The following is a 259,922-nucleotide window of genomic DNA, read 5'->3' as shown; positions in this document are numbered from 1 at the left end:
CCCTAACCCCTAACCCTAACCCTAACCCTAACCCTAACCCTAACCCTAACCCTAACCCTAACCCTAACCCTAACCCTAACCCTAACCCTAACCCTAACCCTAACCCTAACCCTAACCCTAACTCGGGAGTCTTTTGTCCGAAACACCCCTCCGGCGCCCCACCGGTGTCTTGCGTTCAGTGTCCTGACACCCACTGGTGCCTATGGCATTCTGTTCTCTGACAAGAGTCCTTGAAAAGCTAACGGCGAAACTAGTTCTACGGAACTAGTCGGACTCCTTAGCCTTTCAAAAGTAACGCAATTCCTCTCCTGTGCGAAGCACAGTCGTCCTGACCCTAACCCTAACGGTAGAATGTTACCTATCTAACTAGTGCACATTGTTACGGAGTAACTAGGGCTCCGCCAGTGGACTGTGTGCCACTAGTCCTCTGTTACTTAACCCTCACCCCAACCTGGAGGGGATCTCCTCAACATGGATCGCTTTCAACAACTTGTCCCCCTCTCCCAGACGTATCCTGGAACTGGTCCTGCAGTTCATAAAGCTCGACGTCCAGCTCATCATTGCTAGCCGGCCGCAAGGCCTTATCGAAATCGATAAGGGTTGCCTTCCCGTCATGAATAAGAAAGTTATGCTTGTTGATATCCCCGTGCTTGATCCCTAACTTGTGCAGTTTTGACAAAACCGAGTGGCACAGGGGGAAGTCCTCAGGCGTGGCGTGACGGCAATCGGCGATACGGGCTATGAGGAACCCAATAACCCTCCCTTCCTCAGTCAAGTGGCCAAGGAAACCAGGACCGACATGTTGGCCCTCTATCCATCCATACGCCATCGTCTCCGCTTCTAGCTGAGTCACCTCCCACTCAAACCGCGCAAATTTCGCGATAATCGTAGAACTGAAGCCAGGACAGGTAACCTCATAGACGTTAGAGCGTAGTTTTTTTTCCTCGCGAAGCTTTAGATGGTCGATTTGAATGGGATGCCAGGTCTTCGTGGGAGAGGTGCTTTCGAGACAGCGGAAAAGTGAGCGTCTCCGGTCTTGAGATTTCGGGAGATATGGCCCTTTTTCCAATCGCCAGGCGGAAGATGTGGCAGCAGGGAGATCAGAGAAGGCCCGAAGCACATATCATCGCGGTCATACACACCAGCATCGATGGTAATATATTTGACGAATTTGTTGTCGACAAGGATGCGGAACTCACTTAAGGCTTCTGGATCAACGCTTGCCTGAAGCACCAAAATGTTGGGGGCATGGTCGGTCATTGTGGGGAAAGGAGATTGAACAGGATGACTTGAGTTCAAGTTATTTGCAATTCTGGAAGAGCTGCCAAAGTGTGCAATTAGACCGTGGACTACTGGTATGGGACAATCGCATCGACTCGATGCGATTGAAGGCGCGCGCCCTGATTGGTCGGCCCCGCCGGGCGCTCGGACCGCTTCGGGTCGAATCGATTGAGAAATCGACGGGGCAATCGATTCGACCTTGGATCGACGTAAAAACGTCCGGACGTAGGCTCTAGCCCCCCCAAGTACGGCCCGCCGAATCGAACGGCGTTGTCGGCTTATTCGTATGACGCCGGATACGGCGTGCACCCCCCTATCGGCGTTTTTACACTAGGGTGACCAGGGTTAGGGTTATACGGGGCCCGTGCTCTAAATCGCATCGCCTCGAAGAGGCAATCGATTCGCCCTTATATCGACGTGAAACGTCCGGATGTAGGCTCTACCCCCCTAAAGTACGGTACGAAGAATCGAACGCCGTTGTCTGCTCCGTCGTACGACGCCGGACACGGCGTGCACCCCCTATCGGCGGTTTTACCCTAGGGTTACGAGGGTTAGGGTTGTACGGGGCCCGTGCTCTCTTATTGCTTTCGCTCTCTTACTTTCTCTCTATCTTCGTTTCTCTTTCTCGCCCTCTCTCTTTCCTTCTTTCTTTCTTTCTTTCTTTTTTTCTCCCTGCCTCCCTGCCTCCCTCCCTCCCTCCCTCTCTCCCTCTCTCCCTCCCTCCCTCTCTCCCTCTCTCCCTCTCTCCCTCTCTTCCTCTCTTCCTCTCTTCCTCTCTCCCTCTCTTCCTCTCTTCCTCTCTTCCTCTGTCTACGTCTCTACGTCTCTACGTCTCTAACGATAGAATAGAATAGATATTATCTACCGATTTCACGTATCGTAGCGATCCCCGGTAAGTAAACCCGGGTTTAGGAGCGCCCGACTCTAAAGAGTCCCGTATTTCCCTCCCTCCCTATATACTATATATATACGTACGTACGTACTGTCACGACCTGGGTTGCATCGCATTGGTAGAGACCTCGATTAGGTGCTATCGACGAAGATTCTACTCTAAGGAGCGAAGGAAAGAAGATCACAAACTTAGGTTTGAGGTGTGACGGTTGTCACGTGATTGACCTACACTGGTCTGAACAGATTGATAAGTGGTTGCAGATATCAAAGTCAGGGACTTTGGTATTGGTCTCTTTTGGTGAAGACATCTGGTAAGGTGGCGTAGTGGCAAGGATTGCAACCCCTAGCACGGCGTGACATGAGGGAGCGTGTAAGGAAAGAGCCGTTGTGGCGGGCCAGTCTCAGCTGACAAGCTGAGTCGGGAGGGATTCGCCCCGATCCGGTAAAACCCCGGAACCGCACAGCTTAAGAGGAGAACTCGAGACGCTCGCACCTAGTTTAGATTCTTCAAGAATCAGTCTTGCAATATACGCACTACCTGACTATTATATTGTGAGACGTGTGGTATCCTCGTTACAGAGCGCGACTAAGTCGTCCACGCTTGGCGGGGCTCCTGCAGGGGTTATATTGGCTTCCCATCTGGCACTGCCATGGCAGGTGTTCCAGCTGTAAGTCACCTGGTTGTAGTGAGTCTGCGAGGGTTGACCTTCACACGTACCGACCTAGCGCTACCCCTCTCCTCTCCTTCGTCCCCTTCCCCTCTCTCCTTCTTTCGCTTCGCCTCTCCTTCTTCCCTTTTGTCACGGTCTATGACCGGTATGTGGCCTCTGCGACGTCTTCGGCCAGAAAGACCCACAGAAGATTCTCAACAGCACTTGGATCTACAGAAATCTCCGAATAGCTTCACTTCTCGAAGATTCCTGAAATGACGAGACGGGAGGACAGAAGGATAAAAGGGAGAAGGGTTCACCACACTGAATGTATCTAATGTTTTTCTCTTCGTAGATGGATAGTACTCGTAGAGTAGGCTAGGCTAATTGCATCGACATTACCCTTGACCCTTACACTTGTAGAGGTACCGAGGGTTAACACCTACGGCGTATTTAATAAAAAAAACCTCCAACCGCCCAATCTCGATGACAAGCCGGTCCTCGGCGTGTATGACCTACGGGTCATCCAGACTTTCAACCTGGCCTACGACACGAACATCTCCGCCCTCGGTACTGGCAATTGCAGGACAGACTAGAATTTCAGTGGCAGTGCGATCAGAGTCCTAGTCCTCTTTTGTGGTCGGCTCATTAAGCTTGAAAAGCGAGAGATCTGATAGCTGGGTAGCTTTTTGTATGCATCCGATTTTGCTACGTATCGAGAGATATCCATGGATGGCAGTGAGGTCGATTGAATCCGCGCACATCGATATCGTATGGGCGAAATCGGAAGATCCTACTAGCAAGAGAGAGGAATGTGGAGTCGCAAGTCGTGTTGTTTACGATAACTGCCATTGGCAAGGGAATGAGATTCTGGACGAAAATTGAATGATCACCACATAGGCTTTGATGAGCCCAGTTTGAAGTTTAAGGCTATTAAGAAACCACAACCACCAGGCTCCAAAGGATAGTGACCTTGGACGATCGTTGAATCTATTATCGTGCCTAATACGGAGTATGGGTCATCAGCCTTTGCTGGCTAGTAGCTAAACTAAAATTTGGGGGCAAAACGATGACCGGACGTCTGATACCGCAGGTTGCAGACGGTCTCGCGCCAATTGGCGCCGTATGCACTCTCCCAGATGCCCGCAATCTCACTTGCAACTTCATCACTCACATCGCCCCACTCCGCCTCATTGGTCTCGTCTTTATGTCTCACAAACGTTGTAATGTCGAAACAGTGCCCTGCCCACACTCCTCTCGAGATATTGGTCGTGTCATTCATACTGACAGAAGAGGATGTTGACCAGCAGATGCGCGACATGACAACATCGCCGAAGCCCAAAGCGTTAATATTGGGGCCATGGATTAATTCTGGTTTTAGAGCGATGGCTTCCGAGCGGACGAACTGCTTTGTCATCAAGTTTCGAAGAATCCACAACTGGTCTTTGGGAAAGTAGGTCTCCTCTGTGATCCGCATTTCCGAACGTATAGAAGCAAATGCAGCGTCCTTAGAGATGCCCAATGTGGACAGACGACCAACTAAACCAAGCGACTTGTTAAACAGACAAACGTCTTCTTCCATGTCGGAAACGCTGGGAAAAGTGAAGTGGTGAAGCGTGAACGGCACGTTAGGGTCCGCCACCTCGTCGGGAAAGTCGAAGTCGTACGGTATATCGCTTGTCGTCTGACGCAATACTGATAGCTCTTTGGCTGAGAACAAGCCGGGAGGATAGTCGTCCGGTCGGAAATCTTCTCCTACACAGACGATATTCCTGCGGGCCCATCGGCCGAGGAACGACGCGTAATAGTCGTGCATGCATTCTCGACCAATAGCCCATAAGTACCGATTGGCGAGACCTAGGCATATTAAGTCTTCGATACATTCGACGTAAGTAAAGATGAGTCGATGAATTTCGCGGGGAAGATCGGAAAAGGTGACGGAGTGGTTGATGTCCACCCTATCGTGGACGCCTGTGGTTTTTGCTTGCTTATGGCGCCGTGAGGAGCCGGCAAGCACTTCGCCATCAGCTTTACGCTTCGCATACCTGCCCATCCAGACATCCTTAGGTAAGTCACCGGCGGCTACTTGGGTGGCACAATGGTCTCTCTGGCGCCGTATCGGTGCAGATGGGCTGGCCTCCAGGAGATTCCGTGGTTGAACAGGGACGGCAAGGAGGCGTACAAGCACCCTGGCTGACCCATCAGACAGCATTTCTCTCAGCTTGCCTCCCCAAGATAATGCCATCTTCGCCCGAGAGACCGCAAGCTGAAATGCTTGCCCCATTTGCAGAACCTAATTCTCGTGATTAGAACATGAATAAACCTGCAGTTATAGGAGATTTTGTGAGCCGGCACTAGAATAATGTAGCAAAACGACAAGCCCACGCAAAAGTGACAGCGGATGCGACATAGTACTTACGTGGTCACAATCATAACAAATTGTGGTGAATACTTCCACATGATTCATACGCGTTGGCGAGCAAGGCGCCAAAAGTCTAATTCTCAGCCCTTACCTCCACAAGTTGAGAAAATTGTCGCCACCTGGAGGCACGGGTCAAAATTTTGCTGCCTCCAAATACTGCCGCGTTGCCTGTGTTGACCATCGCAATTACCCATAACAGGGTTTTCATAGTGGGTTTCAGGAGGCTTTATTAACTGCTGAAATTACCAGCTGCGGCCCACAGTACATGGTCAATTAACTATTATGGTTACGATGTCTTCGTGACATATCTGATACACTACGTTACTACGAATAAGCGTCCAATTCTGTGAGTGCGGGTTCATCCTATCAGCACGCCGCTACAACGTATGAACCCAAATCGCCAACTTGTTACGATTATTTCATACTTTTCAAACATTTTGCCAAACGCCGGACCAATTGATTCTATCGTACAGTCACGCAGGACGTAATGCTGGCATCGTGGTGCTTGGCGTCAGTATTGATGCAGCAGCAAGTCAATTGGGCTGTGCGACTTAAAAGGAGGCACACAACGCAGACAACAGTGACGAAGTAGATATCCTCGTCTCGTATCGGATACACCATGTCGAGTTGAAATGGTGATACCAAGCTAGCGTTACCATGTGCATAGGTAGCTGTAGACTATTGACCCATGGGATCAATGGCCGGTAGTGAAAGTAAAGTTTTTATCTGCATTCTTGAGAAAATCTTCCTCATCACCAATCTCGCCTTTCTTGGACCGACCGAACCAGCTCCGTATCACTTTCGTAGTTCCAACTGTCGGATACAAGGGGTCACGGAACCAACAAATAGCCACGTGATTACCAGCCAATGGGACTTAGCCAAAATCCCTCTGCAGAGCAGATGACATATCACACACACAGAACACACGACAATCAATCCATGAAACAAAACGGTCACGTAACCGTCATATAAGGTCACACCGCAAGATACGTAGATATCTGAAAAAGTAGGTAGTGGGAGATTCAGTGTGGCGCTTAATCCCACAGGTAGCACTCTGGGCGATAGCGGAAGCTAGAGCAGAAGGGGTAAGGGCTAAGATTATTAGCTAGCCCGTCTCCCCTGGATCGGATTAAAAATGGCTAGGCGCCAGGGCGGATAATTGGGACGATTACCCCGCCTTTTTAAGGCTTAGGGGTCGAAAGTTATCCCCACTTGGATGACGACGGAGGCTTCATTCATCTTCAAATCTCCCTTCTTCAACATAGACGCTCAGGAAATTAGTCAATCGCACCGACATCCTTCCTGACCTGATGTGAGTGAATTTCTACTGAATATACTTTCCTTCTTCAATCAGTGGATCGTTCGACACCTGATTGCCTCGGAGACTTCAGTGCCGCCTTTTCAACTGCTCATCTGTTCCAGATCATCGTTCCCTGCTCACTCAATTGCGAACCAAGATTCAGCCGTCTACAAAGCAGCCAAAATGCCCCGTGTAGGTCGTCAACGATATATTTTCCGCTACACTACGATGTTTTCTTTCTCTCTGACATGAAGCTTCATTCGCAGGTCAAGTACATCCTCCTGGACTGCGACAACACCCTCTGCCTGTCGGAGCGTCTGGCCTTTGAAGCCTGCACCGACTTGACCAACGAGGTGCTCGAGAAATGGGGCAAGCCCGAAAGATATACGGTTGAGCAGTTGCTTGAGGATTTCGTTGGACACAACTTCCGCGGCATGCTCAACGGTCTGCAGAAGAAGCATAACTTCACTATGACGCCCGAAGAGGTGGATGCGTACGTCGACCGCGAGCTAGGTGCCGTCACCACCAAGCTCAGCGAGAAGTGCGAGCCTTGCCCCGGCGTTCCTGAGCAGCTTGCCTGGGCCAAGGAGCAAGGCTATCCCATGTCGGTCGTCAGCACCTCAGCCAAGCCCCGTGTTGTTGCCAGCATCAAGAAGGTCGGCATCGATCACTACTTCCCCGACGAACATGTCTACAGTGCTGCCACCAGCATGGACAAGCCCTCGAGCAAGCCCGACCCTGCCATCTATAACTTCGCCTGCAAGAAACTGGGCGTCGACAACAAGGATTGCGTGACCGTGGAGGACAGCAGAAGCGGTGCTACTGCCGCCATGCGCGCCGGCATCCCCCTCATCGGCTATGTTGGGGTCTATGGCATCGAAGATGGCAAGGAGAAGATGGAGCAGATGGCCAAAGTCCTGAAAGAGGAGTGCAATGCTCTCGTTATTATGTACGACTGGAAGGAGTTCCCGGAGTGCCTCAAAAAGATCGAGGCCCAGTAAGTCGTCCTACAGCGCTTATCCCCATCCAAGGGAAAACTTCTTTTTGGAGCCACGACGCCGCCCACAAGTGCTCAGTTTCCAGTTCCGGACTCCCAAAAATCCACTGCCGACAAAGCTTTAGGAATTGCGGGATTGGAGGAGAGGAAAAGTCTCAGATCCTTCCTTTAGACGACTATCATGATTGATTACGATAGATTCTGCCATAGAATCAAACCAAAACGAAGATGAATATTAAATAGAGTATAACAAGATTTGGTTCTTCTCGCATGCGTTATGTCGATACTTCCTAATGATGTACTCCGAGAGATGACTCTTGCCAATATGCGGCCACTCACGAAGTGGATTGTGACGCTAGGTTCCCTCCCACCCAACCACAATTCTAGCCTCGCACGCACTTTCAGATCATCAACATTACGAAGGATTATTACTGGGTTGGCACCCACGAGCATCTGCAACATACATGATCCCTGCGACAGCTCTACTGTTGCCCAGCGGGTATAGTCGTTGAAAGAGCGATTTTCCAACCGACGACACACTTCATGTAGCACCAGTGCAGACCCACTGTAACATTTGGTATTTATAGAGCATATCACAACTAAGGGAATAGTGGGTTATAGTACGTCACAGCGCCTAACCACGTTGTAACGCTATTATAGGGGTTCCCCCTCATTATCGGAAAGCGGTAATACTCCGGACTAGACGAGTTTCGTCAGCGACGGATAAACGTAAAGGCGATATTCATGGTTCCTTCCCTTCTGAATGACTAGTTGTGAATATTAATACTCATTGTTGCATGGTTTAAATCCTGGAAATCATTGTCTGCAATACCATGGCGATATACCCCTTCAGATTGCGGCTGCTGCAGCTACGTGGCCATGCCCGTGCCTATACCCCAGTCCATCATCACCACCATTATCAAGGCCTCACGCCTATGGTAATGGAGAAATGCATACGAAGTAAGGAAACCCTTGCGACATCGCCCAGTGCTTTTGAAATGGGCAAAGGCAAGGGCAACTTCACATGCAATGGTGCAGATAAGGTCCACAAAGTCAACCACATGGACAAAGTCAATGACATGGCCCGGCAGTTAATCTCTAACCCTCAATTTCTGGCCCGGATGCGCTACCATGTAGCACAGCCGATGCGCCTCTTGAATGATGGAGAACAAGGCCTGGAATACTTCCTCATGCACGATTGCACTGGCCTCTCTACCCAGCCTGATCCGGTGGCCCAGGTGTTTTGGTTACATGCATCATCTGCGTCTGGTAGTGGTGGTGTCGAGGTCAAGTCGAGTCGTCCCCGGAACGCAGACTCAGACAAAGATGGCACTGTTCCTCTGCCCCAGCTTGTTTGTCCTCTCGGATTGTTATTTGCACAACGCTACGGCCGAATGCGTCTCGACGATACGGAGCAGTGGACCGGTTATGAGGTGGTACTCGATGCACACCATCCAGATGCCCCCTTGTGGCTCCTATATAATGGCAACTGCGACATGGGTAACGACGCCGACAACCAGGCGCCCCCTGTTCCGGAAGTTGACATGTTTGATGCCACTGATTGCCTCATCAAATCGCTGCTTCCCAGTCTGGTAGCAGTGGGAAAACGCCGAAAACACGATGAGCAGGCGATGATGAATACAACAACCACAAGACCACCCGGGGCCATTTGCATCCTCAAATCGAGCCTTGTATTTATAACACCAAGCTCTTCTACCACGCCACCTTACTCGGTAGCCCAAGTAGCAAAGCTCGCGCTGCAGTCCCATCGAACCCTACAACCCCAACTCGAGCCTCTTGGCGACTACCAGCTTCCATTGCTGGACAACGACGCGCCGTATCATGTACATGTGCCTCTTACGACGGCGAATCTCCCTAGTCCCATTGACCCGCCCAACACATGCCCGCCTATCGCGCATCACTCCTTGCCAAGACCGAGTTCGAGCGACGTGTGCCCCCGTCCCTGCCGCGCCCGGCTCCATCGATAGCGGGCCTTCGTTCAAGCCATGGCAGGTCGAGCATCTGGCCAAGGCTACCGAAATACTAGCAGGTATTGCTGAATCGGCCAAATGCCATCCCCAAAGCCCTGATAAAGTCAATCTAGGCAGCTTTTTGCATGTATGGGCCCAATGTTATAGTTTCATGGCGCCCCAGCAACTTTCGTCGCAAAATCGTGGTGCCGCCCGAAGATTCGACATTGCCCTTCAGAAACTACGAGGAGCTGTACTCAACCTCCCTAAGAGCCAAGATAGGCCCCGATATACAAATTCCTTGGTTCAGCTCTTTGTTTCTAGTTATACCGAGGAGACGCAAGACATAAGTTAGTTGAACTTCATCGTGCAAATCGTCTATAGCCAACTAATCTTACTTTAGGTGTAGATAGCGTGCGATGCAACTGGATCGGACGGACTTCCCAAGAAAAAGACGCGGCCATTAGGTTAGGTGCTGAAACCGAAGCTGAACGTAAGCATCGGCGTCCGTCTCATGTACCTACCGACTTGCCCCCTATCCGTCTCCCTCCCGGCTGGACGATAGAAATTTTCGGCCCTCACGGAATAACCAAGCCCAGATGCCCTATCTGTTGGTACCGCCTCGATGATTCGGCACTATCCCTCCGGTCTCTGGCGGAGGATACGGACAAGCGTCACTTTTACGTACCACCCTGGAGTAAGGATCACTGTGGCGAGGGTCTCGAACTTCTCTATGTAGTAGCCAAGGCCGACCCTGCCTGGGCTTGGAGCTTACTACGTAATCTGTCGGTATGGCGTGGTTCATGTATCTGGCGAGACTGGTAAAGATCTACAGTATTCTAATAGGGAAAGAATAAGGTAAAAAATGATACCTATGTTATCCTTTAGCATAGAGCGAGTCCTATTTCATAATATAGGCGCGTGACCTGTTGGTAACGGACGAGGACATCCGAGTTAAGTACCCTACGTAGGTAAGCAGCTTTGACGGGGTATACTCTAGAGCGCGTAGGAAAATATGGAAAAGTTTGGTTCCCAGGTTAGCATCTCCGTTCGTTCTAGTCGGGCCAGTTTGATTTTAATCAAGATTAACTCCTTTTTAGCAGACAATGTGGTTATGGTGAGGAGTGTCATAGTAGCGCTAAGATCGATTTCACCCCATATGGGCACCATAACTAGTGCTAGGGCCGTTAGCGATGAAGAAAAAGCAAGTGAACACCGTATTTTTACTACTATATCTACATTCGAAGGTTACAATGGGGCTGATATATTGAAACTCTTGAAAAGTCTAAATCTCGGTGCCTTGGACTACTATATCTTTGGGACCAAAGGTCCGTTGAGCCGTTGTCCTCTTTGTAGCATCTGTAGTTAGGCTATATCTCTATGCTATATAGGGTTTATAGAAACATCTATCTCTAGTCCCTACGAGGGTAAGGGAGTTGTAGCAATTGGATGTCATAAATCCCACGTATCTAGCTTAATATCATTATCTTCCTGGTGTGGTGCCCTCATGATTCATCGCCTATTGAGAATCTCGCATCGCACCCTACGTACATCGATAAACAGTTCGCCCGCTTCACCTGGGCTGTGTGGATAAAGCCCTCTCTTCTCACCTGAACAACCAACTCGCGTTACGACGTTTAGCCTCGAAACACGCCATTACGGTGGTCCAGGTTATTATAATGTGCATTCCCTTCTGAGCTTTATCAACTAGGTCACCGTATTTCTATGGGTTTTAATATAATTTGAACGTAATTTTCAGCTCAATCGGGGGTTTAATATAGTTGAACTTGTTCTCCTCTATTACATGGTGTTCCGACTCTTTCCTCATCGAGCAAGCCTCTTGTTTACTTCGGAGTGGACTTTAATAACCACAACGCGCGAGAGTCGTCTTAAAATGCCCGGTAGGACACCGTGACATGACACGAGATGATTTCGACCGGATCTGCGGTCTGGCCGAAATTCCAGATGTCACGGTTGATGTCGCCCAAAAAGTTAGCCTATGGGTTCTACGTTGTACCTAAGTAACCATGGAACTTAGTATTCGGATTAGTCGGGAACCGATATCCCTTTCCACACGCCCTGGGTTCGTACGCACAACCCAGGTTAGTAGGTCTAGTGAGCCATTATCGTCCTCATCCTCCTCCTTATGAAAATCCTCTGCTATCAATCAATCAGGGTAATGATAAGAGAGCCCGAAGCAGAGGTTAAGGAAAGGGCTACAAGGTCACCACCTCTATTTCATCGTACCCAAGCGACCGTAGGCAGGCATCATCAACGCATAAGTAACGACTATTGGCGCGTCGCCTAGGACGCACCCCCGGCATCGCGCTCGTTGCTCACCGTGTCTACCCGTTCCTCCTTAGACAACAATCCAACCTAATCTTTTGCCAGGCCTTTAAGCTTCAATCAATCGACACACACAATCCGCAATCGGTTGCCCTTCAGCTCTCCTCCGTCGACTCTAGTCTCGACCCACTTTTGGGCCACGGTTCGCACATGTTCCACGTAGTCCTTCCAGAGTTTCTCGTTGCCGTAATTGGTGCGCAGACAACGAACCCCGACTTATAACGCCGATGGGGGCAATAATTGCACAGTCGGTCGCTTGCTTGTAGCGATGCGTGTGGTGGTGAGGACCGAATAATGATTTCGTGCTCAGCATGCGACGTCTCAGCGGCAAGACTGACGAGTGACAACAGACGGTGAGCGATTGTTGAGACTCAGAGACTAAGTGGAGAGGAGAAAAGGTAGTAGTCGGGAGATGCTGAATAGGGAAGGCCCGAAACGGCAGCCGTGATTCTTTAATTATTTCGAGGCGCCCATAACCAATCAGCTTGGCAAGTGGATGCATGACACTTATGCTGACTAGGTTTAAGCAGCTTGGTCCAGTACCAAATGCCGCTCTCCATACCCACCAGGAGAACGAGGGCCAACCATTGTCAATTGCGCAGAAACAGAGTAATGTAACACTGGATCTTAGCTAGGCAGGTGGCTCGATCGCTCATGCTCATTCGACACCGTGCCGGGAAAGCTAATAAGTGTCACAATTGCTGCTCCGTCGGTGTCCGATAGTGTTGCAAGCTCCGTATCGGCTTAAGTACACGCGCGAGTCCCGCCATGTTGGCTTGGACTTCTGTCATCTTGGCATCACAACTCATTGGGTTGCCAAGTGCATAAACAACATGGCTTCACGGGCTGCATTCGCCTTCTTGGCTTTCGCCACTGTGGCGTCAGCAGCGACATGCTCAAGCGTCATTGAGAGTTGCTCATCAGCCGCCAGCTCGTCGACAAACACCTGTTGTGTCAACAAGCCCGGGGGGTTGATGTTGCAGACTCAGTTCTGGGACACGGATCCTGTGACGGGTATGCACGCCAGCCCTCTTCAAGCTTGACTGGATAACTGACGATTATGCAGGGCCAGCAAATTCGTGGACTATCCATGGACTTTGGCCCGACAATTGCGATGGCACATACGAAGAAAATTGTGATTCGTCTCGAGAATACACCGGTATCACTAGCATTCTGCAGAAATTCGGCAAAAGCGACCTTGTGAGCTACATGAATACGTACTGGCAGAGTAACTCGGAAACTCCCGAGGAATTTTGGGAACACGAATGGTCCACCCATGGCACCTGCATCAGGTACCCAATGCCCCAAATCGGCTATGGCTTACAGCTGCTTTGGAAGAATGCTTACCCCCTACAGCACACTTGATCCCGATTGTTACTTGAGTTACACGACTGGACAAGAAGCGGCAGATTTCTTCCAGACGGTGGTAGACTTGTTCAAGTCCTTGGACACATACACAGTGAGATTGCAGACAAGGTGCATCCCTGGTAGTCCAGATTGGCTCACTCCTTCCAGGCACTCGCCAGCGCCGGTATCACTCCTTCCAGCTCCAAAACCTACACATCCTCGGCAATCCTGGCTGCACTGGCAAAGGTGACAGGCAAGACTGTCGTGATTCTGTGCGATAACAGTGAACTGTACCAGATCTACTACGGGTTCTACGTCGATGGGCCCCTTGTGAACGGAGACTTTATCCCAACGACGATTGCCGGATCTTCTTCCAACTGCCCGTCTTCTGGCATCAAGTACCTGCCCAAGTCAGGAGGCTCCACAAGCCCAACTAGCACCAAGACCACGACAGCCCCAGCACCAACGGGCACCGGGTCATTCTCGGGCACAGGGTACTTGAACGCGTACTATAATGGAGCCAAGGACGGATGCTTGATCAGTGCCGGGACATGGTACTCGACGGGCACTTGCGCCACATACACCGCGGCTGCATCTGGTGAGTTTCGTCCTCCTTTTGTCCCTGGCACATGGCGGAGGCGTGGTGACTAAATGCTGCCTTCTAATCTAGGGGCGGGCTTCACTCTGAAAAGCTCGAAGGGCACGTGCGGGGTGGTGAGTGGTGCTATCACGTGTGGTTCTGGGGTGACTGCCACCGTTTTCACTGTGAGTCTCTTCTCGCCCAATTTCCGACATCTGATGTTCTATTCCGCTGACCATGTGCATAGGCTTCGGGCGGAAAGTTGGCCTACAATGGGCAGACCACCTTTTACTCGACCGTGGTGCCAACGGGTTCAACTCAAGCAACTGTGTATACAGCTTCGAAAACGTACTCGGTGTCATTCCAGTGGCAGAGTATATGATGAGTGGGAAGAGGATTTGCCTAGGTTTCCCGAGCTCGTACATCGGTCAGCAATTATGGGTGAATTTAGCTGGACAGCTCTATGATCCACAAATAGTACTTGAGAAATAGTATTTGAGATCAGCCATCAATGCCTACAATCCACTACCGCTACATCGCCTCTAATGGCACAACCACCGCTAGTCACCATTCTCTCGCGACTCACTCTATCACGAGCAGAGCAACCCTCATTTAGCGTTAATACTATATGGAATTAGCGAGTCCCATCGAGAAGTCTCTGAATACTGAAAAGTGCACCGAGTCCATGGAAACAATACTCAGTGTGCCTTTAGTTTGTGGTAATAGGCCCTAAAACTGCTGGCTCTATTGAATAATCCCGTACTATCCAGGAAACCCTGCTTGTACCCCCTCCGCGTCTACTTCTATATCGCAATTGCCGGGTCTGGGTAGACGAAAGCTTCCCGACCTGCTCAATCCGTGTCTCGTCCACCCACGATGCCCGTTCCGTCATCTAGATGATCATGTTGCCCAAGGCGTGTGCGTCATTTTTGTACTCTGGAGCAACACCTCCGGCATTCACCAAGACCAGCCGGCCATCTGGTGTTAGGTGGAGTGTTTCTGTCAAGGACGTCGCTGCGAACCAGCGCACGGATTTCTGCTTATTAATAAGCTACACACTGACTACGTGTCGGATCTTATACATATTTGACAGTTAGTATAGCCACATTCTGCTAGAGTGGGTCCACTCGCCTATTAGCGGGCCGGTCCGATATCATGCAGTTCCCACGTGGTCCTACGCTTGAAATGAAAAACCATTATTTGTTCACAACCAAAAACAGCTCCTGGTTGTTTTTATTTCAATATCGCAACGAGTTTCCGATAAACTGGACTAGACTCTCTTTGAATTTCTGATTTGGGGAACTACAGACTTCAACTAGTACGCAATCATATTGTATGCTTCTCCCGAACTACAATTAGTATGACTCCAAGAGTCACGATTAATAGGACCTTATACAGGCGGTAATGGGTAGCGCGGAAGCAAGTACGGCAATTTGCAGAGAAGGGGGAAAGGTCATTCCTATTGCTGAGAACATGAACGCGCGATGCTGTCCAGTATGAACGTCCCTCTTTTCCAGCCCGCAAGTAAAACGGTAAAGCTGAAGCGTGCGACCGGTGATGCTGGCGATGGTAGGTCAAAAAGCAAATCGCAAAAGACCACCCAGAACGTGTTAGAAACGGCCATGATGATACATAATCGGCGGGCGAAGGCACGGACGATGGCAAGAGATCCGGTCATGTCGAGCTCCCGGAGGTTATCACACAGGCAGTTGTAGATATATCTGTCGATGTGGGTGGAGATTGGCCTTCGAGGAACGCGGTATTTGTTGGGTGTACGAAGTTATGGGACAGGCTGGCAGCTGTTGTATTCCAGTATTCGCCAGCATCGAACATCCATTCGAAGATTGCATTGCAACAGATGGACTCATCTTGGAACCCGCGACGCCGTTTGACTTCAAGTCCGTGGGAACCTGAGGATCGTGGCAAAGCCAAAGACGAGATGATGACTCCCGTCACTGGTATGCACATGGCATCACACACGGCGACATCAAGCCAGCTAATTTCTTGCGAGCCCAGAATGGCACATTGCGTCTGTGTGACTTTGATGTGGCACTCCGCGTTGATGAGGACCGGGGGAGTGGGAGTTTGAAGCATGCGACTGATGTTTGGCGCCGAAACTACCCAGAGGAACGAACACAAACCACCAACATTCGAGAACGTCATGCATGCTCTGACCATCCCCACCTCAAAGCTTTATACAGGTAAGCATGTGCGTTTCAATTAGGATACCTTCGAGGAAGGTTCGAGGAAGGTTCGAGAAAGGGGACAACGGTGGATCTCAATGAGGTAAAAGATGAGGAAGTCCGGGCATATATTCGAGTACATTTGGAGGCTGGCGGTTCTGATAGTACCGTGTACTAAATAGTCGCTCGGTGCTACTTAGGGTTGTGAATGCCAGAGGGCAGCATGAACTCATAATAACTATGTGGGATATCATAATCATCTCTGAAACCTGACGTCCAAATTGACCTCATTCCCTTGTTGATGTTCAAGACATATTTTGGTGACAAGGTTACCCCCCGCAATCTAAACCGTCTCAATATACCTCTTCATCTCCCAATCCGTGACGGCCTCGTCCCAGAGTCTGATCTCATGCTGCCTAGTGCCACCATAATGCTCGACAAACTCATCACCAAAGACCTCACGGGCCACGCTGTCCTTGGCCATGAAGACATCTGTCGCCTCCTTTAAGCTCTTGGCTAACCTAGCCCCAACGTCCTCGGACCCGCCGACATCTGCGCCCCGGTTCAGTGGCGGAATTGGTATCTCCATCTTCTTCTCCACGCCGCGCCACCCCAGGCCAAGGATGGCGGCCATAACGTAGGAGGGGTTCGCGTCGGCCCCAGGAACCCGGATCTCGAACCGCGTCGCGCCGGGCTTGGATGTCGGCGGGGCAATAATTCGAATAGATGCGGCACGGTGCTCCAGTCCCCAGGAGACGGTGACAGGGGCCCAGAAGTTCTCAACGAGCCGCTTGTAGCTGTTGATGGTGGGGGCGAGCAGGGGCATGACGGACGGCAGACCGTCGAGCAGGCCGGCAAGGAAGTGTCGGCCGAGATCACTCAACTGCGAAATGTCGTCCCACTTCGCGTTTTCGTCCCTCTGCTCGCGGAAGAAGAGGTTCTTGCCGTCCTTGTCCACGACGGAGCAGTGCATATGTCCACTGTTGCCCGGCAGCCCCTGCTTGGGTTTGGCCATGAAACAAGGCGTGATGCCGTATTTGGTCGCCGTTGACTTGACGACGTACTTGAACAGACTGGCACGGTCGGCCATCTCGCTGATCTGACCAAACTCGAGCGCGGCCTCGAAGACGCCCGGGCCGCTCTCCGTGTGCCAGCCCTCGATATTGCAGTCGAACTTTGCGCACGTGTCGAAGATGTCGTAGAAGTAGTCCTTGTTGTGCACGGGCCGGGTGATGCTGTAGCCAAACATGCCTTCGGTCAACGAGGGGAGGGAGTGTGGCGGGTTGTCAAGCAGGTACGGTGCCGGGCTCGACTCGTTGCCCGGCACCTTGAACTGGAAGAACTCGTACTCGGCTGCTCCAACACTCGAGTTAGCATACGGCGCGTCTATTGTGACCTTGCTCCACTTACCACCAGCCATGGCATCGTATCCCTTCGCCTTGAGCTTGTCCAACTGCGTCTTCAACAGCCCCCGCGGGCAGGCGCTTATGGGCTCCTGGGTGTCGGGGTCGTAAAAGCTGACGAGGAAAAAGGGGATGTCATTCTCCCAGGGAATGCGCCGAAAGCTCTTGAGGTCGGGAATCGCCAGCAGGTCGTGGTACCCGTTCTCCTTGTTGCTTATCTTAAGCTCCCTCATGTAGGTCATATCGTGCATGTCCCAGCCGAAGATGACGGAGCAGAAGCCGAAGCCCGACTTGGCGATGGATAAGAACTTCTTCTTGGATACGAGCTTGCCGCGCAGGACGCCATCCACGTCGATTCCCGCCAGTTTGACGCTGTTGTCATCTTTGAGCAGTTCGGGGAGGCGCTCGATCGTGATCTCGTCGGGCGGAGGCATCATGTTGTGTGGGTGCGGGTTGATGGGAAAGTGGTGGGGAGATAAGGTACTGGTACTTGAAGCTGGATCTCGACTCGGATTCGCAGGCACTTGAGATATTGAGGTACAAAGAAACTCAATTGGGGAGAGGACAGAAGGACAGGTATAAAGTCACCAACGGTTCGTGTCAAAATGTCTCAACATGCGGCGATGCGACAGCGAACGACAGTTGCAGGCTGGACAATCGTGAATACATTGTAGAGCTGCCAAGGGCTATCGTGCATGATGTGGGGCAGTTGTGGAAGCTCCAGTCGGGTCGTGATAAGATCTATTTGCAGAAGGAAGGCCTGTCAATCAAGTTTTCGGGACTGCTTTTGCGCAATTTCAAACCCATGACGACGGATAGGTGATCAGCATTGAAGCCGCGAATACGAGTAGAATACATATAGATTAAACCCCTCCACGAAGGTTGATGTGCAATGAAATGAGCCAGAGCGTACCTTCATGCGCAAATACCGAACATGCAGCTAGTTGGTCCATCTACCTTTGAACTCACCAGACGATCCTGGGGTCGAGGCATCCGAACAAACAGCCAGTAGTGTAGCATGGCATCATTCCCCGCGCTATGATTGGAGAGTCGCCCCAAGTCAAACGTTCTGCTTCAACTTGCTCACATGCATCTTGTGGGCTGCATGATACAATAAACACCCTCTGGAACGACGGGATAGCAGACTCAACCTCGCTCTCATGGATTTGTATCTGTACGTCGCCCCTCCTCGAGCATTTGGCCACACGCAACCCAACATTCAGACCATTCAGACGCGATTCATATCGACTCGTTCTTATTGGGTCCAGCACTGCTCGTTTGTCGTCCGGTGAGTTCCCTTCAGCATACCAATCCGTCATTTCTATTACAATTTGGTTACTTGACCCAATGCCGCATGAATGACTCGGAACACCACGTGAACCACCTTCTCCTCCCAAACCCTTAGACTTATGGACAATGGACACCGTGTTGGTTGAAGTAGCCGTCAGAGCCCCTCCATCGGAGGCGGATCGGCACCTCGGTTGCTATGCAAGAGACGGTGAGCAAGTGACACTACTATGGTATCATGGGTAAGTTTTCAATTGTGTGTTTGTACCGTGCTCCACCTAGGCACGAGCCAACGCTTAGCTACCTGGCTTGAAGCGACCTTAACAGCTGTCTTAATCAGATTAAAAGAAACCGTTGTAGTAGTTTGAATTTCGGCTTTCGATTTACCACCGTCGAAATGGAGGGTTCGAATTCGTTAGCGATCTGCTTCTGTAAGGTGTTTAGTCCCTATTGTAGTTGCTACATACGCGATAATTAGGACGCGTAACAGCAAGTTGGAATCAGAGGTGGAAGTATCTTTTCGTTAGTATAAATAGGCTAGGTAAGAATCGGTAAGAATCAGTATATCGTTACCTTGGCAGTGGTCCACTGGTACTTGTCAAGGGGGTGAAAACTTTGGCCTGATACCGTAGTAAGCGACCCCGGTGACGTAAGTATCCCCTACGATAAGACAAGCTGCCGTCGCAACCTCCCGATTGTACAAGGGTAAACCATGGCAGCATGCGATGCGCCGCCTCTTCCGACACCGGCCGGATACCTAACATTCTGTCGACTCAAGCCCATACGGCCCGACACACACCCACTACTTTGTATGTGCTTACACACAACGTGTAGTCGGTAGTTGCGGAGGGAGGGTATAGATAATAAGGGTACAGCATTTGGCGGAACCCTTTTCTTATCTTTCGCTTGTTGACTCCGCCTGAATCTGCTGTTGTGCCTTCCTCCCCCTCCCAGGGTCCACCGACTGGAGAGGAAGAAGAATTTGTATCGTTCGACTGCCCTGAATAAGGTATACATGTATCCTGCGCCTGTTGCTTTCTTCTCTCTGTAACGACTATTTTTGTAACACAACTCGATAACTCGTGGTTTGCAGTCATATTGTCTGTCTCTCTCTCTCTATTGCTCTCGGCTTTCCCTACCTCGTTGGCTAAATATATCACCACTCCAAACACACATATCATGGGTTCTATAGTCGAAGCCAAGGGCCGTCTGGCGGGCAAGAATGCCATCATCACAGGAGCTGCCGGGTAGGTACTCTTGTCTTTCTCTTGTCGGCCACTTGCAGATGTCCAATGGAAGATGACGCAATTAACGCACGTCAGTGGCATCGGCCTCGAGACATCGATCCTCTTCGCCAGAGAAGGCGCCAGCATCCTGATGACGGATATCTCTGCGCCCGCGCTTGAGAAGGCGAAGGCCAAGGTTGCACAACTGGTGCCCAATGCCGCCCGTGTCGAGACGACGGTACGAGTCTTCCATCCCACCGCCACATGGTGCACTCACCCCCATGCCTTGCACGTAAGTGCTAACAATATACCATTCCACAGGTCTGCGACGTCTCGAAAGAATCCCAAGTGCAAGCTGCCGTCGAATCCCTCGACTCGTGGGGCGGCATCGACATCATCTTCAACAACGCCGGCATCATGCATGCGCAAGACGACGATGCTGTGGGCACGCCTGAGAACATTTGGGACCTCACCATGAACATCAACGTCAAGGGGGTGTGGTTCGGGTGCAAGCACGCCGTGCTCTCGCTGCGCAGGCACGGCAAGAACAAGGGAAGCATCATCAACACGGCGTCCGTCGTGGCGCTCGTCGGCTCGGCTACGCCCCAACTGGCATACACGGCGTCCAAGGGTGCCGTCCTGGCCTTGACGCGCGAGTTGGCCATTGTCCACGCCCGTGAGGGTTTCCGATTCAACAGTCTATGTCCGGCACCCCTGAACACCCCCCTGCTGCAGGACTGGCTGGGCGATGACGTGCCCAAGCGCATGCGCCGTGAGATCCACTTCCCCGCAGGCCGCTTTGGCGAGGCTGTCGAGCAAGCTCAGGCGGTGTTGTTCTTGGCCAGCGACGAGGCCAGCTTTGTCAACGGTCACGAGATGGTGGTCGACGGCGGCATGACCAAGGCCTACGTCACGCCCGAGGGTGCGCCGACGGTGCCGCCTGTCAACAATGCGTCCAAGGATAAGCTGTGAGCAACTTTGCACATGGGCTGAAATAATGAGTACAAGGCAACCAAATTCAACGTCGTCATGTGGAACATGGGGATGGGCTTTGGGGGTATCAAAACATGCGGAATGGAGTTTCGGAGGGATGTTGCTGAGCATCTGGCTTGCTCCGGTGACGGTTTGTCCCAAAGACCGTAAGATAGGTGTGACTGGTTGCCGTTGAAGTGGTTGGCGGTCTCATGCAAGACGTTGATTCCACTTGAGGACGCACGACACAGTCGTTATTGATGTACAGCAAATAACCTAACATACCTTGTGCATTTACATCTTGTCCGGTTCCCTGAGAAGCATCCCCAGTATACTCCGCCCAGGGCTCTATTGAATCATCCAAGCGCCACGTCACATATACTCCCTCCCACCTATGCCCTTTAGTTGAATTGATCCTCGGTATTGCCTTCTCCCATACTCTTGCTTCCCGAACTTCCGCTCTGAATGGCGCCCAATATCCCATCGATGTAACTTGCACCACTCCACTTCTGGTGCGTCAACACATCACACCCCAGCTGCTTTTCCCGCCTCTGGACGAGGTCCACATAGGCCTTCATGCCGCCCGTCTTGAACTCTTTGGCCAGCTCGTTCGAAATGGTGGCCGTGCTGTGCAGCCCTGCCAGGGAAATGAGCTGCAGCACAAACCCCTCCTTGGCAATGTCCCAGATGAAGGACTTCAGAGTAGTCTCGGTGAAGCCATGCGCCATCCAGTTGAAGCTTGGGGAGAGGTTGTAGACCAGCCCCTTTCCGGGGTAAACATCTCGGACGGCGCGGCCGAGCTTGGCGGCGACGGAAACGTTGGGGTCGCCCGTCTCGACCCAGAGGAGGTCAGCATAGGGTGCAAAGGCGAGGGCGCGCTTGGTCGCGGCCGCCATGCCAGAGCGGAAGTGGTAGAAGCCCTCCCGCGTGCGCGGAATGTCCGAGTCGAAGTAGACGGGCTCCTTGGCGTACGCGTCTGCAAGCTGCCTCCGCGCCGAGATGCCCATGCTGGGATCCGACCGCACTGTGGAAGTATACTCGCTGATCTTGTTCTTGGCCACGCCCTGCTTTTCCAGGTGCTCGACAGCCGCCTCGTCGAAGGAGACGAGTCGGGTCTTCTTGACCCAGTCGGCTTCGAAGGCGTCGATTTCGGCCCCTGCTGCGCCAGATGCCTCCATTTTTTGTAGGGTTTCGGCCAAGGGCACGATGCCGGGTTTGGATACGCCAAGGATGAACTCGTGGTCACGCACGTCAATGGCGCTGCTAATAAGCTTGCCGCTCTCCGAGTCGGTGCGCGCGAGGACGAGGTTTTCGGTGCCCATCACGTCCCATTGGAAGCGTGCTGCAACCAGGCGGTTGATGTGCTCGCCCGTGGGCACCAGGACCTTGCCAGCCAAGTGGCCGCATTTCTTGCCGCCGTGCAGCTGGTCCTCGAAATGCACCGCGGCCGCACCATTTTCGGCAAACAGCTTGGCCAACTTGAGCACCGCCGACAGGCCGCCATGTCCTGTATCGCCATCGGCAATGATGGGCCGGAAGTAATCCACATATGGCGTCCCTGCTCTTTCTTCGGGCGACATTTTTCTCCGGAGATCCCATTGCTTGCGGTCGTGCATGGACTGAGCCTTGGCCATGCGCTGCACCTGGTTCGGCACCGTGTTGTAGGGGTAATCGCCAAAATCAGGAGAGACCTCGTTGGTGGTGGTCAACACAGATGAACATGCCCAGCCGGATAGGTACAAAACTTCCTGGTGTGGCGCCTGTTGTGTCATCTGGACGGGGTCGATGGCGCCCATGGTGTGTACGGGCTCCCCGGCGGCCAAACGCTCCTGGAGCAGGCGAAAGAGCTTGCGGGCGGCGAGCGAGCTGGGGTAAGACTGTTGCTGGGAGCCGCGTTTCGACACGACATCGGCGGCCGTGTAGGGACGTTTGATACCGGCGAAGCGCGGGGTGGACCACCAACTCTCCACGTCATGGATTTGTTGTGTGTACAGGGCATCCTCGGCCGCGCCAGCTTTGGCGGACTCGGCTAGGAGTTGGAACGCGTCCGAGGGGAGTACGGTGGAGACGGGCGGATCTGGGGGGGTCAGGGCCATTCTACAAATGGTGGTTGACAGAGATCTTGAGGACAAGGAGATTATTGTTGAGGTTGAAATCGGGGTCGAGACCGTGGCATATTTGAGTACAGCTGCCCCGCGAGAGACTCTCCTGACTGTCCGTCGCAGCATTATGTAGAACTCTGGGATGTTTCGATCTGTTCAGACAACAAGGTAAGGTAACAATGCAGTCTGGGAAGGTCAGCGTCAGGGACAAGAAGATGAGGTCATGACGACACGCTGCAACGAGGGATATTGTTCATTGATGGTAACGCCCGAATCTCGGAACGTGCTTGAGCTTGTAGGTAGCTGAGGTACAAGTGCTGAAGAATCAACCTACACGGGAGCGACGCATTAGCTGGCAATTGGCAAGACTTTGAATTGAAGGCATCAAAATCAAGCAATCTGTCAGCAGTCAAAACCAACTGGACCTTGGCTAAGGCTACCACATTACCTAGGTATACCGGAATGGTTGTGCCGATTGGAGGCGAGGTCATCACGACGGGTTGGACGTGGCCTTGATTGGGCAATGGATCTAAGAATCGCACCAAAAGATGGGGAAGGAGGGTCCAGGAGGGTCCAAGAGGGGAACCTCAGAACCTGGGGCCCGTTTGCCCGCATTCCCGCTATCCACAGTGACGGCGGTTTCCCTCGGTCCATGCGGGGAATTTTGATAGTATGAAGCAGGTGCACTTGAAGCTCAAGCCCGATGGAGGCAAACTGTGTGCCCGCCGCAAATGCATGTGGTTGGCTTTCAAAATTATGATTGCCTCTAAACTTGTTTGTCAGCTTTCTTTTCGGTTGTCCTGTTCTAGTCGTTCAATTCGCATTGAAACGAGACGATCAATCGACTTACAGACTGAGGACACGACATCTCGCCATCGCTTACAGCTACCCCGCCATTACCGAGCTATTTCCATTCTAGTCTGACGACGCACCTGGGTCATGATGGCCGTCAACTTGAGAGGGACGATGAGGGCGTTTGGGGGACTCCGTGTAAGTAACAGGTCTCAGGATCTCAGCATCCCAACTGCGACGACGCCAGTTGCAAATGGGCGACGCTCCTCCATGGGCTATTCGCCGGCGCTGCGCTGACCAAGGCCATCAGCCTCAAACTGCTCGAGTTAGTATCATCCCCTCAATAAGATGCTACTCAGCTTCGTCCGAACCAGACTTGAAGGAGACGTTGAAATCCATCATCCCAGCTAAGCGGGAGCTGTTGAAGAAGGTCAAGGCCAATGCATCCAAAGTCATTGGTGAGGTCAAGGTTGAGAACGCCATTGGCGGCATGAGGTACTAAAGGAGTCACACATGGGCACTACCAATCTCTCGAGTCAGGCACTAACAGCATGTCAGAGGACTCAAGGCTATGGTGTGGGAGGGCTCCGTACTCGACGCGGATGAGGGCATCCGCTTCCACAGCCGCACCATAAAGGACTGCCAGAAGGAGCTTCCCAAGGGCACTTCGGGGACCGAGATGCTACCCGAGGCCATGTTCTGGCTGCTCCTGACAGGCCAAGTCCCCTCGGTTGCCCAAGTGCGCAACTTCTCGCGTCAGCTTGCCGGCGAGGCACACATCCCCGACTTTGTCAATAAGATGCTCGACAACTTCCCCAAGGACCTTCATCCCATGACGCAGTTTGCTATTGCTGTCAGCGCCCTGAACTACACGTCCAAGTTTGCCAAGTCGTACGAACAGGGCCTCAACAAGGCCGATTACTGGGAGCCTACCTTCGACGACTCCATCAGTCTTCTGGCCAAGCTACCCACTATTGCCGCCAAGATATACCACAATTCGTACCGTGGCGGCGGTGCCCTACCTGCTGATGTGGATATCGATCAGGATTGGTCCTACAACTTCGCAGCCATGCTAGGCAAGGGGGGCCAGGAGAACGAGAATTTCCAGGATCTTCTAAGACTCTACCTCGCCCTGCATGGCGACCACGAGGGTGGCAATGTATCTGCACACGCCACCCATCTGGTGGGAAGCGCCCTTAGTGACCCGTTCCTCAGTTACAGCGCCGGTCTGCAGGGGCTGGCTGGGCCGCTACACGGGTTAGTGATTTCAAATGCTCTGAAACAGGGCGACTGCTGACGCATTTTCGCCTTTAGTCTCGCCGCACAAGAGGTTCTCCGATGGATCATCCAAATGAAGGAATCCATCCCGGCCAGCTACGGCGAAAAGGATGTTCACGACTACCTCTGGTCAACCCTCAACTCAGGCCGTGTCATACCTGGATACGGCCACGCCGTCCTGCGTAAGCCCGACCCGCGCTTCGAGGCGCTGATGGATTACGCATCATCACGCCCCGAGATTGCCAGCGACCCCGTGTTCCAGCTCGTCAAGATGAACAGCGAGATTGCCCCCGAGGTGCTCAAGCAGCACGGCAAGACCAAGAACCCCTATCCCAATGTCGACTCGAGCTCGGGCGTTCTATTCCACCACTACGGCTTCCACGAGACGCTGTACTACACGGCCACCTTTGGTGTCAGCAGGGGACTGGGGCCTCTCGCTCAGCTCATTTGGGATCGTGCACTGGGCTTGCCGATCGAGAGACCCAAGAGCATCAACTTGGAGGGTCTGCTTGCTCTGGCGGAGGCATGAGAGGACATGGTATGCATCGTACAATGGGTTCGAGGCGTTGCTGGTTGCTGTTGAAAACGGGATTTTAGACTTGTCGTTCCGATTTAATGTTGAGTGCCTTTGCTCGTGTGCCCTTTCCTCGCTTTGGTTGCTCCTCGTCGTGAAGCTGTCGCTGTCATGAGAGGGCTTAATACAAGGCAAGGAATTAACTGGTGCGATGGTTTGCTGACATGCTGCCTGGCCGCAAATGGCTTCCCACATAACCATCATGTCCACCGAGACTGTCCGAATTGTGTACTTCGCATTCGTGCCCCCACCAATGACCCCACAACATGAGTAGTGGGGACCGTGTCTGTCATTATGCGACCTCAGAGCTGTTGTCTATAGGCGCGAGAAGCCTAAATGGGAAGTTATGTCACCCCAAGTGTTGCCTTCGTTTTCCTGGGATGTGAGCAGGTTCTTGATTTGGTCATCACAACGCAGACCGAAGCGGAGGTCGCCAATATTTCCCGTATACACCGCCAACCTTCCTGTTGGTCATACAAGTACCCTTTTCTCATTTTGGAACCGACCTGTGCTGCCAGGGCAGTCAAAAGCTGGCATGAAACGCACTTGTGTCACATTTATCAACAGAATACCGTATCCTTGTGTACTCACTTAGACCAATAGCGTTGACAAATCAACATCTCAGGTTTCATCAGAGGCACGAACTCTCATCTTGGTTTGTTCACGTGCCCCCCGAAATGCCTAGATACGAGAAACTATGTCTGTGGCAGTGAATAGGACACGAGCTCCGGGTTCCGCATCATGGCTGAACAGCGACAAGAAGGGAAATATGGGCTCTGCAGCAATGGCCATTTTGCCGTGCTTGTCATCTTAATATGTGGGTGTTGCTCCTGTTGTTCGGCAATGAGGCTAAAGGGGAAAAGGTCCCCAATTGGCTCGACTGAAGGGTTTCCCCTTTGGAACAACAGGCCCCCGCTCCCAGGTAAACTCGACGGAGAAGGCCGAGTCACCTTTTGGGCAGTGGGAACCTAGGAAATGTCATCACCGGCCAAATCTCACGAGCAGAGTGGTCTGAGCAGTGGGTAATATATTATGGATGCTCGGTACTGTAGATGTGGCGGAAACTTGACACAGGACAAAAGAGTCCCGCTTCCTGCCTTTGACACACTACGGCCGAACTTCAACAGGTTCTCCCCAACCACGAAAGCAATACAAATAAAGTCCTCAGCACTATCTGCACGGCGTTATGGGCCGATGCCGTCAGGTGACCCAACCGTGTTACTACCCTAAATGACAGCTCAATATGGCGTGCAACCGACCCAGCTCACAGATGATGGTTTCTGTAGGGATAATTAAGCTTAATCTACAGCAGTCCCTGGATCAAGTCAAAAATAGCATCAAATGGTAACCTGTCGCCCCAGACCGTCGGTGTCTGTCTGCCCATCTTGCGTCGAGGCCAGACCTAGATCTCGGTTCATGTTACATCGTCCTTGAGCCCTACATCAAATCCCCGTGCTCGGAGCATCTCGCTTCGCTTCCGAACAGACACTTCCTAGAAGACCACGAGTAAGACCGAACTTAAGTGAACGTCCCGCCCGAAGATACTTGTGTTGCCCATTTCTCTTTGCTAACAAGTGTTCTATAATAAGAACCACCCCACAATGGCCAGCTGTAGGTCAGCAGCCAAATAAGAGCAGCTGAACGTCCTGAAATTAATATGATTTCATCTAAACAAAGTCATTCCCCAATTCAACCGCAATATCACGGAGAGGGCTGGACGCGCTTCTGCTGTGCGAGCTGGGCGATGTCCGAGGCTGAAAGCCGACGTTTTTAATCTATCTTGGAATTAACAACAACTGTCTACTGCAATGATCTCACCATGTTGGCGACGGATGGCGTCGTGACCACCTCCGCCATCACATCACATTGCATCTCCTCATTAGGTCCTTGATGAGCCACCAGGCCTCGACCACGGCGAATGTCAACAGTTCGAGTCGGGTATAAATACTGGCCATGTCACGACACAGTCGATCATTTCCACTTCAGCAACAGCAGCAACATCGTTCAGACTCTCTCTCCACTCTCTAGCTTCCGAATCAGACCTGAAAACCATCCCCACATCTCACCACCCTCTTCCCACTACCCTAACCCATCTCCAATCAAACTTTCACTATGCGATCCTTCGCCGCTTTGCTTGCCCCCGCTTTGGCCGCTGCCTCTCCTCTCGGCATAGTCTCGCCCGGTGATCTGCCTTCCCCCGACAGCATCCAGATTGTCAGTGTCTCGTCCTCTGGCAATGGATGCCCGCAGGGAACTGTGACAACTGACATCTCTCCCGACCGAACAGTAAGAAGATTCACCTTCAAGTACAGCCAGTGTTCTGAAGGTTCCAAACAATTGTGCAATCTCATCTTGTCACCCCTGAAATATAGATAAACCCAGTACCGTTCGCTTCATAACACAATGCTGACTCTCAAACAGGTTGTCACTTTTGGTTTCGATGGTTTCCAGACCTACATTGGCCCCGGGACCGGCCCTGCCGATAAGACCAAGAATTGCCAGCTGCACCTGAACCTCAAGTACCCAGGCGGCTTTCAGTTCGCCGTCGTTGAGTCTACATACCACGGCTACGCCCAGCTCGACACGGGCGTCACCGGAAACTTCTACTCAACTTACTACTTTTCCCAGGACGCAGGCCACACTGTGAGCCAAATCACCCCCTTTCCGCACTGCAATTCTCTAACACAAATCACAGACCACCACACAAACCTCCATCGCCGGAGGAGGCGTCTGGGCCAGCGGAGAAGTCTACACGAAGCAGGACCAGGTCCCCACCGCGTCCACCATCTGGTCTCCTTGCGGCGCCACGGGCATACTCAACGTGAACAACCGCATTGCTCTGACCAGTAGCAACTCGACGGCCTCGGGCCAGATCTCGGATGACGATGCCACCGTCGCCTTTACCCAACAGCTTCACGTGTCTTGGCAGGCATGCATTGACCCCAAATAAGTCTACTACATGGAAAAGAAGATGGCCTGTCAGGTGGTGGTGGTGGTGGTGAGAGGAGCTGAATTTACTCACACTCATTCTGCATCATTTTGGACTGAATTGAACAGTGGAAAGATGGAGAGGCAGTTACTCAAGCCGGTTCATCATGCAGTTCCAGTCTACGCATTTTGTGCTCTTGGTCACGGAAAGCGTGTTGTGAGAGGACATGGGAGGATTTCATCAGTTTCCAGTATCCAAGGTTAGGGGACTAGCGTAACTCAATCAAGCCTTTTTGTTTCATTTTCGAACCAAGTTTCGCACAGCAGCCATGGAGTCACCTGGGAGGGAAATGTGAATCTCCGAAATGGCGCCAAGATGGCGTCTTTAGGTGCTCGGTAAACTTCATCAGCCCAACCGGCAAAAGGGGCTGATGGCTAAAAAGATGGCCGGCCTGCAATTTCGGTAGAACCAACAAGAACACGTCGGCTGCCACAGACTGATCACATTTCAGGAATTGTTTGGTAGATGATTATGATGGATATTTCATACGCGCTTCATCGCTACTCGGCTAAGGGACCCCGATTGTGCAGGTGCTATAAAACACGCCCACGCTGACGTGGGACAGCCTAATATCAAATAGAGCCAGCATAGAATTGAAAAGTACAGAACAAAAAATGTCTTGAATGAACCGCTTTTTGGTATGTGCCGTGCCAACTCGACAAATATTTCAGAATGGCCAGGTTGCCTGGAGAACCTGGGCCTCTTGGCCTGGTACGGCGCAGAACGTTGTGTGCCGCCCATTGTTGAGACATCTGGCGTCGTTATCGTCTTGATTGCCATAATCAGTATATGGTCATCACACTCTCGGTACACGGGAGTCAACTTACCATACGCCCCCCAGTCATTTCTGCCAGCCGCACAAAATGCCCGCTCACCTGCGTCGACATTACACTGCGGTCGACCCATGACGCGCCGAACTTGTACTCGGCAGGCTCCATCATCCCAGACCTGGTTAGGAGGGCATCGAGCCGCATTCTCCATATCATCATCGTCGACATCACCCTCACCGTCAACATCCACATTCAAAGACTGAATACATGCTCCATTCTGTAGGATCATACCCGCAGGACATTGGCATGAATTCGTACTGGTACTCCACACCATTGGGGCTGTACAGAGCTGACGGTTGTTGGGCATCCGACAAGTGCCATCTTGCCAGACCATGCCGTTGGCATTACACGTTTGGCGGTTGATGGGAAACTGACACGCTCCATCACGCCAGACCATGCCTGCTGCGCAGTTCTGAAGACTGTTGCGAGCCCGACATACCCCGTCCTGCCAAACCATGCCTTCAGGGCATTCTTGACCGTTGTTGGGTACTATACATACCCCATTCTGCCACACCATGCCAGCAGCAATGCAGGATTGGAGGTTGTTGATAACTCGGCACGCCCCGTCTTGCCACACCATGCCAGCCGCACATTGTTGGACATTGTTTCGAAAACGGCATGCTCCCTGTCGCCAAACCATGCCTTGAGCGGCGCACTGCTGGCGGAGGTCATCATCATGGTTACTGCGCCTGGTGCGTAATATACGGCATGTTTTTGAAGGCGCGTCCCAGACTCGGCTTCCTTCGCATCGGAAGTCTTCGACGCCGTCACTCTTGGAGGCAAGAGCTGGTTTGGCAATGGGGAAGGTGTGCGCTGGGTTGAAAGCCAGCGCGGCGAAGGCAAGAATAGTTCCGAAGTGCATGTTGTGAGATATGTGGAATTTCAGTTGATCAGCACGACCATAAGTTTGGATTTAAGTTGGAGGTAGTATAGGTTTATATAGACAGCAGAGCCTACATATGAACCAAGGAAGATACCTCTTTCATACTCCACTCCGTGTTTTATCATATCCATGCCTTTCCCTAGGAGAATTCCCCGAATAGCTTCCTGTATATGCCAAGCTTCCACGCCCATGAAAACAAGAGTAAACAAACTCAATATCGCCGACCTCGTTAACGCGCTGTCCAATCGTCCGATGGCCCGCTGGCGGAGACCAGGTGGTTAAATTCGTCCCAACTGCGTTCCGAGCGTCATCTCAAGGGCGCAGACACTGACATAAGTTATCATACAGTTCGCCCCGGAGTGGCAGTGTCTTCTTCTAGCTCGGAGAACTCGGCACTTTGGATAATCCCAATCAAGTCAAGTCAAATAAGTACCGATCAAGTCTACACATCATGTTAGACAGGACGTATCCATGAGCCAAGGCTGCGCACGGGTTTAGTTGTGACAATGCACATTATGAATCGTCACCAGGTTCTTCCATAGCTTACAAGTAGAGCTGCTGGGATTGCAAGTCTTTACCCTCCTTCACGCGCCGTCGTTTAGAACAGAAGGCCGCGAAGATCAGATCGCGAGAGGGTCGTCTTAGCATTTCCATTCCTCTTCTAACATCCAAAGCACAACATACTAGGGGTTTAGAGTTTGGAGATGGTTTACGCCGAAGAAGGAACGGAACGCGGTTGGTTCTTGATATGCAATGCACCACGGAACGACAGGGGAGTCGCTGCTGACGACTCCCGTAAATCGCGTGCCGTCAGCCACCGTGATGAGCCCCGGATTATAGCTAAAATCGCACAAGCCGCGGCCAAGCCCCACAGACGATCACGATGCCGAAGAAGGCCTTGGGATCTTAGTTATCCGCAGCAAACGCTCCTAACAACTTGGGCTTCAGTCGAGTCTCAAACTCGGATAAAGGGTGCTGAGCAGACCAATCAAGCTTGCTGAACTTCGACGAGGTATCCCGACGTTACCAAAAGCTACTATCCCGCAAGGCGTTCATGCCCACTATATTGGACTGATCCATTCTCCAACCGATCTGTGCCCGAGTCCACATGCCACTACGCTTAACCATATTCTCGGGTAAGGTTTTTTACCACCAAGGCGAGGCAAACAGAGGTGTCCGACGGCAGAGAAACAACTATTAACGCAAATCACATGAAATTAATAGCGTGTGCGAATCAAGTTTGACGGATCGGCCGGGCACAGGAACACAGAGTGTACGCCTGCTTAATTTGTGACGGGGAGAAATCCACGCCGCGGGAAACTACGATCACTAACAACGCCTTCGAAATATGGTATCTCAACATGACCCAAGTTCATTTACTGCCTGGTCCGCTGGGCAGGCTGGCACAACATGCTTTGCTGGGCTGAGTTACGAGATCACCGTGGCCAAACAGCAATAAGAGCATTTTGGAATCGAAACTCTTTGAAGGTCGAGACAGAGACCCTCCAGAGTACCATGAAGGACCACCCATCATGACCAAGTTTTCTGTTCGGCTGGGCGAACAAGGGTACGTCGAACAAGATTTGCCAAGAATGATTTGCAACCTTGGATATCTACCGTGCATCGGCGACTAAGTAGCCTTAATAATGTGAAAGATAGTAACAAGATGACCGGTACAATTTGCAATAGACCTCTCAAGCTGCTCGACTCGCCTTGCCTGTCAGGAATGTCGGATTGAGCAGAGTTGGCCGATCGCATCAAGTTGCTGGCATCTGCCAAACGGCTGGATATCTCGAATGAAGTAAATGACGTCTAGACTCTGGAGCACGAGTTCTACCAGATTATATTCAATGCTTAATGCTTTGCAAGTTTGACTCCGACAGGCCATGACCTCATTGGGAGCAAGCATGCTAGAGGGGTTTCCATGACGTGAGTTTAGAAAGAATCTGATCAACTGCGACTTTCATGTTCCCCAGGGCGTTCGTGCCAGACCTCGAAATTCTGTAAGTGAATTCAAGAAGCACCATTAAAGGTATTCTGGATTCGCTTGTAGAATGTGTAGCCCGCGACGACAGGTGACCGGCAGATGTCGTGTAACGTGGATCCAATAATATATGTACATGGACCCAAGTCCATCTGAGTCAAGAAGATGTGCACAGCCACTATTTCGGATCGTGTAGAAAAAAAAGAAGAAAAAATGGCAAAGGTGTAAGTAAAATAAAACAAACTCGCTTCGTAGGAACAGTCATAACAGCCGAGCGCAGCCTGGAATGGTCATCATCTGTAACCATTGCCGTTGCCGTTGCCATCAAAGTACCCATCACCACCACCATAGCCGCCACCTGGTGCCCTCGGCGCGCTGAAGCTTCGATTCTCTGGCTGCATCATGGTTGGACTCTGAACGTGGTCTAAGCTCTGGTAGCCACCGTTTTGCGGACCAGGGGAGCCCATTCTCATCTGAGCACCGGGAGACGAGAAGCTACGAGAGCCATTGGGAGGTGATGTCGGGGGCGGGAACGAATTCGGCATACCAGGGCTCTGGGAGAAGGGGCCGAAGCTGTTGTTGCGAGCTGGTCCGTTGTTCTGGATAAGTGGCATGGGCGAGTGCATGTTAGAGCCCGTCGCATCCCAACCTGCGGCCGCTTCAGGCATGCCGTGGGCGCTCTGCAACGAGTTGCTACGCGAGTCATTGTCGCTGCCGTTGCCCGGCATGCTGTAGACGGCCGTGTTGACGTTGGCGCTTTTGCCCATGGTTGCCGCATCGTACTCTGCACCTTCATAGCCCAGGGCATCGGGATCGCGACCCTCCTTTTTGAATCGCTCGAGTTCCAGGCGGTCCTGTTCCATTCTCTGGGCGGCGAGGGCGGCCTCCCGCTGGCCGCGGCGTCGCTGCCGGAAGTAGTAGAAAAACAAGGCGGCAATCATGACGGCGCCTACCCCGGCGGCACCCGCGTACACGCCGCTCTTAGCGCTCGACGACAGGCCTTCCCATTTTTCCGAGACCGAGCCCGCGTCGGCCGATTCAGGTTTCGTGTTGATGGCGTCGACGGCGGTTGAATTGCCACTGTGTGAAGAAAAACCGGGGGTGTTAGTGGCGGTGAATGGAAACGAGAAATGATGGCGATAACATATCAAAGTGGGATAAGAGGCATTATAACTCACGTCGCAATCTTGATGCTCGTCCAGTCGCCCGAGTTGTCTCCATACGAGTACTCCTTGCCCGACGAAAAATCCTCGACGCGGGCGCTCTTGACGTACATGGTGAAGGGACCGTCGTCGTAGTTGGTGACGCCGCCGGCCCAGTCAATGGTGCCCTGGGGCTGCTCCGAGTCGCCACCGGCCCAGATGCCCAAGCTGAGCTTCATAGGCGTCTGGGGGTAGTTGTCGGAGTTGTTGGCCTGCGCCGGCAGCAGGGTGCGCACCAGGCTGCCGTCAATGTACCATTTGAGGCTCTCGTTCGTCCAGACGTTGGTGTAATTGTGCCAGTCGTTCTGCACGTCGCCGCCGTCGACGGGGTAGTAGATGGCGTTTTGGAAGTCCTGCCGGCCCTTGCCGAAGTAGTTGGTCTCGGCATGCGTGATGTTTCCGCCCATGAACTCCCAGTCCACCTCGTCCAACACGTCGCTCGACCACACAATGGAGCTGATGATGCCCGTCCCGGTCGCCGCCCGCATGATGACCTCGGTCCGCCCCCAGAAGAAGTAGAAGTTGGAGATGATGGTGGGCGACTCGCCCTTCTTGGACACAGTGAAGCCGGCCCCCGTGTCCGCCGTGTAATCCACCGTGCCGGCCGTGTTCTTGAAGGTTCCCGTCGGCGGCGAGCTGTTGAAGATGAAGGTGTGGGCGGTGCCGAGCGCCGGGTCCGCGTCGCAGGTCGCGTTGAGCGGGTTGCAGTCGGTATACAACTGCGCCAAAGCCGGCGTGCAAAAAAGAGAAGCCAGCAGCGCGGTGGCCGGTACCGCCAAAGAGCGCGACAGCATCATGGCGACCGAAAAAAGATGGGATGAAATGAAGTGTATCAAGACCAGATGGAATGACCCGAGGCCGTGGCTCGAGGGATTTGGTGAGATCAAAGGAGCGTCGTCTTGTTCTTGAGCCGGTGTGGGGACTCAAAGAACCGTCGTCGTTGAATAACACTGCCGGTGCTGCTAAGCGTGTGTGTTATCTCGGCTGCACTAGATTGTACGTTGCATCCCCTTCGTTGGTGTCAATTCCCTAATGAATGGCCAGCTCTCCAGGAACCGTCGGCAAATTACGACCACCAGGAAGGGAGGGGACAGAGAGAGAGTGTGTGTGCAAAAAGTGTAGACCCAAGGAGTGGCACTGGCTCAATCGACGAAGAGAAGTCAAGAGAGAAAGAGGGAAACAAAAGCCGTGGATGGAGGGGGTTCTTGTGGATTCAAAAGCGCCGGCGATGATCTGGGCACCTGCGAGAGATTATGCGACACTACTGCTCTGGGTACGACGATACTTGGCAACTCCTGACAGTTTCAATGTGCGATAATTTTCAATGTGCGATACCATGCATGATGAGCGGCTTGAGCGCTAGAGGGTCACAATGAGTGTGATATTCACGACTGTCCCTTGTTCTCCTTGATTTCCTTGATCTTATTATTGACAGCGGTCAAGAGCACCGTAAAGCAATGGCAAAAGAGACGAGAGGCTCGCGAACATAGACGCAGATAATGGCGCAGAAAAGCCGTTCGATCTGGGGAACAGTCTTGGCGACCTCAGGTTCGTTCCTGCAGAATTTCTTCGCTGAGGGTCATCTGATTGGCAGATGACTGCCGTCTCAAGTCTTGGGACCAGGGGTCTCAGTGGGGGGGGGGCGAAATGACGGACATTAGTTGCAACCTGTGACGGCCTGCCTAGGGGCGATTCCGAGTGAGGCCTAGCCCTGGCGGGCCAATTGGCGAATCATGCTGTCAAATGTTTGTCGAGTCCAAATTGTACCTGATTTTATTTTATGATCGAGCGGAGCGGAAATAGCTGTCTGGGTTCAAGTTGGCCGATCTTTAGCCCCTCCGTACGGAATTGATAACGTCGAAACTTCAGAGACAGACCAGAATCTCTCCAGAATCCAGAGGCGTCTCTTTTGGCAGGCTGTGCCAACGTTTCCATTTCATGACTTGTGTGAATAGATGGCTTGGTTTTCATAAGGAAGATAATTGATGTGATACGCAGGCATTTTCGCGGCAAGCCCGGACATTACAGCTTGGCTGTGCCGAACACTCTAACCAGGACAATGATCATGGCCAGCCACGTACACAACCACCACGGCTTGATGATTTTCCATGCATGCATGATCATCATCATCATCATCCCCCGGTGTCTCCCTGGCGTTCTTCGAATGAGATGCCCTATCGTTGGCCCGAGGGGATGGCACACGAGGCACGTTGTTGCCAAGGAACTGGCACGACGGCGCCGGAGCCAAGATTGTGCTTTAGCCGAGTCTCCAGTTTGGGGCACTATCCTCTGGTTTTCGCCCTGCCCCATCCCGCAGTATGAAAAATGGCACGAATTTGAGCGGGTTTCGGGCTCTCTTCACAGTTTAATCACAACACAGTAAAACAACAGCGTGTGGGCAAATTCTGTAATTACCTTGGTAATTATCTATTTGTAACTCCGTCAGGTTCCACTTGCTCGATTGACTCCATTCGTCCAACTTCGCTTACTGGCATAGCAGACTCGCCACCAGTTACCCTTCCACCGCTGTAATTGGTGGTTTTGGTCGCCATCTTTCACGCCTTTGTCAACATATTGTGTGCTGTGTGTGTATAGAAGAGAGCTACCTAGTTAGCCGAAGTGGTTGGCCTAGATATACAGGCAGGCACACGGACCACTGCCCTGACACAAGCAGAATCGGCGGGAAAGATCCGCAGATGCGACGATGAATTCTGCACCAGTCGCTGGCCCATCATCTTTGGCACTGCAAGTGAACATCATATGACTACTTGGTCAATAAATGATCCCAGATGACGGCTTTAATGTCTAGATATTCACGCTATTACCTTGTCCTTGGTTAGCAGTCTTGGACTCTTTGCTACCGGGCGTGGCATGAAACCATCTTCGTCCACAGAAACGGTTTCGTACGGCGCCAACAGGTACGTGGATGATGCGGAACACCCGGTTTCTACAGTCTTCAGCTGTTACCTGCTTGCAATTTCTGACCATAAGTGACATGGTGAGGCTGAAGGCTGGATTTCCTTTTCTTTTTCCTACTTGTCCTGAAGACCGAACCGAAGTCCAACGTACCTACCCGTTTGCTGCACTCTCGACGCAAAGAGGCGAGAACCTTCCGCATGACGGGACCTCGGGACAGCAAGGGCTCGCTGAAAGTAAAATGGGCGACGGTCGCCCCGTGCAGGCGCCTCGTGGGATCTGCGCCCAAGTCAAGGAATAGCTTGACCGTCTCTAATGTAGATCGGCGTACAGGATGGCGTGGTTGTCCTGGTCCAAGGTTATTGTCTGTCGGCTGGTGTAGTTGTCACTTTGCTGGTAGATAAGTCCCGATTTGAGCCTCGCCCACTTGAGTCGGTGATGAGTCGCGAGTTCGAATCCCGTAGCTGACACACAAGGGGGTTTAGTCAACCCTTACGGCGCGCTGCCCACCTTGTTAACTTCGCCTACCTAGCGATAATAGGGAGATTGGTGCAGTTTAGGATTACGAGCATCCTAGCCAGTCGACTGTCAAGCACTACGTCGGCGGAATATAACTCGACAGCCGGTCCAGAATTCGAATCGTTAATCCGACCCCTTATCGGACCCCCTCTCGCCGCGATTATTGCGAGCGTATAGACCACGTTACGGTCTATCCACTTGAGCGTATGGTTGAGATGTATACGCTCGACGAGAACCCCAATTAGTGTGAAGGTCAACCCTCGCAGACTCACTACAACCAGGTGACTTACAGCTGGAACACCTGCCATGGCAGTGTCAGATGGGAAGCCAATCATAACCCTTGTAGGAGCCCCGCCAAGCGTGGATGACTTAGTCGCGCTCCCTCAAACCTAAGTTGTGATCTTCTTTCCTTCGCTCCTTAGAGTAGAATCTTCGTCGATAGCACCTAATCGAGGTCTCTACCAATGCGATGCAACCCAGGTCGTGACAATTAGCAGATACTGCGACTTGTCGCGACAAAAAATAGTCGAGCATCTTCTGCACATCAGCAGCATCCCACCCCTGAGGACGAATTTAAGTGCCACATTACCACATTTATCGGTAGTTCAGGCAGGGGTTGTAGCACAGACTTAGGGAGGGACAGGAGGTTTAGTAGTCGTTTGGCTACAAGTTTACCTGTATAACCGCCCGACGCGGCTTAAGGGCCCGCTATATCATCTATAGCCCCTTAAGGGAGTACTTGTAGAGGTACCGAGGGTTAACACCTACGGCGTATTTAATATTAAGGTTATTGTCTATTTTCTTTGATGTCCCTCGCAATCTTCCGTCCTTTGAGCAACTTGTGAAGGAAGATAATAATGGCGCCAGAAGTTTTACATACATTTGTATGAAGAAATGTTGGTCGCAACCTCTTCGTCCCTTTGCCTTTGGGAATAATACGACGTATGTTGTTACTTGAGCATTACATATCCATCCATAACAACTCAAAATGGCCAGTATCTACTGCTAGGTAGCTAGGCAATCATCAAGACTGGAAATAATTAATTCGGATCGATTGATTTAGAGTAGATGCTGCTTTGTACTTGGCACGAAATTGAAGGTCGTTTTGTCTAACTTATTTTACTTTCCTTTTGTTCTTTTGTTCCACAGCGCACACTCGAAGTAGAGAATTACTGGATTCATTCCACCTCACGTCGTTTTAGCCATATCTGTAAGTTTGAATAGACTCTCAATCTGTCCCAAGGCCGCGACAGACACTCCGTAAGTAAGCGGTTTACCGTCCGCCTGCTTCCACACATCCCCCCATATCCCTTCGCCGTCTCGAATCGCTGATCTGGAATTTCCTTGGGCAGTGTTCCTTCTCATTCTCCGTCTTAAGCAGCTCCACGGCCTCACGGTAAGGTTCATAACCCTTATTTCCCTCGTATACTGACTCGAGCATGCCGAAAATGGCCTATATTACACTCTCGATAGCGGCGACAACTCATTCGTGGTGCGACAATGCGACTTCACGGATGAAGTGAAAGTGACTGGGGAGAGCATGCCTCACGGTGTAGCAGTCTCCGATCATTCAGTAGTGTTGAAATTGTACCTTGGCTCTTTGGGGATTGGCTCTGGGTTGTTCTTGCGGTCGTCACTGAGTCAACATTGTGTCCATACAGGAGGGGACAAGGAATACCTATTATGAGAAGGATTAGCGGACACTCATGATGCCTGACGCCATGTGAAGCCCCCACTGTGGTATTTTCGCTGCAGAGCTGCCTTTCTCGTTTGATTTCTGCTTGTTAAACGCTATCTTTGCCTCCTTGGTGAAAAGTCCATTGCAGTCGAGCTAAGCACTGCCGGTCAGACTTTGAACAGCCTGGAGTCGCATGGTTCAGTGAGATCCTGGGATCATGTTCGACAAATAAACTTCGAGTATCTAGCTGGCTTATTAAACCGACTCTGTATCAACTTCGTAGTCTCTGGCACATGCCTATGACAACAGCATTAAGGCTTGGCCGTTGTGAAGTGACCACTCTACCGGCAGATGAAAATAACCCCTCATATTCAGTGGCATAGCCTGTATTGTAAGGAACTCCAGTGCTATCAACGAGAGATGTGGGCACTTTAACCAGCGGTCCCTCGCTTCCTCTAACTTAGCAGCTAGGGCTTTATTAAGTGCTTTAGGGGAAATAATAGCGGTAATATTAATAAGTGCTCTATCGATGTTCCGGAACAATAGCCTCCCTATTCCGGTAAAAGTGCCGTATATGAAGATGGGGTTGTGCACCAGGTTCAGTAACTAAGTGGTCCTCAGATGAAATACTATCGTACAAATCCACGGGACACCATGGGTATGGAAGAGCAACTTGCCACTCCAATGCACCTGAAATAATCTTCCGTATCAAGCCCGCGATGGACCACCCTCGCCTACACTCGGAGGCACAACACCACAACGCAGACGATAGAAAAGGCGACAGTAACGCCAAATATGTTTGCGGCCAACCCTTCGGGCTGCACTGGATTCCAGGTGGGAGTTTTTGCCATGGCGAGGTCAACGTGCCGAAAACCTGCAATTGACTGGAAAGGGTCTAAGGCCCTCAATTTAGACGCCAGCTCCGGAGACAAACCCGTCTATCCCGACAACTACAACCTAAATGATCTGAACGAATAATTTTATACTATAGAGCTCCTATGATCCAATAGCTATAGGTTCATCATTTTCCAGAACGACGCACACACCCAGGTCGGAAAACAGGACATCATTGACATTATCTACGACGCGAGGGCACGTCAAGGGAAGGGGGCGACGTGGCGATCGAGGGGAGAATGGGCTGTGAGATTAAGGACAGTGACCCAGCTGGCAGGGGACAAGTGATTGGGAGATACAAGAATCGGATGAAGAGAAAGATGATATGTTGCACAGTCTTGTTAATATTGGTTAAGGGCTGTCTCAGCATGAAACATGAGGACAGGCTTGCGGGAAATTTTGGCCTGAGGAATGGAAGGAGACACCAAGCGCCAGTCCAGCAAGATCCTAGCTCTCGACCAGTTCCACGTTGCACGGGTTGCTCTACTTCGTGTACGACTTCAATATCACGAACCCTCGTGTTAGATGCAGATACGCCACAATGGCTTGCCGGGCCCTAGCCTATGCGAGGGTCGACACTGTATAAAAGGCTGCTATGACCCCCTCTCCTGAGGAGGGGCAGCGATTAACTTGTCGTTGTTAAGCCCCCTACACTACACCGCTAGTACCAGATGGGAAGGTATGGCCAAGTGCAGAGCCGAACGCCTACAAAACAAAACCCCGCATCAAGCCAGAAGTGCCATAGAAAGAAGAAGAAAAAAACATCTTTTTTTGGCCTTCGTATAAATCTGTACCCACCTGGTGACTGACAGCTGGCTTCTCTCTAGCACTCTCGTCCTTCACTCTGTATTTGAAATACTCGTGACACCTGAGCGCTATCTATATAATTCAACATCTCCATGCAGATCGCATTTTGTGCTGCTATTTCAATACATTGCTTACGACCTTACTGCACATTCATCATAGTTATACGCGCCTCCAGATATAACATCTTCTCTCACACCGAACGATGTCTTTCTATGATGTCAAGGGCAAGTTTGCTATCGTCACAGGAGCGGGGTCTGGTACGTACAACGGTGACTTTGGCAGCTCACTGCTCACCCAGACCTTCAGTTAACGGCTAATTGGCGTACAGGTATTAACCATGTCCTGACCAAGATGCTTCTTGAGGCCGGTTGCTCGGTCATTATGGCCGATCTTTGTCTCCGGCCCGAAGCTGAAGCCACGGCCAAGCAGTACTTTCACCCGACGACGGAGAAGAGCGCACCGTCTGCCGTGTTCCAAAAGACGGACATGTCAAACTGGTCGGAGATCAGCTCTCTGTGGGAGACGGCGCTTGAGACCTTTGGTCGGGTCGACATCGTCGTCAACGGCGCGGGTATCTACGAGCCGCCGGCCAGCAGCTTCTGGAACCCCCCTGGGACGCCTCTGTCCGAGGACACAATCGATGCTCAGGTCGGACAGTACAAGACTTTCGCCGTCAACACCACTGGGCCCATCAGACTAGCGCAGATCGCCATCAACTACTGGCTCAACAACCGGTCTGTCCAGGGCAACTTGATGTGGATTGCCAGTCTAGCAGGATATGTCCATTCCGTTCACGCGCCCATGTACTTTGCCAGCAAATCAGCGATCATCAGCATGGTCAAGTCGTTTGCGCCGTTGAGGAAGCGCCTCGGTATTAAGAATGCCTGTATCTGCCCTGGTCTTGTCAACGTATGTCGAGCTCCTTACCTAGTATTTCTTTTCCATTGTCTTTTTAGCTTTTCTTTTTGGATTTTCTCGTTTCTTCTTATTCCCATATACATGGCCATAAACAAAGATTATTCCCACGAAAATCACCCCTTCATCCCCTGTTTGCTGACTTACACTAATCACAGACTCCCATCTTCCACCCCGACTACTGCAAGGACCAGATGGGCCCGGACTATCTAGCCCTGTCACCTGAACAGTGTGCCCAGGTCATCTACGACGTGCTGACGAAGGCCCAGTACGGCGACGGCAACATCATCGAGGCGATGCTGGTGGGAACAAAGGACAACCCTTCGGTTAACGTGCGCGAGGTGCCCCTCGAGGCCCTTTACCCCACCGTCGGCCCCGCCAACCAGGAAAACTATCTTCTGGCAGCGGAGAATCTGGTTAAGCAACTCGAGGCACGGGGTCGATAGAGGGAGCGCCCATAATCATGACTTAGGCCGAGACTCTTGAAACAATCATCATACAAAGAAAGGATCGAATAAATACTAATGGTATATAATACTCCAAGCCCCTTATTTAACAAGTTCTCATCATCGCCCATATATATACCTTAAGCAAGCCTCATGCGAATAAACCCCCGCCTCCTCCTCAGGCCCCTTCTGCGCCCTCTCAATCCTCTCTCTTATAGTCTTAAGCAGAACCGGCATCCCCGTCTCCTCAAAATCCTGCTCACGCACCGTCATCTCCGCCAAACCTTAGCTGTCAACGACGACGATCCCTCCGTCCGCGCGGGACCAGGTAGCTCAGCACGCTCGGATCGCCCACCTGCGGATAATAAAGGAGTTCTGGACGTGGGGCGCTGTACGGCCCTGGGGCACTTTCGGGTACCACCTCGGGTATTAACTGTGACATATCCGATGAACCGTCAAAGGAATCGAGTTTCGGGGATTTCTGTCGGATTTTATCACTTTGTGTTTACAGATTAGTGCTGCTCCTGATACTCCATGGCTGACCGATGTCTAGTCAACCACTTGGATTTTATGTTCCCGTTGAAGGAGCAAAAGGAGGGCACATATGCCTAACCTGTATGTATTGTAGCTAACTCTGGTCCTCTCTTCGAGGGTCTATGTATGGAAACAAAAGGGTTCTTATATAGTCAATGAATGGTAGACTTGCTGATTAATTCAGACAAGTTGTAGAAGCATATAGATAAGTAGGGAATGTTCTATCCTCGCCACATTTCTCGTAATAGAGGTATGTGGGGATGGTCGCCGTTCTAGGTGGCGATAGTGGCAAGTATAGGACCCACATGGCCCACAGGGCCCATATTGTCCAACTCAACCTTCAATCCCTAATATCGTAACGAGCGTCTAGTTACATCGGCCCAACGAAGTAAAAATTCCATGGCAGCAAACCTGTGTGCTTTCAAGTCGCTGATTGGCAAAAGACGCGAATCACCAAGACTTCTACTAACAACTTAACTTACGTATTGGCGAGGATGAAGATGAGATTCATATGTCGGTTCTTGTCAAATTGGAAATTATGTGCACAAGGCACAAGAATGTTAGAGGCAATGAGACTCCCAGTCATGTGAAGCATTCCGCGAGAAACTTAGGAATGTGCGTCGTCAGGCAAGTTTGGTATAGCCAGGAAGTTATTACCCACCAGCAACCTACTTACTTAGCGGTTACAGTATCAAGAAAGAAATGACGTCCCAGATGGACAGTCCAGACCTCAAAAGTCAAATTCCAATTTACTCAAAAACCCTTCATAGCTTCATCTTCGTCCCCCCCTCCACCCACTTCCTCTCCCTTATTGGACTGAAGTGCAAATGGTCTTGCATTGAATGTGTGATGAGCTCTGGATATCCCTTAAAGAATCGAACAGTGGCCAGAAGGACCTTATATACGTAGAAATGAACGATACCTGCCCTGGAAGGTCTATTATCCCTACTCAACTCGCACTGTCAATACTACAAACTCTTCCCACGTCAAACACTCAATTCACATAATATTTAAGTAGGAAGCCAGCATGCAGCCCGAAAGTAAATAGTCGTCCCATTACTCTGGTGTTTCGATGCTAACGTCACTTCAGAAGGCCGCGTTCGCTTCCTCACACAATAACCCCCTGGTAACTCTGTCACACGAGATCCTGCCCAAGCACGCCCTGTAAATCGAAATCTACAAGAAGTCACTCAAGACCCAATTAGCCGCAAGCAACAAGAATAACTCCAACGCCAGATCAAACCCCTGTCTCCGTGGTATCCACCAACTGGACCGCTGAGAAGATCCACGATACCTCCGACACCTTTCGCAACGCTGCTCATTGCAACATCAAGGAGTATATGAATTAGATGCCTTCGTGCAAATTCGGTCGATCCCGATGGATCTACACCGCCAGCGTGCCCAAAGCCGCTGTCTTCTTCCGTATGTTCCGAATCGAATCGACGCCAAGGCCACGGAGTGGAACCAGAAGAAGCTCCCGCTGACGATTTTGAGGGCGCCCCGGGCAAGATTGAAGCAAGCGTCCGCCATGGTTACTTGACCATGACTGGCACCAAGATCATTTTTAAGTGGGACGAAGCCAACATGTTCACTGTGAGGGGGAGACTACCCGAATTCAAAATTATGAATGAGGAGAACGAGGCTTATGAGGAAATGGTTTCATACGGCACGGCACTGCAACTGGGAAGGTTGTTTCAGCTCTTTGTTAATACGGGTCGAAGAAAGGTATACTGGTGACATGTATATCATTTGTGCTGCGCTGTGGTATTTGATGGGAAAGTTGTTGCTTTGTCCATAGGCTGGACAAAAGGACCCGGTTTGGTTTTACAATGCATTTCCCATGCGGTGTGGCAGAATACATTCACTGCGGCTCTGAAGAATGATAAAATTGAATGATCATGTTGCGTCCGACCACAGTACGAGGTTATAGGTGCGACTATGAGCAAACGGAAGGTTCGGGCCGTGAAGCTGTCAGTTAGGGTCCTGACTTGAGATAGGCAAACTAAGCAATACAGAGGAGGGGATTTGGTACTTCAGTTGATACTTCAGGCACTATGCATAATCATAGGGCCTCTGCCTTGCCTCCCCGTTAGTTGGAAAAAGATAGTGCGAGCTGTTGGCTAGGCGCGCATATGTAGGTTAAGGATAGTCCCATCGGTATTGAGCCGCTAGTCGGGCTTGCAGCTTTTACCACATGGTATGTGTACATATTATGTTATCCTATCGCACGTCTACCCCAAAACGTCTCCTAGCTTTGGACAAAATAGGGCCGGCATGGGTTATATGGACTGTCTCCCTGATCTTTCCATTATCGGCGGAAAATATTTTATTTGTTACTGTACATTTACACAGAATATTTGCGGCCTTTCTCATCATTGGGCACCGTGGCTGACATAATCGCGTAGTGCCTCATCTCAACTTTCGTTTCGTGGTACCGGCTCCGTCATGTTTCTATCCCCATTGTGGGCTAAATCCTCCCACTTATAGACTTTCTATATTCTCATTATCGGAGGTGCAAGAAAATATTACGGGAGCCTGCAAAAATACGGTCCCCTTGGTCGCACTGGACTCAGCACTCTAGTCACTGAGGACCCGCGGTTTTGAAAAGTATCACGTCGGCTAGGAGTGGCTACATCAGAGATAATTGATATAAGGTTCTTAATTCGATGTATTCCATAATAATATGACGAGCTTTGCAGATACACCGGCACACGACGCTATCAAAGCCCGCGCGATTAGTGAATACAGCGGTCGGGACAAGGTGGATATTGAAGAGGTCGTTGACTCGCAAATTTCCAACCTAGTAGCACTTATGAGTCGCAGTTATTTCTTGGTGGGTGATGAAATCAACGCAGTGACCTTCTCCTTATTGGCATGTTACTTAGCTTTGGATGCCATTACTCGCCTCGGATACGGAACGATCATTGGCCGAATAATGCATTGCACCACGACAGGTTCCGACAACTCACATGCTCTTCCGTGCAGCATTGCTCAGGAAACCGTAACTCGCCATTTTGTAAAGAACAGCGGAAAAAATGAGCACATGATAGATAGCTTCTTGGTCCCCCTTCGTCTCCTTACTCCCGAGATGACAGCGCCAGCGGTAGTTCATGAGCCACGGGTTCACTAACCTGCGAGAAAGCGTCGTCACCCCGGAGCAATGGATCACCACCAAGCATATCCAAAAGACCACTTATTTGTCGCGTTGGCGTTCACCTCGATACAAGGATCGGACCAACCTCAACAACCTCACCACCCCCTTATGATAATGCTCGAAGTCAAGATTGTAGTTCTGACTTTCAATGCCAAATCCGCATGAGTTGAAGTCGTCGCGCAATCTTGGTCCCATAAACTCATGGCACAACTAATGCTTGATTGATGAATCAATTTAGTGTATGCGCTCAGATTCTTTGCCGCTGTCTTACCTTTTGAAGCCAATCGAATCACACTGGCAATCAGGAGTAGGCGGCGGGTTCAGCAGGCCGTATTGTTTTTTTCAAAAATGTCTTCATACCCAGCCAATGGTGGTTCACTCAAATCTCGTGATCCTGTTACAACCTCGTATACTAGAGTTAACGTATAATCTCATATCACAAAGCTTGGAGGTGACCGTGTACAGTGTATAATCTCTTCACGACGTAAAATTAAAATTAGTCTTCCTATAAATGCATACAGCCCTACCACCCACGCACACACAAATAATACTCGGTGTTTCCTAACTGATATCGTGGTTGGAGTTATATTGGCTTCATTCCCACAGGAAATTGATCTTGTGCCACCCAGCTTTGGGTGGATCCTCAGGCTCAGGGTTTGCATTGGCAATATCGATGTACTTGCGAATCGGCAGGTCCTCGAGGGCGAGGATCTTGGTCTTAAGGGTAAACTTGTAGCCAAAATACAACAAGAACAAGATTGGAATGTTCAGATAGCTTGAGATGAACGTTTCAGTATCCCAATGTCCGCGCATAAAAGTCACATACCCGCCTGTGAGGAGAAGGATAGTAAACGCTATCATGGATACCCACGTCAGGTACGGCTGACAGGGCGAGGCCCAGGGCAGCTCGGAGCGCGAGATGCCCTGCGTCTTCATGGCGTAGTAGAAGCGCAGGTAGACGCCGCAGATGATGATCCAGTTGCACACGGAAGAGACACTGATCAAATCTTGCAGCCAGGTGAATGCCAGATTGGCGCCCGTAGAGAGAGACATGAAGGCCAGGCTGATGAAGGCGCAGAATAAGGAAACCGAGATCCAGGGGATGCCCCAGCGACTGGTGCGGGTGAAGATCTTAGGGGCTTGGCCATCTCGCGCCATGCCGTAGAGGAACCGCGAGCCGGATAGCATAGTGCTATTGCCTGAACTCCAGGCACTGGTCAGGATAATGGCGTTGATGATGGATGGTACGACTTTAATTCCGGCGATGCGGGCGGCGATAACGAAGGGTGATTGCGAGGCGGTGCCAGTAGAGGTCAGGAGATCAGGGTTGTTAGAGGGGACGACGAGGCCGACCATGAAGATGGTTAGGATGTAGAAAATGCACACACGCCAGACGATGCGGCGGGCGGCCTTGGGGATGTTGCGCCGAGGGTTCTCTGTTTCCGCGGCGGCAACGGAAATGTTCTGGATACCGGAGTATGCATAGGCGGCATTGTTGAACGTGGTCCAAAATCCTATGAACTGGCCCAGCGCACCAGGAACGTCGAGGTATTGCAAAAAAGGACCTGGGTCCTTCCAGTACTTGAAGCCAATAGGCGTGTGGTCTGGGCCTCCACCAGTGGTTATGACGAGGGCCATGATGTTGATTCCGATGACGAGCATGATCTTGAGCATGGAGCAGGTAAACTCAACCTCGCCGTAGATTCGGACGAGGAAGATGTTGCTGGCTAGTAACAAAAGGCCGAGGATGACGATCCAAACTGCCGTGTTGACGGACGTGGTCCAGAACTCGACCAGGATGGCCGCGGCGACGAGCTCGGCGGGAATACCGATGAGGGACGAGTAGACTTGGTTCCATCCGTTGGCGAAGGAAAGGGCTGGGTCAACGAATATTTCGGCGTGGCGAATAATGCCACCGCTCAAGGGGACCAGAGCACTGCGAGTTGTCAGTTTTTTATCAAACAGTCCAAGAGGCTGTATAACTCACCTCAGTTCCGAAATAGCCATAACCACGCCGGCACAGAGACCGCCAGTAATTGAGTATCCCAGGCTGTTTATTTGTTGGATTAGCGTCTCATTTGGTAGTGAACTTGTAGTGGAAGACTTACAATGCGCCCAGAGGACCAGCTCTTGAGATGGCTTTGCCTGAACTCAGAAACAGACCCTATGTGACTATTAGCAAGAGAAGATGTCACCATCGTGAGCCCAGACGTACGGTTCCAATTGTGCCGGCTAATGCAATCATCTGGATATGCCTCTGTTGCAACCCTCTCCTGAGATCCAACTTCTCAGCGAACTCCATGGGCTCGACGACAGAGCCATTTTCGATGTCAGAACCGGGTGACACCCTGGTCACGTCGTCGCACTTTTTCTCATCCATGACGATGAGTTCATGAGATGGTCGACGAGCAAGTTGGTTTTGATAATGTCAGCCGAGTTACTGAAGGGAAGCAAGCAACAAGGTTGAATTGCTTAGAGGAACCGAGAGGTGGATCATAGTCCGCCTTTTACAGTCCGTATGGGTGTCAACGTCCAAGTGGATAGGAGATATCAAATGATTACTGATGCACGAATCACAATCACTATTTTGCAATCAACCCTTTCCCTCGGTTGGGGGGCGATAAGGATGACGGAGGCATCATGATAAACAGAACTTGTATTGCAGCGAGCCACCGAAAGTGGAGTCCCCAAACGGCATCGCCGTTCCAACGAACCAGCATTCGTAGTTCAAGTTTCACACTAATACGTGCCAGTACTTATAGTAGTTTTCCACCTTCCTTTAGTGGCAGACGCAAGGTGAAGCTAGATCCAGTTCGTCATTTTGCGCGTCTCTTTTGCTCTTTTGGAGTTGCACATGACAGCAGTCGCGCAGCATCACCACTACCCGTGCCACACCCCACCCCACGTATTTCGGACTCGCTGCAGCTCACTAAAGTGAGTGCTGGACACCGATTTGCCTAATCTCTCAGCTAACCCATCTTTAAGCCACCATATATTTACTGAATTAGAGTATTTTTCGGCCGCCATGGATTTAAAGACACAGGACGCTGTACGCTGTACGCAGACGAACCCTGAGGAAAGCCTCGCGCACGTTGCGCGTATATTCAGCATTCTGCGCTGGACCTTACGATACAGCGTCTAGCTAGCCGTTACTGAAGCCGAAGAAGAGGCTATCTACAACTACGCTAATCGGCTTAATAGGATTAATCTTACGGTTCGCGTAGAGTTCGTTACTAACGCTGTAAATACCATCCTAAAGGAGAGGGTTAAGTTTCAACTAAATCTACTACTACCTACAGTAGGTACTAAATAAACTATACGCTTCCTTAAGCGCTATAGTTACTTCCGCACCTACTAGAAGAAGTTCTATTCCGACCTTTAGTCTGCTGGAAATATCGATATAATACGAGAGTATTTAGTACGTCTCGAGAGACTTCTCTAGGAAGAAGGGATAGACCACTTCGATATCTAGAATATAGTCGAGATTAGTTTTAGAATCGGCGTTAGTAAAGACTAGCCTATCGTTACTGTCAGAGTACGGCTAGGCCGAAGGCAATAGTGCAGAGTGATGGGGAGTAACGGGCGTCCCTCCTACGTAGCACCGGGTGGTCACTTGCGGTCACTGGCGGTCTCAGGTAGGGGTGCCCACGATGATGCATCGATCTCTGCTCCTTCCCTGTGGTCAACAACACGCGAGCAACTTCTCAGCACCCCTTCGCCACCCCAGGAAACTGGAGACTTGGCATACCGTGGCACGTTCAGTCTCGAACAACTTAGGGCGCTGAACGATCCAGATATTGCGGAGCTGTGCTCCAGGAAAATTATTTCGATATGGCTTGGGCCGGACAAACATTGTGTTTTCTACCCCGTCAGGGAGGGCAAGGAATTCAACCTCGTCATTGCGCGACCGGACAACATGCCACGCGGGACCAGGACGATGCAAGGAGACATACAGGAGCTAAGAGAATGCTTTATTGGGTGGGATTCAACGTGAGTCTAGCAGTATCCTTCGACGTCATGGCAGAGTCTGGAAACGGACGTGGTGGCAGCAGATTAAAATAACCTTTCGCAGCATCACAAAAATAATCTCGTGCCTGTCTTCCGTTTCCAAGTGGAAACTCTGTCATCACTATGACCTGGAGAGCTGGACAAAGGTAGGCAAGTTCGATGCAACATTACCTGTAAAGTGGACTAACAAATGGATACAAGGGCTCCGTCGTCATCATAGGCGACGCATCCCACCCAACCCTACCATACCTCGCCCAAGGCGCTGCCATGGCGGCCGAAGACGGCGCCCAGTTAGGCAAGCTCCTCGGACTGCTCCAATCCGCTGCTAGGAGCATGGACATGGCGGTCAAACCCCTGATCCCCGAAGCACTCAAGTTGTTCGAGGCTCTGCGCAAATCGAGAACGAACACCATTGTCCTCGGCGCCATTTCGAATCGGGAATGGTTCCACGTCGCGGATGGGCCCAAACAAAGATTGAGGGACGAGGGAATGGCCGCTGCGATGAAGGGGGAGGAGCCCAGGAATAAGTGGAGTTATCATGATGCAAGGTACCAGGCTGAGCTTTTAGGATTTGATGCAGTTGATGAGATAGAAAAGGCGTTTGGGGAATGGTGGGAGGGTAAGAGCACCGGGAGAAATGGGAGCGTTGGGAATTAGGGAGACAAAGACGCTTCTAGGTCTCGTGGTCTCATATAATGGAAATAAGCTGTGATGAGCTGCTGTGGAATATCTATTGTTCCACACGTTTGTATTTCCTTATTACTTTCCTATCAGATATACCCGAAGGCGAACTTTCCATACAAGCTAAACGGGGGTACCTTTTTTAAAACGTAATGGAGAATTGGCTATATATTAGTAGCACCAGTAGACAGGATTGTATAGAATACGAAGGCAAGGGAACGAGCGACGGAAGGGAAGACAGAATCAGGAAAATCCTTGGCGGAGCTAGAGCAGCTTTATAAGAGCGACCGGCTATTAAGAGTAGAGGTATATAAGGCTAATTGGGGGAGTAGGGAAGGAAGTTTAGGAGTATATAACAGAGGACTGGTGGCACACAGTCCACTGGCGGAGCCCTAGTTACTCCGTAACAATGTACACTAGTTAGATAGGTAACATTCTGCCGTTACACCTGACGTAGGTTAACTTAGCTCAATAAACATCACAATCCTCCATGAGTATATTCACGGAGTCTTTAATATAACTCAAGAGCAGTAACTAACTTGATTAAGGCGAGTGTTTGATTTTTCATTTCTTTTAATTCTTGCGTGAATTGGGGGGTTCAGCTTTTATAATTCACCAAGGGAAGTATAACTAAGGGATAGGGGGTTTAGAGGCTATCTTCGGATAGGTTTTTGATGAGTCTATTTCTCGACTGGTCTATAAGGATTAGGACACTCCAAGGGCACACTCTTAATAAGAAGTGTGGGCAATACAGGCGGGAGTGCCATATTGGTTATAATGATGATAAGACTAACTTCCAAGAGTCTGTGTATCTACGGGCAGTTGGCCCGAGCGTGGCACCTAGCACACACCAGGTGTACCTGGGAAACGCAATAAGAATAGATAAGGAGGATCAGATGAGACATATATAAGAGAAGGCGACAGACGAAAGCCACGCCAATTTGCGCTTATTCCTGCAAATTGACCTTCGTCATTCTGTGTCATAGGCCTTCAGCAAAGTTCGTGGGTTAGGATACTGCCGCTTTGCCATTGGTGCGGTCCACATAAAGAAGTGGCTGCCTTTCCCAACCAAATGCTTCGTAACCGTGTGATATCCAAGTAAAAGGAGAGCTTGAACAGACAGCCGGGATGAGCTGCAGCCTCGACAATGCTTGGGCAATCTGGACCTCACTGCCGCGTTTCTCGAGGATAAGGGTCATGACATCTTTGCCACTCCCCTCATTCCTAACTGCACGCAGAGAACATGGCCAGGATGATGCTTCGTCATTTTCTCATTTGAGAGGGGAAGTGTGACTCGACAAGCTTCGAGTCCGTCAAAACCTTCTACCCAGCCAGCCCACCCCACATCTCACCCGCGACCCCCCGAACTTGGCCTGCCCCGGCAACACCTAGGCAGATTACTCGCAGCGAGGTCGCACCACGGGGATTTCGTGACCTACCACGAGAGACTCCAGCATCGCGACGCACTGCTCAACTGCGGGTGTGGAAAGACAAAGACACCAGTCCACTTCTACTTTTGCAAGCGCGGCCGCAAGGCCACGCCCGGTCATCTAAAAGCGCATATGGCCAAGAATAGTATAGTATAGATTCCCTCCTAGGCACGGCCAAGGGAGCTCGTTTGTTTTGTCAATGGGCGGAGGAGACCAATTTCTTTACTGAGATCTGCCCATCGCACTGAACAGGAATGTTAGATGAAGACAGTCCCCTGTAACATAGATTCGACTAGCATAGACCATGCCGGCACTGCGCCCGGCACGTCTCACGTGATGAGACGTTAAATTTCAATCAATCAATCAATCACCCCACATCTCCGCCTTCATCACTCAAAAGCTGTCCATTTCGTGAGCTCGTTATCCGCTTCCAGAAAATTGAAGTTCCATACACGTTTGGCCACCTATGATAGATGTAAATGTACGAGGTCTTGTTGGACCAAATAACCGTCAAAAGACGAGGGACCCACTCGTATTAGGATGAGGTATTTTTGGTAGTTATAAGATCCGATAGGTCTTATCTCCACTTCTTTCATTTAATTCCTTAGACAGTACCAAACTCCTGACAGACTCGAACGAACAGTTCCTCATTCATTGATTCTTTGAATGTCGGAAATACCTGACGTCAGTTATGGCGATGGGTGTATCGGTAATCCTTCGCCTGATGTTCTCCTCCCTTGCGATAAAGCCTAATGTCAAGTTCTTCCACACTGCTGCACGCTACTGCGCTTCACATTTTGTCGGCCGCAGCTTCATCTTCTACGGCGCGTGAGACATCAGGTCGGGCTGCCGCGGGATGGCCAGTCTCTTGTCACTGAAATCCCCCTCCAGTTGAACAGAAAGCCGTCCCATCGATCGACCATGCTCTGGAACTCGGTATCCGATCCGTAAGGGTCGTCACTGATAGAAAGTAGAGATTGGGGACGTCTCTTCCCATTACTGCGGGTCCCAGGGATGCCTAAACTTGACATAGTTTCTCGTATCGTTGATGAAATGATGAGGCCTTCGCAGGCGCAAGCAAAGAGAGCCCAGTTCTCGACCGAGATGCCTTGACCCTTGGCTTTAGATCGCTTTAGAGAGTATCGTGGTAACCCCGTGGCCTTGTCAGCCCAAACGCCTATTTACCTTTATTGTCCCATATCACAACATCGAGTTTAAAGGGAAGGCCGAGGGCTTGAAGGAACCGTTGGAGCATTCCACCACGCTCGCGGTACCGAGAAAGGCTTCAGGTCAGCCACTGTTACCAAAAGGGTCGAGGAGGTGCTGACAAGTGCGTTGTGAAAACTGCGGTCTGGACGGCGTCATCCCACGACATCAGATTGTTGAGTACAGTGTGGGAAGAAGACAAAGTAAAAGAACAATCGCGGGGTAATTCAGCAGGCGGCTTGGGCGGGGTAGACTTGTCCAACCAGCTTTGGTGGGGTGGCGGCCGTCCAGCGAGGAAAGACAAACATTGTGTACGATTGAGCACACCGTGTTGTCACATATATTTCGTCTAGTGTATTACCATGCGCGCAGGTAGCTGGCCTTTTTGGGTTTGATTTGTTTTGACTTGATTTATTTATTCTTTTTTCAATCTGTCTGGCTAGCTGCATTTGATCTGTGTTGATAAGAGTCTATGGCACTAAGTTGGAATTGGAATTTGGCCTCTGAGACGCGATCCTGCGGATAACAACCCATCTTCAAGATGTGCGAAGCGTCTCTCGGCGATTTGAAATTCGTTTCAGAGATTAAGGGTCCAATTGGACGACATGCCTGACAAGCCTGAACTGTAGTACAACTGGTGATCTGTGCCGTAGCAAAAGATCTAACGGGAGGCGATTTTTCGATATGACAGGGTAGCTGACTACTACGGAGTCCCTCAATGACACGGTCAGGGCCTTCGGAATCATTGCGATAGGCTACGTGATTTGCTTGCATGGTACGCTTGGACTGGCCGCATCCATCGGCGCCCGGTGTTGCTGGCAACGTGCAGTCTTGGCAAGCCAGTAACGTAGCCTGCCTGCTCAAGGAGGCAGCTGGTGGAAGGCAACATTTTCTCCGCGAGCACGAGCAAAGGTGTCGAGTGCTGCCGCAGAGACTCAGCCTACTGGAAGGTCAGATTGTCCCTGAGAACGAACCACTTCGCACACCGGTTGGTCAATGGCAACGTTCTAGAACAATTCGATCAGCTGAGACAGCTACTTCGTAGTCGCAGCCAATGAAGTTGGTTCTGCGACCTGCCAAACGCGAGAGGCAAAACCGTCATGTGCATGTTGGCGCCGCAGTTCTCGTATAACACTTGAGTAGACTACTCTACTCATATACTCGTAGGAATCCTTCGCGTGTCAGAAAGAAGTTGAATCTCGACCCAGCGACAACATGACTGGGTGCAGCCTCCACACTGATAACGGACACAGCAAGGCCAAGAACAAAACAGCAATAAGCATTGGCCAAGACATGGGGCCGCAAGATAAGCATTCTGGGCGCGGCAGGGATGCTTCGATGCATTAGTGCAGAACAATGTGTTTAGCCGCTAGCAGCTGGCTGGTTGGGGCAGCAGGGATCGCGCCATACACCCACGGAGGAAGGTGCACAAGCGGGAGGCAAAGGAAGCAAACAAGCAAGGAGGCAAGCAAGAAAAGGTCCGTTTGGTTTCGCAGGATGCGTCGCAGGATGCGATGTCTGCCCCTACACAAATGCCTGGCTGCATGTACCCTCCAGCGTTACTGCAAACAGTCGAGGTGCTTATCTCGCGACTTGAGTGTTCGGTTGCCATGTTGCCTGTCCCGGAACATTGGTTCCCAAGTTACTTTGCCTGCGACCCCTGTCCAGAAACCTGCACTATCGAAAACGACGCCATCGGGTGGTGCCATGTCGGCAACACAGCTGCCCATTCTGTTAAAGCATGGCCGATCCTTGGAAGTGGACTGTAACCTGTCTCGGCAGGAGGTAGAATTCTCGGGTGTCACGGCCACCCCGATATGCCCAATCGCGTTCATGCACCCACGGGCTGATAGTGCTTTCAATCTCAGCTACCCTGTGATCCCCTCGTGAGCTTTTCCCCAGGAGTGTGATGGCATGACCATCCTCGCAGCTATGGTCGCATTGATCCGCCTATAATCAGCCAAATGCAGGAGCACCCTGCATCGTTCTGCCCTTTTAAACTCGATCTCGTCCCATCCTTCCTCGAGTAGAAAGTTGGGATCTATTTTGTTTCAGTGACCATCACGCGCTTTATCCCCCTACATGTTGCACTGCTTGGCCAAGGACTTCAACCCTAGCCTTGGACTGACGAAACGAAGCAACCATGTGTAAGCATCAAGATTCTACTAGCACCATCACCGTGGGGAAAAAGAAAAAAAAGAAAAAAAAGGAAAGTCGCTGACATGAACCAAACAGCAGCTGACCTCGAACGCGCCGTGTCCAATGGCGTGAACCATGAGAAGGCCGGGCTCACCCCACTCGGTGATCACCATGCCCCGATTTTTGATAATGCGGCGCTGCTGTCCGACTACGAGGGCAAGCCCACCGAAGAAGAGCTTGTCACCCTCCGCCGCGTTGCCGGCAAGATTCCTCTGGTTGCCTACTTACTCTGTGCCGTGGAATTCTGCGAGCGTGCATCCTACTATGGTAAGCGAACTACGTCATGCATCCTAGTGTTCTAGGATCCACCGGAATACCTTAATAATGGTTCTCTTTAGGCTGTTCTTCGATTTTCAGCAACTATGTCAACCGACCTCTGCCCCTTGGCGGTAACGGTTGGGGTGCGCCACCCGTCGGCACGCAACAGACGGCAGGTGAGTGTGCTGACCTGGAATTTTATCCAACGCATGGATAGATGGATTTCCATTGGGACCCCCAACCATGGCTGACTTGGATCTGTTCGATAGGTGCGCTTGGTCTTGGGGAAGTTGCAGCAGTAAGTCATGTCATCTCTGGTGGAAATGATCCCACGGTTTCAACAAGTACCCAAACAAGGTCACCGGTTGCTGACGCCCGAGGGGAACTAGAACGCCACTCAACAGTCCTTCACATTGCTCGCATATGCACTGCCCATGGTGACGGCATACTTCGCCGATACCAAGACAGGCCGGTACTCCATGATCTTCTGGGGCGTCATCGTCTGTGGTGTAGCTCACGTTCTCATGATCGCTGGTGGTGCCAAGGAACTTCTGGCCAACGGCACCGCCAAGATCCCTTTCTACTTAGGAGTCTACATTCTCTCAATCGGGGCTGCCATGTTTAAGCCCAACGTATCGCCGCTTCTCCTTGATCAGATGACCACCCACGTGCCCAAGGTCGTTACCCTCAAGTCGGGCGAGCGAGTCATTGAAGACCCCGAACATAGCACCGAGAGGGTAATGTTATGGTTCTACCTGCTAATCAACATCGGCGGCTTCATGGCTGTCGCTACTACATACTCGGAGAAGCTTGTCGGCTGGTGGCTGGCTTACCTGCTACCCCTTATCCTCTACCTGCCTCTACCGTTTCTTCTTATCTTCCTCAAGCCCCGTATCGTGTTGCACCCGCCAGGTGGCTCCGATCTGCTCAACATTTTCAGAGTCCTTGGTTATTGCTTCAGGTACGGTGGCGTTTTCAGCATCGGTCGCCATGGCTTCTGGGAGCCCGCCAAGCCCTCCAACATAGCCGCCAGAGGCTTGCCGGCCGAGACGCGCTGGAACGACCAGTTTGTCGAAGATGTGAAGCGAACCTTCCAGGCAACTGGCATGTTTTTCTTCTTCCCCGTGCAGTATTGGAACGATAATGGGTATGTTTACTGTCTATTCGTCCTGGCCGAGCCATGACTATGACTGGCTTGAAAGTGGCAAGTGGCAAGTGTTGACAATAGCGCGGACATAGTATCGGCAGTGCGGCGAGCTACACGAGCACCATGCTGACTACCAACGGCGTGCCCAACGATCTCCTGGGCAACTTCAACTCGCTCAGCATCATTTGCTTTGCACCCGCCCTCAATGTAAGCAGCCGTGCGTCCACCAACTGCTCCTAGATGATTAACTCGTCGGATCCGTAGTACGGCATTTATCCATTGCTACGCAAAATGAAGATACACTACGGTCCCATTGCCCGCATCACCACTGGCTTCTTTCTCAGCACTCTAAGCGGCATTGGCTATACCGTCATCCAGTACAAGGCCTACCAGACGTCGCCTTGCGGGTATTACGGATCCTCAGATCCCAACTGCGTCGACAACGGTCTCGTCTCGCCCATCTCCATCTGGGTCATGGCGGTTCCCTACGCCGTCGGTGGCATCTCGGAACTCTTCATCAACGTGCCCGGTGCGTGTTTTTTTTTCTTTTGCATTTTGTTGGTCCCGATCGAGATACGTGATACAAATCGAGTAAAACACTAAAACTCAGGAATGAGCTAACACGGTGATATTAGCTTATGGTATCGCATACTCTCGTGCACCGGTGAACATGAGGGGTTTGGTGTCCGCTATCAACCTCTTCAATACGGCCATTGCCACCATTGTCGGCCTGGCCTGTTCCTCCGTCATTGCCGACCCACTTCTCGTCTGGGACTTCGGCGGCCCTGCCATTGTGGGTGGCGTTGTTACTGTCGTATTCGTATGTCTCCCGCAATGCAACCCAAGTCTTCCCAATTTTGCAATGGGACGAGGTGGTGATGATGACTGACGTTCTGATTAGTACTTCATCTTCCGTCACATTGACAAGGAAGAGTACGTCCTCTCGACCAACGAGGTTCACGACAGCACCGGGACGACCAACTTCGTAGCCCCGAGTAAGCACAACGAGACTACTAACCGCTCGGCCCCTATTCAGGACACGGAGCAGTACGGCATCTCGCAGAAGATGTAGTGCCGTGTTATTACTTCTTCGTCCCCTCACGGCTGAGACGGTTCAGGTTAGCGAGCGGATGGGAGATAGAATTAGAAAGGAGCAAGGGAAAGGATGATGAATAACCGTATCCTTCTGTTGTATACCTTTTACATAGAATGGTGTTCAAGGTAGTAGTTAATGTGACGGCACCTGACAACACCGGGATTTCGGCCATTGGTTAGACGGCTACATCACCCGCACCGTGGGGTAGCTCGCGAATATTATCCATTCATTTCAGCAAAATTTCCTTCCGTTCGTTTCAAATCCGGTTCTCGTAAACTTACCATTGGTTTGCAACTTGTGAACGGCCATTTTAGCATGAGGGCTTGGGCTTGGTTTGTCACGTAAAGGCCCTGTATGCTGCTAACTCTAGATCCTAAATGACGTTGGACGCCTTCGCTTGTCGCTTCTCTGGACTCGCATCCAAAAGAAATGACCAACACGATTGACCTCGCTACTCCGGTAAGAAAAATCCTGTTTCATGTAGAAAATCTATAATACGTTGGGTATCTCAATATCTGCTTATATATCTTGCTCACCATTCACGTCTCTGTTGGGGTCATTGACTTGGCTCATAGCTTGCCCACCCAGCAGGTCTTTGGAGTTGGGAACATCAGGTATCTCTTCATTGGCCGCCATATCCTCTTTGGCCAGGTTACCGCCACTCACCAAAATAGGTACCTTGTTGTTGGGTGTCCCATCGAGCTGGCTTAATATGTCCTGAGGGAGCTTCTCGAGGATGGAATCGACCAAATCAACGATTGAAGCGCCGCCGAGGATCTTCATGACGGGCACATCGACAGCAAGCTCCTTCTGGAACCACGACCTCATGTCTACGGCGATGAGGCTGTCGAGACCCAAGTCTACGAGCGGGGTGGTGTCGTGCAGGCTGTCGGAATCAGGCAGGAACTTGAGCATCTGCAGTCTGGTCCTCAAGGCGCCAATAATGACGTTTCCGACATCTTTGATGGTCTTGGAGCCCTCGAGTAATTTCCTAAGGGGCACACCACCCCCTACACCGCTGTCATTCCCAGATGCGGCTGCATTGCCAACCTCGCGGATCATCATGCTCATCCTGGCATTGTTGTTCCAGAAAGCAGCCTGGGCTTCCTCGCCCCTCATAAGGCCGATTCCAGCGATGAGTTCCGGGTCAAGACCCGACCCTGGTCGCCCCGCCACGACGGCCTCGGCAAACAGTTGGTGAAGGTCCGATTCGCTCATGGACAATGTACCGGAACGCAACTTCAGGCGGGCCTGAAACTCCCACGTCAGCGCGCGCTCGATGTATCCAACACCTGCCATGCGACCGATGTCGATAGTGGAGCCGGCGAGACCGCGATTGTGTCGGTCTCGGATGAGCGATTTTAGGAAGCAATTGCCCGCGCCGTAGGCGGCCTGGCCTGGGTTACCCGTATAAGCCACTAGCGAGCTGAAGCCGATGAACCAGTCGAGGGGCTCCTCGCTGTTACCGATCTGTTCCGAGAAGAGTCGGTCCAGATTGATGGTGCCTTTCATCTTGGGCTGCAGGATGGCCTGGAAATCCTCGAAGCGCTGCGTCATGAACGTGCTATCAATGAGGACCATGGCCCCGATGGCGACCCCGCCGATGAGTGGCATGCACTTCCGGATTTCAGAGTAAGTTTGTTTGACTGACTCATAGTCAATGACATCTCTGTTGTGTTTCAGTGACCATTAGTGCCAAGAACCTCTCAAAACCAAAAAAGGGGTCATGTTGGAGAATTTGACTTACCCTGAGAAATACGCCACGGTCACCCCCCTCTTACTGTGCCAATCCACCCATTCTTGGTCCACCTTGGGTGTGCGGCTGCTGATGACGATATGCCTGGCATCGTGGGCAGCCAAGAAGTCGGCCAGGGACCGTCCGAGGGTGCCAGACAGGCCTGCAAGCCAGTACGTCCGGTCGGGTCGAAAGAGATCTTTGCGCATGTACACAGGCTCGACTGCGAGGGGAACGTGCTGGTCCATCTGCCAGTACACGAGCGAATCCGGTTTGGGGCCCGGGGTAGTAGACGACAAGACCTGTGAAAGTGGGAGCACGTCGATGGGTGCACCACCCGCGATGGGGATGGGGCCGAGTTGCGAGAACATCGTAGCAAACTCAGCCACACTTGGGAGAAGAGTTGCCAAAGTCTCAGGTGCCGTGGGGGAAAGACTGGAGGCTTCCCGCCCCATCATGCTGGACAACTTGACCTTCTCGCAGACCGGGGAAAGCGAGGCGGCAATCCTCGAACCGAGCTTTCTGGAAATGGAAGAGGTAGACTGATCCGAGCCATCAATGTATAACGTCACGTCAGACGGTAAAGAGGCATCGATAACCCTCTTGGGACTATGGGGATGCAGGTAGAGAGCAGGTTCCGGTGGGACCGAATCGTTGTTTTGTGGCTGTTGTGAGGTAACGACGAAGACTTTGCTGCCCAGGTCGGTCAACCGCTTAGAAATCAGTGCCGAGGCGACGGGATTGGCGTCAAAGATGACGACACTGCCAGCGGGAGGTAGGAACTGCAGCACCCGACGGGCTAGCAGGTCGACCACGGCGAAAGACATGAAGACTACGTCTTCCAGCGCGGAACCACCCTCGAGATGAACCGCCCACGACCGGGGCACGTTGAGGATGGAAGCTTGGTGGTCAGAGAAGCATAGTGTCTTGGCCCCCGTCTTCATATCTGTGCCAAGACACAAGAAGAAGAACCCGGCTGGTGTCTTCAATGAAGACAGGAACGAACACGACACACGAATTCTGACAAAAGTGCTGCCTTCATCATCTGAAGAATTATGCCTCGTTCCAAACTCGTTTTGCTCTCGCAAGACGTACGAACCCCTGAAGTCGACCACGCCTAGTCGGGCCCGATCATCCCAAACCAGGTCAAGAGGCTTCATGGACTGGGATACCTCTACCTTGCGAGAGATAAACCGCTTAGACGAGTTGTACCGTGCATTCAGATCCTCACTACACCGCAGCCTGGGCACATAGAGCCTGCCATCTTCCTTGAGGAATAGCTCAGGCTCAACACTCCACAGCACGCGTGCCAGCTCATGACGTACTTCCATATCAGCCATATGCCCCAATCGTAGCATGCACTGTGCAACCATTTCAGGATTTACTTTGGAAATTTCTGTACCGATATCAAGCGTCTGTAGCCTCGTATCGGGTAACTCGTAGAAGATGGTGCGCAGGAAACCGAGTGTGACGGCGGCATACGGGTTGGTATCCTGACTACCCCGGACCAGCCAGAGCACACTGACGGCTTTGATGAGTACCCGTTTGAGATTCTCAAAGACTGTATCGTTCATATCCTTCCACAGATACTCATCGCATTCGGTGAGGATGAGCACGTGCAGTCCATCAGGCATCTCCGTCTCTGGGTCGAGGTTGGCCAGATCGTCGAGATATATTACATCACCGGTAAAGTAGGGCTCAAGCACAGCCGTAACATGCTCGCGAATGCTCAAAGCGGTCGCTTGCTTGCCACCCAACACCAGGAGACGACCTCGCCTTTCGATAGGAAGAGCGTCATTGCTGAGCGGTTTCATCAGAGGAGCCACCTGGCTATCCACCACCCTCGCGGCTATGACAGCCCAAATGTCCTCAGGGTCAAGCGCCTCCGATACGGTCTCGACGGCGAAGCCATTATCCTCAAGCATCGTCTCCCACTCTGCAGGCGTGAGTAAGGGCCCCCCTTTCCGGCCGTCATCCTCACCCACCCACCAGCCAGGAAGCGAGCCGACCACGAATCCAAAACGCATGGCCTCGCTGCGCACAAGCTCCATGATGATAAGGACGCCGCCGGGCTTTAGCAGACGGCGGGCGTGAGCGAGAGAATCCCTCAGGGGTGCCGTCGCGTGCAGCACGTTCTGGGCAATAACCACGTCGTAGCCCTGGGGCTTGAACCCCTGAGCGGTCGGGTCCTTGGTGATATCGAGCATGTTGAAAATCATCTTATGGCGGTGAGCTCGGAACCGCTCGCCCGCCCGCTCGAAGAAGGCGCTGCTGATGTCGGTGTATGTATATGAGGCGTAGGCCTCGCCGATGTTGGCCAAGATGCCGGCTGTAGTTCCGCCCGTGCCCGCTCCCACTTCCAGTATGTTCATTCGCGGGTACTTCTTGCAGAGTTGTGCCATTAGGCCCGTCCCAACCGAGTTTAGGATCGGATATCCGACTGATTCGCTGTAGACACGCTCTAGCATGCTGTTTCGCGTCATGTACTGGAGGATATTGATTTCTCCTGTGAGTACCTCCTCGCGCAGGAGGTTCTCTCCGACTGTCTTGGTCAGGCCCAGGTCGATATCGTCATCAGCGTAGCTGCGAAAACAATGTTAATTAATACCCCCAAACAGCGTAATGACTAGGGGGGAAGAGCCTACGTATCCAGTAGAGCAAAAATGGACTCCCTCGTATCGTCAACCCATGATGCCGCCGCGAACGGGTGCTCCCCATTTTTCACTTTGTGGTAGAGCCGTTCGGCCTCGGCGAGCAGGCATTGACGGTACCTTGGCAGCTTCGCACACAGCTCGGGGGTTGTGGTTTGGAACAGCGTCCGTAAATAGTAAAATGCCACTCTTTCAGCGTGGTAGCCTTTGGCCTTCTCCTCAGGGGTCAATCGCATGTTCCCACGGGAGAGTATTGCATCCAATTTGTCAGGACACATGATCGACTCCTGAAAGAGGAATCGATCGTGCTCGGCTGTGGGCCAGGCCAGTGGTGAAATCTTGACGTCCTCCATCTCAATAAGCTTGTGCACAAAGTCCGACGTGTACACTTCAACATCCCCTGTCGGTGTCATGCCACGGGCGTCAGTGTTGGTGCTGTCAACGGCCACCTCTTCCTGGTTCATGTTCTGCCTCAGAAGCTCCGGGATCAGGGTAACACGCCCGAAGTAAGTCGGGGCCACAATGTCCCAGAGGCTGCCGTCTCCAGGCGTTGCAAAGGCGACATTAAGGCCCTGTAGGGCACAGTCGAGCATGGCTGGATGGAAGAGAAGAGGTTTCTCTGCATTAGAAAATGCCGCGTTCCGTGCTGTGACGGTGGAATGGCCGGCTCTGCGCAGGATGCTAGTCAAGCCCCTGAACGGGCCATCGGAACCGAGGCCCACCTCCTCTCGCATGACTTGATAGAACCTGTCCACTTCCACGGATACCATGCTCGGCACCAGCGGTCGTCTTGCGGGAAAGCGAGACATATAATCGGTGCCCAGAGAAATACGGATATTCCCGCAGCAATTCAACGCCATTTGTGTCGAGTCCCGGCTGGCGGCCGAAAAGATGCTGAAGCTGGCCGTCATGGTGTCCGTTGTCCCGTCAGGGATAGCAGGAACAACCTTGGCCAATGAAACCATGATCTCAGTTCCGTGGTGCTCGTGAACGGCAATGGCTTTGCGGATCTCGAGGTCGAGTATGTCGATCCACGCCACCGGCTGATCCTGAGCCATTTGCAGTGCCGCCTCGGCTAACATGCAGATATAGCCCGTCGCCGGAAATACAACCTGGCCTTGCAGCGTATGTCCAGCTAGCCACTTTAGGTCATTGAGATTCAGACTATGTCTCCAACGCAGCTCGTCTGCCAGGCCGTCCGGCTCTCGCAGGCCGAGAAGGTCGTGGAAGCTCCCCGGCTGGGTTGTGAAAACTTTGCCCCGCTTCGACTCGGCCCAGTATTCCACCTCGTGGGTCCATGGGTACGCTGGCAAGTCACGAACGGCTTCGACTTTGATATCTGGTCGACACGTCTTCTGGAAATCACCAAGCGTGATGTGCGCCGGACCAAAACGGGCCCAGACTTCGCCGAGGGCATCAGAAAAGGCCTCGACGTCGTCAGAGCCGCGTCGGAGAGTGCCCGAATAGTGCATATCCTGGCCTGTGATAGCAACCATGGACTCCTTGGCCGGCCCGCGGAGAGCAGGGTGAGGTCCAATCTCGACGGCGAAATTGATGGCTTGACTTCCGGCAATGGATCCCACACACGTCTTGATGGCAGGGTAGAATTGGACCGGTTTGACCATGTTATCAACCCAGTATGGCCCATCCAAACCTTTGCCGATACTTGCCACAACTTTCGAGTTGTCAACACTGGAGAACCACTGTGGCGCTTCGTCATCCGGTTGCAGAGGTTGAATACCGAGTCCGTTCAGAGCTTTCAGATACGACGCCGAGCATTGCTGCATATGAGCCGAGTGATATGCCGTGTCCACTTTGAGTACCCTAGCAAATTTCTCTTCCTCCTCAAACACATTCATGGCCAAATTGACCGCATCGACATCACCTGAGAGCGTGACGCTGGTTGGCGAGTTGTGCGCCGCAACGCAGAGTCTCCCAGCCAAGTCATCGGTCTGGCAGAGTTCATACGCATCGTCAAAATCGGTGCCAACCGCGACCATACCCCCCTTTTGGCCTTCTGGGCCTGCAGCAAATTTGGCAAAGTAGCCCCTGTAGTACGCGATCCGAATGGCGTCCCAAGCACTTAGGAAGCCTGCAGCGTAAGCGGCCGCGATCTCGCCTGACGAGTGGCCGACAACGGCCCGGAACTTGACCCCCGCCGCACGGAGGAGGTCGACTAGAACTATTTGCACCGCAGTACAGACTGGCTGCGATATGGCGGCCTCGCCCAGGTCGTACTCACTATCTGCGGAGAGTACTTCGGCGAGAGTCCAACTGGGGCGGTGGGACATTGGGAGCCTTGCGAGAGAGGCATCAAGGTTATCGAGTGCTTTGCGGGCTTTGGGGTTTGCGGTGAAGAGCTTTGATCCCATGGAAGACCACTGTGCGCCTTGGCCGGTGAAGATGCCTAGTATCGATGGTGGTGCCGACAGGGCTGCCACAGAATGCGAGGTGGCACCCGGGTCCGAGACGGCCGTTCCAAGCTTCTCCTGTATCCTTTGGCCGAGTTGTTCTGCCGAAGTGGCATAGATAGCCCCCCTCAGCGACAGCGCTGAGCGTCTGGTACATAAGGCGTACGCTAGACTGGGCAGGTGGACTTCGGGGTTGCGCTCAAGAAACTCGCGCAGGTTCTCCATCACGCCAACCAAGGACTTGACCGATGTTGCAGAGAACACAAACGGAATCAGAACTTGAGTTGGTGCGAGGGCCCTGTTATATCCAGCGTCCCCATTGGTTGCAGAATCGCCGTTGGTTAGGGAATGTCCTGAACCATTCAAAATGGTGCCATTGTCATGATCGCCATTCGTGCCGTTGACAGCCCGAGCCCTGGGCTGGTAGCTCTCGATGATACAGTGAGCATTGGCGCCCCCAAAACCAAAGCTGTTGATGCTAGATCTACATGTCAGCCGCAGCTATATATTTCTCAACATTTCAGCAAATTCGAATACCTGGCTCTTCGCGGCTGTCCCTGGGGTACCTCCGGCCATGGTTCGCATGCTGTTGGGATTCGAAGGTACTTGGTAAATGGCTCGACAGCGGGATTTAGTCGATTAAAAAGAAAATTTGGGAGAATCGTGGCGTGCCGAAGAGACAAGCAGGCTTTCAAAATACCTGCTATGCCGGCACAGCCTTCGGTATGCCCAATGACAGTCTTGATGGAGCCAACAAGCAACTCCCCTTCAGCAGCATCGTGATCTGGGAAAAAAGCGACATCAAGCGCCTTTTACCAAAATAATAAGTTAGCAATGAGGAATTTGAGGGAATTTGGGTTACTACGGACCTCGGCCTCTCTTGGATCACCCGTAGGCGTGCCCGTGCCATGAGCCTCGAAGAACTGACAACGTCCCGACTTGGTTGAGGGATCTAGACCGGCTCTTTTGTAGGTTTCCCGAATCAAGGCAGCCTGTGCTTCGGCGCTCGGCATGGTCAGTCCCTTGGTTTTGCCGTCGTGATTTAGCCCAATCTCGCGAATAACACATGCAATATCGTCTCCGTCCTGAATTGCGGCACTAAGTGTCTTTAATACAACACAGCTGACACCCTCACCTCTCGCATACCCGTCGGCTGCTTCGTCCCACATGTGAGAACGGCCTGTGGGTGACACCATGCCAACCTTGCTCAGCGCGATATACATAAAAGGGGACAGCAGCAAATTTGTGCCGCAGGCCACGGCGACCCGGCTGGTGCCATTTCGGAGGGCCTGGACGGCCTCGTTGACACATACCATGCTGGAAGAACATGCAGTGTCAATGGTCATGGACGGTCCGTGCCAGTCAAAGAAGTAAGACACTCGGCTCGACGCATTACTGGCAGCAATGCCCGTGACGGCATACTTCGGAACCGACAAGACATCCTGAGATTGGACCGTGAAGAAATCTTGGCACATAATGCCAACATAGCATGCCGTGTCCGATCCCGAAAGGCCGTTGATGGTGAGTCCAGCCTCCTCGACAGCTTCATACACCACCTCGAGCAAGAGGCGCTGCTGCGGGTCGATGGCCTCGGCTTCACCCGGCGGGATGGCGAAGAACTTGGCATCGAAATGACGAAAGTTTTCCGATAAGAGGTAGGCCCTCTGCGTGTTGGTGGTGCCGTTGTGACCGTCCTCGGGGTGATAGAAGCGTTCTTCATTGAACCGGCCAGCACCCCCAATGGGCTGTGAAACATCTCGTGGATTCTTCAAAAGCTCCCAGAGCTTGGAACCCGAGTTTGATCCTCCTGGGAAGCGGCATCCCGACCCTATGATAGCTATAGGCTCGTTTTGGTGCGGTGATGGAGACATGATGTGGTCACGTTGTCAGATCAAGTTCTCAGATTCCGTAGTATCTACCCAATGAATGAACTAGACTAACATGGGACGTAGTTAGCTAGTGAGTCACCAAGAAGCACAAGAAACTTTTGTTCTTTCCAAAAGTCCTACATAGGTAACGGCCCCGCCCCTTGACACAAACCCCACACTTGACCGGCGGGAAGGGGGAGCACCGGAGCCAAATCAAACGCCGCCGGAAGTGATGCAGCCCCGGTTGTTCCCGCCGGTAACTAGATATTACGGATCCAAATGCCGGCTCGGGGTATGTCAGAATCCTGCGTTGCTTGTGATTCTCAAAAAAAACCTCAATTTGGTAGCCATTCGCTATAGTACCTCGACAGGTTCATGCACAAGTGAATAGGAGCACAAGTGCACTGTATGAGAAGATTGGCTTTTAATTATGATTCACGCTATTCAGATGGAGCTACAAGACGTACAAGCTATTAAAATCAAAACCAGAAGCTTGTCTCCCTGAACCAATGCTGCTAGGGCAGAATGCACACGAGCTTCTGTCCCGATACCTGTTTCTTGCGAAGAAGCTCTACACCCTTGGGCACGCCGCCGAAGCCGCCGTCCACAACCCGGACAGGATGTGGCCTCAACTGGCCATCATCTAAGAGCTTCTGCACCGTTATGTACCACTCGATGCCAAAGTTTCGGAGATCCTCATTCTGTTTTCGCGTAAATGGCTCTGGCCATCCTATCTCCTGGCCCAGTACACTGGGGCCTAGGACCCAATCCGGCACAATGGTACGTGGCCGCGTATGGAGGAACTTTGGAAACGGCTCCAACGCAGTGTATTTTCCACCGGTCCTCGCGAGACATTTGTAGCAGAACTCCATTGTCTCCGGTTCCGAAACGCAGTCTAGAACATACTTGAGCGAGTTTCGCGTGTGCTTCCGGATATCCTGTATACACGACGGCTGTTTGTAGTCGAAAACTGCCGTTGCGCCATACGACTTGACCAGTTGTACATTGTGTGGCGAGCAGACGGTGATTGGGTTCAAACCCGACCTGTGATAGCATTATTAGTAGGGCCCTGCAGCACAGCGTCCTGAAGACTCACAATTTCAACAGCTGCAGAGCTAGGGTGCCTGTAGATGTGCTACCACCGTATACAAACACATCTACGGGCTTTTCGGCTGGGGACTTGGGCGTTCCCGGGACATTCAGCGACTTGAACAAGGCAAGGCCGATGGTGGAAATGGCACATCCCAGAGAGGCTCCCTGCTCGAAGGACCAATCGTCTGGTATCTTTAACAGCCCGACGTCTTTGGCCCCCACGAACTCTGCAAAGGCCCCAATCGCCGGAGTAGGCTTGTGATATCCTATCACAGCGCCGCAGACTCGATCCCCAATGCCTATCTTGGCCGGCGTCATGAACTTGGAGCCGACGGCCACCACCTCACCCGCAAAGTCCATGCCAGCAACAGCTCCAGGAGCCGCCATAACTCCCTTCATCTTGGTGTCAATCGGGTTCAAGCCCATGGCTCTTGTCTTTACCATGACCATGTCCTCCTCGATTTCAGGAACGTCAACATCGTTGGAAACGCCAAGACTGCCGTCTTCGAGCCCTATGAGGGCTTTCTGCTTGCGTGGAAGCTCAATCATGCTGGTCAATGAGTGCAGAAAAGTAAGGACTCTAAATCTACACTTGGACTTTGCATGGTATGTTCACCATATCAAAACGAAATTGGACCAATCCCTGGCTCGCGGGCTATTTTAATTGTCCGGAACATGGAGTGGTAGAAGTTGCCGGCCCCCAACCGGCCGCCTACGCATGCAAGTGAAAATGACCGATTCAGTCAGGACCGGCAAATTCATCCACGCCTGGATCGTCGGTACGTTTCGCCATGCACACCCTCCTTATCCTCACCAGCTAACCCGAGATTCACTTCTTTCCGTGAGCATCGGCTTGACTCGCATCTCTCTTCTCATGTGAATGAGTGATAACTCATGTCGTCTTACCTCATTTAACTAAGCCATGCCTACTTTCCTCGAGATTTGGTTGCCGCTATGGGCGTGCACGTCAAGCGCACTCCTTTTCAAATATCTCACTGATCCTAGCGGTGCGAAGCCAGTTACCACTCTCCTGACTCTTGAGCTTTGTTCGTTGGGATTATGGGCAATTTACTGGATGATTCTTTATCCCAGCTACTTCACGCCATTCCGCCACCTGCCTACTCCACCCGTGTGTATAATTCTTGTGAGCGATATGGAATTGCTGAGCTGAAACTGGAGCCACAGGGACGGTCATGGCTATATGGGAACCGGAACAAGTTCATACCCGACAACGCCTGGGAAGACGTTCGAACCGTCATTGAAACTTTGCCAAATAATGGCCTGATACGATACTATGAGGCCTTTAGTAGGGAGGTGCTGCTGGTCACCAACATAGAGGCCATCAAGGAAATGAACAGCGTGAAGCCCTTCGACTTTGGCCACCCCAAGCAGGTCAAGTACATGTTAGGAAGGATTACGAGCAGCAAGTTCAACTTTTTAAGTGAGCACGGACACAAAGTGAGCAACCCTCTCGCATTGTGTATACAAAATGATAGAGTAGCCCGTGCTAACAAGTGGTCTGCTCGGGTTTAAAGCTGTTTCGCAAGCATCTTAGGCCCGCCTTCACAGTCACGCACACGAAGAAGCTGATGCCGGCTATGTGGAAGAAATCTGGTGAAATGGTCCGGATCATCGAGACTGAGTTGCAACGTAACCCGGAGACGGTGATTGACTTTCGTGACTACATTCGCCGAGTGATGTGGGACACGTCTGGCGTGGTCATGATGGGCCACGACTTTCAGACACTTGGGGACCCTGACGGCGGGATCCGAGACCGATTTGCCAAGCTACTTGCCGAGTTCAGTGGCCCAGCGTGGATCAGACTGATAATGTACTATATTGATCTACGCCCAATCCTGACATTTCTGTCACCTCTGTTCATGAAGACCTCGTTGGGGAGGTCGCTGAACTACATCCGCCATAATATCTGGCAAGTCGTTGCGCAAAAGGAGGATAAATTCCGCAAAACTGGGTCCTTGCAAAAGTATGATGATCTGGACATCACAAGTGTCTCTGTGGAGAGTGGTATATTTCCAACCAGTGAACTCATCGACAATGGTATGCTTTTCCTCACTGCAGGCCCCAACTCCACGGGAACGGCTATCGAGTGGGCTCTCTACGAGCTTGGAAGGCGACCAGAAATGCAAAAGAGGCTGAGATCAGAGATCATCGACGGATGCCCCGTTTCTATGGCCGCCGATGAAATAGGACCAAAGCTTCAGTCCCTGCCATATCTGAGTGCCGTCTGCAACGAGGTGATCCGATGTTATCCCTTTGTCCCCTTGAGTCCCAAGGTGGTAGAGAAAGATACAACTCTTCTAGGCGAGCGTGTGCCCAAGGATACTGCTATCCAGGTTGCTGTCGAATTTTTCAATCGGGATACGAAGCTCTGGGGCCCTGATGGCGACGAGTTCAACCCGGACCGGTGGCTTGGCGAAGACGCGTCCACCACAGGGGGCGCTATTAGCAACTTCGCCATGTTGTCCTTCGGTGCAGGACCCAATATTTGCATCGGTCAGAATCAAGCGCGCGCTATGCTGGCCTGCCTCGTGGCCGCCATTGTCCGACGGTTCGATATTCAACTGGCTAATGCCGAAACAGCGGGGAAACTTAGGCCGGCGCCTTTCAAGAAGTCGGAGGAGGGCATCATGGCTAAACTCAAGATAGTGAACGTGTAGAGGATATCGGAAATCTCGTCTACGACATAGATCGGTCTTATCGTGGATATCTCAGTCATGAATTCAAGATGTGGGTGTCACGGATCGTAAAAACACAACAAGCTTGGTTCCTGATGCAAATGCTCCGCCCACCTTGATCTACTGAAAGGAAACGTAGAATCATCTATCTGCCCAAGCTCTGTTGCACTTGAGGTATTTTGGGCTTATCATCAGGAAATAATAAGCCCAGTTTAGCGTACCAATTCTTCCTACGAGGTAATCTTCCAAACTGTTCACGATTCCAAGGTGTAGATCACTTGCAAGCAGCGTATCCGCGTGTTTATCCCTGCTACAAGCTGATTCACGCGGGGGCTCGGAGGTAGGATGCGACTATAGTTGTTCAAATCGACCGCCGTCCAAGGCACTTGGCCGTGAAATGGAAAGAAAGCCGGATGAAACGGCCACAGATAAAATCCACCGGTGTGGCATATACCCCAACCCCACACCACTACCAAGATATCCAAATATAGATATTTAAGTACCATTAACGATCCGGCCCGACTTGGGTACCCCTGAAAGTCGCCGGTCTTCCAGGCCCGGTGCTTGGCATGTGTACACTCATCCATCGGTGGCTGACCGGCATCAGATGAACCGCATCCTTTGTGTGAGTAGCATTTGGCGCATTTTAGGAGGAGGGTGAATTCCATAGTCCGACAAGCACATCTTTCGACCCTGTATCAATTGGAAAACACATATCTCTTGGTGGTTTTTTCCCAGCTTCTGGTTATTTATCCTTCTCGGGACTCTGTGATCGCATTAGTCATGGTCGGACTTGCCAAACTCTCAACCCGTCTGCTAGCAGCCACCAAAGCAATCTGGAGAGGTGGGAGCCCTTTTACCGCAGTCACGGCTATGTGGCCGACAAATGACGAGGGAAAATACGTCATCGAGGCCGAGGGGATTCGGCTGGCGTTTACCAATCAGGGTGCAGCCCTGGCCAATTTGTTTATGAAGGACGCCAATGGTCAAGAGATCGACATAGCTTTGGGTCTAGATCATGCTGACCTATACGCCGAGACCGACTTGAATCCGTATTTGAATGGCATAATAGGTAGTTCAACTTCTTCTTGGCTCATTTGATCCTCCGTAAATTCAAGCTAAGCTGATCAAATGAATTTCAGGACGGTATGCTGGTTACATGAGCGGTGCAGGCTACGAGGCCGACGGGACCAAGCACCAGGTCCGGGCCAATGCGCATGACGGAACTGCGATACACAATGGCGGCGCAGGGGGCTGGGGACGGAGCAATTGGGAAGTGCCATACCACGCAGACAACAGCATTCTATTCGTCATGTTTGACCGCCAAAGGAATGGATTTCCTGGCCTATTCGTAGGATGCATCACCCACACGGTCACGCCGTACGAGTGGCACATCAGCTACGGTGTGACGCCGCTGCTCATGCCGGGTGGCCCGCTCAACATGGGACAGCAGGTCTTCTTCAACCTCGACGGACTGGGAACCAAGAATGAGAATGGGACTACGAACAGCACGGTTCTCGATCACAAGCTCCACTTGCCCTTATCAGGGTTACGATTTGGCGTCAACGAACAAGGGATCCCGACTGGTGACCTGCTGAGTAACAAGAAGGGCGGAGAGCATGACTTCTGGTCGGAGGCGAGGCAAATTGGTGATGGCATCACACAGAACCTTACCGCTGGTGCCGTCGCCTCCTTATATGACGAAACATTCATGCTCTCCCACAGACACTTGGAGGACGGACGCAGCAAGAAGGAAAAACCCGCAGCTATCCTCTCGTCCGCCCGCTCGGGAATCACGATGGAGCTTTACACTGATCAAGATGCTCTTCATGTCCATACATGGGATGACAAGAAGGACGGTAAGTCGGGGGTATTTATCCTTGCTGAGCTGTTCCCATCTAATTATTATGCAGGTCCTTTGAAAGTTAAGCATACCCAAGGCGAGGGTGATGTCCCAAATCATGGTGCGATTTCGCTAGAGCAAGGAGACTGGCCCAATGGAGTCAATCACCCCGAGTGGCTGAACAGGAAGACGCTGTGGGGTAACAAGGACATATACACGGGATATGTGGCCTACAAGTTCAAGGTGGACCGTAAAGGGTAGATAGCGGTGACTTGTATTTAGGTCAGCCGAACAGGCTTCAAAATCCAGTAGATAGTTACCCTACATATGCTATACTGGACTACCACAATCGGAGAAGAGATGAAATTAAGATTCCTTTTTGTCGAAATCATTCATGTTAGGATAGCCTTAGCCAGAAATTGGTGATGCCACACTATTCCGCGAGTTTTGGTAGTACAGCACGATCCACGGCATGTGTTACAGCAGGAAACCCACGGTTGGCGTGTATAGTACGTCTTGTAGAGGGATATGCACTTCATTTAATACAAAAGCCACGCAATCTTCATCAGCATTGTCTTCTTCTTCACTTTGAAAAACATCCCATTTATTCCTGGCCACCCGCTAGAATGGACTTCCAAACCGCCATGACCTCATCGGCAACAATAGCTGCCTCCTTGACTCGACTCGGTACCTCGTGGCCAACACCCACGAGGTTAAAAATTTTCGCCTTGGCTCCATTGAAGTACTCTCTTAATACTTTAGTGCCCTGGCCTTTCCACGAGTCCGACATCCCCTGGATATGAATCGACGGTATCTCGATAAGACGCATAGTAGATTTAGATGCAGCAGTCCCATCTTCATGCTCAGCTAACGAGACCGCGGGGTACAGGGCGCAAATGATGACAGCAAACTTGATGTCTGTGCCCAGTTCAGAGTCCAAGCACAAAGACGCGGCCACCCCAGCCCCCTGACTGAAGGCTGCGACCCCCACGACGCCTGGCCCATGCTCGCGCTCGCGCTCGAGGGTATCCTTGAGGAGGTCTCTGACTTGACGTCTCTCTTCTTCCACATTCTGTGTCGAGACCCCAAAGGCGCCGGCTAGCGTTTTGTGCGAGTGCCACCGGCGAAATGGACGGGCATCAGCGAAAGCCGGTAGAGCCCCTGGCCCGGGCTGTTGCACATGGAAGGGGCCCTCGACGAAGACAAATCTAAAAGTGCGGCTGAGTGTCTGTGTAATCTGTCGGAGTTGACACCGGAAGATGGCAGCGTTCGTTCCGTACCCGTGCAGGCATAGAATGGCAGGTAAGGTTGCGAATGTCACGTCTTTTTCTTCGTGTTGCTGCGCCATTCTCTCACGAGTGTGAATAAGGATAATCAGAACAAGTAAGATCACCAGTTAGTAGTAGATACTTGCATATTCAACAAATTTCGTGACTTCATCGCATCAGTTGGTGTGAAATTTTCCATTCAATAGCCAAGGCTGCAGAGTGGGAATACGACCGGAGACTTTTGTCCTTCTGAGCTTTCTGGTTAAAGTTGCCGGTCGGTTGTCCCAATCTAGTAGCCCCAAACACTAGATAGGTGACCAATGGATTATAATCATTAAGATGAACTATAGAAGCCGGTATATAGCAAGTGAAGTGGCAGAGGTTCCAGAACTAGCCTGATATTTTAACCTCACGTTCTCCAGATAGGGCTCGTTCTGGGTTATTCCGAGCCCGCTCTTGGCAGCATAATGCCACATCATACATTTCCTGCATCTATATGTGACACCTCAAATATACAAGTGCATAAATGATGCTCAATCCTCTTTTGCTGCACTTCTCATGGGCCACTTGTCAAGCATGATAATCTCTCAATCAACAACCGCTCCTTCTCACTTATAAAATCGGCCACCGCATGAGAAGTCTTATAAATCGACGTGGAAGTGCGACATGGCTTCCCTGGCGATTGGCCCCCAATTCCTGTTTCCGCTGCCGATACCGATGCTGAACTTGACGGCGGCGGTGATGGTGGAGGATCTCCGAGTTCGCTGAAATCCCTGCAAGCTGAAGCGAGTTGCTGGATCAGCATGCTGAGATGCTGCACCATTCGTAAGACAAGATGCAACGCGATTCGGGCGTTGAGGTCTGGCTGAGATGCGAGGCTAAACAAACCTAGGCTGATGGATGCTGGAACACTACCACCAGCTGCGTGGGGATTGTTTACGCCACCGGTCGGACTCAACACGCCTACGACGCGGTCCAGCATGCACAGTACATATGAGTAGCAGGTCAGTGCCTGCTGTACCAGCATGTAGTTGTGGAGTTTGTGCCTCGCTGTTGCGGGAATGTTGGGACTGCGGGTGTCGCTGGATGTCTCGTCTGTCGTTGAGGGGACACTCGAACTCGAATTTACAGGGACATTAGACTGGAGGATCTCCATTAAGGTCTTCGTCGCCTCAAGGACTTCCTCGACGTAGTCGACTGCAGGTTGCTGGTCTGTGTCCGCTGCCAACACAAGGCGGTGCAAATAACCCTGAAGTTGGAGTAGCCTGCCTGTTGTCTGCACTGTATTGCGGCCTTTACCAGCCGGGGAGGTCGGCAGGGGGGGTGGTTCTGATTCCGGCAACGCTCGAGATTCAGCTCGGTACAGCGGTTCATGGACGGCATCGATGTGCTGACACTGAGAGAAGTCTAGGTGGCTCCAGTCCACGTCGAGTTGTTGGACTGCTGTTCAACATTTTGCATTAGCTTCTGACGCTACAGCCGTGGATAGCAGTACGGGGGGCTTCTCCAACCTTCAGGAGACACAAGGAGGCTCATAGCATCAGAGGGCGACTCATTGAGGATTGTGCCGCCACTGGTGTTCGTCTCCATCTGGTTCATATCCGTTATCGACGCCGAAGTGCACAAGGGACTGCTGCCAGGGATTGGCATATTGTTCATGTTTGCACTTCGGGAATCATCTTGGGACACTACCGACGTCCGTCTCTGGGTCTTGGGACGGCCTATGCGTGATGTGTTCCGATACACGCAGTCGATATCTAACCTCTCACACCTGTCACATCGGCTATCTTCCCTGCCCGTTCTCACACAGCGGTTTTTGAGGTCGTGACATCGGTCACACGCAGCTCGAAGCTTGCCTTCTTTGGCCATGTCCTGGCGATTCATAATTCAAGTTGAGGGGGTAAATAAGGAATAGGGGATGAGGTGAAGAGATTAGGATTCGTTGAGCTTTAGAGATTGGAGGATAAGCGGAGACAAAAGGGAGGGTTGCACGCAGCTTGTCTTGATGGGATTACGTTCCTTCTGAACTTGGGTCGACTTTAATTGGTTCCTTCAATAAGATAATCATATTCCCTACTTACCCAGTATGCGGGCACGATCCTTGCTGCGAAGTGCGCTGTAGGCTCCCGACTTATAAAACAAGACCATAAAAGCCACCCCCGACTAGATAAAATACATATTTTAGATGATGTGGGTCCTAATGTCGAAGTCCCTTCATTTGGTATCTTTCCGTTCAGAAAGTGCATTATCAGACTTATGAGCGGTGCCGAGATGTCTACACGACCTTCGCGCTTAGTGGGAGGAATGAGGAGAACCTTGTCTGCATACTACTTTTATGATTGTTCATTTAGGAGAGCGAAGCGAAGGTACCCCGCACTGCTGTCACGACCTGGGTTGCATCGCATTGGTAGAGACCTCGATTAGGTGCTATCGACGAAGATTCTACTCTAAGGAGCGAAGGAAAGAAGATGACAACTTAGGTTTGAGGGAGCGCGACTAAGTCGTCCACGCTTGGCGGGGCTCCTACAAGGGTTATGATTGGCTTCCCATCTGGCACTGCCATGGCAGGTGTTCCAGCTGTAAGTCACCTGGTTGTAGTGAGTCTGCGAGGGTTGACCTTCACAACTGCCAAGATCGGAGTTTTGAAGTTACCAGTGTTATCAGCATGCATAGAACGACTAGGTCGGATAATATGCATTGGGGACTCCGCTGCCGTGTATTAACTTGTATTGGGAGTAAATCTGCAAATCTCCGGATCCAGCCGGCGACTTTCTTGTATTCAGTAAATACATGTCCTTGCATAGTTATAACCAATGGCCTGCAAGGGTGCAGAATACACACCATTTTACAGTAACTTTCGCCCGAAACTGGTAAGGCTAACTGAGGACATATGTATGGTCCTTACTAAATCTTAATGGAGAAATGGGCATGATTACCATCTACGGTTGAGGTTAGTTCATAGGGATGGGGTAAGGACTGAGTGTTTCTAGATTAGGGGTTAAAACCGTTTGATGAGAACTACAGTGCCAAGGTTTTAGTATAGGGTCAGGTAGATAGATTGATTGGTGTTGCACAAAGATCTCAGGCTAAACCTTGGGGAATCGTGAGATTTAGTCTAGTGCAGGTTTGCTAGGCAGCAAGGGCTAACAGGACTAACAGGGCTGTCCTCCACAATGGCATGGATGGAACCGTGTGATATATGATAATGAAAGGTTTCTCCCTAAAACGGAAGGAAGCTCTTTTTTCTACTAAGTGTATGAAGAATAATAATAATGATAAACTACCATACTCTGTTTCTTTTTTATCTAGCGACTTTGCCCTGTAGCTACCCGACAACAATCTACAATATCCGCTGTATACTCGCGATCTTCTAACAAGAACCACACATATCAGGCCTACAAACCTATGCCGTAATCATTTCATGATGAGCGGCTACCGCAGTTCCTCTACTCACTCTGTCAATACACATAATCGAGTCGGTGTCTACCTACTAAGAACATACCTTCAGCAACATAATGATAACCATTCCTCAAGAAATAAAGAATTAAGCATCAATCCTCGTAATTTAGGAATTTCTTACTATGTCAAGATAATAGTTTAATGCAAATACGATAACGTAGTCCACGGTCCAATTGCACACTTCGGCAGATTTTCGTACGCTACCACTTTGACCTGCGGTTTTTCACCACATAACTATGGTTGGTTCTTGGAACGAAAGTGGTATAATTCTAGCATTACATGCGCTTCAATCTGATCCAAAATTAAGTGTACGTCGCGCTGGTCAGATCTATAACGTACCTTTTAGAACCCTTGCGTATCGACGCGACGGTAAAACCGCTCGAGGGATTACGCGATCGCCAACGCAAAAGTTGACTCCTTCCGAGGAAGAGGCAATCGTACGACATATAACCGACCTAGATTCGCGAGCATTTCTTCCCCGATTGAGTGGTGTTGAAGATATGGCCAACCGATTACTTCGAAGTCGCGACGCGGGACGCGTCGGCGTCAACTGGGCCTCGAGCTTCGTAAGACGACAACCAGACCTCCGGACGCGTTTAAATCAAAGGATCGACTAGCAGAGAGTCCTCTGCAAAGACCCCGATGCGTATCGCGCGTGGTTTGACCTATTACGGAATACAATTGCGAAATACGCGATCCAGGAGGAGGATATCTACAACTTCGACGAGACCGGTTTTGTGATGGGCCAAATCTCGTCCGAAATGGTCGTGACGACTTCTGATCGGCGCGGAAGGCCTATAGCAGCCCAGAAAGGAAATCGGGAATGGGTTACAGTTATTCAAGGCGTTGGGTCGTCCGGTTATGCCCTCCCTCCGTACATCATTTTCGCCGGCAAAACCCACCTCTCGTCATGGTACGAAAACAGCCCATTACCGCCTGATTGGGTTATCGCAGTTACTAAAAATGGCTGGAATACGAACTAGAGAGGCGAAGATTGGATAAAACACTTCGATCATCACACCAAGTCTCGTACGAAAGGTACTCATCGCCTATTGATCCTCGACGGTCACGAAAGCCATCACTCGACCGATTTCGAGGTATATTGCAAAGCTAACAATATCGTCACGCTTTGTATGCCTCCTCATTCGTCGCATAAGCTCCAGCCTCTTGATGTTGGTTGTTTTCGCGGGTTAAAAAGAGCGTACGGAAAAGAAATCGAAGATCTCATGCGAGCACATATAAGTCATATCTCGAAAGAAGACTTTTTACCGGCGTTTTTAAACGCGTACAACGCAACTTTCACGGTTTCAAATATCCAAGGAGGTTTCCGAGGGGTAGGAATAGTTCCGTACGATGCAGATTATGTCATATCACAGCTCGATGTGAAATTACGTACGCCAACACCTCCGGGTAGCTCGGCTGGTCTCCCCGTCCCTTGGGAATCAAAGACTCCGAACAACCCAACCGAAGCCCAATCACAAACCGATTATGTGAAAAATAGGATTGTACGACATCGAAATAGCTCACCAACGTCAATTTTTGCTGGAATAGATCAGATTGCGCGAGGTACAACGAAGGTTATGCATCGGCTTGCCCTTTTAGAAGGCGAGGTCGAATCACTTCGAAAGGCAAATGAGACCTTAAGTCGACGTCGCCGTGTGAAGAAAAAACAGCTACAGAGTGGAGGGTCACTTAGTATACAAGCTGGACAGGACCTACAGTCTCAACGAGAGGTTGATGGGCAGTTACATGACGAATTTCGTCAAATTGGTGGTCGTACGAGGCGGCGAATTGCGCGTGTACGGCGCTGTAGAATCTGCGGCGAGCCCGGACATAATGCGCGCACTTGTGGAAATGATGTAGAGACATCTGAAGATAACGATTCTGAGTAGTTTCAATTGATGATAGGCGTTGTGGTTGAATTAACTTATACATTGTCGTATAAGGTCTGCCAAAGTGTGCAATTGGACCGTGGACTACGTTAACTAACTCTATGAAAGTTAAATCCGTAACTCTTAAAACAAATCCACTGAATCTCAACTTATTTTTACATCACCATTGAGATCAACTTCTGTAAATGCTAATAGGAAATTATTTAATCCAATAGCTGACAACTCATGACCGTTTTGTTTTAAAGAAAATACTAGTGACGTGGCCTCATCGCATCAACATCCTTACCCATCCTGAACTCCGCTAATAAGCCACTTTCCGTCCTTTCTCAGAAGCGTGAAGATGTTGAACCCGCGAATCCTGAGCTCGCCGTCCATGGCCACAGTGAAAGGTGTCCACACAAACCCTAGATCTCCAATCATGCGTCCTTCCCAATCCATAAGCTTCTGTTCCACATATCCAGGGGCGCGTTCCAGCATAACCCTCATCCTAGCATAGAACTCGGGCCACAACATGTGCAACAGCGTATTCGGGAACCTGGAATACGTCGCACCGCCACCTGGAAGCATCGGGCGCATCACCTCGTCCCATTTCTCGTCGTTCAGGAGCTGCACTAGGTCTAGAACAGGCGCCATCAGCTCGGGCGTGGCCTCCTTGACAAGCCTTGGAGGATCCTGCTTGTCTGCCTTCCACTGCGTGTCCGCCAAGGCCGCGATTTTCCACCCGTCGTCACCTCTAAGCAGCGTAAAGGCGCTTGCACCGTGCAGCTCTTCCACGCCATCAACCTGAATGGAGAAGCCGTTCCAGACGGCAGCGAACCTCTCGTGGACCCATATGTCGGGGTCCGGCTCCGGGATGGACTCGCCTGCTGAAGTGGTGCCCGACTCGATGATCTTGGAAAACTTCCCCTCAAGTCGGGGAATAAGTTCCCCTAGTGTGCATTGTATTAGCTCGTCCTGGTGCGATAGTACGGCGAATGAGTCGGGTAGGATATATTCCAGTATATTTGGCGAATGGGGCTTCTGCTTGGATATAGATTTCAGGAAGCCATTGACGGTCGCAAGTACTTCTTGCTTCTCATTTGTTGCCATTATGCTTGGGAATGATCAAAAAGAAAGATTTTGGAATACGCTTTTCACAAAATGTAATTCCATGGCCCAGTGTGGGGCATCGCGGCCTCTATTCATTATCAGCCGTGGCGGGCGAGGAGCCCTGTTGTATACGGCGACTTTTTTATCTGGCTTACAGGCCGGCGCTTTTCTTTTACGGCCCACGGCGGCTTCGGTCGTCTTCTACGAGTTTTTGCAACAGTGATACGTGACCCCATGGGGGGTTGCCCTATAGCTAGAGATAAGATAGATAAGAGCTATAAAAGAGCTCTGCCAGGCCAGAATAGCTGACCTGGCCATCCTTTCCCAATACAACAATTCACACCCCATATGCACTCGCATCAAACAGCTTGTATCATTCATCTTTGGCTTGTCCCACGACAATAAACATAGGGCCGGTTATTGGGTTACTGGGTGCTGCGAGTACAGCTATTCCAATACGCTCGACAAATATTACTACCTGACGTAACTGCCAAATAAGCACTCTGCACCATTTCACTTTCTACTCTGAGTGCGTTTCGGGGCTTCAAATTTGCTTGATTAACGGCTCGTGCATTCCGCCACCATTCTTGGAATGCTTTATTGTTGTTGTGCTTCAAGTGATGATTATATGTCGAAAGATTTCTTCTCAGTCATCCTTTATGTTGTTCCTCGGGTCGGAAACCTTCGTCCGGTCTCTCCCCGAACAATCACCAGGGCATCCTCTGAAAAATATCCCTTTCTTGTTTATTTACGAGTCATAAGCAAAACCTGAAATGTCCCATTCTTTGTCAGGTCTGCCTAATGTCTTGATGGTAGTGCCCAATTGGGGAAAATAGAAACTTCGTGGGGTTATTTTAAAAAAAACTTCATTATTATCTAAACATGTCGTTTATTATTCGTTTTATTTATAGCCGTATCAGTGTAATCGATGTTGCACCTTAACTATATACTATTTGGGTTATAGTACTCTTCTTTTTGGTGATAATTGATCCCCTAAGGTCAATGGGTGTTATTTCCCTGTGGTTGAGCTTCCAAATCAAAAACTCATCCTGTTAAAGAGCAGAAGAAACAGAATAGTTTCCTTTTGAGCTGTGTGGACAAAATTACGCCCATATAGGATGACTCGTTCGCAAAAGGGGTTGATATACTGATTGTCCACATGGAGTTCTTGTTTTTACCAAACAAGTCTTAAAACTTTGCTCAGCCTTAGCCACTAAGTATTCATTTCCAATACAATGTTCATGTAAGTGTCTCTTCATCGCGCCACTACGATAATCCATACATAATCCGATTGATACCCAACACTGACATAATCTCGATCATGTCTGAATCATTTTGGAAATTCCCTTGCGGTGCCGTAGACTCCGGCAGCAAGGAAAATGCCGAGCCTTTCCATACGGTCATTAGAAATAGATATGTATGGAACTAGAACGGAAAATATTTTGAATTCTCCGACATACTCATATGCCTAGACTGTGGAGCGGAGGACTAACTCGACTTGATCGACTATATTTGCAAGGTCATATATGGAGTTGGCCATCTGAGCCTGAACATTTCTCCCTGCTATCTTACTCCACCCACCGCTTAGAGACAGCCAAATTTATATCTGTTAATTTTAGGCCTATCGATCGTGATATATGGAAGATGCGCACCCTTCTGGGCAGTGTTTACTTTTACACTGTGGATGATGAGTGACTATCTGATGGGTGCACCTAGGGGGGAGGATGCTATAATGCAGCAGTGCGCAACGTTATAGTATCTAATTGAATGGGATTCACCTAACCAGTGGGTCCCCCTACCTTTTCGTATCACTATCAGTCAAAGTTATGAATGTCGTGTTTGGCTATGAGGCAAGAGAGCGGTTTGAGTTCGCGTACGGCTGGTCTACTAAGAAATATAAAATATTGCAGAACCTCGAGATTGCTGCGGCGCAAAGTTGGAAAGCGGGGGGTGGGGCGGTGGAAGGTCTATTAGCGGGGATAAGGGCTGGGATGCGTAAGCTCCAGAGCATTGGTGTGGATTATCATGTCTCTCGAGTTCTTTAATATCTGGGACAAAGAGGAAGTGAGTTCTTGGCAGGATTTTCTATTTTTGGCCTATCTGGTTGCCTGATGACGCTGGGCTTTGCTGTACGTTCAGGGGTATTCTGATGGAGGCGGTCGAAAAATACTGCACATTGGCTACATTCGCCGTTCTCTGACCCGATAATAACAGCCACTACTTATTTAACGCAAAATCATCACGAAATCCAGCAATTTAGTTTGCTCGAGTATGAAGCATTGAGTCTGCTTGATGTTGGGGTGGCAAAGCTGTCGTGGCCCGAAGCGAGCACGTATGTGTAGGATCTACTACATCCGCGCTAAAATTCCGCGTTCCAGATCACGAATGGAGCAGTTGCATTTTAAGAATGCAGAGAGATTTCGATGCCAAACAGAGTATATAACGCATGAACAATAGATACGATAAATAAGTAGGTAATAACTGACGTCAGAAGATTTCTGATACGTGACCCCATGGGGGTTACCCTGTACCTATAGATAAGATAGATAAGAGCTATAAAAGAGCTCTGCCAGGCCAGAATAACTGACCTGGCCATCCTTTCCCAATACAAGAATTCACACCCCATATGCACTCGCATCAATTTCAAAACGATCGACGAGTCCTTTGTCCTCTTTTTTCTATCTTTTAGGAAGACATGGAGGTAATTGTCCTTATATTCAACGGGCGCTACCGGTGTACTATTCCGGTATTTGGAGTACATTCCAGTGGTATCAGCAAGTGCGTTAACGCAGTGGGCAATATTCTCTTTTTTTTTCTTTTTCCTTTGTGTGTACCTGTGGCCTATATCGTATGGATAATCGAGGTACTGGTATAGATACATATTACGAACCACGTTCCTAACCAACACAGAATAGGCCCGTTGGCAGGCCTTAGGTGGATACCTGCAGGAAAGGACCGGAAACCAGGATAGAAGCTAGGAACGGAGAAAGGATGGACCGACTAGGAGGTCACGTGACGGATCACTGGATCACTCGGTGAGCCAGTGAGCCATCCCAGCAGGATCACAACGGATAAGAGTGATCCAACGAGATCAGTGAAGGAGAGATGGATATATAAGGGACAGGACTCCCAGGCATTTCATAGGTAGACAGTCTCTACTTCAGTGATCAATCTAAGCATCAATCTAACCCATTGGTGAGGCAAACTGCCTTGACGACTCTATTCCCGACTACCCTACTTGAATACTTCAGTTACCCAAAGCACTATACTCCATACGTCAGACCCCGATATTATTGCTTGAGGACTCCGCAGCAGGACTTACTTACTAGCACAAACCCTTACAGACTCTTGAGTGGTTTACGCAGCTAGACTATTAGAGGTTTCGTTACAATACACACCTGAGAAAACGTATTGTAGAGGGTTGTTAACAAGTCCAAACTTGCATGGGATATACTGTCAGACCTTATAACTACCCAAAATACCTCATTCTACAGCGAGTGGGTCCCTCATCATTTGACGGTCAATTTGGTCCAACATGTACGCGGCGTGGGAAAACAAAAGGTGGTAGCCTATGTTTATGAATATCATCCCCTCAAACCTGCAAATAACCCCTGAGACCAGTCCAAACCCCCATTCAAATCATGTTACACCATTCCCCCCGCCAGTTGTCCCGTCTCGCATCCACAATACCTCCCCCAACCTCGACATCCCGCCCCTCCCACGTCTGTCTCACTGCGCTCCAGTAATACGCCTCATTCTCCCTTACATGCCCACAATGCCCACTCTTCTTATACCGAACGACCAAACTAGTAACGCCCAAATCCTGCGCGCTCATCTCGGCATGCTCTTCAACATCCTTCCACCAAATCAAGTCGTCCGCCTCGGAGAATACATATGTCCTCGGCACACCCTTGAGCGGCCACAGACTCTCGTCGTTGAGCGCCCGACGCGTCTTGGTGATGGTGTTGTTCTCGTACCCGATAAAGACGCAGAAAATGGTCCACGTCAGAGACAGGACCAGGAAGCCGAAAATCATGCCAAAGAAGCGGATTATCGGGTTGAGGGGCAAAGAACGCCGAAAGGCGGCGACGTTTTGGTTGAATCTGGGCGTGCCTGGTGTGCTATCGAAGATGTAAGCCCCGATAGGGATAACGTGGCCTGTACATTGGAGGTATGCCTTGGCGAGGCAGACGGCTTTGTTCGAGCCGCCTTCTGAAAAGGCGTGCAGGAGTATTTTGCTGTCGTACCTTCCGGTGCGACCTTGAATAAAGCCTATAGCTGGGGCGATGGCGGTAGTCTTCTGCTCGGTGGAGCGTAGCGTGAGGTCGTCGATGGAGGTGGTGATGACCATGATGGGCGAATAGGGGTACATCTCGGTGTAGGCTGCAGTGTATTTGGATATGTGTTTCGGTAGAGCTCCGGTCCAGGAGGTGAGGAGGATCAAGTCTGGAGAGCCGTCTATTCGTCGCGTCGTTGCTGTTGTGACGGCAGTGTATGCCGATGTATCCGAGTAGGTGGACTTTGCGTAGTTTGAGGGAACATATTCGGGAGTCTGTTGGGCCTCTTGAATGTAGATTGATGGGGCTAAACAGGAGAAGCCGGGTATGAAGGGTCGTGACTTGAGCGATTCGTTGCCCATTATGTGAAATAGACTGGATAACAACAGGTATATAAAAACGATGAAGGTTGGTTGTATGTGCAGATTCAAAGAACCCTGGAGCGCTCGTGGAGTTCTGGAAAGACGATGAGGTCAGATGAGTCGTAGAAATACAAGGCCGGTGGACCAAACTATACAAAAATGTATTAATGAGTGACAAATCGAGTGACTGACGAACCAGAAAGACAGATGAAAGAGCGAGTAGACGCAGATTTGAGCGAACCAAAAACCGTACACAGTCAAACGACTGGCCAGGCTGTGGAATATGACAGTGCAGGAAACTGATGGCGCTTGGCCGATCTAGGTTTCGGGATAAGTCCGTCGGTGATTTTGCAGGATATTCGCCTTGTCCCGTGGTTCGGTCTTTGGCGTCTCACTGTCCATAGACAATTCCAAACCAAATTGGATATGTATGATTCTCCGGGCACATCCACGATGGCGCAAAGCAGCGATAGACTTCAATATCGTTGATGGAATGCTTGTCTATCCAGAGCCTAGGCTTCATTCGTCGTAACTCATGTGGCAACAGACTTGCTACTATTAGCAATTTGGGGCATAATTGTAAGAGATGATTTGTAGTAAAGTGACATAAGCACTTGGTCTGATTCGGACTGTTTACCCTTGAAACACCAACTAGCCGTTGTCTTGCTCCGGGAAGTATTCTAGATCAAGTTCGAACACCATGCACAGACGTATATGCTATATAGATAACCAAGCGACTAATTCAAAGTGGCATCTTTCATCATGTGGAATCAAGGGGAACTGGGAGCTAAAAAGGTAATGGCATCCACTAGGCCGGATACAGAGTTTAGGCCGTTGACTTGGCTAGACGCCACTCATCAGCCAACCTTGAGCAAACATGGCGTGTGATCGGAATGAAGTTGTTTCGAAGATGGATCAATCCTACAGTAACGCTCATTAAATATGCCTATTGGATTCTCTGGGGGCGGTATAGACACATGCTAAGCTCTCTGGAGACAGATTTAGCTAACAAGTATTTATATACGGCGCGACGCTATACCGCATAAGCGCACCCCCAGTTTGGCAGCTGCATATGCACACTTCTTGAGCTGGCGATTCTTTTAGGATCATCCCATCCACCAGGCTCCGCCTGTGCGTAGTATTCAAAGCGCTAAGTTCACGAACTGCATACGCACACAAGCTGGTCATAATTTAATGACCATCACCCCACTCACCAGGCTCAGCCAGGCTCCGCCAGCGTGGTATTAGGAGCGCCAAGTTTAGGAACTGCAAATGCACACTTCACAAGCTGACTGTTATTTTATGACTATCACCCCACCTACCAGGCTCAGCCTGTGCAGCGTGGTATTGGAAGCTCCAAGTTTAGGAGCAGCAAATGCACACTTCACAAGTTGGTTATTATTTATGACCATCGCCCCCAACCAGGCTCAGCCTGTGCAGCGTGGTATCAGAAATGCCAATTTCGACGTGGGCGTTGATGGACATGGTTAATGTCCGTGGCCCGCGCCTGGGCAGAAACTTCGATCGACAATGAAGTGAGACCGCTACTTTTGATCGGAAGTTTACTATCATCTGGACGCTGATCTAAAATATGGTAGTCGCAAGTCCACCGTTTCGGCTGCTTGATAGGAAATAGGGGGCTTTAGTCTCATCGAATGGACATATGAGCCCACCGGCGCCATGTCCGAAGCTTGAATCGAGACCTGGTGTTGGTGTAAGTGCTTAAGCGACACTATTTTCAGTCCCTGTCATGATGCACCTGGCCACGGGTATTTCACCTTCACAAGATCCTGATCTTATATCTTGGCTTATACCATCAAGCTTCCTGGCCCACCGATCCTCTGCACAAGTTTCTTGTCGTTTCTAGTCACTCTTTTCCTTGGCTATTTTGGTCACCGTCTTGCTTTCTTGTGTTTGGTGCGTGCAACTTTTTCATACGTCTTTTTTCTTCTCTATCCATTACCAGCTGGACGGAAAACATGAATTTCGCCGCGAAAGAAATGGGCTTCTCGAGGCCGCTGTCTGACATCGAGGATGGGAGAAATCAGAGTGAGGAGTGGAAGCCGAGGAAACAAGAGTTTGCCGTCATGATCACCATTGCCATTGTTTCTTTGATGGTGGCATTAGACGCAACGATTTTGGTCCCTGTCCTACCGGTAAGCGGAACCTCAACGCATGAGCGATGCATTCGTAACTGACCCGTCTTTAAGACACTGGCCCTTGACCTGGGTGGCTCGGCAACAGACGCCTTCTGGGCTGGAACATCCTACCTCTTAACATGTGCCGTCTTCCAACCATTTATCGCCTCTCTATCCGACATATTTGGCCGAAAGGAAATATTGCTGCTGTCCATCTTTATCTTCACTTTGGGGACAGCGCTGTGTGCACCCGTAGCCACAAACTTCACTGTTCTATTCGCAGGCCGCTCACTCCAGGGCATCGGCGGTGGCGGTATCATCACCATGGGCCAGGTCATTTACGCCGACGTTGTTCCCTTGAGACAGAGACCCAAATACTTTGCCATTGTACTTGGAGCTTGGGCGCTGGGTAGCGTGTTGGGACCGTTGCTTGGTGGCTTATTTGTGGAGCATCTTTCCTGGAGATGGTGCTTTTATGTCAATGTAGGATTAGTACTCGTCTTTTTTGTTTTTGGATTATTCGCGCTGACGACTTACAACAGTTCCCCTTTTGCCTATTGGGGTTCATCTTGGTGCCAATATTCGTGAAGCTCTCGCCCCAAAAGTCATCCTTGGCATCGAAGCTACGTCGTGTTGATTGGGTTGGTAGCTTCTTCTTTATCGGTGGTACGACGAGTTTTCTCATCGGGCTCTCTTGGGCAGGTATTCAGTATGACTGGCTCAGTATCCAGACAATCGTCCCTATGGCTACTGGGGTCGCATCTGTCGTTGTGTCGATGGTGTGGGAGGGCTATGGCGCCCGTGAACCGATGTTGCGCCTGTCTTTGTTTTGCTCTTCTTCAGCCATCGCCGCATACGCATGTGCATTTTGTCAGGGTTTCCTAGTAAGTTGAGCCACGTAAACATGATGAGATGTTAGCTCACACACTCCCGCAGCTCTTCTGCGCACTTTACTATCTACCGTTCTTCTTCATAGCGGTCCAGTTTAAGACACCAATGCAGTCCGGTCTCAACCTCTTGCCGGTTACCTGCCTCCTCCTTCCTGGTAGCATCGTCGTCTCGATCCTCACATCCCGGCTAGGTCGGTTCCGGTGGGCTGTCTGGATCGGCTGGGCGATCACTTCGGCCGGATGTGGCCTGCTCGTGCTTTTCGATCAAGATACCACTACCGCCATGTGGGCCGGCATCCTGGCAGTCTTCGGCGTCGGCAACGGCATGGTGCTTACGAGCGTCAACGTGGCGATTCAAGCCATCAGCCACGTGGAAGATTGCGGGCGCGCTGCGGCCATGTATGCTTTCATGCGTACCATGGGCATGTCGATTGGGGTGGCAGTCGGCGGCACCACTTTCCAGAATGTTATGAGCAGTAAGCTGCAAGATCTGGGGTTGCCCGAAGCCATCGCGCTTAATGCAGAGGGCTTCGTTGAACAGCTGGCATCTCTGAAGCCCACAGATGCAACGCGCCTCGACATTCTGCGTTCTTATGAAGAAGGCTTTCACGGCGTCTTCTGGGTCATGACGGGCTGCGCATGCTTCGGATTCGTAGCAAGTTTGGTCATCAAACGCCATAGCATGGACAAGATCCTCGACTCCAAGTTCGTACTGAACGGTCATCGTTCTGGTGCCGACATGCTAAAAAAGCCTGAAGTCATCGATCCAAAGGTAGCTCACACGTCGCAGCGGGCCAGTCAAACGTCATGGGTAGCACCTGATAGACGCGTCTCAAACATGAGTCGACTCAGTACCATTGGTAGTACATTTTACATCGACGCCGAAGGCGAATGCACTCCGTCTAGGCCTTCTCTCATGTCTAGAGACGAAGATACCACTCCACAGAGGCCACTGCCGATGCGCTCGCCGGATTTCAATATGCTTTCTGAGAAGACGAACAGGCCGGGGCCGCATCCGGTTGCGAGAGGCGTGGCATCGTCGGCGTTGGAACAGGCGCCAGCGCTGGCCTTCTACATCGCGCCGGGGAACAGAAGGGTGCCAGTGGACATTTCGACGGGGTCAGAGTTGGTGCATCCGTTTTCGACATCGCAGTTGTCAGTGCCCAAGGCCACCTTCTTGCGTCCGCCTAGATCAGCAGCCAAAACAGCAGAGACGCGAAGGATCAGCAACATACTGAAGCGGGATGGATTTTGACTTCCTATTGTATCATAATAAAACAAGGCCCTGGCCATCATTATCCGGAAATTGAATCCTAAACATGAATAATGACATGTTGCTGAAGGGCCATTTCGACTCTGCCTTGCGCCAGTCGCAGCGGCTCTAGCGCCCCATCACTGCCTATTTGTTATTTTATCCGACCGCTCGGTCTAGGTAGATAACCCTTGCGTTCGTCCTATTTCATCAGACTTTCAGGAGGGTGCGGTGCAATGCAGTAGCGCAGAACATTCTGGCCAACAACCAACATCGATGCAAGAGACGAGCAGATAGCAGATGACCCGAGATGTTCTCGGATTCCCCAGTGGTCCAGGCTCCTGATAGGACATGGGCCAGCTATGTGAGGGTCATTTAAAATTTACGGCGGCTATGCTACCCGCCCATCTCGATGTAGAACTTGGTGGCAATTACAAGTAGGGTCATCCTGACACTTTATCGGACCGCCAAAGGTATGCGAAGCTCTGCACACTTTGGGGTCGGCATATCATGGCTTATTTGGTATAACACGTTTCAACCATTCAATTACAAAAGATCTTTCCGCCATGCTCTCCCAATACAAAGAAGCCTTCGACAATGGCGGCAACGGCTTCGCCATGGTGCTAATGGTTGGTGCTAGAACCCTTCGCTCACGGCGCATGAAGAGGATATGCTTGAGCTTATGAATGACCTCACCTAGAAACCCAACTGGCATTGAAAAGTCTCGGACGAAGCTGCTGTGGCTAAGTGGCGAGAAGAGGCACTGCGGATCTAGCTCATGAGCGACAAGGCCTGATAAGGGGGTCTTGCCGAGTGACGCTTTAAGCATTCTTGATTCTTACCGAGGCTCCAATATTGCTGCCATTTCTGCCCCCCGCCCCCCACCGCACAACTTCCGAATTAGTCAGTTATGTACCTATGCGGCAGCTGGCCTCGCATGTTCAAGGCATGCTCAACGAGCAGATTTTCGACACTGCCTTATACTACTACTACAATTTAACTAAGTCGTTCCGTACCGAGACCTAAATGAATGGTATCGACTTCTCGTACGGACAGGTCCAGCACAAATTATTCGCCGAGATCTTCGATGTTGAATCCGGAAATTCGGGAGCAGGGGCAGGGCCTTCATTCCAGAGCCTAGGCTTTGTCAGCACCCACGCCGACCTCTTCCTTGCTCGAATTACCCAACACGCTACAACACAAATTCGAGCTCTTGGAGCTAGTGGACGAGAATAAGGCCACCGGCAGTTTCGAGTGCTCTGGCTCGACCCCCACCACTACAGCAGCACGACTGGTGAGCCGATGACGGCTATGGCAAGTTCATCACCGATGATATGGCCGAATGCCTCATGGGGGTGGACGACGCCAAGCGGTTTTGGCCCAGAGTGATGAAGGAGCGAACAACAGTGGCGCGTGTTATTGCGAGGGTTATAAAGGAGTATAAATTTCGTAAGCAATACGTGCTTCTAATTAGGAGGGTTGATTGAAAGCCGGTTGGGCTTCGTTGTGATACATGAAGAGACACAATTAGGGAAGCTCCCTACGACGTTTGCACCCACCTCCAGTTACGCCGGTCCACGATTGGGCAACTGCAGTGACCCTTTCTCCTTATTTGACCGGGTTGATCCTTGGTATAGTTGACTACCCCGCACTATTTTGACGACTATGTCGATTTTTCATGGGCGAAGACGTTTAGGCAGTTTCAAATGCAACGGTGGGAAGGGGGTTCATGTCATTCAAAGTAGCCATGAGTCATGTACCTTCATATATTTGCACTATTCTGCTCATCAGCTACATTGGGGTTTGCTCGCCTCGACTTTTCATTTTTATTACAAATAGTCAAGCGCCATGGCTATACTTGAACATTTTGTGGGCGTCAGTGTGGTAGACATTGTGAAGTATTTCGTAGTTGGGGTTAGTATGGCCATCTTCGCAGTCCGTGCATCACAAGCTGGAGCATTGCTAAATGTAGAACATCAACAGGTAATCCTCTATCAAGCTACTGTGACAATCTACAGCCTGCTCTTCCACCCTTTGCGCCACTTTCCCGGTCCACTCCTCCAAGGCGCCACGTCCATCCCATACGTTCTCCGCAACGCCCGCGGCTACCAAGCCTTCCATACGCAAAAGCTCCATGATGTCTACGGCCCCGTCGTCCGCATCGCAACCAATCACTTGTCCTTCACCGATCCAATAGCATGGAAAGATATATACGGCCACCGCCTCAGCTCCAGCGGCACTGACACGACGGATGAACTGAAGAAAACCAGCGAAATGATGAAATCGAAGCAATTCTCGGTGTCCATGGAAGATTTGTCGACGTCTATTATCAACGCCCCTCGTGAGGAGCACTCGAGACTCCGGCGTGCTCTCTCTCATGGGTTCTCGGATGCTTCGATTAGGGCGAAGGAGGCAAAGATTACCAGGTTAGTTGATGTGCTAATTCAGAGGCTCAAAGAGGAATGCAGCAAGAACGCTGCCAAAGAGGGCACAAAAGCGTTCAACATGGAGTCCTGGTACAATTGGGCCACGTTCGACATCATTGGCAGCTTGGTGTTTGGCGAGTCCTTCGGATGTTTGCAGAGCGCCGAGTATCACCCCTGGATTGAGTTCATTACTCGGGGGATACGATTTGGGGCAATCTTATCGGCATTGAGCTATTTGGGGCTGAGATGGGTGGTGAGCATCATATATCGAGCGGGAGGGGCGAGGGCGTTTGCGAACACAAGGAGAAGTACGGATGTGACGGTGAGGAACCGGTTGAAGTCCGGGGAACCAAGAGAAGACTTGTTCGAGGCAATGGTTAAGAAGAGAGAAGAGTTCGTATGTATAAGCTCTGAATCTCGAGTTACTACGGGATATGCTGACCATGACTTGATTCAGAATATGTCCTTTGAGAAGCTTTCGGGGAATGCGGTGATCCTCGTCCTGGCTGGGTCCGAGATGACGGCGACTACCCTTTCGTAAGTGACTTGTGGCCGCTCAATCTTTCGAAAACACCGATCAGGCTCATTAACGTGCGTGCTATTACAGCGGTGTCACTTATCTCCTACTCTATATAGGGATGTCCTGCAAAAGCTCAACCACGAGGTGCGCTCCTTCTTCAGCAGTGTCGACGAGATTACCATTGCCTCGGTGAACCAGCTCACTTATATGTTGGCCGTGCTTAACGAAACACTGCGAGTCTACCCTCCTGTCACGTCCCACTTGGTGAGGATTGTACCAGCCGGAGAAGAGCAGATTGCGGGCCATTTTATCCCTGGTGGAGTGAGTATCTCAACTTGTCAATATTCATTCTTTCGTTATTCGAATCTCGATATGAAACTAATTGAAACAAATAAGACGTTGGTAGAAGTCCAGCAGTGGTCTACAAACCACAGCAAAGATAACTGGGTCAACCCCTGGACCTTCAATCCCACCGGTTCCTCGATGACACCAAGACGGCCGACGAGCTGGGAAACAAGTTGGAGGCGCTACAGGCATTTAGTGTTGGGCCATGGAACTGCATTGGGCGCAAGTACGTTGATTCTCTCATTTTAGCGTCTATGTTCATTCGGTAAGTAGTTAAACGTTGAATTTTACTGCTAACATTTACTACCCGTAGTCTGTCTTATGCCGAAATGCGCTTGATCCTCGCACGCATCATCTATCATTTCGACATGACGCTAGCTGAGGATAGTGAGAGGTGGATCGAGAGGCAAAAGTCGTATGCCCTGTGGGACAGGATACCACTGAATGTGCATTTGACCCCTATCAAGTAGAGCTATTGTCTGAGATTCACATAAGTCCCTCATATGTACCATGTTCTCTATTATTCAAGAAATTATATCCATCGGAGGGACTCTTCGAGTAAAAGCGTAGGTGATAGAAATTCCGATCCGATAAGATAAAAACCATACGAGAGTTGGGAACTATTTCTCTCGACGCGAATGGTAATTGGATACAACGCCCGACATTCGCAGATTTCCTGTGACGACGCAAGGTACAATCAAGAATAATCCCTTGCAGATACAGGGAAGATTGGAGATGTGTGTGTCCAAGCTTAAATTCGGTAAGGGCCAACCAACTCGTTTGACAACTTACAATATGTATAACACGATGCCCTACATCATGCCTTGCGCCTACTACGCAAGCATAGCAAGTTGCTAAGAGTGAGGCGGATGTTGCTTCGCGCAAGACATGCGCAAGCTGGTGTATGACGGCGTGCCTTCGTAGAACCCGTACGGTGCCGAGTTGGAACTACTTTCCTCAAACTGACCTACGAAGTATTTCGTGAGCGAACAACGCTGAAAGCGCACTTCAAGGCAGGCAGGTATCTTGGACGACCAATCTGATACCGCCTTGAACTAGTTGAACGGCGCATGGACCTCATACACCTGGGCATAGTGTTGCATGTCTTTGATTGACAAGAGCAGGTGGTGGCATTGGAACGTTGTATCCAGATACTCGAGCCGAGGAAATGTACCTTGATTCTCGGACAGGCGGTGGGATACGAAGATGTGATTCGGAGTCCGGCTCATGAGGGGAAGTTCAGCTTCGAACACAACGAGAAGCGCTTCCAGAAGTCGTGGAAGGAAATTAGAACGAGAACTGGACTGAAATTTGAGTTTCGAGCCAGCCTTGACCTTGGTTTGGGAGTTTGAGACGGCAAGAGGAATTAGGATCGCAATGAACGACGAGGAGACTGGTGTTCGAAGTCGAGTTAGTGAGTGCTTGAAAATCGTGATACGTTTGTAACGTTCGAGCTCGCCAGATTCTCGCGCGGAAAGCTGATTTTACGTGAGATCAGATTTTATGTTGGAGGTGGTTTAACTCTGCCTTGAACTGATTGTCGATTGTGCAGTCAGCTTTGGTGGTGGTGATGTAAATGTCCATTATTAGCATCCGAAAGCCTCGTGATCTGGTTCCATTACCGTATAAACTTTCAAGTAACTTCTGGGTATTTTATCTAGATCATTCTAGCCGATAGAAAATATGGTCTTATTACAATGAGTATCGGAACCCTTTATTGTCAATCTCCGTCATGTCATGCATGCCAGCGTCGACCGCGGCCTTCTCGTCGAAGACGCCAGCAGCATCTCGGGCTTTATTGGAGCGGTACATGTATATGTACAGAATAACAATGGATACAAGTTTGACGCTGTAGCCAATGAGCATAGCGATGTAGGCGCTGTGGTATCCGGCTGCGGCTTTGTTAGTCAATATGTCTAACAAGCTCACCACAATTGCACGATGATGAGCAGACGAGGAAGCGCATTGGAAACTTACGGGCTTCACTAGAGAGGAATGTCTGTGGTCCAATGATGTTTCCAACGCAGTATCCGGTGAACAACACTGCGGCTGTAAGCTGCTTCTTGGTTGATCCCGCCACATTGGAGGATATCATAGTGAGCGACATGCTGAACCCAAGACCCTGGAAGTAGCACAGCCAAAGTGCAACCAGCCGGCCCCACTGTTGAGGTCAGTCGGTGAAACACTTATAACATGGGGCTCCGAGCTTACCTTGTTATCATCTGGCAAGCCGACCAGAAGGGCGGCGCCCAATATGCATATCGAATTTGCAACAATCATAGTCGGACATCTCGAGTGACGAGGCCACTTGGTGCAAATAAAACCACCACCAATCAAGGCGAGAAATTGGACAGCTCCACCGGGAATCTGCAGGTACTGAGTGCCTAAAGTGTCGAACCCGAAGCTCTTCACGATCAAACTTGTGAAACTAGTCAGAGCCGCATTGGGGATCTGCGCCCCTGTAGCCATGACGAAGAGAATCCACGTCTTGGGATCCTTGGCACACTGGATAGCCTGGTGCTTTTTGAAATGGTGGTTCTTTATGCCCTGGCGATTGCGCGACACACGGTCAGTGGCGATCGCTTTTTCCTTCTGGTTCAGGAACTTGGCGGTCGCCGGAAGATCTGGCAGGAAGATGAGGCTTATTACACCCCACGCCGTGCTGATGGATCCGAAGATGATGAAAACGTACATCCACCTCGCAAGACCGGTCGTGATGTGGCCGACTGCGTAGCCGATGAGACCACCAAACATGGTGGCTAAACCGTTGGTGCAGTAGTATATCTCAAGGCGTAGCGGTTGTTCGGCGGCCGTGTACCAGATGGACATAATCCACACAAATGCCGGATTGACGACGGCCTCTGTCAGACCGAGAAGAAAGCGGTTTGTCGCGATCCCAGCGAAGGATGTGCATCCTGGCGTCGTCATAAGAATGATACCCCATAATATAGTTGTGATTGAAACGAAACGACCAATGGGCAGCTTCTGCAACAGATAGGAGGAGGGGAACTGGGCGATGAGGTAGCCGAAGTAGAATATTGAGCCTACTACTGTTAGGAGCTAGATTGAAGGACTATTTGGTAAGTTTGGGCATTGCTTACCGAGCCACGAGTAGTCCTGGCCTTTCAGATTGGTGCCCTCTTCCAAGCCGTAGACACTGGAGAAGTTCAACGAGTTTTTGTCGAGGTACTGCAGCAAGTACGTAACGAAAAGAATGGGAACGATGCGGAAGTCGATCTTGCGCAACACCTTCTCGATCTCGTCTGGCGTCACATCGAGCTCCTCAGTTTCTCTGTACACATGGTACGTGTCGTCCAGATCGAGGGCGGAATTGGCTTCTGAGAAATGCTCTGAGTTGGCGGTCTCACTAGTCTGCGCCGGAATTGGCTTCTGCTCAAGATCTGTGGTAGCCATATTTCGGATCGCGTCGTGCTGCACGCTACGATATGCAAGGTGCAAGGAGACAAGAATGAAACTTGGGACGAACAACGGGAAGGCTACATACAGGAGCTCGCCATCTTAGTTAAAGGGACTCTTCACCAGCTCTAGTTCGGAGATTCTGTTTTCACCCCACATCTTAAGACTCTTCGTCTTGGTGTGGATGCTGATTGGGATCTTAGTTCACACTTTCAGCATCTAAAGACGCTCAGTGGCCAAACCCTCAATAACAGAGTTAGTTACCAAGCACGCCATGGGCCATGCCCACTGAAATGGAGACGGGGATAAATGGGCACTTGGGTTGGTTACGGAAGCTGGGAGCGTCAAAACCTCGGTAACAGGGGGCTGGTGGGAAAATCACGATTTCTAGGCACGGCTTGTCGAATAGATTGAGAGTATCACGATGGCATCATCTCATGGGATATTGAGGTGATCTGCGCTGACGCTATTAGGGGTTCAAGAGGCGGTGGGGTAAGCAGGGGTATAAACTCCGATAGCCCCGAAATCACTATGCTACGAGGAAGGGTTATGTTAGATACTCAGGACTTCAACTTGGACTTCTATAATTTATAACGCGTCACGTACTCCACAACTAACGCTATCCAACTGAATGCGCTACTTAGTATTATATTTAATAAATAGTAATTATAGCATCGGATCGAAAGAAGGCCAATTACTACTAGATTGTAAGGTGACAGCAAGCCTAGACCATCACGTCACATAGACCAAAAGATCTAACAATTCTGTCACTTAGTGACAGGATTGAGGCTTAACCCTGCTTATAGCTCTGTATTCCCTTACATAGATATCCAAGCTACCCAAATCACGAAAACGTACAGATCTTGAAGAATTAATAACAGTGTAGTATAATCTAGACCTAGATTTGCGCGTATTTCCTCCTAAATCCTCAGTAAGCGCCGTAGGACTAAAAATAGAGGGTGGAAATAGAGGTAGATCAGTGATTAGGCGAAGGGACGGCGCTATAGGCGATACGGTAATGCTAGCTATAATATACCAACGACGGGCGGTGTATGCCTGTCAGGTTACGGCCTGGACCGAAGGCGATAGTACAGAGTGAAGGGGAGAAATAGGCGTGTCCCCCTGGTGGTCACCTGGTGGTCACTTGGTGATGGCAGGTAGGGGTGTCCACAGTAGTTCATTGATCTCTGCCCTCTCTATCTTCCTCCGTCTCGACTCCTTACTTATAGCCAGCCGAGGTTCTCTCTTGGATTCTGGATGTTTGCTTCCGTATGTCTGTGTTCCTCCGACTTCGGCCAATATCTTGGATAGCGGCTCCTTATCTGCAACCAAGCGATTCCCTATCCGCTGCAAACGGCTTCAACGGCTCTCATTCGCCACAAGCGGCTCTCTAGCTGCCACAAACGGCTTCCTACCTGGTGGAAGCCGGCCCGCCTCGGATGACACTTGTGGCTCTGACAATGCCCATTTGACACGGCAGAGGCACTGCAAGTTCGAATCAGGGTTGCGACATCAGTCTATCTCTGTTGACGAATACTAAACTGAAGAAGAGAGAGAAAGAGATCTAAGTGCAAGTGCCGTTTCCTACATTATAAGGAAAAGGGCAGCGCGTACAGGTGGGACACCTATACTAGGGTGTCGCTGTTCGTCCAGGGGCCTAGGGGCCAGGCATCGTGACCGGCGTCACAGCCCGCAGGTTTTAGGTGTGCCGGTTAAGGCACTGAGGTTCGATTAACTAGAAGCTACTGTCAACAAGTTAACTAAGAAGGAGTGCTACCGAAGATTTATTTTAGGTGAAGTCAGAGTCTTCCCTTCACGACTGCGTCGTGCCTTCTATCTCAATCACAGCAACAACCTCCTACCGGAGCTGTTAACCATGGAAGCTACCACTAGTATTCGATTAGTCTAACAAGGACGAGATAAAACGTTTTATATTTATCAAGGCTAAGGTAAAGGTAAAGGAATTAATTCTCGGAATTGCTATATCTAAATACATATATAGGTAAGATATATTATTAAATACGCCGTAGGCTCGAAGCCCCCGGTACCTCTACTAGTACTCCCGTATGTCAAACCGTGCCCTAATGGCTGGACTAAATACATACGCTGCGTCGTCGGTTCGCCCTATTGGCGACTGCGTTGCGTTCACTACCATACTACGTTGGTTCTCAACCTACCAACAAAGTCCCCCCTGAGAAGATCGATGCTATCTGGGCCTTGAAGCTGTCCGACCCGTCCCTAGCAGCCATCTTACAATAGTCCCACTAACTACTGGTTCTCCTGTTGCCGTTGCGAGGTCTCTGCGAGAGTATAGTGGCCGTGGTGCGATGGCGGCCCGTAATCGTTCCCTCGGTCCTTCCAACAGCCCGCAAAAGAGGATTACGTGCTCTGCCGTCTCAGGGGCATCGCCACAGCGGCATAGCGGCGAGTACACGCCAAAAGCCCCTGTCTTGAATAAGAAGGCTGCTAGTCCTATTTTTTCCGTCCTGATCTGGCACAGCGTAGACGCCTCCAGTCGGTTCAGGCCGAAATACTTGCCCCCTTTCGGTATCTGCATCGAAGGGCCCTCCGGTTCCTCAGCGATAGCGCGTCGCTGGCGATCGTGATGCTCTGCTCCGGTGAGCCATCTCTTCCTCCAGTGGTCGAGGAGGGCAGCCGGGACCTCCTTTTCCTCACTCATCCACTCGGAGCCCCGGGCCTCCTTCTCCATAGTGTACCCTGCCGGTCGGAGTAGCTGCGACGCCTGCTTCCTCTTCGCCGGCCTATCCTGCCGGAGTATATGTGACGCTTTAGCGCTCGCGCTGCGAAGCAGATTTCTCTTCCCGCTAAGTCGTAGCCGTTCTTCAAACTTAGCAGCCCGGGCACTAAGATAGAGGTCTAGTGGCGGGATTGCTGCTTCTGCTTCCAGGTGGCGAACCGGCGTCGCTTTGTGGGCGCCACAGACTACCCGGAGGCACTCGTTCTGTATCCCCATCAGGCTCTTAGCTGGCCCTGCCGGTTCCTCACTTATAGTATGCCACGCAGTCGCCCCGAAGGCAATCGCGCTACGGATAACCACCGTATATAACAGCCTCGCCCGTATAAGATCGCAGCCCCACGACATATTGACTAGCTTTGTCAGGGCTAGCTTTTGAGTTGCCATTTTTGTTTTAACACGCTCAACATGGGCGTGCCACGTCAGTTTGCGGTCGAACCAGACTCCTAGGAACCTGGCTGAGACTACCGGCGACACTGTGGCGTCCCCAAGGCGAATACTTTGCGGCAAGGGCTCTCGGGCCCTAGTAAAGTGCATTAGCTCACTCTTGTCAGGAGCGAACTCCATCCCGTGCCTCACTGCCCACCGCTGACACGTAGCCCATGCGCTCTCCAACCGGCGGCAGGTCGTGTCTGGATCGGTGCCGACGCTTAGCAGGTTCGTGTCGTCCGCGAACCCGACTACTAAAAGTAGTGGATGCTGCTCCGCTAGCTCCTCGTACAGCGTTGAAATGTATAATATAAACAGTATCGGGGATAGCGGTGACCCCTGGGGGACGCCACCTCGTAGGGGGATTGGCTCTGACTCCTTGCCATCGAACCGGAGGCGTACCGTTCTATCCTCCACGAAGCTGCGTACCCACTCCTGAACCCACTCCGGGTAGCCTTTCCGGGCTAATATGGAAATCAGCCGTCTGTAATTGACCGTATCGAATGCCCCCTTGATGTCTAGCTGTAGCAGCGAGGCGATGCCCCCGCGTCTCCACGCCGTATAGACCACGTCCTCAACTATACGTATTGCCAGTTCGGTGGACCTCCCAGCGCGGTTACCCATTTGGCCGTTTGGTAGTAGGCCGGCCGCCTCAGCTACTTTGGTGATACGCTGGCTCATCGCCGTCTCTATTACCTTCCCTACCGTGCTAAGCAGGGCAATGGGGCGCCAGCCGCCAGGGGTCTGCTTCTGAGCTGTCGTTTTATTAGGCTTAGGGATAATAACCACCCTCGCTGAGCGGAAGCGCTCCGGGTAGTACCCCAGCCTAAAGCTAGCTGTTGCCAGATCCGCTAGGATCTCCCATAGGGGTTCACCGCAGGCCTTTAGCAGGCCAGTGGGGATCAGGTCGTCGCCGGGAGCCTTCCGAGCAGCCGTTCCTTTGATGATAGACTCGATATCCATTGTGGTCACCTCCCTAGGGACGTTCAGCTCTGGTCTCGTCTGTAATAGGCCGCGATCGAGGTCCGATAGATCTATATACGGGTCTGGGAAGAACCTCTCAGCTAGTAATTTTGCCTTCTCATCATGTGTACGTGCTGTAGGCGTGTCGCCGGCGTCCCTCCGGAGATCTGGCGGTAAGATATATAAACTGAGAACTAACTAACTAGAAAAGAAGGTAAAGAAGATGACGAAGATGATGAAAAGGAGAAGGTCCATCTCTGCGTGCTTCTTGAAGGAAAGAAAGTCCTCCCTGCCCCTGTCACCTATATACCCTGATGACCGGCCTTGCCCCACTACAATGGTCAAAGGCTAGCCCAGATACCTCTACCTTCATCTTACATTATGCGGTATCTAAAATCACATGGTTCCCTAGTAACCTCTCTTTTACATAATATCTTTTACGCAGGATACTTTCGACGTTCAAAGTCTACATTTACGTCCACATGGACTATAAACATAATTTCAACCAACGTGGCTAAGGCTCCCGATACAGATATAGTCCAGCACAACCAAACGTTGCAGAAGGTAAATAGTGACGACTCAGGATCCTCGCATCAGAGTGTTGCGGATAAAGCATTGGCGACAACCGAAGTCCTCGAGAACACTCTCCCACGCTCTTGCGCAAGCTTTTCGTCAAGCCGGGATATCGCTGCTCGCGACTTCATTTAGGCCATCAAGAACCCTTTCAGTTGGCAAGCTAGGCATGTTCCTCCACAACTCACCAGACGACACCCATAGTCCGCCAACCATGGACGTAGATGCGATGCGCAACGAGCCCAAGCAGCTGGCAGCCCTGATAGCGCATGGTGCTCGTGACGCGACATATTGATCACGCAACCTCCTATCACATTCCTGGCCCGGCATCTGATGCGCGCAGAACGGTCGCTGTACTCCCGCTTCTTTGTCCCCGTCATTATCGCCTGTTTTGAGTTTCTTGACGGCATGCAGCTGGGGAACCTCTACGACGTAATCCTAGCGTCCACCGCGCGAGGGTTCGTCCAAGCCATTTGGCCGTCTAAAGTAGCAGATATCTTGACAGAGCAGGCCCTGAGCGTAGCGAACAAGAAGCGGCGATTGAGCAGTTAGTGACGGCGGTTGATCAGGGGCTCGGCCATTAATTCGCTAGGTTCATGCGCTCGTGTTAACTTTTACCCATGTGCATAAGTGGTGCACTGTACATTTGCACTGACAAAGGGCACTGCTCTCATACTAGTCAAAGTACCTTCACCTACTGACACAGAGCATTTATGCCTGGTTTCATGGCCATCGCATTGTGACGTATAGATCTTGTGGTAAATATGCAGTCATAGCAATATTTTTACAAAACACTGGCAAGGCGCACTGTTAAATTTTGTTATAGCCTTTAGTCCAGCCATTAGGGCACGGTTTGACATACGGGAGCACTTGTAGAGGTACCGGGGGCTTCGAGCCTACGGCGTATTTAATAATAATATTAAGATCCATCAACCGCGCGAGGCGGTTCATAATCTGGTTGCGTGGCACTACTTGGTAATGGATCGTTTTAAGTCACCATTATTCATCAATTCTAATCTTTGCAGCCTTCCAGTGGTATCTCACCTGGGACGATTTTGTATCTATAAAATCCAATGAACTCCGTTTTGCGTCCGACTCAGTTCGTCAAAGTATTCCGAAGCACGTCCATAAACTTCCACACATCCGTAAAAGTGCAGTATAGGGGTACAGGCGCAACCCGAATAACACCAGGCTTTCTCTTGTCGCAAATAACGCCCGCAGCCTCCAGATCCCGGCTCACATCATCAAGTAGTCCCTCCTTAAGCAGCACACTGAGTTGTGTGCCCCTCTCTAACGGGTTCTTAGGGGTGATGATCCGGAAAGCTCCCGGTTTATCCACCAGAATCTTGTTCAGGAGGTGCTCCGCATACGCAGTCAGCAGCAACGCCTTTGACCTCAACGTCTTCATCTTTGTTTGTGCAAACACCGACAACGCTCCCGTCAGTGAAGCCAGGTCAATCGCTGACGGGTTCGAAACCTGGTATCCGCCCGCACCAACCGTCGGTTGAAACTTGTTGTCCATGTTGAAACGTGTCCTCTTATCATGACCGTACCATCCCGCCAGCCGATCCCTAAACTGCCAAGTCTGGGTACCCGCGCTAAAGTCGACCTTGCCGTGCTTTTCGTGCACGAAGGCGCCTGCAATGGATCCGGGTCCCGCGTTGATGTACTTGTATGTGCACCAGCATGCAAAGTCGACGTTCCAGTCATGGAGGTAGAGTTCGACGTTGCCAGCGGCGTGGGCGAGGTCCCAGCCAACTACTATTCCCTTTGCCTTCGCGTGGGCGGTGATGCGCTTCATATCGAAGAGCTGGCCGCTGTAGAACTGGATACCGGGAAGAAGAAGCAGGGCGGTCTCGTCGGCATGCTTGTCGATCGTAGCCAAGATTTCTTCAGTGGAGATGTAATAATCCTCGTTTGGCTGAATCTGAACCATGGTCTCGGCAGGATCGAGACCATGCCAACGAATTTGGGATTCGATTGTGTACTATCGAAATGTTAGTGTTGGGTTTTCTGACGCTTGAGATGGATGTGCGCAACTTGCATGATCACTAGGGAACGGCTTCCACTCGAGAATAATCTTGTTCCTCTTCCCCTCGGGCTTGTAGAAGCTAGCCATCATCAAATGCAGGTTTATCGTCAGGGTGTTCATGATGACGATCTCGCTAGGGTTCGCGCCCACAATGTCCGCCGATTTCTTGGCGCAGTCCTCGGCCATGTCTTGCCACGAGGTCAGAGGCGAGTCTTCCATGTCGCTGAAGTGGCCATTGACTCCGATGGAAGCCCATGTCTCAAGTTGAGCATCCAGGCACTTGCGGATGGCTTTGGGCTGGGCCCCTAAGGAGTTGCCGACAAAGTAGATGCAGGCTGTGTCATCGTCACTCGATGGTGAGTTTGAGACAGCTGAAGATGTCGTTAGTTCAACGTTTGCTCGCAAGTTGTGGGGGGTAGCTCACCCGGAATTGTACCATTGAGCGCCTTCTTTTTCAGGGATGCTCTTGTCGGCAGAATGAACTGGTCGCGCAGATTGATGGGGTCTTGTGCATCCAGTGCTGATGCGAACTGGAGAGTGTTGGCATCTGATGGGAACGCGACGGGCTCGCCGGCTCGCAACTCATCGACAGCCACCGAAAAGTCCATCTTGAAACGATTTTGCGTGGAATGCTCGAGCTGAGGTCGTGAAATCAAGTTTCTAAACGAAGACACACCTAGCTCAACCAGATGGAGACGGGGCGATTGGTAACGATGAGAAACAGTAGCACCGAAATTAAACTACCGTAGAAGGATTTCAAGCCTCAAATACTATTATAGATATTTTATATGTCTTGCGCCCCCCGTTTACTATCGTGGATTTTGCAATTCTCGGCGTCATTACTGTGACAGAGCCCACTTACAGCTCAGATCCGAGATCCGAGATCCGCCGTGCATGTGTTGCATCCTCCACAGCTGTGCTAAAACATAGCGTAGCAAGTGAAATCTCAAGTGACCGTACCTGACTATGCGTGTGCAACTAAATTCTTGATTGCTCTGAGGTATAATTAACATGTCCGTATAGTCTGTTGTTAATTAATGCCTGTGGTTGTTTCTACAACTGTCCCGCGTTGACGTTTGAATTCTTCATCCCTGCTGTTTTGTCCAATGGACACCTTTCTGATGACCATTGCATCTAATGTTTTTGAAGCGAACTTCTATCAGTTTCCATTACAGATCTATGGAGCTATTGAACGTTGATGCTATCCGGTCCTGGTGACGTGTTGCGGATAAGATGATGGGTCGCACGGGGGAAAGGTTGTGGACGAGCTGGCGAAAAACGGCTATAGATTGTTATGTAATCTATCATCTGATTCGACCCTTTTTGTCAGCAGGAACATGAGCATACACTCCAGGCACTCTGCGTGTATACACAGTGTTGGAAGTTAATCGTCTTGGCACACCACAAGCGCCGCTTGGCCCCCTCGGAAGCTCGTGGACTTATCGACAAAAACAAAGGCGAAAAAAATCTGAAGTTCCGACATCCGATTAACATCATCGATTTCGCCATTCGGACAACTGCGGTCACTCAACCGGCGGCTTTAGAGCTTGAACCAGCGCGCGGAACGACTAATATTGGGCCGGTTTTCTTGTCTTGTGGTGCCTTCCGATGGACCAATCTCCACGATATGTGCGGGTGCGCGTCGCCAATGCATGCGACAGTTGCAAAGCAAGAAAGGGTGAGTCTGGCTTCAGTTCTCCCTCCTCCGCTCTCCGGAATCATGTGAGCACTTATACATCTCGATAGTCAAATGTGACGGTGAGTCTCCCTGTGGCTACTGTACTAGACACCACAGGGCCCATCAGTGCCATTTCTCACCGCAGCGCCGACGCCGTACCAACGATCCGAGATCACCTCGAGCGTCATCCGCGTCCAGGTCCGTGCCGTCATCCGCCCGCCCTCGGCCCGAGTCACCACGTCTGCCGGCTTCAACACCATCTGCACCAGTGGCAACAACTCCAAATCGTGGGCCCGGTGATGTTTCGGCCGAGGAAGAGGCCGACGTGCCCCGCGATGCAAGGCTGCTGTGCGATGCTCAAGGGAAACTGAGTACGGGGTTCCCGTTTCCCGTGCAGACCATGTTGATACTGCCGACTGACTTCATACACAGTTTTCATCGGTGATTGCGCACCGCTTTCCTTCTTCCAGACAGTCAGGAAACTTGTGACTTCACGAGTCGATCCAAGTGCATTTGCCCCTCAGGCAAGCCGCGCGTCGCTGCTTGAGAACGCTCACTCGAATCAAGCCGCCGCCGGAGAACCGCAATCGCCACACGTAGATGCCACAGCCGTCGCATCAGCGGTGGCCAATTACCTCGCTGTTGTAGGTTGCATGTTCCCATTTGCAGATTATTGTGCGCTCAACATCTTTCTAGACATCGGGATTAGTGGACCTATTCGACAGCTCCAGACTTGCGGATGAGATAACCTCGTGGGCAGCACAGCCACAGAAACCACATGACATCACATGCGCCATCAACTACCTCGTACTGGCGATCGGTCTCCAGAAAAGTGATGAAGCTGCAGCCGCCCGCCATTTTGAGCAGGGGAAGAAGCTGGCATTGGGCTTTATTGGGGGCGATTTGAGCGTTGGCACCGTGCAAGCCTTCACCCTCGTCACGCTGTACATGCTCATGACTTGCCAGATCACCGGCGCTTTTCTGTTTTTTGGTATGTGAGCTCCATGCACGAGACGATTTCTCACTGACCTGGAAAGGGATCGCTGTGAGAGCACTCTACAGTCTCGGTGTACACCGAACGGAGGTGAACTCGAGATTTGGCGCTGATATCCAAAAGCAAAGGTAAAACGAGACGGGCTTATTTACTGCATCAAACTGACACATCTCCCAGAGATCGTCTCTGGAAGAGTCTTCGCGTCGTCGACCTGTTCCTCAGTATATCCATGGGCCGACCCCCAGCTACGTCAGATGTCGACTGTACCGTCTCGTATCGTACTGTGGATCACGAGGGTCGCGAGGTTTTCGATCTCCTAAACGCGTCAGTCCAAATATTGCTTATCACTGAAGGCATTGTGCTTGAGGTCTACTCAAGAAAGAAGATCTCAATGCAGCTTACTGAAGGAATCTCGCGCCAGCTACGTGATTGGTCGAACCGATGGCTGGCCACCCTCAAACGCATTATTGGCTTGCCTTCCAACCAGCATGATGAGCCCACGGTCGTCGGGGCTCTTCAGGTTCTTTCCTCGTATTATTACGCCGTAATGCTGGTGTCACGCCCATTTCTGATGTACGAGATGTGCAGGCGCCTGCCTCAGAACCCTTCAAGCTTCCAAGCAAGTGGCGAAGGCGGGAGCTCTGGCAGATCCAAGTTGGCACACGCTTGCATTGATGCAGCGAGCTTGATGATCGAGGCCGTCTCCGAGTCCATTCAGGGCGGGCTTCTTGGAGGTAAAATGCCACTGATAGTGTAGGTGTTGGGAAACTCCACGTCTCCACAGTTCCAGCTGACTTGTTGCTCAGATCATGGCTCTTTTCGGCCTCTCTCGTGGTCGGTGTAGGTCTCCTCGGCGAATTCGGCCGCATCCTGGAGAAATACGCCTGCATGTCCATTACGGCACTGAACTATTTCGCCAAGGACGACACACATGCTGCGCAGTACTCTCTCATTGTCAATTCGTTGCACTCAAGTACCACCGCATACCTTGTGAAGAAGGAAAAGCATGAGCGACTCCAGATCAATGAGAGCTCATCGCAGCTCTTTGGCTTAATTCCGCGAGCTCGTCGCGAGCCAAGAAAAGAACCCAGAAACGATTCGACGACCCGAAGTCAGAGTAATATAGCTCAACCCGTCGCGTTGCCCAATGCTGAATCCACAATTGCAGAGATGCCTAGCTTGACCCAGATGCTTGGAGAGTCTCCTTTTGATAATCTTGATCCAGCACTGTTTTCTTTCACAGACTTGTCCTCGGGAACGTCTGATTTCTCCATGCTGAACAGCAATGCGCAGGACCAGGCGGATCAGGTGTTTGGAGCACTTAATCTATTTCCACTCCTGGATGGAGGGGGCCACATTGATCTAGAGCATTTCTTGTGAGCGTCTTGGTATCGAACCATAGAAAGCATTTTGCCGGCGGAAGGCCCATAAATAGTAAGGACTATTTGAACGAGGAGGAACTAAAGATATACACACGATTCTATGGCCCGCCACTGTGAGAAACGAGGCTAGAAGACGTGGGAATGCCTATCGCAAAGGCTCTTCTCGGGGTGTGTGTGCGTGCGCAAGTGAGTCGCAGATATGAAGTGCGCGTATCCCCACAGCGATGGATGGACAGGGATCCCGCGTGGGTTCTCTCCGATATTGCCCAACTCTGAGTAGAGAAAGCTTGTCGGGTGGACATGATTCAGGAACACGATGTGACAACAGGGTTCAGCATCTTTTTGACAGGTGGGAGCCGGCTTGGCGCGCAGGGCGGTAAATACGTGAACTCAAATCCCTGCTCTGGAACGGGTTTGTTCACTGCTGTTGTTGCTCATGGCTAGGACCGCTAGTCAACAAACGCACTTGGTTGTGTGATTATTTAGTCAAACAGGCTCGCCTGTTTCTTTTCCTCGTCTCAAAGCACTTGCAACTCATCCGTCGGACACGTTTATTAGCAGTCAACCCATAACGAGAAACGTATCCACCAAGATGGTATACCTCACCTCCTACAGCGGTATCTGCCTCGCCGCCCTGTTGATAACCGCCCAAGCGCAAGAGCACCTAAACATCACGGCCCTGACAGGACGTGACAACATCTCGGTGCTCGAGTGCTGGCAATTCGTCAACCCTTTCATCATGTTGACAACTCCCGGCCGCATCGGCACACAGTCTCTACAACTCCCCAGCCCGGCCAACGCATCGTATGACATTATACCGTCGCATTTTGACGGCGTCCTGCACAATGCGCCGCGGAGGCAGTAAGTCTACCATCAATACGCCCGTTCTCATATCACCAGCTCCAAAACTGGAGATGCCAATGCATGAATATATCGGCACTAATGATATAAAAAGATTCGTCTGGTGGATCAGCGGTCAAGTACACTTCACTCTCCCCAACGCGACGGACGAGGCCTGGATCTATGGGGGCAAGAATGGGCTCATCTTCGCAGAAGACACGGCGGATGTGAGTGAATGGGGTCACGGGACCGCCTTTCCGAGCGACGAGGAGACAGTGGCCTTGACGATGCCTACAGTGGACGGGGTTGTGCCCGAGCATACGGTTTTGCATAATGGGGCGTGTGGGCCGCAGGAATTGTCGGACTGATTTGAGACTATAGGTTCTTTTCCGTTGTTCTGAGTTTCTTGTGTTATATTTGTTCTAATGGTTATATCTTAGGATATGAAAGACTTGAAATATTTACTGTCGAGATGAATCGTTCATCACCTGAGCCATCAATTCAACTTTCCATGTTGGTTGTATACAGTAGTGCCGTGACCGCCTAGTCTAAGCACGTATCCCTTACTACGCCATTTTATATTCAATTGAACCACATTTTCCCCCAGAGGACTCCCTTGCAGCTCATCAACCAAGATCAGCATTCGATATCAGCGTATGGTAAGTCCTGCTCTTCTAGTGTATGGTGAAAGCAAAAAGACACAACATAACACAACAGACAACGGAAACAAGGCTCTGCCGTAGCGCCAAATTCAAGCAGGAATAGAGTTGATAGAATCTACGTTTCCTAGTATTATATTTCTGTCTGCTCGCCATTGGGAGAGAAGATTACACACTAGGAGGTAGTAGAGCGACTAGAGTGAACCTACAATGATACGCTAAGTCCGGTAGTAGTTCTAGATCAAAATCATAATCCTAAAACTGCATACTTCTGAAGCATACTGTATCACGGTAAGAATCGACACTCATCTCACCTTTGACCACCCTTATATTTTATGCGGGCAATTGGCCTAGGCAGTGTGCTTGGCGCACGCAACATTTTACTTTTGTCTTTGCACTAAACACTAAAAGACAAGATTGCCCTCGTGGCAGAATTACTTGAAGATCACGACCAAGCAGTCTTCTCTAGCCCTAAGGTTCCATCAGATATTCTTGGACGAGATCAGATAACGGACTCATAAATTCACATCAACTGCACCTTCTTTAAAACGCAACTCGGCATCATCCTCTGTTTCGGCAGGCGCAGCATGACCTGACAGACTTCCATTTCTCTCTATTTCTGACAACGCGCCGAAAGGATTTAGGCCCCTTTGTGGTGAGTTGTTATAGCCTAGGAATAACAGCCTTGAGTTCGTTCCTGGAAATTGGCTCTTGACGTTTGCAAAACAGCTGAACGCTTGCACAAATATTTCGACACCCAAACCAAAAGCACTATTTCATCAATTTCGCCCATATATACTAGCCACGGTGACAGCGGCACAAATGGCGAAGCATTAGAGAAGAAAGGCGATACTTGCTTGACCTCCCCGCTGTCCAAGTGTGCCGCCGATCATCACACGAGACTGGGTCTTGAGTGGAATACCCTGTGCCGAGACACATTCCGCCTGGCTCGGGGTTCCTTGGTTTTAATATGAAAGCCACTTGTTTTGACCTTTGGTTTATGCTTGCCAAACATCAGTCGGCCTGGACCATCCATTTATCGAACGGTGGCAAGTCAACTGGATTCTTTGAGCGAGAGCCATGCAAGACATGAGACACAAAACGAAATGAGCCAGCTTTGCCTTCACCTTACTTATGACCAGGCACCCCAGTCGTCTGACGAAGTCTATATGGTTTTCAAGGTAGCCAACGATAGACCGCCCATTCCGTTCATATATTCAAGGCTGATAAATGCCATACACAAGACAAGAGCACCCAAACCACTTGATCTGGTGCCAGCAACTTCGCTACCTGCTACTCTGAAATGCCCTCGATCCCTGTAACGGGTCCTGCACGTTATTCACCTATAGGTGGCAATTACGAATATCAAGCCAACATCCATCGAACTGAGATACGGGTTATCTGACTTCTTCCAGCAACCGCACCAGTCGCCTATCTCACTTTGGAATCTGCGCGTTTGGATGACCGGCCACATTATGTCGCCATCTTGGACGCAGGGGGTGATCCCGCTGACATTATCTCGGTGCAGGTAGAAGGTGCCCTTTCGAAATCACGAAAAGACTCCCTGGTGTCTTGAAGGCGCTTAAACACCAATCCCAAGTCGTTACGCCTTGGGTCGATGCCATCTGTATCAACCAGCAAGGTATAAGACAGAGGTTTCTCACCAAATTCAGCTGATGACTCAGATATACAACCAGGCCGAGATAGTAGCCATATGGTTGAACCCAAAGTCGGACAACAGTGCCTTGGCGGTCTAATTACTTAGGGATTTGGCTGGTCAAGCCTGGTCTGGCGACTTCATTAGGAGCGATATAACATCCAGACGGTGGAAACGTCGATTCGGCGGTCTTGTCAGCCTATGGGAAAGAAACTATTGGGATACTCTGGGTCATCCAAGAAGTTCTTAATGCCAAACGTATTTCGGTCTACTGAGGTAGCTCGGTTTTGGGCTAGGCGGTATACCGCAAAGTGAATGCCGCATTCACCAATCAATTTCAGCCCTAATGGATAGATTCCCACCCGGGAGACCAGGAAACGCTACTGAAAATTCTCCATGCTTGTCGGGACAAACGCGTATCGCGGAGCGCACTTAAACTCTTGGCCTCGGGTTCGCATTGCACGATGATATTAATCGGTACTAGCCGAACTCAATTAATGTTTTCGACGTATTGACGCCATCATATCCGACCCTACCGGCTTCTATTCCTATAGCTCTGTTGTTCTGGCGCGAGTCACTCCTGGCCACCATATGGACATATATATGCAGAGAGGAACACCTGCGCTTCTTCTAGCCGCCAGCCTGACTAATATACACTAATATACACTTAAGTAGCCTCAAGCAAGAACGTTCCCAAGCTTCCAGACTCAACCATGTCTCTCGAACAATCATTCCTCATCGGCGGCTCGCAGTATGTCTGCCCAACTTGCCCACTTTGCGCTTTTCAGCTAACGAGCTCGTACTCGGGCCTTGGAATGCAAGCCTCTGGATATCTTCCGACGATTCCGTCCGAGGTGGCGGCAGCTTTTCCAATCTGACCATCACACCCACCAACGCCATCTTCAGCGGCCTCCTGGACAGCACAACCCTCGGCGGCGCCGGCTTCGCCTCTCAGCGTACCATGGGCTCGCTGGATTGGAACCTGGCGGACTGGGATGGCCTCTTGCTCTCGGTTTCGTTGTCGGACGGCATGAAGTATACCCTGACGCTCAAGGACGTGCTGCCTGCCGATGACAGCGCCAGCAGTCTGCTGTACGAGACCAACTTCACAGTGCCGAGTGGGGGTGCTGAGGCAGTCCAGCTGCCTTGGACGGACTTCGTTGCGACGTTGCGGGGGACGACACAGACAGGGGCAAAGGCGTTGGATACGTCTAGTGTGAAGCGGTTGAGTATCATGATGAGGAGGTGAGTGGCGCTTGCATTACCTGCCACAAGTTCCAAGTGATTGACAGGTAGGTATAGTTACTTTGGGGAACAGCAGGGGGATTTCAGCTTAACACTTGACTCCATTGCGGCGTACAAGAGCGACGCTAACACGGCGGAAACCCGAGCTGCGTCTACCCCAGGAGAGTTGATGCGAAGGATTTGGGGTAGGATTCAGTCTCACTTTTGAGTTGGTCTGATTTGGCTTTAGAGGGCATACAAGTTTGCTATACGATCCTTGTGATTGCAACATCCCTGCAGCAAGTAGCCACGACATTCAACTAGCCTACGGATCTTTGACATGTGGGTAATGTAGGATATCCAGGAGTAGGAAGCAAGCCTAATAATACCAATAGCGAGCTTTTGCTGTGCTTGAGACCATCTTTATGATTATCAGCGATAATCTATGTTGAAGGAGCGGGATATTTCTTTTCCTTTCTTTTCGTATTATATCAACTTCGGTGCGGCGAAGGTAGGGATTATCGACGTTCCCTCCCCAACACTTCCTCTCCAACAATCTGTTTCTCCCTTACGAAACTGCCACAATAAATAAAGTAGTACACGCTGGCTCAGACCAAGAATAGATTATGGTAGAATAATGAAGTCTATTGCTTAGAATCTCAACTAATCCAACAGGGAAATACAGACCGGCCAGCCTAAGACGGTCTCTGTTATACATCACCCCCAAAATATGGCCCATGTCGTCATGCATGTTACTTCAAGTGCCCATCCAGTGTTGACAAACAAACGACAAGCTGCTAAGCCTTGTCCGTACAACCATCAAGCAAAACTCACCGGAAGTAATTCATAAGATGATGATGAAGTCATATTGTATCCTGATGGTCAGCCCGATGGTCAGGAAATCGTAAACTGTCCTTTGTGCCTTAGCGATGCATAGAATGTTACATGAAGTGTCAAGAAACCGGTCAAAGTGCGTTGTGTCTCATTTCTCTCTAACCGACTCTGTCTGTCGTCTATAAGGCCTGGACAGTCGCCACTCAAAATGAGATCCCAGGGCCACTGTGGCTGCTCTGTGGCTCGATACAAGAAGGCCGTGCCGATCAACGTCCAACAGCCAACAGCCCGCCCACTTTACCCGCACATCATCGCGCTTCCACCCCAACACTCTTGCAACTCAAAAAGTTGCCGGTTCCTTGCTTCCTTTCAAATGTGCACCTATTCTCCTTTCATGCATCCCCAACCTCGAAATTGATGACGCAGTTTGTCTGCCCCAAATGAAGATGACTTCACATACCTTTGTCTTCCAGTTCTGGATCAGTCCAAGCGACGCAATCTAGACTTCCCTCAATCCCTCAAGCCCCCCCTTTCCCCCTCTGTCGTCCTCTTGTCCATCCATTGAATCGATCGATTGCCGAGCTCACGATGTGTCAACACAAGTAGGCCAGGTCTTTGAGGGAGCCCCATTCAGGGTAATCTATCAGACTTTAGGATTGCAATAGTCCTGTTTTGAAAATGACTTGCAGATGGTCTGTCCCCCAGATTTGAAGGTCAAAAGAGTGCCTTATGAGGGCCGTAACTACAGAGTGATATGCGACTGCCCATTTGACGGGGCTGGCCACACCTGACCAGGGGTTGGGTCAGCATCAAGGATTTGAAGAGCCAAAATTCTGACACAATTTCATTTCAACGCAGAAGCAGACGAGGCGTTTGATTTGGTGACTGGGGACCTAATCAAAATCGAAGTATCAAGTATCTCAATCGCAGGGATTAGATCTGACGATAAACCATCTCCGCGGCAGGCAGGCCGTGAATTAGCAATTAGCGCGAACCTCCCTCCAGCATCTCGGTTTCGACGCCAACCAAACTCACTGACTCCCCCCATGTTGAATGCAGAGGCATCCGTTTCTCTCGGTTACTCCAAATGTTAACGACACAACTAGCATCCGAATAGCCTCACCTCTATTGCCGTCAACCTGGATGGTTTCCAGAGTTGCGTATATCACAAAATCGTACATTCACTCACGTCTCGATGGCCAAGTTGCCCATCCAGAGTGCATACTTCAAACAGTTTGGTAAATCATCGTCATGTCTATCAGCCTAGGCCCCGTTTGGCCAACTGACTACGCGTAAAACAAACGCGGAAACCTGTTCTGCTCAAACCCAGCAGACGTCCAAATATGCTCAAATCAAAGCCATTTCGCGAACCTCCCTATTCCGATGAATTCTAAACGTGGCCGGCCACCTCCACCCCCGAAATGCGGCTTGAGCCATCGGAGAACTGTCATGCAAGAAGAGACTAGGTACAAAGAAGTGAAGTGCAAAATGCAAAATGGGGACCGAGACTTGGATAGTGATGGTCGTGAATCTGCTGTTTCTCGAAACAAACCAGGCGCAACGGGTATATCAAGAAGCCCCTTGAAAACCAAAATGGCGAATGTCGATGTAGAAATCATGCAAACCGCCGACCATCGCCTCGAGTCTGGCAACGAAAGGAGAAAATGACGATGTTCCAGAATTTCTTAGGATCCCTCTCAATCCCCACTAGTCACGCCGTGTCTTTGGTCATTGACTCGTATGCGAATGAGTCGTCATCGTGAGGCGCAATTGGGAGTAGTATCATGGTGCGCGCTGCAGGCGCGGAGAAAGAGTTCGTGGTTGATAAAAATCGAGTCTGTGCATAGATGCCATACACTACAAGAGAAAGATAAGGTGAGGCGCCGTCTTCGATTTTCCGACGCCAGGTCGCAGTTGCTCGGCAACCACCGTCGAATCCATGGTGCAATGGCGCGTTAGAGCTACTCCGAAGTGGACGTAATCACGGGCTTGCCTTCAGGCTTCTTGACGTTGTCGCCATATGCGCCTTCGAAGTTACCTGGTCCGATGTTTAGCATATGCCAGTGTCCAAGGAGAGATAGCCTTTTTTACTTACCAGCAGGATAGTAGTTGCAAACCATGAACCAAGCTTCCATGTCGTTGAACATTGTGCCCTTGGCACAAAGCTTGACACTGCAACCGAGGCCTGTAGAATCAACCCAGAGGAGCTGCGAGAAGTGACCCCAGGATTCAAAGTCGGACTTGTTGGGATCGGCCTGGCCGTAGAACTCGGGTAGGAACTTGTTGAATTCGCCGTTGTACCACATGTCAGACGTGGCCATCTTGATAGCGCCGGCGTCGCCGAGCGCTTCCGGGTTATCAGTAGTACCCCACATGGCGAGATTCTGGCCGTAACCACCATTTCCTTCAGACCTGGCCAAAATTAGTATCAAGTAATGGATGCTCAAGATGGATTGGTCTTACATGTCATGCGCGAAAACGCACTTATCAGCGGTGAGACTGGCGTAGCCTGCGATCGTCTCGTTCCACTCCATCGCGGGAGCAGAATGGTTGGCACGATGAACATTGTGGGACCAGACAGCCCAGCTGGGCATGTCCGAGGGGGAGGCCGTTGACGACTCTTCAACAGCAGTGGTCGCGACCTCGGCCTTCACAGTGGAAGCGTACGACTCAACTGGAGCTGCGGGGGCTTCCTGTGTGGTAGTAGCCGCGGTGGTGGTGGGCTCGGGCTGGGGAACAAAGGTCTCGGTGACAACTACAACCGTAGGAGAGGAGCTGGTGGTAGGCTCAATGATGGTGGTCAACTTGACGGTCGTCGAGGCAGTGTGGAGTCTCTGAGGTTTGCTTATGCTACTATGGTGGAAGCTTTTGACTTTGGTTGAGGACAACGAGGTGGAGGAAGCACCCTCCGTAACGGTCACGGTGTTGTACTCGGTGATAATCTGGGTTACCAGGTGGCGCCTGTCGATGACGCCAGCAAATGCCAGGGCGGCGCTGGAGGCAGCGATGAAGATAGACGACTTCATTTTGCTGGAGATGTCGAGTCGGACTGAGAAAGAAGAATTGTCTAGGCCAAGGGTCAGTTTACTGGCACCAGACCTTGAATTAGAGACAAGAAATGAAGAGGATGGACAAAACAAAAAGGGGGGGGAGGGGGGCGGCGAGCGTGGAATGGCATCACTCCATGATATGTGGTATAATAGTGAGTGGTGAAAGTTGATGTGCCATGGGAAGCGGGACAAGAAGGGAATCATGGGCATGTGCTGGTTTTCCATGGTTCGTCTGTTGGGTAGGGGTAGGAAGCTGAGTTGGTTCCGCATTGTGGCAGTCGCCCTTTGTTGTGATGGCGGATACTTGACAACAAAGCAGTTGGCGGCTGGACCACAACCGTTGCACTCGACAATCCGGACCGCGAGGGTGCAAGAATGAAAAATGTTCTAGAAACATACCTTGGTTTGCGGATATCACGAAGTCGATGGAAGAGGCCAACGAAAGTCGAGGATGGGAAGGCGCCTTTTATCAGATCCAGCTGGCAGTGCGAATGCGGCTTGATGTTGCTGTCGATGATACCGTGGTATATCTCGACTGGCTGCAAGTAACTTGAAGTTCAGTGTGGTTGGACAACCACAAGACTTGTTCGACAAGTGGTCAAGGGTTGGACAAGCCGTGAGAGAAGTCAATCGTGGGAATTGAGCTAAGCAATTCTCGTGCCTCGGGTCTGGCTTGTGGTTGGCGGCTGACGTCCAGGGAAGGAGTGACAGGTCCGAAAGAATGAAGGACAATGGTCTGCAGGTCTTCAAGACGAGTTGGATGATGCTTCGTTGCAGAGGGATGCCGCGTGTTTTTGAATGAGAGTGAATGTTTGCGCTAAGGCCAACGAAGTGAATGAAGTGAACGAGTGGTTGATCGCGAATAGCAGATTCGGATCGAAAGGCAGGCCAGTACTGGGGTTGGGGAATTGCGGATAATGGGGTGGGTGCAACGGAAGGCAGTGATGAACGAAGGAAGGTGGATGTACGAAGTACCAAAGGAATGGACTGGCTGAAAATCGGCCGGGCGTGTTTGGGTGAGGTGAGGCAAGGACCTTGAGAAGGAAGGAAAGCGCAGAGGGCAAGACGTGAGTTTGACGGGTGACGAAGCAGAATTAAACTAGAGCTGCGGCCAGCGGTTCAGCGGTAGCTAGCCTTGTTACCCACTGCTGTGGCCCACGGCGGGGTACATCTACGACGGACCCACTGCGAAAATCACCCAAAAAACCCCCAAATATGCGTCGCTGCCAGCCTGCATCGCTGCCAAATTGACGAGAGCAGGGAGATTGAGGCGCTCTATTTTGATGATTGGCGAGAGTGGAGGCTAATCCTCTTATGCCCGCGTCTACTACTCAAGGATGTTTCCATGGCGAATGAGATTAGTCAGGGGCTCCCATCGAACGTATTGCCGGGACTTGTCGTCTGAGCCGCGGCGGCTTGACCAAGAATTGTAACCGCGCATCCTGGCCGAAGATCTTGGGTTCTTGGGTGGTAACATCTGGGGATGCGCACCCAGGGCAACAGGGCATCCCAGGAATGTCAGCAATGTTCACGGCCAAATGCTACTTCGACTTCAGACGTGCAGAACATTGGATTTCAGCAGAAGACAACAAGAGCCCATGTCCGATCTCAGCTAGATGAGCCAGCTGTTGAATAAATTTTTAATTTTACTTCCTGAATTCCTTTTCTTCTTCCGTTCGTGAATCGATGTTTCTGCCAGCGACAGGGGGAAAGTGATCTGATCGACTATTTTGGCCGATCTCTAAGCCCGGTGCTCTTCGCGTCGATTGGATTAGTGGCTTTAACGGCTGATTTGTATGATCCCCATTCAACGAAATTGTCGCTTTCAGAATGATTTCTATTGTCATGATCATAGTGTTCGTCCAATATTTCTCACCCGACATCACTACCTCCCCTGTCGCTGGCACGCTAGGGCTCCTTCCTAACGTTCAATTGAGGGGTTGTCCCAGCCAAGTCGCCCCCTTGCAGTTTCCGGTCCCTGTCATTTTATTCTGGTACCTTGCAGTTCGTCTTCCGGACGCAGGGGCAGGGTTTGCAAGGCAAGCGGCCCAGTGCAGCAGCTGGGGGGTGTGGGGTGGAGAAACAGGCTGACAAGGCTTTCGGTCGTGCCTGTGACTCGCTCCCAGGTTTGCGAACGCTGGTGGCTTGCCGCAATACGTGAGCTGACAAGAAACGAACGGGGTGCGTCATTTGAAACGGTACTAATCATGGTGGCGTCCCACAATAAGCAGAAATTCATTGGGAAGGCAGTAGCGCCTTCACACCTACCAATTCTATGGTGTTTTGGTTCCAGGTGACAAGCTGTCAACGGTTCCTGTTACCTATTTTTCATGCCACAGTACAAGAAGGATCTCCCTTAAATTGTCCAGGCGCAAATACCTGTCAATACCTTGCTCGCACCCCACCGAGAGTTCTGAAGCAACGATGGATTGAGCTTTTGCATCTACCGACAGCTCTCCACCAAGCTGCTCTCATTTGTACATTTGTATGTACTATCAGGCCTGATAATCTAATCTTATCTGAGATCGCCACAGTCTACCGTGCAAGGTCAGTGCTATTTGCTTTCATGTGAATTTGGCAAAATTGAAGTGTCCTTGTCACCAGCGACCTTGGTCAGCACAGGCGCCCGAGTTGGAGCATGGTTCAAAGCTCTGGAGCTGCTCGGGGCCATAATTAAGACAGGTATGTATTACACCAAATACCACCAGGTGTATTTGCCTAGTTCCTGCTATCCACGTGTGGTTATTTCAGCATTTACGAGCGGCATTTAATCTCGACATTAGAGACCGTGTATTTGGAAGAGGGTCCAGACCGACCAAATAGAAGTGGATCCCACCATATCCGCCCTGGGCTGCTCTGGGGGAATCACAACGATGAAGTAGACTAAACAGTGGGGAAGCTCATTGACATGAAACGCGTGAGGCGTCGTCGACAAACAATTCTCCAATTTCTCGAGATGAACTCAATCACTACCGCACGCATTTGTCGCCCTAAGCTCTGACGACAATTGAACCTGCTTGACATGTCATCTCCATCCCGGCGTAAATAGCGCAAATCGATGTAGCCACATTTATCACAGGGCCGAAATAACCGCATCGTCAGCAAGTCTCTTGCGTCCCGCTTGCCCCCGCACTGATGTGAGGTACTCTTAAACTTGCACTACGACAGATGACCTGCAACATTCTAGACCTTCTTTTTCCCAGGGATGCGACGAGCGGCTCGGATCCGTTGAACCAGAATGCGCCGCCAGAAACCCGCCGTTTCGCGGAGAGCCGTCAGGAGACATTGTGTTCTACAATCTCGGGACACGAGACTTTCAGCATCCAATAATCCATCCTACCCACAATGTCGCTCAGTAGCAAATGGCGGCATGGTGAATGAGGGATTTGAAAACAGAAGTGAGAAATGTGATTATTGAATCGCTCCGCTGTTTCATTGGCCTTCGTGTCACATCCCGAAGTGGTCGCTGCACCGGGGAAGTTAGTACACATTATGATGACTGCCGCGTCCAACTCAAAGCTCACTTCTGAACCCCGTACCTAGACTTCTCTATGCGAACACCATGGGCAGCAAATAACAAGCTGGAGATTTGAGCTTGCTTGCGAACAGTCCTGCAATCGGGCGTGGCATCTAATCCCCAATTCAAGCTACAGGTCATGGAAGATTGATCCTATTGTCAGCTGACTTTTGACAATAACGATTAGATTTGGCAGATTGACCGGCGTACTCCGTGGCGCCTATCCTGGCGATTTCAGCTCGTCGGTCAGCGCTTGGCCTCTATTTCCAATCACTCTGCGCGGTGGAGCACCGTCATCATAGCTCTCTGGGTATTACTTTAGCTGCAGTTAGCTGCAGACAAGACCTCGAGTCACACGTGTGGCTTTCGCAGTGGGAATCGTCCGTAGTAGTGCCTAGGTCAGATATGGAGTTGACCTCAACTTCGCTAATGCAAGGGAATCAATACAGCCGGCCGTTGAACGCTGACCTAGAGCATGCTTTCGCCCGGCTGAGAACGAGCATCCCATACAGGTGAGTAAACGGAATCATTCTTGACGGGTTCTGGGATTTCCATCCAAGCGCCCCCTGAGTCTCATTTCAGCAACGTTGGCGCGCCCCCTAGAAACAGACATAAACGCGCACGAGAATCAACGTCAGCTTGAGCGCTGCAGTCAAACAATGACCTAGTCGACGCGACTCATCTCTCTCTGGCGCCTTCTACCCCAGGTCACGGTTCTGGCTGCAGTAGGCCTACTTTCGTGACCCGTGCGTTTCGAGGAAACGGGCCAGGGGCAGCGGAGCCTCTCCAAGCCCAACGAACCCAACAACGTCGAAACGAATGAGGTCTGGTTGACAACACATTTCCCATGGGACACACGGCAAATACAAGACAAGGGACCACGCTGTGTGTTTCCTTAGCACGGCATCTTCTCTGGACGCGTCTTGTCTCTTAGTGCAACAACAAGAAGATCGGAAGTTCCGCTTCTCTGGTATACCGCGTTTGGTCCGACGTACTCATTTCCAAAATGCATGTGTCTTGCTCTGCCGCGCCAATCTCGCGAACTCCAGGTTTTCCCTCATTTGTACTTGCATTGGCAACGTCCCGCACCGCAGTTGCCTTCCACGGCTGGGGCCAGCTTGCGCCGTGACCACAGGTGGCGTCCCGTATTCCGGATTGAATATCGAGTCTGCCAAGTCTTGTTTTCATGCGAGGCTCCGCCGGCCACCATATGTCTCGTTTCGAACACGAACAAGCCGATGATTGATTAGATTGGTGTCTTTCTTCATGAACTTTGGCGGTCTAATCCTGGTGGAGTGGCGGCAAGTGAGCGGTGGCCCCTATGTCTTAGCTAGCCGCAGCGGCATATTCACGTCAGCTGTCTACCACGAAGAATTATCCCGAGTCTTGGTTTACTGAGAGATATCTGGTCGGCCTGTTGCACTGTGCCAGTAAGCGCACCACGACAACCGACAGCGTCCAATTCCATGTGAGCGCAGCGTCTGCTCGTGACTATGGTACCCCGTGATACGTTTGATGTCAAGGGCCACACTTGCCGACCTGTCTAGTGGCGAAGGCGACTAGTTCGGAGCTGCGCATGGGAATCTAGCTTCGTCTATGGGCAATTGCGTTGCTATACCCGGTACCTCACACCAACCTGAACTCTTCAACACGCTTCCGCTTGGGGTTGCCGACCGAGACAAATCCCAGCTTCCGGGTCTGTAAACTTCCGTCTGGATGGGGTACCCGAGGATGCTGATACCTATCTACGCTGGATGACTTGCCACTCACTATATGCCGCCTTTGAGGATTTCCCCAGAATCGAGCACGTGCAGTCATGTTGCACCGTATATTTATTCTGCCTCTCATCCGTCGACACGCCATTTGCGTGGTGAAGCGTCCCTCCTCGCCCAGTCTCGCTTTGCACACTCGGCTGCCAGCCGAAAGGCTTGACTGCGTGTATCCGGCAGCATACTCTCGAGATGACCGGCTGTCACATCCTATTGGAATAAAACTGGACGTGACTCTGGGTACCGGCAACTGGCGTTGCAAGGTTTCATTTTTTCCGGACCATGGGGGCATGAGGCGCTCATTAGCGAGTTGCGAATAAAGTGCTCTTCCCGTAAGCCGGCGATCGTAGCGGTATGGCAGCGGCAGCTTCCGAGATGCCGGATCGGTAGAGTGCCACAAGCCTTCTGTCCGTCAAATCACGAACGTCGTGAGCGAACAAGGATGGGAGTTTCCAATTGGGTGACTTTGGGCTTGAGTTCCACTGGTTCAATGTCCGCCCTTGGGGCACCCGGTAAAATGTGGAGCTGAATATTACTACTGACAGGTGGTCGGGCATGCGAGTCTGGGGATGACAGCTAAGACATGTTACACAATGCCTTAACAGGCATGCTTCTGGACCAGAGCCGATTGGCATATGACTCTGATTCCATATGAAATTCTACCCATAAGTTCGCCCCTATAAAAGACGCAGTCTAGATCTGGCGGTATTCTCGGGAAAGGCTTCAAGACAAAATCAGAGACAAAGCTGAGGGTACAAACGATGTTACCATTACAGCAGCGTTGTACCTACGACCCACCCGTTTGACTAGAATACGTGGATTTTAGGGGAACATAGTGTTCGCCTCTATCACATGGCCTTTAGAACCTAGATCCGGCAGACTAGAAGTGCTTAAGACAACAGATCTGTGTCACTTTCTGGGGTACGCTGACAAAACCTCCTCGCTCAGACTCCCTGTGTCATCGAAATGGTCTAGAAGAATCTTATATTCCTAAGCTACGATATTTTCCACGTCTTTTCTCGGACGATATCGGACTTGTTGATTCCCACTCGAATCTCAGGCAACGAGTCATATTTGGGTTGGGGAGTTTGGTGATATCTCTCTCTCGCCTTATTCTCTGCACCTGTCCAAGTGATGAAAGACAACAAATCCTCCTCGGCCAACCAGAACAAGTCCTCATTATCCGCTGCCGTTGTCCGCTTATTACCCCGCAAACCCCAGCACGGTTGAACGCAGCCAGCCTCCTTGCATACGAAAACAGAGTCCACGGAGACGGCAAAACTCAATCTAAAGTTTTGAGTTGCTGTGTTCGGTCGAGGTCGAGATCGCTGCCAATCATTGCTATCTCATCTCTGTGTCACTTATATACGATACGCAGTTTTCCTCGAGGCAAACTTGGCCTGCCTAGCTGTAAGGCACAATGCCATCATGGTAGCATGGTTACCTGGTAGCAAAAATAACGTGGAAGCGGAGACGGGGGACCACGGCATCGCATAGCTACAATCTTATCTCTGTACTCGCGGTTAATTGTGTTGTTGAAGAAGTGGGTTGGATCGATCTGAGGGTTCGACGATGGATAGGTGCATTCGGGTAGGTCACTGCATCATGTGAGCTGGCGGGATGTCGTTTCCTTGCATACCCACTAGCTGATTACCCGGCAGACGGGTGCTTCTAACATATATTATACATATATGCTTTCTCAAGCTGCTCTATATCTGGTGCGCATACCGGCTTTCCCCTTGGCGTAATCCAGTCGGTTGTCTTTCTAGTTCGCGGGGCACTTAGTGACTACAAGGATGACAAGTTGTTGGTTGGCTGGGACCATGCATTGCGTCATGTGTAATAGACAGCATGATATACAGGGACGTTGGATTCCTACAGGTGGGTTACAATAAACGACAGATTGGTGATGTTCGTTGGATTTACTAGGAAACCCACATTATGATATCTTGTTGCCATGAGTAACGTGCGCCTTGCCGTCTTGCCGTAAGTCCTCAATGGCAACGACCTGTGATGCATTCACCACAAGCTTATGCAAACATCCAAGTCTAAGGATATACAGAGCTGACTTTGGTCTACGCATGGGTATGATTTTAAGGATCAAGGGTTCTGTTACCCTGACTCTATGGGACCAAAAGTGGGCGGGCAAGTCCTTTGAGAGGGTAAAAAGACTGAAGAGAAAGGATATTACGCTGGGCATAACTGCGTTCCCCACTGGTGTGAACTGCCTTTCCACTGATGGCATACTTGTCCTTCTGTAACACCCTGGCGTTGGCAGTGAGATGTGGCCGTGTACTCGAGTAACACGTAATCACGTCATGTCAACAAGATATTCAATTGCCCGTGATCGAGATATTCTCTCCTATGAAATCTAAGCTGTATGACTCCTAGGAAATCCCCGGCATCCGCCTCTTGAGATATCTCTGGAGGAGGCGAGGGTAGCTATGACGGCAACTGACTTAAGCAGTGACACCTAATCTCCAGCTCGCAGCTCAATACGGCTTGATTATCATATTACTGTGAAATGTTGAGATATCTTCCTGGAAAGTTTTCTAGCACTGCTAGAATGCTGAGTACCATCAGATATGTTACATGATGTAAGAGAACGCATGTTGTAGTGAGCCTTCCATGGCAAACTTGAAAGTACGTGTTTTGCCGTGAAAGCCGCCCTGGCTTCACAGAAGCGAGCAAGTAGGTAAGGGCGCAAGGGACGTAGGACCAAAGTGCGTCCGGTGCTTCAATTCGCAGAATTAGTCACGGCAACTTGATGTAGACGATAATCACGTTGTAGAGAACCAACTACCTCTGCTTCCTAGACCCGAATCATTGATATTTCCTGCTCTATGTACATAGATACGCTTCTTGCACGCACTCAACCTTTTCCACAAAACCCACGCACCTGAAGTGTTCATGACGCTGGAGCATCAGCCCTCTGGGCCGACGGCGGGTCAACGGCCTTCTTGAAGGGTGGCTGGCCAGGATCTCGCATGATAGGATAGTGGGCGTAGATCTGCTTTGATCGAAGGTGGACGGGAATGCCTTGGGCGTCGGGAATGGTCTTCTCGAGTTTCTGGGAGACGTTAGCCCCAAGTTCTACGGGTATTGCGTGGACAGGACGTACCAGGTTGTCGAATACACACTGGCTGAGCTTCCACTCGTCCTTGCGGCATTGCCAAAGCTGGTGATTGTTGTTGTCGAGGCATTGCCAGTGCTTGCGGAACTGATCTAGACAGTGCTTGTTGACGTCGTCGATCCTGTGAATAGCATTCCCGTCAGCATCTGGCCCCGTGCCATCCAAAGTTCAGTTGCAACCCCTCTCCAGTCCTCCATACCCATGCTCCATCCAGCCCAAGACTAGTTCGATCCATCCACTCTCCAGACAAACCATCTTCAAACCGGAAAGAAAGGCTCAACATACACGCTCGCAGCGCATCTGGTCACGCGGCGGCCTTCCTTCAAGCACTCAAACTCGCCCTTGCCCGGGTTCTCCGTCTTGCATTGCATGTAGTCATCGTTGTATGGCTTGCATCGTGCGCCGATGAAGAAAGATGCGGAGAGAAGAGGGGCAGATGTGGCGCCGACCTCGCTGGTGCTGGGGATGGAGTCAGGGAGGGGTGTAGTGTCGTAGAGGACCTGCTGGTTGAAGCTGTTGAACTGGGGTTAGCAGATTGTTCGAAGCGATGCGACCGATATGGGAAGGGTTGATCATGGAGGGCCAATTGGGGGCATATGACTGGAGAGAGACGTTTCAGGACATACACTGGCTTCCTGGCGGCCATTTTGGCGATGTTGCTGACCTTTGTCGTGGGTATGTGTCGTTTGAATGAAGCTTCAAGATGTAGGCGGCTTGAGTCTAGAGGTTGGAAATTGGAGTCGCTGATTGGCGGAAGCATTAGTGGCTGATCAAGCTGGGGAATATGGCGGTGCACCTGCAAATGCGGTTCAAAGCCTGAGGCTGAACCGAAATTTTGGTACGGCTTAAGCGACGGAGGAGCTTCTAGGTTAGAGCTTAGCTTAGCTCTATGTCAACAGTCGCAAAACCCCTTGCGATTCATACAGCAAATCCAAGAAGTCAAGGACCGGAACCAACGCGCTCAACTGGTCGACTTCGGGTTGACTGACACAATACAAATTTCACGGCTTATCGACAAGAGTCTTCTGCTAGCGCCCAGAAATTCGAATCAAACATGAGCTGAGACCAAAACGCTTCTGAACCCGAGCTCTATCTAAGGTAGCGACGCGACATCCGCCGATATTTGTGTTGAATACAAAGAACGCCTCTCAACACCACCCTTCGCCGGCTTCTTCACATCACCCTTCGCCGGCTTCTTCACATCACCCTTCGCCGGCTTCTTTACATAGCGTCCCAAGCCAGACCCGCTCGCTACTCTGTACCCATGTCTCTCTTCGGGTCCAAGCCCGCGACGTCGGCCTTTGGGCAGACCACAGCCTCTCCGTTTGGCGGCACCAACGTAAATGCGAACAAGACGAGTATCTTCGGCCAGGTACAGCCTGCCAACCAGACACAGAATGCCTTTGGCACCAGCTGCCTTTTTGGCCAGTCACAGCCCCAGCAGCAACAACAGCAGAACGGCAGCCAAGTTCAACAACCCCAGCGCCCAAGTCTCATATGGGAGGAGAACCGCGAGTCACCCAGTAAGTCTCATACTCTAATATCGGTCTGAAGCTTGCAATCAACATCATGGCTCACCTTTTTCCTTTCAGACCAGAAGCCCATCACAGAGCAATGTTTATCCGTCGGCCAAAAATGGAATCCCGCCCATCCCAACACCGTCTTCAAGTACTACTTCTACAACAAGGTCGACCAGTCCCGCGTTCCCTTCTACCAGCCCGGTCCCATGGAAGATGCGCATGAATGGGAGGAAGCCGTGCGAAACAAGCCTGGTCCCGGTTTCATGCCTGCGCTGGCCACCGGCTTCGTCGCAGTAGCCGAACGACTAAAGATGCAGCGCGCAGTGCTTGGTCAGTACAATGCGCGCATGCACGAGATCAACAACTGCCTGGATGCGATTCTGAGCAAGCATGATCTGGAAACAAGCGTGAGGGCTATCAATGCGAGACGGAAGCATGCCCTGTTGAGGCAGCGCTGCCTCGCCCTTGCAAGCAAGGTACAGGTGCTGCGGAACAGGGGATATGCGCTGGACACAGACGAGGACGACCTCAAGACGAAGCTGGAAACACTGGAGCGAGGTATGAGCGATCCGGCACTGAGCGCAAGGACAGAGGAGTTGTGGAGTCGTTTGATTCTCCTCAGAGGGCACGCCGACACGTTGAAGAATGAGATCAACTCCCGTGGCGGGGACGCTGGGGAAGCCATCCCCGAGGAAGCGGAGGCGAAGGCCAAGAAGGTGAACGCTTTTGACATTCCCTTGATCAGACCAAATTGCTAACGTGGCGAGGATAGCTTCTCGAAGACTATGATAAACAACTTCAGGCTCTCAAGTCTGCCGTGGGCAGGATCAAGGAGGACTACGACGAGTGGGAGAAGGAGCGGAATCCCAATTCCAAGGACACTCCATCATCCAAGCGATGAGGATATCACGTCACATGGCGGGCTGACCAAAGCACCTCGGCGGGATCGCACCAGACCAGTGCCACGGGTGGAATCATAAGAGCTGTGTAATGATACCACATAGACGTCGCGGAACGACAGAATTGGGGAGATTAAGTGCCGCGGAAGCTTTGGCAACCGAGCTAGAATCCGTGCTCAGCCAGAGTGATCGCGAGGACAGTCTTAGTGAAATTGAAAGCTCGGTTGGCGCATTGTAGGAGCAGATGAGTTTATCATGTAGCAAAGCGAAACACGGGGCCGGCATAAAGTGTGGTTTTGCATACACCATTGGGCGCGCCCTGCTTGTCGGAATCAAGAAGAATATGTTATGCTTGATTTGGTATAAAAGGAGCAATTCATGTATGTCACTAGTCATCGGGGAAACCGTACTCCCAGAAGGTTCCAAGCGGGCAGCGTACGCCACACCAGAGATCGCATCCCATCCACCGCATTGTACCAAGCTTGAGAGTTGATTAGGTACTCATGAAAACATTGTCAACCGGCGCCCATGGTCGTGAACTAACACCCAACGAACGCAGCCAAGTCGCAATATCGTCCTCTCGTACGAATAGTGAAGAATAAAGTATAGATTTTATACACAACCAGCCCGCCAGCGCCAGGTCGCCATGCACAACGCTTCGTAAGAATCCAGCGCCCCAGGCCCCCCTTGAATGTGGTATTACACACCAGAGCCGGCCTCGTCTATATTCAGGTAGTCATCCCTTTGTACGTAGAAAACTGGGGGGTCGGTGCGATGTGCGTCGTTGTGTCCGTCCATCCATATTGTACAGCCAGCAGCTGGCAGCAGCCATTATGATGCTCTGTCCTCCGTGCCTTCACCTCTGATCACATGGAGACGCTCTCGTGTTTGAATGGATATTTCGGTGTTAGAAGACCTTGGAGACGACATCAATGACGAACGGGGCTGGTGGGCACACATGGTGGTCAACAATGCGCCAATGCAAGATTTGGGCCCAGAGTTGCTGCGGCCGGAGGAACATACAGAGGTATAGCACTACGCCGGCGATGGCGAATTGCTGGATCGTCATGGAGGCGATGGTCTCGGCCTCGCGGAGCTCCTCATCAGTGAGCTGGGGTGGTTGATCTGTGAATTTGTTAGGTTAGGTTCAGAGTCAAAGTAGCGGGACAAGGGACATACAGCCGAACATCTTGATCTGGTAGAGAAAAGCACAGGTCAATATGAGGGTCTCACGGGCGTTGAGTCAGGTGAGGCTTGATGCTTCTTTAAGCGTATTGCTGATGCGCGGTGACGATGTCAGCAACAGCTAGAAATTTTTGGTAATCGATAAGGAGAGGAGCTTAGCTCAGCGCTAGACTGGTTCCGATCTAGGACATTGAGGTGGAACAACGGTTTATACTGCACAAGAAATGGAGTAAGACCATTGTACATTTGACGCAACGCATGTAATTCCCTTACGCTCATTCCTCCTAATGAAAGCCCATCAACCTAAACCGCCCCTGCGATTGAAAGCCCAGTGGCATATTCTTGTCGGTCGTCTATTACAACCTTCAATGCTGATCGCAACAAGCAAACTTCATGACTCGTATGGCTATCCCTGAAGAGGCATTAGTTGCTGTTGATCGATAGCTCAGCAGGCTGAGGTGCGTTGTTCCCACCATCAGTCAAGCCTTCTGCTGCCATGTGACACCTATCATGTCGATACTTCCATTCTATTACTTGATGATGACCATCTCGTCCTACTATCGGGTTTATCTATTGCGTTTGCAATGAACACTGGACCGCACCTTCCTCCGAGCCCAGAAAATCGGTCGTTGGGACCGCCGACCGGGGCGCCTAACCTGGCCTAACGCCACATTTTCCGGCTGGAGAAGCGCATCGCACGATGGACCCTTGAAACCCAAGCCCAAGATAACCCGCTTGATTGCTTATCATCCGACCTCTTACCCAACACGACCTTGTCAGTCTCATGCCGAGGACCGGCCAGCTAGTCGCTTGTTCACATGAATCAGATTATATTTTTTCTCGAGTTCTTAGGTGTCTGGTGTTCATTCACCGTTTTCTTGGAGATTTCCATTTGTCCCTTCTTCACCCAAACCAAATTCGTGGAGCTCCACTACGACTAACACTTGCGGACGTGGACAAACAGCTAAACAGTAGTTGGAGCATGTGCTGAAGGCTAAAGGTAGTTTGGGACGGATTGTAATGAAAGTGCCCCTCCAAACCTCGCCTTTGGAAATTCGCCCCCCTGGAACGTTCACCGCTGGGTAGGAATTGTCATCAACACGGTCGTGGTCAAAAGTTGCATTTCCATCCGTCATACGGTTGTTGGGTCCTTACAGTGGAATCAACATCCATTTCAGACAACCGCAGATCCAAAGACATTTGTTGGGAGGGACATGATGGCCAGCTCAGCTCGGCGTCTGGGTCAGTTGGCCGTTCAGACGCGCCTCTCATCGGCACTCCGACCATTGGTCAATCCGTGGATATGTCGCCGCTGTATCTACAAAACTTCGATTGGCACGAGCCGATGGGCTTCTTCCACAACGAGCTCTGCTTCCCCGTCAGGTGGTGAAGCCAAGTCTGCGAGCCCATCCTATCCTTTTCTGGATACCTTCCCACGCCGTCATGTTGGACCGGATGAGGCTGATACGGTCAAAATGCTCGCCGCACTTTCCCCGCCTGTCGAGTCTTTAAATGCCTTCGTCAAGGAGGTCATCCCCGCCGACATTCTCTCTAACAAGGAGATGGAGATCAATAATGGCCAGACTTACACAGAGTCGCAACTGGTCGACAAGTTCAACAGCTTGAAGTACAAGCAAAGCACGGCCACCAGTTTCATCGGCGCTGGGTACTATACCAGTATTACGCCTCCAGTCATCCAGCGAAACGTCCTTGAGAGCCCTGCTTGGTATACGAGCTACACGCCATATCAGCCTGAGATCAGCCAGGGCCGTCTGGAGTCTTTGGTCAACTTCCAGACCATGGTGACAGATTTGACGGCCTTGCCCATCTCCAACGCCAGTCTCCTCGACGAGGGTACCGCCGCTGCCGAGGCCATGACACTATCGATGAACGCCCTGCCATCATCCCGGGTCAAGCGCCCAGGCAAGACGTTTGTTGTGTCGGACAAACTCCACAGCCAAACCGTAGCAGTTCTGCGTGGTCGTGCGGACGGGTTCGGTATTCGTGTCCTGGAACTGAACGTCACGAGCGACGAAGCCCGAACCGAGATCCAGAACTTGGGGGACGACTTGGTGGGCGTCATGGTCCAGTATCCCGATACATACGGCGGCGTGGAGAATTTCCGAGATTTGGCGGCCCTGGTCCACGAGCAGGGCTCGCTCTTGAGCTGCGCCACGGACCTGCTAGCCTTGAGCTTGCTCACACCACCCGGCGAATGGGGGGCCGACATTGCCTTTGGCAGCGCCCAGAGGTTTGGCGTGCCGCTGGGATTCGGTGGCCCACACGCCGCCTTTTTCGCCGTCACAGAGAAGCACAAGCGAAAGATTCCTGGCAGATTGGTGGGCCTGTCCAAGGATCGACTGGGTGGCAAGGCCTACCGACTGGCCCTGCAGACGCGCGAGCAGCATATCCGGCGGGAAAAGGCGACGAGCAACGTCTGCACATCACAAGCCTTGTTGGCTAACATGAGTGCTCTGTATGCCATCTACCACGGCCCCGAGGGCATTAAAGCTATAGCAGAGCGCGCCGTGCGTGGCGCTCGCGCCCTTCAGGCCGGCATAAAGGCTTATGGATTTCAGACTTCCGCTTCTGGGGTTGATGGACATGTGCTGTTTGATACGGTAGTGGTCCAGACTCCGGGGACGCTGCAGGATGCTGTGTTGAGACGGGCCGGCAAGCAACACATTCTCCTGCGCAGGATTGGTAATGACCAAGTCGGTATTAGCGTTGACGAGGCCACCACCTCCGAGCATCTAACCGCCATCTTGGACTGTTTCCGGGAATTGAAACCGGCGACTTGTACCGAGACGCGGGCGGCGGCTGAGATCATGGTGGAATGTCTAGAGCAGAACTCCGGGTCTGTGACCATCCCCGACGTGTTCCGCAGAACCTCGAGCTACCTCTCGCATCCCGTATTCAACACTCACCATTCCGAAACTGAGCTATTACGGTACATCTACCACCTGCAATCCAAGGATCTGTCCCTTGTGCACTCCATGATTCCCCTGGGCTCGTGCACTATGAAGCTCAACGGTACCACCGAGATGAGTCTGATCACAGACAGTTATTTCTCCCAGCTCCATCCCCATGCGGCAGACGAATATGCCGTGGGGTACACCAAGATGCTCTCCTGGTTTAAACAACAGCTTGCAACCATCACCGGCATGGACGGCGTGTCCGTGCAGCCCAACTCGGGCGCGCAAGGCGAGTTCGCTGGTCTGCGCACCATTCGTGAATACCTCAAGGTGCACGGTCAAGGAGACAAGAAGCGCGACATCTGCCTGATCCCCGTGTCGGCTCATGGCACCAATCCAGCATCGGCAGCGATGGCCGGCATGCGTGTCGTGCCCATCAAATGTGACACCAAGACGGGCAACCTGGACTTGGCTGATCTCGAAGCCAAGTGCAAGCAGTACCAAGACGAGCTTGGCGCCATCATGATTACGTATCCGAGCACGTTCGGCGTCTTTGAGCCTGGAATCAAAAAAGTGTGCGCCCTTGTCCACGAACACGGCGGCCAGGTTTACATGGACGGCGCCAACATGAACGCCCAGATCGGACTTTGCTCACCCGGCGAAATTGGTGCTGACGTCTGCCACCTGAATTTACATAAGACCTTCTGTATTCCCCACGGCGGAGGCGGTCCCGGCGTGGGCCCCATCTGCGTCAAAGAACATCTGGTCAAGCACCTGCCAGGGACGGTTGGAGTCGAGGGCGATGCCCTCCCCGTGAGCAGTGCCAAATATGGCAGTGCCAGCATCAATCTCATTAGCTGGGCTTATAACACACTCATGGGTGCGTATACGTTTTCCATATTGAAGTCAACTGTAAGGTCATACTAACAGGTCATTGTAGGTGGCCAGGGCTTAACTCACGCGACCAAGATGACGTTGCTCAACGCCAACTACCTCATGTCGCGGCTCAAGCCTCATTATTCCATTTTATACACCAATCAACACCAGCGCTGCGCCCACGAGTTTATTCTCGACGTGCGGCCCTTCAAGGAGACGGTGGGCGTCGAGGCCATCGACATTGCCAAGCGGTTGCAAGATTACGGCTTCCACGCACCCACCATGTCGTGGCCCGTTCCCAACACACTCATGATCGAGCCGACCGAGTCCGAAAGCAAAGAGGAGCTCGACCGCTTCGTTGATGCCCTCGTTTCTATCCGAGAAGAGATCCGCGAGGTGGAAGAAGGGAAGCAGCCCCGCGAGCGAAACGTGCTGAAGATGGCACCGCATCCGATCCACGACATCATCGATGGAGACGGCGGTAATTGGGACCGAAGCTACAGCCGTGATAAGGCCGCGTACCCGCGGGCTTGGCTGCGCGAGAAGAAGTTCTGGCCTACTGTGGGCAGGGTCGACGATACCTATGGCGACATGAACCTTTTCTGCACATGCCCGCCTGTCGAGGATACCACGGGTGATGCCTAGACGTCGAGACATGGGCATTGCAGTTCACGTCGAGGAAATGGCCCAAGGCGCCTCCACTCACGTGTCAATACACGTCTGTCAATACACGTGTAAATCTATGGAAAAGGGTGCGAAACGAGAGGTCGACAATCGTCCGAGGAGGGAGAGACCATGTACAACAAGCTACTGATGCTGCGACACGGGCAGGTTCCGATTTCAACATATTGGCACAGCAATGGCGTACTGGCATGGCATGGCATGACGAATCCATACATACACGTTTACACACTTTTTTACACAAGGGTCGAATGGATATACGGAGTTCTCATCAACTTCCGCAGATTTGCATGGGGCATGGGACATGGGATTGGTGTGTATTCTTCCACTTTTCTGTTTCATATTACAAGAAATATGCTGGCGGATAGGTCCATTTAACTGGACGCCTTTGGGCTGGAACGACTCGGACGGGGACTTCAGGACTGTCAGAGTGCGTTGGCGGGCGTACTTGATAGATAGATTTGATGACTTCAACAAGTCACTTGCGATAGAGAGACATATACTAACGTACATGTGGGCTGCAAATCCAGTGCTTGTTGTGTCTATCGATGCTATCCGGTTGATGTTCTTGCGGATAGACATGAAAACAGAGCCGCAGTAGTGACGTTCGTGCTATCAATAAACCAACCCCTAAAAGTAGAAACCGAGGCCATTGACCAATCAGAAGAACATTAGACACTGCAAACCCAGGGCTCATATTTGCACAGGGACGGACGGGGTGTTATGGTTGAATGTGCGGCTAACAGTGGGCCCTGGTCTCAGTCGAAGCGCTGGGAACCGAGGATGTCCACTCGCGGGCTCACTCTCACTCACCCATTGTCCGCTACAGTTGGCAGCGCTATTGCACCTCCGCCATCTTGTTAGCTGTCGTGCCATGGAGCAGTCCAGTCCAACCGCCTTTTCACCGTCCAAATACTTCCCGCAACGACGACGGGCGTTGCAAGCCTGTGCCAACTGCCGCAACCGCAAAACCCGCTGCGATGCCGCCAAGCCCCGGTGCAGCTGGTGCGTGACGCAGAATCTCAAGTGCGTCTACGCCGAGGCGCAGCAGCCGCGCATCGAGCCCAACACCAGGGTTCTCCTGGAGCGGATACAACTTTTAGAAGACCGCATCTTTGCCTTGCCTGCTTTTGGCCAGCCAACCGCATCGGCACCAACTGAGGAGTCGAGTAGCGAGCGTCTAGCTACAACTCAACCGTCGGGCCAGCCAGCCGTGCCTGGTCTGGATATTGGCGTCCAGGTGTCTCTATCACACACGGCCAGCGCAAATCATGTCTGTGAATGGCCCCTTGTCCGGCAACTCTTGGTCGAGAACCGGGAAGCGCTGCCCTGTAGCCCCAGAACAGCGAATTGTTCGTGTCAGGCAACGGATGTTTTCTTCAACATAGAACCCGATTCACATACACCCTCTGAGACATGGCGACTCTTTCGGGGTCTCAACCTGCCCGGACCTACAGAGCCGTTAGATTGCTACCGTGATTTGGTCAGCACATACTTTGCCAAGGTCAATCTTTTTTTCCCTTTGTTGCTCCACAGCGATATAGTTGGGACACTCGAAGCCGTTGTTCGGTCGGAGCGGCAAGACGATCAACACCCCACTCGTGTATCGTCAGCTCAATACTGTCTTCTGCTATTAGTACTCGCTTTGGCCGCATTGGTGGCATCTGGCTGGTCTTCAATCTGCTGCGCGGAAGTCCCCGCCGAGTACGGCTCCCCACCGTCTCTCACAGAAAGAGGAGTTGCCGAGGGAAATAATAACTCCCTCGATGAACAACTCTGGCGCAAGGCGGAGTTGTTGCTTGGGCCCATTTCCTCCCATCTGACTCTAGAAGCAGCGCAGTGTGCTATGCTGGCCAGGTACGTTTTTGTCCGTAGCTGAAATAGTAGGCAAGAACGGCACTGACCCAATCGACTGGCAGTCTGTACCTTGGAGCCAAGGGTAGAGTTGCCAAGTCTTATCACTGGGCTCATGCCACCGCGGTGATGTGCGAAGCGATTGCGTCAAGGTATTTATTTGACTCTGCCCCTATTTGTTTCTCTTCAAAGGGTGTCAAACGCTGAAGATTGGAGCTTCTCCCATAGGGCAACAGCTCATTCTGAGCAGAGTGTCCATGTTTTCCCCGATTCGTTCCGCCGATTGTACTGGGTGTCATTCATCGTGGAAGCCGACTTCCTCTCGGAAATCTCTACGACGTTGCCCTCGGGTATCGCCAGATACGAGGACATGGTGCCTTATCCCGTGTTTGAGGCCCCCGCTGATAGCAATGGCGCCGAGGAAATGGTAGCCTTCCAGATCAGCACCAACGCCTCGATTCGACGGTTTCTTAATCGAGTCAACAGCGTCGTCTATGATACCAAGGAACAGTCTCGCATGGCCCAGGCCAATTATGTGGGCTGGCTATTGCGGACTTCGGACGATTTGTGGTCACATCATTCCACCGTCTATCGCAATGTTCCTGATTTCCTCTTGACGAGCGTCCCGCGACAGCAGCACGAGAGCCCTGAAGTAGCAACTTCGCCGTCAACACCGGGAATAAGCGGCAACAACCCGTGGAACGTCATAAGACTAAAGGGACGATATTATGCGGGCCAGTACATAATCCACCGGCCCTTTATTGAGTACACGTTGCTGAATCTGGACAATGAAAACTTCCAAAACCATCCGCGCCGAGGCGCGCTGCTGGATCGGTGTAGGGCTTGTCTAGAAGGTTGCCGGGGTTTCATACGAGTATTTGACGTGGAACCAGCGAATAGCATTACGTGTCTGTTTGCCACCGGTATGGTGTAAGTGGACTTTCCATTTCGGGTGCTCAATCATTCCACATGCGCAATTATCGACTAAGCCAACTGACATATCAAAGTACATTTGCCATGGTTATCATACTGAGGATATCTACATTTTGTCCTATTTTCCGCGACGTCGTGTCAGATGACACGGAAGAAGCCATATTCCTGGGCAAGAGGAATCTGCTGCGCTTCAGTCGGAGCATCAAGGAGTTTGAGTGGCACCTAGGAGTCCTGGAGAGATTGGACGCAGCATGCCAGTCTCAGGCAGAGACGGGATATACACAAGACTAAAGTATACAGCTTTTCAAGTGTGAGACGTGGAACGATGTTGTATGGTACAAGGGAATTCCCATTTTCGTAAGCAGTCAGTCCACTGCCAGCATCATACAGTAACCGCAACAGGCTTAACCGTCACCTTGCCCATCTCCTTCTTCCTCTTCACCTCATCAGGCGCCAACTCAAACACTCCCACCCCACTTGTCGTCTGCTGTATTTTCTCTTCGTCTTTCCTAACCTCAGACTGTATGACCTTCCCCGCCAACCTCGCATCCTCGGCTTTCATTCCCGCATATGTAGTAAGCAGCTCATTCAACCTTTCCCTCTGCAGACAATTCTCATACTTCCAACTCCCCGCCAATGCATCGAGCTCCTCGAACGTCTTCCCCCGGAACAGCTCCGCCCATTCGGGAATCATGTACTCGGCCATAGTGATCCCGCGGATGCCTCGGAACACGTGCATGTGCATGCGCCACTGCCAGGGGTACTTCTTGGAGAATTGCGGAGGGATGTTGTCTTCGAACCATTTGTGCAGCGGCCCGAAGAGGTTCGGTTGCAGGTGCGCGTCATCGTAGGCCCAGCTGTCAACCGCGAGGTCGCGTTTCTTGGCGATTATGGGAGAGAGGAGTTGGAACCAGGGCGTGCTGGGGGAGACGTGCAGCATGCCCATTATGTTGATGTCTTTGTAGGCCCATATGCTCCATGCTGGATGATTGGGTTTGCGTGTTAGTCGGGTTGTTCTTTGGCATGCAAGCAAGCCATGACGACAAGGTAGTGAAGAATAGTATACGAGTATGGGGGAAAGGGGATAACGGACCAATGCTCTCCGAGGTGTAAATAGCTATTTGACGATCCAGCATCTCATACCGCTCATCATTGTGGATTTGCCAATCGGGGTTGGTCTCTTCCTTTTCGTAAATAGGACCGAATTCGCCTATTATATGTCAGCAAGAGACATTTCGGCGAGTCGGAAGAATGGAACATACCATTCCATATCGGCACATTGTGCTTCTTCATAAACTCCACCTTGCGGTCGTACATATTCCGGATATAGGCGTCCTGCTCTGGCAACTTCTGGTATCTCCCGATCCGGTTGGGAAACCCAAAGCCGCAGTAATCGTGGACTGCATACACCGAGTTGGGGAACACTTTGTCAAAGCCCGAGAAATCCATACTGAACCTGTTTTCGAGTCGTTCAATATGAATATGAGTTTGAGTGGCTCGCATGTGGCACTTACGTGTTGCCCTCCAAGAACAGGATGTGATCCGGATCAACCTCCCGAATCGCAGGCACGATTCGATCGTAAAACGCCAACAACCTCGTCCACTCCGAGTCGGCAGGCTCGTTGAGGGGATTGTATCCAGCCACCCACGGGTTAGACCGGTACCGCTTTGCGATGACTTGCCAGAGATTGACGACCCGGTCTTGGAAGTGCTTGTGATCCCAGAAGGCGGCGTAGCCCGTGGGGTTGTCGCAGTGCCAATCCTGGTTCTGGCCGCCAGGGGCGGCATGCAAGTCGAGGATGGCGTAGATTTTGTACTTGGCGCACTATCCTCACGGTGTAAGTCGAAACCTCCCAAGCAGTATAACGAAACTTACAAGCTCCAACACCCGGTCAACGTGCTTGAAGCCCTCCTCCTTGATGACGAAAGGGTTCATGTCATCCTCAAAGTGGTGATAGTTGAAAGACACGCGCAGGCAGTTGAAGCCCAGCGAGGCCAGGAACTCGGCATCCTTGTCCATGAAGAAGTACTCGAGGAACTTGTCAAAGAAGAAGTCGCACTTGTCCTTGCCCAAGACCTTGAGCAGCGCGGCGCGGATCTGGTGCTCGCGGCCGGGGAAGCCGTTCATGAAGTTTTCCATCATCATCCAGCCGCCGAGGCTTGTCTGCCGTGTTGTTATCAGTAGGTAAAGGCCCATGGGAAAGCAGAGGCAAGGAAAGGAGGGACGTACACCCCGGAGCAGGACCGGGTTTCCTGCCGCATCTACGATGCTCATACCCGACGTTTTGAGCATGCCCGTCGCCATGATGATTACGAACACGTGAAACTTGAAACTCTAGTACTTAGACTTCACTGTGGGATCGAAAAGCGTTGTGATGGGGATCATGGACATATATTGTGAACGGTCCTCGGTCTCCAGCCATGACCGTGGCCGTTACCATCTATATAAGTCGCGGGGTAAACTGCACAACTGTCGATCCGTACAAGTTACCGGCATGAATGAGCGGAGGCAACCCTTGAGTGGACCTCAGGATTCCGCCGCGATATGACCGGTGCATGGAGGGCAGAGTCTCGTACGACTCGGGGGAACGCGGAGCGTATGGTGGAAGTTGCCAGTTGCGGAGTATCGCCGAGACCAGCCCCGTGATGTGATGCGGCCTTACCACTTTAGCTATGTTGGATTAGTCCGTTCCACAAGGGACGGAGAAGCCTAAACCAATGGCGATAGGGAAGTGTATGCGCACTACCTATGCCACGTCTAGATGCGGAGCCCCAGCTATAGCTTAGGGGCAACTAACCTGGTTGCCCCGAAGAGATGTGGAGCCAGCGCTCGGGGGAAGAAGTTTAGCTGCCCCGAGGATGTCTAATTGGTCAATGAGCCCCAACATAAGTCCCTTACTCCCCTTTTCCTCCCCGATGTTTAGTCCAAACTCAGCTGATACCCCCGGATATGGATGTGGATGTCCCCCGACGTTGGGTAGATTTGTCGCGCGGAGACCCCAGATATTTCCTTCATCCCCGCATATTCCCGCGCTTGCGGTCCCGTGGCCACTGATCGGGCCACCTGGGCAGACGATGGTGTTGTTTTAGGGGTATTGCCTTGGCTCGGATCAGGATCCCCAAGGTCCTGGCTTGGCTAATCCAGATTTATCCAAGTGTTGCTCATGGCAAACACCGTACGATGCAGGTGGACTCGTTTCGCTTTGGGGTATAAGATGCCACTAGGTGCCCGTCACTAGCCGACAGAGAGAATAAACCCCCAAGCAAGATCACGATCGCCATCTTGTGACATTCTCTGGCCTCGATATTGTGACGGCTTTCAGAGTCCAGTTCCCATCATGGACGCCCTACGCCAACGCCTCCCCGCCCCTCGGCAGGACTACCTCTCCAGACAAGCCCGCAAACATCAAGGCGGTTCCAGTGCGCCAGGTGACAGCAATGGCAATAGCTACGCGCCCTCCCGCATGACGCAGCTCGCCCAAAAATCCCCCATCTGGTACAAGTCGGCGGCACGGCGGCGTCTCTACTTCCTCCTCTTTCCCGCAGCCGTCGTCTCGTACGCGACGAGCGGCTACGATGGATCCATGATGAACTCGCTCCAGACGGTGCCGTACTGGGACGACTACTTTGGCAACCCGCGCGGAGCGTCCCTGGGGCTTATGAGCGCTATTATGGCTCTCGGCAGCATCTGTTCCACCCCTGTTGCTCCTTGGGTTGCTGATCGATTTGGTCGCCGGTGGGGGATTACGGTGGGAAGCTTGGTAATGATTGCGGGTGCTATTATGCAGTGTGAGAGTAAAAATTTTGCCATGTTTGTTGTCAGTCGGTTTATCCTGGGCTTTGGATTATCGTTCGCTACGACGGCGTCGCCTAGCTTGGTGAGCGAGTTGAGCCATCCTAAGGATCGGGTTACTGTCACGGCTATTTGCAATACTTGGTATGTGCTTTCTCCTCTCGTCGTTCTGATTCTTGAAACTCTTTTTGAGTTCTTACTGACGATGTACTTCAAATCAACAGCTGGTTCTTAGGGAGCATTGCCGCAGCTTGGATTACGTATGGCACGAGAACGATCCCGAGCACCTGGTCCTGGCGAATTCCGTCACTTCTGCAAATGCTCCCGAGTATTATCCAGCTTTCGACTATCTGGTTTCTACCCGAATCTCCGCGATGGCTTATCAACCACGACCGGGGCGACGAAGCAATGGCTGCGTTGACGCGGTACCACGGCGAAGGGCAAGAGACGGAACTGGTCAGACTTGAGTTTGAAGAGATCAAGACGGCCATTGACAACGAGAAACGGACTGGTTCCACTACATGGAAGTCCATGGTCAGCACTAGTGGAAATAGATATCGCATGTTTCTTGTGTGCTGTAAGTTGACGCTTAGTGCATCTCACTCTTTGTCACTTGTACTAATTTTCTCACAGGCATGGGTTTCTTCAGCCAATGGTCTGGCAACGGACTAATATCCTACTGTGAGTCTGCCTCTTCCCATCTCAACTCCCCTTTCTGTCGTCGCCACTGACACCACTAGACCTCTCCCGCATCATGGACACCGTCGGAATAACCGACCCCGCCACCCAATCCCTCGTCAACGGCCTCCTCAACATCTGGAACTGGGCCTTGGCCCTAACCAGCGCCTTTTTCGTCGAGCGTCTTGGCCGCCGCCCCTTATTCCGCATCTCAACTCTAGGTATGCTCTTCGTCTTCACCGGGTGGACTGTCGCCTCGGCCCTGTACTCCCAGACGGATGCCCCCGCGGCCGCCATCGCCGTCATGGCCCTTATCTTCATCTACGAGATATTCTACTGCATTGCCTTCTCGCCCCTGCCGGTCGCTTACTCGGTCGAAGTCCTGCCTTATTCTATCAGAGCAAAGGGCATGGCTGCGTACGTGTTTGCTACGAAGTGTGCAATTTTCGTGAATCAGTATGTCAATCCCATTGGATTGCAGAATATCGGGTGGAAGTATTATATCGTCTACGTAGCCATTCTGGCTGCGGAGAGTTTTGTTGCATATGGCTGGTTCTTGGAGACAAAAGGCAAGGCATTAGAAGAGATTGCCGTCATTTTCGACGGCGAGCAGGCCGATGTCAGGGTCGCAGGGGCTAAGGAAGAGGGAGGGTTCATCGAGGAGACGGAGAACGTGCATACCCAGGTTTAGGTAATGATGAAGCCATTCGGTTGGTTTCAAGATAAATACGAAGACGGTTACCATACCAAATCTTCTTGGAACTTCCAGTAAAATACTCATTCTCTGCTGACCTTGTTTAGATTTATGTAACATAATGGTGCACCCGAAAGCGTATCAAACATATCCATAATCGGCCTCACAGGCGTCAGGACATCCATTTCCAGAGGGTCATCGACAGTGGCATTTCGACTCGGCACGACATTCCGTTCCAGCCACAGTAGCATGATGTAAGTAAAAGTTAGAGTCATTCAGGGACAATAGGACATCAAATTCATCTCCGCTGTCAGGTTACGGCCTGGACCGAAGGCGATAGTACAGAGTGAAGGGGAGAAATAGGCGTGTCCCCCTGGTGGTCACCTGGTGGTCACTGGTGGTCACTTGGTGATGACAGGTAAGGGTGTCCACAGTAGTTCATTGATCTCTGCCCTCTCTATCTTGCTCCATCTCGACTCCTTACTTATAGCCAGCCGAGGTTCTCTCTTGGATTCTGGATGTTTGCTTCCGTATGTCTGTGTTCCTCCGACTTCGGTCAATATCTCGGATAGCGGCTCCTTATCTGCAACCAAGCGATTCCCTATCCGCTGCAAACGGCTTCAACGGCTCTCATTCGCAACAAGCGGCTCTCTAGCCGCCACAAACGGCTTCCTACCTGGTGGAAGCCGGCCCGCCTCGGATGACACTTGTGGCTCTGACATCCGCCCATGGCGTAGTGTCCAGCTCCGTACATCCATATAGCGCCAAGAGGACCCTGTAGCTCCTCTTGAAATGCGCGGAGGTTTCTGATGCTTGACCAATGGTGGTGTTGAGGAGATTTGGCACGGTGTATTGTGCAGAGGTGCTGGTAGAGTGATCTCAGCATAGGCACTGGGGGTTATAGTCGAGTTGATTTAGTCACAATTGGTTGGAGTCCCTGCATTTCTGGTATGATAAGGCCAAGGTTGACTGTGAAACTATAGGTAAGTAAAGATTAGAGACATGTAAGATACATGACATGTGAAAGGAATTGTTACTTGATATGGGAATTATCGGCAATAATGGAGCCTCCCCAGTAATTGGCTCGTTTGTAGGTGCGCATGGTGAAAGCGGTCACTATGCCAAAGTTGTTTGAGCCGTCGCGGAGAACGCGCCATAAGTCCGGGTTGGTCTTGGCGTTGGCATTGTCAATTTCACCAGATGCAAGGACTACCTCGAAGTTGTCGACATTTTGTGTTTCCAGGGCCGATTAGAGCTGTCTTCTTGTCCGCAGCAACGGTCACCTCGTTGAGACCCCTGAGATCAATCGTGATACCACTCTGTATATTTGCTGCCCCGGACCAAAGAGTATGTCTACGCCTTTGGGTGAGCATATTTCGTGTTCCCATGGGACTTCATTCAAAACCCACCGGCCGGACCGTACAGCGAAGTTTTACTTGCCGGGAAACAGTACGCTTGCAAAATTGAGCAACAATACGGCAGTAGAGACGTCAGTCTTGCTCTTTGAGGTGACGACACAGGCAGGTTGAAGCTCAGCCTCTAGAAGACTCCAGTACAACGCGAGGAAGGCATCGCAGGCCAAAGAACCAGAAGACGAGACCTGGTCGCCCAGGAAGAATATAGGCCGCCACACTACGCGGCGAATAAGCCTACATCTTGCAGATGAAGACACGCAGTGCAAAACTTACATATATGTCCGTAGTCAGCATTGAAGAGGAGGCTGCCATCGTAGTGATTCCAGCAATCTGGTCATCGGCGTTTGTGTCAGACCTTATAACTACCAAAAATACCTCATTCTACAGCGAGTGGGTCCCTCGTCTTTTGACGGTCAATTTGGTCCAACAGTTTGCTGCATATGCCGGAGCGCTTTGATACGAGGCGAGTAAGCCAAGCAGCAGGCCGAAAAGTGTCTTTCGTCGCATCATTCTTGCCTATTATGTTTGAATGAATGTAATGAAGAATATGCGCGGTGGCAGTGATGGCAATATTTCAGGAAACTTCGGTGTAACATCAGTAAGATCGCTTAGCATGCAGGGAACGGAACGACAGCTGGTCCATCGAAGCAGTTAGCACATTTCAGTATCACAATCCTACCAGCAACTTGGCATATAGTTCACCTGCAAGATAGACAGATATTCCTCTCAGGCCCTCACACCCCAGCGAACGAATTAGGGGCTTGATTATGAGTGGTATAGCGATATCCAGATGACTCAGGGCGTGGCATGAATGAACTGTTACGTGCCCTAGGCAAACCGCCTCTATGCTGAGTGCAGTTCTGGGTCACTGCCTATTGATAGTCTTTTCATAGCTGCAGTCTTGGGCAGTAAGAGTCCTATCATTATCATCACCAATATAACTCTCTTGCCGATTCATGATTAGCACATCCTAGGTTTTCACTGGAATATTGAGTCAGCGAACATGGTGCCGTACCGCCATGAGAGTGATCAGCGCCTAGTACCACTGGTTTTAGACAGCAGATACACTTCATTCGTACCTGGTCGCAGTCTGTTCGAACGCCAGTGTGTACCCAACCCATCCCCATCGTCGTGGATCGGTAGCTGTTGTGTAACTTGGGGCAACGACCGCTTTATTGAATGGCTCGTCGAATGTCGCAGTGGATAACTAGCTACCCTCCTGACAAACTTGCCTGGTGCGACAGATTCAACTCGAAAGGGGGGACACTGGCATGCTTTGATACTCGCTTTCTCCCAAAGGATAGCGCTTCTCTTCTTCGATCGAGAAATTATCCTTCTACTATATCGTTGGAGCGACTGATCGCCCGGAATCTAGAAATCGAGTGTGTCGATATCAACATTTGTCTGGTCGTAGATGACCATCGCATTGTCGCCGTAAGAGTTGGAAAACCAGACACACAATATGTCCATTCTGCGCGATATCTATACAAAGGATCCTTCAGTCCAACTGTTCGAATAATATTAGCACCATCTAGACAAGAATACGACAAAAACGTCCGTAGAAATGTCTCTTACAACCAAGCACTAATCAGACTAATAGTAACTAATTGCAGAATTTATTCCACCCGAAGGCGCTAGGCCTAAAGGGAACTAATGCTATTGTGCTTGACTCGTTCTTCGTCAACTTATGCATGCTCCTATTTCGGTGGTTTCCTCTTATACAAGGCTAGGCGATCGCCGATCAGATATCACGTTAGCCAACCAGGCACGATAGAATGGCACTATGCTCGACGCAGGCCTCGATAGAAGGAGATTGGCCCCCACCCCAAGATTCTTGATTCAGATGTCTCCCAAACGCTCACTGTCGCTGCTCGTAATGCACGTAGTGCCCGTCCTCCGTTCGCTTCCTTGTCTTGTGCGATCCCGTTTTCATGACCACCCCCGCCCTACCCAAATTGCTAAATATTTGATCTGTTTTATATGACTTGTCTCAATCGAAATCGACGCGGAGAGTCTGTAGTCGATAAGAGCCGATCGAAGCTACTTGGTACACCCACCGGATTCCCCTCCAAATATGCCTCATCCGAATGACTACACAGTCGGTTGGATATGCGCCATTAATATCGAGTATGCTGCCGCACAAGAGTTACTCGACGAGGAGCACGAAGGCCCCAACTACGTATCACCGAAAGACAATAACGACTATACATTAGGTCGATCGGAAAACACAATGTCGTCATTGCTGTGCTGCCCAAAGGACAGTATGGACTGGTAAATGCTGCAAGCGTTGCAAAGGACATGTCGCACAGCTTTCCTAATATTAGATTTGGTCTGCTGGTTGGTATTGGCGGTGGGGTACCAAGTTTGAAGCATGACATCCGACTAGGAGATGTTGTAGTCAGCGCGACTAGTGAAGAGAAGGGTGCTGTGTTTCAGTATGATTTTGGCAAAACGATTCAAGATCAGAACTTTCATGTCACCGGGTTCTTGAATCAGCCACCACAGATCTTGCAGACGGCAACAAGTGGACTTCAAGCTCAGTATCGAAGGAAGGGACATCGGCTCCATGAGACTATTTGCCTTATTCTCCAGAGAAACCCAAGATTGCGGAAGGAATACATGCGTCCTGACGAAAGCACAGACAGGCTGTACCGAGCTGACGTTACCCACGACGAAGCATGTTGCACAGCTGCCACCAACCAGGACACATCAAAACTGATACCGCGCACCCTAAGAACGAAAAATGAGGATAACCCAGCGGTTCATTATGGTCTAATCGCTTCAGCCAACCAGTTGATGAAAGATGCTTCAGTCCGAGATCGACTTTCCAAGGAGACCAACGTCCTTTGTTTCGAAATGGAAGCGGCAGGGTTGATGAATCACTTCCCATGCCTGGTTATTCGCGGAATTTGCGATTACTCGGACACTCATAAGAACAAGGAGTGGCAAGGGTATGCAGCTATGACAGCCGCGGCATATGCAAAAGATCTCCTCAACCGTATTACACCAAATAGAGTGGAAGCCGAGAGGAAGCTTGGCGAGGTTCTAAAAGAAAGGTTCACATATAGTCAGTATCTTCTAAACTATCATGGGGCGGCGTTAGCTCTTACATCTTTGAACACATGTACTGATATCTAAGTAGGTAATGAAAATTTGTAGGGTATTCAGTTATTAGTAAGTGGGACTAAGACGGGAATTAAAACTCTTAAAGTAAGTAGCCACTTGGAGAAGCTCAGAAACTGGCGCCCGGTACCCGATCCATCAGTTAACTTCGACAAAGCACCAAAGCAAAGGCATTAAGGCTCGGGGCAGTGGTTCCTATAAAACATCATATACGCCACTTGGATTTGCGCGAAACATACTCTCCAACTAATTTTGTCTCCCAGCAAGTAGCAGTACGGAGGTTTTTCATCATGTGGTTATTGAGCATGCCTTCCTCAAACTCAGACGCTACCAGAACCGCGACTGTAACAAACACGAGATCATTTCCATTCCACTCAATGGATACGGTGTGAAATACCTGACGTTTCTCCAGAAATGCAACCTATTTCTTAAAATCAAGGTCGCCCGTAAAGCACGTCTCACCTACACGGACTTTTCTTTAAAATATATCAACAGATATATGCGGAAGAGCCCGCACTTATCAACTGTTTTACATAATGCTACGAAGAAACTAGCAGGAGACTGCAAGACATCCCGGCTCGATAAAAGTTCGAAAGGAACAAAACTCGGGAGTTTCCTCGCCTCATCAATACCAGATTTGCAAATTATGAAGATGCTGGAGAAATTGTCTGCATAGCTTACTTTCAATAGTATTAGTAGTAGTATCGGAATAATCACGAGGGGTTCTGAGCACGTATCCACAAACTTCCTGAAACCGTCGAAAGAGTATACGACAAGGTCCTAACTAGAAGTTATGATACTAGTAACGCTAAAAGACTTCTCCATATTATTTCTGATCTCTCCCAGTCCAAAAGAGTGAAGGTGGCCAAAAGGGCCTTGAAAACAAAAAGATGGTGCCTTTTGGCTCCACACTTGAGTGAATTGTTGATACACCAGAGACTTCTACCTTGAAGTTCTAACAGTTGGCTGTCGCCAAGGGTTTGATCTTCAGGGTCTATCCATCATCAGTCAACTGTCTATAGTAGCAGGAATACGGAAAAGACAGTCTTTGGAAGTCGAAGGCTGGTGCGGTCCGACAGCAGGCCACTGCTCCTACGATCAAATGCAGATCGAAGACGCTCGAAGACGCTCGATTCCTTAAAATTATTAGAGAACTCTGTATACTCTTCGTTGCCATCGTACTTTCTAGAATCGACCTGCGTCAAACAGCCAGGGAATTTTCAAATTGGACCGTTGTTTTGTGTGCATGCTATTTTCCATTATTGGTCAAGCTCTACTGGAAGGACGAGTAATTGGTCGGTTCTGCGATCGAATAAGCGCCTGTAACCCTCCAGGTCATAAGGGCGTAGGGTGCGGGGCATAATTGACCGATAAAAACGTGTATACCAGATCTCTCCGTTTTTTGCACCCTTCAGATTGGTTCATGGACAAATGCGGCCGCTGCTTAACCAATACCACCACGTTTACGCAGTAACTCAAAGCATCGCGGGTGCTATGGTTCATGAATTCGAATTGAGATTACTTGGGAACACGGCAACATTGGCCATTGAAGTTTAGCACATCTCTCATGTCGATATCCAAGCATGGGCGAGAAACCCTCACGAGCCACTTGACCTTTCCGTTTTTCGCATTGATGAGCGGATTACTTGGGCTCCTAGGAGAGTGACCACGCGAGAGGAGGACATTGGCTACAGTCTGAAGGGCGGGAGTATTTTGAGATCAATAAGCCGCTTATATATGACGAGGGGCCCAGAGCCCCTTCCAACGGCTGCAGCAGGATATATTAGAGGAGTCGCGCCACTAGCCGATATCGCTAGACAGGGACCTAGCCATGGATGGCACCGATGGTACCTTCTTTGTCATGGATATCGAGATATTGCTGCCACGATAGAAGAGCCACTTGCCACTTGTTGAGGAAGAATTGAGGATGGAGTTGTTGGTCTGTTTCGGGGGGCAGTGGTAAAAGGAGAAATTTATCAATACGTCACAAGCGGAGGACACAATAACCGGCACGGACCCGATGGCGCAACCAGGTTAGTTTCACCCTTAGCGCACCGTTTATTTTGTCGTCTACTTCGTAGGCATGCAGATTGTTAGTGGTATACACGCCGCATATCAAATAACTGAATAACACGTACAATTCTGTGCGACGACAAGTACGTGTCTCTTCGAAGTAGGCTCTGAACAAGGGTATTGATACTTCCCGAGAACCAGGATTCGGGTGAGGGACCAAGTATTGTGGGGGTTGTAGTACGCTAACAATATGCATGCCGGGGGAGGTGTACCGACGGTCTAACAGCCTAACGGCTTGGCTTCCATTCTCTCACATAATACGAAGTATCCATTAAGTAATTGGCTAGGGGCCACTACGATGCGAAACCTGCAATGACATGTTCCATGCTGGGAAAGTGGTGGCCGAACGCCTGGACCCCGGCATTGGCTGCGGCCACGGAGGGGCTACAGCGGACATCATGATGGTTCTATGGGGTCACAATACATGGCATTATATAACGCACACTACTACATATAGTATCAAACCCGATCTAAAGCACGCCACGGTGTCTCCCTACACTGCTTGCGACCATTTAAATTAGCCTCGCGACGCGCGAAGCTTCTAGAGCACTGGTGAATCCACAGCGAATATTGCCACTAGTGAAGTATCTACCCGTCCCTTTGACGTTGCCACTGCAATCGGTGATGCATACTGGTCACTGGAGTGCATTCGCCAGTGTAGCGTATTCGCCGGGTGGAAAACCTAGGCCAGACACAGAGCTGGCCCAGACATGGGGTCAGTCTAGTGGCCTTGGCGATGGGGTGGATCGCAGACACAGCGCCGATATCTAATCTTATCAGATGATCAAATAATTTGGTCTTCCATACATACACGATGATGGTGGGGAGGGGGGCGTCCAGGTTTTCTCTCCCCTCCCCGATACCGCCAAGATGTGATTTGAAATTTTCCTTTCGTAGGCAATGGAATGTTCCTCTTCAGAGATTTGTTGTCGTCCGACCGCCTTCTGTTCTTGATACACGCACTTAACTACTGCTGATTTCGCATGCTTTGGGCCGCCGCTGAGGCGATTAAAGTTGATTCGTAATGGACGAACTCCTGCAGAAGGTGATTGGCCATGAGCACTTTCGCAAAATTGCTCTGGCCATCGTCTTCTTCGCCGTCGCTGGTGTTCTGCTCTACCGGGCTTTCTTTCCTATACGTTATCCGGCAGACCTGCCACGCCTTGGAAAAGATGAGGGAATCTCGTGGCGCGACATGAGGAAGAAGTTCCAGACGGACTGCACGGCGGTTTTCGAAGAAGCATACGAAAAGGTAAGTTGCACCGCCACCGACTTTGACGAGTAGAAATCTAACCACGTCTTTGCGCGAACAGTACTCCAAGAGGGGCAAGACGGTACTGATCCCGGTGTTCGGCCCCCACGACGAAGTCATCCTACCGCCGAGTGCATTGCACTGGCTATGCAAGCAACCGGACAATGTGGCGAGTTCGCTTGCTGCGCAGATTGATTCAATCCAACCCCACCACAGTTTAGGCCACAAGTTCGCCCACGACCCATGGGGCGGAATGCTGATTAAGACGGATCTGAACAGCGCATTGGAGGCGGTCTGTGCCGTCATGAACAACGAGCTGGGCGCCGCTTTTGATGCTGTCTTTGGAACGGACACGGAAAACTGGAAAGAAATCGAGCTCTTCCCAGCCTGTCGCATAATAGGGGGCCGCGCTACTTTGCGCTTCACCCTTGGTGACTCCCCTGAAGGACGGCGACTCTGTAAGTAGAGCCATTTGGAAATCATATTTGGTCGAATGACAACTGACAGACATTCACCAACAGGCAAAGACGAGGAGTTTGTCCAAAGCTGCTACAATGTCTTGGACGGCATGCTCGACACGGCCGGCGACATGGCCGCGGCTCGTAAATTCCTCCGACCCATCCTCGGTCTTTGGGCAAGCAGGAACATGCCCGCGAAGCTCAAGGATCTCCAGACGCGCTTCGAGCCCTTGTACCGCGAAAGAATGCAAATCCTCGAGCAACAGGCCACCAACAAGGAGATGAAGGTCCCCCAGGATGTCATTCAGATGATGTTGCAGTACGCCATCAAGGAGCGCCGCGAAGAGGCCCTCAGCGTCGAGGACATGACGAAGCGTCTCGCCATGTCCAACTTCGGAACTATGCACCAGACCATCATCACGGTGCACAACCTGTTTCTGAACGTTCTCGACTCGGACCGCGAATTCAACACCATGTCGGTTCTTCGCGACGAGGTGGCAAGGATCATTGGCGACGAAGGCGAGATGCGTGAAAAGCACTGGACCAGGGCCAAAGTCTCGTCCATGACTAAAGCTGACAGCGTCACCCGCGAGACCCTCCGTATCAACTCTTTCATCGGTCGCACCGTACAGCGCCTCGTCGTTGCACCCGGAGGTCTGGTAACAGAGGACGGTATCCATCTGCCCCAGGGCACCATGGTGTCCATTCTGGCCCACCAGTCGCAAACCGACGGTGAGACGTTTACGGATCCCTTCAAATACGACCCCTGGCGTTTCTCCCGTCCTCGCGAAGCCGCCGCCGACAAGGTCACTGGCAAGCCGGGGTTGAACAACCTGAGTTTCGTGTCGACGTCATCCGACTACCTGGCTTTCAGCCATGGCAAGCATGCCTGTCCCGGCCGCTTCCTTGTGGACTTCGAGCTCAAGATGATTATGGCTTATGCTGTCATGAACTACGACATCGAATTCCCCGAGAGTTACGGCGGCAAACGACCCGCGAATACCTGGTTTGTCGGCTTTGGCATTCCCCCGCTGGATGTTAAGGTTAGGGTCAAGAGGAAGAAGACTGCATAGCTGATGAGGTAGGCGTGGGTTTTATCTAATTTGGTGCTCTCTGCCGGTGGTAGAAGAGGGGACATCTTCTAGCGATATAAAGCAGGGTAAAGGAGCATTGTGGTTTGACCCCGAATTCCTGATAGGGGAGTGGCGTAGTCACTTTTCTTTCAGGATATAACGGCGAATAACTACATGTGGATTTCCCGAAACTTGGAGTAGCCTTCACGGACGACGAGAAGATTGGTGGTTAATGTACATATTCGCCCTGGTGCGAGGAGAAAGAGGTATATAACAAGAATAAAACGCTCGTTGAGACTCGAACGGAAATTCCCTCCTGCTCAGTCGATGCGCGCGTCTATCAATGGTATACCCCTGGACAACATGAATTTTCGCAGTTCTCGAAGACTCGGCGTTCTCGGCTCTCTCTACTGTCTTTCTTTCGCCGTGGTCTAGTGAGAAAATCAAGGCCACTACGTTCCGACCTCGCTCGCAAAAGGGGTGGAGCAGAAAATTAAGGCTCGGTGAAGTATTCGAGAGTCCAATAGCGTTGTTGTGTTTGTTGCGTATCGATATTATCCCAGACTTGTCAAACTGTGGTGATGCAGCGGCATTTTTTCCAGAAGACCAGCGAAACTTGGAATCACCCAAGGGGCAATGGGTGCGAACTTTGGCACGCTTTGGCGACCGAAATTGTTTACGACTTCCTCGTCTGGGGGAAGCCACTCGTGTCGGACCGCACCGCACCAGCCTTTAACCCCCAACGGCTGTTTTCCCGCTTCTGGCTACAACAGCCAGTTACCGGATGTTGAACCCTGTGCACCAAATCCTCTGGTGTATCAGCCACTGTTATGCTCAGACGTCATCAGCAATCTTAAAATATGCAGCCAAGAGGCACATTTTTCTGTTCTTAAGGCCGTTTTGGCTATTTTCACTCTTCTGACTTGAGAGGCAGGAGACATACTCCATTCAATGCTTTATTGTACCTTGCAATCGAAGCAGTTGGATGTGACCATGAAGCAGTCTTTGGGTCCGAAGAGTTTGTGGCATAACAGCTGGCGCGACACGACGATGGACAGACTGGATCGTGGTGTAGACGATGAAGGCCAGTAAGGAAGGAGACTGAGAATGGGGCCAGGAAGAATCGAATGTTCCAATGGCCCTCGGAGGGGGCATCAGCTGTTTCACACGCGAATCTAAACACCTCACTCCTGCGTTCCCCACTTGATGCTGCGGTATTCTTTTGCAGACTCGCTCCGACCCGAGTTATGCCATGCTCTTCTTCTTCAGGACCTGACTTCTTTTACTTAAAAGCAGATTTCTGCATTCGTTTCTTGCTCAGAACATACTTGCAGAGAATGAGTGCTAAGACTGTCATTAAGACGAGTACCTATACGAAACACCGCAGAAGCAGGGCCGTAGATGCGGATCAGCTGGGCATCTAAAATTAATCTAATGCAGTTCGATTCCTCACGATACAATATACATGCCAATAGAAGATTATAAAGCTAACGTAGCTGGATTGGCCGCAGTGCTGCCGGTATCACTGTATAGCCTCCTGTATAGGAAGCCACCTCCGGGACGTCTTCCCGCGTTCAGCTTCCTAGCCTGAGCGAACGGTTCACACTTGTCTCAGACCTCTGAAGTAGCTTGAAACCTGTATGAATTCCTGTAGGCACCATCAGATGTCGAACTCCTTGAACGTTAATTTCATGGTCCCAAGGGTGGCAGGCGGTTTACCTAATGTCAAAAACCTCCTTATGGGCGGGTACAGCGCCTCCAGGCCGTCGACCTTGGGAGAAAGTTCGATAAACGCTGCCCTTACCTTTATATTCGAGACATATCTATATCCTCAGCTCCGCATGCCCGGCCACAAGAGGCCTAAGTACGTCATCAAGTACGATGTCTACTTGCTGGGACTGCTGTTGGACCTTCAAGGCTATTACAACGGAATTGCCAACTTGTGAGGACATATAACCACCCACTTAATATACAGTTTATACCTATATAAAGCCCTCATGGCCACATTCACTTATTCAGAAATTTCCAAAGGTCGTCACACATTCAATGCAATATGATTTGCACAATTATTACAATAGATTTTGCTCGCCGCAACGCCTGGGATGCGGACATTGCTGGAACAAGTATCGTGACATGACGTGATATCAGGTGCAGATAAGCCACAGTGGCTTATAGGCCTTATATATTCAGTGAGCTCTTGCAGTCTCGTCCTTCACTCTGTACTTGAAGTACCTGTGACATATGAACCGTTCAACCCTGCCAGAGGGAGTCCGGACCTTTGAGCAGAGTGCAAAAGAGCCCCTATTTATAAACAAGGACCTCCGGAGACCAGATAGAGGGGAGCGGACATAAGTCCAGCTTCGACACGACCACTCAGCCATCTATGACCCCTTGAGAGCAGATCTATATCGACAATTGCATTGAAGAGGAGCTGGATAGAGTCTGAGAGGCTAAGGAAGCCCAACGTCGGAGGCAGAAGAAGAGAGCCTCTATCGCCGCCCTCAGGAGAGGCCAAGACCCAGACGAACAGACGGCGGACACTAGTGACGGCCCAGTGAAGAGATTAAGGGAATCGACTTGGTGCAAACCGTCGACAGCCAGTCTATGATACAACACTACTAGTTGGGCAGAGCTCAAGGGTTTTGCTTTTGAAGTGAAAAGCCGCTATACTATTAACTCCTCGAGCCTATAAATGGAGGTTGGCCGTGTACGGTACGCCACTAGGTTCCTTAAAGGTGGAGTTGAGAGACATTGGATGGCACATATTCAGACGCACTACTATAGCGATATTATCAATACTAGCTGGGAATCCATGGAGAAATAGCTGTAAAATGACCCGACGATGATAATAGTCGAGTCCTCTAGACCTTGATTAAGCTGTACGGACGAGACTCTAGCTACAGGCCAGAAGCTCCAGAGCCTTTCAGGGGATTGCGAGACACTGGAGGCAGATTTGCCGGAACCATTACTAGAGAGTTATCGAGTAGGGCTCCCATTGGTTAGGCTTGACCTAGACATGATCCGACAGATGGTCTCCAACGGGATACTAAGAACCCGAGAGGAGCTTATTAGTGCAGTAAAGCGAGCAGATACCCTATCACGAGGTAGTAGCTAAGCCCTAGCTAGCATGCCAAGCACTACGGGGTCCAATAATAGTCGGTAGGACTGGCGTATCAACCCGACAGACCCCAGACCTAATAGCCACCTAGTATCCGATACTCGGGAACAGCTAACCAACAGCAGTCAACCCGCAACTCAAAAAACGAGTAATAAGTGGCTGGCAAATGCAGAATGCTACTCTTGTCACAAGAAAGGCTACCTCGCAAATAATTGCCCAGAGCCGGTACCGGCGGCGCAGCTCAACAGAGAGCCAACTGGTGTTCGTAGTGGTCTGCTACTGCCAACTAATAGAGAGAGGAGCCGCCACTACCAGAACTAATTGGCTTAAGATTAGTGGTGGTTGGATCAAGAAGCGGGCTCTTCCTGATGGAGGCTCTCAGATTAATGCGGTGGACAGACATCTACCGCAGGGTGTCAACTCGCCAGAAGAAAACTCTTGGGTTGCAAAGAAAGATATTAGCGATGACCTCATTCAAGACTACGAAGCCAAAACTATCAACAGCTTTCCAGCGACGTTTGGCACGTCAGACACTAGCCGATGTCTAAGAGGCGCACAGAAAGAGACGAAACCACAACATCAATCCACCCCGATTAGAACCCCTACTTGTTGGACTCCTCATCATCTGCGTTTTCCTCAAACCTATCATGGTGCTGGAGAGAAGTTAGAGAAATCCGGCCACCAGGTGTACACCAGCTGGCTTACTACTTCTGCATACGTCACAGACAGTTCCTTGTGGCAGGTCAACAGACGGTGCAAGTCCGAGGACTGCGCCTCTAGCGTGGTGCGGATTCGGGTCAACTCAACCGCTGCCCTTTCGGCAGCAGCGGCTTGGCGCTCGAGGGCTAAGATCTTTCGCTCCTGCTGCACCGCAGCGGGGTCCTTGTCGAATGCCTTGCGTTTTTCCACAGACGTCGTTTTGGTCGCCTGTAGGGCCTTTTTGACCGAGACCTACGCAGCGGTAAGGGCCTCCTAGCAGCTGGTCAGAAGCTGTTGCCCGACGACACCTCAGGAGATTGGATATTCTACCTCGTATCCGGCATGCTTGTCATCAACAATTGACGCTATGGTGCGAACAAGACAAGCCGAACGCGTCTGCAGCGTTCCTAGTGGCTACTTATATCAGCCAAGCCCGCAGGAGCGGTCTTTCAAGGGGAGGGTCGTACCGCAAAGCAGAACTTACCATCAAGGCCCTGGCAGTAGGTGCACTTCCTCGATCCACCTGCCGCACTGTTAGTAGGGTAGGCTTCAGATGTAGGGAAATAAAACCTACTATCGTCATCCTCGCACATCGGGTAGGTGTCACTGGCGGTCGGCTTCCACTTGACCATTCGGTTTAGGCATCGGGTGCAAGCCGCGTTGCGACGTGTGTAGCTACGGCCGTCAATGTGGCCGCAGTCGGGCTGCAACTTGGAGTTGGCCAGTGAAGATGATCCAGACGCCATGGCGGCAGAGAGGATGTTGGTGGTGGGACGTAGGTAATGGTTGGAAGTGAGGGAAAGAACTGGTCGAAGAGGGATAGTGTTGTGTGATCGGATATGCTTGGGGGAGGAATCGTTTAGTGGGGGTTGAATCGTAGGAAAGAAGCTTGAAGTGAAGCGGGAAGAGAGCTGTGAACAATGCGTGAGCAGAATACTAGAGGGTATGGGGTGAAGCATTTCTGGAGTCACTATGTCTACAGTTGGGAGCAAGTGGATTCCTGCTGCCCAGTTCAGGCAGGTTTCGACTCCTGGGCCTACAGATGTGCTGTAAGGGCGACCAGTTAGTTTTCTGTGTAAATAAGCTGCTGTGACCCCCTGTGGATCCAAATCAGAGGATCTGATTGGCTACATCGTTGCTCTTAAGCAACATTTCGTAGCTTCGGAAATAGCTGAGCTTTCTAGAAAAAACACCATCAAAAGAGATCTGAACCACACAACTGACTTGGCACGAAATCAATCCTGATATTCGTGACTTGAGTCCTGTGAGGTCAGATCGACCAGGATACACACCCCTCTCTTCAGCAATTAACTTGTCGTTATTGAGCCCCCTACACTAAACTGGTGGTACCTAATTGGTGACTGGCAACCGACTTCTTTCTAGCACTCTCGTTCTTCACTCTGTGCATGAAATACCCGTGACACGTGGCGTGATGCTGCGCTGCTTGAGTGTAGATAACAATTTTGGCGCACGCATTGGCGATGGGCTGACGGACTTCTATTGGAATATATTCTTGGAGTTTGTCTGTTGCGCCAAGCAAGTCAAGGTATTTGGTTGATCCTAATTCCGTGTTTTTGTACGCCATCTTTGATGAGCTCGCGACGGGGTTTGACGAGTTATTAGTACCTAGTTATTGGTATTATAACACGAGGAGTTAAGTAATTTCGTTATGATTTTCTATACATGGGTCTAAAATGGGATTAAGAGAAAACTAACTGCACGTATAGTTGCTAATTTTGGGTTGCAGCAACTTTAGCCGGGGCGACATGATGAGCCTCCTTGGCTGCGCCAAACTTACATACCATGCTCTCCCACTACTCCTGCTAATGCAACAATAGCTCCGGAGGACGGTTGTGCATAGTCTGGAGTAATCTGCTATCAGTCCAAGCTACACTTATCTACAAGTAGGACGCAAATTTAGCTAGAATTTCCTAGACTATAAGGTTTGAATGGAGGGCATTAGTAGATAGATTAGAGTTCATTCTAGCCTTTTTCCAGTTGAATTATTACCTGGTTTGTTTCCGGGTCAAAAATAATAACGAACTTGTACTATCTACGTAACCGTACTTAATATGTTGCTTCTAACATAGGCTGACATGGCGTTATTGTAGTCTGGTAACACTAAGCGATAACAGGTCCGAGTCTCTGAGATTACGTATCTCAGATGAGAAGACGGTCGACTTTTTGTTTACAGTCAGTTGTTAATGGACCGAGAAGCAATGCCATAGCGCTGGAAACGTATTAATTAATCGCATTTTCCATATCTTCTCGAATCAATACTGCCATTTGTGAGAATATATCAGATGCAGCTCAAGCAATTACAGTGTCGGAGATTCTATAGGGCGAAAGTTCGCAAGATACTCCCCACAGTCCTGAAGAGTGTAGAACATGATCCGTTTCTTCGCCACAAATTGACAACTCAAGTTGCTCATTCTCCACTTGGCATTTCAAATGCCCTCATAGCTCAGTGGTAGAGCGCGTCACTAGTATCTCTTAGCTATGACGAGGTCGTCAGTTCAATTCTGGCTGAGGGCACTTCTTTATTTAACCTTTACTTTTTCGAGATTTTGTCTCCATTTTTGACAGCTGCACACTGAGCTCAAATCTTGTGCACAAATGATGCAAGATTCTCCTCGTGTCTCACTTTTATCACTCGCATCTCGAGTGTCAACACACGACGCGATTCTCGAAACCAACTCGTCGCCATGCCACCAGACATTGCCGTCCGCGGCCTCGAAGTCACTGCGCGCACGCAGTGCAGCCACTGGCATTCGGAGCGCGACATCATCGCGATAAAGCACAAGTGCTGCGGCGAATACTACGCCTGTATTTCGTGTCATGAAGCGCTGGCCGATCACCCGAACCAGGTGTGGCCAAAAGGCGAGCAAGGCATTGCCAAAGGCGTGCTTTGCGGTAATTGTCACCATGAGTTGACGATTGTTGAGTACCTGGGGAGTGGGAATCGATGTACCAAATGCGCGGCGGAGTTCAATGCCGGGTGTAGGCTTCATTACGATCTGTATTTCGAGGTGTGAGCGGTTGGGTATGGTGGATGAGACCCGATGGTGGCAGCTGGACTTGGACCAGTGCAGTCGCTCCATAAGACTGCGCAAGGAACTGGAGGCACTGGGGTCGTGTTTCGCTCTCAGAGGCCTCAGCCGGAGGGATCTACGTGTGCGTAACGTATTATGATCAATCATCGCATGTCATCAGCGCACCGGGACCCAAAGGATACGATGGAGCGGGCTCGTTCAAACCCCTTTGCCTCCGTCAATGTAACGGCTGCAATCTCTGGTTTCCCTGACAACATTGCTGTCTGATGCGAAAAGTATGATGTAAATACGTTTACACCAGTTCAGCTTCAATCACACTCTCCACCGCCCTTGGATGTCTCAATACGCTGATGATCTTGAACCCAGCTTGACCCAGCAAGGTTGTCCAATGCTCTTCTGTCCTCTCTAGTCCCGATACAGTGCTCATCAGCTGCAAGTCGAGAGTCGTCATCAAGTTTGTCGCACCCTGCGCTGGCAGCACCACCTCGTAAATCAACAACTTGGAATACCCCTTCTTCATCGCAGCCTTGACATGGCCAAAAATGCGCAAGCAATCGGCGTCAGGCCAGTCATGAGGCACAGCGTGGAAGAAATATGCCCTACTGCCCACAACCGGCTGGGCTGTGAAGAAGTCATGCGCCATTCGCTTGATGCGTCCGTCGAGCTGCTCCTTGGCATGCGTTGAAACGACTTCAGGCAGATCCTGGACAATGAGCACATCGGAAGGCAGATCTTCGTGACGTGCCAGCAAGCGAGCTGTGTCCAGGCCGTGGGCACCTCCTACGTCGACGAATAAGGGGCCGCTTCGCAGGTCCGTCCCTTCGACTAGCTTGCGGGTGTCGAAAACATCAGTCCAGTCCATCTTGTAGTTTTGCAGCGCCGTCATGAGCCCGATGAAGCTACCACCCGCGATGGGATCGTTCTGGCAGTGGTCAAAGAAATCTTCACCGACTAGGTCGGCGTAGTTGTCAAACTTGGTCTTGTCTAGGGGCTCCTCGTATTTGATCTTCTTCAAGAACTTTGCCAGGCGTATCCCTCCAGGGATTGTGTGGTGAATCCTGGGTGCAGTTGTAAGTTGCGGTACAACAGGGTAGAGACTGAGAGGAAGACAAACCCACACAACATCGTCTGGCCAATGTAGGTTGCGCTGTCCCCCATGGCCAGCGAGAACGGGGTGGGTTTCCACATGTCTATGCCGGTTTCTTCAAGCAGGTACAGGGCAGATATATGTTTCAGAAACCGTCCTGAGGCTGTCAATAACCCACCAGCACTTTCAAAGAAGGACTTCGACCGTGGTGTTGGTAAATAGCTTACTGAGAAGGTTCCGGTTAACCGTGACATTGCACATGCCCAATATGTCGTCCAGCGTCTGTGCCGCCCCTCCGTTCTGCTTGTTTACTTCTGTCCATTTAGTCCAAATTCCGAGATCTGAGCAGATCTGCACGCCGGATATGAGCACTGGATTCTCAAACGATAAAGCCCAGCTGCGTTCGAAGGGGGTCTCGAGGCGAGCCAGAAGTCGACGTGCGGCTTCTTTGGCCGCATAGCGCTCCGCATCATTGTCAAAGGTCTCTGGCTGGATCGAGTCCAGTTTCGAAAGTGTGTCTTTGAAGGTAGAAGACATGATGAAGTGACGTTACCCGAGAGGCTCGGCTGGCGTTTGGGAGGGTGGAGGATCAATAACAATGGAGTATCACTGTTGAAGTACTTACTCTACGCGGTAGCACCGTATATTTAAGTCGCGACATCATATCCTTATCGCAACGATACCTCCCGCCGAGGCGGCTTCATCTCTATATCCAGTGTTATGCATATCGTTCTTAGGCACTCTGCTCTCAGCGGGGCTTCGCAGGGGCAGCGATCCTTTCGGTTTAGTGAGGAGAAATCGGTTGATACCTTGAGAACCTGGCAGTGAATGATACGTGGCGTTCCAGCCGCCTTTTTTTCCAATTGGTTACAAGTATCTGGGAATGCTTGGAATGGCAGCAAAGACGCATCCTTGCGGTCAAGTCGCATGATCTGTTTCAGCTTGCTTTCCCATCATTACTTGATCGCGGAATGTACGCCGTCCTAGCAGTAGCCGTACCCCTCAACTTGGCCGGGGCCGGACGGCAGAAGAATGGGGCTCCCCGACGAGTTGTGCCGCGGCTCGACACTCCTACCCAAATAGTCCTATCTGCCTCTCCACTTCACACACTTCGCCACTTTCAATTTCCCTCACTCCTCAGTATATGCCATTCATGGCCGGGCTCGTCGCTGGCCCATGAAAAGACCTTTATCGGTTATCCGACGCACATTAATCAGTATTTGTCGTATTGATGCTCTCCAAGGACCATAAGGACGAATCGTAGCATGGCCAGATTGAATATTGGCCACTACTGCAGGAGGGTTTTTTATTGGCACATGTAAGGCAATGCGAGACATAGATTTGACTAGGCTAGAGGAAAAGCAATGCATTTGATCCTGAAGCAGTCATCTAATAGCAGCTCCCGCTCCTTTCCATGTTACCGTACTCAGGGGTGTTAGAGGTCATTTCCTGTACTTCCTGGTTTTCTTTGTCTGGAGCGTCAAGGGCACATTGAGCGTATTCTTCCTATACCTGAAGTGCGTAGTTACGTCAAAGATGCCGATCCAAGTTCCACCTAAAGCGAACGATGACCGAACCAGTAAAAACATGGCCAACAAAGAATACTAGTTCATCGGTGTCTTACGGTACAATCCCAAAGGTATACCAGCCTCTCAGCCCAGCATAGCTACCAGTCGAAAAAAACGGAGATTTACACAATGATTAGTGTCGAGACGGGTAGCGCACGTCCGACTTAGTTCACGCGGGTGGTGTATCATCTGAATGGTAAAGCCCTATAAAGTGGCGGCTGATAAGTGGCGGCTGATAAGTGCCGGCCATGAGTTAGGAACATGGTGGCAAGCCTTTTCAAATCCTTCCGTTCATCTCTACAGTCGTTCAAGTATATCAAGACGGTCATCTAGGTCGGAACAAAAGCCTTCCGCCCACCCGATCAACGATAACCCCCAAGCAGGGGACAGAATAAAAGGCTTGCTCAGGTAGAATAACCAGCTTATACCTGGTGTACTACATTATAGTATCGAGCTACCCTATACTATTGCAACCTTCGTGCGTTGTTTATTCCGTAGCAACTAGGTCTAGTTCCCGGCAAAAACCAGAACTTCAGGCTCCGCATTGGATTCGTATGATATCTCCATACTAAATACGTGCTTATCGTTCGACATATTTTTTACATTCAAAGCCTGATCAACACCATGAACAAAATACGAAAATGTTTGAAATCCTGATTGATATAACGCTAAACGACGAGCACCCCTGAGCCAATTCGCCAATCTACTTGGATGGCCAGGTAGAGCTTCTCTCTTAATTTCGCTTTTTACTTCAAAAGTCCTGCATGCCCCTCCCCCACCCGAGGATACCCTATTTGAGAAACCACAAACCCATACCCGTAGATCGGAATCGGCCCGGTCAACGGCCCAAATACAAAAGAAGCCGTCTCTCGCGTGTGCCCCTCGACCTGTTGCTGCTCCTCTTCAGAACCCGATTCCGGGTAAACCTACTCCGAGTCGGCTACGGAGATGATGTCATCCGACGGATGATCTCGGGTCTCATGAGGCTCATGCGTGGATGGGGTCATGGCTTCTTGGGTTGACAGGAACACCTCGGTGATGGCGGCTTGGATGGCGGCCTTAATACCGCCGCCGAATTGAGAGGCGGGCATGCCGAATTTGGGGGCCTGGGCCAAAATAGAGACGTCGTTGTTGTTGACAGGTGCGGCGATGACGTCGGTGTCGATATTGGCATCCTCAAGAATTACATCTTCTTCTCCAATCTCGCTATCATCGTCAGAGTCGTGCCCCACGACGTCAAACCCCTCCTTCAACGTCTCGACCTCTTGGGTCAACCTCGACATCTGCTCGCGCAAATGCGCAATTTCACTATCACGCATCTCGACCAAATCCATCTGGGCCTCTCCCTGCATCTTCAACTTCTGGGCATTTTCCTCCTCCAGTTGAAGTTTCTTCTGCAATTCATCAACCATCTTCTTCTTCTCGACCGCCGCAATCGTTGCTTCAAGCCTCCTCGTCTTCTCCAAGTCCTGCTGCTCCTTCAGCGACCACAGCAGAGCCGGAATGCGCTTCTCTTCAAGGTACTTGATCTTCTCCAGCAACTTCATAATTTCCTGACCCCGGCGGTTCAACTGGACTACATGCTTGGTCCTAAACACCGCCGGGTCGTCGCACGACTTTGCAATATTGTCCTGCAGGCCCGTGATGACGCTCTGCAATTGCTCCACATGCCTCTGGTGATCCCACCACTTCTTTCTCTCAGCCATCATGTACCGGCGTACGTCCTGCTGGTGAGCTTTCAGGCGCCCCTCGTAGTGCTCTCTCAAAGCCGAGATGACAGCGCGGTGGTGCGCCCCTTCCTTCTTGCTCAGCTCCTGTTGGCGGCTGATCTCGTCTCTCATCTTGGTCATGGATTGGCGGTACGACTTGAGCCAGGAGCGATGGCTGGCCCACTCTGCCTCGTTCTGTTTTATGTTGACGGCCAGCTTGGCCTCCAGGTCCTTGTTGGCCTTTTCGAGGTCCTCGTTGGACTCATAGAGCTTCTTGTTGGACTCATAGAGCTTCTCGTTGGACTTATAGAGCTTCTGGTTGGACTCATAGAGCTTCCCGTTGGACTCATAGAGCTTCTCGTTGGACTCATAGAGCTTCTCGTTGAACTTATAGAGCTTCTCGTTGGCGTCCTTAAGCTCTTTGTTCTTTAGGTGTCGAATGGTCTCGGTATCCTTGGCGCGGAGCTCTTTCACTTCTACGATGAGCTGATCTCGCACATTTTGCACCATCTTCAAGTCCTTTTCCTTGGCCTCTATCTCGAAGAGCAGGTTCCCGGCCTCTTCCTCCTTAGCCTGGAGCTTCGTTGCAAGCTCGCCCTCTTTGTCCGTCCGGACTTTATTCAGGTCGTTGACCAGGTCGTTTTTCTGCCACCGGAGCACGTCTCGCTCGTGTCTGATTTCATCGTAATCCTTCCCTGACTCATTCCATTGAGTTCGGAGTTGTGCCAGCTCCGACTTGATCTTTGTCAGTTCCTGGACACGGGCCTCCCATGTCTGGCGGTACCTCTTCTCGGACGTTTTGTGCTGCTCCACGGTTCCCTCGAGGCGTTGAATGCACTTATTCTTGTCCGCCAGTACGGCTTGAAGCTCGTATACTTTGCTCTGAAGAGACGCCTCCTTGTCCATAGGAAAGGCTGTCGTTTTTCCCTGCATTGGCTTCGTCTGTTGTATCGAGCTGTCAACGGGAAGCTCTGCAATGTCCACCGGTAATCGATTGGCTGAGTAAACACGTCGCATCTGAACGGGAGTGGTAATCTCCTGATTAGAAGACTCTTCAGTCATCGACAGAGTGCTTCCTGGGATAGGCAGCGGTTTATTTCCCAGCGTGATGCCCTCTCGGTGCATACCCGCCGGTGTATTGGCAAAGATCGCCTCATGTGAAAGGACATGGTACAAGGACGTTAGTGAGGGATTGTTGTTGTGTTTTTCCTCAGAGGCCCATCCACCTGGCATCTCGGCCGTTCTCTCAACGGAAAACGTGGAATCCATCTCAAAGGCCTGATGGTTCTGGCTCATACCCTTGACCTTGTTTATCTGTCGTGGTGTGTGGGGAGTAACTGTAACGTTGCGTACAGATGCACTACACACAGTTTGAGGTGGGTGTGAAAAAAGGAATCCCAGGGAGAAAGATACTGAAGGAAGTTGGTCGATTTTATGCTGAATAAATATTTCGCCCAAGAATTTTGGGAAGGCGCTCAGAAAAATATTTGTCACACCGGTACAGCATAGAGGTTACGGCCGTTCCTGGTTCCTCGAAAGCTTGATGGCCGGGCGGGGCTTGCAAGCCGAAGTGACCACTTCGAGACTGCAGAGGTAAATTAAAAGCCAGAGAATTCACATATTTCAGGCTATGACATTGTAGTGTAGTGCTTGCAAGACGAATCACTTAGACTGTGATAGGATGTGTGTAGGTGCAGGCTGGCGAACCCGTATTCGTTGGGAATTGGGCATAAGTCAAGCAAAAATTTGACTGCTAAGCACTTTAATGTAAGACATCAAAGCCTCAATTTTCCATCTCGATTAGTGTGACAAGGAATTTTCTGTTGTGCCTGGTCTACAAGTGGTAAGAGGCGCGTGATCGGAATACCAGCTCAAGGTGCAGAAAAGGTTGCTCTGAGTGACAGCTTCTTGAAAGTCTGGCAGAAACTCAAACAAGGGAAAAAGGAAAACTGATATCTTCCATCTCCAGAAGTTTGTGTGGATCAAGCATAGAAGTCTTCCAGGAAGAGAAGCCCAGAAAATTGAAGACCTGCCTAGGGCAGAAAACGTAGTTTTCACGAGTGGGCGTGCACATAGACTCTGGTACGAGATGGCAGAAGAAGTAATGTAGCTGCGAATACCATTTGAAGACCCAGGATGTGGAAATTATCAACTCTTAAGGCATACAGAAACTGACAATACGGTGCCCCAACGGTCACCTCATACGATCAGTGTTGGGTCGTTGAACACGAAATGAACGAAACTTCAGGCGACTAGGGGCCGAAATACTGGAATTAGAATGCATGATAAAATATAATCGTGCTTTTGGACATACAAAGTATGGTGCTACCCATTATCGATCAGCAACTAATTAAGGACCAGATGGATATGCCCCGTCACACAAACGCAACCCCCACAGCCCTCCAACTCTATCTCACCAAATTCTTGTTGAAGAAACCTAGAGAGGAGAGGGGTTGGGGGTCGACCATAAACCCTCGAGGAACGCCCTACGCAGACCGTGGCAGACGATGTTGTCCATAGTGTCCCATTCGGTGCCCTGTTCAACCGTTCATAACCACACAAGGGTGAAGAGTGGCGCTGGCTTACAAAGTGACAGGAAGAATGTCAGTTCCATTTCTGAAGTGACACCATCAAGATCATCTCCAGGTGGAGAGATAGCGCAGTCCATCTTCCGTCGGCCGATTCAAAAGCTCAAAAGGAGCAAGGGCAGGTGCAGACGGAAGGGAGTAGAAATAACCGTACACTACTTCAAGATAGGCAACCAGTCGGCTTGTCGGGGCTGTAGATTGATAGCGCAGACAAATTGGAAGCCATGAAGAAAGACCATTGGTGCACACCATTCCCTGGTTTGCCCCTTAACAACACTGAACACGGGATTTCATGACCGTGACTTTTCTCATAGTAATTATCATCCAGCACTACAGACGGGACTTCTTGCTACCGAACCCGATGAATGCCGACAGAATCCAGTAAAAGGGGGTATGATACTGAAGTTCAAGTCTATATACCAGGCCCTACCTCGCCAATAGTTGAGGGGCAATTGATTGCCTTGCGCCACTCCGTGCCCATATTACACAGAGAGTAAGTAGGAAAAGAAGATGCCGCGCCAAACTTTTCAGAAATACTCACTCGCCTCGAGCATGTCGGTTGTCCCACCCCTACCCACAGGTTCACCACCCACCACCGCAAAAGGCACCCCCCCACCAAGCTAGAGCTGTCCAAGGATATCTTGCCAAACCGGGCCTCAATCAACCTGCTTCTCGCAGCCGATCCTGCCTAGCAACTCCTTACGATCGCTGTGTCCCGGCAAACTGACACCGCTTGCATTAGCATGGGATGTCCTCTCAACCCCTTTCCGGCGTTCCCACCCCTTGAGGTCAAGGGCCTCAACGCCGACTTCCTCCTCAAGCGGTTGGGCTTCTTCGTATTCGAACTCTTCTTCCTCGTCTTCCTCGCCCTCGTCGTCACTCCTTACATCGTCGGCGCCCTTGCCCCGAAGCACACGCATAGCCACTTGGACGATAACGACGAACCACATGATGGTGAGGACCTGTAGGAAGACAAGACAGCCCAAGAAACCCCATTTAATGTTGGTATTCCAACAGACGGTGCCCGATGGTTCGCGGAAGGGTTCTAGAAGATGCGACCAGTCGTTGGGGACGGGGAACGGGCCCTGCAGGTTCTCCATGTCTCCACTGAAGCAAGCGCTAGGGATGATACGGGGGATATCCGCATAGACACTCCAGCAGGTCATCAGATAGAAGACATGGCGGGCGAAGAACCAAGAAACCATGAAGAGGCCAAACAGAACATCACAGATGGTGGTAAATCCGAGATACTTGAGACATTTGGCAAGCTGGCACCAGTCAGTGAACGGTTCTAGATCAAAGCAGATCAACTGCAAAATAACTCACAGGTAGGAATAGGTCTACTACATCCATCAAGACCAGAATCAGATTGCCGACTCGGGTTTGGTGGTACGCGTACGAGCTGGAAATGAGAGCAATTGTGATGAAGTGGTGGGTCAGCATCTGCCAATGGTCCTTGCGGCGATCCTCGATGTTGATAACAAGAACCTGCTGCAGCCAGAAAGCCCACTGAGCCAATACATAGCCCTTCACGAGTCCATCAAGCTCTCTCACGGGCCAATTGGTCCATAGCTCCGTCATATTCAGGAAATAAGGCGACTTGCAGTATATGTACTGGTCACGTGTTAGTCGCGAGCATGTCCACCGGTGCCGAGAAACGTACCAAGCCGAGGGTCCAGAACACCGTATAGTAGATTAATAGCCAAGCCTGTTCGGAGAATCTTGTGATTTCCTTCCTCTTGGATATCCCCCAAATTTTGGCCAGCGGAGCTAGGATGTTCTCCATGAAGCCAGCGCGGAGGCCAGTGAAGAGGATGATGCAAAACGCGATGAAGCACAAGTCGTCACGTCCGGCGGCATATTTGCCAGTGTTCGGGTTGTAGTGCGACAGCGTAAAGAACTTGGAGGTGTAGGGCCGCGCCTTGGACATGCAAAAGTGCGTGAGGAACAGAAGGGCAATAAGATTGAAGGAGAAGCCTATCAAAAGTTGTACGGTGTCAGCTTTGTTTCCATTTTCGGCGCAACGGGGGATATGAGTGGGCAGGGGAGCCAGCAACTAAGGGCAAGCTCCTGCGGTGCTACAACGGTCTAGGGTTTCGAAGCTGAGTGATGGCACCGTTGGTGGCGGGGTAGCTTGAAGAAAAAAAGCCACTGATCTAGTGGCCAGTGTCGAGCATCATGAACAACGTACCAGTCTGATTATCGACCAGCCATCGAGCCAGGTTCTTCAGTGGGCCATCGCCTTTGCGCTTGAGTCTTCTGATGATGATTTTGTTGTTGATTGTCTGCATATATAGCGGCCCATTCATGCTCGTTGGGCCCGTCGACTTGCGCTGAGGCATTGGCGGTTTCGACGGGCCTTTTGGCTTCTCTGATGCTTTGTCCGCTTGAGGCGGTTCTTCCACAGCGACGGCGGGTGGACTGGGGGGTGCTGGCTGCTCCATGTGCACAACTTCGGGGTTGGATTCGTCCATGGTGTGTTGGGGCACTCAATTGAGGCCCAATTAAGTCCTGTGCGATGCCGTCCAAGACAAACTGGCGCTCGAGGTGTCGAGTAGTTGGGAGGTCGGCACTGGTCGAAAAGAAGAATTCAGCAATACACAGTAATGGATACTTCGTTTTTCTCGTAGGAAGTCTCAATTAGTGACGACAGGAACAGTCTAATCCGTCTAAAGACACGGCAGGAAGTGGGAACGGCGGCGACGGGCTGACTCGAGGCCAGAAACGAATGTCTAGAGAGCAGCAGTTGGGTACTAAAAGAGAGGCGGACATGTGTTTTGAGATGCATCCGTTGAGAGATTCGGGTGGGTCCCCCTCGCGCAAAACCCAAGCCCACAAATTTGGCAGCGACCACTCAATGATTGCCGTGGACGGCCATTTGCAGACTGCAGGAAAGGCTTGAGAGGCTTTGGTCGCTTCAAAGGCGGTGAAAAGCGGGACAGGGGTCTCCTTTCCAGGGTCATTAGGGGTTCTCCAGAGTCTGTAGGGAAAAATGGGCTTGGCGGGGGAGCTCGAGGAAGCAGTCTTTGCAAAAGCGTGAGAAAAGTTCCCAGGTCAATCTGATCCGCTTCGGCTTCCGACTTGCTAGCTTGACTCAAGTGTCGAAATCATCCAGATCGTCTGTTGTCCGCGACGTTTCAGGCAGCGCAGTGTGCGCTCTATCTACTGACTGTTGGATAAGCTTCGTAATGATGGGCCGAGCTGGCTTGCCTTGCTTGTCAATGCCGGCGCCGTTACTTGTCACATTGTGTCATGGGCGCTCAAACAATATTGAGGTCGTTCACATAAGGTTCCTTCTGCTTCCCCACCAATAGGGCCAGCAAGACGAGCCGAAAAAGGTGCTGGGCGTGCAAGATGGTCGTGAGAGCCAATGGCATACCGGCAGTCCGAGATGGGTGTTTGCTGCAACCTGCAGTAATTGTGCATCGCGTTCTATAGTGATGCGACACCGCAGCTCGTGAAGGCACCTGTTCTGTTTCACATCAACGACGAGTTGATTGCGTTGAATGCGGTGAATATTCGGCTGCATTTGGCAGCTAGACGCATATATCATATCGCTGTCTTTGGCTAATTGGTATCGGCAGAGCAACATTGCTATAGGATCGAAGCCTCGACATCGATGCAACATAGGGTGGTCAAACTCGCGTTACCTCTAAACGGGGGGAGTCTCGAAAGGGTCGTTGTGCCGGTCTTGGTGATCTATCTCATAGATGCTGTGCCGGTCCACGTTCGTGTCACTGGAACTCGAGACTAGTAATCCAGGTAATTTCAAGATCATCAACTCAACAAATTCTAATTGATTGCAGCTGATTTGATCAACAGTGGCACTAATACCGAGGCAGCTGATGTAACCACGACGATAATTGGGCAATCGTCGGCTTCGTCGAAGTCTCGTTTTCGAAAACGGCCAGGGCTTCAAATCCAAAGGTGGATCCTTGATTCGATGGGTCTACACGCTCATAAGCCACAGACCGACCGACTCATTCCTCAAGCACGTGGCGCGAAAGCCACAGTTGCACCTCTCAACTCAGACATTTGTATGACACCACCACGCGAGGGTCCTAGAGCATTCCACGACTTCGCCCCGCGCGCATTCGGTCATCTTCTTCCGCCGATCCTTCCATCTACATCTTCGCCTCTCTAGGTTCAGTTCCGCCATCATCAAATAGACGACGTCTCTCATCGCCCACATATTCATCACGTCAACTGTGAGAACGAAAACAAGACAAGATGGCTGCCAACGCCAAGTACCAGCCCGCGCCGATCCAGGATCCCGAGGAGGGCTCCTGGTCGCAACCTCCTCCCTCCTACCAAGCCCAGGAGGCCAACAGCTCCACCGCGCCCTTATTTGGCGACGCACCCAGGAGCAGCGAAGACAACATTCCCGATGACTTCAAGGTGCGTCCAGGTACTCCGGACAGTCACTATGCGAACGGCTAACACAATCCCTAGTTTGGCGGGTCCGTAGCTGAGGCTACTATCGACATTCGCAACCAGTTCATTCGCAAAGTCTACACCATCTTGACGGCCCAACTCATTCTGACGGCCGTCGTGAGTGGTCTCAGCTTCTGGAGTGAGAGCTACAAGTCCTGGATTCAGTCTCACCCTGCTATGGTCTGGATATCTGTACGTATCTTTTCCCTGTATCTTGATGGCGCATCTACAACAGTTTGCTAACCTTGCGACTCAATAGCTGTTCGGTTCCATCGGTTTCATGTTCTTGACGTACTGGAAGCGCAAGTCGTACCCCACCAACCTGCTCTTCCTCTCCGGTTTCACGCTTCTCGAGGCCTACACCATCTCCGTTATCGTCTCCTTCTACAAGACCCAGATCGTACTGAACGCCGTCATCCTGACCGGCGGGATTTTCGTCTTCTTGACGCTCTTCGCCTGCCAGACCAAATACGACTTCACAAGCTGGATGCCGTATCTTTTTGGTGCGCTGTGGGGCCTTCTCCTTTTTGGCTTTATGGCTGCCTTCCTGCCGTACAGCTCCACTGGTGAACTCATCTACGGTGGTCTTGCCGCTCTGATCTTCTCGGGTTACATCCTTGTCGACACCCAGCTTGTTCTGCGCCACCACCATGTCGAGGAGGAGATCGCCGCCGCTATCAGCCTGTACCTGGATATCATCAACCTATTCTTGGCCATTCTGCGCATCTTGAACAGCCAGAGCAATAACTAGGAGGGGATGTAATACCTTGCTTGGATTGATGAACATGGTGAGATCAGGGTGGAGAACCCATGGAGTTGGTCTCGATAACGACATACTTGCCTACCATATGCACGACATTGCTATCAAGACGGGATTGTAATAAGATTGTCGTAAAGGTATCCCGTACAACAGGCATTCAATGTTCAGCTTGCTCTTCCGTCTGTATATGGATGGGAGTCTGACAATGGAGTGCCACACAATGCTTGTTCTGAAATTCAGTACGATAGGATAACTTCTGTAAATAAAACAAATGACAATTTGGAAATTTTCGTAGCGTATACATAAGATGCAAAAGTATATGCTACGTATGAAGGTGCTTCTCAGACACAACATAGTAAATCTGAAGACAGGCAAAACTCCTACATCTGTGATGTGATTATCACTGTTACTCCTCAGAGTCGGTATTGTTCAGACCTAGATCCATGCGAAAATGCCCATGTTCCCGTCGTAACGTCTTGTAATCTTTGACTTTTCTCTCTCCTTTCACTCGACCACTATCCGCGTAGATATCTGCACTTGCGTGTTCCGGGGCAGAATGACTCGCAAGCCAGTGGTTAGGTAGACGTGTATCTACACGTATTGTAATCGACCTTCTCTTTTTCCTTTTCTCCTTTCTCGCCTCGAGATCAGAGGCTTTACTTATCCACTTTCGTTCTCCCTTTCTCAACTCATATCCCAATTTGCATCTAGTATCCGAGTAGATACTCACTACTGTCAATGTACGGCGACCTCGGAAACATCGTTCAACATTCCTATAGCGAGTTGGAGCCTCGACAACTTTGCATGTGTACCCAGCCCATATCCTCCAAATAGTGTTTGACTACTGTGATAATTCGGATCCTTTGCGCACTGGCTTGCTTGCACGTCAATGGGACCTCCGGATTTACACATTAGTTCAACGGTGGGGAAACCTCCACTAGAAAAACGCAGAGACTTGAGGCATAAGTCGAGGAATGTTTAGTTCTTTATATCTGTTGCCCAAGTCCACGTCAGATCTCCTGTGATGACGCTCGAACCTGATAAGAGTCTGGAGGCGAAGCTTTTGGGAATTCTCTTATATTTCGTGAATCAATTATAATATGTTTGGTGGATTATACTGGTCGGTAAATTTGGAAAATAGCTGTGGTTGGAGATGCACTGGCGAATGTGCTAAGATGGCAAGTATTAATGAGTCCAGCCGCTAGTGATTTACGCTAGACGGTACGGACATTCATAGTGCTTCATTGAATGACTACTGGTGCATATATGAATGCACCAAAATTTGTAAGGTTTGCTTGGTTCAAGGCGTTAGCCAACTACCACTTCGTTGCAAGCCTTTGTGGCATGTTAAGGTATATACGCAACACACCAATCATAGAGATAATAATCATTGGGAATTACTCTCAGTGTCGAGGCTGTGAAAGTAAAAAGAAACAGAAAAACACAATACGGCTCTTCTGCCCTGGGTTCAAGCAACAACCGAGTCATAGTAGCATCTACTTAGTTGTAAAATTACTCCTCTCGTAACATATACGTCTATAATGGCTTCTAATTAATTAATCATCCTTTCTAAACTTCGACTCCTTGCTGACTTCAAAATGTCCCATCTATCTCTCTTCCCAGTCATCCCCGGAACCCGGCCCGGCATGGCTGTCGGCAACCGGGTAGCATCGTTGGCTACTATAGATTCCTTCGACGTCTCAACCCCAGCGTTATGGTCCGACATAAGAGTATGCCCGCCTTGCTATCTACCGCATGTTTCCCCTCCAAAGACAAAATATTAGGACCAGTGCCGCATTTCCGTCTAGGCTGGGAAATGGGGCCCGTCGTCGTAAGCTTCAAATATTCTTTACTTCGCTACAGTCTTCGAATTGGGAGGGAAAGGAAAAGAAGAGCTTTTGGTTCTCTTTTTTGCTGCTCGCCCGGCTCCAGGCTGACTTGGCTAACGGGGTGTTCTGATCCACTTTGGCTGTGAGCTTCGTTCATTTGATATTGTCGTCCACGTTTTGGGGCTTAAGTCAGATTAGTTGCTTGGTTATTTCTATTTCAACCATGTGGTAGTGCTTTTTATATTGTTTCTCAATCCTGGCCTTGGGATGCTCATCTCTTCGGGGCACGTGCATTTTTTGAACACTAGGAATCTGATGTTCTCTCATCATTATATGTATAGGTCTGTGGATGGAATGATCAAGAAGACAGACGACAGTGCTCAGATCCTACGAATGTGCATCCCCTGAATGATGCAACCGAGGCCAAGAGCAGCCCTTGCACACAGGCTTCTCACGGCAAATTGGGTAATACTTCATGCATAATGACAATCACGTATCCATACCTACCGGGCCATCCGATCATGGACCGCCCAGGATACGCCTACCACGGCATTGGCCGATATCGACCGTTCTGCGACCAGTGGAGATTGATCAGGAAGAGCGTCTCAATGCGTCTTTTCTTCGCGCCGATAGTGGTTCCCATGGAATTTGCGTGGCAATTATATACAAAAACTTATATGCTTCTATCCAGCCTACAATCGGTCTGTTACAAGTGGATTCCCGCACAGGGAAATGCCGTCAAGAAGCTTTCCATATAAGAGTTCATGATGACCGCCTTTGATGAGCCTGCCTCCCTCCTATCCTGCTCTCCGGCAAGGGTCCTTCCACCCAGTTCTCTCTTTTGAACCTACCCAGGTTAAATAATTTTGAGTATCGTCCACATTGGTTTATCATAGAACTCACCAACGCCTAAGTGGTGGCAGCGGCCCTCGGACTCACCACAGGCGCCGTAACCACCAACTCGACTACCAACTCCACCACGACGTAAACCGGCCCCACTCTCCTTGCCGAGGGCGCCGTCGACCTGGACATATACGCGGTGGCCCACACCAAAGCCGTAGCCCTGGTGAGCAAATCCAACAACACGGAGAAAATCTCCATCACCACAGGCTTACGCGTAGACGAGTCGGCGTACTCGGCGAATGCGGATGATAAGGCAGTGCATTAGTTGTACATGTGCCTGTATGGGTGGTGTTATGTGTGCGATGAACCGGTAAGCTTCTGCCATCTCCTTATTCCCCATTTTCTGTTTTATAGAGTCAACGACACCCTCTCGTGCGAATACAGCGGCCTCCTGAACCCGCTCCTTAAGACGGAGCTCGGCTCCCCGGGCGTTGGCGCCCAGACAACCTCGTACAATTCGAATAACTTGGGTCTCGATCTCGGCTTTTCCTCCCTCCGGTCTGATGAGATCCTCACGGCCGACATGACCGTCCGTAAGGTGATCCCGTACTTTTCCTTCGGTCTCGACGACGGCTGAATCCCCTCTGAAGCCGGCAACACGGAATACCGCGACGTCCGCGTTAACCACGCGTCACTGATCCACAAGGTGTTAGCTGACTCGCTTGTCCTGCTCGAGAAAAACATCGCCTACTTTTCGCTTTCTGAAGCTTCATCGAAGTCATGAATATCCTTCACTGTACTGGATAAATGTATCATTAGTCAACTTGCCATCGATGCTACATACACTTGCCTTCTTGACCAATTCCCACAGGGGAAGTTTTATGAATGTGCCAATTGATGCTTCACGCAAAATCACAGGAAGCCCAGGTGCAGAAAATTGGCACACAAGACACCTTGAAAGCAACCGTAACCGTCAAGGATTAGGAAAGACAGTCGATTTTGTCCACCAGTTGTGCAGACAAATCAACAAATCCAAGTCATGCACCATTAGTGAAATATCTGCATTAGAAGGCGACTAGTACTAGGAAAGCTCAAAAGTAGAAACGGATGGGGGAGTACTAGCTAGGTAGTAGAAAGGCAAAATACATGACGTAGACACTCTACCACTCTCTCAAAGTCGTGAATAAGCTGGTGATGGCGGGCCAGGCTCATGTAGAAAATTCGTCAACCTCTCGCTCGGCCTCGCTTAGGTGGAAAAGGTCCCCCAGAGCCTTCCCCTCTGCTTCATCCTCTAACAAGGAATCGCTTGCTGGTTGTTCAAAGCAGATAATGGGGGGATTCAAAGCCTATTATCCATCCAGCCGCACCAAGCCCACATCCACCGTGCGCGCACGCATTCAATTAATTCAGCCTCCTTTTGGGGCAAAGTCCAAGTATTTTGGTATTTTCATTCCAGATGAGCATGTGCCGCACCGTATTCATTTTCGAGGCAAAGCGTCCAGGAGAGAGGTGGGGATATCAAGAGATCCAACGTCTGCATTATTCATACTTTTGTCTGGCCACCCTCGTCCACCAGAGGCAGTAGAAAATATTCAGACGTAGCATGTCGTAGAAAGGAAGCACAGCAGGGCACCGGCCTAGTTTCCATCGTGCTCGCCGTTGGCTTCGGGGTTGGGCGATTGTTGGGCGTTCATGGCCGTCTGCTCGCGCTGCATTCTTGCCTCGATCTCGCGGAGTTGCGACTCGCGCGCCAACAGCTCCTGTCGCTTCTCGTTGATCTCGCGCTGAACCTTGACTTCGATCTCGCGCAACTTCTCCTCCTCGCGGCGCAGCTGCTCCTCCTTGAGTCGGACCGACTGCGAGGCCAGATCCTCGGGGTTCATCGACGAATCGCTAGGGCTAGGTCAGTTGTAGTCTACTACGTCAAAAACGAACAAAGGAAACCAGGTTTACGTACGCGCCAGTGCCGCCCTCAACGCTCTTGGACAGCTTCTCGGTACGGTAGTTCTCGTATAGGAAATCGTGGGTGATTTCCTTCAAATCGGCAAGATGGCTGTGCAGCAGCGCCGATCGAATAGCCAGGAAATCCGAGTGGCGCGGGTTGTCGACCTCTACAACACCCCAAGGATATTGTCGTGCACGTACTTTGCGGCCGCCAATCTCGACAATGTCCTCCGAACCCACAATGGCGAAAGGCATGAGCCCTCTCAACTCGGCGTTCTCCTCGACGGTGTCCTCATCATCCTCCTCGATGTCGTAGGGGAAGTTGTAGACGGGGATTCTGTAGTGCTCAATGTCCTCCATCACCAGCTTCTTGGACTCGGCTAGCTCGGCGGGTGTAAGGGAATCGGCTCTACCGATGACGGGGATGACATTGACGCGGGGGGCGAGGCGCTTCATGAGTTCGATGTCGAGCTCGCGGAGGCTGTGCAAATCATGGTCAGCCATTGTTGACTCCCGGACAGGCAGGCAGGGGGGAAGGCGAGGGAAGAGAGAAGAAGAAAGAACATACCCGTGACCGGTCGGTGTAATGAAGTAGAGCATTGCGTGGACACGGTTGTCCCTGAATCTGGGGTTACGCTTGATACGCGACTCCTCGGCCAGAATATCATCGTATTGTCGCTCAAGATAGCCAACAATCTCGGAAAAGCTGGGGGCAGGATGTCAGCCTGGCGTCACACACATGGGCTATAGTTGGCGTACCTTGCTTCATTATCGATCTGGTCACCAAAACCAGGCGTGTCGACGATGGTCAACGAGATACGGGTGCCCTCCTCGTCCAACTCGAGCTCTACAAAACATGTTAGTTGCCATTGATGTTGCCACGTATGTTAGTTCAGAACATCGCGTTGGTCGCGTGGTACGTACCGACTGTGATGGGCTTGATCTTGACGCCATCCTCGACGTGGGCGGCGGTGGCATCGTCGGAGTCCTTGTGATCCAATACCTCCTTGCCGCACAGCGTGTTGACGAAGGTGGTTCTGCCTGTTGGGGCCGAGAGCAGGTGTCAGTATGGGACATTACTTGGGCAGACGTCGCGTGCGTTCGCCAAGGTGGGAGCGAAGGCATTGTACGTACCGGTTCCTGAAGCACCGCAGACCATCAAGCAGAACTGGATTCCCTTCTTCACGTTCTTCTTACGGCGAATCATCTTCTGTGGAGGCATTCTCTGGTCAGCAGCGGCGACAATGGGGAGTGCGTTGGTGTGGTATTGTCTGTCAATGTGTGTTGGGCAGGAGGAAAGACGTTTCGTCGTCACTGTCGGCGGTGTGTCCTTGCGGTGGAGGCGCGGAAAGGGGAGGGTAGCAAAAACATACGGCCGGGGAAGACATATTAGGTATCCTGGACAAGGAACTGACGAGATTTGAGCGGAGGGCGATCAGAGGCGGCGTTGGGAATGCAAAAGCAGCGGAAGCTGAACTAAAACAGAAAGATGGCGCGACGATGCTGGTCGAGGGCCAAGATGTTGGTGAATCGTCTCTCGCAAAGGGGTTATCTCGCAAAAAGGGGACTTTTTAGAATTGGCTTGGGTTGATGGGTTGGAGAAAGAGGTCGGGGATCGGGTCTTCAATTGTTGCAACGCTTGTTGACACCTGTGGCAGCACCCCAAACTTGAGACGACTTCAAGCTAGCAGCACTGAGCGGAATCCAATTTCACCACAAAAAGTTGCAGACAGGGGTCGTTGTCCAGCAGGCGCAGATTGGCAGAAACGGGGGAAGCACGGGCCCTGGACCAGAGCTCTTCTCCACAAACATTTCAGGGGCAATCACGGCAAGCACTCTGCATCTGAAGCTATTTTTTTGTCCCCGTCTTGTTTCTTATGACTTCCCATTGAGCAATAGAGTTATCCTGTGTGGCTGGCCGATGAGACAGCCATTCATCGTACTCGGTACAATCCACTTCGGGCTGCGTAAGGAGCGATCGAGCTACTTCCAAACAACAAACGAACGACACGAGGCAATTCACAATCAATGCCTACCGGATAGGCAGTACTGTTGCATTTGACAACTGCCTGCCCAGGTGACATTGGATTGATGAGTGAGTGAGTGCTAAGTCCCTAGTTGCCCACAATCACGGGCCCAGGTCAGGTCGTTTCTGTCTGTGCTTTCTCAAGCTTCCAAGTGGCTCGCACCTCCATGATAGCTTCATGGCCCGTGCCCATTCCTCACCTGCGCTTTCACCGAGTGCAGTGCAAGTGGATGAATGAACGACTCACGCATCATCCGAGCAAGCTGCAAGGTGCTCGCTGTGTCTTAATTAGCTTGCTGCCTACCTCGGACTCGACGGCATTGACTTGTTCTGTAACCCATCATTCTTTTCCCCTAGTATAAACAAACCTTGGAGCATCCGGTGCGTGCCGCCTTACCACGTTTCGAATAGCTTCAACCGTAATCCACTTGACCACTGAAGCTTCGATTGTTCAGCACCACCTGTGTAAGTGGTCGACTGCCGCGGAACAATCACCTTCTTTTCGCATTTGTTCTAGAAGAGCATATAGGACGATATCTTCGTATCTTCCAGCCGGGGTTGCATTTTGGCCATGAAATAAATCGAGGCAAACCAGAAGCTATTCCGAGTCCGCTTTCCATCAGTCTCTCATCACGACCTTCGAGGCAGCGTTCGAGGCCGCAGACTATCATCAGCCAACATGAATACGCGGCCGCCGATAGAGGCTCCCAATGAGCCGGCGGTCCTATCCGTCGCTTTTAACGATGATGCAAGCCGTTTCAGCGTGGGCCTGAATTCGGGATTCTGCAGTATGTCTGTTTCACGAGAATTGCTAGGTGCCGCCCACTGACACCTTCCAGTCTTCCACGCACCAACATGCCAACTGCAAGCCACGAAGGACTTCAACGCCGGCATCGCCTTGGTCCAGATGATGGGTAAGAGCAATTTTCTGGCCTTGGTCGGCGGAGGACGGGCTCCCAAGTTCCCCCAGAACAAGGTCATTGTCTGGGATGATTCCAAGTCCAAGGTTGCGCTGGAAATCACCACACTCACGGCCGTCCGGGGCGTCCAGCTGAGCCGCAGTCGAGTTGTCGTCGTGCTGCAAAACTCAGTCCGGGTCTATGGCTTTACTAAGCGTCCTGACCCCAAAACTAAGTACGAGACGGCGGACAACCTCCTCGGCCTCTGCTGTCTGTCTGCCGACGACAAATACCTCGTATTCCCCGGCAGGACGGCCGGCCAGGTGCAAGTGGTGGACTTGCGCACGGAAAACGTCAGCATCATCCCAGCACACAACTCCAAGCTCCAGGCGCTGGCCTTGAGTGCAGATGGCGAGTTGCTTGCGACAGCCAGCGAAAAGGGGACGATCGTCCGTGTCTTTGCGACAAGCAGTTGCGCCAAGATTGCTGAGCGACGGCGAGGCAGCGAGTTTGCCGCCATCTATAGCCTGCGCTTCAGCCCGAGCGGACGTATGCTGGCGTGTACAAGTGCGAAGGGCAGCTTACACATCTTCGATACACCGAGAAAAGGGGTCCCTTCCAGCCCCGCCCGCAACGCCGTCTCCACCGGCACGCCACCGCATTCGCCGGCAATAGGGATTTTGAACACGGGTGGTAATGCGACAACAACGGACCCGACGAACAAATGGGGCTTCCTATCCAACATTCCCTGGGGTCCCTTTTCCGACGTCTACTCGTTCGCGTCAACGCGCTTCGAGGCCGGCGACGAGCCCGAGAGTGGCAGTCCATCCAGCGAAGCTGTGCTTGGGACGAGCCGGCCGGTCAAAGGAATCATCGGGTGGATCGACGATGACAGCCTGATCGTGGTCGGGGCGGGGCGTGATGCGAGATGGGAGAAGTTTGTGCTTGTCGACGGCGAGGAAGGCCACAAGGTACTGGTCCGCGAGGGCTGGAAACGCTATCTGGGGAATTAGGGAATTCACAGCATCATTGAGGGACTGAAGAGGATATACGGTTGGGGTTCATTCATCAAACTGATGAGGCTCCTTCACAGGAATGGCAAAGGGTAGTCATGGAAACCCAGGGCTGGCGTTTTTGGAATGGCATGATAAGGCAAGGTAAGGCAGGGCAGGGCAGGATATCGGATTATAAGGATCTCAAGTCAAGGCATGTGGACAGTAGGGTTCAGAGCATCGTATCATAGGGTATATTATTAGCAAGCGACCGCCAATGCAGCGAATTCAACTTGATTTGTGTCAGGGCGATCTGCTTCGCTGCCGGTGCCTCCGGTCTCTACTGTGATCGATCGAAGCACGCTCTCGGCGGCGTTCGTGCTCTCTCCTCCGCTCGTGGCCATCGCTTCCATCTGGGGAAAGATCTGCTCTTCGATCTTTTTGCACATCACGGTCTTGAGAACGAGCACGTCTTTCTCCGCGGGGCCTGTGCTCTCGATCTCCATCACGATGTCTACGCTCGCGGTGCCGATCTCGGTCTCTATCCCTTCCTTCAGGCGTCCCGTCTCTGCGCTTGTCTAACACGGGCGTCTCCTCCCGTCTGGACTTGTGTCTGCGTTCTCGGTCATCTTCGCTGTCGTCCCTCCTCGATCGATGACTCCGATGATGGTGATGCCTGTGCTTGTGCCTCCTTTCCTTAACTTTCTTTGTGTCCATCTTCTGCAGCGCCATCTCAACCTCTTTCTTCTTCTCCTCGACCAGGAAGGCTTTCATGGGATCGTCTTCGTCGTGTTCCTCAATTAGTCTTGCCAAGTCGCGCTCTTCTTGTATCATGGGCCGCGGCGCCTCTGCCTCCTCTTCCTCAGAGCTCGCATTCTTCATTTCGACATCGTCACCTCGCGCAACCTTGTCCATCCGCTCCCTCCGCTGTAGGTCGTCCCACCCAATCCTACACTCCTCCAGGTCCTCATCATCCCGCCCCTTATACCGCGCATGATCGACCCTAAGCAGCCGCCCCGCGATCTCCGTACCGCCCAGATTATCGACTGCCAAGTCGCAGCTGCGCTGGTCCTCGTACTTGAGCCATCCGAAACCTTTACTCTTGCCCGTCTCTGCGTCGCGCACGAGCTTCAGGAACACGGGCTCGCCATACTGCGAGAAGATGGCGATCACGTCGCCTTCGCTCAGGGAGTAGGGCAGGCCGCCGAAGTAGACAAAGGCCGTGTCGCGGTAGTCGGTATGCCACGAGGCGTTGGGGTTATGGATGCCGGCTTCGAGCTCGCGCTTGTTTAGGGCTTGGATCGCGCGGATTTGATTCATTTTGGAGGTCGCTGCACCGGGGCGATCAGGGTGTAAAAGTCGTGGGCAGGGTTCGGAGGACCAGTCTTGGCAATGGGGAGCTCAAAGAACTGGTCACAGAGGTATCTCCAACGTTGGGAGGGCTGTTGGCGGCTGAAAAGGAAAACCGACCAAGACCTTAGTCTACAAGAAGGCTGACCTTCAATTGTTTGAAACAAGCAACGAGTGACGTCTTGGCCTGGGTGCTTGTGGCTTGCGTCTGCCGCACCCCACCAGCTCCAGACCCTTGCTGCAACTCCCCCAGCAGACGCAGTCCAGGGAGCTGGGGAAACGTCGGACCGCACCTGCCAGACAACCTGCATCTGGCAGGCCAGCAAGCTTCAAGGGGTTGCGTCTGGCATATGATCCGTCTTGATCGAGATAAACTCCCGAGAACAAAGAACTGAAACGAAGGAATGACGGGCTCTCGTCCTCGCTTTCTTTTTGATCCCAATTGTTGATGGTCAGCTCTTGCATCTATCTGTGATCAACCACCGACCCGCATGGACTTCCGAGCTATTGAACACTAAAATTCCAAAGTTCATTGTCTGCACGCGTCTTTCGGCGCGTGTTCATAGTCGTTACACGAAATCAACATTCCTTGCAGAACCCGTCTCCGACCGAATAGTGAACTTGCGTAGCTCCCAATGCTACCCATCGACAGAAACAAAACATGACGGCGAATTCGCATCGGTCGACGGGGTCAGGCCCCGACAGCAAGAATGGCGAGCCCAAGAAAGACATGTGGAGTTCTATGCTCGACTCGGTCGCCAGTGGCCGCAGATTGCCTGAGAAAAACTTGCTAGTTCTGGGTAAGAAATGCCGATGCTGGTTACGGAAATTCAAGAGACTGATCTGGCTGCAGGTGGCACGGTCGATTCGCAGCGGGACTTCTTCGAGGCCCTATCAAATAATGCTTCCCGGCGGAATCTCGACAGGCATAACTTGAAAGTCCCTCCGATAGCCAATAGCTTTGCCCTGGGATACACATACTACGACGTGCTGGATGACGACCAAGACGGTCCGTGTCCCCATCCATGGTTGCTCCGTTTTCAATTCACACTGACGTGCGATTTCCAGACATCTTGGCCCGTATCTCACTATACCTTCTCTCGACCCCTTCGCCTTCCTTCGCCTCTTTACTAAAACCTCTGCTGACCCCGAAAACAATATCCGATACCTTAATAGTCATCTTGCTCGACTGGTCACAGCCGTGGCAATGGCTGCGCCAGCTACGAGAATGGCTCCTACTGCTACGGGCCGTCATCACGTCATTGGGGCCCGAGTGCAACAAGATCATGGAAGATGTGATGGCTGGCTGGCAGGATAGGGGGCGAGTCGGCGGCACGATCAACTTGGATGGCACGGGGGCCGTTCCAAGTGAGGGCGACGTCCCTTTACCTGCTGGGCCGGGAGAGTGGGAGGATGCGCTGGGTTTGCCGCTCTGTGTTGTTTGCCAAAACGTGAGTCGGCATGTTGGAACTGCGTTCGAGCGTGGCTGACCTACTGTGCCCAGTCTGAGCAAATCAACTACCTGGAAAAGTCCCAAGGCTGGAAGGAAGAGCAGTTCGACCAGGTGCTGCAGTACCTCCGAACGGTACTATTGAAACGTATGTGCCACTGCTGCTCTACTGCCTCTTCTCGCTGACCATGACACAGACGGTGCCTCGCTCATTTACACGACTCCCTCGACACCATCACTTCTACAGCCGCTTATCCACGCGAGCTTAGGTATCCACTCTCTGGTAAAACGCCAGAGTCTGAAGCACAACACCATCGACAGAGACAAGATTGTTATTCCCCCAAATTGGGACTCGTGGGGCAAGATTCGCATTTTGCGAGATGCCTTTGACGTGGAGGCCGTTAGCACAGGCTGGGGCATTGACTTGAGCATGGATTTCGCTACCAGGTCCGACACCAATGGCGCCAACGGCATTACAGGAGATGCAGTGCCAGACCCAGAGGCTGGGATGAATGGTCACGATAATGGTGGCGTAGAAGAGCCCGAGGGCTCGGCTGTTGTTCTCTACGAATCTCAAGTTCAAGACTCGAGCCTCGATGCACTGCAGTTTGCACGCGGGGATGCTGATCCTAACAAATTAGAAAAGCCTTCAGTCGACACCCAGGCCTTCCTGGCAAAGCAGGTGGATCGACTCAATGAAGAAAGGAAGGCTGATGAACAAGCCGCTGCTCGGGATGCTGGCGGACGAGATTACTCATTGGGCGCAGCGGGACCGGACGAGGTGGTCTCGGATGCCATTGGCCCCGTACAATTCAATATGGGTGGCATCCAAGTCGATGCTGATGATATGGTGCAAAGGCTGAAGGTAAGCGTTTGCCTACCCATGATCTCGACATCTTGGACCTGCCACACCTGTATGGACCTGAAGCTAATATGCCTGATAGGACCGACAAGCACAAGGTCTTGACCAATCACCCACTCTCGGCTCAGCAGCTGGCACTGAAGATGATGACATGGAGCTAGATCCATCCAATATGGCCGAGACGGATACCGAGAGACTGGCCCAATTCTTCGGCAATTTGATGAACCGAAAGAAGTAATCCCGGAGTTATCTGATGGGACACCAGCCCCGAAGCAGTTGGTACAGGTGCTGTGTCGCCTATGTGTGGCAGGCTTTTCTTTTTGGCTTCCCTTCCTGAGAGCGGCGGTACTTAAGACTAGTTTCGTTTGTGTGAAACTTGTGGAGAAGCATTTCAAGCAGACGCCTTTGACGACAGACTCTTGTTTGTCAAAGTTACGTGTCTTAATGGGCTCGAGAAGTCGGCCTGTTCCGCACGAAGTTGCGAGAGAACGTAGAATAGATACCCCGATGATATCAAGTGCGAGAAGATTAAACCAAGTTTAAACCGTACTACTCGAGGCCATGGGGCTCTGAGTCTACCGGTACAGTGCGTGCTCGTTCACCAAACAGACAAGGTAAAGCACATCTGCGGTATAGGCTTCAAGTGCACTCAGAGCGCCGGGCTAGCAGGTTCTTGGGGTGGACATCCAATCTTCGGTTTTCTATTACCTAGTAACGCAAGAGCCATATTCCCTGCGTTAGGTCCTTAGCAAGCACTAGAATTTATTCTAAAGCTGTATAATCAATTTAATGCTAATATTGTAGCCGCAGCATACATCCATTTTATTGGTGGTTGTCTCTATGTGGACTCTAGAGTCCTTTCACCCTGTTTCCGACTTCAAGTTGCTTTGAGCCTTGAGCGTCTGATCGTCGCCAGGTGTAACCGTGAAAGTCACATCTCGTCCCCTGACCCCAATGTCTAGATCGCCTTCAGAAGTGCCACATCATATGCCGACAGTCTCAGAAGGATATTATTTTTTTCTATTTGTGAGTTCGCGCCCCTTTCCGTGATAGGGAGTTCCGACCCTTGACTCCTAACCCTGGCGCATTCCCGGATCCTATTTATCTCGAGACCAATTATGCAATTCTCCTTGAAGATATACTCACACCACTCCACGCTCTCTACCATTTCTGGGGCTTGGGAAAAGACCCAATCGAAATAAAAGTTGGGAATTGTAGCAATGAGCTGTTCATAACCCAGAACCTTGCGACGTCCCACGACATCTCCGACACCGAGACTGTCTGGGCTGACGCAACCTGCATGTACCAGAACAGTATTGAGGAGAGAAATCGAACAGTCGCTATGATCCGGCCTATTTAACGCCATGCTCAGCGAGTCGTCGCTTGTCTAGGTGCTGAGGGAAAATGAAAGTTCCCATGCCTTCGAATTATCGGAGCGCACAGCTTTGATGGTTGAGGTTGATTGCAATACACGCATGCTAAGGTCTTCAACCAACGGGACGAATGATCCAACATGGGCTGCGATAGAGATACCTTTGCCCTTTAATTACCGGAACTTCATGTCACTTTGCTACCTCATTCATCGCAAGTGGTTCCAGAAACGTTAGATACGTCAGGAGATCGGCCTCGGTGATTTGCGAGGCATTCTATTCTATGGCAAGAAGAAGATAATGTGGCACAATTTCTGCCATGCTATTTTTGGCATGAAAAGGAAGGGAGATGTACTTGGGCCGAAGACTCGTATTTTCGAAGTTCGACGGGATCGAATTTACAATATTGTGTTGACTGCGAGAATGGGATCTTCGCTTCAAAACCTCCGCCAGGTCGTAGGTTACTTGAAGTATGCTGATCGCCGTGACAGGATATTCGCAACCCTCGATGAGCTTCGGGAGCCCAAAATGCGATAGACACGATCCCTGAGTATACAAAGACCGCGGCCAAGGTGTACACTCACGCACCATGAGCTATATCAAACACCATAGGCACTTACGCTTCTGTCATAGCGCGAACTCCGAGAAAAGACAATTGCAAAGCCAAGTCGGGTGCCGGACTGGTCGACTCCAATGTCTTCGCACTGGATTATACAAGTTGTTCGACCCCGGTGATTCGATTCTCTGCCTATTCATTCTGAAATCAACTCTCAAATTCTTCAGGCACATGGAATCAAAGGTGGCATCGTCAACTATGCCATGCCAACAGACTTGAAGAATCTGCAATCGCGCATGATCGTAAATTGCATGCAAAGATTGTTTCTCTGGATTGAGAAAAGAGCCATGTCAAGAGGCAACACATTGGAGGCGTTCTGCCGCGCTCTCTGCGCTGATGACTTTGCTGAAACACATCACCCGCTTGGTCAGGTAGAGGCACCATACCTCCCTACCACAATGTTAAAGTTTCACATGTCAGTATTGGCTCGTACACCAAATTGTACCTTTAAGGTAGTTTATGAAGATAGGAGTAAGACAAGGGATCAGGTAAGTATACACCACCTTGATTTAAAATAGTATACTGCAACTGTCAGTCAGTACCTCCAATTAAGATAAGAGGAGTAGAGCAGAATCTTAGATTCAGATGTATATATTATTATTAAATACGCCGTAGGCTCGAAGCCCCCGGTATCTCTGCTAGTACTCCCGTATGTCAAACCGTGCCCTAATGGCTGGACTAAATACATACGCTGCGTCGTCGGTTCGCCCTATTGGCGACTGCGTTGCGTTCACTACCATACTACGTTGGTTCTCAACCTACCAACAAAGTCCCCCCTGAGAAGATCGATGCTATCTGGGCCTTGAAGCTGTCCGACCCGTCCCTAGCAGCCACCTTACAATAGTCCCACTAACTACTGGTTCTCCTGTTGCCGTTGCGAGGTCTCTGCGAGAGTATAGTGGCCGTGGTGCGATAGCGGCCCGTAATCGTTCCCTCGGTCCTTCCAACAGCCCGCAAAAGAGGATTACGTGCTCTGCCGTCTCAGGGGCGTCGCCACAGCGGCATAGCGGCGAGTACACGCCAAAAGCCCCTGTCTTGAATAAGAAGGCTGCTAGTCCTATTTTTTCCGTCCTGATCTGGCACAGCGTAGACGCTTCCAGTCGGTTCAGGCCGAAATACTTGCCCCCTTTCGGTATCTGCATCGAACGGCCCTCCGGTTCCTCAGCGATGGCGCGTCGCTGGCGATCGTGATGCTCTGCTCTGGTGAGCTATCTCTTCCTCCAGTGGCCGAAGAGGGCAGCCGGGACCTCCTTTTCCTCACTCATCCACTCGGAGCCCCGGGCCTCCTTCTCCATAGTGTACCCTGCCGGTCGGAGTAGCTGCGACGCCTGCTTCCTCTTCGCCGGCCTATCCTGCCGGAGTATATGTGACGCTTTAGCGCTCGCGCTGCGAAGCAGATTTCTCTTCCCGCTAAGCCGTAGCCGTTCTTCAAACTTAGCAGCCCGGGCACTAAGATAGAGGTCTAGTGGCGGGATTGCTGCTTCTGCTTCCAGGTGGCGAACCGGCGTCGCTTTGTGGGCGCCACAGACTACCCGGAGGCACTCGTTCTGTATCCCCATCAGGCTCTTAGCTGGCCCTGCCGGTTCCTCACTTATAGTATGCCACGCAGTCGCCCCGAAGGCGATCGCGCTACGGATAACCACCGTATATAACAGCCTCGCCCGTATAAGATCGCAGCCCCACGACATATTGACTAGCTTTGTCAGGGCTAGCTTTTGAGTTGCCATTTTTGTTTTAACACGCTCAACATGGGCGTGCCACGTCAGTTTGCGGTCGAACCAGACTCCTAGGAACCTCGCTGAGACTACAGATGTATATAACGTCAGTTGTCCATAAGTTAAATGTTGTTGATTACGGGGATGTTCAAAGGTGGATTTCTTTGCAGGTATCTATTGGATTGTGGGCAAATGGTCTTGTATTGAAAGTGTCATGATCTCTGGAGAGTCCTAAGAGAAGTGAAGGGCGGCCATAGGGGCCTTATATAGGTAGAAATGACTGATGCCTGTCCCACAGCCAGGACTTGTGTCGTTCAATGGGTAGAGGTTATATTGACCCATACTTCGTACGGTTTGCGGCTTTACGTTTCTCCTTTGACTTAGCAGTCTTGACGGAGTAGCCTTGAAGGTCCGACAGTATCCAAGGTCCTCCAAGCTTAGAGAACTTGAATATTGCAGCGCATGGAGATCATCAACATACCCTTGATCTATAGTCTCCGTTTTATTTTCCGGGTTACTAAGTAAATATGTAGACTGAGCTCGGTGACATTTTCTCCGCATTGTACGTGGATTTCCATTTGAAAGCCCGAATATCTAGAATGACATCTCTCGTTCCAAGATAGTCACCAAGTCGGCAGCCTTTGTACAAACGGCCCGACAATCTTACCTAGCTTAATTTGACGTGCCCCAGGCACAGTACCTGTGTGCTGTGTGCAGCGCTTGGGCCAGTTTCCCATAGATGTCCCTTCCGTAGCTGCAGCCTTTGGGACTCACTCCTACCATCATCACTAATACAACCCTCTTGCCTGTTTTTCCAACACTCAACTACTCACCTCCACCTCACTAAAGCCATCCATCCACGCGTTCCAATAGGTCAAGGTAATCACAGCAGTACCCTCCGTATCGGCAGGCCAGGACCTAACTTGAACAGCCCTTGTCCATTCCAAAGAATCCACTGCGCCACATACAAAATCTCTTCGCGGTCTCTCTCCATGGTAGCCGATTTTAAACGCACTCTATGGTGCAAACCGTGCAAAATTAGTCCCTGGAAGAACCACCCCAACCTCCTGGAGATTGGCCATGAAAGCTTGGAACCTAAAATAGTGAGACAGAGAACCATCCCTTCGTCGTCATAGTCCTCTGGGCCACCACTAGTGGACACTCCAAAGGCTTATTATACGTGCTAGTAGAAATTATGGGCTGCGTAGGCGGGTTCATGTGGGTAGTTCAGACCGGTGCTATTCATACATATATTCACTACCTCTGATGCGGATGAACTGCTTCTACCAACTATCCAAACTAGTCTTGCGAACTTCAGATTTGAGCCCCAGGGATAGCACACTTCTTTGCAATTTTCCTTGCCTTTAATCATAGGTTTTTCCTTTCGCCCTACTACTTTTGCCCCCTCCGTCTCTTAAATATTATCTTCAATTCAAAAGAAAAATCAATAGGGAGTGCTAATATGGAAAATTCTAAATATTATGCAACTCTTCAGATCTCGAAGTGTGTACGTCCTATGATATGAATTACATGCCCTTTGTGCCAATTCTGATTACACTCGCGAACCAATAATTCTTGTATATAGTTAGGGCGATATAACCCAAAACTGATATTCACTATAAAGAAAGAAAACAAAAAATGAAATCAAGTCCACGCTAGCCAGCCTTCTGATTATCGCAGATGCTCATTTTCTTCTGCCTCAGGCCGATGCCATATTTGCCATCGGAGACGTCATCGGACTTTTCCAGTTCTTTTTAGTCGATACACTAAATGACCACATATAAATGCGAGATTCTTCCCTCCCGCGTCCAAAGACAGGATTATGTGGACTTGGCTGGGAAAATAAGGCTCAAATTCTGAGGTTGCTTCGTGGCTAGTCCAGTGGGACGAAGAACCTGACAGTTCCCTAGTGTCTCCTTTTGTTTCTTGAAGCCCGACGGTTATGAGCTTCCCGCGGAAGTCCTCACTCCTCTATTTACATCGTAACCTGAAAATTAGGGCAAGCTCTTGGCCACAGCTCATGGTATACTATGAGAGACACACAAGGTTTGTGTGTACTTTGTTATTCAAGTACCAAGAAATTGTGAAATAATCACATTATTGTGTTGGATATGTCACAGAGGTGGCTTGTAAGGATAGATGTATATATATCAAGTCAATTTTGAGGCGTTTGGACTTTTTAGCAAATTCGATGATGAGAGATCTAGTTTCTTTCATAATTTGGGATGCTCCCAAAACGTGGAGCAGATTCCTCTCTACAAGTAATCGAGTGTGGTGGTTTCGTACCTCAAATAACTAATACGTAATGGTACATCGTACTCGATACGAACTGCATGTGTAAATACAGAAAAGAGGATAAAATATATGATACGAGAAACCTACAGATACTAAATAGAGACAGAGAAACCATAATAACTACCTGATTGCGTCCCATCAGAACCAGGTCCAGGGCGTGTGGTAGGCCGACGATGGCATGGAAGGAGAATACACGCAGATGGCAGCAAAAATGAAGTTCAACACCGCCGCCCACAGCCACGCCGGAGACACAGGAGGGGATGGGAAGCGTGGTTAGCCGAATGGTCCGTAGGCTGGCGAGAAAGTCCCGCGTCTTAGCTGTACCCATGGCCTTTCGTTCTTTCTTGGCTTAGTTCTTGTAGCATATGTCGTGCTATGGAATTATTTGCCTTGGAAAGCTGCAGCTGGATGATTACGGCTTGGGGCTCCTGGATGTGGGCTACGACTATGGACGAGAGATTTTTCGTGTTGCTGTCATGGAGGATATCTTGCGTCTCTGTCTTGGGTGCGTCAAAGGCAATCTCCACAGCACGAGTTATGACTGGCAATTCTAAGTCGTCCCGACGGAGAGCAACTTGTGGATGGGCTTGTGTGACGGAATAGATGTGTGATTGCAATGACGGCCAATCGCAGCATCGTCCCTTTGGTCCAGTTTGGTGAAACGACAGAAGATGTCATCTTCCAAGAGACACTTGAGTGTATTCTGCTGTTCAGTGACCATGAATTCATACCTCCCGTCTGGTAGCCTAGGCATGACGATGACGGCTCCGGCGATGGTGCCCCGGGTCAGCGTCCAGGATCTCTTGCTGAAAGAAAGACATATCTGCCGCGTTTATATAACCATCGAGATAGGGTCTCGAAGAGCCTGACCGAAGCCTTCAAAGCAGAGAAAAACACACCATCGTCAGCATAAGAAACTGCTGGTAACCACCACCTCACATTCATGACACTGACTTAGTTATTGCTGATTCGCTCGCCGGCTAGTTTTCTGGTCCCGCCAGCTAAATCTTTTCGGTGGCTTACACAGCACTTGATTTGTTCACTTGCTAAGTCTCTGCCATCAGCAATGGCATTATACAGTGTAGCAATGCAAAGCCCGGTTACTGTGAGCCTCTATCCGCCGCCAGCCTGGAATCTCCAAAGAAGCAGGCTAGCTTTGTGTTATCATGTTAGAAACCTGCACCACCTAAAGTGGTACAGACGTATGCCACCATTCGCTTCAGCCTGCCGTGAATTCTGCAGTCAGCACCTTGGGCTATAATTTATGCGGCATGAATTGATGATGTATCACAGAATCCTGCACCAGTACAGGAATATACCTGAGGCGCAACCGTGGCGGCTAGGCCGCTCAACCTTGGCTTTATCGAAAGTAGAGGGTCCAAGACAACCTATCTTCATCACAATGTACGCAAGCAAAGGGAAAATCCTGCAACAGATGCCGCGTAGGGATGTCGAGAAAGTACGCAACGTGGATAAGTGGATGCTTGTAATGCTCTCAAGAATCATGAGACTTCTGGATGATCAGTCTCGTTTCCGTGTCGTCTGGTACCTGGCGTAACTACTCAAATAGGTAGAATGTCCGTGGTGGTTCGTGCATAGCCTACCAGCACTAGCCTAGATTTCCTATCCACAGCACACAACAATCTCTCTCTGTATGCCCCAACATAAGATAAAGTCTGGATATGAATCCAAACCTACTACGCGCATGTCGAAGAGATGATCTAAGTAGCCAGAGCTATCCTCGTCCAGCATTTCTAACGATGAGAACAATTAATTTGTGATTGTGGCCAAATTTCCTGCATTGTCAGATGTCGAATCCACCGTTCTCTGCGTTCCGCGAAATGATCGTGACATGGTTCCACGAGCATCAAAATAGCAAAAGTGGCAATTACAAGTGCCCGAAAGATTAACAAGGGCTGTCGAGGCAAGTAGGGGAGGGTTTATAATAAATAATATTAAATACGTCGTAGGGTTTATAAATCATGCCAAGAAGATGAACTCCATTTAGTGTTTACCAAGCTTTTATTAGCTCTAACTAGCTTGCATACAAGCTTTCTACGCTGCAAGTCGTGCCTGAATCTAGAGTCCCTCTACGTGCTAATCCTACCTGGGGAACTCGGAGTTTTATTGATGGCCAAATACGGCAGATGGGGTAAACTAGGATCCACGCTCCCGCTTACAGTCAAGCTCAATCTATATCGTGCCTATCCGCTAGCTCGCCCTCCTTTGAAGTCTTCCTGACGGTGTTAATTTTCCTGACCTGTCCACTCGAGCTGCCATGCAAGCTCTTGTAGCGCATATGCCCTGTTGCTCACGCCACTGCACAATCTATGAAGAATCCCAATATGGAGGACGGCTTGGGTGGCGGCGGTAGCAAATATGCTTCCCTTGTTGAATATATCGAAGTGCTGCGCGCGATACTCGTGCACCCAACGCCTCTGACCCCGACACGGCCCCGAAGCTGCTCAGCCCTGCCACGGTTGACGCTCTGTTCTCTCCCCAGTTGAGTTCCTCGAGCCGCGTTCCGGCTACGCCTGCTACTAGTGATCTAGCTTATGACGTAGGAAGGCGTCAAGGGGCTTTCAAATAGCGCACATATGTACTATGGTCACAGTTAGGGAATTCAGGTTCAATAAGCGATCTATCCATCTCGTAACTATCACGCTTACGATAGATATTCTTAGTAGCCTGATAAGTACTCGTATTTTAGTAGGTCGTATCATATTTAGAATACGATAAAGACGCCCTTAAAGCCTAGTTCTGTTAAGGATTACAGGTATATATAAAGGACGAGGTAACGAGGATGGATCGACCAAAGACTTCATGGGCCCTATGCAGTAGGTTATACGAATACAGCGAAATAACGATAACCGCAGAGACAATAACTTGAATAATGATTGATACTTCTCTACTACGGGACTTTATGTAAGACCTTGATGCGTGCACCTAGGGGGGAGGATGCTATAATGCAGTAGTGCGCAACGTTATAGTATCTAATTGAATGGGATTCACCTAACCAGTGGGTCCCCCTACCTTTTCGTATCAGACCTATAGATCTCGACGCTACTAGATATAATAAGCATAAGCCCTAAGGAAAGGATTATGTTAACTATAGTAAAAATGGATAGAGACTACTGTTAACCAAATAAAGATTAATAACCGGTCTCTAAAGGGCAATGCTACCTAAACCTTTATAGTGATAACACCAATAAATATACTATACGCTAGTGTAGAACAACTAACAAAAGGTAGAAGATAAAGAAACTAGTAATAGGGAATGAGAATATAATCTAGATGGTTGCTAATTTTGGGTTTAGCAATTTTAGCCTGGGAAACAGAATGAGCCTCTGTGTTGCGCCAAGATTGCATACCATGCTCTCCCACTACACCCGCTAGACCAACAACAGCTCCGCTCACTTGCGAAGATGGAAGTTCTCAAAGAAAAAGACTCGCATTTTGCATTTGGCTGCTCCTAATCCATGATAGTCAACTCTCCACCAGCTCACTCAAGAATTGGGAAAGGTCGGCCTAGACTTCCACCATCACATGTACTTCCTTCAGCCACGTACGTCGATATACGAAGTTCATTCCCCAAGAGTCCGAGACAGTTAATCTTACCATGCTTCGTACGGAAAACTGCCCCCTGGGTTGAAATACGAGCTCGACCTTTTGGTACAGTCCTACCAGACACCTTGTCTTGTAAATTAATCAACATTGCCATGAACTCGCCGGTATTGGGCTGACTGCGGCGCTGCCATATGGTCTTGACACAAAACGGTCGCGCAGGGTGAATCTTGTAGTCTCACAAAAAAGCTACCTGATAACTGGGCTGGAACGCCGATGCAAGCTGAAACTTTTGGCGACATATTACAAGCCCAGTTCCGTGGCACTATGTAGATTTATTGGTCTCAAGTCATGTAACTTGCGAGTTGCTTCAGCTTGAACATGCAACGCCACTTTGCTGTCCTGACAGGATTCTACTTGAGTATAAATCTATGACCATGGTTCTGCACCTAATCTGGACTGGCCGATGTTGTTAACTACCTTGATCACCATTCCAGCGTGGTGAAATCTGCCGTTCTTTACTCACATTCGCTTTTGAACTTTCGACGCCATGTTGCATCCGATCATAACCAGGCCATATTGGCTTTTTGCAAGTCTCATTCTGCTTTCGATAGGCGTGAAAGCAGATTGCCATGCAGACAAGTATTGCGATCCCATTCCTTTTCCTGCCAAATGTCCCAACTAACCATGAATTACTAGTTGCCAACGTGCGCTTTTCCCGTGCGAATCGCCACAGGCCATATCAGAAGCAGCAGCCTTCTGTTCATCAGTTAATGCTGGGGCTTATATGTACGCAACGAGCTACCCTACCCGAGCAACGGACGCATGCGGCACGAGCATACAGCCATATATCTCCGCTTGCAGCTGTGGGAACAGTTGCTCAACTGCTACTGGAACCTTGTCGACGTCTTTTACGGCCACAGCAACAATATCTCCAGGCTCTGGAACACTTACCACGACAATGTCAACAACAAATAGCAACGGGTCGAGCGATTCGGACTCGGGCAGCAGAAATTCGACGGGTTCTTTGTCAAGCACTTGCACTGAAACACAGACCACATCGATGGGGACTGGCTCGAGATCTGCCACTGATTCTTCGTCAGCAACAGGAACCTTGACGAGATCTCTCTCGTCATCTAGATCCAGGACCACTGGCACAGGGACTTCTCACATGACGCAAGATCCCAACCAGAATACCTCACATACGCAGTCTGGAACAGAGACAATTAGCGGCGGCACTCGTACAAGGTCCACATCGTCATCCAGCGCATCACGAACTACCAGTTCAACCGAGGATCCGAACGTTAGTTCATCAACAGACACGACCTGCACGACAACGCACTCAAACACAGAGACTGGTCGATCAACCCATAGCCTGAATATAACTTCATCTACAAGGACTGGTACTTCTGGTGATACCCAGAGCAACACTGCAAGTTTAATTTCTGCTACAACATCCACAGCCTCTCAAACATTCACGGATAGTACAACTGGATCTGGGACAGAAAGTACATCATGCACTAGTTCCCATTCGGGGACCACATCATGCACCACGACATTGACGACACAGACACGCCGCACAGGGACAAGCACGAGGGCTAGGACAACTGGAGCTTCGGATGATGCATCAGGATTGACCACATCGACAAGTTGTACTTCGACACATACGGGATCAGCTGGAGCTTCTGCCGAACAGTCAACCACTTCAACAAGCTGCAATTCCACATTGACCGCAAGTGTTCCATACACAAATTCCACTACATCATGTACTACGACGCTGTCAACGACGACCCGCGTTGACCGTCCCACTCTTTCGATCTCAGATCCCAACTCCACAATCTCTTCAAACTCCTTCATATCAGCGACCACGGCGACTTCGCCCCCCTCCTTGAGCTCAACATCCCCAACACTTTCAATTAGAACCACTAGTAACTCAGATGAAACCTCCTCGACAACCACAACCACCACCTCCACAACCACAACCACAACCACAACCACTATCTCCTCCTCCACCACAGCCTGCATCACAGGGCTCTCCTATAACTCCCTCCTCCTGCCCAACGGCGACTTCGAAAATGGCCTCTCGCGCTGGGACCTTTCCATTCCAGACCCCTACGCCAAAGCGCGCCTATCCACGCCGGGCGCGAACTCGTCCTGCACCGCGTTCGAAGCCTCACTGAAAAGCAGCGAGATGACTGACGATCTCCGATCAAGCGTCAAGATCACCACGGACACGGACTCCATTAACGAAGGGAGCCGGTACCACCTCTCGTTCTGGTACCGCTTCGAGACTGTGAACAACGCCGTTATCACAGCTGAGATCAATTACGTGCCTGTGGTTAGTGTCAATGCTTCGACGGTGCATGATTTGCTCTGGCAGCGGGCTGAGGCGTATTGGGTTGCTACCGATGGGGCGGCAAGCTTGAGGTTCGAGTTTTCGATGCCGTATATGCAGAGGGCAGGGAGGATGTGGATTGATCGTGTGAGGATGAATCAGGTGGCGGATTTGCCGGTTCCTGTTTCTGCTTCGCCGGACTCTTCTACTTTGTCGGCGGCTACCACTGAGAGTACTTCGGTATCGACTTCGGTTTTTATGACTCTGTTGACCTCGGCGTCTACTTCGACCTTGACCGCGGCATCTACTTCTGTGGTGACGAGCCTGGCTAGTAGCGTCGTTACGATTTCGGGTTTCAACATCACAACTGGGGCTACGGCAACGGCAGCACCGACTTTGAGGATGTCGTAGTGGACTAGGCTTTCTTAGGTTCCATTCTCTCACCTCGCTTGACAGTCTTTCCATTTCCTTGATATTCTTTTCGTTCCCTCTTCCATGTAATGGATGAACTCTATTGTGGATTATTGAAGAGATGGTATATTTGGGGCTGTTTACAATTATTCTAGATGCATTATCTGTAGCTACCTCTATATATAGTGTAGTTATATATTACTCTTGCAACACTGGCATGTAGTATGCGGGACCTTGATGTCTACCATTCTGTACGTACCGTGATTAAACATTCGCAAGTGACCGTCACATCGCCTCTATCCCACGATTTCCGTTCATTTTCACACCTAACTCTTACACAGGATACCATAAAACTGACAAAATGACCCTAAAACATTTGCCCTATTGCTTTATCCGACACTTGATGGTCCCTCGGATATTTGCGTACCTTGTCTCATCCTCTGCTTGAAGTGGACAATAACATCAACGGTGCAACACCCATGTTTTGTCAATCCACAACACTGCGGCATCAGGCTACTAATTAACATGCGGCGGAAACTCGCGCTCGGGGGCAGTAGCTTTCCTGCGCGACGATGTTCTTGTCCCGCTGAAGACACTCCTCTGCGAGCTATGCCGAAAAGGTGAGGGGCGGCTAAAATCTGGGGCGGCAGTGTCGGTCCCGGCCTTTCTGAGTGACTTGATCATCGGACTTCTAGACTCGTATATCCAAATTATCGAAGACACACGAAGATATTAGAGGGTCCACCATCTCCAAATCTCCATGGGCTACCGCTTGATGCACCCCAACGCCTTCACATGGGTAACTACGAATGAACCAGCCGCAATCAACATCGTGACAACATTACTATAGGCTTTTTCGTCATCTAAAAAGGAAGCTTCGCTGCTGTGCAATGCACAATCGATAGTAGAGAGACCCGTGGGGAGGGGGGTTGAAATGGGACTGGTTGTTCGATTCAGCTTCCGATTTGTGTATGTCTGCATCCTCTGATTCAACCTTCAATGGTCTGAAATCAAAATATATAGATGACGTATCATGCAGTAACCCCCAAGGAATATTGGGTACGCACCCATCGCAAGAGCGAAGTAAAATGCATTTGACTCGACTAGACTACGTCTTAGGGCCGAAAAATGCTCAGTATAGTAGTGGTGGCCATAAAGTGGTTTTAATTGAGGATGATTCGTCTATAAGGGCGGATCATGACCGACAGTAAAGTTGGCCAGAAGGGTTCTCACCACCTGACAACATTGGTTACAGCTGACTCTCAGTCACGGTGCTAAACGCATTGCAACCTACGTAAAATGGCTCGTCATAGTTCTGTAGCCGATGGTCTGCACACACCCGTCTAGGGGCTGCTAGCTTCATAGGCCACAACAGCCATTTTGATCCTGCAACCCCTGTGTTATCAGCGCCGTGCGTAAGCAAGAGCCCAAACACTTCTTCGCGCCGGAATAGGACCGCCCAGTAAGCACGGTCACATTCAACCTCCACGGGGAACTCAATACGCCATTTCATGGCCGCCGGTGGCCAAGTCTCCCCATTCCGCATCATGCGTGTTTGTCAACGCGTCCATCCGTAAACTGAAATAGGTCGTATTGACATCAGCATTGCTATCAAGCGGTGGAACGCCCATACAGTTGCTTTGGATTCTTTCCTCGTATGGAAGGCAGCTATTTATCATTTATATTGAGCTAAGGTGCGATGGAAGTCATTGGAAGAGAACTTGTTCTAGTCTCCAGATCCCGTGTTGGAGTTCACCAAATGGGTATCAAAAATGGCAGAACCATAGGTTGCATAAGGGTTAGCCCGATATTCCAACTTAGTAAACTATTATCTCCTGCCATTTTCCACCGTCTATGTATACTTCGAAATGAGATATCTACCGTGCGACTCATCTACCACTCACCCGTCGTCTAATGACAGGCAGACACAACTCGTCACACACCCGTCCCCGCAATCTCCCCAACCCCCCTGCCCCATCCCCGCGTCGTCAATTCTGCCTTAATTTTCTGCACTCGCAGAATGCATCCTTCCAATGCGGAGCGGCCAATTAGCTATGCATTGAGTGGTTGGTTTCCTCCATCGAGAGGCGCAGAAACCTGAGAAAGATGGTGCTTGCAGGCGAAGGTAATAGCAGCAGGGTGGTACGCAGCAGCGGGGTAGTAGGTAGCTCATTGGTAACTAGGTAACCAAGTAATGCTTCAGAACATGGCGACCAGGCTGTAGTCTGCTCTTACTGTAGATGGCTTCCTCTTCAGACCATGACGGACTGCACAGCACATCACTTGTCGTACTCGTACAGTGAAGAACACTGTGTGCCGGCACCTTTTTCAGTCCTATGTTATGGTAGGTCATCGGCATCTCGTGCCTGATTAGACTACCTAGCCTGCAGCTTTCATTTTGAAACGCTTCTCTTACCATCCTGTTTGGTCTTTGGTGCGCCGAAAATCAACGCTTGCGCTTGAATATACACTACTTTGGATCCAGTATTGCCATTGCCATCGATAATCGTCAACCTCGCGTCCGCCCCTCGCTATGCTGTGGCCTCCAGCCTTCATCAGCCTGGCACTGGCATTGGCCGCGGCCACGGGCGTCGAGGCCTCCAACTTCAAGCATAGCTGGGAGCACATTGCTGAGGTGCACGAGCGCATGGACGAGAAGGTCGATCCGCGCAACTTCATAGCTGCCCGCGACTTCAGCGACAAGCGCCAGCTTGACTCCAAGTTCTTGAACGATAACACATCTAGTATGCCGTCCTAGCCCCGCAGAATGACCACACGGTGCTAACATAACCACAGAGTTCGCTGTTAATGGCAGTAAGCTACCCGATATCGACTTTGACATTGGAGAGTCGTACGCTGGGCTGCTGCCCATCGGCCAATCCAATGACACCGAGCTGTTCTTCTGGTTCTTCCCTTCTACCGATGGCTCTGTGACAGAGGAGATTGTCATCTGGTTTACTGGCGGTGTACGACTCCACGCTCCCACCCGGGACATTCTCTCTACTGACCGTTTCGCAGCCGGGATGCTCATCCATGTCGGGTCTTTTCGCTGAAAACGGACCAGTGACCTGGATAGCCGGCACCTTTGCCCCTGTTCTTAATCCCTGGAGCTGGCACCGCCTGAGCAACGTCGTCTGGATTGAGCAACCGGTGGGGGTAGGATACACGACCGGCACCCCAATCGCCAACAACGAAGACGAGGTAGCTCAACAGTTCATGGGATTTTGGAAAAACTTCGTCGACACCTTTGGCATGCACAACTACTCAATTTATGTCACTGGTGAGAGCTATGCCGGACTGTATTGCCCGTACGTCTCGAGCAACATGCTGGACGCTGCCGATCCCGAATACTTCAACGTCAGCGGCATGTTGATCTACGACGGTGTGTACAGTGATGGTGGGCCCTCTGAACAGATCCCTTTGGTGCCCTTCGTCGACTACTGGGGCGGTCTTTTCCCATTCAATGATTCGTACCGGGAAAGTATCCACGAGCGCCATGAGAAGTGCGGGTACCAGGATTACCTCGACAAGTACCTCGTCTACCCTGCGTCCGGCCAGCAGCCTTCCATCCCGCCCGGCGTCTCAGATAATTACTCCAGTTACCTGGACGGATGCAATCTCTTCGACGACATCTACTCAGCCATCTTGACCATCAACCCCTGCTTCAACATCTACCAAGTCGCCGCCGGCTGCCCGCTTCCCTACGATCCCCTCGGATTTCCCGCCGGAAACGAGTACACACCTCCCGGTGCACCACCGGTCTACTTCAATAGGTCCGAGGTCAAAGAGGCGCTGCACGTCCCCCTCGACAGCGACTGGGCAATTTGCAAGGGCGGGATCCTTAGACCCGACTACTCCCTCCCTTCACACGAGCACGCCATTCCCAATGTCGTGGACAAGACGCAAAATGTGATGCTGGTCCACGGTGCCCTAGATATGGTCCTGCTCGCCAACGGGACTCTCCTGGCCATCCAGAACATGACCTTTGGCGGCAAGCTCGGGTTCGAGGAGCAGCCCACCAAGCCGCTGTACGTCCCCGCGCACTACGACCAGAGCCCGAGCACCTGGGCCGGGTCTGGCATCTTGGGGACGGCGCACACGGAGCGCGGGTTGACTTACGCTGCCGTGGCGCTGTCGGGTCATATGGTGCCGGAATACCAGCCCAGTGTGGCGTATCGACAGCTCGAGGTGCTGTTGGGGAGGGTGGAGAATCTGCAATCTGTGACGCCCTTTACCACGGATACGAACTCGACGGAGCAGCCCACTTCTGCGCTTGGATTGGGGACCGGACCGCAATCATTTGCTTCCGCAGCAGGCAATGGAAGCAACTCAGGGTCCGGGTCCTGCAGTAGTGGAAGTGGAAGCCAGGGTGGGAACTCCACTGTTACCAACGCTGGGTCACAGATGGGAGTCACGAGCTGGATGCAGATTGGGGTGCCTGCTTTGTTGGTGTATGTCTTTCAGGAGCTACTTTAACGACGTATTACATCACTATAGCAGTACAGGTAGAAGTTATTACAGTAGATGGCAACACACCGAACATACTCGTTGCTTGACCAGGTTTTGAGCACCGTTGCTAGCAGGTGACTTACAATGGAGCAAGGAATCAAGGCGCGTCAAGTGGGCATGTGTAACGAGCCCGCAGTTGATTGTTATTCATCTGCCACAAAGAACCATTACATTAGGTCACAATAAAAGTTCTCCATATCATAAAAGAAAGTTCTGCGACTCGATCATTCGGAAAAGAATTTACGTGAGGAAGACAAGAACTACCCCGCTGTGACCAGACTCGCGTACCCCACCAACACCAAGTCAATTGCTTATCACGACGTCAACAACCTGGTGGGGTGCGAACTTTTGCCGAGATCTACACCATCCTTCCAACGGTCTACAACGGCGCAAAGCATATTGCGAGCTACAATCCTTCAAGATGATGTCGGCGCAGCTCCAGGAGTCGGCCTCCAATCCGCCTTCTCACGACCCATCGGCTAGGTCAACGCCGGCCCCTCCGCCTGAGGTCACGCGACCGCCTATGCGAAATGCAGCCGCCGTCAGCAAGAGCCCATACGTCCAGTTGCAAAAGGGCAGTGATGTGCGATGGCAGCTCTTCAGCGATGAAGCCATTGAGCGCGCAAAGTCCGAGAACAAGCTGATATATCTGCATATTGGGTTCAGTGCTTCACATTGTAAGGCTAGCTTGGTCACCAGCATGCTTCAACATGATTCAGGTCTAACGGGGGCAACAGACTGCTATCTCATGATGCAAGAGTCCTTTACCAACCGCAAAGTCGTCAATCTCCTGAATGAGCGCTTCATTCCTATTATCGTCGATCGAGAGGAGCGGCCCGACCTCGACCACATCTACATGAACTACATCCACTCCCTCAACAGTGTTGCCGGACATCCGATAAATGTCTTCTTGACCCCCGAGCTGGAGCCTGTATTTGGGGGCACATATTTCCCCGGTCCTGTAAGCCAACATGGCACAATCGCATCTACTAACGGTGAAGACCTAGCCGACTTCTTGTTCCTCCTTGAGAAGCTCCAGACCATGTGGCCGGATCAGGAGAGCCAGATTCGCCAAGACGGCAAGAAAAACGTCAGCGAACTGCGCAAAATGGTTGATGGTACACTGGGTCGGTCCGATGGCGGCGATGTGGATCTCGACCAGCTGGAGGAGGCTTATGCCAAAATATCCAAGGACTTCGACCAAACGTACGGTGGGTTCATCCATATACCCCCGAATGCATCAACGGATTTGGCCGGAAGAGTCGATGTGGTGCAGCTGGAGGAAGTCTACAACTACATCAAGAAGACGCCGAAATACCTCACCTCCGCCAAGGTATCCTTCCTTCTCAGAGCGACGTGCTTCCCACGACCCGTCGTAGATGTTGTAGGCGATCAGCTTACTGGGCTCGTGTCGACGTTCGCGCTCAACGGATGCCTGCGGCCCATGAATGCCGGAGGTATTCATGATCAACTCGGCGGCGGTCTCCACCGGTGTTCTACCAGTAGAGACTGGTCACTGCCGAGTTTCGAGAAACTGATGTCCGACAACGCCCTCATGCTAGGTGTCTACTTGGACGCATGGCTGCTTCTCAAAGCTACCAAGGCTGCCGAATTCCGTGACATTGTCTTCGAGATGGCCGACTACCTGACGAGCGCGCCGATAATGCTGGAAAGTGATGGGTTTGCGACGAGCGAGGCAGCAGATTCTTCCGACCGGAGAGGCGACAATAATATGCATCACGGCGCATATTACCTGTGGACCAGAAAGGAGTTCGACGCTGTCATTCGAGACGAACAGGAGAGTGCAATTGCGGCGGCGTACTGGGATGTCCAGCAGCACGGCAACGTTGACAGGAGTCAAGACCCGCACGATGAATACCTTAACCAGAACATCTTACGGACGGTCAAGAGCCTCAAGGAGTTGAGCCTGCAATTTAGTATTCCAGAGGAAGAGGCATTGAAACGAATTGACTCTGCGCGACGGAAATTGCGCGCCTTTAGGGAGTCAGAGCGCGTGCGGCCTACTGTCGATGTAAAGGTCGTCACAGCCTATAATGGCATGGCCATTAATTCTCTATCCCGAACAGCCGCTGCCTGTATCTCTGTCGACGGGGAAGCGGAGAGAGGTGCTAGATACCTCGAAGCTGCAAGGAGGGCCGCTGTCTTCATCAAAAGCAAGCTCTGGGATCCAACAGAGAAGACGTTGTACCGGATGTATTACGATGGCGGACGAGCAGATACCAAGGCTTTCGCGGAAGATTATGCCTTCTTGATTGAGGGTCTTCTGGAACTGTATGGTGCTACAGTGGATGAGTCTTGGCTTGAGTGGGCGGATGAACTGCAATGTGAGTGATCATTCTGTCGTCAGTGCTCGGGAAGGCGGGGAGGGGTGGGAATATTTTGGACAAATTCATGGATGAGTTTCACCTCGAAGTCAATAAGCCAATGTCATGGCAGGAAGTACTGACTGAACGCAGCAATCCAAATCAAACACTTCTACGACACCCCTGCGATCTACAACCATGCCATTCACAGCGGTGCTAGATGCGGCGCCTTTTACTCCACAACCCAAGATGCTCCGCACATCCTCCTGCGTATCAAAGACGCCATGGACACCGCCCAGCCCTCAATCAACGCTGTCTCGGCATCGAATCTGTTCCGCCTTGGCTCACTTCTAGACGACCAAAACTACACTAGCCACGCCGTTGAGACAGTCAACGCCTTCGAGGCTGAGATACTTCAATATCCATATCTCTACCCGGGACTGCTGTCGTGCGTCGTGTGGTGGAAACTGGGAGGACAGCGGTGGATCTCCAACGGTTCGGCAGACCAGGAAAATATCAAGCAGTATCGCCTGGCTCCGCGGGGTATTTTGTGGACGATGTTGTATGCTAACCCCTCTAGTGGTTTCTTGAGACGGAGAAGCCGGACACTGGTGGAGAAGTTGGCTGGGAAGAAGGAAGGGGTTTACTCATTGGATAAGGTAGGAGAGTTACAGCAGGTTTGAGAGTAGAATATCAAGGTATAACAATGGTGCTTTTTTCGCTGGATAAACCGAAGACATACGGACTTGACATGAACTGAGTATGAGCGTGAGCACGACCATGCAGAATGGGTTTGCATAGCGGTTGGATAATGGACGAGCTTGAGCATATTGATCAAGAAATATAGTCTGGTTCATTTGAGTTGCCCTGCTAGGTGCTCTTGATGGAGTTTGGGCAGGCAGCGTGGTTTGGTTGGGTTGATTGGATGGCCGCCGGGAGTTGGGGCCACCCAGGCGTTCTGCACATATCATACCGTTATGACTCTCGCATTTCTGAATTGGAATGAAGAGAAATTGATGGTTGATTCGGTGCTTTACCCTCCAAGAAAGTCCAAAAGACAAAAGGAAATTGAAACAAACTGCAAATTGCAAGGCCCAACTCAGGCCATAGACGAGTCGCGACATCTCCGTTGCCCAAATTAACCTTGTCTTCCAGGGTGAAGAGAATATGGAGGCATGAGTACAGAATTCTGAAAGGGCTCATCAGCAGGAGTAGCTGGTTCTCAACAGCTTCTTGTTCAGTGCCAAGGCCGAGGTGAGTTTGGTTTCTAGTACTTTGAGGCTTGACATTGTGAGACTCGGTGAGGAAAGGGCTCCTGATAAACAAGGGAAGTGGGATGATAATCGAGCTTTTGTTGGATGTGCAAAGGGGCAACTGATGGTGCAGTCTCTGATAGTCAACTTGCTTTTCTCTTCTGTCTTCTGTCTTCTGACAGCCAGACTTAATAACCGTGTTGTTCATTGTTGGCCCATTTGAACAACAGGCTTCGATATCTAGCAGTACCATACATCCTCCCTATCTTGCCCTTCACCACTAAACATGCTATGGTACGATAGTATCATCCAATCCTCTTCATCCTTGGCTTAAGCCCGACTGGATCATGAATCACTTGTTCACCACTTCCCTATCCCTGTACGACTCAGCTAAGCTTGTCTCATACCGATCAAACAAAGCAGCGACAATCTTGAAAGTCTCGACCGCAGCAAGATTTTGCGCGATGCAGTTTCGTGTCGCCACCCCAAAGCTCAACTCACATAACCGCACCTCAGCCGTACTGAGAAAGCAGCCTCCGACTCGCCTCCTTTTTCGTAGCGGAGCCACAGTTCTGGTCTAAACACCTCGGGCTCGAGAAACTAGACGCTGTTTTCTGTGCGGTTCATGATATCGGGATTGCTGCAATCATAAATCTGGGGATGACGACGACGAACTTGTTAAAGCACTTGCAGTCCCAATCTCTTAAGCACAAGACGATATGGCTCTGCGATATATCATTGCCAAAACCAATGTCATCAACAACCAAGGTGATTCGAACTGCCAGGATTGGGGGTTGGGGAAGCATCATCTAATTTGCTTGGTCAGGGGCCCATTGAAATGAGAACATATGATCGAGTGTAGGATTACATGGCTGACATGATCATTGACGGAGTCTAGAAGGAGATTATGGTAAATTAACTGGACACTCAAGTATTCCGTAAGTTGCCTCCACGATTCAAAGGTGGTGGCAGAAGGTGCTAAGGTGTGATGAGAGGCATACTAGATGCTCATACTGGCACGTACAGCTCCAAAGCCTTTGTATCTAGTCTTTGCAATTCATTGCCCTGGGGTATAAGTTGAAGCCACTTGAATTATTATGGAAGACGAGGGAAGTCAGCCAATCGCTGGGGTAAGCTCAACTGCCAAATAATCCTTACGACTGAATATGGTACGATGAGTTTTCCACGCTGGAAAAGAATATTCATGAGAAACCTACCATTTGTCATATTCATCGATTTCTTTCTACGCGAATACCCACCTGTGTGGCAGTAAGAGCAAGAGTACGGTGGAATTAGCAGCAAGATTGAAGGCGACTGATGTTCCAGCTTACCAATGGACTTGAAGCATGTGGATTTCTCCATTTATGGTGATATCCCGTTTGTGCGCATACCTCAGATGGTTTGTGGTATAGATGATCCTGCATTTAACGTTTGGTAGATTCATCTGTAGCAGTTGCTAGATTAGAGGCATCTAGCCATAGCATGTCCACAGCAACTGTAAACATGTATTTATTCCCGAACCCCATAGAAATGCAATCTCCTCATATGCTTATGTATTCAAGCTGCAATTGTATGAGGTAAAAAAATGCGTATATGAAGCGCAGCTTATAAATACCAGCATATGTAAGCGTAACATGACCCCCCTCCACAAGTCATTGAGGTCGGCCAAACTTTAGTTACACCCTCTATTTCTAATATCAAACTTCCGGTCGTAGCCACTTATAGCTGACCTGTTTCACCATATATAAGGCGATTCTCCTATCCAATTCAATTTCATCCTTCGCTTCCAATTAAGCACCACAGTTTATTCTCACGGGAACCGCATCACAAACCCTTCACGGACACACACCACCGCGCCAAGATGGCAAACATGAAAGCCCTCATCAGCGCCGAAGGCAAGACCGCCTCCGTAAAATCCATCCCCATTCCCACGCCTGCCGAAGGCGAAATCCTTGTCAAAGTGCACTATGTCGCTCAGAACCCTGCCGACTGGAAAGTCATGGCCCAAGTCCCCCCCGGCCGCATCATTGGCTGTGACTTCGCTGGCACTGTATCCCATCCCAACGGCTCTTCATGGCGCGAGAACCAACGTGTCGCTGGGTTCGTCCAGGGCACCGCCGTGAACCCCACTCGTGGTGCTTTCGCCGAGTATGTCGTCGTGGAATCGAGTCTAGTCTATGCCATCCCCGACAAATTGAGCTATCAGGACGCCGCTGTGGTCCCGCTCGCTTTCGCCACGGCAATCCAGGCTCTGTTCCAGCGCCTTAAGCTGCCCGAGCCGTCTAAGCCCGCGAAATCGGCGTTTCCGGTGCTCGTCAACGGGGGTACTTCGTCTGTGGGGAAGTATGCAGTCCAGCTAGCCAAGCATGCGGGTTTGTTCGTCGTGGCTACGGGCTCAAAGCGCAACCATGAACTGCTCGCGTCATATGGCGCGGATGTGGTTGTGGACTATAACGACACCGACTGGATCGAGCAGATCCGCAAGGCGACGCATGACGGGCTTGAACACGCGTTTGACTGCATCTCTGAGCTCGAGACCACCAAGGCCATCGCAGGTGCCCTGTCATCGAAGAAGGGGGGCCACATCGTCACCATCCTCCCGCGTAAAAGTGTCGAGCTCGACCCCGCACACAGCCAGGTTCGTGTGGAGTCTACCATCGTGTACACCGTTTTTCAGCGGACAATCCAGTACGGCGCGTTCGACAACTGTGGGAGTGAGACGCCGGAGGATAAGGCGTTTTGGGAGAAGTATTTGAGTTTGCTGCCGGAGTACTACTTGACGTCGGGAACTATTAAGCCGAATCGGGTGAAGGAGTTTGGCGGGATAGAGGACATTCTGAAGGGCTTTGAGTTGCAGAAGGAGGGCAAGGTTAGTGCGGAGAAACTGGTCTATAAGATTGCTTCTTGAGCTTTCTGCAGTATCAGCGAAGATATATAGCAATTCTTTGGACAGCATTCACAAGTGATGATGACATTCTGAGCCGAGTATATGGATAGAAAGAAAATCCCACGCCACACTTGAAATCTGCGCTTGCTACTAATCAGCACCTCTGTGGGATTGGTGCATAAGTTTTGTATAATATCCCCTGGCAGGACCGCTCTTATCCGGTAAGTTCCGGACCAGCACTTGCGGTTGATACGACACTTAGCGACCAGAGCGGGGCTGAGTCGAAGACGGTATGGGTTGCACAGCAAGTGGAAGCAGGGAGGGAAGATGCATCCAGTGTGGCAATGTAGCCGAGTCATCTTGTTCTACTAGCTGCACGTAAGCAAGGCTGCAGGTAGGCAGTGCTGCCGCTTGTTGGCGACCGTAGCAAGGATTCCAGGGATGAAGATGCTTATAATTGAGCCTTGGCCGCTCCAGGACAACTTCCTTCCAGAACGAGTCAGTCTTCACATTATTGAACCGCTATTAGTACGCCCAATTACTATTCTGCTTCGCCTTCAGTAATGGCTACCTCCAAGGCTTTGGAAAGCCGCGACCAGTACACTGTTGGATGGATTGCAGCTTTGCCAATCGAGCGAGCGGCTGCAACCGCCATGCTCGACGAGCAGCACAAGAAGCCTCTCGATTTCATCCAGCCACCGAATGATACGAACTCGTACACCTGGGGCCAGATTGCGGAGCACAATGTTGTTATCGCATTGCTGCCCCTGGGAGTCTATGGAACAACCTCTGCCGCGACGACTGCAACGCATATGCTCTCCTCGTTTCCTCAGATCCGCGTCGGCCTCATGGTTGGCATCGGAGCGGGTATTCCTCGACCCGACCAAGAAATCGACATTCGGCTCGGTGACATCGTCATCAGTCAGCCATCCGGTAGAAGCGGCGGCGTTATCCAGTACGACTTTGGAAAAGCTAAGACGGGAGACCGATTCGAGCGTACAGGATCCTTGAATTCGCCACCTCAAGCTCTCCTCAATGCATTAGCTGCGCTCCAGGCCCAGCATGAGTTCGGGTCCAAAATTCCAAAGATTCTGCAAGACATGCTGGAGAAGCATCCTCAACTAGCAAGAGCAACCCCAAGAAAACCTAGCTACGCTTACCAAGGACGAGAGCACGATAAGCTATTTAATCCAGCGTACGAACATACCCAGGGCAAGAACTGTGACAAGTGCGACTCAGAACAGGAAGTTAAACGCGAGGAACGCGAGCTACTTGATCCAGAGATCTACTACGGCCTTATCGCTTCTGGAAACAAGTTGATAAGAGACGTCACTACAAGAGACTCTATCCTGAGTGAGCTTGATGACAATTGCATCTGTTTCGAGATGGAAGCAGCCGGCCTGATGAACAACTTCCCCTGCATTGTAGTGCGAGGTATTTGCGATTATGCTGACTCACACAAGAATGACCGTTGGCAGAGATATGCGGCTGCAACAGCTGCTGCATACGCAAAAGAGTTTCTAGGTGTCGTCCCTGGGGAAGATGTGGAGAGGACGCGGAGAGCAGCGGAAATGATCGAGAACAGTGCGTACTCTGCTCCTTCTTAGCACTCAGTAATAATTTGGATAGTTTCATACAATGTAAAGGAAACAAAGGACGGTGTCGAGAGGTTGTCCTTGCAAACCCGACAGCAGAAAATTGACAAGTGGTTGTCTCCATCACATCCGTCAACGAATTACAACAAAGCTACAGACCAACGTCACCAAGGCTCGGGTCAGTGGTTTCTTCAAAGCGAGGCATATTTAGCGTGGAAAAAAGAGCAAAACTCGTTTTTGTGGCTCCATGGTATTCCTGGATGCGGCAAAACGATCCTCAGTTCCACTGTCGTCGAGGATTTGGAGAGAAGCGAAGCCTGCTCTCAAACCCTCCTTTATTTCTACTTTGACTTTACCGATAGGGATAAACAGTCTCTCGAGGACGCAGTACGCTCTCTCATCAGTCAGCTTTACTACAGGAAGGAGAATGTCCGAAGGCACCTCGACTCACTCTACTCCTCTTGCGAAAATGGAAAGCGGCAGCCAAACATAGCATCACTGCGTACAACCTTACAGAACATGATTCAGCAAGCTGATGAAGTCTGGCTTGTTCTCGATGCGCTAGACGAGTGTCCAATACGGTCGGGATACCCAACTGGCGGACTACTTCCGTGGATTCACAGCCTTCGAGACACCCAGATGAATGTTCACCTTCTTGTTACAAGCCGACCGGAACAAGACATTGAGTCTACTATCGAGAAGTGGGCCCGCAAAGAAGATATCATCCCCATACAGGGCGATTTAATAGCGGAAGACATACGCGCATATGTCCGCACAAGAGTCAGAGAACACGAAGGTCTGAGCAGGTGGAAGTCAAGACCGGATATACGAAGCGAGATCGAAGTTGCTCTAATAGAGAAGTCTAATGGAATGTAAGACCTGTCGAGCGTATTTTTGCGGTTAAGTTATTGAGACTATCTAGGTTTCGATGGGTTTCTTGTCAGCTTGATGCTTTGGAAAAGTGTTGCGACCCCAGGACTTTACGAACAGCACTGAACACCTTGCCGAAAACATTGGACGAGACGTATGCTCGAATACTGAAAGATATACCGCATGAGCACCTGGGTCACACAACCCGGATTTTGCAGTTCTTAACTTTCGGTGAACGACCCTTACGAATTACCGAGGCTGTTGATTTAATCACGGTAGATACGTCAAACACGCCTAGGTTCGATCCAAAGAACCGAATGCCAGTTCCAAAGGAGATATCGAGGTACTGCTCCAGCTTAGTAGTTATCACGAGAAGAGACAGCTACGATGAAAAACAGATGGTCCCTGAGATACAGCTCGCGCATTTTTCAGTTAAAGAATACCTAACCTCAAACCGACTGGAAAAGGATATCAGTAAATACTTCGAGGAGACCTTTGCTAGAGCCGCTATCGCAGAGATCTGCCTAGGATATTTACTAGAGTTGGATCAGAACCTCACAACTAAGGAAATACGGCAATCATTCTCATTAGCGCAGTATTCAGCGCAGTACTGGATAAGCCATGCTGTGGTAGCCGAGAGCTGTAGCCACACAGTGCGTACTCTAGTAATGGAGTTGTTTTCGCATGAAAGCACCTACGAAACTTGCTACATGTTATACAATCCCGACATTCGGTGGAATAACGACCCTAGTAAAGATGATTTAGCATTTCCATTATACTACGCTTCGCTGGCTGGGCTAATATATGCCGTTCAGAGACTAATCGAGAAGAACGCCGACGTTAACGCCCAGGGTGGAGAATACGGCAATGCCCTCCAAGCTGCTTCATATAGAGGACACGAGAAAGTGGTTCAGATACTACTCGAGAAGAACGCCGACGTTAACGCCCAGGGTGGACCCTACGGTAATGCCCTCCAAGCTGCTTCATCGGAAGGACACGAGAAAGTGGTTCAGATACTACTCGAGAAGAACGCCGACGTTAACGCCCAGGGTGGACCCTACGGTAATGCCCTCCAAGCTGCTTCATCGGAAGGACACGAGAAAGTGGTTCAGATACTACTCGAGAAGAACGCCGACGTTAACGCCCAGGGTGGACACTACGGCAATGCCCTCCAAGCTTCTTCATCGGGAGGACACGAGAATGTGGTTCAGATACTACTCGAGAAGAACGCCGACGTTAACGCCCATGGTGGATTCTACGGTAATGCCCTCCAAGCTGCTTCATATAGAGGACACGAGAAAGTGGTTCAGATACTACTCGAGAAGAACGCCGACGTTAACGCCCAGGGTGGAGAATACGGTAATGCCCTCCAAGCTGCTTCATATAGAGGACACGAGAAAGTGGTTCAGATACTACTCGAGAAGAACGCCGACGTTAACGCCCATGGTGGATTCTACGGTAATGCCCTCCAAGCTGCTTCATTGGGAGGACACGAGAAAGTGGTTCAGATACTACTCGAGAAGAACGCCGACGTTAACGCCCAGGGTAGACCCTACGGTAATGCCCTCCAAGCTGCTTCATATAGAGGACACGAGAAAGTGGTTCAGATACTACTCGAGAAGAACGCCGACGTTAACGCCCAGGGTGGATACTACGGTAATGCCCTCCAAGCTGCTTCATTGGGAGGACACGAGAAAGTGGTTCAGATACTACTCGAGAAGAACGCCGACGTTAACGCCCAGGGTGGACACTACGGCAATGCCCTCCAAGCTTCTTCATCGGGAGGACACGAGAATGTGGTTCAGATACTAATCGAGAAGAACGCCGACGTTAACGCCCAGGGTGGACTCTACGGCAATGCCCTCCAAGCTGCTTCATATAGAGGACACGAGAAAGTGGTTCAGATACTACTCGAGAAGAACGCCGACGTTAACGCCCAGGGTGGATTCTACGGCAATGCCCTCCAAGCTGCTTCATCGGGAGGACACGAGAATGTGGTTCAGATACTACTCGAGAAGAACGCCGACGTTAACGCCCAGGGTGGACTCTACGGTAATGCCCTCCAAGCTGCTTCATTGGGAGGACACGAGAAAGTGGTTCAGATACTACTCGAGAAGAACGCCGACGTTAACGCCCATGGTGGATTCTACGGTAATGCCCTCCAAGCTGCTTCATATAGAGGACACGAGAAAGTGGTTCAGATACTACTCGAGAAGAACGCCGACGTTAACGCCCAGGGTGGACCCTACGGTAATGCCCTCCAAGCTGCTTCATCGGAAGGACACGAGAAAGTGGTTCAGATACTACTCGAGAAGAACGCCGACGTTAACGCCCAGGGTGGACACTACGGCAATGCCCTCCAAGCTGCTTCATCGGAAGGACACGAGAAAGTGGTTCAGATACTACTCGAGAAGAACGCCGACGTTAACGCCCAGGGTGGATACTACGGCAATGCCCTCCAAGCTTCTTCATCGGGAGGACACGAGAAAGTGGTTCAGATACTACTCGAGAAGAACGCCGACGTTAACGCCCAGGGTGGAGAATACGGTAATGCCCTCCAAGCTGCTTCATCGGGAGGACACGAGAATGTGGTTCAGATACTACTTAATAAGGGGGCCGATCTCACAGTTACAAATAGTACCGGGTGGACGCCACTGAATTTAGCCTCAGATAGTGGACACGTCGAGGTGGTCAAATTGCTACTTGAGAAGGGAGCCGACGTACGAACCACAGACAGACACTGGCAAACGCCTCTTATATTATCCGCGTCAAAAGGACATAATGCTGTAGTAGAGCTACTACTTACGCGACATGTCAACATCAATGGGACTGACGTTCTTGGGAAATCAGCACTACTATGGGCTGCAAAAGGGAATCACAAAGAAACAGTCCGGATACTACTTTCACAAGATGGTATAAATCCAGACTTAGGAGATAATAAAGGCCGCACAGCACTCTCTTGGGCAGCCGGTAAGGGTTATGAAGGTGTAATGGAACTTCTACTTCAGAACCAAATGGTGAAAAAAAATTCACGAGATGGGAATGGTTGTACGCCCTTAATATGGGCTGCCTGGAAATCCTATGCAGGCGCAGTGGAAATGCTTGTTCGCTACGGTTCTCGTCCCTGCCATGCAGACAGAGACAGGTTAGTCTTTCAAGCCGCCATGTTTATGACAAGTGAAGGATTCGAGGAGTTTATGGGGATGGTGGGACTTACAGAAGACCAAGACCTGTTTGGGCTGCAAGCTCTATTTGATGATATAATGGCCGATGAGGGCTGCGACCCAAATAGCGCTGATGCGTGCACCTAGGGGGGAGGATGCTATAATGCAGTAGTGCGCAACGTTATAGTATCTAATTGAATGGGATTCACCTAACCAGTGGGTCCCCCTACCTTTTCGTATCAAGCGCCCTGTGAGGTTTTCCATTTCAGTAGAAGATAAGCATCGGCAACACTGGTTTGAAGGATCTTATTGTAAGGCACACCCACTGTCATCCACTGCAGGTATGTAGAAATATAGTTCGAGGGATAGGTCTGATCGATCCTTTCTTCCAAAAGTCCATGAGTCCTAATAGAGAAAGTCCACCACTACTGCTTCCTTCTCATCGCGTCAAATCCCATGTTTACCCACAGGAAATATACAACGAGAAAATATTGTTCTGTGAGGATCGCAGTTAGGGCCGGATTTCGAGAAAATATAGTAACACCATTTCCAGAGAGGGTGGACTGGGTCAAATATGCAGATAACCTTTTCAAGATGCGAGACAGTATGACGGAGAGCATGGAATCCATCACATCAATAATCCAAAGGAAAGCTAATATAAAGGCGGAAGAATCGTTACGACGTTATTATACTCGTGATACGTGAACCCATGGGGGGTTACCCTATAGCTATAGATAAGATAGATTAGAGCTATAAAAGAGCTCTGCCAGGCCAGAATAGCTGACCTGGCCATCCTTTCCCAATACAACAATTCACACCCCATATGCACTCGCATCAACTCGGCAGCAGAGAAGGAAAGTTTAAGTATTTAAGATAATTCTCATGAAGGGAGCCGAAGCAACATAGCAAGCAAAGACGTATGATGTGATGTGCCCTATCCTAATCTAGAGACGATGGGGGGAGGTAGTGGAAGGCTGTCTGATTCTCGCGAGTGGGGCTTATGTGTCAGGGTACGGCTAGACCGAAGGCAATAGTACAGAGTGATGGGGAGTAACGGGCGTCCCTCCTACGTAGCACCTGGTGGTCACTGGCGGTCTCAGGTAGGGGTGCCCACGGTGATGCATTGATCTCTACTCTCCCTCTATCTTCTTCCCGGGCCTCCGCCCCTTACATAGATAGCTAGAACCCGACGTCGGAGCCGCGGAGCACTAGTTTCCCCGATTGTTCCGCAAACCAAGACTTCCATATCGTGTCATGACTCGCACATTCCTACACCAGAGCCCCACCGGTGTCCCACCGGTGCCTATGGCATTCTGTTCTCTGACATTATGTGTGTATGAAAACGGTTAAGTTGTATACTCCCAGGATTAAATGGCTGATAGAATGCAGATAATCAATGACCGCGAGTTCGCTAAGTTGCGAATACCTGTCTGATTCCGATCGGCTGGCATTCTAGCTACATAGAAGGTTAAGAAGGTACAGGTACTAAATAGGCTGCGGGTCCTTTTCAAATACAAACGCGTGCCCCTAACCTTATGTGCCTTGTGTAACGAAACCTCTAATAGTCTAGCTACGTAAACCACTAAAGAGTCTGCAAGGGTTTGTGCTAGTAAGTAAGTCCTGCTGCGGAGTCCTCAAGCAATAATATCGGGGTCTGACGTATGGAGTATAGTGCTTTGGGTAACTGAAGTATTCAAGTAGGGTAGTCGGGAATAGAGTCGTCAAGGCAGTTTGCCTCACCAATGGGTTAGATTGATGCTTAGATTGATCACTGAAGTAGAGACTGTCTATCTATGAAATGCCTGGGAGTCCTGTCCCTTATATATCCATCTCTCCTTCACTGATCTCGTTAGATCACTTGGATCACGTGACCTTTTCCTTTAGTCGGGGGGCCTAGTTGTTCCTTTCCGTCCTTATGGGGCTTTGTTCCTGCGGGGTTCTGTGAAGGTCAACCCTCGCAGACTCACTACAACCAGGTGACTTACAGCTGGAACACCTGCCATGGCAGTGCCAGATGGGAAGCCAATCATAACCCTTGTAGGAGCCCCGCCAAGCGTGGACGACTTAGTCGCGCTCCCTCAAACCTAAGTTGTCATCTTCTTTCCTTCGCTCCTTAGAGTAGAATCTTCGTCGATAGCACCTAATCGAGGTCTCTACCAATGCGATGCAACCCAGGTCGTGACAGGTTCCGTCATGGCCTATTGTAGGGCCTGTCGGGTTGGTTTTGGCCAGGTTAGAACCAACGGTTCGTAACACCTGTCAGAGAACAGAATGCCATAGGCACCAGTGGGTGTCAGGACACTGAACGCAGGACACCGGCGGGCCGCCGGAGGGGTGTTTCGGATAAAAGACTCCCGAGTCATGATTACAATCTATGTGAAGCTTTGGGATGACGAGAGTCAAGGTCCTTGGCATCGCCGACCCTGCTGTTATGCCGGGTCCAAGCGGCGGCCTAGCTATCTATATAAGGACCATCTCGAAGTAGGATAGGGAAGGAGTTGTCAGAGCCACAAGTGTCATCCGAGGCGGGCCGGCTTCCACCAGGTAGGAAGTCGTTTGTGGCGAATGAGGAACCGGGAAGCCGTTTGTGGCGGCTAGAGAGCCGCTTGTGGCGAATGAGAGCCGTTGAAGCCGTTTGCAGCGGATAGGGAATCGCTTGGTTGCAGATAAGGAGCCGCTGTCCAAGATATTGGCCGAAGTCGGAGGAACACAGACATACGGAAGCAAACATCCAGAATCCAAGAGAGAACCTCGGCTGGCTATAAGTAAGGAGTCGAGACGGAGGAAGATAGAGAGGGCAGAGATCAATGCATCACCGTGGGCACCCCTACCTGAGACCGCCAGTGACCACCCGGTATTACGTAGGAGGGACGCCCGTTACTCCCCATCACTCTGTACTATTGCCTTCGGCCTAGCCGTAACCTGACAACACCTTGCACCTGAGGCCACTATGATCCCATAACATCTAGATATATAAAAGCGATGCCTATTACTTATAGCGGTTAAGGCATTATTACTCTCATCTTTATCCTCGCTCGAGTCTCCCTGACGCTGAATTATGAGTAAGGCCAACTACAGTGATCTTGCGTAATAGAGAGCCTCCCAATGTACATTTAAATAGGGCTTTCTTCAAAGCAGTATTTCAGTAGGATGGACCGGGAAAAAAGAGGATAAGCAAATTATCTATAAAAACAGCCTCTCTCTAGTGCTCGATCACTTGAAACGGCTTAAAGCAGCCGCTAGTAGAACGCGTTGTACGTGGCGACGGGGATCCGGGTATATTCAATATAGAACAGGTCGTCAAGCAAATTACGGAAGCGCTAATTCGGGTAATTCAAACGTACGAGCCAAAGTCTCCATATCCTAGCTGTGCACAGGTACGTATCTCCGAAACAGGCCTCGGCATCCGAGAGTTGCGTAGCATTATCAGTAATTCCACATTGTGCGCTGTTATGCTCTTGATATGCCAATGCCTCAACTTCAATATAGGGGCAGCTTGTTGTGCTTTTAATAGACAGATGATAAAAAGTTACCTCGGACATAAGCGTTTTGGCCGAAAATATACGCAATCGGGGATAAGCCCCATCTTTAGCTTTTGACCAGTAGAAATCCTCCATTACTCTTGTAGCCGACCGTAATTGGCTCAATGACTTCAAATTTTCCACCCAACTTTTGTAGAATTGAACACCAGTTTTCATACTCTGTAGTATCGCCGACGTCCCCAGCAGTAAAGGGGAAAAATCGGCAACATGACCATGGAGTTGAAGAAAAAAGCATATCACATTCCGAAAAGTGAAGACGAGAAGGTGTCCATTGACATCGCCGAAGCGGACTGCCAAGCCGAAGGCCTTGTCCTGACGACATGGACCTCGTCTTTTATCCTCTCTAACCAAATTCACAAAATCAAGATCGACCATTCTCAACTCCACAGCGACGCATATTCCGTCCTCGAGCTCGGCGCCGGTACCGGACTCACAGGTCTCAGTACTGCTTGTATTTGGGGCACAAAAACGTTGCTGACGGACCTGCCCACTATCGTCCCCGGGTTGCAGGTAAACGTCGACCTCAATGCCAATATCCTGGGGCGTGAAGGCGCAAGCGCGGCTTGCGGCACGCTCGACTGGAATCAACCAGATACGATACACATGCACTCGCCTGGAGGCGATGACGACGGCAAAACAATCAAAATGACGGAGGACAACAAGTTTCCCGTCATCCTAGCTGCAGATACGATGTACACCGAAGAGCACCCAAAGTTGATCAGCCGCACCGTTGCGAAGTGTTTGAGGCGGTCGTCAAACGCTAGATTCATTATCTGCTATGCGATGCGCATCGCCTACATCGACCCCATCAGGGAGTTCTGGGGGCTGATGGAAGAGGAGGGTTTGGTGGTTGAGCAGGAGGGGAGGGAGGAGATTGATTTGAAGGAGTGGGATGATGAGAAGTTGCATGAGTGGGCTGTTTTCAAGTGGGGGGATTTATAGAGACCCGGTCTGAGTGTTCTCAGCAGTCCGTATACGCATCCGCGTAATTGGATCCTGCCAATTACGGTTGGAGAACTGTGGGGTTTTATTCCCTTTTACACACATGTTGTCTGCTTGTTGGTTTCCAGTAGACTAGATACAGTATTATGAAAATAGAAACAAATAGAGAGAAACGATGCGGTCATAATGGCATAAATGGCATATAAACAAACCGTGCTGATTTACTCACTGATATGACAGCCAGCCCCGATCCCTCAAGTATATAATCAGGAGATCAGAACATAGGCGAGGTAGGCGGAATCTAAAATCAGGGCTCAAAATAGATTTTATGAACATTTCCGAGTGCCAACCTCGATTCGATCAGACCGATGCAGGACCGACATGTTCCCGATGAAGGGAGCACGTCGAGCCAAGAAGATGCAGGTTTGTGCGGCATTGGACAATAAGGACGGGCCTCTCGTGACATCTCAGCAATCTGCAAGGGATAGCCAATTACTTTGAATCACACTTGCCACAGTTCACCTTCCTCAATACAGCTCTCTTGCCTGAACTGGCCACAGCACATCATCAAACAATCATTTTAGGGCCCTAGTGACTTTATTTGAAGGAGTGGCGACCAAGAGGCACCAGATTATCTCATTTCATCAAATAAAAGCGGCCGCGATGTATTGAGGAACCGTGCAGTACCCGTACAGACGCCTTCGGCCGCTAGCGTCTTCAGCCCATCCTCAGCTGCCCGCTTCGGGATCTCTGTCAGGCGTCCTTAGTTTCGTCATTCTGTAACTCAGCCCTAATATGAGAGATGGTTGGCGTCGAGGTGGCTTAGGCGTATAAAACGTTTGCGTCTGTCCTGGAAATCAGTCTTCGCATACACGGAGCTATCAACGCAAGGCTACAGGTGGTTTCATTCAACAAAACCACTGAAAAGGAATTCTGGGCATGGTATTCGGGTACATACTTTCGCTACTGATGTGTTTTCGATCCTAGAGTTTAGTCAGTTATATTTGTTTATTAAATCATTATTTCCCAAACTCTGCTTTATAAAGAATGTCAGTCCATTGTTACTTCTTTTCCTAGCATCATGGTCCTGGAATCACGAATCAAAGCGCATGATGCAGCAACTATCACCATACAGTAAGACTAGCTAGAACCTCATCTCACTACACCGTCGATTGGCTAACAACACCACAGACCCGGTCGGTATGCTACAATGTACGAGGGAACCTATTCAACGAGTACAAGCCACGAATGCTGTAGCGCCAAGACCCAATTCCCGCGGCGCATAAAGCCTGGGAAACTGTGGCACGTCTCGAGGACTTCGGTGTGATCCAGGATGAATTATTGCAGATGGGAAAAGACCCCGAACCAGCTGTCATGGTCTCCGAAGAATGGGGTCTAGGACCTGATCTGTATCTCGTTCAACTGGACAGCCAGCATCACCTGCACTGTCTCAACACCATTAGGAAAATGTCATATTTCGATTATTACATGGTATGCAAGTTTAAAAACATAAGGTCATGTTATGGAAACATAGAATACACCAGAGCTTTCGAAGATAGAGTTGCTGACCATATCCCAGCTCGACCATGCCAGAGCGAAACAAGGCTCACATTGGCCATTTTCGACATTCTACTCCAGGCCTTGACTTGCGCGCCGAGTCTGGGTTTCATCCCACATGTCTGGATGGAGACGCAGAAGCGTCCCTATCCCGATTTCAACATCAGGCGGCAATGTGTTGCCCACGAGGAGACATTGAACAGACAGAAAAGAGTCGCTGTGCCTGATAGAGGCGGAATGGGACCTCATTTTAAGACTTCAGGGCGCGGTCGAGATTGAAGCGGAGCCATCACTTTTGTTGATAGATGACGATGTGGGATAGTGAGCGGATGGCTGGTTGATCTTATACTACTTCCATCTGCTCTAATGGTTACGACATCAGTAGGTGGCGGCACCACGCCGACTACTTCACATCGAAAGTTTTGCAGACGTGGATGTCTCCAGGAGATTGTGTGCACTGTGGACTATAAGTGGAACTTATGAGCTCTCGAGGGCGAGCAAAACGGGGCATAGTTCATCGTCCCCTGCTAAATACGTTACGTCAACCAAATCTGTAGTAGCCACATTACCATGATTTGATACACCACGACAGCTTTGGGCCATAAGCGGTGAGTGGGTCTAGTTTTCTTCGCCACAACCAAGAGATTGTTTGCCCGACAAACTACACCCTAGATTTTTGTTTTCCTCATTACGATGCGAATTGTGGTCTGACATGTATACTCGGTGTATTTACTCGGCGAATTACATCGACCGGCCTCGCATCCGAGATGCTCGGCGTCGGGTCGGAGCTAGACGCGCGTCACATCATCTCGTGTTGACATGGGTCTACGCAATCTTATCTTATCGATCAGTCGACTCCTGTGATATCTTCTATCAAGTCTTGGCTTCGTATTGTCACTATTTTTTGTTTCATTCTTCCCATGGTTTGAACTCGACAGCCAACTTACGAAACACAGGTCTGATCAGTCAGTCCTTGTGCATTAGCGATGGGTCGCAAACTCTGGGTCGCAGGCCTCCTGGCCGCAGCCGTACCTCACTCCCTCGCAGCCAACGAATTCGGTCCTAGCGAACAATCAGCACATCGTCGCGGGCCGGAGATCTTCAATGCGGTGCATAATTCGATGCGTCAATGGGGATCTTCGCTTCACCACAATGGCATGTCCTTCTTCGTCGCCACGGTTCCAGAAGGTGTTTTATTCCACCATGGAAACCAGAGGCCTGAGTCGCCCACGGATCCAGACTGGTTGGCGTATGAGATCGAGCACGCGGAACACTTCGCGCATGGTCGAAGACGACGTGGGCCGCCGGGACGGGGACCGCCTGGAAGGGGACCGCCTGGACCTGACGGGCCATCTGGATTTTACGACGGAGAGATGCCAGACGATGGCCAACATGTCATAGCCGAGCATGATAAACAGGATGAGGAAGAAACTCACGGGTACCTGCACGTCTACAAAACGACTCGACCCCTAAAGTTCCTCTACGTCGACGGCATGGGCGGCGGAAAGACCAATATGGGCACGCTCGACTCCCAGGACTACCTGCTCAGAGGCCTAGACTCCACCGCTATTCAAAAACAGACAGAGGAACACGAAAAGGGAAAGGGACACCACGCAAAAAGAGCCCCAGGTGGTCCCATGGACGAGCAACAACGCGCTATCGATCTCTGTAAGCTGTGTAAGGAATGGGATCTCCAGGGTGTCGTACGAATGGAGGCCGGCTTCGAGATCATCAAGTGCGATTTCTCCGATGGACTGGAGCAGATCCAGGCCCTGCAACGGCCGGATGACGAAGGAGACAGGGGAGGAGGTGGCATGCTCGGCGACATGTTCGACGGCATCGAGTACGTCCGCGGCCTGTCGGAACGGTACGATGGGATTGGTTCGACAAGGACCATCATCGATTATTCATCCATGGTGTCGGCCTTCTTTTTCCCTGTCAACCTTACCAACCCCGACCCTACGCGACCTGATTTGCCGAGACTGTCTTCGACGACCGATGCGGAACTTCTGGCGATGAAGGAATACTTGGCCAATGTCATCGCCCAACGTCGGGGTGAAGAAGGGCGCACCATCGACTGGCAGGACGTGTCTGACCTGGTCGTGAGTCGCTACGCCGACAGGCTGAAGTACATGGTTGAATCCGCCGAATCTATCGAGCAGCTGGCGCACGAAATTTCCTTCCTCCTGAACGTCTTCATCGACTATTCCGCAGACGACACCAACTCTGCATCTGCCATAGGCCGCTGCACTGATTTCTACCTGGGTTCAGTAGTCCCCGTCACCGAGGCGGACCACATGATCCTCACGGGTTTCAAGGCTGTGTCTCGCGAAATCTGCACCTCGCTGTTCCGCGTGCGCAATTTGCTCATTCTCGATCCTGCGCCGGATGTGAAGTCTTTGACCGCTTCGAAGAGTGCACTGAGGGCGTTGATGGATACTCTTAATTGGACGAGGTTCAAGCGCTGCTCGCGGTGTGCGATTGACGAGGTGTGCTTGATTCCCATGTGGCCTATGGGATTCGTGGAGGATTATGATTCCCCGAGGTGTACGAATGGGTCGGATACGAGGAAGCGCGAGAGTTATTGGCGTCGTGATAGACCTGGTGGCGGAAAGGGGAGGGGCCCGCCACCTAGGGGTTAGTTTCATTACTGGCATTATGTATATATATGCCTTCATATTTTAGGCAAGTGCGAGTAGCAGTAGTATATAACGGGCTTGTGGATAGTAGTGGCATATCGGTGCTTGAAAATTGATGACAAGTCGTCAGTGCATGAGCTGGAGAGGCGAGCTGTGGCGGAGACATAAATCAACCACACCCCATGCATGTGGAAAGTGGTCACTATCTTAGCGGAGATCGCGACAAGCCCTGAAGAATGCGCCTCGTTGCCGTGCTTCCGAGGTCACCCCACCCGTCCAGCTGTGCCTCTTGCAGCCGTGGATATTGTGACAAGTTAATGACAATTTCTCAGGATCCAAGCAAAGGGAGCTTGACGATGAGTGGCGGACAAGGTTGGCGACTATCCCACCAATAGAAACTCCTCCCCACGTGTACCCCACGCCACGAACACCAGGGTTGTACCTGGACATCCTCCCACACACTCTCCAACAGAAGGTTTAGTCCCTGAAGATCCGCTGCATTTCGCATATCGCAAGAATATTATCCCTCTAGTCGCATGGTACCCCTCCCTTACCCCAGATGATCAAGACTTGGACATTCCTTGTATTTATCCTCGTAGCTTTTCCCAGTGAGGAGAATCCAACAATGCTAGAGTATATGCGGAGAAATGGGTCCCCTACAAATGCTAGTCATTGTGTACATCAAACCTCATTTCCGGAACCACCGAGATTCAGGAACACGGCCCGGAGAAATGCTACATGAAGAGCGCCGCCATCTTGCCAATATTTTGGTTTCTTGGCCTCTTTGCTTGTATGTTCCATCGCGTTTGTCCTTGTCCAACAAGCTCCTCCGCCACACGACACGAAGATGAAGTTCTCCCAAGTCGTCTACGTGCTCTCGTGCGCAGCGTCAGCGATTGCATCGCGTGCCGTGCAAGGCCTCCACAGGCGAGGTGATCACGTCTCTCCCCGACCTCAGATCGTCTACTCGCCCGAGACGCCAACGACGCCACCTCCGACGCCCAAGCAGCGTAACGTGACGTGCTTCGTCGAGAGTCATGGTGATTATGCCACGGATGACTCCGAATTTATCCTTGATGCGTTTCACAAGTGCAACAATGGCGGACATGTCGTGTTCCGTGAGAGTGAGACGTACATTATAGGCACCGCAATGGACTGGACGTTCTTGCAGAGTATTGATATTGGTATGTACTTATGCAGTCCCGTGATGCGCAATGCTCACACAGTCAATCCAGATATCCAGGGTGAAATTCTCTTCAGCAACGACACGACATACTGGCAGGCGAACTCGTTCCCTTTCATCTTCCAGAACGTCACTTCATTTTTTAAACTCGGCGGTGACGATGTCTTCATCTATGGCGGTATATATGCCCTTACCAGTTATCTGTTATTTCCACTGACTGTTGCTCTTCAGGTGGCACTCTCAACGGCAACGGCCAAGTCTGGTACGATGCTTACGCAGCCAACATCTACACTCTTCGCCCTGTCTTGGTGGGTGTCGATGGTCTGACCAATAGCATCGTTTCCGACCTTGTTCTGAGGTATAGCCCGGAGTACTACCATTTCGTTGCCAATGCATCCAATGTGGTCTTCAATAACATCGACATTGCGGGCGGCAGCGTCAGTGAGAATCCTGCAAAAAACACCGACGGATGGGACACATACCGCAGCAACAGTGTCACGATCCAGAACTCTGTCATCAACAACGGCGACGGTGAGCAAAATTCGAAATCTACACATTGATCCCCGCGTACTGACTGTGAAACTAGACTGTGTTTCTTTCAAGCCTAACTCAACCAACATCCTCGTCCAAAGCCTCTTCTGCAATGGCTCCCACGGCATTAGTGTCGGCTCACTAGGCCAATACGTCGGCGAATACGACATTGTCGAGCACGTCTTCGTAAGCAACATTTCGATGCACAACGCCTCGGACGGGGCCCGCATCAAAATCTGGCCCAACACGGCCTCAGCTGTGTCGGGCGACCTGCAAGGCGGCGGCGGTGATGGCCGAGTAAACAACATCACCTACACGGACTTCTTCATCGACAACGTCGACTACGCCATAGAGGTCGACCAGTGCTACGGCCAGAAGAATCTCACGCTGTGTCTGGAGTACCCCAGTCCATTGACGATTACCAATGTGGTTTTCAATGGGTTCCAGGGGGTTACGAGCGATCATTATATGCCCCAGGTGGCGAATTTTGCTTGTAGTTCAACGACGGCTTGTTCGAATATTGTGTCGACGGATTTCGATGTGTTGAGTCCCAATGGGACGAATGAGGCATATTGTTTGAATTTTGAGCAGGAGGTTTTGGATGGGGTTACGTGTGTTGATACGTTGTTAGGCTTCAACTAGTGGTAATATAGGCATCCCTCATTCCAGCACGGGGGGAATATCATGAAACTGCCTGAATCCTTCCAACATTTGTCGTATAAGCCATGGATTCTGAATCGGCCGCAAGGCACAGAGGCATCTCAAGAGCCAATGGCAGTTCCCCCTTTTTGCAGCGCGCAAGATCGAGACTCCACAGACAAGTCTAAATTTGGCGTCGAATTCGACGTGTACGAGTTGCGTCCTGGCTCTTAAGCTGTGAATTGACTTACTACCCGGGGATAAGTAGATATCGAAATAGGGAACTATATTTTTCTGCCTGCGGAGGGCCGGCCTCAGCTGACAGGCTGTGTCGGGAAGGTTTCGCCCGCCAACCGGTAGAACTCCGGAACCGCCCTAGCCAAAGAGGAGATCTCGGACGCTCCCACCTAGCTTAGATTCCTTCAGAATCAGTCTTCCAATATACACACCAATATTATTGGCGTATCACTAGCCGCTCTTTGCACTACCTGACTGTTATCCTTGAGACATGTGGTATCCCGTTACATTTAATCGTTACATGTTATTCAAGGGTAAGGTTACTACACTTTGGGACGCTAATTAAGAGCTAAGCTGTCGTCGAAGGACTCAAAAACTACAGCTACAAGATGATTTACGTGCAAGCCGTCGTCGTACGAGAACGGCCGAAGCACGCCGATAGTGCTGTAGGATCTGCGGAGAGCGCGTACATAATACTCGTACTTATCAGAATCATAAAGATGCGTACGCGGAAGAGGATTCCGATTAACGTACCCTACAGTTTCATTGAACACACGGTCCACTGCACCCTTTCCCGCATTTCCGTGCAACCCAGGTTTCCTCCCTTGTTTTCCAACTTTTACCATGGTACGTAATCGCGCTTTAAGCGCGCTTTAAAACAATCCTCACCTAAGTGTACGATCCGTGCACGGATCTACAATATCCCCTGTATAACCTTACGTCACCGATATAGCGGCGGACTTCACGACAGGATATACGGTTACTAACGTAAAAGCGTACTTATTCCGAAGAAGAGGCGATCGTACGATATGCGTACGAGGAAGAGGATTCCGATTAGTTAAAATTATTTTTAGTTACGATCAAAGATATTGAAGTTATTCGTACGGTGCCAAGACAGAGTGGCCAACTTGCTTGTGGGGTACGTTTACTTTTCTTATGTTACTCCATTCAATTCCCCTTCATATCGATAAGTCTCATGAGTGTCTGACCTCGGTGTCTTCTGGGCGCAAATACTCGCACAACCTCTGTTGTGGTTGTTGATAGTTTGATCCGCTTCATGTCCTGAAAGACCGGTCCCTCTTAAAGTGCCTGCCTTAATCTAAGCTCGTATGGATATTCCGCAAAAGTCAAATTTGTGGAGAACTGGGAGATGTCAGAGTAATTCAATCCCGGTGTGCTCTGACGAGCCCCTCCAATATTTGTTGCTCATCAACATCCACATCTGTCTGGGCCGGCGTCTCAGGCACGATCCGGATCAAGAAAACCATGCACGGGATTGTGACAGCCAGTAAGGCGCAATTAACATAGAATGGTATCCTGGCATCTCCCCCGACGCTCGAGTTGATGGCGTACGAGATAGCCTGGCCAGCGGTCTCGAAGGCACGGAAGAGACCGCCTGTTCGAGACGACGACTTGACGTCCGTGGAGAAGGTCCCGAGGATCCAGTACAGGGAGAGTTGAGTCCAGTAGCCGGTGGTGAAAATGATTAGGTAGGGGAGGTAGGCTTCTGCCCATTGCCTACCATCACTGAGCGGTGAATGGTGTTAGTTCCGCGGGTGCAGGGAATAATGGGATGGGATGTCAACGTACAGTTCATAATCCAACGCGGCTGAGGCCGTGCCGAACTTGTGGTACTCGAAACCGATCCAGACGAAACAGGCCGCTTGGGGGATGACCCAGAGAGCGAACGCAATCCATGCTCGTTGGCTTTGGGACCAGCATTTTCGGTCTAGCAGCCGCCCGTAGGCGATGACCATGAAAATGGTGATTGTTGCTGAGATAGTCAAAAACCAGTCCTTGTAGATAGTGAGGCATACTTACGAGTGATCAGAGACGACAGTGCACGTGCCCGAACGGAGAAGTGGAGGGACAGATAGGTACCCATAGTCCCACCGTAGAAAAATGAGTAGAGAGCCGGGATGAAGACCAACCAAGTCTGGAAAGGTGCTTCGAGTTAGTGAGTTTCAGAGGTAGCTGGATAATTTTCACTCGCCTTTCTCCGCTGGGCATGCTTCCACAATGCTTCAAACTCTTGTTTCCAGGTTACGGTGTCAGTCGAGGGAACTTTGGAACCATCTCGCCGACGCACACGGTGGGTGGGTGACAGCATGAAGGCCCAAATCACACCAGTACATTCTAGGCATTGTTATTCAATCATGCTGCGATGCCAAGATACGGTGGACGAAAACACTCACCGAACCCGACGAAGATGAGGTACGTCGACCATGCAATGCTCCCAGATGAAGAGTTGGTGTTATTGGTAGCAAAGTTGATCGCACCACCGATCACACTCCCCGAATTACGCATTGCGGACCAAATCCCTGATAACCTCGTCATAAGCCTGTGTTCATGGCGTCTCGCAGGATTCGGGGCCGAACATACCTAGATATAACCCCCGGTCATTTTGGTGGGGATAAGAGAGCATTGCTGTCGTCTCCCCGACGTAGAGAAATCCGCCGGTGAAACCACCAAGAAGCTGGATTTGATCAAGTCAGAAAGCGTTTCGATGCGTTTTCGGTGAAAAGAACACAGCCAAAGCAGAGATGCATACCCTAGCGAAGAGCAAATACCAGTCCACGCCGTATCTAGCGCTCACGTAGTATCCAGAGCCATCCAGCGGCATCGCCACCGCAGCAATCATGCAAGCCCACTTGATCCCGAACTTGTTGATCAGAGGTCCACCAAAGAGCGTGATGATGCACCCCGAGGCATAGTTGAGGGCGTTGGCCAGGTTTGCGAGATATGGTGATGAGAGACCTCCACCTCCGAGATTGGAGATGGCATCAGACATGGCCGGTCCGACGAAGGATAGTCTGCGTAAATATCAGAATAAGTTCCATAGTTGATGCGCTGAAAACCTACGCCCCAAAAAGCACCATCTGGAACAGCACGCTCCGGTAGAACTTGGGAAACCGAGGCATCGTGAGATGAGTATCGTCCATTTCCGAGACCTGCTCTCCGTTGGTGTAGCTGGTAGCTTCCACACCACCGACAGAGTCTTCTGTTTTGTTGTCGACTGTGTTCTTCGAGTCCGCCATGTTGGGCAACAAAAAATGACAATGAAGGATGTTCCTTGAACAGCATGTGGATTTGCAAATCCAATGCGAGCTTTATAGCGCGCTACCCGTTTCTCCAACATGAAAATTGTGATAAATCTGACCCGATCCGGAGTAATCAAGATTCCCCATTGATCTATTGGCCGAGATGATACATCATATGGATAGTCACCATAAGGATAGTTATGTTGTATCTAAGATAAACGGATTGATGTACATATACGGCCCGGCTCCGATCGACCCTGGTAGAACTGTGGGTCACCAAGAATCAGGGTCTCGTTGATGCTACCCATTTATCCAACTCTATGACTACAGCATATTATTTAGCCATAGCCCGTGCGGAATGGCAAATTTTATATAAACTATGCCTCTTCGGGCGCGCTTTACCGGACAATACTGGTCCCGGATACCAATAGAGATTATGTCAAAATTCTCAGTGTGTATATAACCGTCAGACCAAGGGAACATGCTCACCTACGATTATCAAATAAAGTCGACGGATACCCCCGAAAAACACACTTGTCACATAACACCTCTTACGCGCGCATCGTTGCAGAATGGCTTCTCGGCACTCTCCAGACTAAGCTTGACAGACGCCTCGAGCAACGCTGCGGCATCCAACTTTTGTAGACTTTCCACTCGCTCCTTGGTGACGTGGAACGGCTCAGGAAGCGGAGGGTACGATGCAACAAGAGCAGGCGCGGTGTATTCGAGACCCAAGGAGTCCAGAATAAGGGGTGCAATGTGGGCGCTAGAAAGAAGAACTCGAGGCATGCCTTCGACATTATCAGTGTCTTTTTTCAAACCGTCTTTGGACTTGACGAAACGCTTACCATGGCCCGTGTATCCCGCGGCAATAAAGTGACAGTCATGGTCAGGCACAGCTCCTACGAAGGGAAACGCGTCTACACTCGACGACATGATTCCAGTCCAGACACCCCCTTCATCAACAGGTTTCCCTAGCTCAGCGGGATCTCCGCCTTGCCATCCCACGATATCAGACGCAGGCCACGACATGTAGAACTTGGGGACTCCATTAAACTGTTTGTCTTCCTCGTCATTGTTGAGGTAGCCACGCGGATTATGGACGAGGACTTGTTTAGCGCCGCCGACCATGATAGTGTTGTAAGGTGGAGGAAGTTGAAGATTGTAATTCTGTAAATGGTTAATTATGCAACTGCACTAAAAGGCCGGGAATCGGGAAGGGTGATTATACGTTGACCAAGCTGTCCCAGTGCTGCGCACCCGTGTTCTTGATAAAGCCCTCCGGCGCTCTAATGGCTGCTAGTGTTGCTCGCCCAGCAAAGATAAGGTTGCTGAAACTAGGTAGGAGATGTGAGGCCCATCGGTTCTATACGCATGCATTAGTAGATGTACCGCGCTGCATAGGGAAAGCAGAGGGGAGGGGGCGGCATACTGTTGCGTGCATAACTGTCTTCGTGCGAACTTCGCCTCTTGGTGTTTGGACTGTGATCCATCCAGTAGCATCTCTTTTGGAAACACTCGTAGCTGGTGTGTTGGCCTGGAGGTTGAGGTTCCCGGATTCCATGACAATGCGGAGCATAGCGTGTACAAACTTGTACGGCCATCTTCAGACTCTGTCAACGACCATTCGCGACGCAGCCAGGAGATAAATAAGGGGACCTCACATTTGACCCGAAGGATGCACCACCGCCCCTATACACCCCTTCATCTGCGTGAACTCCTCCGCCGCCTCGGGATCGTCAATAAGTCTGCAATCTCTAATCACCTCACCATCCTGACCATGATCCTTCTTGAAAGCCTCGTAAGCGCCCTTAAGCCGGATCCAGGCTTCGTCCGACATAGCCGCGTCGAACGTCTCGCCCAGCTTGAAGCACACCTCCTCGGCGATGACTTCCACATCTAGCAGTTCCTTGAAGGCGGGCAAGTGAGCCATTTCATGCTTGATCAGTGCGAGGGCTCCATCGGGTCCGAATCGACCGGACCAGAGGGGGTAGCGAGAATAGGCATGTGGCCTTAGTTGTCCACCTTAGTTGTTGGATCTGAGTCAGTCCTATCTACTAGTAGTCCAGGGCACAGGCAGGCCGTGACTTACCATTCCGACCTGTGGCACCTCCACAAATGTCCCGCGCCTCCAGCATGAGCACTTTGGGTTGTTGGCCATTCTTTTCCGTGTACTACTTTCTCTCTATTAGACATTGGCCCGCTGCAAATGCAGATGAGAAGATCTTACTTTGTGAAGCCAGTATGCCGTCGTTGCACCCGTGTAGCCACTTCCTACAATCACCACGTCTACCTCTTTCGGCAACTCATCCGTGGACCGAAAGTTTCGGAGACGAGACCCGGCAGCCTCGATCCAATATGATTTGGTCGGATTATCGATGGGCAGAACCATTGCGTCGAACTGAAGTGAGCAATCGCCAATGGTCGACAGATCGATGCCTTGGAATGTCTTGGCCACTTGGCTCACTATTTAGCTAGCATCGGAGTCGGCTTCGGCATGGGCTGTGGGTCGGCTCCGATGATCCGAAAGCGAGCGAACAGCTTACCGCCGGGGATACACCGCCCGGTGGTTCCGCAAGCGTAGTTAAGTACTGTCGGACTTATCGTGCGCAGTAAAAAGGCATCGATTAAAGTGATCTCTTAGCGATTTGGTCATCAGAGATCTCAAGTACACGTAATAATGCCACTGGCCCCCGAAGGTCGGAGAAGGCATACCGGCCCAATGGGGCTCGAAAAGTGGACAAGCGGTCATTTGGCTGGTATTGGGCCAGGGGTGGAACTGTGGCTTGGTGCTGCTCAATTGTGTTAGCTAGACCGAACAAATCGATGAGGAACGGATGTAAGAGCTACGGGCGACATTGCGGGGTTTGTGGGGTTTGTGGGGTTTGTGGGTGTTGTGCGGTCGACTTACTAGTTGCGTTGCTAGTGGGTTCTAGGTGCGCAAATACACGGTTCGTATTGAAGTCGAGATGTTCATCTGATTTTCCCCTGGAAGTTTATTCTCAGTTTCCGAAGATATCCAGCAATCTAAACTAGGCTGAAATGAGAATATTAACATAACCCCTGGCATGCTGAAACGTGAGTAGCGTTGGAACTTCATTAACAAAAGTCTCCCTTGAGTCAGTATCTCTCGAACAGGGGCAAGGCCGCTTATCGCTTTGTACTTAAGGCTCTAATAGCCACGATAATTTGTAACATCTCCTAGCCGTCCGCAGAGACTACTTCCAATAGATGCCTTGCATTTGGTATAGTTACAGTCCAATAGGCGATAACAAGGTATAAAGGGATAATGTCCCGGATACGACGGGATGCAATTCCTTGTCCCCTAAATTCGGGCCTCATTGATCGCAACTATATCGTAGGCCACTATAGGCTGCGTTGAATATAGGTCAACCATCGATCAGGGCCATGGGACCAAACCTTCACTTAGTTGTTGGTGACTATATTTGAGATTATATGTATTACTGGGTGATATGATAGCCTCGCAAGGTAATTATTAATATTCTTCCCCGGAACTTTCAATGAAACAAATGAACTCTAAATCGCAAGTATTTAATTAAACCCCACAGCCAAGCAGGTGGTCTTATCAATTGCTTATTTAACTTGCAGTCAAATTAAATTCCTTTCTTTCCCGCTATTTGGTGACGACTTAGTGTACCTCTCGCCACGACAAGACCTGTCTATCCCACCGGCTCTACGCAAGCCGGGTCTAAGTCAAGTCGGACAGGTGCATACACGAGCCAAGACGAGACCACGGCATTAAGCACTGAGCCGAGACGGCGCTTACCTTATTCTAACCACGTTTTCTATTTCATTTTCATGATCACAAGCTACAGCATACTGGAAGCTGCGTTACTGCACTGTGTCTTGGTTCTTAACCACGATGTGACCTTGTCTCCAATGCAAGTGCCGGGATTACTGGAAGGTTAATCCCGTCTCCTCCAACCCCTCAAACCTGCGTTCATGATGTACTACGCAGTTATAAGGGGTATAACACACGCTCGCATTTGCTTTTGCTCAACCTGAGATTTCACTGTCACTTACGCCAGTTTCCCACGCGAAAACGCAAAGATGTGCTCGCCAATCCTGTGTATCACAGTCCTCATAGTGCTTCTGTGCGGAACCACATCTGGGGCGCAGCATTCACCCACAAATACAACCCTAGCCTACCCCAAGCAGCGCGGCGCTGCATACGACTACACAACATTGGTGCGAAACCAAACCACTCGCGCCGATGGCGTAGTGGAAATGTTCCGGGTGGCCTGGTCCGGATACGTAACGTATGCATTCCCGCATGACCAGCTGCGTCCCCAAAGCAACAACTACACGGACCCTTTCAATGGATGGGGGGTAACTGCTATTGATGCGCTGGATACGGCCATTATCATGGAGCAGACGGATATTGTGACCTTCATTTTGGACTATGTGCCATCCATTAACTTTACTCGCACCAACACGCCTGAGCCGACGGTTGTTAGTCTCTTCGAGACCAACATTCGCTATCTGGGCGGGATGTTAAGCGCATATGACCTCCTGAAGGGCCCGTTCGCGCATTTGGGCGTGGATGAATCCAAAGTGGATGTTTTACTGGCTCAATCGCAAAGCCTGGCCGACGCTCTCAAGTTCGCCTTTGACACCCCAACTGGAATACCAGTGAACCGCATCTTCCTCGAAAACCACACCTTCTCCGACATAGCCCAAATGGCTGACGGCACGCAAACCGCCGGCTTAGCCGAATTGGGCACTCTGGTCCTCGAGTGGCAGCGCCTGTCTGATCTCACAGGCGATCCATCCTATGGCAACCTAGCTCAAAAGGCAGAGACCTACTTCCTGACCCCCTCGATTGAGGTCTGGCCCGGCCTCACAGGGGGTAATTTCAGCACTCAGACGGGTGAGATTCTGGATGCCTACGGCGGCTGGACGTCCGGGAATGACTCGGCGTACGAATACCTCATCAAGATGTACGTCTACGATCCCGACCGGTACGCGCTCTACGGCGACCGGTTCGCACAAGCGGTCAACTCCACGATTGCACATCTACTTTCCCATCCATCAAGCAGACCAGACCTAACCGTAGCCGCCGTCTTCGCCGGCACCCAAACGCAAAACGAAAGCGACTCTCTCTCCTGCTTCATGGGCGGGTCCTTCATCCTAGGCAGCTCGGCCCTGCAACGCCCCGAATGGCTCCCTGTCGGTCTGGATCTTGCGGAATGGTGCGCAAACGGGTATCGCTACGCTGCGTCGGGAATCGGCCCTACGCTCTACAGCTGGGACACTGACGAGCTTGCGAACCCCAACAACACGAACCAGACTGACCTGTATTCGCGCGCAGGGTGGTTCATCCCCCTGAACTACTATGCTGCCGGGCAGGCGCCAGAAGCGGTCGAGAGCTGGTACTACGCCTACCAGGCGACCGGGGACCAATACTGGCGCGATGTGGCGTGGCGATATACGCTGGATTTAAATAGAACGCAGCGGGTTGAGAGCGGGTTCGCGGCTGTGCTCAATGTGCTTGAGGTGGAGGGGGGCGGGAATGGGGTTAATATGCAGAGTTTCTTATTAGCGGAGGTATTTAAGTATATGTTTTTGGTGCAGAGCGAGAACAAGGGGGAATGGGATGTTTTGCATGGGGGAGAGAACGGTGAGAAGAAGAATTGTTTTGTCTATAATACGGAGGCGCATCCCGTTAGGGTGGCGGCTAAAAATCCGGTATGACGGGGTATACAGGATAGGAAAGTATGTGGGCTGAGGGTACCGAGTAAACAACACATATTGTGTATTCTGCTTTTGGACTCTTGATAACTCAGGCATGAAGCTCGGGGTTGTGCTTTGCTGGTAATATTGCCTAGTATAGGCACTCGCAAGCGGGTCAAATACTCCTATAAACCATGAGATTTCATGACAGGAAGTCGTAATCATGGAACGAAATCGACCAATTATGAGAGTGGCTCAAATCTGACAAATAACCCCTTCCACGTTGGTGTCTTGGCGGTGATATATTCTTGTCGTCGTCCAATATTGAATTGACGCCATCCTCGTGTGATTGACGTGCTCGTCCACTTTTAACTTGAACCGCCAAACACTGCAACCACACATGCAGTCGTCACACCAGGGACCCCGGCAACGACTGCATCTAATTCCTACGCCGCCAAATACGCCTGCGAAGCTCTGATCCATGTAATATCACAGCTCATCAAGCTCGATATCATCCACAAATTCGAGGCACTTGCGAAGCCCTTGCACGCCATTAGCTTGTCCCCCCTCTTGACGTGATATTGCACCATAAGGTAGCTAGCTTCAGTGTCTGAAGCCGCGAGCTAAAGCTACCAGAGACTTGGTATTTTTCACGTCGGTCTTGCGGTAGAAAGGAAGTTTGACCCTGCCCAGAACCATGTCTAGTTGCATCGGTCCCGGGAGTGAGAGGGCCGGGAGAAGGGGCCGTTTTTCTCGTGCGGGTCCAGGGTGTTGGGTTGTATCACTGCATCACTGCATCACTGCATGGCGTAGATTGTCGAGCGGTATATGAGACGTGGGAGCCAAGATCTTACATGCTGCTTCTTGTTCAATTGACTCTTTTCACGTTTATCCAACCAATCCTTATATCTCTCCTTGGATTTTGCCCTCTTCAGGTCATCCGACGTAATGCTCAAGGACTTTAACGACGGAGTGCGTATCTCGGAGCCCAAGGTCGAGGATTCTTCGAGCGAAAAGCTGGGTTTGGGAAATGGCGAAGTCTTTGCCGACGGAGGAGGGACGCGACATTATGCGCCTATTGCCGAGTACGAAGGATCGCATCGATATGATCCAGAAATACAGTGGTCAGAGAAGGAGGAGAAGAAGCTAGTTCGGAAAGTGAGTAATTGCATTACCACTGGCTTGAGTTTGTGGCAAGTGACTAACATTGAATTAGCTTGATTATAAAATCTGTTCATGGGTCTGCCTCATGTTCTTCGCACTTCAACTAGACCGGGGGAACATCCAGCAGGCTTTATCCGACAACATGCTCGACGACCTGGGATTTAACACAAACCAGTACAATTACGGCATGACCATCTTCTACCTTTGCTTGTGAGTCTTAAATTCGATCCTTCCTTTCCAAATTCGCCAATCCAATGCAGCAAGCATACACTAACACAATCCAATGCAGTCTGAGCGCCGAACTTCCCTCCCAGATGATCTCCAAGAAACTCGGCCCCGACGTATGGATCCCAATCCAAATGGTCTCCTGGAGCATTATCGCCTCCTGCCAGAGCCGCCTCACAGGCGAGTCCACCTTCTACGCCACCCGTGCGCTGCTCGGCCTCATCGAAGGCGGCTTCATTCCTGATGTTGTGCTCTACTTGAGCTACTTCTACAAGAGCAAGGAATTGCCCATCCGACTTAGCTTCTTCTGGAGCGCCTACATATCGACTAACATTATCTCTGCGTTCTTGGCATATGGAATTTTGCATTTGCGCCAGTTGACGGGCTGGGCAGGATGGCGATGGCTCTTTGCCTTGGAGGGAGGGTTGACGGCGTTTATTGGATTGTTATCGTGGTTTTATCTGCCGCCCTCTCCAACTGAGACGGCGAGTTGGTTCCGTGGCAAGGATGGCTGGTTCAGTGAGCGGGAGGAGAAGATCATGGTGAACAGGGTTCTTCGGGACGACCCCGGCAAGGTGAGTCCTCCGCCCTTTGATCAACGTGATGTATGATTACTGACAGTTATATCTTCAGGGTGACATGCACAACCGCCAAGGCCTCACTCTTTCCTTACTGTGGCAAGCCCTCACCGACTACGACCTGTGGCCTGTCTATATTTACGGTCTCACTTGGTCTATCCCCGCTACTCCCGTCAGCGCATACCTCACCATCAACCTCAAGTCCCTAGGTTTCAACACTTTCCAGACAAACCTGTTGACCGTTCCGGCTTACGTTCTGTTCCTACTTCAGCTGATCTTCTGGACCTGGGTATCGGAAAAGATTAACAACCGGTTTCTCATCGTCATGCTCGCTCAGATCTACATGCTGCCCCTGGTGCTCTCGCTAGAACTTCTCCCGCTGAGTTCGAGCCCGTGGTCTTGGTATGCGCCTAGTGTTATGTTGATTGGGTATCCTTATATACATGCGATTGTAAGTCACTCCGTTCAGCTGGCCCAAAAAGAAAGGGTGGCAACTTTGCACGAACAGCGGCTAACTTGTGAATAGCTCGGTAATTACAACCCTATTCGGGCTTAAAGTTCTGCATTTGGACAATGCTAACATTAGTAAAGTTGCTCTTATGTCAAGGAATGCCGGGTCTGTGAGAACTCGAACAGTGGCTAGCGCTATATACAACATGTGCGTCCAGGCGAGCAACATTATCTCATCCAATGTAAGTCACTAAGACACGAATCTACGATTATTTTAGCATGACTAAACTAAGAATGCCTTAGATATATCGTGACGACGATAAACCATACTACAGGTATGCCTCCCAGAATGAAGCCATACCACTGACGTTTATACTAACAAACATTTCTTATCTAGACGAGGCAACAAAGTCCTCCTCGGACTGGTCGCATGGAATATTGTATTCTGCATTGGCATGAAGGTTTACTATATGTGGAGAAACAAGCAAAAGGGGAAGGCCTGGGATGCAATGACGCGTGAGGAGAAAAACCAGTATCTGACGACCACCAAGGAAGTGGGGAACAAGAGATCGGACTTCAGATTTGCCCATTGAGACGTTATTGGGAGGAATATATTGGGATGATGAGCTGGTAGGGCTCATGGGCAACGCCCCGAGTATATAATGGTGTAATTTAGAATGGTCCATGTCATCGACGCAGTTCCGGGTTCCTGTCTGGAGAGACCAATCTCGACAAGAATTCCTACTCGCGAAATAGACGAATAGAAGAATAAATATAATTGTCATGGACCATGGTTGGATTAGCTCCTAGCCCATGCACTGGTGCCGTAATGTTATGAAGGGAACCATGTGGTCATTCTTGCTTAGCCTGACTACCTTGGGTATATTGGTGCCATGAACCGTCTTTTTGCCACCGTTCTTTATCTCCACGAGTGTGGCGTTTGCTTCTGCCAAGTTTCCAAATTATCATCACTTTTTATTCTTCATAAATAACTTTCTATTGATATATAGCTACTAAGACGAAGATATAAGAAAAAGAGAGAGTGAGTGGGAGACAGTCGACACCTTCTAGTCTAATCAGTCTTTTTTATCTTTTTGATTAGTCTACTCCTTGTATTCAGATAGCACTTGTGTTCTCTAAATTAATCCCTCTCGCCCTCATCTCAACCTTAACCCCTACAGTTTCTGTCGTAGTCCAATTAGACTAAAATAGTGCGTAATATATTTTCGTTTTATTCCTCATAATCCTGATTATTTAACCAGGGTTTTTCTAGTTTGTACTGAAATCCAACAGTTAATATACTTTTAGATAGTAGTTACCATGACGGCTATTAGCGAGTTTAGCCTTAGGTGTAGGGGGGTACAAGTTAGGTAGGCACGGATTATAGTCTTTAGGAACCCCCCGGGGCAATTTGGGATTGGTTCCTCACGCACCTTGGTAGTACTAACACAAAGCCCAACACTCATGGTTGACAAATAGCTGTGAAATAGTAGTTACGACAAGAACAGGTGCTTGTGGATAAACGGGTTTGCTAAATATAATTCGAAACCAGAATTGGCACTGTAATGATATCCTCATCATCACAACAAACTCCAAACTTTATCAGCCGATATTTGCCACTAATCCTGGAACTTGCGATTGCCGTGGGTACCCGATAAGCCGTGGGGCAACGCTGATCTTGGCCTATGATTGGTCTTGCTAATTCCCAGTAGTCAGTGCATCTCGACTTTTTTACATCAGAAATTCGAGTCCAAGCTATCGCAATTGAGGCATTCTCGGCGGCTGTTTGCACATCTGCTTGAGGGCAGACGGAGTCCGAGGGACTGAAATTCGCATAATATGGCATCATCACCAGCCTGCCTCCACCGTATCCGCGCTCCTCTACAGCGCGCGCTGTCGGCCTCTCTCATTGCATCATCGCGGTCCTACGCCACTATCCCTGAAGCAACCTCAGCTACAACCACACCAGACCTGTCGACGACTATCACGAAACGTCGCCCGACCTATTTCAAAAACACAACCCTAGCTTCCCTAGATGAATTCATAGCGAACTCGTCCGCTTCATCTCCCCTCCCGCCCACCGAGGCCTACACCCTCCGAACCGCCGAAGTCGGCCCCGCCTCGAACCGCCGCACCATTACGCGCCTGCCCGAATGGCTCAAGACGCCCATCCCGGCCGGCAACGACCACTACAAGAGTATCAAGAAGGACCTGCGCGGTCTGGGGCTGCATACCGTCTGCGAGGAGGCCCGATGTCCTAATATTTCCGAGTGCTGGGGTGGCAGTGACAAGAGCGCCGCCACGGCGACCATCATGCTCATGGGCGATACGTGCACGCGTGGATGCCGCTTCTGCAGTGTAAAGACGAATCGTAAGCCACCGCCGCTTGACCCGCATGAGCCGGAGCACACGGCGGAAGCGTTGGCGAGGTGGGGGCTGGGCTATGTCGTGCTGACAAGTGTCGATCGGGATGATTTGGCGGATGGTGGCGCGAGGCATTTCGCGGAAACGATAAGCAAGATCAAGTCCAAGAAGCCGAGTCTGCTTGTTGAGGCCCTGACGGGTGACTTCAGGGGCGATTTGGACATGGTCAAAATTGTCGCTCAGAGCGGTCTGGACGTGTACGCGCACAACGTCGAGACGGTGGAGGGCCTGACGCCGTTTGTGCGAGACAGGAGAGCGACATTCAGGCAGAGTCTGAAGGTGCTTGAGCACGTCAAGACCGTCATGGGCCAGGACGGCATGATCACTAAGACGAGCATTATGCTTGGACTCGGCGAGCAGGAGGAAGAGTTGATGGATGCACTGACAGAGCTGCGCAAGGTGGGTGTTGACGTTGTCACGTTTGGGCAGTACATGAGGCCCACGAAGCGTCATCTCAAAGTGGAGAAGTACGTCACGCCCGACGAATTCGAGATGTGGCGCCAGCGGGCGCTCGATATGGGATTTTTGTACGTGGCCAGCGGCCCCTTGGTCCGAAGCAGTTATAAGGCTGGTGAGGCGTTCATTGAGAATGTCTTGAAGCAGAGGGCCAACGGCAGGAAGGGCATGGTATCGGTGAATGGCAAACTGAACGAGGCGGCTGTCGTAGACGAGCTGAAGAGCGAGGGTAGATAGCTACACGCACGCACGCTTGTACTCTTTTCAACACTGTATAATGAGCTGGATTTGCGTCCGCGGGCATGCATAGGGCAGGCGTAATAGACGGGTTGCTTGCATACAGCACGGTAGAATGGAGATGGACATATACAGGTCCTGCTCAATACGGACATTGAACTAAATAGACCACCTCGCAAAATGCGTTCAGTTTCAAAACGAAGTGATGGTTAACATCAGGAATCCTCGAAGGAACTCTCAACCATGCCACATAATCTACCCCTTTTGTCTACAAGATCGAACTCGATCGTACCGTCATAACATCAGCCCATAATTTCCTCAGAACCTATAAATCCGTTCAAGAATAATATTTACTTAAATGTGGCCAAATCCTAGGATACTTATAATGCAAAGAGGAAGCTTACATCTCAGAAGTCATGATTTGTTTGCTTCAGTAAAATCCCCACGCTATTGACTTATAGCAATAGTAGCTATATCACAGTCTGTTTAATCAAATTTATATTCAACCCCGTATTCTGTGATTTACCTAACGCACTGCCATCTATGATCATATTTGTAATTCATCACCAGCCGATGTACAAAACCGGACGGGTTTCACGGCCAGGCGCCACAACAGGCGCACAAACCCAGCCCGCGCCAATTTTAGCATCTGGAACATTGGATGAGGACTGTATTTGGAAGTCGATGAGTTGAAGTCTAGCATTCTGGCCTTACCACTCCACCTGTCGCGACTTTAAAGCCCCCGTCCTCCCGCGAATGTGGATCGATGATAAACCTGTCATGACGTACCTGATCTATCATCAACCTCCCACGTCCTGCCCAAACAGCAAAACCTCACAATGATCCGCCAATGCGCGGTATGCTGGCTCCCCGGAACCCTTTGCACCCAGTGCAAAAGCGCAAGCTACTGCTCCAAAACCTGCCAAAAAGCCGACTGGCCCTCACACCAACTCCTTTGCAAAGCCATTACCCGGCAGGGGACCCGGCCCACCCCAGCCCACAAACGCGCCCTCTACTTCCCCGCCGAACGCAGACAACCCGAATTCTTTTGGGTTGAGTGTCCGCACGACGACTACCCCGACGACCCGGGCATGCCCGATATCCTCAGCATCCAGGCGTACGTCGGCGCGCCGCACTACGCCAGCGAGAAAGTGAGGTTGAACCCTAGGTTGGGGAGATTTAGTCCGAGGATGGTGGAGTTTTTTGGCGCGAACCCCATGCCCAAGAAGATGGGGAATAGGAGTTTGAGAGCTGCGTGTAAGGCATATGGGTCCGTAAGGAGGGGATGGGAGGGCCCGTTGGTGGTGTTGGGGATTTCGGCTGCTCCTTGTGATGTCACTGCGGACGAGATTCTGGGGAACGGGTTGGCTGGGGGTGGGATCATTAATTATGATGATATTAATTTGTTTGATTTGAGGACTATTGTGGATTGGTCGGTGTGGTATTCTGAGGGCGTGGTTCCTTGATAGGGGACAAAGAAAAACACAATAACGCTCTGTGCTATCCAGGTCCAAGCAGCGGTTGAGATCTTATTGACTGTTAGGCAACCTTGGTGGGCTTTGCTAAGACCACCAAGGTTACCACGTGACTTAGCCCTTTGGGACTAAGTCCAACCTTCGTGCTCCATAGGACTAGATAGAATGTGATGCTTTTACAACCTCACAAATCTTTGACCACCTTTGCGTGTAACAGTTAAGGATTGCGCATAGCCTTTTACTTCTGCCTTTATTACAGTTAGGTAGCTTAACTACAAAGTCTACAGCTATTAATATCTACGCCCTGTCCGGTAGTAAAATAGGTTATAGCTACATAGCTACTTGGAAGGTTAATATATATCATGGGACTAGGCTCACTGTGGGCAATGTGGCACTTCGGCCACATTCAATCCAGCAGTTCCAACTGCGGGCGCCGCTCTATAAGTCGCGGCCACCCTTTAACAGCCTTGATAGATTTTCCGTCTCTTCTCTATCGTAGCAAAGAAGCAATGGTCTGTGGCATTTGAAAGTAGGCTAATTATTCATAACAAAGAGTCATCAAGTTTTAACTTGATAGGTGTCAGCCCATAGATGTCACTGGGAGAACATTTACATTAGCCACGTGAGTGGAGTCCAGCTAAATCCGGCACGACTGAGGACGTGATAGACAATAAACACCAATATCAGACAACCAGTACTTTGATATGTGACAATATGCCTCAACTACGGGTAAGATAGATGCTTAGATTGAGCACTGAGGTGGAGACTGCGCTATCTCTGAAATCTCCTTCCTTATGTATCCATTCTCTTCCTCACGGTCCTTCCGATTCAGCACGTGACCTTGTTTTTCAAGAACATCTGTATTCTCTCCTTCATTCCTTCCGGTAGTTTATTCTTCCATACATAGTCCTTAAATATCCTTTTGCTTTCTTAGTTATTTACTGAATTCCTTAACCAATGGTGACTTGTCATTCCTGGCAGTGGATTCCAGGTACCGGTACCCTGATCGTGTTATAGATTCCGGTCCGTAATGGGGCATGTGGCCTGCCAACGGGCCTGCGGGTTAGTTAGAACCTGTGGGATTAAGCGCCACGGTTATGCCCTAGGCCTAAGGCGCTGTAGCGGCAATTGTAGTCTAGTGGGGTCAGACCCTTCCCCATAGCACAAAATAGCAACGCACACACACAGCCAACAGAATAGTAGAGAGAGACACCCAATCAAGACAGGATCTACAGAGTCGTCAATAGAGGATTGAATCCCTCAGAACCAAACCTTAGTTGTAATTTCTCGCTTGACTCCGGATCTTTAGCACTTTTTTCTTGACTCCATGTGAAATGGGGCTGCAGCTGCAATGAATGATAGCTGAATTGGGCTAAGTTGTGGACCCGATGCGTGGCGACGAAGCTCCGATTGAAGCTAAAGGAAATTATGGTCTGAACATACAACAACGTGCGAACAACAATAACTCCATCGGAAAAATCCAGCCCACCCAATACCTTGGCCCATATCGTACAATCTCTCCAGATCTGATCATTCAGATTGCTTACTGTTGGATGCCGGTGACCGTTTGCATAGCTTTTGATACCAAGCTTTTGGCTTTGATCTCCAGCTAGAGGTCGAGTTGACAGGAACCGGTTGAATAATAACATTCCCGTCCTGCTTCAACTCTTCAGCGAAGTATTGGCTGACGAGGTATGCAAAGACTTCCTCAAATTTTGCTTCCTTGAGTTTTGCTTCCTCGAGTAGTGCTTCCTCATTTTTTCCTTCCTCGAGTAGTGCTTCCTCACGTTTTCCTCCCTCATGTTTTCCTTCCTCGAGTAGTGTTTCCTCACGTTTTTCTTCCTTGCTTTCGTCTTTATCTGGATCATGAAGGCTCTCGTGGCTGGGACCGCTCCCGCTGTGGCCATCAAAGACGTTATGAGAATGCCGGGGCTTCACCACCGAAGCCAGTTTCTGAAAGTGAGATTTCGCGGAATCCTTAGCCCTGACCCCCAATCCTGGCTTGTGGTCTGCTTCGAGCGTCGCCTCTCCGATGGGCTCTCCGTCCTTTTCCATGCTTATCACCTCATCATGAGGCTCTTTCTGCTCCGCAGGAGCCTGAATGCTGGATTGCCCAACGATGGCAGTTATGCAATCGTCGGTTTCGCTTTCATCTCTCATAGTCACTTCTTCTCGGGTATTTGCCGGCTCATCAACCAGCGCCTCCTCAGCCAGTTTCCTCTCAGTGAAAGTCTCCTCAACCAAAGATGCCCTCATAAGGTTGACTAAATGATCAGGGTTGATATTACACAACCGATCCATCATATCACGACCTTGCTCGCTCAACCTGCCATTGAAGTAAGCAGGGAACGTAACAAATCTGGTCCAGGCTTCAATCAAATTAATCGCGTCAGCGATTCCGCACTTAAACCACTCCCTATGTTTCTTATTGCCGGTTTTCGATCCGCACTCCACGTTCTCAGCTTTCTGCTTTAGTAACTGCTTATGTACGATTTGCTCAACACGATACGCGCCGACGAAGGCCTCGGGGGTTTCCCAGTGCTGTGATGCGATGGAAGCGTAGCAGTTTCCCCGCTGATTATACCGTGCATTGCTGCTATCTCGAGACCAGCCAACCTTGACTAGGTCTTCGATGTGTTTGTGCCTCCAGATGTAGACTTTGCCCGTATGATAGTCGTAATTTTCGAAGTCTTTTTTAATGACGCATTAGAGGGGCTCCTTGTACTTGGTCAAGTTCATCCAAAAGACTTTCTACTTCTGGGTCTTCCTCTGGATTGGTGTCTATGGTGCAAGGGGCTGGGGTTGGCGTGTCTGGCGTTGTGATGGCGGTGCTCGCTTCACTCTCGCTAGTGAAACTGATCTGAGATTCCTGGCCGGGGGAGTCTCTCAGGTTCGAGAGGCCGTACAAGATCGTACTTTCGTTGGCGTGGTTCAACTCTCGAGAAACCGTCTGGGGCGTTGTTGGTCGCTGGCAATGAACACCGTTGGGAATCGACAAGGGGATATTGCGCAGAGTTGGGATATTCTCCAAGAATTGTAGGACCTCGTCGGTTTTCTTCATAGCGGAGGCAATTGAGATTTCCGTCTTCCAAGCACTGAAATTGACCATGACCCTCTTCTGGTGGTCCTTACAGTGTGTATTATAGAGAAAAATTCGCACCTCTTCGAAAAATGCTTCGTTATAGAGAATCTTGGGTTTGTCAAAAGAATTTATGAAATTTTCGGCTTCCTCTCTCGTCTTTTCCAAAGTCCTCTTACATGGCTGCCCACTATTCAAGGGACCGAGCCTCGGGTTCACATAGGAGACACCAAGGCAATACTCAAAGCCCGACTTCAGTGGATCCTTGGTTTGTGTAACCAGTAATTTCTCAACTTCCCCAAGAACGGGATGGCCCACCGTCGTGTTGGACACCATTGTTGTGAGTTTTTTTGTAGGTTGAAGTAAATGAAAGAACTAAGAGCCACAACAGCCCCGGAACGTGGAAACTGTTAATTTGAACAACTCATAAGTTTTCGTTGTGAGTTGTTTTGTAGGTTGAAGTAACTGAAAGAACTAAGGGCCACAACAGCCTGGGAACGTTGAAACTGTTAATTTGAATAAGTAATAAGTTTTCAAAGTAGTGGGAGGATGAGAAGGTTTGTAGTTGGTGAAGATCTACACGAGGCGCAATGACAGGTTGGTTTGGCATGGGTTTGACACTGCCTAATTGGAAGATATTGAAACTCTTGCAAGGGGGATCAGCATTTCAAAGCCTTGACTACTGCATGAGCTACATTGACGGCTGGGAAACAACAGGGGTTACTTCTGCTGATAAGACATTATGCAAGGGGGAAGCAACCCACCGTGACTCATCTCCAGAAAACTTTATAGATCGAGCACACTTTTCCAGGCTCTATGATCATCTATCGTAAGATGTTCTGGGTCTCAGAAGGTGATGCAACAGAATGACAATGCACCGCCGCTGTTGTGCATCGGCTCCTCCATACCCCATATCAAGAATAGGCACGCATGATAGGCAAGGGGTCCAAGGAGTGGCGCAAGCCAAGTTCGGTGAGAGGAAACAGCCACGAGTTTTTCTCGACCAGGTACCTGGTCAGTTTACGCTCAACGGCCACATGCATGAGTAGGGAGGTAGGGACTATGAATAGGTCATATTCAGAGTTATACGTCAACCCACCCCTCCACGGTCCATACAACCCAAACAAAAGTTAAACAACTTCACTTACACAGATTACCACCGCCACGTTAGATACTTGAATGGTTTTCTAGCTTATTGTATACATAAATAATCAATCTGTTAAACTCAATCGTTAGAAGTATAATATGATTAGTGTAGAGGTTCAAGTGTAGAACATTGTATTAGCGCAGAACAGGGGCAATTACAAGGGTCGTGGCTTAGGTCGCGGCATTTATACGCCCTCAAGACCCACTTCAGCCTATAGGAGCCTAGCCCCATGTTGTCACCCCCCTTGTCATCCGCCCAGCCCTGCCACAGCGCTACAAGGCGTGCCCATTACCTGGTAAAGAGGTCACACCCTGGAGCAGGGGCGCTATTCGCGGCTAGCTATTCAAGTGGTCAAAACATACTGATTTATAGCCGGTGATTTGCTCCTCTCACGGCTGCGAACTGCGGTCAACCAACCGCAGCGTCATGGGCAGTCTCAGCGCTAACAGTATTTATGCCTCATGCCAAGATTCGGGCTCTACATCCGGGAGCGCAAAGTGACCTGCGGTCCACTCTCTAACTATGCAGTTCCATCGGACCCTAGCGAGCTGAGCTTTGTGTCAAACCAGGGTCTCATATCTTCCTACTATGTATACATATGGGGCTAACTAGCCTCCACACCACGCAGCCTCATTGCTAATTGCGATGCCAGCGGCTCTTTATCGGTTACTTCGCGGCCGAGAGTCGGAGCAACTCAACCACGCCCACCAGGCTCTGGGAGGTTGGTGCTCACATTAGTAACCAAAATAGCTGGTGGGTTGATACGTGACCCCATGGGAGGTTGCCCTATAGCTAGAGATAAGATAGATAAGAGCTATAAAAGAGCTCTGCCAGGCCAGAATAGCTGACCTGGCCATCCTTTCCCAATACAACAATTCACACCCCATATGCACTCGCATCAATGCTATAATGCAGTAGTGCGCAACGTTATAGTATCTAATTGAATGGGATTCGCCTAACCAGTGGGTCCCCCTACCTTTTCGTATCAGACCCCCTATTTAGTACCTGTACCTTCTTAACCTTCTATGTAGCTAGAATGCCAGCCGATCGGAATCAGACAGGTATTCGCAACTTAGCGAACTCGCGGTCATTGATTATCTGCATTCTATCAGCCATTTAATCCTGGGAGTATACAACTTAACCGTTTTCATACACACATAAGCCCCACTCGCGAGAATCAGACAGCCTTCCACTACCTCCCCCCATCGTCTCTAGATTAGGATAGGGCACATCATACGTCTTTGCTTGCTATGTTGCTTCGGCTCCCTTCATGAGAATTATCTTAAATGCTTAAACTTTCCTTCTCTGCTGCCGAGTTGATGCGAGTGCATATGGGGTGTGAATTGTTGTATTGGGAAAGGATGGCCAGGTCAGCTATTCTGGCCTGGCAGAGCTCTTTTATAGCTCTAATCTATCTTATCTATAGCTATAGGGTAACCCCCCATGGGTTCACGTATCACGAGTATAATAACGTCGTAACGATTCTTCCGCCTTTATATTAGCTTTCCTTTGGATTATTGATGTGATGGATTCCATGCTCTCCGTCATACTGTCTCGCATCTTGAAAAGGTTATCTGCATATTTGACCCAGTCCACCCTCTCTGGAAATGGTGTTACTATATTTTCTCGAAATCCGGCCCTAACTGCGATCCTCACAGAACAATATTTTCTCGTTGTATATTTCCTGTGGGTAAACATGGGATTTGACGCGATGAGAAGGAAGCAGTAGTGGTGGACTTTCTCTATTAGGACTCATGGACTTTTGGAAGAAAGGATCGATCAGACCTATCCCTCGAACTATATTTCTACATACCTGCAGTGGATGACAGTGGGTGTGCCTTACAATAAGATCCTTCAAACCAGTGTTGCCGATGCTTATCTTCTACTGAAATGGAAAACCTCACAGGGCGCTTGATACGAAAAGGTAGGGGGACCCACTGGTTAGGTGAATCCCATTCAATTAGATACTATAACGTTGCGCACTACTGCATTATAGCATCCTCCCCCCTAGGTGCACGCATCAGCGCTATTTGGGTCGCAGCCCTCATCGGCCATTATATCATCAAATAGAGCTTGCAGCCCAAACAGGTCTTGGTCTTCTGTAAGTCCCACCATCCCCATAAACTCCTCGAATCCTTCACTTGTCATAAACATGGCGGCTTGAAAGACTAACCTGTCTCTGTCTGCATGGCAGGGACGAGAACCGTAGCGAACAAGCATTTCCACTGCGCCTGCATAGGATTTCCAGGCAGCCCATATTAAGGGCGTACAACCATTCCCATCTCGTGAATTTTTTTTCACCATTTGGTTCTGAAGTAGAAGTTCCATTACACCTTCATAACCCTTACCGGCTGCCCAAGAGAGTGCTGTGCGGCCTTTATTATCTCCTAAGTCTGGATTTATACCATCTTGTGAAAGTAGTATCCGGACTGTTTCTTTGTGATTCCCTTTTGCAGCCCATAGTAGTGCTGATTTCCCAAGAACGTCAGTCCCATTGATGTTGACATGTCGCGTAAGTAGTAGCTCTACTACAGCATTATGTCCTTTTGACGCGGATAATATAAGAGGCGTTTGCCAGTGTCTGTCTGTGGTTCGTACGTCGGCTCCCTTCTCAAGTAGCAATTTGACCACCTCGACGTGTCCACTATCTGAGGCTAAATTCAGTGGCGTCCACCCGGTACTATTTGTAACTGTGAGATCGGCCCCCTTATTAAGTAGTATCTGAACCACATTCTCGTGTCCTCCCGATGAAGCAGCTTGGAGGGCATTACCGTATTCTCCACCCTGGGCGTTAACGTCGGCGTTCTTCTCGAGTAGTATCTGAACCACTTTCTCGTGTCCTCCCGATGAAGAAGCTTGGAGGGCATTGCCGTAGTATCCACCCTGGGCGTTAACGTCGGCGTTCTTCTCGAGTAGTATCTGAACCACTTTCTCGTGTCCTTCCGATGAAGCAGCTTGGAGGGCATTGCCGTAGTGTCCACCCTGGGCGTTAACGTCGGCGTTCTTCTCGAGTAGTATCTGAACCACTTTCTCGTGTCCTTCCGATGAAGCAGCTTGGAGGGCATTACCGTAGGGTCCACCCTGGGCGTTAACGTCGGCGTTCTTCTCGAGTAGTATCTGAACCACTTTCTCGTGTCCTCTATATGAAGCAGCTTGGAGGGCATTACCGTAGAATCCACCATGGGCGTTAACGTCGGCGTTCTTCTCGAGTAGTATCTGAACCACTTTCTCGTGTCCTCCCAATGAAGCAGCTTGGAGGGCATTACCGTAGAGTCCACCCTGGGCGTTAACGTCGGCGTTCTTCTCGAGTAGTATCTGAACCACATTCTCGTGTCCTCCCGATGAAGCAGCTTGGAGGGCATTGCCGTAGAATCCACCCTGGGCGTTAACGTCGGCGTTCTTCTCGAGTAGTATCTGAACCACTTTCTCGTGTCCTCTATATGAAGCAGCTTGGAGGGCATTGCCGTAGAGTCCACCCTGGGCGTTAACGTCGGCGTTCTTCTCGATTAGTATCTGAACCACATTCTCGTGTCCTCCCGATGAAGAAGCTTGGAGGGCATTGCCGTAGTGTCCACCCTGGGCGTTAACGTCGGCGTTCTTCTCGAGTAGTATCTGAACCACTTTCTCGTGTCCTCCCAATGAAGCAGCTTGGAGGGCATTACCGTAGTATCCACCCTGGGCGTTAACGTCGGCGTTCTTCTCGAGTAGTATCTGAACCACTTTCTCGTGTCCTCTATATGAAGCAGCTTGGAGGGCATTACCGTAGGGTCTACCCTGGGCGTTAACGTCGGCGTTCTTCTCGAGTAGTATCTGAACCACTTTCTCGTGTCCTCCCAATGAAGCAGCTTGGAGGGCATTACCGTAGAATCCACCATGGGCGTTAACGTCGGCGTTCTTCTCGAGTAGTATCTGAACCACTTTCTCGTGTCCTCTATATGAAGCAGCTTGGAGGGCATTACCGTATTCTCCACCCTGGGCGTTAACGTCGGCGTTCTTCTCGAGTAGTATCTGAACCACTTTCTCGTGTCCTCTATATGAAGCAGCTTGGAGGGCATTACCGTAGAATCCACCATGGGCGTTAACGTCGGCGTTCTTCTCGAGTAGTATCTGAACCACATTCTCGTGTCCTCCCGATGAAGAAGCTTGGAGGGCATTGCCGTAGTGTCCACCCTGGGCGTTAACGTCGGCGTTCTTCTCGAGTAGTATCTGAACCACTTTCTCGTGTCCTTCCGATGAAGCAGCTTGGAGGGCATTACCGTAGGGTCCACCCTGGGCGTTAACGTCGGCGTTCTTCTCGAGTAGTATCTGAACCACTTTCTCGTGTCCTTCCGATGAAGCAGCTTGGAGGGCATTACCGTAGGGTCCACCCTGGGCGTTAACGTCGGCGTTCTTCTCGAGTAGTATCTGAACCACTTTCTCGTGTCCTCTATATGAAGCAGCTTGGAGGGCATTGCCGTATTCTCCACCCTGGGCGTTAACGTCGGCGTTCTTCTCGATTAGTCTCTGAACGGCATATATTAGCCCAGCCAGCGAAGCGTAGTATAATGGAAATGCTAAATCATCTTTACTAGGGTCGTTATTCCACCGAATGTCGGGATTGTATAACATGTAGCAAGTTTCGTAGGTGCTTTCATGCGAAAACAACTCCATTACTAGAGTACGCACTGTGTGGCTACAGCTCTCGGCTACCACAGCATGGCTTATCCAGTACTGCGCTGAATACTGCGCTAATGAGAATGATTGCCGTATTTCCTTAGTTGTGAGGTTCTGATCCAACTCTAGTAAATATCCTAGGCAGATCTCTGCGATAGCGGCTCTAGCAAAGGTCTCCTCGAAGTATTTACTGATATCCTTTTCCAGTCGGTTTGAGGTTAGGTATTCTTTAACTGAAAAATGCGCGAGCTGTATCTCAGGGACCATCTGTTTTTCATCGTAGCTGTCTCTTCTCGTGATAACTACTAAGCTGGAGCAGTACCTCGATATCTCCTTTGGAACTGGCATTCGGTTCTTTGGATCGAACCTAGGCGTGTTTGACGTATCTACCGTGATTAAATCAACAGCCTCGGTAATTCGTAAGGGTCGTTCACCGAAAGTTAAGAACTGCAAAATCCGGGTTGTGTGACCCAGGTGCTCATGCGGTATATCTTTCAGTATTCGAGCATACGTCTCGTCCAATGTTTTCGGCAAGGTGTTCAGTGCTGTTCGTAAAGTCCTGGGGTCGCAACACTTTTCCAAAGCATCAAGCTGACAAGAAACCCATCGAAACCTAGATAGTCTCAATAACTTAACCGCAAAAATACGCTCGACAGGTCTTACATTCCATTAGACTTCTCTATTAGAGCAACTTCGATCTCGCTTCGTATATCCGGTCTTGACTTCCACCTGCTCAGACCTTCGTGTTCTCTGACTCTTGTGCGGACATATGCGCGTATGTCTTCCGCTATTAAATCGCCCTGTATGGGGATGATATCTTCTTTGCGGGCCCACTTCTCGATAGTAGACTCAATGTCTTGTTCCGGTCGGCTTGTAACAAGAAGGTGAACATTCATCTGGGTGTCTCGAAGGCTGTGAATCCACGGAAGTAGTCCGCCAGTTGGGTATCCCGACCGTATTGGACACTCGTCTAGCGCATCGAGAACAAGCCAGACTTCATCAGCTTGCTGAATCATGTTCTGTAAGGTTGTACGCAGTGATGCTATGTTTGGCTGCCGCTTTCCATTTTCGCAAGAGGAGTAGAGTGAGTCGAGGTGCCTTCGGACATTCTCCTTCCTGTAGTAAAGCTGACTGATGAGAGAGCGTACTGCGTCCTCGAGAGACTGTTTATCCCTATCGGTAAAGTCAAAGTAGAAATAAAGGAGGGTTTGAGAGCAGGCTTCGCTTCTCTCCAAATCCTCGACGACAGTGGAACTGAGGATCGTTTTGCCGCATCCAGGAATACCATGGAGCCACAAAAACGAGTTTTGCTCTTTTTTCCACGCTAAATATGCCTCGCTTTGAAGAAACCACTGACCCGAGCCTTGGTGACGTTGGTCTGTAGCTTTGTTGTAATTCGTTGACGGATGTGATGGAGACAACCACTTGTCAATTTTCTGCTGTCGGGTTGCAAGGACAACCTCTCGACACCGTCCTTTGTTCCTTTACATTGTATGAAACTATCCAAATTATTACTGAGTGCTAAGAAGGAGCAGAGTACGCACTGTTCTCGATCATTTCCGCTGCTCTCCGCGTCCTCTCCACATCTTCCCCAGGGACGACACCTAGAAACTCTTTTGCGTATGCAGCAGCTGTTGCAGCCGCATATCTCTGCCAACGGTCATTCTTGTGTGAGTCAGCATAATCGCAAATACCTCGCACTACAATGCAGGGGAAGTTGTTCATCAGGCCGGCTGCTTCCATCTCGAAACAGATGCAATTGTCATCAAGCTCACTCAGGATAGAGTCTCTTGTAGTGACGTCTCTTATCAACTTGTTTCCAGAAGCGATAAGGCCGTAGTAGATCTCTGGATCAAGTAGCTCGCGTTCCTCGCGTTTAACTTCCTGTTCTGAGTCGCACTTGTCACAGTTCTTGCCCTGGGTATGTTCGTACGCTGGATTAAATAGCTTATCGTGCTCTCGTCCTTGGTAAGCGTAGCTAGGTTTTCTTGGGGTTGCTCTTGCTAGTTGAGGATGCTTCTCCAGCATGTCTTGCAGAATCTTTGGAATTTTGGACCCGAACTCATGCTGGGCCTGGAGCGCAGCTAATGCATTGAGGAGAGCTTGAGGTGGCGAATTCAAGGATCCTGTACGCTCGAATCGGTCTCCCGTCTTAGCTTTTCCAAAGTCGTACTGGATAACGCCGCCGCTTCTACCGGATGGCTGACTGATGACGATGTCACCGAGCCGAATGTCGATTTCTTGGTCGGGTCGAGGAATACCCGCTCCGATGCCAACCATGAGGCCGACGCGGATCTGAGGAAACGAGGAGAGCATATGCGTTGCAGTCGTCGCGGCAGAGGTTGTTCCATAGACTCCCAGGGGCAGCAATGCGATAACAACATTGTGCTCCGCAATCTGGCCCCAGGTGTACGAGTTCGTATCATTCGGTGGCTGGATGAAATCGAGAGGCTTCTTGTGCTGCTCGTCGAGCATGGCGGTTGCAGCCGCTCGCTCGATTGGCAAAGCTGCAATCCATCCAACAGTGTACTGGTCGCGGCTTTCCAAAGCCTTGGAGGTAGCCATTACTGAAGGCGAAGCAGAATAGTAATTGGGCGTACTAATAGCGGTTCAATAATGTGAAGACTGACTCGTTCTGGAAGGAAGTTGTCCTGGAGCGGCCAAGGCTCAATTATAAGCATCTTCATCCCTGGAATCCTTGCTACGGTCGCCAACAAGCGGCAGCACTGCCTACCTGCAGCCTTGCTTACGTGCAGCTAGTAGAACAAGATGACTCGGCTACATTGCCACACTGGATGCATCTTCCCTCCCTGCTTCCACTTGCTGTGCAACCCATACCGTCTTCGACTCAGCCCCGCTCTGGTCGCTAAGTGTCGTATCAACCGCAAGTGCTGGTCCGGAACTTACCGGATAAGAGCGGTCCTGCCAGGGGATATTATACAAAACTTATGCACCAATCCCACAGAGGTGCTGATTAGTAGCAAGCGCAGATTTCAAGTGTGGCGTGGGATTTTCTTTCTATCCATATACTCGGCTCAGAATGTCATCATCACTTGTGAATGCTGTCCAAAGAATTGCTATATATCTTCGCTGATACTGCAGAAAGCTCAAGAAGCAATCTTATAGACCAGTTTCTCCGCACTAACCTTGCCCTCCTTCTGCAACTCAAAGCCCTTCAGAATGTCCTCTATCCCGCCAAACTCCTTCACCCGATTCGGCTTAATAGTTCCCGACGTCAAGTAGTACTCCGGCAGCAAACTCAAATACTTCTCCCAAAACGCCTTATCCTCCGGCGTCTCACTCCCACAGTTGTCGAACGCGCCGTACTGGATTGTCCGCTGAAAAACGGTGTACACGATGGTAGACTCCACACGAACCTGGCTGTGTGCGGGGTCGAGCTCGACACTTTTACGCGGGAGGATGGTGACGATGTGGCCCCCCTTCTTCGATGACAGGGCACCTGCGATGGCCTTGGTGGTCTCGAGCTCAGAGATGCAGTCAAACGCGTGTTCAAGCCCGTCATGCGTCGCCTTGCGGATCTGCTCGATCCAGTCGGTGTCGTTATAGTCCACAACCACATCCGCGCCATATGACGCGAGCAGTTCATGGTTGCGCTTTGAGCCCGTAGCCACGACGAACAAACCCGCATGCTTGGCTAGCTGGACTGCATACTTCCCCACAGACGAAGTACCCCCGTTGACGAGCACCGGAAACGCCGATTTCGCGGGCTTAGACGGCTCGGGCAGCTTAAGGCGCTGGAACAGAGCCTGGATTGCCGTGGCGAAAGCGAGCGGGACCACAGCGGCGTCCTGATAGCTCAATTTGTCGGGGATGGCATAGACTAGACTCGATTCCACGACGACATACTCGGCGAAAGCACCACGAGTGGGGTTCACGGCGGTGCCCTGGACGAACCCAGCGACACGTTGGTTCTCGCGCCATGAAGAGCCGTTGGGATGGGATACAGTGCCAGCGAAGTCACAGCCAATGATGCGGCCGGGGGGGACTTGGGCCATGACTTTCCAGTCGGCAGGGTTCTGAGCGACATAGTGCACTTTGACAAGGATTTCGCCTTCGGCAGGCGTGGGAATGGGGATGGATTTTACGGAGGCGGTCTTGCCTTCGGCGCTGATGAGGGCTTTCATGTTTGCCATCTTGGCGCGGTGGTGTGTGTCCGTGAAGGGTTTGTGATGCGGTTCCCGTGAGAATAAACTGTGGTGCTTAATTGGAAGCGAAGGATGAAATTGAATTGGATAGGAGAATCGCCTTATATATGGTGAAACAGGTCAGCTATAAGTGGCTACGACCGGAAGTTTGATATTAGAAATAGAGGGTGTAACGTCCCACACCTACATCCGGGACACCCACATGTTGGGACGCCCTAAAAATGACACTGTATATTATAACCATTAACTTCAACCTTTTTTTACACTTATTCTAATGCGACTACAATACAGCTTTCACCGTCACTAGGGTTTTCAGACTCGCTAGACTCATCTGTACTATCCTCAATTTCACCAGCCTCTATTTGAGCCTTCCGAATAGCCTTGATATTAGTAAACTTCGAATTTAGGCTCATCTTGACCTTCCTCCGCTTCCTAGCCCTACTAGCCTCAAGCTCTGCCTCTATTGCCTCAATCTTTCGCTGTGCGACAGCTAATTGGTAGTCCTTCTCATCAAAGCCCTTTTGAACTTTCCGAAAGAGTAGCCGCTGGGTATTTGGATCACTATCAAGCTTGCTGAATAAGCTGAGTTGATCTTGGAGCTCATCTCTCCTCTTAGGCGTTGACCAGGCTACTTCTGATGTCTCTAACGCCCAGTCCTGACTACCCTTACTATCAGAGTACCCTTTGCAAGTCTGACTAGGCTGTCTGATTGGTGCTGACGTATTCTCAAGGAGCAGGGGGCTCATAAGGGGTCTAGCTATGCTCGAAGGCCAGAGATCAGTATGTTTCCATCCACTGATAATGTTCTTAGCCGTCAATGCTGCTAGACGTGCCTTTCTATAGCAGAGGAGAAAGTTTCTCTTCCCTACGACAGTAGTAGTATCCCATCGGTCAAGGTAACCAAGCTCCTTCTTATAGGCTGCCTTGAGGGGTCCAAAGACTGACTGATCGAGAGGCTGGAGAACGTGGGATGTGTGTGGCGGCAAGAAAAGCAACTGTATCTTGTTTATGAAGCAGAGGTACATAAACTCTGTCGTTTCGTGGCTACTATGTCCATCTAGGATAAGTAACCTAGTCTCTTCAGGGTCCTCTGGTTGAGTCAAAGGAATAAAGATCTTTTGTAGCCACTCAATAGCCGTAGAGTCTGACGTCCACCCATTCTCTGTTGCTGTAAACCTCCAGGCTTCGTATGGAGTCAAGTCCAGAGGAAACCACTGCTGCTGGACAGGCTTCCCCTTGTATATCACAAGTGGGGGTAGTGCAGTACCAGTCGCAGAGATACACTCTATAAGAGATGTCCAAGCTCGAGATCCAGGCTGTTTCTTCCGTATAGTGACGTGGGGTTAGGGTTTTTGGGTGCTCGTTTTCGTTTTTTTTCCGGTTTCAGACGAGTTATGTAAGTGCGTTCTTGAAGGGTATTTAAGACCTTATGTACATAGTCACTCTCTTGAGAAAAAGATAGGAATTCAAGCGGCCTTTTCCACAGTAATCTGAACCAATTTCTCTTTACTTGGACAGGCATTCAATGTCTGACGTACCTGTTGAGGTACTTTTGTTGCCCCTATAGATCTGATTGTGCCTGTTGAGACCATTGTTCCCATCTTTCGCCTGTTGAGGTGATTGTTCAAGGGCCTGTTGAGGTTCCTTTTCTTCCCCAGCCTGCTGAGGCTCCAGTTGTTAGTACCTGTTGAGGTACTTGTCGTTCCGATCAGGGCAAGGAGCTCTTGATCTTGTTAATTATTTCCACCTCCCGGATAGTAAGGTCTTGTTGAGGATCTTGTTGTCCGTTGCCATCATCATAACACCTTGAACCTGCGGGTGGTTTCACTGCCCGTCGTCAATAGAACGAGTCTCAGATGATCCTAGAACAAGACAATTTGATCCTCTACCTTCTAGAATACCTGTCTCATCCATATTGTATCGATTCGAGGCCTTAATAGCTTTGATCTCAGGGATAGCGAGGTATTTGAACCATTGCCTGATCACATTAGCTCAGGCTCCATTAATACGCTGGGAATCGATAGCTCTGCTTCTCTGGACCTTGACTGAAGGGTTCCTCTTGATAAAAGCCTGGATCCAGTTCTTTCCAAGTGGTTCGGTGTCTCCGTGGATCTGTAGGATACACTCGGCGAAGTCTTTGAGCTGTTGATGGGTTGGTGGGAGGCCTAGGGCAGCCTGGATTCGAACCCATTCAGCCAGATGAGATTCCTGGGCTGGAGAGAGCCTCTGGTAGTCAGCGAAGGCTATATCTCTTGACTGGGCTCCCTGAATCCGTCGTGAAAGAGTAGACCTTGGCATACCATGCTCATATGCTGCTTTTCGGAGGCTTTGAGCGGTAGCTATTGCTTGAAGAGCTCGATAAATATCATCTTCGGTATATTGACTCATATTAGTGTAAAGAAGACGTACGTAAAATTTCGTACGATTGAATCGATATTGGTAAAGAAAAAAGAGGTTGAAGTTAGAGGCTAGTGGTGTTGATGAGGCATTTTTGGGTGTCCCACATGTGGGTGTGTCCCGGATGTGGGTGTGGGACGTTAAATCATCCGAAAACCGAAAAGCCAGACCCAAAACCCTTGTCACTAAGTCAATAAATCGAAAGCCTTATCGTACTAATCAGATTAGTAAAAGTGCCTTAGTAGGTACGTGTAATCGACTAAGCCTTAGTAAATATAAAGAAAAGAATATGACCTTAGTAGCGAAACCTCCACTAGTCTAGCTGCGTAGGATACTAAAGTGTCTGTAAGGGTTTGTTCTAGAAGGAAGTCCCACTGTTAGTGTCAGAGTACCGAGTGCAAGGCACCGGTGTAAGGACATGCGAGTCATGACCTACTATGGAAGTCTTGGTATACTGAGGAACCGGAGGAACTAGCGATCTGCTGCTCCGATACACGGGCTCTACTACTCCGAATACGGGCTCTGGTTATCTATGTAAGGGAGGCATCTTGGAGGGGGATAGGAAGATGGTTAGAGATCAATGCACTATATTGGACACCCCTACCTGAGACCACCTGGTGTATTACTCCCCTTCACTCTGTACTATTACCTTCGGCCTAGCCGGACCCTGACACAGCCGTAGCGATGCTCGCCGTGATAATTTACTTATTTTCTGCATTTCGCGCTTTTACTCTTCTCATAAGCTTACTAAATATATACTGTAGTGGGGCTAGGCCGGACATCAGGGAAATAGGTTACGGAGCGGGGAGGAAGTTTATTTTCTCTTCTTTTAAGAAGCACAGAGGCAGAGTAGGACTCTAGATCATCCTCATCTTCATCTCCTTCATCTTCTTTATCTTTACGACCTGTTATCTTCACCTTCGCCTTTCAGTTAGTTAGTTATTCAGTTTATCTTTACGTTCGAGATCCTATTATTCTGCCCTTATCTTAGCCTTGACAATCACAGGAGCTGTCATCTTGCCCTGATCAGGCCAATCCAGTGCCATTTCCAAGGCACACCCGACCAACTCACGCACAAGACGTGTAATGAAACGGGGTCAGGCGGTCAGTAGGATATACCTACCACCTAACACACTGAACAGACGGCTTCAGTACCAACAGATCCCATCTGTTGGTCTGAGCAGACGAAGATCGTGGTACTGGTTATAAGAGCGAAGCTCTTATTGTAACGGGGTAAGGCCGGACATCAGAGAAATAGATCACGGGGCTAGGAGAAAGTTTATTTTCTCTTCTTTAAGAGGCACAGAGGCAGAATAGGACACGAGTCCTCCATTTTCACGCATCATCATCCTCATCTTCATATCATCATCTCCTTCTTATCTATATCTTCACCTTCGCTTTTCAGTCAGTTATTTAGTTATTTTAGTTATTCAGCTTATCTTTACGTTCGAGATCCTATTATCACCATACGAGTCTCAGAGGCACATCCGACCAACTCGCGCACCAGACGTGTAAGAGCTTCACTCTTATAACCAGTACCACGATCTTCGTCCGATAATACCAACAGATGGGATCTGTTGGTACTGGAGCCGTCTGTTCAGTGTGTTAGGTGGTAGGTATATCCTACTGACCGCCTGACCCCGTTTCAATATCTACTATATAGTATTATTATGCTATGGTACTGTCAGAGGGACGAGTAAGCCCGTCGGCTAATCAGCCGAAGGCTACTTTACGTCACTTCTTTGTTACCTAAAAAGTTTTGGTGTAGAGTACGATCTGTGTCAAAGCTTAAAACAAGTTTCTTGTGCTCTGATTGGTCCAGAATTTGTATTACCGGCCGAAAATCGATCCGCAACTGGATGACGGCTCTAAATAAGTGGAACGGCTCAGCTGGCAGGCTGGCAGCCAGCTGGAAGCTCTCTCCCTCCAAAAACTCCAAAAACAAAGCGATCAAATATTGCACGATCGCCCTCAAATTTCCCAGCCTCGACGAGGGATAACGTAACATAGTAATGGAGCCTGATTCAGGTTGCTAGGAGCAGCCTGGAACTGCATCTACTATCGTCTGCGGGCGCTGTGGTATAGAGAAACCAGCGAGCGACTTCGTAAACAGGAGGAAGCCTTCGGGACCACTAACGCGCAACTGTCAAGGCTGTCGAGGGCAGCGAGATACGCAGGTAGAGTTTTTATCACCCTTTACTTATTATGGCCAAATCTAACCTCCCTAAGCATTATCGTGCCCAAGGCGCTATTCAGTCGCTGCGGAACGTTCTTTCAATTCGTCCCTCACCGAGCAAACCAGCCTTAAAGCGATCAGATAATAATGCTAACCTATCCCCACCCAGCAGACTAGTGTCTGGACCTCAGTCGCCTACAGAGCTGCGGAAGCGCACTGCCAGACAGCTGTTTCCCGCGCCGGTTTCTTTCCCGAGAGTAGACCTAGGTACGCCCGTTCTAGGCCAATTCGAGAAGCAGTCTTCTCGTGATCAGTCTCTACAGCTAGTGCTGGGTACGCCTATAATAAGCTAAGGTCAGTCCTTCCGTGCGCAGTCTTCGCATGGCTTCACCTCCTTAACACCTGAGCAAGTGCGGCTAGAGCTGGGTACGCCTCTTCCAAACCTGGGGCAGTCCTTACCGCCTGATCAGGCACCAGCGCTACCACAAGGTCCTTTTTCTACGGGTAGGCCTGAGAGACCCAAAAAAAGAAAGAAGCTACCAGAAACCCCTACGAAGGCCCAGGCAAGAGCCCAGCAAACCGTCGTCCGCCGAGAGCACCGAGCCCGACGACGTGCCGGTGAAGACGTGTCCCAGACTCCTACTACATCCCAGCTCCAGGAAATACTCCAACCCGCTGGCATGTCGAGATCGAATACTTCTCGCCAAGTTCCTGTCCGGGACCAAATATTGGTTGATGACGACCAGATAATAGTTAGCGACGACGAGGACCCGGCCAGTGATAATTAGGGAGACTTCTCTGACCCTGACCTCGACGTGGAGGACTATTTCAATCTCGTGTTATCGCCAATCCGTCCCCAAAGGATACTCCGTCAACTTGGGAACGAGGATAACAACGAAGACGCAGACTATGAGGACAGTGCCCTATCGCGGCTGCCTTCCTCTCAGGGCCGTTGTGGTCCTCAACCCGGCACATACGGCAGGCCAAGGAACTCACAGGGCCGACCGACTAGTCGCCGTAACAGGCGCCCAGGCAGCTCGCCGGAACGGTTGAGATTGCGAGTACAATTACTACCATATGTCGCGTCTGTACAGTCCAATTGTCCAGGTTGTGGCCAAGAGCGTCGGCCCCGGCGCCGCTACCACCGCGGACGATAAGGCCGGCAACCTTGCGAAGCAGTTCCCCGTATGTATTGGCGCGCGGTTGATGCTTACCTATAACCTCTGGCAGGCGGTTGGCCTCTGTAACGGCGCTAGGGGCACTGTGTATGATATCGGCTGGGCCGCTGAAGCCGACCCGGCTCGAGATCAGCCCTGCGTAATCCTTATCGAGTTCGACAAATACTCTGGCCCGCCTTTTCTCACCACGCCCGAAGGTGGAAAGATCGTGCCGATCTTGCCTGTGCAGAGGGATTTCCTCGTCGGTGCGAAGAACTGCACGCGCACCCAGTTTCCGCTGGTGGTTTGCTACGCTATTACCGTCCACAAGTCACAGAGTATTACAGAGGACCGGATCGTTACAGACCTCTCTAACCGGGACTTCCAGACTGGCCTGAGCTACGTTGCCGTCTCGCGTGTCAAGACTCTGCAGGGTTTAATGCTAGACGCTCCATTTGGCAGGAACTACCTGTTTTATGAGAAACCGCCAGAGGGGATGTTAATGAAGCTTAGGGACCAGGAGCGCAGGGCAAGACAAACTCTGTAGGGGAACTTATTTAGATCTATTAAATAACTAACTATATAGCCGAGTTTTGTTGCTTAACCGCCTATATACATTAATACAGGTTTTCCTCGATTATTCTATGCTTCTCTATAATAGTAGTAGCCTTCGGCGGTATTGTCATTCGTAGCCCTACTCTCTCCAAATCGAGTGACGGCGTAGTATTTTAGACTTAAAGGTCTTCAATACCGATACATCACTAACATTTATTATTCCTACTAACTACAACATACAGTACCTTATAGCTATGTTATCGCTAGCACTATGACAGCTACGTTACCTACCGTACTTCTAGTTAGGGTTTAAGGTACTATAATATCAAGAGGTTATTAATTCAATGTCTTTAGGATAACTTGCCTGAGTAAGATTGATTAAAAATAATGAACCCTTTTTCCGTCTAGTTACTAAACTACTAAAACGGAGTTTTCATATTGTTAGTAACGCAGTGTTTGGCTTTTAGAGCGTCAGCCTATGTTTGAACCATCTGTTGTTGGGGAACTTAGCGCACGAAGGAGTATTGTCGAGTTTGTAAGTGAACAAATCTGCCATATAGGTGTAGTTGATGAGTGCGCATTTGTATCAGGTAAACATTGCCTTAGATAATTCGGCCGAGCTCGACTTGTCGATACATTTCCTGTCGACTTATAAACACTCTATGCTATGCTTCAGAGCTTTCTCGCAGGCGCCTTTGACCTTTGGTACTCCGACTTAGTTATCAGCAAAAGCTCATTCGCTTGCCAGTTTCGAAAAAGTAATTTCGTCTCTCTCCCAGGTACAGCTTAGGATATCATACTGAGAAATCTTCCTGCCGACAAACTCCTTTAGGACCCAAGTGCGGCTGTTGATCAGGGCATGGTAACCTGTCAAAGGAATCCAATACGCGAGGGAAATATTGAAATGGTTTATGTGCCATAATATCAGGCAATGCATTCAAGGGGATATGTTGCTGCAGTACTGCCTAGTAATCACATACTGGCTACTCCTTTAGGCATCTTGCAGCAAAGAGCTAACAGCCGTTTATGTTCAATGTTGTCTACTTACTACTGCAGTCAGATCAGAGCTTGATGAAGACATTGGAAATTGAATAAGAAGAGCGTCGTGATGTTGACATTGTTTCAGTTACTTCATAACCTACCGTGTGAACATTTGGTAATAGCACTGGAGTAAACTCAAAACAATGGCATGCACACCAGTAACATTCTTTGTAGTTAGGAATGATTGTTCTCTTTACGTATTGTAATATGCATCAACATCTGAAAGTCTTTCAGATAGGATTCTCGTTAACATGCCGACAGATATTATAATGCCTTTTTCGGGAGAAGGACAGGTTACTGTCACCAACCGAAAAAATGGTACATTTGAAGCTCAATGTAAAAATAGTGTCTACGCTACGTCAAGATCAGCCCGAGAACCTAGAGGATTTCATTTTATTCAACGTATAAGACCAAATCATCGGCATCGACCTCACCATATCCCTGCGGGCTGAGGTGCCCAAACCTCCTAACCAAAAGAATCCTCAAGATCAAAAACCTGATAGTCAACTCTGTTTGTTCCAGACCATCTCAATTGATGGACATAATCTCATGGGTTCTAGAAAACAGAAGTCGAAGTTTGATCTTTCAAAAATGAGCCAGGCCTTAAAGTAAGCCATGGCCTCCTTCGAGGTAGCGAAATACTAGTCATCTGTTTGGAGGCAAAGACATGATCAGCAAGCCCTCTGTTTACGCATCCCAAAATTAATATCATGGTATATTCTCATGTTGCATTGACGAAAGCCACCAAAAGTCAGGGCTGTTGATTCATACGTTAATCGTAGAGTGCAGGTAATGTAACTCGGCACTAGAGATGGAAATCCCCTGCTCTCAATGATTCCTATCATTGTACTGTAAATACGTATGCTGCAACAGTTCGGGTTTCCTAGAGAAGGAGAAGGCTACTCGTCTGGCTTCGTGTTAGAAGACAACTCCTGACATGGGTCACATGACCTTAAGCAATGATTACATGAAACACACAGCCGTCAAAGTATCAACAGTAAAACCGAAAAAACTCAAGCTACAATAAAAAATGTAGACCGTCCAAGCGGACCCCGAATATCATCAATTGCGAGCGGGTCCGAGAGGCAAGGGCAGGACTACCGATGCAATATGATATACACCATTGGCTCTGCACCATAGAGGAGCCACGGTTGATTCAAACCATTCCGGCTGATATACCGGTGTTGCAGTGAACTTGATTATGTAGTTAAAAGGGTTGCACTCTAAGTAGGTGTGCATTGGTACCCCCCAAACCGGGATGAACTCATGGGACCCAACACGAAGCATCATTTTCAGAGGACAGGCCCTCCCTCAGACCAGCCAAGGCGATCTAGTAGTTCGTACACAAAGCCCATGTTCTGTCTTCCACGAATTAGAGATCTTGAGCTGTAATCATTAGTGGCAAAAACAGGAGCTCGATGGATCCCAGGTTATTGACATGGCCCAGCATCCAAGTCGCATCTCTTACGGACATGAGAACATGTCAGCGTCATGGAAAAATGTTGAGCGAGTCAATTCTAGGGTTCAAAGGGATTATACGGTCGTTGGAAACGCTGGTGGCTGACTTCTCGCCCCCTTATCAGACGGGGACAGCATGAACATAGCACTGAACCTGAAATTAAGAAGCATGGGACAAATCACCACACCGCATTGGCATGCACTACTATATTTAGCAAATACTTGCTCTCGCCTTTTTGCCACTACTCTGTGTAAACTGCACATGCAAATTCAGGCTGAGCAGAGGTCTTCATCAGGCCCTCTCGGTGTAAAAATGAGGTAATTACACATGCACTATTCCCAGGCGCCATTTGTTATAGTGAAGAAACCAGTTGCAGCTCGTGGAGACTTTTCAAGCGCTCTACTTCACGTGTTACCCCAGATCAATGCGTGGGTGGGTGAGATCTCTTTCCTTGTTTGCTTATGGCATCGGGTGTGGCAGACCCTTGTCACCAGGGATCGGTCCCAGCCAATGCAACGCTGATCAGTGGCACAAAGCGGGCCGTCCATGTCGCACATATTCCCTAGCTTTTATACATGTGTGCATGTATGTGAGGTCGTCATGACTGTAACAAACACAGCTTCATTGTACCGTCGTGGGCGATCAGGCCGTTCTGGTGGAACCGTGTTTGAGGGTCTATCTCTCACCTGACAGCCGCAGCTGCGGAACAAAAGGTCAGCATAGCCCCTGGCACTAGTTCCGTTGCAGGTCGCGCAAATAGGAACAGCTGCCGGTGCATGGCAGCGTAGCAAACCGTCCAAACCGCCCATGCAGTATCCATCGTGAGTGCTCCCTCGCGGGGTGAACGATCAACGGACAGCCCGCGGGAGAGCTAATCGCGAACCGCTCCGTGTGTGTGTCGATCATTTCGACACCCCATCCTAGTGAGATACGAGCCAATGGCGGCCTCAGAGAATTGACGCATTCCAAGGGTGAGAGCCATTGGAACATCGATGTTGGCAGACGGAGCAAGGGAGGTTGTGAGTGCGTTTCAGCTAGGCAACCAGCTTGGTGGCTGTCGGACTGCCCAACTTCACCAGCCTGGATGTGAGTCCACTGCAGCAAACTTGCGCGGGAGCGGCCCCACCAGCGTGAGTTGTTCGTATGGATACGGCTCGTTTGTGGTGAGAGGCGCCATTTTCCTGACCAGGTGGGTGTGATAGGGCAGGACCTGCTTCGAAGAAACACCATCCTGTGGTACAGACGGGTACGTTGGCACTGTGGCTGCAGACACGCTGCAAGCTGATCGGCGACGAATGAGACGGAACGAACTGGCAATTGACGTATCATTCCGCCACAACAATGGGGAGGAGAGTCAACTCAATCGCCATCTCGTGCTCATCAATGTTGGGGTGCTAGAGAATATTCTCTTCAACTTGAGGGTCCGCTCGTGTCCGTTTCTGGCAGGTGAAGCGGATAGTTGAAGGTGGGCTATTGCAGCATCGAAGCAGTGTTAGTTTTCTTTTTCTACAAGCTACCACAGCTCGAATGTGGCTAGCCGTCTATCGGTCCGGCCATCTCTAGGTGACTCGGCCAAAAAGTGACGAATCGAAATAATAGTGATTATGTTCATGCCTGGGACCGTGGTCATAGGTTGGGGGCTATTGGGAGCCATGTTTGTCGTCGCCGAGTGAGAAGAATCCCTCTGTTCTCGGGGATCGAATTGGCCAGCCCGAGCATGGGTCGGCAGCAATTGACACGAAATCTCGCCAGAAACATAACGGCATTATTATCACTATACAGGTGATGCTAGAGTACTGGTGGTATGTGGCCGGGCTTGCATTTGAAACGCGGGGGGCCAGCACAGCAACCAACTGCCAACACCCCAGTCAAGTCCATACTGGTATTTCGCGCTTCGTCGTACAGTGGAATGTGGTACGTGACAGCTCGTACAGCAGAAAGCAACCAACTTGACATGTGTCTTTGTGGCATAAGCCATGGGGCACGCCGTGAGACACATGGAGATACCATGTCTCAAAACCTCGGGCGTATGGCGTAGTTGAACGGTGGGATGGCGAAAACCCCCCCAAAGGCAAATACATTTTCACTAGGTTCTGGGGAAGGCCAACAGACAGCCAATCCGACATGTCGATCCCTCGATTTTGTGCATGTCTTGATTGGCGAATCTGGGGCAAAACCTAACGTTCAGGATTGGTTGACAGAAGTATTATTTCCTAGATGGACGACCTACTTTAGATGGATGCATCTAATAGGACGACCACGATACGGAAAACGGCCAATGCATCGCATAACAACGTTCTTATCCTCAATCTTCGATTGGCCAGTGCGAAATGCAGTTGGCACGGTTGATGGTGTCAAGTGCATTGGACTCCAGAGGGAGCACGACGTAGCTGCAGGCGCGGTGCCACTGGAGGTAGCGGAGTCGTTATTGAAAGGTGGTCGGTCTTGTCGCGGCAAATGCAGAATTGCTTCACATCGGCGCGGTCGCCTTGCGCTGTCATGCAAAATCCGTCAATACTAGTCCGGTGAATGAGGCGTTATGCTGGAATGTCGTCAGCTCTTCTGAGACTGCTAGCAGGGGTAAATGGAGATAATCCACGGATCCAGCACCGTTGACCTGGATCGACCCCATTTCCCAGTCTCAATAGATGATCCTACTGAGGTACTTGTAAGGATGACCGATGCATGTCTGTATTCAGAGTACCCGCGGCCCGGCCGGGGTCAGAAGGCTAGCCGACTACTGAGCCAATGTCGCTGCAAAACCATGGAGACGACACCCACAACCAAGAAGCTGCGACAAGCGTAAATGCCGACAGGTGGTCTACCAGCAAAGACACCGCAGGGTATGAAGGCTCTGTCGACAGTGACCTGCTTTCATTGGTGCGCACATCATGACATCGGCATCCTTTCAAACATAGACGAAGAAATGGCAGGGTCATCCAGAAGGTATTTCTAATTCCACGACGAGCACAATTGCTGCAGTGCCGTGGGATCATCGCGAGGAGCATTGACTAGGGGCTATCATCTCTCATAAATGGCG

The 259,922-nt window shown here is 50.6% G+C and overlaps 74 protein-coding genes and 1 non-coding gene across 75 annotated transcripts; 45 read left to right on the top strand and 30 right to left on the bottom strand.

Moving 5' to 3' along the window:
* Positions 1-466: 466 nt before the first annotated feature.
* Positions 467-1,260, bottom strand: BCR38DRAFT_511212 (alpha-galactosidase A precursor; the record flags this gene model as incomplete). The annotated part of the gene is made up of 2 exons (XM_040865029.1): positions 467-952; positions 1,012-1,260. 2 exons carry the CDS (start codon positions 1,258-1,260, stop codon positions 467-469), a joined length of 735 nt encoding a protein of 244 aa, XP_040718457.1.
* A 1,614-nt stretch (positions 1,261-2,874) lies between these two features.
* Positions 2,875-3,348, bottom strand: BCR38DRAFT_428271 (uncharacterized protein; the record flags this gene model as incomplete). The annotated part of the gene is made up of 3 exons (XM_040859887.1): positions 2,875-3,046; positions 3,080-3,169; positions 3,342-3,348. The coding sequence occupies 3 exons, from the start codon at positions 3,346-3,348 to the stop codon at positions 2,973-2,975; spliced, it is 171 nt and encodes a 56-aa protein (XP_040718456.1). The 3' UTR covers positions 2,875-2,972.
* Positions 3,349-3,870: 522 nt separating this feature from the next.
* Positions 3,871-5,281, bottom strand: BCR38DRAFT_388759 (uncharacterized protein; the record flags this gene model as incomplete). Its single annotated transcript, XM_040857534.1, has 2 exons — positions 5,242-5,281; positions 3,871-5,115 (listed from the first exon to the last, which is right to left on the bottom strand). The coding sequence occupies exon 2, from the start codon at positions 5,104-5,106 to the stop codon at positions 3,871-3,873; it is 1,236 nt and encodes a 411-aa protein (XP_040718455.1). The 5' UTR covers positions 5,107-5,115; positions 5,242-5,281.
* Positions 5,282-6,441: 1,160 nt separating this feature from the next.
* BCR38DRAFT_428265 (phosphoglycolate phosphatase) lies at positions 6,442-7,815 on the top strand. The gene is made up of 2 exons (XM_040859886.1): positions 6,442-6,736; positions 6,811-7,815. Exons 1-2 carry the CDS (start codon positions 6,728-6,730, stop codon positions 7,543-7,545), a joined length of 744 nt encoding a protein of 247 aa, XP_040718454.1. The 5' UTR covers positions 6,442-6,727; the 3' UTR covers positions 7,546-7,815.
* Positions 7,816-8,327: 512 nt separating this feature from the next.
* Positions 8,328-9,989, top strand: BCR38DRAFT_165448 (uncharacterized protein). The gene is made up of 2 exons (XM_040853807.1): positions 8,328-9,861; positions 9,915-9,989. Exon 1 carries the CDS (start codon positions 8,375-8,377, stop codon positions 9,527-9,529), a length of 1,155 nt encoding a protein of 384 aa, XP_040718453.1. The 5' UTR covers positions 8,328-8,374; the 3' UTR covers positions 9,530-9,861; positions 9,915-9,989.
* Positions 9,990-12,356: 2,367 nt separating this feature from the next.
* BCR38DRAFT_428262 (ribonuclease T2) lies at positions 12,357-14,434 on the top strand. The gene is made up of 6 exons (XM_040859885.1): positions 12,357-12,871; positions 12,924-13,149; positions 13,214-13,316; positions 13,373-13,802; positions 13,875-13,969; positions 14,032-14,434. Exons 1-6 carry the CDS (start codon positions 12,691-12,693, stop codon positions 14,164-14,166), a joined length of 1,170 nt encoding a protein of 389 aa, XP_040718452.1. The 5' UTR covers positions 12,357-12,690; the 3' UTR covers positions 14,167-14,434.
* Positions 14,435-15,743: 1,309 nt separating this feature from the next.
* BCR38DRAFT_337119 (uncharacterized protein) lies at positions 15,744-15,989 on the top strand (the record flags this gene model as incomplete). The annotated part of the gene is made up of 1 exon (XM_040855511.1): positions 15,744-15,989. A coding segment is annotated over one exon (246 nt), but the record flags the coding sequence as incomplete, so codon positions are not given.
* Positions 15,990-16,310: 321 nt separating this feature from the next.
* Positions 16,311-17,807, bottom strand: BCR38DRAFT_337667 (glutamine synthetase; the record flags this gene model as incomplete). The annotated part of the gene is made up of 2 exons (XM_040855551.1): positions 16,311-17,320; positions 17,378-17,807. 2 exons carry the CDS (start codon positions 17,805-17,807, stop codon positions 16,311-16,313), a joined length of 1,440 nt encoding a protein of 479 aa, XP_040718450.1.
* Positions 17,808-19,375: 1,568 nt separating this feature from the next.
* Positions 19,376-20,855, top strand: BCR38DRAFT_511199 (uncharacterized protein; the record flags this gene model as incomplete). The annotated part of the gene is made up of 3 exons (XM_040865028.1): positions 19,376-19,904; positions 19,980-20,121; positions 20,205-20,855. The coding sequence occupies exons 1-3, from the start codon at positions 19,837-19,839 to the stop codon at positions 20,853-20,855; spliced, it is 861 nt and encodes a 286-aa protein (XP_040718449.1). The 5' UTR covers positions 19,376-19,836.
* A 401-nt stretch (positions 20,856-21,256) lies between these two features.
* Positions 21,257-22,951, bottom strand: BCR38DRAFT_483430 (isocitrate lyase; the record flags this gene model as incomplete). Its single annotated transcript, XM_040863626.1, has 1 exon — positions 21,257-22,951. The coding sequence occupies one exon, from the start codon at positions 22,949-22,951 to the stop codon at positions 21,257-21,259; it is 1,695 nt and encodes a 564-aa protein (XP_040718448.1).
* Positions 22,952-23,807: 856 nt separating this feature from the next.
* BCR38DRAFT_165361 (citrate synthase) lies at positions 23,808-25,747 on the top strand. The gene is made up of 3 exons (XM_040853806.1): positions 23,808-24,244; positions 24,308-25,006; positions 25,064-25,747. Exons 1-3 carry the CDS (start codon positions 24,003-24,005, stop codon positions 25,554-25,556), a joined length of 1,434 nt encoding a protein of 477 aa, XP_040718447.1. The 5' UTR covers positions 23,808-24,002; the 3' UTR covers positions 25,557-25,747.
* Positions 25,748-27,889: 2,142 nt separating this feature from the next.
* On the top strand, positions 27,890-28,644 carry BCR38DRAFT_165315 (uncharacterized protein). Its single transcript, XM_040853805.1, has 2 exons — positions 27,890-28,244; positions 28,297-28,644. The coding sequence occupies exons 1-2, from the start codon at positions 28,005-28,007 to the stop codon at positions 28,549-28,551; spliced, it is 495 nt and encodes a 164-aa protein (XP_040718446.1). The 5' UTR covers positions 27,890-28,004; the 3' UTR covers positions 28,552-28,644.
* Positions 28,645-29,073: 429 nt separating this feature from the next.
* Positions 29,074-30,282, bottom strand: BCR38DRAFT_407758 (uncharacterized protein; the record flags this gene model as incomplete). The annotated part of the gene is made up of 2 exons (XM_040858204.1): positions 29,074-29,156; positions 29,418-30,282. The coding sequence occupies 2 exons, from the start codon at positions 30,280-30,282 to the stop codon at positions 29,074-29,076; spliced, it is 948 nt and encodes a 315-aa protein (XP_040718445.1).
* Positions 30,283-32,580: 2,298 nt separating this feature from the next.
* BCR38DRAFT_336590 (concanavalin A-like lectin/glucanase domain-containing protein) lies at positions 32,581-34,286 on the bottom strand (the record flags this gene model as incomplete). Its single annotated transcript, XM_040855469.1, has 2 exons — positions 32,581-33,367; positions 33,466-34,286. The coding sequence occupies 2 exons, from the start codon at positions 34,284-34,286 to the stop codon at positions 32,581-32,583; spliced, it is 1,608 nt and encodes a 535-aa protein (XP_040718444.1).
* Positions 34,287-40,277: 5,991 nt separating this feature from the next.
* BCR38DRAFT_428243 (short chain dehydrogenase reductase) lies at positions 40,278-41,914 on the top strand. Its single transcript, XM_040859884.1, has 4 exons — positions 40,278-40,560; positions 40,632-41,212; positions 41,377-41,745; positions 41,893-41,914. The coding sequence occupies exons 1-3, from the start codon at positions 40,506-40,508 to the stop codon at positions 41,662-41,664; spliced, it is 924 nt and encodes a 307-aa protein (XP_040718443.1). The 5' UTR covers positions 40,278-40,505; the 3' UTR covers positions 41,665-41,745; positions 41,893-41,914.
* A 2,958-nt stretch (positions 41,915-44,872) lies between these two features.
* On the top strand, positions 44,873-45,022 carry BCR38DRAFT_318578 (uncharacterized protein; the record flags this gene model as incomplete). Its single annotated transcript, XM_040854743.1, has 1 exon — positions 44,873-45,022. A coding segment is annotated over one exon (150 nt), but the record flags the coding sequence as incomplete, so codon positions are not given.
* A 924-nt stretch (positions 45,023-45,946) lies between these two features.
* Positions 45,947-47,654, bottom strand: BCR38DRAFT_456459 (amino acid permease/ SLC12A domain-containing protein; the record flags this gene model as incomplete). Its single annotated transcript, XM_040861916.1, has 4 exons — positions 45,947-47,288; positions 47,340-47,402; positions 47,461-47,516; positions 47,568-47,654. The coding sequence occupies 4 exons, from the start codon at positions 47,652-47,654 to the stop codon at positions 45,947-45,949; spliced, it is 1,548 nt and encodes a 515-aa protein (XP_040718441.1).
* A 1,266-nt stretch (positions 47,655-48,920) lies between these two features.
* BCR38DRAFT_511183 (uncharacterized protein) lies at positions 48,921-50,017 on the top strand (the record flags this gene model as incomplete). Its single annotated transcript, XM_040865027.1, has 3 exons — positions 48,921-49,342; positions 49,425-49,506; positions 49,562-50,017. The coding sequence occupies 3 exons, from the start codon at positions 48,921-48,923 to the stop codon at positions 50,015-50,017; spliced, it is 960 nt and encodes a 319-aa protein (XP_040718440.1).
* Positions 50,018-54,462: 4,445 nt separating this feature from the next.
* On the top strand, positions 54,463-57,628 carry BCR38DRAFT_428230 (general substrate transporter). The gene is made up of 9 exons (XM_040859883.1): positions 54,463-54,824; positions 54,913-55,143; positions 55,215-55,310; positions 55,404-55,432; positions 55,524-56,281; positions 56,374-56,488; positions 56,546-56,810; positions 56,917-57,101; positions 57,183-57,628. Exons 1-9 carry the CDS (start codon positions 54,821-54,823, stop codon positions 57,351-57,353), a joined length of 1,854 nt encoding a protein of 617 aa, XP_040718439.1. The 5' UTR covers positions 54,463-54,820; the 3' UTR covers positions 57,354-57,628.
* A 254-nt stretch (positions 57,629-57,882) lies between these two features.
* BCR38DRAFT_522670 (uncharacterized protein) lies at positions 57,883-66,122 on the bottom strand. Its single transcript, XM_040865240.1, has 5 exons — positions 65,044-66,122; positions 64,712-64,983; positions 61,758-64,652; positions 59,125-61,695; positions 57,883-59,046 (listed from the first exon to the last, which is right to left on the bottom strand). The coding sequence occupies exons 1-5, from the start codon at positions 66,043-66,045 to the stop codon at positions 57,897-57,899; spliced, it is 7,890 nt and encodes a 2,629-aa protein (XP_040718438.1). The 5' UTR covers positions 66,046-66,122; the 3' UTR covers positions 57,883-57,896.
* A 339-nt stretch (positions 66,123-66,461) lies between these two features.
* Positions 66,462-67,744, bottom strand: BCR38DRAFT_464844 (putative zinc-binding dehydrogenase family oxidoreductase). Its single transcript, XM_040862680.1, has 2 exons — positions 67,139-67,744; positions 66,462-67,086 (listed from the first exon to the last, which is right to left on the bottom strand). Exons 1-2 carry the CDS (start codon positions 67,681-67,683, stop codon positions 66,558-66,560), a joined length of 1,074 nt encoding a protein of 357 aa, XP_040718437.1. The 5' UTR covers positions 67,684-67,744; the 3' UTR covers positions 66,462-66,557.
* Positions 67,745-67,923: 179 nt separating this feature from the next.
* Positions 67,924-70,004, top strand: BCR38DRAFT_428217 (cytochrome P450). Its single transcript, XM_040859882.1, has 3 exons — positions 67,924-68,263; positions 68,320-68,592; positions 68,670-70,004. The coding sequence occupies exons 1-3, from the start codon at positions 68,057-68,059 to the stop codon at positions 69,810-69,812; spliced, it is 1,623 nt and encodes a 540-aa protein (XP_040718436.1). The 5' UTR covers positions 67,924-68,056; the 3' UTR covers positions 69,813-70,004.
* A 455-nt stretch (positions 70,005-70,459) lies between these two features.
* BCR38DRAFT_464842 (aldose 1-epimerase family protein) lies at positions 70,460-72,089 on the top strand. The gene is made up of 3 exons (XM_040862679.1): positions 70,460-70,902; positions 70,973-71,689; positions 71,744-72,089. Exons 1-3 carry the CDS (start codon positions 70,614-70,616, stop codon positions 71,932-71,934), a joined length of 1,197 nt encoding a protein of 398 aa, XP_040718435.1. The 5' UTR covers positions 70,460-70,613; the 3' UTR covers positions 71,935-72,089.
* Positions 72,090-72,184: 95 nt separating this feature from the next.
* Positions 72,185-73,112, bottom strand: BCR38DRAFT_428214 (oxidoreductase). Its single transcript, XM_040859881.1, has one exon. The coding sequence runs from the start codon at positions 73,019-73,021 to the stop codon at positions 72,278-72,280; it is 744 nt and encodes a 247-aa protein (XP_040718434.1). The 5' UTR covers positions 73,022-73,112; the 3' UTR covers positions 72,185-72,277.
* A 385-nt stretch (positions 73,113-73,497) lies between these two features.
* On the bottom strand, positions 73,498-74,810 carry BCR38DRAFT_407745 (uncharacterized protein; the record flags this gene model as incomplete). Its single annotated transcript, XM_040858203.1, has 2 exons — positions 73,498-74,384; positions 74,453-74,810. 2 exons carry the CDS (start codon positions 74,808-74,810, stop codon positions 73,498-73,500), a joined length of 1,245 nt encoding a protein of 414 aa, XP_040718433.1.
* A 3,573-nt stretch (positions 74,811-78,383) lies between these two features.
* Positions 78,384-79,425, bottom strand: BCR38DRAFT_428209 (uncharacterized protein). The gene has a single exon (XM_040859880.1). It carries the CDS (start codon positions 79,379-79,381, stop codon positions 78,575-78,577), a length of 807 nt encoding a protein of 268 aa, XP_040718432.1. The 5' UTR covers positions 79,382-79,425; the 3' UTR covers positions 78,384-78,574.
* A 3,590-nt stretch (positions 79,426-83,015) lies between these two features.
* On the bottom strand, positions 83,016-84,020 carry BCR38DRAFT_336709 (uncharacterized protein; the record flags this gene model as incomplete). The annotated part of the gene is made up of 1 exon (XM_040855481.1): positions 83,016-84,020. One exon carries the CDS (start codon positions 84,018-84,020, stop codon positions 83,016-83,018), a length of 1,005 nt encoding a protein of 334 aa, XP_040718431.1.
* A 1,856-nt stretch (positions 84,021-85,876) lies between these two features.
* Positions 85,877-88,303, top strand: BCR38DRAFT_522663 (major facilitator superfamily domain-containing protein; the record flags this gene model as incomplete). The annotated part of the gene is made up of 4 exons (XM_040865239.1): positions 85,877-86,176; positions 86,231-86,641; positions 86,701-87,042; positions 87,095-88,303. The coding sequence occupies exons 1-4, from the start codon at positions 86,000-86,002 to the stop codon at positions 88,301-88,303; spliced, it is 2,139 nt and encodes a 712-aa protein (XP_040718430.1). The 5' UTR covers positions 85,877-85,999.
* Positions 88,304-90,148: 1,845 nt separating this feature from the next.
* On the top strand, positions 90,149-92,061 carry BCR38DRAFT_511156 (putative cytochrome P450; the record flags this gene model as incomplete). Its single annotated transcript, XM_040865026.1, has 7 exons — positions 90,149-90,214; positions 90,284-91,123; positions 91,184-91,263; positions 91,363-91,567; positions 91,643-91,693; positions 91,753-91,817; positions 91,905-92,061. 7 exons carry the CDS (start codon positions 90,149-90,151, stop codon positions 92,059-92,061), a joined length of 1,464 nt encoding a protein of 487 aa, XP_040718429.1.
* Positions 92,062-93,283: 1,222 nt separating this feature from the next.
* BCR38DRAFT_337771 (major facilitator superfamily domain-containing protein) lies at positions 93,284-95,005 on the bottom strand (the record flags this gene model as incomplete). The annotated part of the gene is made up of 4 exons (XM_040855559.1): positions 93,284-93,483; positions 93,569-93,752; positions 93,803-94,638; positions 94,693-95,005. 4 exons carry the CDS (start codon positions 95,003-95,005, stop codon positions 93,284-93,286), a joined length of 1,533 nt encoding a protein of 510 aa, XP_040718428.1.
* Positions 95,006-100,824: 5,819 nt separating this feature from the next.
* On the bottom strand, positions 100,825-102,368 carry BCR38DRAFT_456451 (kynureninase; the record flags this gene model as incomplete). The annotated part of the gene is made up of 4 exons (XM_040861915.1): positions 100,825-101,715; position 101,747; positions 101,789-102,131; positions 102,185-102,368. The coding sequence occupies 4 exons, from the start codon at positions 102,366-102,368 to the stop codon at positions 100,825-100,827; spliced, it is 1,419 nt and encodes a 472-aa protein (XP_040718427.1).
* A 1,000-nt stretch (positions 102,369-103,368) lies between these two features.
* On the top strand, positions 103,369-105,812 carry BCR38DRAFT_337948 (fungal-specific transcription factor domain-containing protein; the record flags this gene model as incomplete). The annotated part of the gene is made up of 7 exons (XM_040855573.1): positions 103,369-103,438; positions 103,507-103,809; positions 103,871-104,082; positions 104,135-104,429; positions 104,476-104,560; positions 104,610-105,185; positions 105,239-105,812. The coding sequence occupies 7 exons, from the start codon at positions 103,369-103,371 to the stop codon at positions 105,810-105,812; spliced, it is 2,115 nt and encodes a 704-aa protein (XP_040718426.1).
* Positions 105,813-106,406: 594 nt separating this feature from the next.
* Positions 106,407-107,022, top strand: BCR38DRAFT_338379 (uncharacterized protein; the record flags this gene model as incomplete). The annotated part of the gene is made up of 2 exons (XM_040855613.1): positions 106,407-106,675; positions 106,770-107,022. 2 exons carry the CDS (start codon positions 106,407-106,409, stop codon positions 107,020-107,022), a joined length of 522 nt encoding a protein of 173 aa, XP_040718425.1.
* A 2,756-nt stretch (positions 107,023-109,778) lies between these two features.
* Positions 109,779-110,423, top strand: BCR38DRAFT_337185 (complex I intermediate-associated protein 30-domain-containing protein; the record flags this gene model as incomplete). The annotated part of the gene is made up of 2 exons (XM_040855520.1): positions 109,779-110,215; positions 110,273-110,423. Coding segments are annotated over 2 exons (588 nt in total), but the record flags the coding sequence as incomplete, so codon positions are not given.
* Positions 110,424-112,989: 2,566 nt separating this feature from the next.
* BCR38DRAFT_338267 (CAP domain-containing protein) lies at positions 112,990-113,622 on the bottom strand (the record flags this gene model as incomplete). The annotated part of the gene is made up of 3 exons (XM_040855603.1): positions 112,990-113,066; positions 113,124-113,440; positions 113,492-113,622. The coding sequence occupies 3 exons, from the start codon at positions 113,620-113,622 to the stop codon at positions 112,990-112,992; spliced, it is 525 nt and encodes a 174-aa protein (XP_040718423.1).
* Positions 113,623-122,272: 8,650 nt separating this feature from the next.
* BCR38DRAFT_456448 (NADH-ubiquinone oxidoreductase 20.8 kDa subunit) lies at positions 122,273-123,143 on the bottom strand (the record flags this gene model as incomplete). Its single annotated transcript, XM_040861914.1, has 4 exons — positions 122,273-122,434; positions 122,486-122,618; positions 122,783-123,010; positions 123,124-123,143. The coding sequence occupies 4 exons, from the start codon at positions 123,141-123,143 to the stop codon at positions 122,273-122,275; spliced, it is 543 nt and encodes a 180-aa protein (XP_040718422.1).
* Positions 123,144-123,761: 618 nt separating this feature from the next.
* Positions 123,762-124,918, top strand: BCR38DRAFT_483403 (nucleoporin complex subunit 54-domain-containing protein; the record flags this gene model as incomplete). Its single annotated transcript, XM_040863625.1, has 3 exons — positions 123,762-124,020; positions 124,090-124,733; positions 124,790-124,918. 3 exons carry the CDS (start codon positions 123,762-123,764, stop codon positions 124,916-124,918), a joined length of 1,032 nt encoding a protein of 343 aa, XP_040718421.1.
* Positions 124,919-125,823: 905 nt separating this feature from the next.
* On the bottom strand, positions 125,824-126,105 carry BCR38DRAFT_483402 (uncharacterized protein; the record flags this gene model as incomplete). Its single annotated transcript, XM_040863624.1, has 2 exons — positions 125,824-126,041; positions 126,096-126,105. The coding sequence occupies 2 exons, from the start codon at positions 126,103-126,105 to the stop codon at positions 125,824-125,826; spliced, it is 228 nt and encodes a 75-aa protein (XP_040718420.1).
* Positions 126,106-127,169: 1,064 nt separating this feature from the next.
* Positions 127,170-130,651, top strand: BCR38DRAFT_164917 (glycine cleavage system P-protein-domain-containing protein). The gene is made up of 2 exons (XM_040853804.1): positions 127,170-129,896; positions 129,957-130,651. Exons 1-2 carry the CDS (start codon positions 127,316-127,318, stop codon positions 130,535-130,537), a joined length of 3,162 nt encoding a protein of 1,053 aa, XP_040718419.1. The 5' UTR covers positions 127,170-127,315; the 3' UTR covers positions 130,538-130,651.
* Positions 130,652-131,447: 796 nt separating this feature from the next.
* Positions 131,448-133,651, top strand: BCR38DRAFT_337241 (uncharacterized protein; the record flags this gene model as incomplete). The annotated part of the gene is made up of 4 exons (XM_040855524.1): positions 131,448-132,430; positions 132,493-132,579; positions 132,656-133,357; positions 133,435-133,651. 4 exons carry the CDS (start codon positions 131,448-131,450, stop codon positions 133,649-133,651), a joined length of 1,989 nt encoding a protein of 662 aa, XP_040718418.1.
* A 91-nt stretch (positions 133,652-133,742) lies between these two features.
* BCR38DRAFT_407731 (glycoside hydrolase superfamily) lies at positions 133,743-135,665 on the bottom strand (the record flags this gene model as incomplete). Its single annotated transcript, XM_040858202.1, has 6 exons — positions 133,743-134,341; positions 134,454-134,570; positions 134,623-134,816; positions 134,875-135,185; positions 135,237-135,524; positions 135,591-135,665. The coding sequence occupies 6 exons, from the start codon at positions 135,663-135,665 to the stop codon at positions 133,743-133,745; spliced, it is 1,584 nt and encodes a 527-aa protein (XP_040718417.1).
* A 619-nt stretch (positions 135,666-136,284) lies between these two features.
* BCR38DRAFT_473114 (lactose permease) lies at positions 136,285-138,618 on the top strand. The gene is made up of 4 exons (XM_040862934.1): positions 136,285-137,297; positions 137,378-137,730; positions 137,787-137,834; positions 137,894-138,618. The coding sequence occupies exons 1-4, from the start codon at positions 136,699-136,701 to the stop codon at positions 138,520-138,522; spliced, it is 1,629 nt and encodes a 542-aa protein (XP_040718416.1). The 5' UTR covers positions 136,285-136,698; the 3' UTR covers positions 138,523-138,618.
* A 213-nt stretch (positions 138,619-138,831) lies between these two features.
* Positions 138,832-139,506, top strand: BCR38DRAFT_164843 (uncharacterized protein). Its single transcript, XM_040853803.1, has one exon. It carries the CDS (start codon positions 138,937-138,939, stop codon positions 139,285-139,287), a length of 351 nt encoding a protein of 116 aa, XP_040718415.1. The 5' UTR covers positions 138,832-138,936; the 3' UTR covers positions 139,288-139,506.
* Positions 139,507-141,721: 2,215 nt separating this feature from the next.
* On the top strand, positions 141,722-143,739 carry BCR38DRAFT_473113 (nucleoside phosphorylase domain-containing protein; the record flags this gene model as incomplete). Its single annotated transcript, XM_040862933.1, has 4 exons — positions 141,722-142,067; positions 142,154-143,007; positions 143,100-143,114; positions 143,327-143,739. The coding sequence occupies exons 1-4, from the start codon at positions 142,015-142,017 to the stop codon at positions 143,737-143,739; spliced, it is 1,335 nt and encodes a 444-aa protein (XP_040718414.1). The 5' UTR covers positions 141,722-142,014.
* A 2,142-nt stretch (positions 143,740-145,881) lies between these two features.
* Positions 145,882-148,414, top strand: BCR38DRAFT_388686 (cytochrome P450). Its single transcript, XM_040857533.1, has 3 exons — positions 145,882-146,388; positions 146,450-146,846; positions 146,910-148,414. The coding sequence occupies exons 1-3, from the start codon at positions 146,161-146,163 to the stop codon at positions 147,917-147,919; spliced, it is 1,635 nt and encodes a 544-aa protein (XP_040718413.1). The 5' UTR covers positions 145,882-146,160; the 3' UTR covers positions 147,920-148,414.
* Positions 148,415-154,189: 5,775 nt separating this feature from the next.
* BCR38DRAFT_t127 lies at positions 154,190-154,271 on the top strand. The gene has a single exon. It is a non-coding gene; the product is annotated as a tRNA-Thr (tRNA).
* A 170-nt stretch (positions 154,272-154,441) lies between these two features.
* BCR38DRAFT_483395 (CHY zinc finger family protein) lies at positions 154,442-154,771 on the top strand (the record flags this gene model as incomplete). The annotated part of the gene is made up of 1 exon (XM_040863622.1): positions 154,442-154,771. One exon carries the CDS (start codon positions 154,442-154,444, stop codon positions 154,769-154,771), a length of 330 nt encoding a protein of 109 aa, XP_040718412.1.
* A 310-nt stretch (positions 154,772-155,081) lies between these two features.
* Positions 155,082-156,413, bottom strand: BCR38DRAFT_337421 (S-adenosyl-L-methionine-dependent methyltransferase; the record flags this gene model as incomplete). Its single annotated transcript, XM_040855533.1, has 3 exons — positions 155,082-155,847; positions 155,904-156,033; positions 156,104-156,413. The coding sequence occupies 3 exons, from the start codon at positions 156,411-156,413 to the stop codon at positions 155,082-155,084; spliced, it is 1,206 nt and encodes a 401-aa protein (XP_040718411.1).
* Positions 156,414-162,397: 5,984 nt separating this feature from the next.
* On the bottom strand, positions 162,398-164,185 carry BCR38DRAFT_337306 (TLC domain-containing protein; the record flags this gene model as incomplete). Its single annotated transcript, XM_040855526.1, has 4 exons — positions 162,398-163,009; positions 163,068-163,355; positions 163,405-163,718; positions 163,933-164,185. The coding sequence occupies 4 exons, from the start codon at positions 164,183-164,185 to the stop codon at positions 162,398-162,400; spliced, it is 1,467 nt and encodes a 488-aa protein (XP_040718410.1).
* A 1,786-nt stretch (positions 164,186-165,971) lies between these two features.
* BCR38DRAFT_407724 (transmembrane BAX inhibitor motif-containing protein) lies at positions 165,972-166,926 on the top strand (the record flags this gene model as incomplete). The annotated part of the gene is made up of 3 exons (XM_040858201.1): positions 165,972-166,139; positions 166,194-166,367; positions 166,435-166,926. The coding sequence occupies 3 exons, from the start codon at positions 165,972-165,974 to the stop codon at positions 166,924-166,926; spliced, it is 834 nt and encodes a 277-aa protein (XP_040718409.1).
* A 4,318-nt stretch (positions 166,927-171,244) lies between these two features.
* Positions 171,245-172,773, bottom strand: BCR38DRAFT_483389 (Septin-domain-containing protein; the record flags this gene model as incomplete). Its single annotated transcript, XM_040863621.1, has 6 exons — positions 171,245-171,500; positions 171,565-172,032; positions 172,120-172,257; positions 172,311-172,398; positions 172,476-172,592; positions 172,686-172,773. The coding sequence occupies 6 exons, from the start codon at positions 172,771-172,773 to the stop codon at positions 171,245-171,247; spliced, it is 1,155 nt and encodes a 384-aa protein (XP_040718408.1).
* A 1,483-nt stretch (positions 172,774-174,256) lies between these two features.
* Positions 174,257-175,489, top strand: BCR38DRAFT_407722 (WD40-repeat-containing domain protein; the record flags this gene model as incomplete). Its single annotated transcript, XM_040858200.1, has 2 exons — positions 174,257-174,365; positions 174,417-175,489. 2 exons carry the CDS (start codon positions 174,257-174,259, stop codon positions 175,487-175,489), a joined length of 1,182 nt encoding a protein of 393 aa, XP_040718407.1.
* Positions 175,490-175,747: 258 nt separating this feature from the next.
* Positions 175,748-177,024, bottom strand: BCR38DRAFT_428142 (uncharacterized protein). Its single transcript, XM_040859879.1, has one exon. It carries the CDS (start codon positions 176,786-176,788, stop codon positions 175,772-175,774), a length of 1,017 nt encoding a protein of 338 aa, XP_040718406.1. The 5' UTR covers positions 176,789-177,024; the 3' UTR covers positions 175,748-175,771.
* A 455-nt stretch (positions 177,025-177,479) lies between these two features.
* BCR38DRAFT_338031 (dynein light intermediate chain-domain-containing protein) lies at positions 177,480-179,368 on the top strand (the record flags this gene model as incomplete). The annotated part of the gene is made up of 6 exons (XM_040855580.1): positions 177,480-177,618; positions 177,672-177,827; positions 177,887-178,269; positions 178,323-178,416; positions 178,466-179,133; positions 179,213-179,368. 6 exons carry the CDS (start codon positions 177,480-177,482, stop codon positions 179,366-179,368), a joined length of 1,596 nt encoding a protein of 531 aa, XP_040718405.1.
* Positions 179,369-189,651: 10,283 nt separating this feature from the next.
* On the top strand, positions 189,652-191,436 carry BCR38DRAFT_511123 (uncharacterized protein; the record flags this gene model as incomplete). Its single annotated transcript, XM_040865025.1, has 1 exon — positions 189,652-191,436. The coding sequence occupies one exon, from the start codon at positions 189,652-189,654 to the stop codon at positions 191,434-191,436; it is 1,785 nt and encodes a 594-aa protein (XP_040718404.1).
* Positions 191,437-193,628: 2,192 nt separating this feature from the next.
* BCR38DRAFT_164490 (Alpha/Beta hydrolase protein) lies at positions 193,629-196,174 on the top strand. The gene is made up of 3 exons (XM_040853802.1): positions 193,629-194,180; positions 194,233-194,402; positions 194,455-196,174. The coding sequence occupies exons 1-3, from the start codon at positions 193,970-193,972 to the stop codon at positions 195,910-195,912; spliced, it is 1,839 nt and encodes a 612-aa protein (XP_040718403.1). The 5' UTR covers positions 193,629-193,969; the 3' UTR covers positions 195,913-196,174.
* Positions 196,175-196,369: 195 nt separating this feature from the next.
* BCR38DRAFT_511115 (uncharacterized protein) lies at positions 196,370-199,348 on the top strand (the record flags this gene model as incomplete). Its single annotated transcript, XM_040865024.1, has 3 exons — positions 196,370-196,622; positions 196,683-198,290; positions 198,423-199,348. The coding sequence occupies 3 exons, from the start codon at positions 196,370-196,372 to the stop codon at positions 198,950-198,952; spliced, it is 2,391 nt and encodes a 796-aa protein (XP_040718402.1). The 3' UTR covers positions 198,953-199,348.
* A 1,761-nt stretch (positions 199,349-201,109) lies between these two features.
* On the top strand, positions 201,110-202,557 carry BCR38DRAFT_428128 (zinc-binding dehydrogenase). Its single transcript, XM_040859878.1, has one exon. It carries the CDS (start codon positions 201,384-201,386, stop codon positions 202,428-202,430), a length of 1,047 nt encoding a protein of 348 aa, XP_040718401.1. The 5' UTR covers positions 201,110-201,383; the 3' UTR covers positions 202,431-202,557.
* Positions 202,558-202,972: 415 nt separating this feature from the next.
* BCR38DRAFT_407714 (ankyrin repeat-containing domain protein) lies at positions 202,973-208,130 on the top strand (the record flags this gene model as incomplete). The annotated part of the gene is made up of 4 exons (XM_040858199.1): positions 202,973-203,993; positions 204,039-204,876; positions 204,927-208,019; positions 208,058-208,130. The coding sequence occupies 4 exons, from the start codon at positions 202,973-202,975 to the stop codon at positions 208,128-208,130; spliced, it is 5,025 nt and encodes a 1,674-aa protein (XP_040718400.1).
* Positions 208,131-211,619: 3,489 nt separating this feature from the next.
* On the top strand, positions 211,620-212,739 carry BCR38DRAFT_428115 (putative methyltransferase-domain-containing protein). Its single transcript, XM_040859877.1, has one exon. The coding sequence runs from the start codon at positions 211,788-211,790 to the stop codon at positions 212,520-212,522; it is 735 nt and encodes a 244-aa protein (XP_040718399.1). The 5' UTR covers positions 211,620-211,787; the 3' UTR covers positions 212,523-212,739.
* A 2,233-nt stretch (positions 212,740-214,972) lies between these two features.
* Positions 214,973-216,934, top strand: BCR38DRAFT_428113 (uncharacterized protein). Its single transcript, XM_040859876.1, has one exon. It carries the CDS (start codon positions 215,066-215,068, stop codon positions 216,719-216,721), a length of 1,656 nt encoding a protein of 551 aa, XP_040718398.1. The 5' UTR covers positions 214,973-215,065; the 3' UTR covers positions 216,722-216,934.
* Positions 216,935-217,228: 294 nt separating this feature from the next.
* Positions 217,229-219,339, top strand: BCR38DRAFT_428112 (pectin lyase fold/virulence factor). The gene is made up of 4 exons (XM_040859875.1): positions 217,229-217,902; positions 217,954-218,079; positions 218,133-218,432; positions 218,488-219,339. Exons 1-4 carry the CDS (start codon positions 217,566-217,568, stop codon positions 219,072-219,074), a joined length of 1,350 nt encoding a protein of 449 aa, XP_040718397.1. The 5' UTR covers positions 217,229-217,565; the 3' UTR covers positions 219,075-219,339.
* A 1,132-nt stretch (positions 219,340-220,471) lies between these two features.
* On the bottom strand, positions 220,472-222,346 carry BCR38DRAFT_336682 (uncharacterized protein; the record flags this gene model as incomplete). Its single annotated transcript, XM_040855479.1, has 8 exons — positions 220,472-220,835; positions 220,899-221,082; positions 221,130-221,255; positions 221,298-221,444; positions 221,504-221,629; positions 221,691-221,784; positions 221,860-222,121; positions 222,171-222,346. The coding sequence occupies 8 exons, from the start codon at positions 222,344-222,346 to the stop codon at positions 220,472-220,474; spliced, it is 1,479 nt and encodes a 492-aa protein (XP_040718396.1).
* Positions 222,347-222,539: 193 nt separating this feature from the next.
* BCR38DRAFT_164388 (FAD dependent oxidoreductase-domain-containing protein) lies at positions 222,540-225,008 on the bottom strand. Its single transcript, XM_040853801.1, has 6 exons — positions 224,580-225,008; positions 224,442-224,523; positions 224,014-224,374; positions 223,782-223,953; positions 223,581-223,715; positions 222,540-223,519 (listed from the first exon to the last, which is right to left on the bottom strand). The coding sequence occupies exons 1-6, from the start codon at positions 224,739-224,741 to the stop codon at positions 222,887-222,889; spliced, it is 1,545 nt and encodes a 514-aa protein (XP_040718395.1). The 5' UTR covers positions 224,742-225,008; the 3' UTR covers positions 222,540-222,886.
* A 1,384-nt stretch (positions 225,009-226,392) lies between these two features.
* On the top strand, positions 226,393-228,292 carry BCR38DRAFT_511103 (glycoside hydrolase). The gene has a single exon (XM_040865023.1). The coding sequence runs from the start codon at positions 226,421-226,423 to the stop codon at positions 228,062-228,064; it is 1,644 nt and encodes a 547-aa protein (XP_040718394.1). The 5' UTR covers positions 226,393-226,420; the 3' UTR covers positions 228,065-228,292.
* A 449-nt stretch (positions 228,293-228,741) lies between these two features.
* BCR38DRAFT_522630 (major facilitator superfamily domain-containing protein) lies at positions 228,742-231,227 on the top strand. The gene is made up of 7 exons (XM_040865238.1): positions 228,742-229,201; positions 229,260-229,417; positions 229,497-230,007; positions 230,066-230,465; positions 230,602-230,702; positions 230,764-230,795; positions 230,858-231,227. Exons 1-7 carry the CDS (start codon positions 228,992-228,994, stop codon positions 231,051-231,053), a joined length of 1,608 nt encoding a protein of 535 aa, XP_040718393.1. The 5' UTR covers positions 228,742-228,991; the 3' UTR covers positions 231,054-231,227.
* A 970-nt stretch (positions 231,228-232,197) lies between these two features.
* BCR38DRAFT_473092 (lipoic acid synthetase mitochondrial precursor) lies at positions 232,198-233,747 on the top strand. The gene has a single exon (XM_040862932.1). It carries the CDS (start codon positions 232,300-232,302, stop codon positions 233,575-233,577), a length of 1,278 nt encoding a protein of 425 aa, XP_040718392.1. The 5' UTR covers positions 232,198-232,299; the 3' UTR covers positions 233,578-233,747.
* A 311-nt stretch (positions 233,748-234,058) lies between these two features.
* Positions 234,059-235,093, top strand: BCR38DRAFT_428100 (uncharacterized protein). Its single transcript, XM_040859874.1, has one exon. It carries the CDS (start codon positions 234,417-234,419, stop codon positions 235,041-235,043), a length of 627 nt encoding a protein of 208 aa, XP_040718391.1. The 5' UTR covers positions 234,059-234,416; the 3' UTR covers positions 235,044-235,093.
* Positions 235,094-235,986: 893 nt separating this feature from the next.
* Positions 235,987-238,467, bottom strand: BCR38DRAFT_407704 (uncharacterized protein; the record flags this gene model as incomplete). Its single annotated transcript, XM_040858198.1, has 3 exons — positions 235,987-236,108; positions 236,600-237,593; positions 237,778-238,467. The coding sequence occupies 3 exons, from the start codon at positions 238,465-238,467 to the stop codon at positions 235,987-235,989; spliced, it is 1,806 nt and encodes a 601-aa protein (XP_040718390.1).
* A 2,873-nt stretch (positions 238,468-241,340) lies between these two features.
* Positions 241,341-246,496, bottom strand: BCR38DRAFT_407703 (ankyrin repeat-containing domain protein; the record flags this gene model as incomplete). Its single annotated transcript, XM_040858197.1, has 4 exons — positions 241,341-241,413; positions 241,452-244,544; positions 244,595-245,405; positions 245,476-246,496. 4 exons carry the CDS (start codon positions 246,494-246,496, stop codon positions 241,341-241,343), a joined length of 4,998 nt encoding a protein of 1,665 aa, XP_040718389.1.
* Positions 246,497-246,911: 415 nt separating this feature from the next.
* BCR38DRAFT_428095 (zinc-binding dehydrogenase) lies at positions 246,912-248,271 on the bottom strand. The gene has a single exon (XM_040859873.1). The coding sequence runs from the start codon at positions 248,083-248,085 to the stop codon at positions 247,039-247,041; it is 1,047 nt and encodes a 348-aa protein (XP_040718388.1). The 5' UTR covers positions 248,086-248,271; the 3' UTR covers positions 246,912-247,038.
* Positions 248,272-252,464: 4,193 nt separating this feature from the next.
* On the top strand, positions 252,465-253,080 carry BCR38DRAFT_164284 (uncharacterized protein). The gene has a single exon (XM_040853800.1). It carries the CDS (start codon positions 252,700-252,702, stop codon positions 253,021-253,023), a length of 324 nt encoding a protein of 107 aa, XP_040718387.1. The 5' UTR covers positions 252,465-252,699; the 3' UTR covers positions 253,024-253,080.
* A 685-nt stretch (positions 253,081-253,765) lies between these two features.
* On the top strand, positions 253,766-254,131 carry BCR38DRAFT_316498 (uncharacterized protein; the record flags this gene model as incomplete). The annotated part of the gene is made up of 1 exon (XM_040854707.1): positions 253,766-254,131. A coding segment is annotated over one exon (366 nt), but the record flags the coding sequence as incomplete, so codon positions are not given.
* On the top strand, positions 254,126-254,362 carry BCR38DRAFT_314657 (uncharacterized protein; the record flags this gene model as incomplete). The annotated part of the gene is made up of 1 exon (XM_040854686.1): positions 254,126-254,362. A coding segment is annotated over one exon (237 nt), but the record flags the coding sequence as incomplete, so codon positions are not given.
* Positions 254,363-255,115: 753 nt separating this feature from the next.
* Positions 255,116-255,319, bottom strand: BCR38DRAFT_337479 (uncharacterized protein; the record flags this gene model as incomplete). Its single annotated transcript, XM_040855540.1, has 1 exon — positions 255,116-255,319. One exon carries the CDS (start codon positions 255,317-255,319, stop codon positions 255,116-255,118), a length of 204 nt encoding a protein of 67 aa, XP_040718384.1.
* Positions 255,320-259,922: the final 4,603 nt, after the last annotated feature.

This window comes from Pseudomassariella vexata, assembly GCF_002105095.1.
Source record: "Pseudomassariella vexata strain CBS 129021 chromosome Unknown BCR38scaffold_4, whole genome shotgun sequence".
NCBI lineage: Eukaryota > Fungi > Ascomycota > Sordariomycetes > Amphisphaeriales > Pseudomassariaceae > Pseudomassariella > Pseudomassariella vexata.
Note: the sequence above shows the minus strand (reverse complement) of the source record. Positions and strands in the feature narration are given on the sequence as shown.

What these genes read in the sequence shown, in the direction of transcription:
- BCR38DRAFT_165448 (XM_040853807.1), top strand. Translation starts at nt 8,375, where the DNA reads ATGGCGATATACCCCTTCAGATTGCGGCTGCTGCAGCTACGTGGCCAT.
- BCR38DRAFT_428262 (XM_040859885.1), top strand. Translation starts at nt 12,691, where the DNA reads ATGGCTTCACGGGCTGCATTCGCCTTCTTGGCTTTCGCCACTGTGGCG. An exon ending in ACCCATGGCACCTGCATCAG is followed by an intron (nt 13,150 to 13,213) that starts GTACCCAATGCC and finishes TACCCCCTACAG; the next exon opens with CACACTTGATCCCGATTGTT. An exon ending in ATACACCGCGGCTGCATCTG is followed by an intron (nt 13,803 to 13,874) that starts GTGAGTTTCGTC and finishes CTTCTAATCTAG; the next exon opens with GGGCGGGCTTCACTCTGAAA.
- BCR38DRAFT_165361 (XM_040853806.1), top strand. Translation starts at nt 24,003, where the DNA reads ATGGGCGACGCTCCTCCATGGGCTATTCGCCGGCGCTGCGCTGACCAA. An exon ending in AACGCCATTGGCGGCATGAG is followed by an intron (nt 24,245 to 24,307) that starts GTACTAAAGGAG and finishes ACAGCATGTCAG; the next exon opens with AGGACTCAAGGCTATGGTGT. An exon ending in CTGGCTGGGCCGCTACACGG is followed by an intron (nt 25,007 to 25,063) that starts GTTAGTGATTTC and finishes TTTCGCCTTTAG; the next exon opens with TCTCGCCGCACAAGAGGTTC.
- BCR38DRAFT_165315 (XM_040853805.1), top strand. Translation starts at nt 28,005, where the DNA reads ATGCTGACTCTCAAACAGGTTGTCACTTTTGGTTTCGATGGTTTCCAG. An exon ending in CCCAGGACGCAGGCCACACT is followed by an intron (nt 28,245 to 28,296) that starts GTGAGCCAAATC and finishes CACAAATCACAG; the next exon opens with ACCACCACACAAACCTCCAT.
- BCR38DRAFT_428243 (XM_040859884.1), top strand. Translation starts at nt 40,506, where the DNA reads ATGTCTTTCTATGATGTCAAGGGCAAGTTTGCTATCGTCACAGGAGCG. An exon ending in CGTCACAGGAGCGGGGTCTG is followed by an intron (nt 40,561 to 40,631) that starts GTACGTACAACG and finishes ATTGGCGTACAG; the next exon opens with GTATTAACCATGTCCTGACC. An exon ending in TCTGCCCTGGTCTTGTCAAC is followed by an intron (nt 41,213 to 41,376) that starts GTATGTCGAGCT and finishes CACTAATCACAG; the next exon opens with ACTCCCATCTTCCACCCCGA.
- BCR38DRAFT_428230 (XM_040859883.1), top strand. An exon ending in GTCTTGGGGAAGTTGCAGCA is followed by an intron (nt 55,433 to 55,523) that starts GTAAGTCATGTC and finishes GAGGGGAACTAG; the next exon opens with AACGCCACTCAACAGTCCTT. An exon ending in ACTCTTCATCAACGTGCCCG is followed by an intron (nt 56,811 to 56,916) that starts GTGCGTGTTTTT and finishes CGGTGATATTAG; the next exon opens with CTTATGGTATCGCATACTCT.
- BCR38DRAFT_522670 (XM_040865240.1), bottom strand. Translation starts at nt 66,045, where the DNA reads ATGTCTCCATCACCGCACCAAAACGAGCCTATAGCTATCATAGGGTCG. An exon ending in GGACAGCCGCGAAGAGCCAG is followed by an intron (nt 64,653 to 64,711) that starts GTATTCGAATTT and finishes ATGTAGATCTAG; the next exon opens with CATCAACAGCTTTGGTTTTG. An exon ending in ATTTTTGCTCTACTGGATAC is followed by an intron (nt 61,696 to 61,757) that starts GTAGGCTCTTCC and finishes TTGTTTTCGCAG; the next exon opens with CTACGCTGATGACGATATCG.
- BCR38DRAFT_464844 (XM_040862680.1), bottom strand. Translation starts at nt 67,683, where the DNA reads ATGATTGAGCTTCCACGCAAGCAGAAAGCCCTCATAGGGCTCGAAGAC. An exon ending in GCTCTGCAGCTGTTGAAATT is followed by an intron (nt 67,087 to 67,138) that starts GTGAGTCTTCAG and finishes ATGCTATCACAG; the next exon opens with GTCGGGTTTGAACCCAATCA.
- BCR38DRAFT_428217 (XM_040859882.1), top strand. Translation starts at nt 68,057, where the DNA reads ATGCCTACTTTCCTCGAGATTTGGTTGCCGCTATGGGCGTGCACGTCA. An exon ending in GCCACCTGCCTACTCCACCC is followed by an intron (nt 68,264 to 68,319) that starts GTGTGTATAATT and finishes CTGGAGCCACAG; the next exon opens with GGACGGTCATGGCTATATGG. An exon ending in TAAGTGAGCACGGACACAAA is followed by an intron (nt 68,593 to 68,669) that starts GTGAGCAACCCT and finishes TCGGGTTTAAAG; the next exon opens with CTGTTTCGCAAGCATCTTAG.
- BCR38DRAFT_464842 (XM_040862679.1), top strand. Translation starts at nt 70,614, where the DNA reads ATGGTCGGACTTGCCAAACTCTCAACCCGTCTGCTAGCAGCCACCAAA. An exon ending in GTATTTGAATGGCATAATAG is followed by an intron (nt 70,903 to 70,972) that starts GTAGTTCAACTT and finishes AATGAATTTCAG; the next exon opens with GACGGTATGCTGGTTACATG. An exon ending in ATGGGATGACAAGAAGGACG is followed by an intron (nt 71,690 to 71,743) that starts GTAAGTCGGGGG and finishes ATTATTATGCAG; the next exon opens with GTCCTTTGAAAGTTAAGCAT.
- BCR38DRAFT_428214 (XM_040859881.1), bottom strand. Translation starts at nt 73,021, where the DNA reads ATGGCGCAGCAACACGAAGAAAAAGACGTGACATTCGCAACCTTACCT.
- BCR38DRAFT_428209 (XM_040859880.1), bottom strand. Translation starts at nt 79,381, where the DNA reads ATGGCAACAAATGAGAAGCAAGAAGTACTTGCGACCGTCAATGGCTTC.
- BCR38DRAFT_164917 (XM_040853804.1), top strand. Translation starts at nt 127,316, where the DNA reads ATGATGGCCAGCTCAGCTCGGCGTCTGGGTCAGTTGGCCGTTCAGACG. An exon ending in GGCTTATAACACACTCATGG is followed by an intron (nt 129,897 to 129,956) that starts GTGCGTATACGT and finishes AGGTCATTGTAG; the next exon opens with GTGGCCAGGGCTTAACTCAC.
- BCR38DRAFT_473114 (XM_040862934.1), top strand. Translation starts at nt 136,699, where the DNA reads ATGGACGCCCTACGCCAACGCCTCCCCGCCCCTCGGCAGGACTACCTC. An exon ending in TCGCATGTTTCTTGTGTGCT is followed by an intron (nt 137,731 to 137,786) that starts GTAAGTTGACGC and finishes ATTTTCTCACAG; the next exon opens with GCATGGGTTTCTTCAGCCAA. An exon ending in CAACGGACTAATATCCTACT is followed by an intron (nt 137,835 to 137,893) that starts GTGAGTCTGCCT and finishes TGACACCACTAG; the next exon opens with ACCTCTCCCGCATCATGGAC.
- BCR38DRAFT_164843 (XM_040853803.1), top strand. Translation starts at nt 138,937, where the DNA reads ATGACAGGTAAGGGTGTCCACAGTAGTTCATTGATCTCTGCCCTCTCT.
- BCR38DRAFT_388686 (XM_040857533.1), top strand. Translation starts at nt 146,161, where the DNA reads ATGGACGAACTCCTGCAGAAGGTGATTGGCCATGAGCACTTTCGCAAA. An exon ending in TCGAAGAAGCATACGAAAAG is followed by an intron (nt 146,389 to 146,449) that starts GTAAGTTGCACC and finishes TTGCGCGAACAG; the next exon opens with TACTCCAAGAGGGGCAAGAC. An exon ending in CCCTGAAGGACGGCGACTCT is followed by an intron (nt 146,847 to 146,909) that starts GTAAGTAGAGCC and finishes ATTCACCAACAG; the next exon opens with GCAAAGACGAGGAGTTTGTC.
- BCR38DRAFT_428142 (XM_040859879.1), bottom strand. Translation starts at nt 176,788, where the DNA reads ATGAATCAAATCCGCGCGATCCAAGCCCTAAACAAGCGCGAGCTCGAA.
- BCR38DRAFT_164490 (XM_040853802.1), top strand. Translation starts at nt 193,970, where the DNA reads ATGCTGTGGCCTCCAGCCTTCATCAGCCTGGCACTGGCATTGGCCGCG. An exon ending in CTTGAACGATAACACATCTA is followed by an intron (nt 194,181 to 194,232) that starts GTATGCCGTCCT and finishes ACATAACCACAG; the next exon opens with AGTTCGCTGTTAATGGCAGT. An exon ending in TCATCTGGTTTACTGGCGGT is followed by an intron (nt 194,403 to 194,454) that starts GTACGACTCCAC and finishes ACCGTTTCGCAG; the next exon opens with CCGGGATGCTCATCCATGTC.
- BCR38DRAFT_428128 (XM_040859878.1), top strand. Translation starts at nt 201,384, where the DNA reads ATGGCAAACATGAAAGCCCTCATCAGCGCCGAAGGCAAGACCGCCTCC.
- BCR38DRAFT_428115 (XM_040859877.1), top strand. Translation starts at nt 211,788, where the DNA reads ATGACCATGGAGTTGAAGAAAAAAGCATATCACATTCCGAAAAGTGAA.
- BCR38DRAFT_428113 (XM_040859876.1), top strand. Translation starts at nt 215,066, where the DNA reads ATGGGTCGCAAACTCTGGGTCGCAGGCCTCCTGGCCGCAGCCGTACCT.
- BCR38DRAFT_428112 (XM_040859875.1), top strand. Translation starts at nt 217,566, where the DNA reads ATGAAGTTCTCCCAAGTCGTCTACGTGCTCTCGTGCGCAGCGTCAGCG. An exon ending in CTTGCAGAGTATTGATATTG is followed by an intron (nt 217,903 to 217,953) that starts GTATGTACTTAT and finishes CAGTCAATCCAG; the next exon opens with ATATCCAGGGTGAAATTCTC. An exon ending in CGATGTCTTCATCTATGGCG is followed by an intron (nt 218,080 to 218,132) that starts GTATATATGCCC and finishes GTTGCTCTTCAG; the next exon opens with GTGGCACTCTCAACGGCAAC.
- BCR38DRAFT_164388 (XM_040853801.1), bottom strand. Translation starts at nt 224,741, where the DNA reads ATGGTTCTGCCCATCGATAATCCGACCAAATCATATTGGATCGAGGCT. An exon ending in CGGCATACTGGCTTCACAAA is followed by an intron (nt 224,524 to 224,579) that starts GTAAGATCTTCT and finishes GAGAGAAAGTAG; the next exon opens with TACACGGAAAAGAATGGCCA. An exon ending in AGGTGCCACAGGTCGGAATG is followed by an intron (nt 224,375 to 224,441) that starts GTAAGTCACGGC and finishes CCAACAACTAAG; the next exon opens with GTGGACAACTAAGGCCACAT.
- BCR38DRAFT_511103 (XM_040865023.1), top strand. Translation starts at nt 226,421, where the DNA reads ATGTGCTCGCCAATCCTGTGTATCACAGTCCTCATAGTGCTTCTGTGC.
- BCR38DRAFT_522630 (XM_040865238.1), top strand. Translation starts at nt 228,992, where the DNA reads ATGCTCAAGGACTTTAACGACGGAGTGCGTATCTCGGAGCCCAAGGTC. An exon ending in AGAAGAAGCTAGTTCGGAAA is followed by an intron (nt 229,202 to 229,259) that starts GTGAGTAATTGC and finishes ACATTGAATTAG; the next exon opens with CTTGATTATAAAATCTGTTC. An exon ending in TTCGGGACGACCCCGGCAAG is followed by an intron (nt 230,008 to 230,065) that starts GTGAGTCCTCCG and finishes TTATATCTTCAG; the next exon opens with GGTGACATGCACAACCGCCA.
- BCR38DRAFT_473092 (XM_040862932.1), top strand. Translation starts at nt 232,300, where the DNA reads ATGGCATCATCACCAGCCTGCCTCCACCGTATCCGCGCTCCTCTACAG.
- BCR38DRAFT_428100 (XM_040859874.1), top strand. Translation starts at nt 234,417, where the DNA reads ATGATCCGCCAATGCGCGGTATGCTGGCTCCCCGGAACCCTTTGCACC.
- BCR38DRAFT_428095 (XM_040859873.1), bottom strand. Translation starts at nt 248,085, where the DNA reads ATGGCAAACATGAAAGCCCTCATCAGCGCCGAAGGCAAGACCGCCTCC.
- BCR38DRAFT_164284 (XM_040853800.1), top strand. Translation starts at nt 252,700, where the DNA reads ATGGCCAAATCTAACCTCCCTAAGCATTATCGTGCCCAAGGCGCTATT.